A 288358-nucleotide genomic window follows, 5' to 3' on the forward strand; every position below is an offset into this window, starting at 1 on the left:
GCCTACAAGCTCTCAGTCCAGCCTCTCTCAGCCTATTGCGGACAGTCTGAGCACTGATGGAGGGATTGTGCATTCCTGGTGTAACTCAGGCAGTTGTTGTTGCCATCCTGTGCCTGTCCCACAGGTGTGATGTTCGGATGTACCAATCCTGTGCAAGTGTTGTTACACGTGGTCTGCCACTGCGAGGATGATCAGCTGTCCGTCCTATCTCCCTGTAGCTCTGTCTTAGGCGTCGCACAGTACGGACTTTGCAATTTATTGCCCTGGCCACATCTGCAGTTCTCATGCCTCCTTGCAGCATGCCTAAGGCACGTTCACGCAGATGAGCAGGGACCATGGGCATCTGTCACGTCCTGACCAGCAGATGGAGCTAGTGTTTTAGTTTTGGGGTCAGGACGTGGCATGTTTGTATTGGTTTAATGTTGGGTGGATGATTGGGACTTCCAATTGAAGGCAGGTGTGTATAGTTGCCTTTGATTGGAAGTCCTATATAGGTGTGTGGGTTTTTCTTTGGGGTTGTGGGTGGTTGTTTTTGCACTGCGTTTCTAGCCTGCAGAACTGTAGCTGTTGTCACTTTGTTTGCATTGTTAAGTGGATGCTTTACTTCTTTATTTTAATTAAAGATGAGTATTCACATACCTGCTGCGCCTTGGTCCATTTCTACAGAAGACAGTCGTTACAGAATCACCCACCAAAGGACCAAGCAGCAGAAGAGGAGGAAGCCACAGGAGAGAAAAAGGGAACAATGGACATGGGAGGACGTCCTGGACGGCAAGGGAGCCTACACCTGGGAAGAGATCCTGGCCGGAAGGGATCGCCTCCCATGGGAACAGGTGGAGGCACTCAGGAGAGTGGAGGCAGCTGGACAGAGGAACCATCGGGAACGTTACGCTGGAACACGGTTGGCTAGGAAACCCGAGAGGCAGCCCCAAGATTTTTTTTGGGGGGGGCACACGGGTAGCTTGGCCAGGCCAGGGAGGAGCAGTAAGCCAGCTACCCGTGACTACAGGGAGGTGCGTACGAGGTGGAGGGCGCCATGTTACGCTGAGGTATGCACCATCTCGCCTATACGGACGCACAGCCCAGTTCGCCCAGTACCAGCGCCCCGCAGGTGCCAGGGCAAGGTGAGCATCGAGCCGGAAGGGGGGATGCCAACCCTACAATCAAGACCGCCAGCGCGCCCTTTCGGTCCGGTGTTTCCCGCCAGACGCACTAGCATGGAGGTGCGTGTCTCCAGGCTGGCACGTCCTATACCAGCCCCACGCATCAGGAGTCTAGTGTGTCAACCCAGCCTCGCCAGTCAACAGTCACCAGAGCTGCCCGCCAGTCAACAGTCGTCAGAACTGCCCTGAACTGCCAGAGTGGCCAGACTGCCCTGAACTGCCAGAGTGTCCAGACTGCCCTGAACTGCCAGAGTGTCCAGACTGCCCTGAACTGCCAGAGTGTCCAGACTGCCCTGAACTGCCAGAGTGGCCAGACTGCCCTGAACTGCCAGAGTGGCCAGACTGCCCTGAACTGCCAGGGTGGCCAGACTGCCCTGAACTGCCAGGGTGGCCAGACTGCCCTGAACTGCCAGGGTGGCCAGACTGCCCTGAACTGCCAGGGTGGCCAGACTGCCCTGAACTGCCAGGGTGGCCAGACTGCCCTGAACTGCCAGGGTGGCCAGACTGCCCTGAACTGCCAGAGTGGCCAGACTGCCCGGTTCTGCCAGAGGTGCCCGCCTGCCCTGATCTGCCAGGGTGCCCGGCCTGTCAGGATCAGCCCGAGTGGTCCTCCTGCCCTCCGGTCCAGCCCGAGTGGTCCTCCTGCCATCCGGTCCAGCCCGAGTGGTCCTCCTACCCTCCGGCCCGGCCCGAGTGGCCCGCATGCCTTCCGGCCCAGCCCGAGTGGCCCGCATGCCTTCCGGCCCAGCCCGAGTGGCCCGCATGCCTTCCGGCCCAGCCCGAGTGGTCCGCCTGCCCTGATCTGCCAGGGTGCCCGGCCTGTCAGGATCAGCCCGAGTGGTCCTCCTGCCCTCCGGTCCAGCCCGAGTGTTCCTCCTGCCTTCCGGCCCAGCCCGAGTGGCCCGCATGCCTTCCGGCCCAGCCCGAGTGGCCCTCCTGTCCCCCGGCCCAGCCCGAGTGGCCCTCCTGTCCTCCGGTCCAGCCCGAGGGGTCCTCCTGTCCTCCGGCCCAGCATGAGTGGTCCGTCTGCCAGGGTCAGCCCAAGTGGCCCATCTGCCCGGCGCAGTTAGCAGCGCCACCGAAGTGGGCTACGCCGACGGTGGAGCAAGGTCCACGCCCTGCACCTGAGCCACCTCCAGGATAGGTGGGTTGGGGAGGGAGGGTGTAGCACAGTGCCGTCGGTGACGGCAGCCACCCTCCCTTCCCTCCCTTATTGTTTTAGGGTTATTGTTTATGGGTTTTGTGTTGGTTTTTTTTGTTTGTTTTTTTGGTAGGTGCATTCCGGGGTTTGCACCTTGAGGGGGGGGTACTGTCACGTCCTGACCAGCAGATGGAGCTAGTGTTTTAGTTTTGGGGTCAGGACGTGGCATGTTTGTATTGGTTTAATGTTGGGTGGATGATTGGGACTTCCAATTGAAGGCAGGTGTGTATAGTTGCCTTATATTGGAAGTCCTATATAGGTGTGTGTGTTTTTCTTTGGGGTTGTGGGTGGTTGTTTTTGCACTGCGTTTCTAGCCTGCAGAACTGTAGCTGTTGTCACTTTGTTTGCATTGTTAAGTGGATGCTTTACTTCTTTATTTTAATTAAAGATGAGTATTCACATACCTGCTGCGCCTTGGTCCATTTCTACAGAAGACAGTCGTTACAGCATCTTTCTTTTGGTGTTTTTCAGAGTCAGTAGAAAGGCCTCTTTAGTGTCCTAAGTTCTGTGACCTTAATTTCCTAACGTCTGTAAGCTGTTAGTGTCATCACGACCGTTCACACAGGTGCATGTTCATTAATAGTTTATGGTTCATTGAACAAGCATGGGAAACAGTGTTTTAACCCTTTACAATGAAGATCTGTGAAGTTATTTGGATTTTTGCGATTTATCTTTGAAAGACAGGGTCCTGAAAAAGGGACGTTTCTTTTTTTGCTGAGTTTATATAGAGGGTACACTGTTTCTGTGTGTTAATGTGAAGGTGTATGTGTGTTGTCATTCAACTCTTGTTTTCTAAAATTTTCCCTTGAGACCCGTGGCGATTTTAGCATGTAAATGTTGGTGGGGCCCAAAAAATTATAATTTGTGGAGGCATGCCAGCAAAGCTTCAAAACAACACGAAACAATACATTAATTGCACTATAACGGTGACAAACGGTGCCCACAAACTGTTAGGGCCTAAATAAAGCTGTCCCAACAGCAGAGTCCCAACAGCAGTCCCAACACCTTACCACTACTACACCTGGCTATCAGCGGAGCCTTGTCTGGCAGCAAAACAGTTAATTCAGCCTCATTTACTGCCTTTTTAAAAAATATTGCTGATATGGCAGACTTGCTTAAACAAATGTGGTTTCTATTGACAATTGAGATGGACAAACTATGGCATAAGGGGACGACAAGCGGATAAGAGGCAATCCGTAATTTCGATGAACACATTAATGAGCTAGCTAGAACGGACGGAATCAATATACCTATTTGTTTAGCACTTTTGAAATGTGCAGAGACAGAATTCAGAACATGGGCCGTTTTTAGAGTGTTCTCCCTGTACACCAAGTCAGAAGAGTAGGATAAATAGAGGGGGCATATAAGCAAACAATGAAAGCTCTTACAATATTCAATGATTATATTTCTCAAAAATAGGTTATAGGCTACATGTGCACCACCATGTCAGAACAGTATGCGAAATTAAGAGGGGAAAATATACCAAATGATTAGGCTGAGGCACATAGGCTACCAACAGTTTACTACACAACATATAGCTAGTTTTACTTTTTTAGCTACAGTATACATATGTCCCTGGCATATTACATAATTTATGCAGCAGCATACAAGACATTTTTGGACTCACCTTGTTGTGCTGTGCTCACTTGAACAGAAAGGTTGCGCGGCGGTCCTTCGTGGGCAAATTTTGTCATCAAACTTTGTCATCAAAGTCTGGCATTCTCTGGATTAATGGCACTTTCAAGACAACTGGGAACTCGGAAATAAACAAGGTCAATCATGATGACATCAGTGATCTTTAGGTCGTAGCTCTAGAAAGAGGTCCGAGTTCCCGACTTACAATTCCTAGTTGGATGACCGTTCAAAACAAGCTAGTTTTTTTTCCCAAGTTCGCAGTTGTCTTGAACTCACTGAAGTCAGATTTCCCACTTCGGAGTTAACAGTTGTTTCGAGCGCAGCAGCAATCATGTTGGATCGACTGCATGCCCAATGTTGAATGTTTATCATTTTAATGTTGGAAAAGAGACCCTTAAACCCAGACTTGGGACCACACAGCCACTCCACTGAATATAAGTCTAGTGATTGCTTTGCAATGCTTGCAGTTAGCCAAGAATTCCTTCCAAACCACTCATTGTTGAATTTGCGATTTCCAACTAGTTTTGTAATGTTTATGTCCAATGGCCGATGAGCACATATACGTTTAATATATAATTTCTCTCCTTTATCTTCATATGACAAGGATTAAAAAGCATTTACCAGTAGATTGTTGACTTGATTCATGATGATGACTGCTAGCTTGCTAGCTAAGTTTTTGAAAGTATGATGTTGACAGTCCAATCAAAGCTACTGTAGATATAACGTTATTTGACGTCAATTTATCTGTGGCCAATGACCTTGGGCCTTCTTGAATGGGCACTTCTAATGTATCTCCATGGCAGCACCAATGGGCTTGAATTTTCGAGCTCTACCCTTAGATTTGGCGGTGACGTAGTGTCCCCATGAGTGACAAAACAGTGAGCCAATCCCAGCACAACTAGAGAACATTACCAACCCCTACGCTCCATATTTTCCGCTGGCTGCCCCACCACCATAGAAAGAACTGAGCTAGGCTGAAACACCTGCATTTTGGAGCTGCCTTACTTAAGAAAGCAAAACAAATGACATGTTTGTATGTGGCTCAATTATATATTTTTTCATTGTTTGCAAACTGATATGTGACACGTATTAATGCCAAAATAACATGCAAAACAGGCAACCCCCCCCCCCAAAAAAAAAGATTTGCCCCACCTGCCCTGAATGACGGGTCACCACTGCTTGAACCATAAAAAAAAGATGGGAAGGAAGTTGTGTTGGGGAGAGAGTTGAGTTGAGACTGGTGGGGGTCGAGCATGTAGGCGTCTCGGGTTGGCTGGGCGGTCTGGCTGAAATTTTATATAGAGGATGTCTTAAAGGTAATCAAACGTTGTCTTTGTACTTTATTTGTAAGAGTTTTTCATTTGTTAGGCTATTGGTTAAAGGAGCAACAAAATATTGATTATTGAATTATCATGGATCTAGTCTTATCAATCACTTAAACATATTTATATATATATTTAATAATCTCTTACCGAACTGTGGGCATTTTTGCTTACTTTTTGTTGTTGTAAATAGAGATGGCTAGAAGGGCCATGGGTCATATTAGATTGTGTAGAAATGCAGGAAATGTGCTGTCGATGCCCCCAAAAAATGGGAGGACCCCCAGACCCCCTGCCAAGTTATGTCCCCCACTACAAATACCACTGCTGGTTGATTAAAAAAGTAATAGTCAATCGATCAATAATACTCTTAGAAAAAATGATTACTTTTAAACAAGGCAGACCGAATGGTCAGGCAGGCGGGTACAAAGTCCAGAAACAGGCAAAGGTCAAAACCGGGAGGACTAGAAAAAGAGAATAGCAAAAGGAGTACGGGAAAAACACGCTGGTTGACTTGACTAAATATACAAGACAGACTGGCACAGAGAGACAGGAAACAGGGATAAATACACTGGGGAATATAAGCGACACCTGGAGGGGGTGGAGACAATCACAGGAACAGGTGAAACAGATCAGGGCGTGACAGAAATAAAAATCAATTTAAATTACAGGTTGTAGTGCAACAAAATAGGAAAAAAGCCAAGGGGGATGAATACTTTTGCAAGGCACATTACAGTATATTTACCAAAAAATATATGGGGGATTGGATATGATGCAGACAATTACATTGATGGAAGCCATAATCTATCTACAATGTTAAAGCTGATCTACCCCCTAAAATAAGTTTTACGAGTGAGCATTCAACACTACAGCTTAAACTGAGGGGGCAGGAAGTTGTGAGCATCGTATTTAGGTCAGGGAACTGCCATCACCTACTTAGTTTGTTTTGAGTAACTCAACCTTGACAGAGATCAGAGAACGATGCCAGACTTCATCGCTTACACTTCTACAATGAACATTTCATGGTTTCTACTTATCCTCACAGGTAACCCATACCAATTTTTTTTTTCAAAAGGTTTTCAAAAGGTTTCGAGGTGACTTATAGAAATAGATTTAATCAACAGTGCACATGTATTTTTCCAAATGGAATTAAGCTTTTAGGACAAAAGAAAAATGTCAAATAACGGTTAGGAATTAGAAAAAATATGAAGGTAAATAGTTAGCCTGGTATGCTATTCGTGTTTTATCCCTTGCTGAAAAAACGTTGCACCCGGTGAACCTTTTCCTTTTTCTTTAGGGACCTGGGCTGAAGTTCCGTCAATATACAAGTATGGGGTGAAGGGAGGTTTCGTGTGTCTGGCTGTTGCTGAATCCCCTGAGGAGCATAAAGAACTTAAATGGAAATTCAAAAGTGCTGTAATAGTTGATAATAAAGAGATCTCTCCTCAATACAAGGACAAGGTGCATTATAACCCAGTGAACCACTCTTTGTGCATTAAGAATCTGAAGGAAACTGACAGTGGAATTTACTATCCGATTGTTGGAAAATGGAATTTAGAAACTATTATTGAGTACAATGTAACAATACTGGGTGAGTATAATTCAAAATTTAACTGAGGCCCCCCAAAAAGGCTATTGCTGGCTCTGACTGGGTGTGTGGGTATGGATGTTAGTAAGCAGACCCGAGAGAACCACGTTGGTCCCTCATGAGTTCAGATGTTTTTGTGGCCCCCATCACCATCAAAGTTGCTCATCCTTGGTCTAGGAAAGGGGTCTCCAAGGTCGATTAGGAGCTACCAGTAGCTCGCATACCACCTATGAGTACCACCTATGACTAAATTATTTTTGGTATCTTTTAGTTGTCACTGTATTAGACTAAGCATAGGTGATTTGATGATGTTGAAATGTTGAAGTTGAAATGGTACTGCAATAGTGGAGGCAGCTGCTGTTTTTCTTTGCGATTTGCGTTAACTCTATGTGCTTCTAAAGCGATAGTTGTTTAGTAGTCCCAAAATGTTGGAAACATTAATTTGCTTGACCATGCTGTAGGTCATGTAACCGTTTCTTACATGCAATATGCTTAGAGGACTTCACCGGACAGAGGTTGCTCTCTCGTTTTGGGATGAAACAAAGGTGTGGTTGAATTTATTCTGCCACTCTGTCTTCTTAATGTTTCAGCCTTAACCTGTTAGGGCTAGGGGGCAGTATTGACACGGCCGGATAAAAAACGTACCCGATTTAATCTGGTTACTACTCCTGCCCAGTAACTAGAATATGCATATAATTATTGGCTTTGGATAGAAAACACCCTAAAGTTTCTAAAACTGTTTGAATGGTGTCTGTGAGTATAACAGAACTCATATGGCAGGCAAAAACCTGAGAAGATTCCTTACAGGAAGTGCCCTCTCTGACAAGATCTTGTTCTTCTTGTCTCTGTTTATTGAAGACTGAGGATCTTTGCTGTAACGTGACACTTCGTACGGCTCCCATAGGCTCTCAGAGCCCGGGAAAAAGCTGAATGATATCGAGGCAGCCCCAGGCTGAAACACATTTGCGCTTTTGGCAAGTGGCCGATCAGAGGACAATGGGCTTAGGCGCGTGCACGAGTCGACCCCATGCTTTATTTTCTTTCGTCTTTTTACCTAAACGCAGATTCCCGGTCGGAATATTATCGCTTTTTTACGAGAAAAATGGCATAAAAATTGATTTTATACAGCGGTTGACATGCTTCGAAGTACGGTAATGAAATATTTAGAATTTTTTTGTCACGAAATGCGTCGTGCTCGTCACCCTTCTTTACCCTTTCGGATAGTGTCTTGAACGCACAAACAAAACGCCGCTGTTTGGATATAACTATGGATTATTTGGGACCAAACCAACATTTGTTATTGAAGTAGAAGTCCTGGGAGTGCATTCTGACGAAGAACACCAAAGGTAATAACATTTTTCTTATAGTAAATCTGACTTTGGTGAGTGCTAAACTTGCTGGGTGTCTAAATAGCTAGCCCTGTGATGCCGGGCTATCTACTTAGAATATTGCAAAATGTGCTTTCACCGAAAAGCTATTTTAAAATCGGACATATCGAGTGCATAGAGGAGTTCTGTATCTATAATTCTTAAAATAATTGTTATGCTTTTTGTGAATGTTTATCGTGAGTAATTTAGTAAATTTTTTGTAAATTCACCGGAAGTTTACGGGGGGTATGCTAGTTCTGAACGTCACATGCTAATGTAAAAAGCTGTTTTTTGATATAAATATGAACTTGATTGAACAAAACATGCATGTATTGTATAACATAATGTCCTAGGTGTGTCATCTGATGAAGATCAAAGGTTAGTGCTGCATTTAGCTGTGGTTTGGGTTTATGTGACATTATATGCTAGCTTGAAAAATGGGTGTCTGATTATTTCTGTCTGGGTACTCTGCTGACATAATCTAATGTTTTGCTTTCGCTGTAAAGCCTTTTTGAAATCGGACAGTGTGGTTAGATTAACGAGAGTCTTGTCTTTAAAATGGTGTAAAATAGTCATATGTTTGAGAAATTGAAGTAATAGCATTTCTAAGGTATTTGAATAACGCGCCACAGGATTCCACTGGCTGTTACGTAGGTGGGACGATTTCGTCCCACTGGCCCTAGAGAACTTTTAAGCCTATATAACACATACATTGTAAGATGGCTTGTTTCTGGCTTTGCTTTCCCAGCGATTTTACCCACACACTGTGCATAAACCAGTTATAACCAATCATTATTTTGTTTTACTATAGGATTAAACTATAGGAGATTCATCACACTCCTCTGACTCTTCTTGTCATGGACATAACCTTTTTTCCAACTGGTTCTTGTAGAAGCTGTTTCCATACCAGTCATGAAGGTGGTGTCTCTCTACTCCAACTCAAGTACGGGACAATGTAACATCACAGTGAACTGTTCTGTTGAAGATGTCTGGGCGTTGTCTGTCTGTAACGGGCGTCACTGCACACTGTCACAACAGTCACTCACCGTAGTCAATATCACCATCTCCAATGACAACAACACTATCCAGTGCACAGGAAAAAATCACGTCAGCGCAAAGACCAAGTCACAACCCATGAAGGACATATGTAAGTCCAATTTACTAGCTTCCACCTTCTGTGCCTCTATCATTGTTAAAAAATATCAAAGTTTTAATATAATTGTTACAATTTTCCAGCAAAAATGTGATTAACAATTGTGTGTGCGTGCGTGTGACATCTCAGGTATTGAGAAGGATGGGAAAGCTTCCGAATTCCCAGTTGGCATCATTGTGGTCAGTGTTACTGCTGGATTGCTATTCATTAGTGTGATTGTTGGTATATGTGTTGGTATACGACGCATCAAATCAACGAGAAGAAGGGCCCGTAAAAACAAGCAGCCACTGCAGGTACCTTCTCTGTCCATCATTTATCTATTGTCAGTGTCCTGGAAAAACCTTGTATCTCAAAAAAGTGTTTCTTTTCAGCTCTATCGCCACGTAGTCATGTCACATGGAGGGGAATGACTACTTAAAGTAGTTAAAGAACAAATGTTTCTCAAAATGTTTAAAGAATGATCATTTGAATGTTGTTACAGTCTGTCTCATATCCTAACAGGTCAACCCAGTGAGCGCTCCACAAGGGGAAAGGCCGGGACCACAAAACACAGGGGGTTCTGACGTAACAACTATCTACGTCACTGTAGTGAAACCAGGAGCAGCAGGAGTGGAGCTCCCGTCACCAGAAGAGATGTCAGAGACACAGTCAGAGGCGCTCTACAGCACTGTGCAGCACCCAGCTGCAGAAGAGTCTCACCTAGTGGACAAAGTGGGCGCTACAAAAGAGGACAGGCCAGGGCCGCAGAGCCCTACTGAGACAGAGCCTACATCAATCTACAGCACTGTACAGAAACCAGCAGCAGCACAGCGTTGCCCAGTGGACAAATACGGGAATAATCTCAACAAACCAGACAGAGCTGCTCAATAGGAGATAAACTACCCCTCCGTCCCTCTCACAGTTACCCTGCTATTACATTGACTAAGACTTGACCCATATACTCAGATAGCGAAAATCAAAACACAGGGGAAATTGTGAACGAGGAAGAATGACGGGAAAATGTAATATAAAACAAAAAACATTTTTACTTATTTTACTTATTTTTACTTCATTAATCATTCCATCTATTAGCACTGTACATGCTTTATTAAAAATACTTGTATATAAAACAGCTGAATAAAAAAAATGGGAATCCCGTTGTTTGATCCCATCTTCAACGAACTGAAAAGAAGGTTGAGAAGACAGGCTCAACCAAACAATAGCAATAAAAAGACACGTTCAATCAATCAACTCAATCAATCAACAGTATATCATATTTTTTGGGTTATCATTTTTATAATAAGTACCATATATCTAATTATTGGCTAAAATTCACTAATTGTAAATTGCTCCGGATATGTAACTCACTGCTAAATGACTAAAATGTCAAATGTAAATGTTAGATGAGAAAGCATATTTACAAATATCAATAGAAAAGGTTCAATCAACTTCTGTAGGATCTGTAGGATCTGTTACATCTAGCTGGCTATGTGGTAGAACTACACAGGTACTATACAGGTATAACCCTATTACAGGGGCTGAGTCACTGGCTTATTGGTGTTCTTCCATGCCGTCCCTAGGAGGGGTGCGTCACTTGAGTGGGTTGAGTTACTGACGTAACCCCCCTTGGGTTGTGCCGTGGCGGAGATCTTTGTGGGCTATACTCGGCCTTGTCTCAGGATGGTAAGTTGGTGTTTGAAGATATCCCTCTAGTGGTGTGGGGGCTGTGCTTTGGCAAAGTGGGTGGGGTTATATCTTGCCTGTTTGGCCTGTCCGGGGGTATCATCGGATGGGGCCACAGTGTCTCCTGACCCCTCCTGTCTCAGCCTCCAGTATTTATGCTGCAGTAGTTTATGTGTAGGGGGGCTAGGGTCAGTCTGTTATATCTGGAGTATTTCTCCTGTCTTATCCGGTGTCCTGTGTGAATTTAAGTATGCTCTCTCTAATTCTCTCTTTTTCTCTTTCTTTCTTTCTCTCGGAGGACCTGAGCCCTAGGATCTCAGGACTACCTGGCATGATGACTCCTTGCTGTCCACCTGGCCGTGCTGCTGCTCCAGTTTCAACTGCTCTGCCTGAGGCTATGGAACCCTGACCTGTTCACCGGACGTGCTACCTGTCCCAGACCTGCTGTTTTCAACTCTCTAGAGACAGAAGGAGCGGTAGAGATACTTTCAATGATCGGCTATGAAAAGCCAACTGACATTTACTCTTGAGGTGCTGACTTGTTGTACCCTCGACAACTACTGTGATTATTATTATTTGACCATGCTGGTCATTTATGAACATTTGAACATCTTGGCCATGTTCTGTTATAATCTCCACCCGGCACAGCCAGAAGAGGACTGGCCACCCCTCATAGCCTGGTTTCTCTCTAGGTTTCTTCCTAGGTTTTGGCCTTTCTAGGGAGTTTTTCCTAGCCACTGTGCTTCTACACCTGTATTGCTTGCTGTTTGGGGTTTTAGGCTGGGTTTCTGTACAGCACTTTGAGATATCAGCTGATGTAAGAAGGGCTATATAAATTGATTTGATTTTGATTTGATGACAGTCAATTATGGCTAAAAGCAGAAGCATTTATCCTGTAGCACAAGCTCACATGTAGGTAGTATTTTGCATTATTCCAAATCATACATTTTGGGTCAGTTTCCTGGACACAGATTAAGCCTAGTCCTGGACTTAAAAACACTCTAAATGGAGAATCTCCATTGAACATACTTCTTATTCCAGGACTAGGTTTAATCTGTGAAGTAGTAAACAGGATACAGAATTGCAAAACCCAAACAAATTAAATGGTTGGTGGAAATATAATTGTCTATTCTAAGCATTAAGGTTAAAATACTATATAAACATTATTTCCAGAGAAAAGTTATATATTATTTGGTATCTGGAACTGTGACCTTTCAGATTCAATGAAACTAATGTTCTATGACTGAGTGGAATTTCTTTGAATTGCACTTAATTAAATTCTACTTCCTGCCACTCAAACTCAAATTATACATCATGTGGGGTGTGGTCAATTCAATTAGAATTTCAACTCATGAGTTGAATGGAAGTCAATTCCAAAATTCAGAATTGAGCCCAACCCTGGTGAGAATGTGTTTGTTATTGTGTAGTTGAATAAATGCTTTTGAGTGTACAATGTATGCATGCTTTTGAGTGTGTGTGTGTGTGTGTGTGTGTACTGCAAATTAGCCTTAAACATGTCCTTACGTGATGCTGTCATTAAGATTTGTATTGTCAATCCAGACCCACTGTCCGTCTTACATCGTTTCTGTCAGTCCAATCCAGGGGAGTGTCTCCAACCCTCCTCAGTGATGTAGTCAAGTCACTTAACCTCGAGCCTGAGTCGAGTCCCAAGTCCCTAGTATTCTCAAGTCACGAGTCGAGTCATGGATACAGATGTCCTCCGTCGCGGATGCAGGCGTATTGACTCTGTTCGTTGCTGGAGAAATAGTAGCATGATCCATTGAGAAACGCCAAGCCAGGATAACATTGTGCCTTCCCTCTCTCTTCTACGGAAGCAATCTAAATGTAATTACTCACAGTACTATATCCTCTTATGTTCATGTTAAATGTGTGTTCCCGTTTAAGAGTGCACAAGAGTTGTGGACAAGAATCACCCCCCCCCCCCAACATAAAAAATATTTTTACATGACCCTCTGCTTGTATTGTACACATTTTGTTTTACCCTTTTACCCTCATAATATACACAAAAAGGATTACTGCACCACCACAAATAACAATAGCTGTAGCAACCCTGTGTTTATAAACATGGATATCGACATACCCACTTTAGCATGGTTTTGTGGCACAGTCGATGCCACGCAGGGCTATGGGCCAGAAGGTTGAGGGTTTGTCGCCCGACAACCCAAAGGACGCGAGTTTGAATCTCATCACGGACAACTTTATAATTTTAGTTAATTAGCAACGTTTCAACTACTTACTACTTTGCAACTACTTAGCATGATAACTAACTCTAAACCTAACCTTAACCCTTTTAGCTAACCCTTCCCCTAACCCTAACAGTAACCCTTTAACCTAACTCCTAAACTTAACATTAACCCTAACTCCGTTAGCCGCCTAGCTAGAATTCATAACATATCAATTTGTAAATTCAGATCATATTGTAAATTTTTCAAATTCATAACATACACTGAACAAAAATATAAACTCAACATGCAGCAATTTACAGTTACAGTTCATATAAGGAAATCAGTCAATTGAAATAAATTATTGAGGCCCTAATCGATGGATTTCGCATGACTGGGAATACAGATATACATCTTGTCAAAGATACCTTCAAAAAAGATAGGGGAATGGATCAGAAAACCAGTCAGTATCTGATATGACCACCATTTGCCTCACGCATAGAGTTGATCAGGCTGTTGATTTTGACCTGTGGAATGTTGTCCCACTCCTCTTCAATGGCTGTGCAAAGTTTCTGGACATTGGTGGGAACTGGGACACTCTGTCATACACGTCGATCCAGAGCATCCCAAACATGCTAAATGGGTGACATGTGTGGTAAGTATGCAGGCCATGGAAGAACTGTGACATTATTAGCTTCCAGGAATTGTGTACAGATCCTTGCGACATGGGGCTGTACATTATCATGCTGAAACATGAGGTGATGGCGATGGATGAATGGCATGGCAATGGGCCTCAGGATCTCGTCATTGTATCTCTGTGCATTCAAATTGGCATCAATAAAATGCAATTGTGTAAGTTGTCCGTAGCTTATGCCTGCCCGTACCATAACCCCACCACCACAGAGCACTCTCTTCACAATTAAAATCAGCAAACTGCTCACCCACACAATGCCATACACACTGTACTGGGCCATCTGCCCAGTACAGTTGAAACCGATATTCATCCGTAAAGAGCACACTTCTCCAGTGTGCCAGTGGCCAACGAAGGTGAGCATTTGACCACTGAAGTCGGTAACGACGCCGAACTGCAGTCAGGTCAAGACCCTGGTGAGGACGACAAGCACGCAGATGAGCTTTCCTGAGACAGTTTCTGAAAGTTTGTGCAGAAATTCTTCGGTTGTGCAAACCCATAGTTTCATCAGCTGTCCGGGTGGCTGGTCTCAAATGATCTCGCAGACGAAGAAGCCGGATGTGGAGGTCCTGGGCTGGCGTGGTGACACGTGGTCTGCCATTGTGAGGTCGGTTAGACATACTGCCAAATTCTCTAAAACGACGTTGGCAACAACTCTGGTTGTGTTTATGTCACACATTAAAGGTAATACGTTTTTAAAAGTTAAATGACAAATACGTACAGTGCATTTAGAAAGTAGTCACACCCCTTGAATTTTTCCACATTTTGTTGTTACAGCATGAATTTTAAATTGATTAAATGTATATATTTTTGTCACTGGCCTACACACAATACTGCACAATGTCAATGTTTTTTGCATTTTTTACAAATTAATTGAAAATGAAAACCTGAAATATCTTGAGTCAATAATTTATTCAACCCCTTTGTGATGGCAAACCTAATTAGTTTCAGGAGTATAAATGTGCTTAACAAGTCAAATAATAAGTTGCATGGACTCACTCTGTGTGCAATAACAGTGTTTTACATAATTTTTGCTGTGAGATGTTACCCCACTCTTCCACTAAGGCACCTGCAAGTTCCCGGACATTTCTGGGGGGAATGTCCCTAGCCCTCACCCTCCGATCCAACAGGTCGCAGTCATGCTCAATGGGATTGAGATCTGGGCTCTTAGCTGGCCATGGCAGAACACTGACATTCCTGTCTTGCAGGAAATCACACACAGAACGAGCAGTATGGCTGGTGGCATTGTCATGCTGGAGGGTCATGTCAGGATGAGCCTACAGGAATGGTACCACATGAGGGAGGAGGATGTCTTCCCTGTTACACACAGCATTGAGATTGACTGCAATGACAACAAGCTCAGTCCGATGATGCTGTGACACACCGCCCCAGACCATGACGGACCCTCCACCTCCAAATTGATCTCGGTGTAATGCTCATTCCTTCGACGATAAACGCGAATCCGACCATCACCCCTGGTGAGACAAAACCGCAACTCGTCAGTGAAGAGCACTTTTTTCCAGTCCTGTCTGGTCCAGCGACGGTGGGTTTGTTCCCATTGGCGATGTTGTTGCCGGTGATGTCTGGTGAAAACCTGCCTTTACAACAGGCCTACAAGCCCTCAGTCCAGCCTCTCTCAGCCTATTGCGGACAGTCTGAGCACTGATGGAGGGATTGTGCGTTCCTGGTGTAACTCGGGCAGTTGCTGTTGCCATCCTGTGCCTGTCCCGCAGATGTGATGTTCGGATGTACCAATCCTGTGCAGGTGTTGTTACACGTGATCTGCCACTGCAAGGATGATTAGTTGTCCGTCCGGTCTCCCTGTAGCGCTGTCTTAGGCGTCTCACAGTACAGACATTGCAATTTATTGCCCTGGCCACATCTGCAGTCCTCATGCCTCCTTGCAGCATGCCTAAGGCACGTTCACGCAGATGAGCAGAGACCCTGGGCATCTTTCTTTTGGTGTTTTTCAGAGTCAGTAGAAAGGCCTCTTTAGTGTCCTAAGTTTTCATAACTGTGACCTTAATTGCCTAACGTCTGTCAGCCGTCTTAATGACCATTCCACAGGTGCATATTCATTAATTGTTTATGGTTCATTGAACAAGCATAGGAAACAGTGTTTAAACCCTTTACAATGAAGATCTGTGAAGTTATTTTGATTTTTACAAATTATCTTTGAAAGACAGGGTCCTAAAAAAAGGTTGTTTCTTTTTTTGCTGAGTTTATGTACGGTATCTAGCAACGTCAATTTAACAGCTTACATTTTTGTTCTACATAAAGACAAATATATGGTAAAGAAAGTGTGTTCTCTTTCCAGTCTTTTCGGTCCTCTGAAGCAGTAGGTAGTCAGCAGGTAGCCACCGTCAAAAACACCATCCTTGGAGAGCAATTCGGAAGTAATAATTTTGGGGCGACTGAGCGAGCGCTTATGAGGTGAAATAGAATTAGAACTTCCGGCGTCATCCATCCTTCGCAAACGCTACGAGGTAAAATAGAGCCAAGCCACCACCATAGCAATGGACGCTTTGATTCATTACATAAGCCGGTCAGAATTTTGCAAGTTCTAGCAACAGCCCTAGTGACGGAAGCTAGAACTCATTGAATCTTATTGTGATGCAGGGACAGATGGACACACTGGATAGAGCAGAGTAGTGAACAGACATGAATGAGCTATAACCATGTAATGGCGTAGAACTACAATAGCACAATATGAAGGACAGTAGGCTATTACACAGCAATCCTCGATAACAAAAACTGTATCTAATAAGCACATTGTATAGAAGAGTAGGCTAATGACTAGCATGTTTGCTAACAAGGAATATACAATGGCAGTGTAAGAAAGGACTGTATTTGCATGACGGTAAGTTACCTAAAGCAGAGCTACAAGTACATGAAAGAGTATACATACTTAACATAATTGTTATATTATGATTACTTATAGACAGACATGGGGGAGTTATAAGCTGACAATAGGAATTGTTTTAAGATGATCATACTATTGACGATGATGATGATGATCATACTAAGATCATCGTTCAGCTATTTGATTTAGAATTTTAGGACCCCTTTAGGTTAAAAAACGAAAATATGAAAAAAGAATTTGATAAAATATTGAATTTGGCCTTTAGTACCAATTCCCATAGAAACACATTCTTAAATGGCAAAAAAAAACAGTCAAAATAACCGTAAGGCATAAGGTCTTGAAGTGTCTGTTCTATATCTAGGAAATATAAGAAGCTCAGGAAACATATTTTTAAACATTTAATCCCTTTTGGAGTGAACACAAAACTACCTCCATAAAAGTGTTTTCCGGTACCTTCAGGAGTCCCATGACACTTATGGGCAAAATGGAGAACGCCACCGTGGGGTCACATTAGTTTGTAGCCCAAACAATTCAGATGCTACAAACAGAAGTTGGCACATCGACGGTACCGACGAGTCCCGTGGGGCTTGTGGGGGTCGTAGAGCGAAACTGAGACCACCGTTATAGCGAGGTCATATTGGTTTTATAGGCCAAGCCATTCAGACTCTACAGTCGTTTTCGTGAGAAGACCGATTTTTGGGATCTCATGGTCTGACAAATACCGCTGTAGCTCGGCCACCTTCCACCGCAGAAGCGGAAGGCCACCATAGGTGGATGCGGTGGATTGTGACGCAGCCCATGCAAAAAACCCAGATACAGGCGCCTCTAGCTTAAACTGACAGATTTTGGTTTTGGGATTTGTTATGTTACTTATATGACGCACTGGTGCATCAGACTCTAGGGGTTAAATAACAACTATAACTTTGTGTTCACACATCCCATACATCTAACTCCACCCACGATAACACTGTCAGGCTCAGGGTAATATTTCTACTCCTACGTGAGCATGTAACGGACCTGTCTGACCAGTGCATGGCTAGCTATGAGCATATGACCAATCAGAGAATGCATGATCAGTCCATGGACAGTGTGGAGGGCATGGGGAGAGTGATTGGCTGAAGCCACGAGCTGGGGGTGATCGATATCTCACAGGAGGGGAGAGCTAGACGACCAAGTGCCAGCTAGACAAACACACACGCTGGAAACTATTCCCACAGCGCCCTCGGCAGGGGGATTCTGTTACAGAGTTTGACTCCAAAACGCTATGTATCCTTTTTCAGAAATGTTGGTAAAATAGCTTTTATTGTTTAAAGACATTCTGAAAGAGACTGGTGTGTTTTTTAACCTCTCTGGGCTCTCAGAAGGCGGCAAAAAGCTGAATCGTGGCTTTGCAGGCTCTGGCTGAAAAAAAGTTGCGTGTTTGGGTAGTGGCTGGTTACAGTACTGTGAGACTCAGGCGCGTGCCCGAGTCGACCTCATGCTTTGTTTTCTTTCGTCTGTTTACCTAAACGCAGATTCCCGGTCGGAATATTATCGCTTTTTTACGAGAAAAATGGCATAAAAATTGATTTTAAACAGCGGTTGACATGCTTCGAAGTACGGTAATGGAATATTTAGAAATCTTTTGTCACGAAATGCGCCATGCTCGTGACCCTTATTTACACTTCGGATAGTGTCTTGAACGCATGAACAAAACGCCGCTAATTGGATATAACGATGGATTATTTTGGACCAAACCAACATTTGTTATTGAAGTAGCAGTCCTGGGAGTGCATTCTGACGAAGAACACCAAAGGTAATCAAACTTTTGTAATAGTAAATCGGAGTTTGGTCAGGGCTAAACTTGGTGGGTGTCTAAATAGCTAGCCGTGATGGCTGGGCTATCTACTCAGAATATTGCAAAATGTGCTTTCACCGAAAAGCTATTTTAAAATCGGACACCTCGATTGCACAAAGGAGTTCTGTATCTATAATTCTTAAAATAATTGTTATGCTTTTTGTGAACGTTTATCGTGAGTAATTTATTAAATTCACCGGAGGTATGCTAGTTCTGAACGTCACATGCTAATGTAAAAAGCTGGTTTTTGATATAAATATGAACTTGATTGAACAAAACATGCATGTATTGTATAACATAATGTCCAAGGTGTGTCATCTGATGAAGATCATCAAAGGTTAGTGCTGCATTTAGCTGTGGTTTGGTTTTTTGTGACATTATATGCTAGCTTGAAAAATGGGTGTCTGATTTTTTCTGGCTGGGTACTCTGCTGACATAATCTAATGTTTTGCTTTCGCTGTAAAGCCTTTTTGAAATCGGACAGTGTGGTTAGATAAAGGAGAGTCTTGTCTTTAAAATGCTGTGAAATAGTCATATGTTTGAAAAATGGAAGTTTTTGTATTTTTGAGGAATTTGTAATTCGCGCCACGCCCATCATTGGATATTGGAGCAGGTGTTCCGCTAGCGGAACGTCTAGATGTAAGAGGTTAATTAATAAAGACGTGCAAACGATACAGTACATTTGTGACAAATATTAAAAAAATACACAATTCAATACAGTAATATGACATCTGTATGTAAAACATTTACATTTGATTTGTCGTTTAGCAGATGCTCTTTTCCAGAGCGACTTACAATAAGTGCTTTCACCTTAAAACCTCTTGAGGACCCTTCGAGATACAATCCCGATAACGGGATTGGTTGGACAACAACCAGTGAGATAGCACGGCGTGATATTCAAAACAAAATAATCTCAAAATTAAAATTCAAGTATTATACGGCATTTTAAAGATACTCTACTCATTAATCCAATCACATTGTCCGATTTCAAAAAGGCTTTACGGTGAAAGCAAAACATTAGATTATTTTAGCATAGCACCTCAGCAACAAAAAAAAAGCAATTTTCCAAGCACGATAGCCATCGCAAAACCAGATATACAGCTACAATTAAGCACTAACCTTTGACAATCTTCATCAGATGACACTCCTAGGACATCATGTTAGACAATACATGCATTTTTTGTTCGATCAAGTTTATATTTATATTCAAAAACCCAATTCAGAAAATGTTTTCTCCCCATAACCTCCGGTGAATAGGCACATTTAATTTCCAGAAGAACTCAAACGTTGATAGAATTTATAACAATTATTTAAAGAATTAGAGATAATCTACTCCTTTATGCAACCACTTTGTCAGATTTCAAAATAACGTTATGGAAAAAGCACATTGTTCAATATTCTGAGTACAGAACTTAGCCTTCAATGCTAAGCTATACAGTTAGCCTACAACCACGACGTCGACAAATCTCTAACAATATGTTCGAAATATTTACTTACCTATTTACTTACCTTTGCTGACTCGGATGGGCACCCACTTCCACAAGAAATGTTCATTTGTTCTGCAAAGTCCATCATTTACGTCCAAATACGTCCATTTTGTTGACCCATCCAGAACACTTTACAATGCCATGTGGCGTGGACCCAAATCCATAGACGAAATGTTCAAAGTTCCATTACCGTTTGTAGAAACATGTCAAACGATGTTTACAATCAACCCTTTAGGGTATTTTTTTACGTAAAATAGTGATACTTTTACAACCGGGCAATAGGTATCCATCCCAGAAGAAAAATAAAAAAACACCGAAGTCATGTGCGCGCGCATCATAAGACACTCTCCTCAGACTGGCCAGTGATTGACTGAGCGGTAATTTTCTGCCCGGTAACAGATGACGGTTGAAACCAGTTCCTAAAGATAGTTGACAGCCAATGGAAGAGTTAGGAGGTGCAACGTAAATCCTATTTCACTGTAGTTTTTCAAGGGATTCAAAACAAAAACTACATTTCTAATTTCTCCCACTTCCTGATTCAATTTTTCTCAGGTGTTTTGCCTGCCATATGAGTTCTGTTATACTCACAGACACCATTCAAACAGTTTTAGAAACGTCAGAGTGTTTTTCATCCAAATGTACTAAAAATATGCATATTCTATTTTCTGGGCCAGAGTAGTAACCTGTTTAAATTGGGTACGTTTTTCATCCGGCCGTGAAAATACTACCTCCTAGCCCCAACAGGCTTTAGCTAGATAAAACACCCACATATCACAGTCAAATATACAGTATCAGAACATTCCAGCAAAACAATAGATACATATTGTGGCGTACAGCAGGTCAGCCACCAGGGGGAGACTCGTCGAGGCCTGGTGACAGACGGAGAATACATCACGAGGTGATGGCTCCATCTGCTGGACGTGCCAGGTCTCGATGGGCTCTCCACCCAGGACTAATTGGGGCTGATTGGGGAGTTGAGTACTCAAGGGCTAATTGCTCACCAGCTGTACAAGCCCCATAAAGCTGCCAGAAGGGCAGCACACGGGGGAGGACTGGGGGAAGTGAGGTGACTTCCATGTAGTTGGAGACGGTTACTGGAGCTAAGATGAGGGAGTTGAGTTTGTGTGCCCGACAGGATACAGCAAGACCCGGAGCCCAGAAGACGGTATCCCAGAGAGGGTCTCATGGGGAAGACCTTTTCTTTTTGATTTATTATTTAATTAAACACCCTTGAAACCGAGCTAATCATACTGTTCATGTCTGATATGTGTAAACGTCTTGACCAAACCCCCTGGTCTGCCACAATATATAGCATTTAGCATTCCACATCTAAAATCTATGAATATAAAAGATTTTTACACACACGAAGGTACCCATAAGCAATCATTTCTGATGAAACAAACGTGAAAAATTGGTGGATATAGCATTTTGGAAATACACTAACAGATTGGATTAGTTTGGAAAATGGTATGTTATTTTTGATTGTGTTTGTTTAAAGAAATGTTTGTAGCATAAGATTAATCAACAAATCAAAGTACATGCAAACACAGGTATAGACAGGTTTGGAAACAATGTCACAAAAATCATGTGTGCAGATCGATGTGGACGGAAGCCTTGCGTTATGGTTCTGAGCGCCAGATATCTAGCATCAGCCCTGTGTATACCCGGTGCTAACATGGGTCCTTTGTCCTGATCTTGCCTACATTCTGATTATGCCTACATTTCAAGAAATGTGTCCCTTCCTTTATGCAAATCATTTCACAGCTATTCTATTGAATTATTTATTGTTAGACACTTGATGTAATCAGTCAGTGGTGCCACCTGTCAATGATTTTAGAGGGCGAAATAATGATTTAAAATGTTCTCTGTCCAGATCTGTCAACACTTGTAAGATATCCAGACAATCAGAACAATGTGGACAAGATCAGGACAAGGATGCAACTTAGAACCAAGTATAAACGGGGCTTATGAGAAGAAGCTGCCATGTGGGGAATCGTAGGTGGCTCGTTTCAGCTAGTTGTATCTTAGTGTTGATACCATGTCTTGTTTTGAGGTGATGTCATGTCTATGCTAATATGACAAAACTTTGCTAGCTAGCTAACCAAGAACTGTAACTATGCATTTGAGAGACAAGTGGTCATTGTGCAAATGTATTTATGTTTTCAATAAACATTTGGACAGGAAATATAGTTTGCATCTTGTCAGCAGTCTAAGCCAACCCAGTCTGTTTTGCCCCATAGTTCTGCAAGCATTGGTTTTGTTGCTAAACAACCAACCCGTCAATAAACCTGCAAGAGAGCATACAGGGAAATATGGTAACTGACATTTTACATTTGAGTAATTTAGCAGACGCTCTTATCCAGAGTGATTTACGATTAGTGCATTCGTTTGTGACATGGCGAGGTTGGACCCAGGTGCAGAGAAGAGACCAGACGAGGAATCAGCGGTTAAGGATAAACATACTACTTTACTGAGAAACGGTAACGGAAGGATCACAGTCACACTGGGAAAACAACAAACACTAAGTCTCAAACTCTCTCAGGAGACAAATGCACACAGCACATAATTCAAGCTTCAGTAAAGGACAACAGAAAACACTCCTCTTTTAACAGGGAAATCATAATAAGTAAATAGGACACACCTGAGTGTCGTTAATGTCTCTAAAACGGTCTCTGCCGTCCTCTAGTGACAGATGGAACCATGACAGTTTTAAGATAGCTAGGTGAGGCAACTAGGGCTGTGGCAGTCTTGAAATTTCGTCAGCGGTGATTGTCAAGCAAATAACTGCCGGGCTCACAGTAATTGATTGCTAATTAGCATAAACAAGTTTAACGTCTCCTGTCTTCCATGCATAGGCTACAAGCCACTGTTGCAGACCTTTGGAACATCTACATTTTAAAAAGTCTAATAAATCCATGTAATATAGCCTACACCATCACAATAAATCCATTATTTATTCTGTGTTGAGCAGTTAACAAAGAAACAGGTACTCCTATATGCTTAATTTAGAGTTTAGTTGTGATACAAACCTTAGATGTTTTATACATTCTAAGGCTGCATGACGTGACTGTAATGATGATTTGAAAAAGTTGCATGAAAGGCATAAGCTCTGCTTTGTTTCTTGCGCAAGATGTATACACTTCATCAGTCTCTCATTCACAATTTGACAAGCACTTGATAATGCCTCGAATTTCCTGGTGGCATCCCCTTTGTGTGGTCGTAATGCCCCGTAAAAAAAATCCATGTCTTTTGCAGCCAAAGTGGCCGTTATGCCCTTGGGCTGAATATAATAATTATAATTCCCTTCTCCTGGCTGCATGCTCCAAAGCACCACTCGCTCAAATGGCTCTCTGTTACATGATCGGGTCTTTCTCACAGGCTACAAGTGAAGACAGACACATCAGAGACACAACTGCATGCGTCCTTATCCAATTCCGAGGCGCATATTGAAGAACTGTCCACATTTACTTTTGTCAGCCAACAAGATGAGTAGGCCTAACGAACAGCAAAGGCACTAGCCCATGTCAATCTACTATGCCCCATAGAACAAAAGTTGGCCTATTCTGTGAGATAAATAAATATTTGAAACATAGTCTGGGACAGTTGTGGGATGGGATAGTGTCACGTCTACTCCCGCTCGCCCCCTCCGGCACGCAAAGTCACATGTCTACTAACCACCGGCCCTGGCTACCCATCATTATGCACACCTGGCAACCATTATTACGCACACCTGCACCCCATCATCAGTCACACCTGGACTTCATTACTACCTTGATTGCTTACCATTTATCTAGCACTCTGTTCTTTTAGTCATCAGGTAGTATTGTTTATGTTTTCCTTGTTAGACACTTCTCTTGTTTTGTATTCGTTCCATGTTAGTTTTCATTAAACTTACACTGAACTTGCTTCCAGACTCCCTGTGTCTACGTTACAGACTACTACCTAAAAATATATGGAAGCAGCAGAAGAGAGAGATTTATACCAGAGGGTCGGTGAAAAGGGACACCTATTCCACCAACATCACAATCAGCTGGCGCAACTGTGTGCGACTATGGATGAGGTCCTCGCGCGTCCTCCACCACCTCCACACCACCTGAGAGGATTCACTTTCAAATAGCGGAGGGCCTTCTACCACAAGCCATCCCAGCGAGCCAGTCCCCCAGCCTACCCAGCAGTCCGCCTAGGTCAGCGATGTCCAACTGTCCATCCGGGGAAAATATGATAGGACTCCATCCAAATGCCGTGGCTTCCTAATCCAGTGCTCCCCCTATTTTGCTCATCAGATGGGAGCCCCCACCACCAAGAGTTCCAAGGTTGTCAGGGTCATTTCCCTGCTGACAGGGTGGGTGTTGGAGTGGGCTAAGGCTGTCTTGAAGTGTTTGATTAGATTTTAGATCACATTTGCATTGATGTCAGAGTGATTAGAGGGACAACAGTGTGCTGAGTACCAGGCAGTTAGCAAGTTTGCTAGGCTACGGGTAGAGGTTTGGGCCAGTAACCGAAAGGTTGCTGGTTTGAATACCTGAGCCGACAAGGTGAAAAATCTGACCATGTGCCCTCGATCAAGGCACTTAACCCTAATTTGCTCCAGGTGTGCCGTACTACTATGGCTGATGCTGTAAAACAACACATTTCTCTGCACCGATCTCTTTTTCAGCAAACAAACATGAATCTGTAATTTTACTCAACACGCTTTTTCAAATTCAACTGACTTCGAGCAGAGTTTGAGTAAACACACTTTAACATATTGTCTCAAATTCTTATCCTCTTGAAGTCCACCCAACTCGCATAATAACGCTGATTTAAGCAATTGGTTAAGTTAGATTTATTTTTACAGTGCACAGTGTATGAAATTAGAAGTCTGAGAACCTTTAAATCTAGGTCACATGTTTGTCATAGTTACCACTGTTAGGTTCTTATTTTTCAGAGTAAATAACTCACGGACACTAGAGAAGCTTTAACCAAGTTTAATTCTTCGCAAAGGTTCTGTACAGCTGTATTCAGACAGCAAAACATTTCTCACCATCACAGTTAAATACATCCCACTTCAGGACACTCCTCCTTCTCTCTCCAATCCTTACATCATATGGTTCAACAGAAAGAAGGTAACCAGATACTAAACCCTAATTACTCCCTTAAGGGGAACTGACCTCACCTCCTGACCTAAACCCCTCCTTCCCCTAGTCCACAGATGTCCATCTGTCTCCCCTATCTCAGCTGTTGCTCTACTCCCTACTCCCTTATTTCTTCATTATCGATACTCCATCACTAATGGAATTTTACTAATTCTGAGTACGGCTTTTGATCACACTTTATTTGGATAGTCCGGATTTTCCATCTGTAAATCCTCTAGAGATGGTGATACTATCAACAAACTACAGTGCCTTTAGAAAGTATTCACATCCCTTGACTTTTTCACATTTTGTGTTACAGCCCGAATTTTAAATGTATTAAATTGAGATTGTGTGTGCCTGGCCTACACACAATATCCCATAATGTCAAAGTGGAATTAGGTCTTTAGACATTTATACAAATGTATTAAATTAAAAGATGAAATGTCAAGTCAATAAGTATTCAACCCGTTGTTATGGCAAGCCTAAATGGGTTCAGGAGTAAAATGTGCTGACCAAGTCATATAAATTGCATGGACTCTGTGTGCAATATTAGTGTGTAACATATATATATATTTTTTTATGACTACCTCATCTCTGTACTCCACACATACAATTATCTATAAGGTCCCTCAGTCGGGCAGTGAACACAGATTCAACAACAAAGACCAGGGAGGTTTTTCAATGTGTCGCAAAGAAGGGCACCTATTGGTAGATGGGTAAAAAATTAAAAAATCTGACATTGAATACCCCTTTGATCATGGTGAAGTTATTAATTACACTTTGGATGGTGTATCAATACACCCTGTCACTACAAAGATACAGGCGTCCTTCCTAACTCAGTTGCCAGAGAGGAAGGAAACCGCTCAGGGATTTCACAGTAAGGCCAATGGTGACTAAAACAGTTAAAGTGTAATGGCTGTGATGGGAGAAAACTGATGATGGATCAACAATTGTAGTTACTCCACAATACTAACCTAATTGATAGAGTGAAAAGATGGAAGCTTGTACAGAATACAAATATTCCAAAACATGCATCCTGCTTGCAACAAGGCACTAAAGTAATACTGCAAAAAATGTGGCAAAGCAATTATTTTTTTCCTGAATACAAAGGGTTATGTTAGCCACAAGTCCAAAACAACACATGACTGAGTACCACTCTCCATATTTTCAAACATACTGGTGGCTGCATCATGATATGCATATGCTTATACAATCTTTAAGGACTGGGGAGTTTTTCAGGATACAAAAATCAGTGGAATAGAGCTAAGCACAGGCAAAATCCTAGAGGAAACATGATTCAGTCTACTTTTCACTTGACACTGGGAGAAGAATTTACTTTCAGCAGGACAATAACCTAAACCACAAGGCCATATCTACACTGGAATTCCACACTAAGAAGACAGTGAATGTTCCTGAGTTACAGTTTTGACTTAAATCTGCTTGAAAATCTATGGTAAGATCTTAAAATGGTTGTCTAGCAATGATGAACAACGAATTTGACAAAGCTTGAAGAATGTTTTAAGTAAAATTGTTGCACAATCCAGGTGTGTAAAGCTCTTAGAGACTTAAACAGAAAGACTCACAGCTGTAATCACTGCCAAAGACGGTTCTACAAAGTATTGACTCAGGGGTGTGAATAGTTATGTAAATTAGATATTTCTGTATTTCATTTTCAATAAATTCGTAAAAATCTGTAAAAGCATGTTTTCACTTTGTCTTTATGGGGTATTGTGTGTAGATGGGTGATAGAAAAACCCGATTTAATATATTTTTTTCATCAGGCTGTTACACAACAAATGTGGAATAAGTCAAGGGGTATGAATACTTTCTGAAGGCACTGTATCTGTTGATAAGCAACTGCTTGCTAAGGTTACAGTTAGGGTTAAGGCTTAAGGTGCCCAAAGCTACACTGACCATAATGCCAAACCCTGTGTACACTGCAGAGACAGTAATGCTGATGTGTTCAGCAGGGTCTGACAGTAGCTGGAGCTATCAGTGGTACAAAGATAACAGTGAGATTAGCATGTGCCAGTATAAATACACTAACAGGAGACACTCACCATCAGTAGAGCTGCTGTGTCTGACCAGGGTCAGTACTGATGTGAAGGACACAGATTCTCTAGAACCACATGTTCACAACCAAGTATATTGTGATCCACAAGAATGTGGTGAGAAGGGGGGCGATAAAAACCCCAGATACTTACCTTAGTAAACCCAATAATAGTGAAGTCTTTAATTGCTTTCCCCTGTAACCTTTCTCTCCCCATGTTGGTTTCTTCACACATGTTGTGCATGTGTCCCACACACTACACACAACAAAGCACTTAGATATTTTTTTAGTTAAAAAGTTGTACAAAATGTATTAATGTATTCAACATGTAATGATGCAAAATTAAACTCTACACTTTAACCTGGAAACCCCAGTTACAGCTTTGAAACTCTTCCCATCTCTGGTCAGTGGTAAAAGATTCCGCACAGCTCTGCATCTGATGTACACACACGCATGCACGCACGCACACACACACACACACACACACACACACACACACACACACACACACACACACACACACACACACACACACACACACACACACACACACACACACACACACACATACACACATACATAATAACCCTAAGGCACATCACATAAACAGACAAATTGAAATACAACACAATAACAAACATATATATGTAGACAGCATTTACCTAAACTTAACAGAACCATCTGCGGTTGTGTGTGTGTGTGTGTGTGTGTGTGTGTGTGTGTGTGTGTGTGTGTGTGTGTGTGTGTGTGTGTGTGTGTGTGTGTGTGTGTGTGTGTGTGTGTGTGTGTGTGTGTGTGTGTGTGTGTGTGTGTGTGTGTGTGTGTGTGTGTGTGTGTGTGTGTGTCACAGGATGTTGGTGGCACCTTAATGGGGTGGCAAGGTAACCTAGTGGTTAGAGTGTTGGACTAGTAACCGCAAGGTTGCAAGTTCAAATCCCTGAGCTGACAAGGTACAAATCTGTTGTTCTGCCCCTGAACAGGCAGTTAACCTGCTGTTCCCAGGCTGTCATTGAAAATAAGAATTTGTTCTTAACTGACTTGCCTAGGTAAATAAAGGTTAATTAAAAAATGGGGAGAACAGGCTCATGGTAATGAGTGGAATGGTTTCAAATACATCAAACACAGGGTTTCCAGGTGTTTGATGCCATTCTGGACATTATTATGAGCTGTTCTGGACATTATTGAGGGGGTGGTTGAAGATGTCCATTGTGGCACAACTGAGGTTAGTGTGCTTGGCTTTGCCACCTGACAACTGAGCAAAGGTTTGAGGGGAGGCCTACACATCTGTTTATCAATGTGCTTGGTGGGTGCAATATGAAACAAACCAAATTCAGGTCTCTATTCTTGTTCCATCCTAGTGTCTTCCAATAATGAGGAAGGAACCAGTGTTTGGCAATGTAGCCAACCATAAGAAGAACTTGATCAAAATGTAAACACGCAATCAATGGCTATTCTATTTTCCGTCTTTGTACATTTCTCTAGAATCTGTCTTTGTTTTTCTGTGTGACGGCGTAAAGGGGTTTGTCAGAACGACTGTAGTTGTAGAGAAAGTCACTTGTCTGTGGGGACAGAATGGAGCACACCTTGTTCTGTTTGCTACTATGTAAGTACTGAGTTAGTGTTTGTATATGAACACTAATTACCTGATTTACTAAGAATTTAAGGTATAATGAATAAGACATTAATGTAAATGGTGTTTTATCCCTTATTGAGAACATTGCAAACGCTTAGTAAACAGAACTAAAAGGAAAAATTGCAGCAAATAAGGTGTAGGAAAATATGAAGCGAGAGTGAGTTACCACTCTACATTGTTGTTGTATCTCCGTGTGAGCTTTTCTAGCCGATGCCATGCAGACCTGGTTAGTGTAGTGGTGTGCATTTAACCAGGTCATCACTCGGGAACTAAAGAGTGGTACTAACTCAGTGGTTGCAAAATGTGCTGTCAATGACAATGAATATAAAATGCAAAATTTGTTGGATGTGTTGTAGTATTATTGTAAATGGTTGAGGGTTCCTTCACTACAGTTATAGGAAACTGGGCTAAAAAGTTAATGAGTGGTGTTTTGGATCTCTGTACTCTCTCTGGGAAGTCTGTGCCATTTATGGGAAGTCAGGTGCCAACATGGGAAGTCAGTGGACATTTAAAGCTGCAGTATGTAGTCGAAAATACCACAAAACAGTCAGCCTGTTCTTGTTGTGGTATACGGCTGAGGGATGGGGCAAAGGAAATTCCTTCATCTACATTGTTTACAATAATTGTAATAAAATAACCATATTATAGGTTATGATGGGATAAGACCGTTGTACTAAGCTAATGAGGGAATTCAAAATGATACTCTTCAAGAATAAATGGCTATGTTTCATTTAAAAGTGCAAAAATCGATGTAGAAATCACAGATTGCACCTTTAAAATAAAGTACAGGGTGGATTTGGTAATCAGTAACATGAATATGGCGGGTTGTTATTTATTTCAAGCTAATATTGGAATAATGTGACTTTCTTTGTTGTAGTGCTGAGTACACACATCTACTCTGGACACTCTGAAGATGATGATGGTAGATATTGTATTTGTACACTTGATCAAGCCTTCATCTCTTAATGCTTGATCATATTTCTTTGTATGTGATTTTTTTAAATGTGCTTTTGACTGTTTCAAAATAATATGTGTAAAGTAATTGTATCATGTTGGTTTTATTTTGTGCAGGACAGGCAAAGGCTGTTCTGACCATACACCCCAAATCCTCTCAGATATTCAGGGGAGAATCTGTCACTCTCAGATGCAACATACTGAGGGGAAAAGTCACTGACTGGAAATACACATGGAGCAAGGATGATGGTGACTCAATCAGTAGGAAGAATGAATATGAGATCAGTGAGGTTAAGATGTCAGACAGTGGTGTCTACAGGTGTCTGGGTAGACATATTGATCAGAGGAAGCATTCTGAGTGGAGTGATGCAGTCAGACTGACTGTGACAGGTAAGTCATCTTATCTCTCATTCACAACAGCGCCTCTATGCCCATAACCACTTGACATTGGGCCCCATTTTAATGAGGCTATTTCATCATTTTAAAAAGGTCTGCCTACAGTGGTTGCTCCAGTAAAAGTTTTGTGATTATGCTGCGGTACTTCAAGGTAATTAATGGTTTAGTACGGTACCCTGCGTCACAACTTCATTGCTCCAGACCAGCGCAAGGGGGAGTTAGAGCACTGATTATGCTTTTGGGTCCTACTGTGTCTCTAACTGACAATGAATGGGTGACATAAACCTAAATAGAAATGGATAATTGTGCACGACTTCAGTGTTACTTACCAAAACTGTTACACTAAGGTTTTTATAATTTTATTTTGTTAAGATTATTTTGCTCTTACTGTAGTAGTGTAGGCCACTCCCGACCGGTCACGTTGTATATCTCCTGAGTGGCACAATGGTTTAAGCCACTGCATAGCAGTGCAAGCTGTGTTGCTACAGATGCTGGTTCAATACCTTGACTGGGAGAACCATGAAATGACAAAGTTTTTGGTTTCTCTCCCTCTAAAAACATAAATAAATAATTCTAAATAACAAACTGGCTTTCTTGACAAATTAGTAACAATTTCTCACCCCATGTTAAAGAATGGCCTTTTTCTCGCTCATTTTGCATTATTTGAAAACTAAATCATCTCCAAAATATTGTTATTTTTTAAACAAAGTGATTACAATTAATTTAGAATTATATAAAAGCCCCTTGTATATTCACACAGATATATTATTAACCCTGTTATTAGAAGGACAATATATATTGGTCATATTGGTCATGGTTCCCGAGTGGCGCACAATGCGATTGCCTTGCAGTTCTCCAGCTGTATGCATTGAAAGCGAACGAGGTTCAAGGCACGAGGGCAGGGGGCACGGGATGGGCCGCAGAGCCGCGCCAGAAGACGGACCTAGCAAATGGGGAAGGGAGGAGGAGGAAGAGAGAGGGGGGATAGACCCCCACCCCACCACACTAGGTAGCACAGAGCAACACTTTAAGGGGCATTGCACTAATAATTGCACTGACTAGGGAAATGTTCCCGCTGTTCTTAGTGCCAGTCTGCACGTTCAAAGTAAAACAATGTAAATAATAATGGCATCTTCATGCTTTCGTTAATAAAATAATGAAAAAAATACTCTTTCAAAATGTCAATGTTTATTTAGTTATGGATCCATAACGAATTACTACGGGAATAAATATTACTGAATTACAGAAATATCCTCCAATCCTCTATATGTAATTACTGGAGGAGAGTCACATCATATTTTTCCATATACTGTAGGTGTACCGTAGGCGACATGAGTCTCACTAGTGTTGAGTAATGTGCTGTTAAAAGTGGTGTAGGTCTTATTTATTTAAAGAGCATATTGAAGTTAGAAGCAATAGCCTACTACTATTTTAGCACTGTTTCACACTGCTCTGAGACAAGCATGGGGACTGGTCTTGATAAATTAATGAGATTTTTATTTTGACTGAATCTCCTTTTTGGTATTGGTTAGACTACAATTACGGTGTAGAAATGTTATGCTCTTAGTGTAACCTTTATTTAACTAGGCAAGTCAGTTAAGAAATAATTCTTATTTAAAAGGACAGCCTACTCCTTCCTCCCCTTCGGGGAATTGAACTGCAGTCTCCCGCGTGCCCGCACGACACAGGGATTCTTTAGCTAAATAGCCCAGTACTGTAGCCTACTCCCGACCATCACGTTGTACAGCACCATATTTTCCGTTCCATACTAATGGAAACCCAGAGGGTTTTTCGTTTTTATTGGAATAGAAACACCATAATATTAATCAAATGAATCCCAAACTCTAAAATAAATGTGAAATTATTTGTGACATTGTGGTTACAATAAAGAATGTAAACAAGATGCTGTGTTTTTATTTACAGTAGTGATGGACTGCTGGTGGCATTTTGAAAACAGGTTTTCAAACACTTGTAGCCCGATTAGCAGGACAATAGACTCCTTATAGCCCGGCTACTGTAGATGTGAACATCCCCCTACCTGCAATGTATTCGATGCTTAAGTACTCTGAAGTGTTACATTTCTAACTCAAAACAGCAGTACAGTATTTCTTCATCAACTTCTTTATGCTTTCGTTAATAAAATAACTAGAAAAAGACATTCAAAATGCAGATGGTTATTTAAACTACATTTTAGTTGCACTTGGGTGGAAACCTTGCTGAGATGATCAATGTATTTGTTGCATTGTAGTATCGTCAATTTCTCTTGCCAGAACAACAGCAAAGGACCTTGCGAAGATGCTGGAGGAAACAGGTACAAAAAGTATCTATATCCACAGTAAAACGAGTCCTATATTGACCTAACCTGAAAGGCCGCTCAGCAAGGAAGAAGCCACTGCTCCAAAACCGCCATAAAAAAGGCAGACTACGGTTTGCAACTGCACATGGGGAAAAAGATAATACTTTTTGTAGAAATGCCCTCTGGTCTGATGAAACAAAAATAGAACTGTTTGGCCATAATTACCATCGTTATGTTAGGAGGTAAAAGGGGGAGGCTTGCAAGCCGAAGAACACCATCCCAACCGGGAAGCAGCATCATGTTGTGGGTGTGCTTTGCTGCAGGAGGGGCTGGTGCACTTCACAAAATAGATGGCATCATGAGGAGGGAAAATTATGTGGATATATTGAAGCAACATCTCAAGACATCAGTCAGGAAGTTGAAGCTTGGTCGCAAATGGATCTTCCAAATGGACAATGATCCCAAGGATACTTCCAAAGTTGTGGCAAAATGGCTTAAGGGCAATAAAGTCAAGGTATTGGAGTGGCCATCACAATGCCCTGACCTCAATCCCATAGAAAATGTGTGGGCAGAACTTAAAAAGCATGTGCGAGCAAGGAGGCCTACAAACCTGACTCAGTTACACCAGCTCTGTCAGAAGGAATGGGCCAAAATTCACCCAACTTATTGTGGGAAGCTTGTGGAAGGCTTCCCGAAACGTTTGAATAAGTTAAACACTTTAAAGGCAATGCTACCAAATACTAAATGAGTGTATGTAAACTTATGACCCACTGGGAATGTGATGAAAGAAATAAAAGCAGAAATAAATCATTCATTCTACTATTATTCTGACATTTCACATTCTTAAAATAAAGTGGGGATCCTAACTGATTTAAGACAGGGAATTTTTACTAGGATTAAATGTCAGGAATTGTGAAAAACTGAGTTTAAATCTATTTGGCTACGGTGTATGTAAACTTCCGAATTCAACTGTACCTTTACCAACACCTCTCTGTATTTTAATGCTTTGTGCTTCAAATCCTTTTGCTTCTAACTTCAATATGCTCATTAATTTGAGAACATTACTCAACACTAGTGAGACTCTTGTCGCCTACGGTAGGCCTACAGTATATCGAAAAATATGGCGTGACTCTCCGCCAATAATTACATATAGAGGATTGGAGGATTCTAAATTAAAACCAGAAGCTGCCTCATGGGTCTCCCGGGGGCGGCTGGCACGGGTATCGAACCTGCATCTATAGGTTCGATACGTAGCGTTGCTACAGACGCAGGTTTGAAAGACTGTTAACTGATTGGTACATTAACAGCATTTGTCTTCATTTAGCTTAATAATAATGAAAAATAATATGTACAGTACCAGTCAAAAGTTTGGACACACCTACTCATTCCAGGGTTCTTCTTTATTTTTACTGTTTTCTACATTGTAGAATAATTGTTAAAAGTGAATTTGTGGAATTTCTTTCCATTTAAATGTGTTTGAGCCAGTTGTGTTGTGACAAGGTAGGGTTGGTATATGGAAGATAGCCCTATTTGGTAAAAGAGCAATTCCATTTTATGGCAAGAACAGCTCAAATAAGGGAAGAGAAACGACAGTTCGTCATTACTTTAAGACATGAAGGTCAGTCAATACAGAAAATTTCACACAGAGTAGATGAACGGATCATCTCTGCATGTGTGGTTCCCACCGTGAATCATGGAGGAGGAGGTGTGATGGTGAGGGGGTGCTTTGCTGGTGACACTATCTGTGATTCATTTAGAATTCAAGGCACACTTAACCAGCATGGTCACCACAGCATTCCGCAGTAACACACCATCCCATCTGGTTTGGGCTTACTGGGACCATAATTTATTTTTCAACAGAACAATGACCTGACACACCTCCGGGTGGTGTACGGGCTATTTGACCAAGAAGGAGAGTGATGGAGTGCTGCATCAGAAGACCTGGCCTCCACAATCACCCGACCTCAACCCAATTGAGATGGTTTGGGATGAGTTAGACCACAGAGTGAAAGAAAAGCAGCCAACAAGTGCTCAGCATATGTGGGAACTCCTTCAAGACTGTTGGAAAAGCATTCCAGGTGAAGCTGGTTGAGAGAATGCCAAGAATGTGCAAAGCTGTCATCAAGGCAAAGGGTGGCTATTTTGAAGAATCTAAAATCTAAAATATATTTTGATTTGTTAAACTTTTTTAGTTCCCACATGATTCCATATGTGTTATTTCATAGTTTTCAAGTCTTCACTATTATTCTATAATGTCACGAATAAAGAAAAACCCTTGAATGAGTAGGTGTGTCCAAACTTTTGACTGGTACTATATAAATTATATTGGTTTTTTTATTTTTATATGTAATAATTTATTACCAAGCATGTATCCAGATGTTTTGATATTTTTCTTTTTGTTTTCTTAGCTCTGCCTGAAACTACACTGACCGTAAATCCAAACCCTGCATACACTGGAGAGACAGTAACTCTGACGTGTTCAGTGGGGTCTGGCAGTCGCTGGAGCTTTACATTGTATAAAGACAACACTAAGAATGTAGTGACCTTGTCTGGCAGACACACTACAACAGGAGCCACCTTCACCATCAGTAGAGCTGCTGAGTCTGACCAGGGTCTCTACTGGTGTCAGGGAGAGATCCAGTCCAGATCTATATCAACAATCATCAGTGATCCTGTCACTATCACTGTGAAAGGTGAGTTACTTTCTTAGTTTTTTATCATACAAATGGACACTATTTATATTGAGTCAATCATGTAGAAATGGTCTGTGTGTCCATATGAATGTAACAATGAATAGTTACGGTACTAACTACAGAAGTCAGATCACTTTTGTAATGGCACCGGAGAAGATGGCTGCAGATTTTATTGGCAACCGTGCTATTTTGTTGGTTTTTTCGCATTGTTTGTAACTTTTTTGTACGTGATGTTGCTGCTACAATCTCTTATGACCGAAAACAGCTTCTGGACATCAGAACACTGATTACTCACCTTGAATTGGACAAATAATTTTTCTTTAATGAGTCGGACGAGAGGGATTTACTCCAGACACCCGAACAGGCCCTCATCCCCGTCATTTGCAGGAGAAAGAGATGGAGATTTCACAGAAGGAGATCGGAGTGCCTAGTGAGGATCAGGTGACAAGTGGAAAATCTGCCTTTGCCATCCGTACTGTTAGCCAACGTACAATTGCTGGAAAATAAATGGGATGAACTAAAAGCACATATATCCTTCACCGAGTCGTGGCTGAACGACGACATTAATAACATACAGCTGGCGGGTTATACACTCTATCGACAGAATACAACTGCAGCCTCTGGTAAGACAAGGGGTGGCGGTCTATGTATATTTGTAAACAACAGCTGGTGCACGATATCTAAGGAAGTCTCTAGGTTTTGATCACCTGAAGTAGAGTATCACATGATAAGCAGTAGACCACACTATCTACCTAGAGAGTTTTCATCTGTATTTTTCGTTGCTGTCTGCATACCACCACAGACCGATGCTGGCACTAAGACCGCCATAAACTAACAGGAAAACGCTCATACTGAGGCGGCTCTCCTAGTGTCCGGGGACTTTAACGCAGGAAAATTAAATCAGTTTTACCTCATTTCTATCAGCATGTTAAATGTGAACCAGAGGGAGAAACACTCTAGACCACCTTTACTCCACACACAGAGATGCATACAAAGCTCTCCCTCACCCTCCATTTGGCAAATCTGACCATAATTCTATCCTCCTGATTCCTGTTTACAAGCAAAAATTAAAGCAGGAAGCACCATTGACTCGGTCAATAAAAAAGTGATCAGAAGAAGCAGATGCTAAACTACAGGACTGTTTTGCTAGCACAGACTGGAATAAGTTCTTCTGATTCTTCTGATGGCATTGAGGAGACCACTACATCAGTCACTGGCTTCATCAATAAGTGCATCGAGGACGTCGTCGCCACAGTGACTGTACGTACATACCCCAACCAGAAGCCATGGATTACAGGCAACATCTGCACCAAGCTAAAGGGTAGAGCTGCCGTTTTCAAGGAGCAGGACTCTAACCCGAAAGCTTATAAGAAATCCTGCTATGCCGACGAACCATCAAACAGGCAAAGCATCAATACAGGACTAAGATTGAATCGTACTACACCGGCTCTGACGCTCATCGGATGTGGCAGAGCTTGCAAACTATTATAGACTACAAAGGGAAGCACAGCCGAGAGCTGCCCAGTGTCACAAGCCTACCAGACGAGCTAAATAACTTCTATGTTCGCTTCGAGGCAAGTAACACTGAAACATGCATGAGGGCATCAGCTGACTCTGTGATCACGCTCTAAGCAGCCGATGTGAGTAAGACCTTTAAACAGGTCAACATTCACAAGACCGCAGGACCAGACGGATTACCAGGACGTGTACTGCGAGCATGCGCTGACCAACTGGCAAGTGTCTTATTTACGTACTTGTTATTTACGTAAGTATTCAGACCCTTTACTATGAGACTTGAAATTGAGCTCAAGTGCATCCTGTTTCCATTGATCATCCTTGAGATGTTTCTACAACTTGATTGGAGTCCATCTGTGGTAAATTCAATTGTTTAGACATGATTGGACATTTGGAAAGGTACACACCTGTCTATATAAGGTCCCACAGTTGACAGCGCAGAGCTCTACGGAATTGTCCATATGGCTGCGAGACAGGATTGTGTCGAGGCACAGATCTGGGGAAGGGTACCAAAAAACATCTGCAGCAATGAACGGCCCATCAACACAGTGGCCTCCATCATTCTTAAATGGAAGTAGTTTGTAACCCCCAAGACTCTTCCTCGAGCTGACCGCCCGGCCAAACTGAGCATCAGAGGAGAAGGGCCTTGGTCAGTGAGGTAACCAAGAACCCGATGGTCACTCTGACAGAGTTCCAGAGTTCCTCTGTGGAGATGGGAGAACCTTCCAGAAGGACAACCATCTCTGCAGCACCCCAGTAATCAGGCCTTTATTGTAGATTGGCCAGATGGAAGCCACTCCTCAGTAAAAGGCACATGACAGCCCGCTTGGAGTTTGCCAAAAGGCACTTAAAGGACTCTCAAACCCTGAGAAAAATGATTCTCTGGTCTGATGAAACCAAGATGGAACTCCTAAATGCCAAGCGTCACAACTGGAGGAAACCTGGCACCATCCCTAAGGTGAAGCATGATGTGGCAACATCATGCTGTGGGAATTCTTTTCAGCGGCAGGGACTGGGAGACAAGTCAGGATCGAGGGAAAGATAAACAGAGCAAAGTACAGAGAGATCCTTGATGAAAACCTGCTCAGGATCTCAGACTGGGGCAAAGGTTCACCCTCCAACAGGACAACGACCCTAAGCACACAGCCAAGACAACGCAGGAGTGGCTTCGGGACAGGTCTCTGAATGTCCTTGAGCGGCCCAGCCAGAGCCCGGACTTGAACCCGATCAAACATCTCTGGAGTGACCTGAAAATAGCTGTGCAGCGACGCTCCCCATCCAACCTGAAGAATGGGAGAATACTCCCCAAATACAGGTGTGCCAAGCTTGTAGCGTCCTACCCAAGAAGAATTGACGCTGTTTTCTGTTGTGGAAATTCTTATAAATAATGAGTAGAAACAAGGTCAATCACCAATCAGAATATTACTTTATTCAAACCTTATTAATAAGGGAACATAGAGCAATTGCTTCTACAATAATCAGGCTGGTCGACTCAACACTCCCAAGTGTTGTGGCTAGCAGCTCTGACACAAAGAATACAAAATATATTTTATAACAAGGATACACCCTCTTAGTCTACATTACAAGCAACAGATGTATGGAATGGGTCACAAGGATGGGTGTAACATCAGGGATGACATACAATGGTTCCAGACACTACCCCACACAACTTTTCTCAGACTTTATCTCCTCCAAGGCCAAACGAGGGAGTGACTGGCGCACAGACATTGTGGAGACAAGTAATTTTTTCCCCATTAATCATGGCTTCCCTTCACATGGTTTAAAATAGGTAAAGACACATTCACATATGAAGAAAATGTTCACTCCTGTTGTCAAGGCTGGCTCAAGGAAGCAGGAGAGGTAGAGTCAAGCGCAGGAGACAGTAAATTCTTGAACACACTTTAATCCGTATGCACAAAAAATAAAGACAGTCCAAACACGGCAGGGCAGGGCGTCAAACAGATGCCGCGCTCCAAAACCCTTATAGACGTCAGAAATAGGGACGCAGCCCATAAATACCTCTGCGGTGATAAAACACAAAAACAACCACAGGCAGAGGGAAATAAACACACGTTCCTCAAGATACCACAAAACCTGACAAGGAACATAATCACGCACAAACACAGACATACCTCGCTAAACTAAATAACCCCCCATACTAATAACTAACCCAAAACAGGTGCGTGCCTACCTAGACCTAACCACCAGAAAGTGAAACAAAAAGGATCGATGGCAGCTAGTAGGCCGGCGATGACGACCGCCGAGCGCCGCCCGGTCGAAAAGGGGCGCCACCATCCGTCGGTGTTGTGACACCTGTCTTCTTCTCTTTCTGATATTTTGCATAGCACCAGGGACATGTGATAGACAAGCCTGACTTCTCCCCTCTCTCATATGAGAGAGGAAGTGCAACTGCCAACACCAGTCCGAAGGGATACATTCTAATAGCAAGAGTTCAATTATATAAGAATATTATGCAGATAAGACATCTTAATTATCTATGTTACCGAGCTAATTCTGATTCTTCCACCACAAATCGCTGCCAAAGGTGCTACAAAAAAGTACTGAGCAAAGGGTCTGAATACTTATGTAAATGTGAAATGCTCATTAATTAATTTTTTATAAATTTACAAACATTTCTAAAAAGCTGTTTTTGCTTTCTAATTAGGAGGTATTATGTGTAGCTTGATGAAGAAAAAATTATTCAATCAATTTTAGAATAAGGTTGTAACGTAACAAAATGTCAAAAAGTAAAGGAGTCTGAATACTTTCCGAATACACTGTATAATGAACTTTTATAGTATGAAAACGTTCCAACAAAAGCTAAATCTTTGGATATTACTAAGCATCTTTCCAGATCTTTAAATTATGCTCTTTTCTCACAGCCCTGCCCAAAGCTACACTGACCATAACACCAAACCCTGTGTACACTGGAGAGACAGTAACTCTGACATGTTCAGTGGGGTCTGACAGTGGGTGGAGGTATTCATGGTACAAAGACAACACTAAGAAAGTAGTGACCTTGTCTGACAGACACACTACATCAGGAGCCACCTTCACCATCAGTAGAGCTGCTGAGTCTGACCAGGGTCTCTACTGGTGTCAGGGAGAGATCCAGTCCAGATCCATATCATCAATCATCAGTGATCCTGTCACTATCACTGCGAAAGGTGTGTGTGTGTGTGTGTGGGGGGGGGGGACATGACTCTATATGTCAGTATTCTGATAGATCTTGGTAAGTCAGACTGCATACTGTATGTTCAGAAATGACAACTTATGATATGGTCATGTTGTGCTGAATGCTGATGAACATTATTTTACATTTTAAGGTGTGTGATAATGTTTATTCTCTGTGTTGTGTCTGTGCAGAGAGACCTGTGGCTGTTCTGACCCTCCAACCCAACTGGCCCCAGATATTCCGTGGGGAGACTGTCACTCTCAGTTGTGACATACAGGGGGGAGAAGAGATTGAGTATGCTTTTTATAACAGTGGGAAGTCGGTCTACACCAAAACAGAGCCTGAGTACAGAATCAGTGCTGCAAATAATGGTCTATATACCTGTGAAGGTCTTCAGCAAAGAAATGGCTTAAAACACTCCCAGACAAGTAATGCTATACAATTGACCGTGTTAGGTAAGTCTGTTTTTATGGGATTGAAAGAGAAAGACAGAAGGGATGAGGTCAAATAGCAGACAGTGAGATCAATGATCTCACTGATGATATTTTGATTTTAGGGTAAGGTACGATACCATAATAACAAAATGGGTAATTTTTTATGTTACATTTTTTGAACATTTAACTAATATAATCGTGTCATTATCCTTTGTAACAGATCAACCCCAAGCTGTCCTGAGTGTCTCTCCTCAGTGGCTGAACCCTGGAGACTCAGTGAGTCTGAGCTGTGGGGTTAAAGAGTCATCTACAGGCTGGAGGTTCTTCTGGTACCGAACTGTTCCCTACACAGCTGGGTTACTCTCCCTATTGGACAGGTCCTACTCTGTAGAGCCTCTATCTGGCAGTGGGACTAGTGAAGACTCCTACACTCTGATCCCAGCTGGTCCTAGTCACACAGGAGGATATGTGTGTAGAGCTGGGAGAGGAGACCCACTCTATGACACACTCTACAGTGAACCTCAGTTTCTCTGGTCAGGAGGTAACTAACTGCATTGAAACTGCATTTAATCATATTTAAGTCACCCTCGTGTGTTTATATAACTATAATTTGACTCTGTCACTCTTTGTTTCAGATCCGCAACCTTCAGTGTCTCTCAAAATTAGACCAAACAGAACTCAACACTTTACATCAAAGTCTCTCTCACTAAGCTGTGAGGAGAAGAGGAACTCTACTGGATGGAGACTGAAGAGATACAGAGAGAAAGCAGTGGAATCAGAGTGTGGCTCTAACTGGGGATCAATAGCAGGGTCCACATGTACCATCAGGTCCACATACACAGGGGACAGTGGAGTGTACTGGTGTGAGTCTGGATCAGGAGAGTACAGTAATGCTGTCAACATCACAGTGGATGGTACGTCTGTTGTACAACATTCACTAACCTTTTTTACATTACAATGTATGATAATGATGTTCAATTCTGTAACTGAATGGTTGCATTTCATAGAATACAAGCTCATCAGATGTTAATATATTGTAAGTGATTACTCCAGATTTACAGTTTTATTGACACACTATGTTACACAGTTGGCCCTCTGATCCTGGAGAGCCCTGCCAATCCCATGACTGAGGGAGACTCTGTGACTCTACGGTGTACAAATAGATATCAGGAAACAAACCCAATACCGAAGGTTGATTTCTACAAAGATGGAGTATTCATCAGGAATGAGACCACAGGAGAGATGACCATCCCTGTAGTGTCCAAGTCAGATGAAGGGTTCTATAAGTGTAAATCTAATGAAGGAGAATCACCAGAGAGCTGGGTGACAGTGAGAGGTGCGAAAATAATTATGATCACATTACATTTTCATAACATCTGTGGTCATCAGAGATTTGTAGTGTTTAAAAGCATACTGTAGGTTTGGAGTTGCAAGCTCAGGCTGGTCATCTGATCTCAAGTCAGTTGCCAAATATATAATGTATCTACAGAATTGTTTCACTTTGTCCACTACGTTATTTTTATTTTTTTAACTACCTCAGAGTTTGATGGTGATTTGCTGTTCTCTCTCTAGGCGTAACTCCTGGACCCTCTACATCAGTCCTAGTAGGAGTGGTTGTGGGCCTGGTTGTTGCTGGTGTTCTACTGGCCATTCTCCTGGTACTGCTGTGTCGATATAAAAATGCCAGAGGTGAGACTTTTATAATTTGTCATTAAACTTTTTTGTTCATGTTCAGGAGAAACATTTCTAATTGCAAAAGTTCAAAACATTAATGACCTGATATAATAGTATGCATTTCTCATTACAGGTTCCTGTTGCAACAGAATATTCTGGTGAGTACACCTGTCTTTCAACTACGTTCCTTTTCATACAGTAAAATGTAATCTGTGTGTTTCATGAGTATCTCTCTCCCTGTAGGCCCCCCCAGCCCCAGAGCACCAACCTGGACCCCCAACAGGACCAACGATCTACGCAGGGCCAGGCTCCTGATGCTGAGTATGCACATCTGCAGCATGGTCAGTCTCTTAGTCCAGACCACTCTACCCTCTCTGTAACCTCACACACTGACTTTTCACCATTCACTTTATATACATGTTACCGTACTCTATGTCCCTAAGCAAGCTGAGGGAAAACCAACACATTCATCTTTCTGTCTGTTCTTTTATCAACAGGTGGTGCTAACATCTACAATACAATCACTCTCTCAGACAATAATGACAGTGGTACTGTACACTGTATGTTAAGTTTAGCATAAATACAGTATAGAGTTGTTGTTGCAGTAAGTAGAGATATTAGTGTATTACCTGTATGTTTCAGATGGTGCTGCTACTGCTGGACCAAGTGATGTGATGTACGCCCAGATTCAACTCAAAATGTTGGACAAGAAAAACAAAAGTAATTCTCAGCTGTCACATAAATTAATACAAAACGCAGCAGTGTTTTTTACTCATAAAAAAAGTCCTCCTCCTCCTCCTCAGAAATTCCAGCTGATCCAAAAGAAAATCCAGTCTATTCTGAGGTCAAGACAAGGAAGACCACAGGTAAGACCCATTCTATAGGTTGGCAGTCAGTTAAATCTAAATTTGCGATTTTGGAGTTTCGATGAAGATGCAGAATATGCAATAAGCTAATTCCTTCATTTGTTGACTGGAAATGTCAATTTACAGCAGCAACTGGACTTGTTGATGTGACCTATGCTGAGGTTGAACATAAACAGAAGGCCTGTTGTATATCTGATGTGTTATCCTTACCCCTAATAGAAACTGCAAACCCACCTGAGGCAGATTTGGTCTATTCTCAAGTGAAGCCAGGCACATCCCCAGGTAAGACTAATAGCCATATGCTATTGATACTTAATGTGATACTAATATAGGACTAATTCTTCAATGTGAAAGTATACTCTATCTATTGTTAGGTTCTGAACAAACTGTAGTAAAAACTCAGACGGGCAACTAGAAAAAGCTCAAACCAAGTTTATTCCCCCACTGGGTCATACATCTGCAAAGACAAGGCATGAATACACAAGCACATATATTTATAACCTTGTAATAGGCGGGGTCAACTCCTTACAAATCTAGACAACCAATACATCTCCGTTGCTAGGCAGGAATTGAATTGGTACCTCTCACTGGTGTAGTCATAGACCTGCCTGACACTAAAACATTTGTGGGCATGGAAGTGTATGTGCGAGATAGGACTGTAGTAGGAGAATCAATGTGGTGAGCCTCTCTGGCCTCCCTCCTGAGAGGTTTCTTCTCACTTCATCTGTTGATTCGACCTCAAGACGCATTCCTCGCTCCTCCCTAGTTCGCCTTATCAGCGATTAACTATTGCCCTTCATCTCCCTCCTTAGAAACATGGAACAGAATATGCACTTTCTACACTCAGTAACTTTCCACACATCTAGTTCCCATCTACCTTTCATTGACCCCAACATATACATTCCTTATACCTGTGAAGTAATCAATTGGTTCTAGTATGATGAATACACGAATAAGTATATTTCAAGCTAGATTTCAACACTACTTAAAGGATGTCTATTTGTTTGATCCTTCAGAGTTTGTTTGACTGCGTGTCCTAAACTACTTTGTGTGGTGATATGTTGCAGGTCCTTGAGGGATGGAGGGATGGCGGGACACAGTAACACCTTGTACATTAAGGATTTTTTTCTTATTTTATTTATCAACAGATATATTGTATTTAAGCATGGTTTGATTGTGTTTCACTGTAACAGCTTCTAAAAATTATATGGAATAATGATGATGGATCTTATCTGCAGCTACAGTAATTGTATCTGGTTTGTATTGTGTATTGAATTGTATTGTTTTGTTGTAAATGTATTACAATGGATTATCTTTGATTTATTATGTCTGTTATTCAGATGATAGAATAACATATTTGTATATGAATTTCCAAAATATTATAAGTATTATTAATGTTTTCTTCTAATGGCTTGTACTTTTACATTATCTTTGCATTGTGCTTTTTTATAAACATTTTTTTTTTATCCACCAGATGGGATGAGTACTTTCTTACAGTAAAAGGATGTTAGCGTCATAAATGTTTCCATAAAACCTAATTCGGTCAAACCTCCTTTCAGCCTAGTATAGATCTTAGGCTCCCAAATGTTTGAGTTAAAGGGGCAATCTGCTATCTGCATCCGTTTTTGGACTTAATTATATCTACCCATTGAATCTTGAGAAATATAACATAAATTCCTCATGAACAAAGTTCAAATGCCGAACCCCATTTTTCAGAATGACTTCTTGGGGAAGAGTGTGCCTGAAAAACAGTTCTTCTCAGTTTTATGATGTCATATATTCTGCAGGAGTTCTGAGGAGCTGGTTGGTACTGGTACTGTGTATCACTTCCTTTTTAATATTGAAATGTGGACATGCACGTCTATGATGGCAACGGGATCTTCCAAGTAAGCAAAGGTAAGACACATTAGCCAGGGTGTGGTATTTAAATGGAAACAATATTGAATATTTTCATTTCTGTGTTGAATTCCAAATAGTGACCTAGGTATGCATGACTACCAGTTCTCCCATATTGCCTCCTCATCCAACAGACAGGTCATGACGATTAATGACATTAGTGATGTATGACTCTGAATGCTATTTCGGTGTCCCTGCATGGTCTGGAAGGTCACGGTTCCAGTTAGGGGGTTTCCGTGTCTATGTGTTTATGTCTATGTTGTCAGACAGACACCCAGCAGCCCGGTCATTGTCACTGCTCCTGAGAAACAGAAACAGGTCGCCACGGAGACCACAAGTCACAGAAAGTGACATCACCACAAGATGTTACCTAAAACGAAGAAGAGGGGCCTTTGTCAGTGTCCTAGAACCCACTACCTTCCGAAAAAGTTGGCAGGTGTTTCATGTCCGTCAGCCACACTGACCTATAAGCATGCAGAAGAAGTCATGCAAACACTTCTGCAGGCATATGAAGCCTAGATGAAAATGTTCTGCAACATTGACTGGTCTGCTCATAAAGTAACAAAGCTACCGGTATCTGTGAAACACCATGACCATTAACCACACAACCAGCAGCAGCTAGGAAACACATGCTCCAAAACCACCACCATCAGACTGATCAACACAGTGACAGACCCCAAACACACCCACACCTCATCATCTAACTCTCAAGCTGAGTGAAGGGGTATTTTCAGAGATCAACTACAGAATGTGACTTCCTTTTCAACTAACATACAGGAATTATTTTATAGAACAGCAGCCCTCATCAAAAGGAAGTCTCTGCTCTTTCTCCTCTCCACTCTTTCTTCTCTGTGTGTTTTGGTTAGTCAACTGCTAGCTACCAGTGACAGTGATAGATAAGGACATACAGCCAGAGGAAACAGTCATACAACGCCTTAACAAGATGTCTAGTGGTCCCTTCTCCTGCTTCTCCAAACAGGAAATATTCCTTCTCCAACCTCCACTATGGTAAGTTTTATAATGATTTGTATTGATTTGAACATTTTAAACACAATACAACCACAATAAAACCATCGTCGAGGATGACACAAACAAGTTTAAAAACGTTTCCCCATCGTGGTCCTCTTGAAAATACATGAAAACAAAAATCTACACAAGATAACATGAAAACAAAATACCTCTCAAATACATCTCATCAATAGGGAGGAAACCGTAAAAGGAATAAAATAGATTTCCAAGTAACGTTCATTGAAACAATTATACTTTCTTGTGCAGTTAAAGCATTTGGCCCATAAACCATGCCGATTTATCTTAAAACTCCCTAGTGTATTGATAGATTTTATATGGTTGGTACACCATTCCATTCCTCTGCACCAGTGTTAAGGAAAGAGCTTTTTCCAGCCATGCTCCTATAGAGCAGCGGTCTCATATTGGCAACACTGGCTCTGGTGTGATGGCTATGAGAGTCTCTAATGAAATTAAAATAACCAGACAGGTAACTGGGGGAAAGGTCATGTATCACTTTAAAAACCATCAACAGTTTAATCTGCACCACCACCAGATCAACTGGAAGCAAGTTCAGTTCCCTGAAATGATTATGACCAACGTGCGTCTCTATGGCTGAGCTTGAGAATAATTCTCATTAGTTTGTTTTGGGCCGTTTGAAGTTTGTCCTTCAGATTTTTTGTTATGCCACCGAACCATGAGATACATGCATAGTCAAGGTGGTACTGTATCAGAGATGTTGCCAGGGTCCTCATTGTCTCTATATCCAGGAACTTGGCTACCCTTGCCAGGAACTTTGTCCTGGTGTGAACATTCCCAATGGCCTTCGGAGCCACAAGTTCGCATGTCATGTGTATGGTCCAGTTCACATCCCAATGTATGTAACAGAGCATTTTTCCTTCATCGCCACACCATTACACTTGACTGAGAAGTTGGAAGAGTTTCTCACTTTGTGTTTGGAACCAAACAGGATACATTCTGTCTTGCCTAAATGGATAACTACTTACTGACTTTAGTCAGTTCGCTGCTTAGGGTCGTTTCAACGGTCTCCTTATTCTAATGTGAAACCAAGAGGGTAGAATCATCCCCAAACAGGATCTATTGCATGTGCTTGCTTGCATGAGAAAGAAAGGAAAACCGTTAGCTTTCTTTAACTTCATTGTTGGTCTTTGCATGGTGTGTGTTGACTGTAGAATGCCTAGTCATCAGTGATTGGTTGGATATCTCAAAATGTTTGCTTTATTACTGTGTGATAACACCTACATAATACCTATATTCAGAAACATAACATGATGTATTGATTCTGCAGTTCTGAATTAGTGCCAATGGTGTTGTTGGGTCAGCAACTGTTGCGGTGCTTCTAGAATGCAACAGATCTTGCGACGCTGTGCCTAATGGATGTCATTCATTAAATTTAAGGTGATATGGGACTGTATTGAATGATTGTTTCTATTACATAATATGATACATAGCCAGACAAGGATAACTGCTGGCATGCCTTAAATTCGTCAATGAACAGTAACTTGATTTTTTTCTTAATTCATGATGAGGGTTTTTTCTTTAAGGGTTTATTATACATTTCTTCATACTGACATGTATTTATAATGTTGCCTTGCAGTATATGATACATTTATGGTGAATAATTACACAGTAAACAGAGTGTGATTTGTACTTTTGAGCTGAGGAGGGGTTATCAGATCCACCCCCAATTCTCTTTTCCTGTCATCTCATCCTGTTCTGCTGAATGTGGGGAAGGAGTGGACTTTAACTAAGTAAAATAGGACCCACGCACTCAAATATGTAAAGATATTAATGGAAAATATGTGAAGTGCCACATACAGTATAAATGAAACTGGGAATGCACTATATAAATCCAATTCATTTGTATCTATTATTGATTCGGTAGGACTTTGCATTGCAGTGTATTATTGTGTAATTATTCATGTAGGCACACTGTAACAAGTCTTGAACACCTGGTCATGGCGATCTGCCAGGGTATGGAGTCCCCCCAATGAGTAATTACAATACTTGCTACTCCGTACTTACATGAATAATTACACAGTAATAAGATCATTGTAATATAGTGTGCAACCATTGATTGATGTCAGAATGTGTGGGTTTCAGGTGTGAGTTTCCTTTGATCATCAACAAGAGAGTGGGGGACTCTGTGGAGCTGCTGGCAGGCTTAAAGAGGGGGCATTTCAAATCCTTGGAGTGGAAGTATAGGGCTATCACACCCTGATCTGTTTCACCTGTCTTTGTGCTCGTCTCCACCCCCCACCAGGTGTCTCCCATCTCCCCTCATTATCCCCTGTGTATTTATACTTGTGTTCTCTGTTTGTCTGATGGCAGTTTGTTTTGTTAGTCAAGCCTACCAGCATTTTCCCCCTTGCTTTTGTCTATGTCTAGTTCCTGTTTTCTAGTTTTCCTGGTTTTGTCCATTCTGCTTGCCCTGACCCTGAGCCTGTCTGCCGTCCTGTACCTTGTCCCACCACATTAGATTATTGACCTTTGCCTGTCCTGACCCTGAGACTTCCTGCTGTTCTGTACCTTTTGGACTCTGATCTGGATTACTGACCTCTGCCTGCCCTTGACCTGTCATTTTGCCTGCCCCCTGTTCTAGTAAGAAACTTTTGTTACTTCGACACTGTCTGCATCTGGGTCTTCCCTAATACGTGATAGTACGAACTGGCCATGACCGATCCAGCAGACTCAGACCAGCTGCACAATGCTGTCTCCCTGCAAGGAGCCACCATTGGACAACACGAGGAGTTACTGCAATGTCTTATGGAGGGACTCCATACCCTGGCAGAACGCCATGACCAGGCGTTCAAGACTTTGCTGGAGCAATTCCGCGGATTCCTCACTGGGCAGCGGGTCACACTCTTAATTTCCCAGCCTACCCCAGTGTCCCGAGAATCCCACTTACCTCCTCCGGAGTGCTACGCTGGAGATTCCGGGAACCTGCCAAGTTTTTAGCAGGAACCAACCTACTTGGGATTTACCCCCTGGGACTTACCCTACAGGTTTACCTTTCGGGACGTATCATATACCACAAAGCTACGACCGGTCGTAATACAATGGGACTACTGAATAAGCTCAGGCTTTCTAGGTCCGTATCCTATAAGTGGTTCAGCCTACGACTCTCATCTCCCCAAGATGTTAGAATTAGTGATAACAGGTGTAGGAACTGTGCCTACCTTATTTCTGGTGCCGGCTCCTGTTTCACTGATTCGGAATCTCTAGTTCGACTGCAAATCTTGGTGAACCCTGCTCACAGCGCCAACTGTTAGGTTCTAATTTCGAGTAAAAACTTGACGAACACCTTGAAAGCTTAACCAAGTTTATTCTTCCCAGAGGATCAATACAGCTGCATTAGACAAAAACATTTTCACACAAGCACTGATATTTTACCCTTCCTCCTAGGCTGAGTCTCCTCCCACCCATCTGAACAAACATTGTTTTTTTACTGCTAGGCAGGAAACTAAGTAATAAAGCCATAAACTTTTCTTTATCCCTTAATGTGATCTGACCTGACCTTGACCCCCTTCATCACTAATCCATGGCTCTCTCCCCTTATCAATGCCTGCAGAATGACAGCTGGGGTAGGGACGATTGATTAGAGACTGCCTAAATCATATGAACTGGAACAACCATATCAGTAATATGTGAAAGAACTCCAACTACTAACAGATTGGAATAGTTTAGAAACATTTATGTTATTTATGTTTGTGTAGAATAAGATTAATCAACCAATCGAAGTACATGCAAATAGACAGGTATTGAAACAAAGCACTTTGAAAATCAACCAGCAAGTGATCATGCTGGAATAATGATGATGATAATGATTGGCATGGTTTTGATTTGTTTTGAGTAAACATGAATTTGTAATTTTACTCAACAAGCTTGTTCAAATACAACTGACTTCAAGCAGAGTTTGTTGATGAAAGACATTAACACATTGGCTCGAATTCTTGTCCTTTTTAAATCCACTCAACTTGCATAATAACGCTAATTAAGCAATTGCTATCCTCAGTTTCCTGGCAATTTCTCGCATGGAATAGCCTGAAATTCTCAGAACACGAATAGACTGATGAGTTTCAGAAGAAAGTTTGTTTGTTTCTGGCCATTTCAAGCCTGTAATCGAACCCACAAATGCTGATGCTACAGATACTCAACTAGTCTAAAGTTTTATTGCTTCTTTAATCAGAACAACAGGTTTCAGCTGTGCTAACATAATTGCAAAAGTGTTTTCTAATGATCAATTAGCCTTTTAAAATTATCAACTTGGATTAGCTAACACAACGTGCCATTGGAACACAGGAGTGATGGTTGCTGATAATGGGCCTCGGTACGCCTATTTAGATATTCCATAAAAAAAATCTGCCGTTTCCAGCAACAATAGTCATTTACAGCATTAACAATGTCTACACTGTATTTCTGATCAATTTGATGTTATTTTTTGGACACAAAATGTGCTTTCCTTCAGAAACAAGGACATTTCTAAGTGACCCCAAACTTTTGAACAGTGGTGTATATATTTCATAAATTTTAGAATATTTTACCTTTATTTAACTAGGCAAGTCAGTTAAGAACAAATTCTTATTTTCAATGACGGCCTAGGAACAGTGGGTTAACTGCCTTGTTCAGGGGTAGAACGACATATTTTTACCTTGTCAGCTTGTGGATTTGATCTTGCGACCTTTCAATTACTAGTCCAACACTCTAACCACTAGGCTATCTGCCACCCCAATATGGCTGTAACTTAACAAAATGTGGAAAATGTCAAGGGGTCTGAACACTTTCCGAATATTCTGTATGTCCTTTTCAAAGAGAAGATTGACAATGTCCTTTCAGCATACATATTCTGTAGTTCATTTACTAATTTCTCTTTTACATTCAATCTATCACTGTGATCACTACATTCCTGGGTTATTACCTTGAACAGTTGACAGACCTACCTTGTTTGTGGTGTAACTCAATAACATCTACATGCAGTTGACCCCCAAATAGCTTCAACATAAACCAAATTATAAATATGCCATGAAGTCCAAGAAGGCTCGTAATTTAACAATTGTATTTGTAAGTTTGTTATTAACACATGAAAGTTCACAGGTTACAGGAGGTATCACTGCCAAAAAATGCATTTAAAAAAAAAAAACGTTTAAATGGCTTTCCTGTGAAGTCGTGACTGCAACATACGCCTAGTTTCCTTAAACGGGTCACATATATGCACAATAAATGTGGCAACAGATGATGACGTTCTTTGGTTGCACTGTGTTTACCGACTACAGAGAAATGGAGTCGTTGGTATTTGCAGCTTTTAACCTCTCTGGAGTATGTGGGATGCTAGCGTCCCACCCGCGGAACACACACTATTCAACAGCCAGTGAAATAGCAGGGCGGCAAATTCAAAACAACAAAAATCTCATAATTCAAATTTCTCAAACAAACAACTATTATATCCCATTTTATAGATACACTTCTCGTTAATCCAACCACATTGTCCGATTTCAAAAAGGCTTTACGGCGAAAGCATAACATTAGATTATGTTAGGACAGCACCGAGACAAGAAAAACCACACAGTCATTTTCCAAGCAAAGAGAGGCGTCACAAAAACCAGAAATACAGCTAGAATTAATCACTAACCTTTGATGATCTTCATCAGATGACACTCATAGGACTTCATGTTACACAATACATGTATGTTTTGCTCGATAAAGTTCATATTTATATCCAAAAACCCCATTTTACATTGGCGTGTAATGTTCAGAAATGTTTTGCCTCCCAAAACTTCCGGTGAATGAGCACATCAATTTACAGAAATACTCATCATAAACGTTGATAAAATATTCAACAGTTATTCAAAGAATTATAGATACACTTCTCCTTAACTCTTACATCTTGACGTTCCGCTAGCGGAACACCTGCTCCAATATCCAATGATAGGCGTGGCGCGAATTACAAATTCCTCAAAAATACAAAAACTTCAATTTTTCAAACATATGACTATTTCACAGCATTTTAAAGACAAGACTCTCCTTTATCTAACCACACTGTCCGATTTCAAAAAGGCTTTACAGCGAAAGCAAAACATTAGATTATGTCCGCAGAGTACCCAGCCAGAAATAATCAGACACCCTTTTTTCAAGCTAGCATATAATGTCACAAAAACCCAAAAGACAGCTAAATGCAGCACTAACCTTTGATGATCTTCATCAGATGACACACCTAGGACATTATGTTATATAATACATGCATGTTTTGTTCAATCAAGTTCATATTTATATCAAAAAACAGCTTTTTACATTAGCATGTGACGTTCAGAACTAGCATACCCCCCGCAAACTTCCGGGGAATTTACTAACAATTTACTAAATTACTCACGATAATCGTTCACAAAAAGCATAACAATTATTTTAAGAATTATAGATACAGAACTCCTCTATGCACTCGATATGTCCGATTTTAAAATAGCTTTTTGGTGAAAGCACATTTTGCAATATTCTAAGTACATAGCCCAGCCATCACGGGCTAGCTATTTAGACACCCGGCAAGTTTAGCCTTCACCAAAATCAGATTTACTATTATAAAAGTTTGATTACCTTTTGTTGTCTTCGTCAGAATGCACTCCTAGGAGTGCTACTTCAATAACAAATGTTGGTTTGGTCCCAAATAATCCATCGTTATATCCGAATAGCGGCGTTTTGTTCGTGCGTTCCAGAAACTATCCGAAATGGTAAATCAGGGTCGTGCGCATGGCGCAATTCGTGACAAAACATTTCTAAATATTCCATTACCGTACTTCGAAGCATGTCAACCACTGTTTAAATCAATTTTTATGCAATTTATCTCGTAAAAAAGCAATAATATTCCGACCGGGAATCTCCTTTTCGGCAAACAGAGGAAAAATCACAAAGACGGGGGCGGCCAGGGCACGCGCCTAAGCCCACAGTCCCTTGATCGGCCACTTGAGAAAGGCGATAATGTGTTTCAGCCTGGGGCTGGGATGACGACATTCAGGTTTTTCCCGGGCTCTGAGCGCCCATGGAAGACGTAGGAAGTGTCACGTTAGAGCAGAGATCCTTTGTAAAAGATAGAGATGGCAAAGAAGTTCAAGAAATGGTCAGACAGGCCACTTCCTGTAAAGGAATCTCTCAGGTTTTGACCTGCCATTTGAGTTCTGTTATACTCACAGACACCATTCAAACAGTTTTAGAAACTTTGGAGTGTTTTCTATCCAAAGCCAATAATTATATGCATATTCTAGTTACTGGGCAGGAGTAGTAACCAGATTAAATCGGGTACGTTTTTTATCCAGCCGTGAAAATACTGCCCCCTAGCCATAACAGGTTAATGCAACCGCTGTGTCAGATTTCAAAAAAGCTTTACGGCGAAAGAAAATTTTGCAATAATCTGAGTACAGCGCTCAGATATCAAAACAATCCATACAGATACCCGCCATTTTGGAGTCAACAGAAATGACAAAAATTACATTATACATTTTCACTTGATGATCTTCATTGGAATGCACTTCCAGGAATCCCAGTTCCAGAATAAATGTTTGTTTTGTTCGATAAAGTTCATCTTTATGTCCAAATACCTCCATTTTGTTCGCGTGTTTAGTCCACTACTCCAAATGTAAGGCACGCGCTTACTAAGTCCAGACGAAAAGTCAAAAAAGTTATACTACAGTTTGTAGAAATATGTCAAACGATGTATAGAATCAATCATTAGGATGTTTTTATCATAAATCTTCCATAATATTCCAACCGGACGATTCCTTTGTCTTCAAAAAAGAAAAGGAACACAGCTAACTCCCACGTCAGTGCGCGCCACTGAGCTCATGTCATTTTCTCACTCATCTACTTCCAGGAGCTCTTATTCTCTCCCTATTCACAGTAGAAGCATGAAACAACGTTCTAAAGACTGTTCACATCTAGTGGAAGCCTTAGGAAGTGCAAAATGAACCCTAAGTCACTGTATACTGTATAGGCAATCACTTGAAAAACTACAAACCTCAGATTTCCACACTTCTTGGTTGGATTTTTCTCAGGTTTTTGCCTGCTATATGAGTTCTGTTATACTCACAGACATCATTCAAACAGTTTTAGAAACTTCAGAGTGTTTTCTATCCGGATCTACTAAAGATTTGCATATCCTACCTTCTGAGCCTGAGTAGCAGGCAGTTTACTACGGGCACGCCTTTCATCTGGACGTCAAAATACTGCCCCCTACCCTTAATCAGGTTGTAGCATAAGCCTGTGAAACATTAGGAAACTACATATAAAGTGGCAAGAAAAAGTATGTGAACCCTTTGGAATTACCTGGATTTCTGCATAAATGTGTCATAAAATTTGATCTGATCTTCATCTTAATCACAACAATAGACAAACACAGTGTGCTTAAACTAATAACACACACATTATTGTATTTTTCTTTTCTATATTGAATACATAATTTAAACATTCACAGTGTAGGTAGGAAAAAGTATGTGAACCCCTAGGCTAATGACTTTTCCTAAAGCTAATTGGAGTCAGGTGTCAGCTAACCTGGAGTCCAATCAATGAGACGAGATTGGAGATGTTGGTTAGAGCTGCCTTGCCCTATGAACACTCACAATATGTGAGTTTTCTACTCACAGGAAGCATTGCCTGTTGTGAACCATGCCTCGAACAAAAGAGATCTCAGAAGACCTAAGATTAAGAATTGTTGACTTGTGTAAAGCTGGAAAGCATTACAAATGTACAGTCGTGGCCAAAAGTTTTGAGAATGACACAAATATTAATTTCCAGAAAGTTTGCTGCTTCAGTGTCTTTAGATGTTTTTGTCAGATGTTACTATGGAATACTGAAGTATAATTACAAGATTTCATAAGTGTCAAAGGCTTTTATTGACAATTACATGAAGTTGATGCAAAGAGTCAATATTTGCAGTTGACCCTTCTTTTTCAAGACCTCTGCAATCCTCCCTGGGATGCTGTCAGTTAACATCTGGGCCACATCCTGACTGATGCAGCCCATTGTTGCGTAATCAATTCTTGGAGTTTGTCAGAATTTGTGGGTTTTTGTTTGTCCACCCGCCTCTTGAGGATTGACCACAAGATCTCAATGGGATTAAGGTCAGGGGAGTTTCCTGGCCATGGACCCAAAATATCGCTATTTTGTTCCCCGAGCCACTTAGTTATCACTTTTGCCTTATGGTAAGGTGCTCCATCATGCTGGAAAAGGCATTGTTTGTCACCAAACTGTTCCTGGATGTTTGGGAGAAGTTGTTCTCGGAGGATGTGTTGGTGCCATTCTTTATTCATGGCTGTGTTCTTAGGCAAAATTGTGAGTGAGCTCACTCCCTTGAGAAGCAACCCCACACATGAATGGTCTCAGGATGCTTTACTCTTGGCATGACACAGGACTGATGGTAGCGCTCACCTTGTCTTCTCCGGACAAGCTTTTTTCCGGACGCCCCAAACAATCGGAAAGGGGATTCATCAGAGAAAATGACTTTACCCCAGTCCTCAGCAGTCCAATCCCTGTACCTTTTGCAGAATATCAGTCTGTCCCTGATGTTTTTCCTGGAGAGAAGGGGCTTCTTTGCTGCCCTTCTTGACACCAGGCCATCCTCCAAAAGTCTTCGCCTCACTGTGCGTGCAGATGCACTCACACCTGCCTGCTGCCATTCCTGAGCAAGCTCTGTACTGGTGGTGCCCGCAGCTGAATCAACTTTAGGAGACGGTCCTGGCGCTTGCTGGACTTTCTTGGGCGCCCTGAAGCCTTCTTCACAACAATTGAACCGCTCTCCTTGAAGTTCTTGATGATCCGATAAATGGTTGATTTAGGTGCACTCTAACTGGCAGCAATATCCTTGCCTGTGAAGCCCTTTTTGTGCAAAGCAATGATGACGGCACGTGTTTCCTTGCAGGTAACAATAATTGATATAGGAAGAACAATGATTACAAGAAACACCCTCCTTTTGAAGCTTCCAGTCTGTTATTCGAACTCAATCAGCATGACAGAGTGATCTCCAGCCTTGTCCTCGTCAACACTCACACCTGTGTTAACGAGAGAATCACTGACATGATGTCAGCTGGTCCTTCTGTTGCAGAGTTGAAATGCAGTGGAAATGTTTTTTGGGGATTTAGTGCATTTGCATGGCAAAGAGGGACTTTGCAATTCATTGTAATTCATCTGATCACTCTTCATAACATTCTGGAGTATATGCAAATTGACATTATACAAACTGAGGCAGCAGACTTTGTGAAAATTAATATTTGTGTCATTCTCCAAACTTTTGGCCACGACTGTATCTCTAAAAGCCGTGATGTTCATCAGTCCACGGTAAGATGAATTGTCTATAAATGGAGAAAGTTCAGCACTGTTGCTACTCTCCCTAGGTGTGGCGGTCCTGCAAAGATGACTGCAAGAGCACAGTGCAGAATGCTCAATGAGGTTAAGAAGAATCCTAGAGTGTTGTAGAGGAATTCTGCCCTCTGTTATACAAGAGACCACAGGAAACTTCTTTGATCAGGGGTAGTTTTTTTAATAAGGATTGCAAGCCAGATTGCAACCCGGAGTATACACTTACAGTAATTTGCAAGTAACACACTCAGCACAAAATATGGTGTTTTCCCTTTTTATCCCCATATAAGCTCATAATTCATAGTTGCTAATACAAAGATATCTCTGCTAGGCGGGGTTCAGCTTATTGCGTTATTGGCAGTTAGTTGCCCAATCACTCTTCCCCTTATTGTAATCATGTGCTAGCAGAAGTAAGACTGGAACATAGCAACAACAGGAACTCTTGGTTCCCTTTATCCATCTGTTACCTAAAGTATAGTTTTAACACACAGACATATGACTTTGTACAGTTGACCTTTTCATGCACTTGCAAGGTCTATCACTGATTCTTAACCTCAAGCTAAAGGAAAACATTAATCATTATACTTTTGTAATCACAGGTAGAATTGTAATGTATAGACAGCCACTGCTGTCAGCCACTGCTGTCAAAAAAAACATTGCTCCACGTCTGAAGTTTGTAAAAGAGCACCTGTATGTTCCACAGCGCTTCTGGCAAAATATTCTGTGGGCAGATTAAACTAAAGTCGAGTTGTTTGGAAGGAACACAAAACACTATGTGTGGAGGAAAAAAAATGCACAGCACACCAACATCAAAACCTCATCCCAACTGTAAAGTATGGTGGAGGGAGCATCATGGTTTGGGGCTGCTTTGGTACCGCAGGGCCTGGACAGCTCGCTATCATCGACTGAAAATAATTCCCAATTTTATCAAGACATTTTGCAGGAGAATGTAAAGCTATCTGTCCGCCAATTGAAACTCAACAGAAGTTGGGTGATGCAACAGGACAACGATCACACAGAAGTAAATAAACAACAGTATGGCTTCAACAGAAGAAAATACCCCTTCTCGAGTGGCCCAGTCAGAGTCCTGACATCAACCCGATTTAAAATGCTGTGGCATGACCTCGAGAGAGGTTCACACCAGACATGCTAAGAATATTGCTGAACTAAAACAGTTTTGTAAAGACGAATGGTCCAAAATTCCTCCTGACTGTTGTTTGGTTGAGTTTATTGCTGCCAAAGTTGGGTCAACCAGTTATTAAATCCAAGGGTTCACATAATGTGTTCAATAAAGACATGAAAACGTATAATTGTTTGTGTGTTATTAGTTTATGCTGACTGTGTTTGTCTATTGTTGTGACTTAGATGAAGATCACATTTTATGACCTTTTTATGCAGAAATCCAGGTAATTCCAAAGGGTTCACATACTTTTTCTTGCCACTAAAATTCTTGTTTTACAATGACGGCCTACCCCGCCAAACTTTTCCTAGTGTAGTTTTATTCCATAAACTGTCAGGTCCAAAATGATTGGCTCCGAAGAAGAAGGCAGACGTTTGTTTATTTGGGTTATTTGTAACTTTTTTTTTTTTGTTGTACATAATCTCTTATGGCCGAAAATAACTTCTGAACATCAGGACTGCGATTTCTCACCACGGACTGGCAGAATCCTTTTTTCCCTTTAACGAGTCTGACGAGGCCGACACAAACGATATACTGCTTTCTCGGGAACAGGTCCAGATCCCCGTAATTTGCCTGAAGAGGAGGCGGAGAAAAAGGGGCCAGAGAGCGGGCTGCCTTCTGAGAATTCGTAGGCGATCGAATAAACCCCCACTTCCTTCTATTCTGCTAGCAAACGTGCAATCTTTGGACAATAAAATAGATGACCTACGCGGGAAGTTTAAACTACCAACGGGACATTCAAAACTGTAATATCTTATTCTTCACGGAGTCGTGGCTGAACGACGACACTATCAACATACAGCTGGCCAGTTATACACAGCACCGGCAGGATAAAACAGCGGCGTCTGGTAAGACAAGGGGCGGAGGACTATGTATTTAAGAAAATAACAGCTGGTGTACGATATCTAAGGAATTCTCGAGCTATTGCTCGCCTGAGGTGCAGTATCTCATGATAAGCTATAGACCGCTTTATCTACCTAAGGAGTTTTCATCTGTATTTTTCGTAGCTGTTTACACACCACCACAGTGGTATGAGGCTGGCACAGAGGCTGGCACGAAGACAGCATTGAATGAGCTGTATTCTGCCATAAGCAAACAAGAAAACGCTCACCCAGAGGCGGTGCTCCTAGTAGCCGGGGAGCTTATAAGAAATCCCGCTATGCCCTCCGACGAACCATCAAACAGGCAAAGTGTCAATAAAGGACTATGATCGAATCATACTACACCGGCTCTGACGCTCGTCGGATGTGGCAGGGCTTGCAAACTATTACAGACTACAAAGGGAAGCACAGCCGAGAGCTGCCCTGTGACACGAGCCTACCAGATGAGCTAAACGACTTCTATGCTCGCTTCGAGGCAAATAACACTGAAACATGCATGAAAGCACCAGCTGTTCCGTAAGACTGTGTGATAACGCTCTCCGCAGCCGATGTGAGTAAGACCTTTAAACAGGTCAACATTCACAAGTCCGCAGGGCCAGAACGATTTCCAGGACCAACCGGCAAGTGTCTTCACTGACATTTTCAAACTCTCCCTGTCCGAGTCTGTAATACCAACATGTTTTAAGCAGACCACCATAGTGCCTGTGCCCAAGAACACAAAGGCAACCTGCCTAAATGACTACAGACCCGTAGCACTCACGTCTGTAGCCATGAAGTGCTTTGAAAGGCTGGTCATGGCTCACATCAACACCATTATCCCAGAAACACTAGACCCACTCCAATTTACATACCGCCCCAACAGATCCACAGATGATGCAATCTCTATTGCACTCCACACTGCCCTTTCCCACCTGGACAAAAGGAACACCTATGTGAGAATGCTATTCATTGACTACAGCTCAGTGTTCACCACCATAGTACCCTCAAAGCTCATCACTAAGCTAAGGAACCTGAGACTAAACACCTCCCTCTGCATCTAGATCCTGGACTTCCTGACGGGCCGCCCCCAGGTGGTGAGGGTAGGTAGCAACACATCTGCCACGCTGATCCTCAACACTGGAGCTCCCAAGGGGTGCATGCTCAGTCCCCTCCTGTACTCCCTGTTCACCCACGACTGCATGGCCAGGCACGACTCCCACACCATCATTAACTTCTTATGGAACACTGGGACGCTAGCGTTCCATCTCGAAAACTTCCAGTGAAATTGCAGAGCACCAAATTCAAATTAAATTACTATAAATATTTAACTTCCATGAAATCACAAGTGCAATACATCAAAATAAAGCTTAACTTGTTGTTAATCCAGCCGCCGTGTCAGATTTCAAAAAGGCTTTACGGCGAAAGCAAACCATGCGATTATCTGAGGACAGCGCTCAGCAGACAAAACATTACAAACAGTTAGCAGCCAAGTAGATTAGTCACGAAAGTCAAAAATAGCAATAAAATTAACTTTTTTAGGATAGGGGGCAGCATTCGGAATTTGGGATGAAAAGCGTACACAAAGTAAACTGCCTGCTACTCAGACCCAGAAGCTAGGATATGCATATAATTGGTAGATTTAGATAGAAAACACTCTAAAGTTTCCAAAACTGTTAAAATAATGTCTGGGAGTATAACAGAACTGATATGGCAGGTGAAAACCTGAGGAAAATCCATCCAGGAAGTGCCATTATTTTGAAATGGCTGTTTTTCCAATGAAAGCCTATCCACCATTTAAAGGGATAGGACCCAGATTCCGTTCCCTATGGCTTCCACTAGTTGTGAACAGTCTTTAGACATTGTTTCAGCCTTTCATTATGAAAGATTAGGGAGAATTACCAGTTTCAATGAGTAGATAGTGGGATGTCCCCAGAGCTGGTTACTGCACATGACCTTTTTTGTTTTTCTTTTATATTGACAATGCTATTGTCCGGTTGAAATATTATCGATTATTTAGGCTAAAAACAACCTGAGGATTGATTATAAACATCTTTTGACATGTTTCTACGAACATTACGGATACTATTTGGAATTTTCGTCTGCCCGTTGTGACCGCATTTGAGCCATTGGATTACTGAACAAAATGGAGGTTTTTGGATATAAAGAGTGACTTTATCGAACAAAACAAACATTTATTGTGTAACTGGGAGTCTTGTGAGTGCAACCATACGAAGATCATCAAAGGTAAGTGATTAATCTCTACGGGATCAGTGTCCCTCCACCGGGATGGTTGAGCTAACATGCGCTAATGTTATTAGCATGACGTTGTAAGTAACAAGAACATTTCCCAGGACATAGACATGTCTTATACGGGCAGAAATCTTAAATTCTTGTTAATCTAACTGCACTGTCCAATTTATAGTAGCTATTACAGTGAAAAAAGACCATACTATTGTTTGAGGAGAGTGCACAACAACAAAAAATGTTTATCTTGGCAACTGGTTTGATACATTCACCTCTGAAGGTAAATAATGTACTTACATTCAGTAACCTTGCTTTGATTTATCATCCCGAGTGTCTGAAACTATGCACTTACACTGCTGCCGTCTCGTGGCCAACATCTAAATTGCGCCTAAACTGCAATAATTTATTAGGGCCTTTATCTTGCATTACAAAGATGATGGGGGAAAAAAAGGAAGAAACGTATATATTTTTTTGTTTGTATTATCTTTCACCAGATCTAATGTGTTATTTACTCCTACATTAAAAACCAAAGCCAGACTAACATTTCAGTAGCCTAACTAGGACTGTGGCATGTGTTTATACACTTTCACTCTGCTGTGCAAGTTAAAAGGGACACATGAAAGCATCGGAATTGATGTTGAATTCACTGATGTGAGTGCATCAGGAAGTAATTTCATAAGTAGATGACTCAACTGTTGACTCATTTATACTCATTCCTCAGGGGGAGTTGGGATTTGCCAAAAAATACAACACATTTCCAATTTAGAGATATGTATAGTACGAGTATGTGAGAAATAGGACAAATATAAGCACCCACCTGAATACAAAAATAAAACATTTTAGAAAAAGCTCAGTGCCGCTATTCTTGCAAGGTAAGATATTGAAAGGTATTGAAAACAGAGATGACAATAATTTTGAGAAGAAAAATAAAATCATATAGTACAGCTCAGTATTTGCATTATTTATTTTATACAGTCTTTTTGCTTATCTTTATACAGGGTGCCAATCAAATCAAATTGTATGAGTCACGTGCGCCGAATACAACAGGTGTAGACCTTACAGTGAAATGCTTACTTACAGGCTCTAACCAATAGTGCGACAAAAAGGTATGTGTGTGTGTGTGTGTGTGTGTGTGTGTGTGTGTGTGTGTGTGTGTGTGTGTGTGTGTGTGTGTGTGTGTGTGTGTGTGTGTGTGTGTGTGTGTGTGTGTGTAGGTAAGTAAAGAAATAAAACAACAGTAAAAAGACATTTGAAAATAACAGTAGCAAGTCTATATACAGACACCAGTTAGTCAGGCTTATTGAGGTAGTATGTACATGTAGGTATGGTTAAAGTGACTATGCATATATGATGAATAGAGAGTAGCAGTAGCGTAAAGAGAGGGGTTGGCGGGTGGTGGGACACAATGCAGATAGCCCGGTTAGCCAATGTGCGGGAGCACTGGTTGGTCGGCCCAATTGAGGTAGTATGTACATGAATGTATAGTTAAAGTGACTATGCATATATGATGAACAGAGTAGCAGCAGCGTAAAAGAGGGGTTGGGGGGGCACACAATGCAAATAGTCCGGGTAACCATTTGGTTACCTGTTCAGGAGTCTTATGGCTTGGGGATAAAAACTGTTGAGAAGCCTTTTGTCCTGGACTTGGTGCTCCGGTACCGCTTGCCATGCGGTAGTAGAGAGAACACTCTATGACTGGGGTGGCTGGGGTCTTCGACAATTTTTAGGGCCTTCTGGATGGCAGGCAGCTTTGCCCCAGTGATGTACTGGGCCGTACTCACTACCCTCTGAAGTACCTTGTGGTCGGAGGCCGAGCAATTGCCGTACCAGGCAGTGATGCAACCGGTCAGGATGCTCTCGATGTTGCAGCTGTAGAACCTTTTGAGGATCTCAGGACCCATGCCAAATCTTTTTAGTTTCCTGAGGGGGAATAGGCTTTGTCGTGCCCTCTTCACGACTGTCTTGGTGTGTTTGGACTATTCTAGTTTGTTGTTGATGTGGACACCAAGGAACATGAAGCTCTCAACCTGCTCCACTACAGCCCCGTCGATGAGAATGGGGGCTTGCTCGGTGCTCCTTTTCCTGTAGTCCACAATCATCTCCTTAGTCTTGGTTACGTTGAGGGATAGGTTGTTATTCTGGCACCACCCGGCCAGGTCTCTGTCCTCCTCCCTATAGACTGTCTCGTCGTTGTTGGTGATCAGGCCTACCACTGTTGTGTCGTCTGCAAACTTTAAAGCTTGACAATGTATAACCAAAAAAACTAAACCTGCAACAAAACACCATGAAAAGGAAAAACATGTAGGCCTGTTACAGCAACATTTGAGTAGTAGCCTAGGCTACTCAACTACAAGCCATTTTGAGTGCACCATGCAGCAATGCTGCTTTTAACTGCCAGGGTAATCCATGAAGTGCAACATTTAAAAATAAAAAAAACGAGTTTAAATGTTACAACCACCTAGCTACGTTTTTGTTATTTGGAGTTATTAAATACTTTCTTTTAGGGTCTTTGCATATTGTGCACATCTGCAAGCATAGCAGCAAAGGCTGGACAAATATTATTGATCTGTTTTATATATATATATATATATATATATGTGTATATATGTGTGTTAAAATGCAATATAAAGCATCCTATGTTCATTCGTGGACATTATGAAAATACATATTTTTTTCTAACAAACAACAGGCAGTTTGGGTTGCAGTTTTACGCGTGTTTTTTTGTAAAAACAAACATGTTAGCCCGCAAATTCATTGTTTTTTCAATATGGCCCTTGTGCTGATTTGAGTTTGACACCCCTGATGTAAAGCAACACTTTCTAACAAAATCTCTATGCCACATAGTGTTGTCAGTCTTCTGTAAACCACATTCAGATTTGATTTCTACTGATATGAACCCATAGAGAAGTGGTCCATGTCTGTACTAATATGATGACATAGAGGTAGTATGTACATGGAATAAGAGGGCAGACACAGTAGACTGAAGGGTTATGTTGTTGCTATGAGACCAATCACCATATTAGTTTCTACAGTGCCTTGCGAAAGTATTCAGCCCCCCTTGAACTTTTCGACCTTTTGCCACATTTCAGGCTTCAAACATAAAGATATAAAACTGTAATTTTTTGTGAAGAATCAACAACAAGTGGGACACAATTATGAAGTGGAACGAAATTTATTGGATATTTCAAACTTTTTTAACAAATAAAAAACTGAAAAATTGGCCGTGCAAAATTATTCAGCCCCCTTAAGTTAATACTTTGTAGCGCCACCTTTTGCTGCGATTACAGCTGTAAGTCGCTTGGGGTATGTCTCTATCAGTTTTGCACCTCGAGAGACTGAAATTTTTGCCCATTCCTCCTTGCAAAACAGCTCGAGCTCAGTGAGGTTGGATGGAGAGCGTTTGTGAACAGCAGTTTTCAGTTCTTTCCACAGATTCTCGATTGGATTCAGGTCTGGACTTTGACTTGGCCATTCTAACACCTGGATATGTTTATTTGTGAACCATTCCATTGCAGATTTTGCTTTATGTTTTGGATAATTGTCTTGTTGGAAGACAAATCTTCGTCCCAGTCTCAGGTCTTTTGCAGACTACATCAGGTTTTCTTCCAGAATGGTCCTGTATTTGGCTCCATCCATCTTCCCATCAATTTTAACCATCTTCCCTGCCCCTGCTGAAGAAAAGCAGGCCCAAACCATGATGCTGCCACCACCATGTTTGACAGTGGGGATGGTGTGTTCAGGGTGATGAGCTGTGTTGCTTTTACGCCAAACATAACGTTTTGCATTGTTGACAAAAAGTTCGATTTTGGTTTCATCTGACCAGAGCACCTTCTTCCACATGTTTGGTGTGTCTCCCAGGTGGCTAGTGGCAAACTTTAAATGACACTTTTTATGGATATCTTTAAGAAATGGCTTTCTTCTTGCCACTCTTCCATAAAGGCCAGATTTGTGCAGTATACGACTGATTGTTGTCCTATGGACAGAGTCTCCCACCTCAGCTGTAGATCTCTGCAGTTCATCCAGAGTGATCATGGGCCTCTTGGCTGCATCTCTGATCAGTCTTCTCCTTGTATGAGCTTGCACAGTGCTCCTTGGGATGTTTAAAGCTTGGGAAATCTTTTTGTATCCAAATCCGGCTTTAAACTTCTCCACAACAGTATCTCGGACCTGCCTGGTGTGTTCCTTGTTCTTCATGATGCTCTCTGCGCTTTAAACGGACCTCTGAGACTATCACAGAGCAGGTGCATTTATACGGAGACTTGATTACACACAGGTGGATTCTATTTCTCATCATTAGTCATTTAGGTCAACATTGGATCATTCAGAGATCCTCACTGAACTTCTGGAGAGAGGTTGCTGCACTGAAAGTAAAGGGGCTGAATAATTTTGCACGCCCAATTTTTCCGTTTTTTATTTGTTAAAAAAGTTTGAAATATCCAATAAATTTCGTTCCACTTCATGATTGTGTCCCACTTGTTGTTGATTCTTCACAGAAAATTACAGTTTTATATCTTTATGTTTGAAGCCTGAAATGTGGCAAAAGGTCGAAAAGTTCAAGGGGGCCGAATACTTTCGCAAGGCACTGTATATTGTGATCCACAAGAATGAAGAGTAGTTACAGGCCTGTCCTGAAGGGGGCGATAAGAAACCCCAGATCTCAACCTTGTTTCTTGGCACAGTGTCTCACACTCTACATCAAACCACTTAGATATTTTTAGAGGTAAATAGTAAAAAAAAAAAAAAAAAAAATCTGCATTTATGTATTCAGCATGTAATGATGTGAAACTATTGAAACTCTACACTTTAACCTGGAAATCTAGTTACCCAGCTACAGCTTTGAAACTCCTCCCATCTCTGGTCAGTGGTAATAAATTCTGCACAGCTCTGCCTCTGATGTACACACACACACACACACACACACACACACACACACACACACACACACACACACACACACACACACACACACACACACACACACACACACACACACACACACACACACACACACACACACACACACACACACACGCGATACAGTACATGAACAATAGCCCTGATACACAACACATAAACATACATATTGAAATACAACCATAAACAACACAATAAGAAACATATATATCTATGAAGACAGTATCTAACTAAATGTATTCCTCATAATTGAGGGGGTGACTGAAGATGTCAATTTCCATTGTGGAACAACTGAGGTAGCTGGCTAGGCTTGCCACCTGAGAAAATGTTTGAGTGGAGGCTTACAGTACTCTGTCTGTCTGTCTGTCTGTCTGTCTGTCTGTCTGTCTGTCTGTCTGTCTGTCTGTCTGTCTGTCTGTCTGTCTGTCTGTCTGTCTGTCTGTCTGTCTGTCTGTCTGTCTGTCTGTCTGTCTGTCTGTCTGTCTGTCTGTCTGTCTGTCTGTCTGTCTGTCTGTCTGTCTGCAATGGTGGGTGCAACATGAAACAAACATCTGGACACTGATATCCAACCACAAGCTCTGATCTCTGTTCAGGTCTCAATTCTTCCAATAATGAGGAAGGAACCAGTGTGAGACCATAAAGCCATCCATAAGGAGAAGTTGGTCGGAATATAAACACGCTATCAATTGCTACTATTTTTTTCTCACAGTATTTTTACATATCCCTTGAATCTTTCTCTCTCTGTCTTCCCCATTATCCCCTGTGTATTTGTCCCTGTATTCTCTGTCTGTCTGTTGCCAGTTTGTTTTGTTTTGTGAAACCTGCCACCGTTTGTTCCCCTGCACAGGTCTGTTTCTTGCTCCTGTTTTCTAGTCCTCCCAGGATTTGACCGTTCTGCCTGCCCTGACCCTGAGCCTGCCTGCTGTTCTGGACCTTTTGCACCTACTCTGGTTTACTGACCTCTGCCTGCCTTTGACCTGTCGTTTTCCTGCCCCTGTCCTAGAAATAAACGTTTGTTTCTTCGACACTGTCTGCATCTGGGTCATAACTGAAACCTGATACGGTGGGCATTTAACCAGGTCATCACTCTGGAACTAAAGATTGATGCCAACTCAGTGCTTCCAAAATGTGCTGTCAATGACAATGAATATAAAATGCAATATTTGTTGGATGTGTTGTAGTATCAAGTTGTGATTATTGTAAATGGTTGAGGGTTCCTTCGCTACAGTTATAGTAAACTGTGTTAAGAGATTAATGAGTGGTGTTTTGGTGTTCTTGGTCTCTGTGCTCTCTCTGTGTGCAGAACACGGGAAGTCAGTGGCCATTTAAAGCTGCAGTCCATAATTCATACTACCACAAAACGCTCACCATGCCACTTGCTATGGTATACGGCTCATCTACATTGTTTACAATAACTGTCATAAAATAACCGTATATTTTGGGTTATGATGGGATAAGACTTGAATTTCTGTAATTAATTTAATAGTGCAGAAATCTATGTAGAAAATGGAGATTGCACCTTTAAAATAAAGTACAGGATGGATTTGGTAATCAGTAACATGAATATGACGTTGTTATTTAGTTCTATCTAATATTGGAGCAATGTTACTTTCTTTGTTGTAGTGCTGAGTACACACATCTACTCTGGACACTTTGAAGATGATGATGATAGATATTTGTACACTTGATCAAGCCTTCACCTCTTAATACTTCATCATATTTCTTTGTGATTTTTAAAGCTGCTTTTGGATAAACATATTTTGTGTTTTGAGTGTCTCAAAATAACATGTGTAAAGCAATTGTGTCATGCTGTTTCTATTTTGTTTAGGAGTGGCAAAGGCTTTTCTGACCATACACCCCAAATCTTCATATATATTCAGTGTAGAGTCTGTCACTCTCAGATGTAACATACTGTTATGGGAATTAAGTTATCAATGTTCTTAAACCGAACTTCAATTAAACTATTCAGTCTTGAATGAGAAGGTGTGTCCAAACTTTTGACTGGTACTATATATATATATATATCTATTTATGTGTATATTTATTAAGTTACCAAGCATGTATCCAGATGTTTTGATATTCTGCTTACTGTTTTCTTAGCTCTTCCTGAAACTACACTGACCGTAAATCCAAACCCTGCTTACACTAGAGAGACAGTAACTCTGACGTGTTCAGTGGGGTCTGACAGTGGCTGGAGGTATACATGGTACAAAGAAAACACTAAGAAAGTAGTGACCTTGTCTGGCAGACACAGAGTAAGTTCAAAACATTAATGACCGGATATAATAGTATGCATTTCTCATTACAGGTTCTTGTTGCAACAGAATATTCTGGTGAGTACACCTGTCTTTCAACGACATTCCTTATCATACAGTAAAATATAATCTGTGTGTTTCATGAGTATCTCTCTCCCTGTAGGCCCCACCAGCCCCAGATGACCAACCTGGACCCCCAACAGGACCAACGATCTACCCAGGGCCGAGCTCCTGATGCTGGGTATACATGTCTGCAGCATGGTCAGTCTCTCAGCCCAGACCACTGTCACTCTACTCTCTCTGTAACTGCACACACTTGTCACAGTGACTTTTCAATATGCACTTTGTATACAACATGGTACCGTACTCTATGACCCTGGGCAAGCTGAGGGAAAACCAACCAAGTAATCTTTCTCTCTCTTCTTTGACCAACAGGTGGCACCAACCTCTATGATACAATCACTTCCTCAGACAATAATGACAGTGGTAGTGTACACGTTATGTTAAGTTTAGCATGAATACAGTATAGAGTTGTTGTTGCAATTGTTCTTCATTTGTTTAATACAGTGCATTCGTAAAGTATTCAGACCCGTTGTCTTTTTCCACATTTTGTTAGGTTACAGCCTTTTTCTAAAATTGATGAACATTTTTTTTCCCTCATCAATCTACACACAATAGCCCATAATGACAAAGAAAAACAGGTTTTTAGACATTTTTGCTCATTTATTAAAAACAAAAAACAGATATCACATTTACATAAGTATTCAGACTATTTACTCAAGACTTTGTTGAAGCACCTTTGGCAGCAATTACAGCCTCAAGTTTTATTGGGTATGATGCTACAAACTTGGCACACCCGTATTTGGGGAGTTTCTCCCATTCTTCTCTGCAGATCCTCTCAAGCTCTGTCAGGTTGGATGTGGAGCGTTTCTCGATCGAGTTCAAATCCGGACTCTGGCTGTACGGACAATTCCTTCGACCTCATGGCTTGGTTTTTGCTCTGACATGCCCTGTCAACTGTGAGACCTTATATAGACAGGCCTTTCCAAATCATAAAAAATAAATAATCCAATCATGTTGTAGAAACATCTTAAGGATGATCAATGGAAACAGAATGCACCTGAGTTCAAGTCTCATAGCAAAGGGTCTCAATACTTATGCAAATAAGGTATTTCTGTTTTTTGTATTTTTTTGTATTCCTTTGCAAAAATTATACAAATCTGTTTTTGCTTTGTCATTATGGGGTATTGTGTGTAGATTGCTGAGGATTTGTATTTATTTAATCCATTTTAGAATAAGGCTGTAACGTAACAAAATGTTGGAAAAAGTCAAGGGGTCTGAATACTTTCCGAAGGCACTGTATAACTAGCATACTAAGACTAATTAGCGATATTATGTTTCAGATGCTGGTGCTGCTACTGCTGGATCAAGTGATGTGATGTACGCCCAGATTCAACTCAAAAAGTTGGGCAAGAAAAAGAAAAGTAATTCTCAACTGTCACATAAATTAATACAAAATGTAGCAGTGATATACTCAGCAAATTTTATACAAACAGATTGACTAGCTCTATAATATTCTGTATTATTGTAATATTTTATCCTCACCCTTAACTGAAACAGAAACCCCACATCAGGCAGATTCGGTCTATTCTCAAGTGAATCCAGTCACAGCCCCAAGTAAGACTAAGTCACATGCTATTGTTACTTAAATTGATACTAATATGGAACTAATTCTCTGATATCAAAGTATAATGTATCTATTTAAAGTATGTCTCTTTGTTTGATTCTTAAGAGTTTGTTTGACTGCATGTCCTATGTCCTGTGTGGTGATATGTTGCAGGTCCTTGAGGGATGGAGGGAGGGAAGGATAGAGAGAAGGATGGAGGGACACACAAACAGAGCAGAAGCAGAAGGATACCTGGGAAGGATTATTCACGCTCAACGTACGCAAGAAAACACACACACACACACACACACTCACACACACACACACACACACACACACACACACAATAACACCTTGTACTTTAAGGATTTTTTCTCATGTTATTTTTCAACAGATATATTTTACTTATTCATGGTTTAATTGTGTATTACTGTAACAGCTTTGTTTAATTATATGGTGTAATGATAATGGGTTTTATCTGCAGCTTCAACAATTTTAAATCGGCTTTGTATTGTGTACTGAGTTTTATTGTTTTCTTGTAAATGTATTCACCTGTATGGGATCGGTGTACCTAAACTGGGCCAGTTGTTGCTCAATATGCGATAATGTGACTAGAATGACATTGTAAACAACAACCAACTTTCCAGGACATAGACATGTCTTACATGGGCAGAAAGCTTCTCAGCTTTATGGGCTCCTGAGTGGTGCAGTGGTCTGAGGCACTGTATCTCAGTGCAAAAGGCATCACTACAGTTCCTGGTTCAAATCCAGGCTGCATCACATCTGGTTGTGAATGGGAGTACCATAGAGCGGTGCACAGTTGTCCGGGGTAGGCCGTCATTGTAAATAAGAATTTGTTCATAACTTGACATATAAAAAAATATGATGTCATATCCTCTCTGCAGGAGTTCTGAGAAGCTGGTTAGTACTGATACTGTGTATCACTTCCTCTTTAATGTGGACATGCATGTCTATGATGGCCAAGTAAAGAAAAGTCAGACTTATGAGCCAGGGTGTGATATTTACTGTGTCGAATTCCAAGTAGAAACCTCCGTGTGCATGACGACCAGTTCTCCCATATTGCCTCCTCATACTACAGACAGGTCATGACGATTCATGACATTAGTGGTGTATGACTATTTTCTGTGTCCCTGCATGGCCTGGAAGATCACTGTTCCAGTTAGGGGGATTATGTGTCTATGTGGTCAGAAAGACAGCTAGCAGCAAGGTCATTGTCTCTGCTCCTGAGAAACAGAAACAGTTTACCACGTAAACCACAAGTCACAGGAAGTGACATCACCACAAGATGTTACCCGAAACATAGAAGGGGGGACTTTGTCAGTAACCTGGGACCCACTACCGTTCTGAAACAGTTGACAGGGGTTTCATGTCACTCAGCCACATTGATTTATGAGCATGCAGAAGAAGTCATGCAAACACTTCTGCAGGCATATGAGGCCTAGAAGAAAACTATAGAACTATAGAATGTGACTTCCTTTTCAACTAACATACAATAATTATTTATAGAACAGCAGCCCTCATCAAAAGGAGGTCTCTGCTCTTTCTCTGCTCTTCTCTATGTGTTTTGGTTAGTCAACTGCTAGCTACCAGTGACAGTGATAGATAAGGACATACAGCCAGTGGAAACAGTCATACAACACCTTAAAGAGATGTTTGGTTGTCCCTTCTCCTGCTTCTCCAAACAGGGAATAAAAAAGTTTTGTAAAAATAATATACTTTCTCCTGTTCATGCTTTGTATTGAATGTGCTTTCTTGCAAAACAGGATACATTCTGTCTTGCCTAAATGGATAACCACTTACTGACTTTAGTCAGTTAGCTGCTTAGGTTCTTTTCAACGGTCTCCTTATTCTAATGTGAAACGAAGAGGGTAGAATCATCCCAAACAGGATCTATTACATGTGCTTGCTTGCATGATAAAGTAAGGAAAACCGTCAGATTTCTCTAATTTCATTGTGTGTGTTGACTGTAGAATGCCTGGTCGTCAGTGATTGGTTGGATATTTAGAATCTTTTGCTTTATTACCTACATAATACCTGTATTCAGAAACATATCATGATGAAGTGATTCTGCAGTTTTGAATGAGTACCAATGGTGTGGTTGGGTCAGCAGCTGTTGCAGTGCTTCTAGAATACAACAGATCTTATGACCCTGTGCTAGATGCATGTCATTCATTAAATTTAAGTCAATATGGGAATGTATCGAATTATTGTTTTTATTACAGCCGGACTAGGATAACTGCAGTTATGCCCCAAACGCCACACTTCATTGAGCTGTAACTGTCTTCATTTGTCTTAATTCATGACAGAGGTTTTTTTTTGTGTAAGGGTTTATAATTCATTACTTCAGACTGACATGTATTTATAATGTCGCCCATGCAGTATATGGTGCATTTCTGGTGAATAATTACACAGTAAACACAGTGTGATTTGTACTTGTGAGCCCCCACTTCTCTTTCCTGTCATCTCATCCTGTTCTGCTGAATGTGGGGGAGAGGTGGACTTTAATGAAGTAAAATAGGACCCACACAATCAGATACGTAAAGATATAAAGATATACGCCACATACAGTATAAATGAAATCTGGAAAAGCGCTATATCAATCCAATCCATTATTATCTATTATTGATCAGGTAACAGTGTATTGTATTATTGTGTAATTATTAATGCACAAACAAGTATTACAGTGTAACAATGAGTAATTACAATACTTGCTACACCGTACTTACATGAATAATTACACAGTAGTAAGTGCACTGTAATGTAAAGTGTAACCATTGATTGATGTCAGAATGCCAATGTACATCTTTGTGTTTCAGGTGTGGTTGTTTCTTCATACCTGTCGTTCCACAAGACAGTAGGGGACTCCGTGGAGATCCCTGCAGGCTTAGAAGGGCAAAATGTCACCATAATGCAGTGGAAGTATAGAGGAAAGGATATTGCAGAATTCAACTCAAAAGTTGTATTTACACCTGGATCCCAGTTTGAGGGGAGGCTAGAGTTGAATGCCAATGACTTCAGCTTAACAATTATTAGGAAACTGACTCTGCAAGACTCAGGGGAATTTCTAGTTATTGCTGAAACAGACAAGCAGATTCCCACTAAGGCTGTCACTCTGCAGGTTCACGGTAGGCAGCTGTCAGCTTTTTTACATAGATAGATAGATAGATAGATTACTTTCTATGACTATCTATCTATCTATCTATCTATCTATCTATCTATCTATCTATCTATCTATCTATCTATCTATCTATCTATCTATCTATCCATCTATCTATGGTGGGTGCAACATGAAACAAGCCTCTGCACATTCTGATATCAAAACACAAGCTCTGATCTCATCACTTCAGGTCTATATTCTCAATTCTTCCAATAATGAGGAAGAAACCAGTGTGAGACCATGTAGCCAACCATAAGGAGAAGTTGGACAGTGTATAAATACGCTAAGGGTACCACATGAGGGAGGAGGATGTCTTTCCTGTAACGCACAGCATTGAGATTGCCTGCAATGACAACAAGCTCAGTCCGATGATGCTGTGACACACCGCCCCAGACCATGAGAGACCCTCCACCTCCAAATCGATCCCGCTCCAGAGTACAGGCCTCGGTGTAACGCTCATTCCTTTGACGATAAACACGAATCCGACCATCACTCCTGGTGAAACAGAACCGCGACTCGTCAGAGAAGATAACTTTTTGCCAGTCCTGTTTGGTCCAGCGACGGTGGGTTTTTACCCATAGGTGACATTGTTGCTGGTGATGTCTGGTGAGAACCTGTCTTAAAACAGGCCTACAAGCCCTCAGTCCAGCCTCTCTCAGCATATTGCGGACAGTCTGAGCACTGATAGAGGGATTGTGCATTCCTGGTGTAACTCGGGCAGTTGTTGTTGCCATCCTGTACCTGTTCCGCAGGTGTGATGTTCGGATGTACCGATCCTGTGCAGGTGTTGTTACACGTGGTCTGCCACTGAGAGGACGATCATCTGTCCGTCCTGTCACCCTGTAGTGCTGTCTTAGGCATCTCACAGTACGGACATTGCAATTTATTGCCCTGGACACATCTGCAGTCCTCATGCCTCCTTGCAGCATGCCTAAGGCACGTTCACGCAGATGAGCAGGGACCCTGGGCATCTTTCTTATGGTGTTTTTCAGAGTCAGTAGAAAGGCCTCTTTAGTGTCCTAAGTTTTCATAACTGTGACCTTAATTGCCTACCGTCTGTAAGCTGTTAGTGTCTTAAAACCTCTTGGGGCTATGTGGGACGCTAGCGGGCCACCCGTGGTGCACCCTATCAACAGCAGGTGCATTTCAAGAGCGGCAAATTTGAATCCAAATAAATGTCAAAATTCAAATTTTTCAAACATACAACTATCTTACACCCTTTGAAAGATAAACATCTCCTTAATCTAACCACGTTGTCCGATTTCAAAAAGGTTTTACGGCGAAAGCATAAAGTTAGATTATGTTAGGACAGTACATTGACAATAGTTGTGTGTAATGTTTTGTCAATTCAAAGACAGGCGTCACCAAAACCATAAAATCAGCTAAAATTATGCACTAACCTTTGACAATCTCCATCAGATGACACTCCTAGGACATTATGTTAGACAATATATGCATTTTTAGTTCTATCAAGTTCATATTTATATCCAAAAACAGCGTTTTACTATGGCGTTGATGTTCAGGAAATCGTTTCCCTCCAATAACCGGCAGTCAAGTCAGCACCACAAATTAAATAATTAAAATTAGAAAACATTGGTCAAATATTATATTGTCATTTAAAGAATTATAGATTTACATCTCTTGAACGCAATCAACTTGCCAGATTTAAAAATAACCTTACTGGGAAATCACACTTTGCAATAATCTGAGCACTGCACCCAGAAAAATACGCTTTGCGATACAGACTAGGCGCCATGTTGGAGAGATCTAAAATCGAAAATAGTATGTAAATAATCCATTACCTTTGATTCTCTTCATCAGATGTCACTTCCAGGAATCCCAGGTCCATAACGAATGTAGTTTTGTTCAAAAAAGCTCATCATTTATGTCCAAAAAGCTCCGTGTTGTTAGCACATGATCTCAGCCCGCCGGACTTCACTTCATGAACGAGGGGAAAAAATATATTTACGTTCGTTCAAACATGTCAAACGTTGTATAGCATAAATCATTAGTGCCTTTTTTAACCAGAACATGAATAATATTCAAGGCGGACGAATGCATTCTGTTTTAAAACGTATTGGAACGAGGGTACCCAACATGAACTCGCGCGCCAGAGTCTAATGGGCCATCACCGTTCCAAGGCTCTTGTTCGGTCAGATCTCACAGTAGAAGACTCAAAACACTTTGTAAAGGCTGGTGACATCTAGTGGAAGCAATAGGAAGGGCCAAAACATTAATGAGCCCCTGTGTTTTTCAATGGCATAGGTTTAAAGGTAATACAACACATCAGGTATCCACTTCCTGTCAGAATCTGTCTCAGGGTTTTGCCTGCCAAATGAGTTCTGTTATACTCACATACACCATTCAAACAGTTTTAGAAACTTTAGGGTGTTATCTATCCATATATAATAAGTATATGCATATTCTAGTTACTGGGTAGGATTAGTAACCAGGTCAAATCGGGTACGTTTTTTTTATCCAGCCGTGAAAATACTGCCCCCTAGCCCCAACAGGTTAAGGACCGTTCCACAGGTGCATGTTCATTCATTGTTTATGGTTCATTGAACAAGCATGGGAAACGGTGTTTAAACCCTTTACAATGAAGATCTGTGAAGTTATTTGGATTTTTGTGAATTATCTTTGAAAGACAGGGTCCTGAAAAAGGGACGTTTCTTTTTTTGCTGAGTTTAGCTGCAATCCGTACTTCAAACTATCACAAAATGTTCATCTGTCCACTTGTTGTTGTACACGGTTGTGTGATGGTGCTAAGGAAATTGTAATGTTCAATTCTGTAACTGAATGATTGCATCTCCTAAATACAAACATATAAGACGTTAAGATATTGTGAGTGATTACTCCAGATTTACAGTATTATTTATATATTATGTTGCACAGCTGGTGCTTTAATCCTGGAGCGCCCTGCCTATCCCATGTCTGAGGGAGACTATGTGACTCTGCGCTGTACAAATAGTTATCAGGAAACAAACCTGAACCCCATGGTTGATTTCTACAAAGATGGAGTACTCATCAGGAATGAGACCACAGGAGAGATGACCATCCCTGTAGTATTCAATTCAGATGAAGGCTCCTATAAGTGTAAATCTAATGAGTTTTGCTTGTCCCCCCAGGTTCTGTTGTCTCCATCTCTCTGCTGCCCAGGCTGCTGTGTGGTCTACTGGTGGTGTCTCCCTTTCTACTGGTGTCTATTGTGCTGATGATGAAATGTTGCAGGGCTCGAGGTGTCCACTTTATTTCAGTATTCTCCTTCTTTATGTCATGCTCTTAAATCACTGCCTTGGCAATAGCTAATGGGAATCCCTAATAAATCCAAATACAAAAATACTGTTATCAAGTAATGTTGACTGATATTGTTCATTTCAAATGTAAATAGACAAAGGTGTAGCTATTTCTGTTAAATGTCTTCTATGGACATTTTTTACCCTTAAAAATGGCAAACTAACCTTTCCATTACTTGTGATGTTGTGCAGTTGAATCCGTTTAACTCCAATGCTAATCTCTGTCCATGATATTCTTATAGGCTTGTGTTCAACACCCAAATCTCCTCAAGACGAGTTACGATCAGATGTCATCAAACAGACTGAATCATCCATTTGATCATTACAATATGAACTGTCAGCTGAAAAAACATGTTTATGATTTTGAAGTTTTTGCTATTGCCTTGCCATTGATTTATGATTGTGTTTACTGAGTTTAATATCTGAATGTTATGATTTTGTAGGTTGACAATTTCAGCTTTTGGTGGCTTGTGTCCCTTCCTTTGTTATTGTTAAATGTTTTCGATTTTTTTATTATATTGCACTTACCTCTCTTTAACTTCTGTTAATTTAACAAGTGTAGTGCCTGTTTTTATTTCAAGGCCCAGTGCAACAAAAAAACATGATTTTCCTGTGTTTTATATATATTTCCACACTATGAAGATGGAGTAACACAATTGTAAAAATTGTGATAATTTCCTTTTTAGTGTAAGAGCTATTTGAAAAGAACACTTGACAATTTCAGCTTTTGGTGGCTTGTGTCCCTTCCTTTGTTATTGTTAAATGTTTTCGATTTTTTTATTATATTGCACTTACCTCTCTTTAACTTCTGTTAATTTAACAAGTGTAGTGCCTGTTTTTATTTCAAGGCCCAGTGCAACAAAAAAACATGATTTTCCTGTGTTTTATATATATTTCCACACTATGAAGATGGAGTAACACAATTGTAAAAATTGTGATAATTTCCTTTTTAGTGTAAGAGCTATTTGAAAAGAACACTTGACATTTCAGCATTTTGGTGGGATGGAGTTAATAGACCATTAGTTAATAGACCATATTGAGATAAAAACGGCTGCATTGGACCTTACTGTATTTACTGTATTTTCTTAATATGTTGTATTTTACATAATTTGATTATTTTTACATGCAGGTTTATATACAGTATATTGCACATGAATCCTTTCTGTTTTTAATTTGAAAGACTTTTAAGGTGGGTTTATACTTGGTTGGCCGACCTACTATAAGAACATTAACAGTCAAGTTGGAACATGTATATTATGTTCTCAATTCAATTAATATATATTTTTTATATATAGATTTGACTTATTTTTCAATTCAATATCAGCTTTTAGTAAAAAATACGTTGTTTGACAGTAGGAAGCAGATGAGTGTTCCACTATGCAACTTGAGTGAAGAGGGTGTGCATTGTCAGATATTGTGTCAGATATCGTGACGATTCCGCCTGACGAGCATCACTTAGGAGTCTTGTGTTGTATTTTGTATCAATTCTCATATATCAAATAAAAAGTGATGATTCAAATCAAATCCAATGTTATTAGTCACATACACGTGTTTAGCAGATGTTATTGTAGCGAAATGCTTGTGCTTCTAGTTCCGACAGTGGAGCAATATCTAACAAGTAATATCTAACAATTTCACAACATATACCCAATACACACAAATCTTAGTATAGGAATGGAATTAAGAATATATAAATATATGAACAAGCAATGTCAGAGCGGCATGGACTAAGATACAGTAGAATAGTATAGAATACAGTATATACATATGAGATGAGTAATGCAAGATATGTAAACATTATTAAAGTGACTAGTGTTCCATTTAATAAAGTTGTCAATGATTTCAAGTCTGTGTATATAGCCAGCAGCCTCTGTGCTAGTGATGGCTATTTAACATTCCCAGCTTTGATGCACTTGTACTGACCTTGCCTTCTGGATGATAAAGGGGTGAACAGGCCGTGGCTCAGGTGGTTGACAGGATGTTCTCAATTGTGCATCTGTAAAAGTTTGTGAGGGCCTTAGGGGCCAAGCCAAATTTTTTCAGCCTTCTAAGGTTTAAGAGGCGCTGTTGGACCATTTCAGATTGTCAGTGATGTGTACGCAGAGGAACATGAAGCTTTCCACCTCCCCACTGTGCACCCTCTGCTGTTTCCTGAAGTCCACGATCAGCTCCTTCGTTTTGTTGACGTTGAGGGGGAGGTTATTTTCCTGGCACCACTCCACCAGGCCCCTCAACTTCTCCCTGTAGGCTGTCTCGTCATTGTTGGTAATCAGGCCTACACTGTTGTGTCGTCTGCAAACTTGATGATTGAGTTGGAGGCGTGCATGGCCACGCAGTCATGGGTGAACAGACAGTACAGGAGGGGGCTGAGCACGCACCCTTGTGGAGCCCCTGCGTTGAGGATCAGCCAAGTTGAGGTGTTGTTACCTAACTTCACCACCTGGGGGCGGTCCGTCAGGAAGTCCAGGACCCAGTTGCACAGGGCAGGGTTCATACCCAGGGCCTTGAGCTTAATGATGAGCTTGGAGGGTACTATGGTGTTGAAGGCTGAGCTATAGTCAATGAACAGCATTCTTGCATAGGTATTCCTCTTGTCCAAATGGGATAGGGCAGGGTGCAGTGCGATGGCGATTGCATCTTCTGTGGATCTATTGGGGAGGAAAGCCAATTGAAGTGGGTCTAGGGTGTCAGGTAAGGTAGAGGTGATATGATCCTTAACTAGTCTCTCAAAGCACTTAATGATGACAGAAGTGAGTGCTACGGGGCGATAGTCATTTAGTTAAATTACCTTTGCTTTCTTGGGTACAGGGACAATGGTGGCATCTTGAAGCAAGTGGGGACAACATGCTCTGAGGACATGGCTAAGGATGCCGTCTGGACCTGCAGCCTTGTGAGGCTTAACTTGCTTAAATATCTTTCTCACATCGGCCACGGAGAACGAGAGCCCACAGTTCTTCGGAGCGGGCTGCGTCGGTGTCACTGTGTTATCCTCAAAGCAGGCAAAGAAGGGGTTTAGCTTGTCCTGGAGCAAGACGTCGGTGTCCGTGACGTAGCTGGTTTTCTCTTGTTAATCCGCGATTCTCTGTAGACCCTGCCACATATGTCTCATGTCTGAGCCGTTGAATTGCGACTCCACTTTGTCTCTGTACTGAAGTTTTGCTTGTCTGATTGCCTTACGGACGGAATAACTCAGCTGTTTGTATTCAACCATATTCCCAGTCACCTTGCCATGGTTAAATATGATGGTTTGCGATTTCAGTTTTCCGCAAATGTTGACATCTATCCACGGTTTCTGGTTTGGGTAAGTTTTAATAGTCACAGTGGGAACAACATCCCCAATACAGTTCCTGATGTTCTCAGTCACCGTGTCTGTGTATATGTCAATGTTATTCTCAGCGGCTACCCAGAACACATCCCAGTCTGTGTGATCAAATCAATCTTGAAGCATGAATTCCCATTGGTCAGCCCAGCATTGAATAGACCTGAGCACGGTTACTTCCTGTTTGAGTTTCTGCCTAGAGCAAAATGGAGTCGTGATCTACATTGTTTTCAATAATTGTCATAAAATAACCGTATATTTTGCAATTAAAAGTTAGGCAATTAAAAGTTATACTCTTCATGAATGAATGGCTTTGATTAATTTAAAAGTGCAAAAATGTATGTAGAAATTGCAGCTTGACCCTTTAAAATAAAGTGCAGGATTGATTTGGTAATCAGTAACATGAATATGGCATGTTGTTATTTGTTTCAAGCTAATATTGGAGCAAAGTGACTTTCTTTGTTGTAGTGCTGAGTACACACATCTACTCTGGACACTCTGAAGATGATGATGGTAGATATTTGTATACTTTATCAAGCCTCCATCTCTTAATATTTCATCATATTTCTTTGTGATTTTAAAGCTGCTTTTGACTAGACATCTTTTGTGTTTTGAATGTCTCAAAATAACATGGGTATGGCAATTGTATCATGCTGGTTAATTTTGTGCAGCATGGGCAACAGCTGTTCTGACTATACACCCCAAATCCTCCCAGATATTGAGTGGAGAGTCTGTCACTTTCAGATGTAACATACAGAGGGGAGAAGTCACTGACTGGAAATATATATGGTGCAAGGATGATGCAGACTCAATCAGTAGGGAGCATGAATTTGAAATCAGTGAGGTTATGATTTCAGACAATGGTGACTACAGGTGTCTGGGTACACATACTGATCAGAAGAAGCATTCTGAGTGGAGTGATGCAGTCAGACTGACAGTCACAGGTAAGTCATTTAATCTCTCATTCACATAAGTGCCTCCATTCCAAAATCAACTTGACATTGGGCCCCATTTTAAAGATGCTCACTGAACAAAAATATAAACACAACATGTAAAGTTTTGGTCCCATGTTTCATGAGCTGAAATAAAAGATCCCAGAAATGTTCCATACGCACAAAAAGCTTATTTCTCTCAAATCTTGTGCACAAATATGTTCACATCCCTGTTAGTGAGCATTTCTCCTTTGACAAGATAATCCATCCACCTGACAGGTGTGGCATATCAAGAAGCTGATAAAACAGCATGGTCATTACACAGGTGCACCTTGTGCATGTACACGGCCACTCTAAAATGTGCAAATCTGTCACTCAACACAATGCCACGGATGTCTTGAGTTTTTAGGGAGCATGCAATTGGCATGCTGACTGCAGGAATGTCGACCAGACCTGTTGCCAGATAACTTCATGTTTATTTTTCCACCATAAGCCTCCTACAACGTAGTTTTAGAGAATTTGACCGTTCGTCCAACCGGCCTCACAACTGCAGACCACGTGTATGGCATTGTATGGGCGAGCGGTTTGGTGATTGGTGGTTTGGTCAACGTTGTGAACACAGTGCCCTATGTTGGTGCCCAATGTTGGCGGTGAGGGTATTGTATGGTATGGGCAGGCATAAGCTACTGACAACAAATGCATATTTCATAGTTTTGATGTCTTCACTATTATTCTACAAAGTAGAAAATAGTAAAAATAAAGAAAAACCCTTGAATGAGTAGGTGTGTCTGACTGATACTATATATATTTAAAATAATATATATTTAAAAAATATATGGGGGATTGAAAATGATACAGACAATTACATTGATCGAAGGCGCAGTCTATTTGCAATATTATGCTCCGGGCATGTACTGACCAACTAGAAGGTGTCTTCACTGACATTTTCAACATGTCCCTGATTGAGTCTGTAATACCAACATGTTTCAAGCAGACCACCATAGTCCCTGTGCCCAAGAACACTAAGGTAACCTGCCTAAATGACTACCGACCTGTAGCACTCACGTCTGTAGCCATGAAGTGCTTTGAAAGGTTGGTAATGGCTCACATCAACACCATTATCCCAGAAACCCAAGACCTACTCCAATTTGCATAGTGCCCAAACATATCCACAGATGATGCAATCTTTATTGCACTCCACACTGCCCTTTCCCACCTGGACAAAAGGAACACCTACGTGAGAATGCTATTCATTGACTACAGCTCAGCGTTCAACACCATAGTACCCTCAAAGCTCATCACTAAGCTAAGGATCCTGGGACTAAACACCTCCCTCTGCAACTGGATCCTGGACTTCCTGATGGGCCGCCCCCAGGTGGTGAGGGTAGGTAGCAACCCATCTGCCACACTGATCCTCAACACTGGAGCCCCTCAGGGGTGCGTGCTCAGTCCCCTCCTGTACTCTCTGTTCACACACGACTGCATGGTCAGGCAGGACTCCAACACCATCATTACGTTTGCAGACGACACAACAGTGGTAGGCCTGATCACCGACAATGACGAGACAGTCTATAGGGAGGAGGTCAGAGATCTGGCCGGGTGGTGCCAGACTTACAACCTATCCCTCAACGTAACCAAGACAAAGGAGATGATTGTGGACTACAGGAAAAGGAGGACCGAGCACATTCCCATTGACGGGGCTGTAGTGGAGCAGGTTGAGAGCTTCAAGTTCCTTGGTGTCCACATCACCAACAAACTAGAATGGTCCAAACACACCAAGAAAGTCGTGAATAGGGCACGAAAAAGCCTATTCCCCCTCAGGAAACTAAAAGGATTTAGCATGGGTCCTGAGATCCTCAAAAGGTTCTAGAGCTGCAACATCAAGAGCATCCTGACTGGTTGCATCACTGCCTGGTACGGCAGCTGCTCGGTTTCCAACCGCACGGCCCAGTACATCACTGGGGCTACGCTGCCTGCCATCCAGGACCTCTACCAGGCGGTGTCAGAGGAAGGCCCTAAAAACTGTCAGACCCCAGCCACCCCAGTCATAGTCTGTTCTCTCTACTACCGCATGCCACCCCAACCCCTTTTACGCTGCTGCTTCTCTCTGTTTATCATATATGCATAGTCACTTTAACTATACATTCATGTACATACTACCTCAATTAGCCCGGTCAACCAGTGCTCCCGCACATTGGCCAACCGGGCTATCTGCATTGTGTCCCACCACCCGCCAACCCCTCTTTTACGCTACTGCTACTCTCTGTTTATCATACATGCATAGTCACATTAACCATATCTACATGTACATACTACCTCAATCAGCCCGACTAACCGGTGACTGTATATAGCCTCGCTTCTGTATATAGCCTCGCTACTGTTATTTTTCACTGTCTTTTTACTGTTGTTTCTATTTCTTTACTTACCTATTGTTCACCTAAAACCTTTTTATTTATTTTTTGCACTGTTGGTTATAGCCTGTAAATAAGCATTTCACTGTAAGGTCTACACCTGTTGGATTTGGCGCACGTGGCAAATACACTTTGATTTGATTTGATTAAAGCTGATACACCTCCTAAAATGTTATTACAAAAAAATACAGTTGAAGTCGGAAGTTTACATACACTTAGGTTGGAGTCGTTAAAACTAGTTTTTCAACCACTCCACAGATTTCTTGTTAACAAACTATAGTTTTGGCAAGTCGGTTAGGACATTTACTTCGTGCATGACACAAGTAATTTTTCCAACAATTGTTTACAGATAGATTGGTTCACTTACAATTCACTGTATCACAATTCCAGTGGGTCAGAAGTTTACAAACACTAGGTTGACTGTGCCTTTAAACAGCTTGGAAAATTCCAGAAAATGATGTCATGACTTTAGAAGCTTCTGATAGGCTAATTGACATAATTTGAGTGAATTGGAGGTAACTGTAACTGTGGATGTATTTCAAGGCCTACCTTCAAACCCAGTGCCTCTTTGCTTGACATCATGGGAAAATCTAAATAAATCAGTCAAGACCTCAACATTTTTTTGTAGACCTCCACAAGTATGGTTCATCCTTAACACACTTTTACACAGGGCTTCCTGATGAATAATACAGTGAAGAAATATAAATTCCTCAGAGTTAGGGCTTTCTTCTTTTACTTTGTCTTGTAATCTTTTTAGTAGGCCAATGTTTTTACAGGTTATATAAGTCAGAGCCCCTGTTTGTTCCCATCTTTGATTCCATCGCAAGAAGTTCCTCTGTTATTTCAAAGTTCTCATTTATTCCTCTGACAAAAATGTAAAGTTTAGTGATGTCTCTGATGTCAGTACTCTCATACAGTGCTAATTGAAAAAAGATCGAAGCCATCTGCTTTTTTCTTCAACTCAGAGATTAGCTCTTCACCTATCACTTTCAGACACCTAATGATGGTCCTGCGTGATAAGCAAATTTTCTCGAATTGGCTTTTACTCTCAGGACAAAGTATACCAACAGTATACCTACCATACACTCTTTCACAAACTCCCCTTCAGAAAAAGGCTTGCTACGTTTTGCAATTTTATGTACCACTACGTAGCTTGCCTTAGTTATGGAGTCTTGAGTAGAGCACCATTTAGTGAACGTATTTTGTTGGGCTTTTAAGTTTGTGGCAAGTTTTGAGGGCTTGCTTGCCTTTTCATGAGAGGTCAGATTGCTAGCGTAGTTAGCATGCTTGCTTGAAAAATGACGATTGAGATTATATTCCTTAAAAACGGCAACACTTTCTGGGCATATCAGACATACCGCCTAATGTCCAATATTAGTAAAAAAGTATTTTGCTGTCCATTCTTCTTTAAACACATGACATTCATAGTCCACTTTTCTTATTTTCGCAGCACTCATTTTTCACGTCAAAAGCCATCAAGCAATGAAGTGGCTACGATGACTGAGCGCATTCTGAATCTGACTGTAGGCCCAAATACAGATCGCAGTGCCAGACTACATCGCCATCTATTGGAGGTTGTTTGTATATCATGGAATGAGTAATTTTAGGCCAAAAATTGTAACTCAAATATAATAATATTTTATATATTTCAAAAATGTCTCGCAGGGGCTCCCAAGTGGCGCAACGGTCTAAGGGCTAGAGGCTTTACTACGGTCCCGGGTTCATATCCCGGGCTGTGCCACAACCGGCCATAATCAGGAGTCCCATAGAACGGCACACGATTGGCCCAGCGTTGTCCGGGTTAGGGGAGGGTTTGGCTGGTGGGGCTTCACTTGGCTCATCACACTCTAGTGACTCCTTGTGGGGGGCCAGGTGCCTGCAGGCTGACCCCGGGTGCCAGTTGAACAGTGTTTCCTCTGACACATTGGTGCGGCTGGCTTCCGTGTTAAGGACTCTATCGTGGGCTGGATTGAAGTGACTGGCAGGTTGGATACGGACCGCACTTTGCCCCCCTTGAGCTAGCAGCTACTTTTGATTATACAACATTATTTGATAATGCTAGCGAACCAGGCTGGCCATGATACCACACAGATGAAAGGGGAATGATACTGTTGCTAGCAATATATAGTTCAAGTTGGAAGTTTACATACACCTTAGTAAAACACATTACAACTCAGTTTTTCACAATTCCTGACATTTAATCCTAGTAACAATTCCCTGTTTAGGTCAGTTAGGATCACCACCTTATTTTCAGAATGTGAAATGTCAGAATAATAGTAGAGATAATTATTTATTTCAGCTTTTATTTCTTTCATCACATTCCCAGTGGGTCAGAAGTTTACATACACTAAATTTTATTAGGTAGCGTTGCCTTTAAATTGTTTAACTTGGGTGAAACGTTTTGGGTAGCCTTCCACAAGCTTCCACAATAAGTTGGGTGAATTTTGGCATATTTCTCCTGACAGAGCTGGTGTAACTGAGTCAGGTTTGTAGGCCTCCTTGCTCGTACACGCTTTTTCAGTTTTGCCCACACATTTTCTATAGGATTGAGGTCAGGGCTTTGTGATGGCCACTCCAATACCTTGACTTTGTTGTCCTTAAGCCATTTTGCCACAACTTTGGAAGTACGCTTGGGTCATTGTCCATTTGGAAGACCCATTTGCGACCAAGCTTTAACTTCCTGACTTGTCTTTAGATGTTGCTTCAATATTGTCATAAAATAAGTTGTACTCATCCTTGAAAATGTCGTACTGGAGAGAAGAGGACCAAGGCGCAGCGAGACTGTGAATACTCATACTTTAATAGACTCCAGTAAGGCATCCACAGGAAACCAATAACACGACAATAACAGTCTGACTAGGCACACGGCTAAGCACAGAACAATTCCCCACAACCCCAAAGACAAACACACACACCTATATAGGACTTCCAATCAAAGGCAACTATACACACCTGCCTTCAATTGGAAGTCCCAATCATCCACCCAACATTTAACCAACACAAACATGCCACGTCCTGACCCCAAAACTAAAACACTAGCTCCATCTGCTGGTCAGGACGTGACAAATATATCCATATATATCCACATTTTCTACAATGTAGAAAATAGTAAACATAAAGAAAAACTCTTGAATGAGTAGGTGTCCAAACCTTTGACTGGTACTATATATAAACACAGGGAAATCACTGGGCCTTCAATGCACTTTAGGCTACTGTTTGATCAATTCATGGTTTTAATAGTTGCACTCTGGTGTTGAAAGCTAGGGCCGTTGTGAACGGTGTGGGCTGGCATCTACCAGCTAACGTTTGTTGCCTATGCTTTAGGCCTAGTGCTTATTTGACTCATTATATACCTAGCTTTATTTAACAGCATTATTTGAAAGGATTTGAGGGTTAGTTTAAGACAGAGTTTCCCAAACTCGGTCCTGGGTACCCCAAGGGGTGCATGTTTTGGTTTTCCCCTAGGACTACACAGCTGATTCAAATAATCAACTTATCATTGGGCTTTTATTATTTTAATCAGCTGTGTATTGCTATGGAAAAAAACAAAAACGTGCACCCCTTAGGGTCCCCAGGACCGAGTTCGGGAAACGCTGGTTTAAGAATTGGGGAAACAGGGCAGCAGGTCATGGGATATGTCGTTGAAGATTTTACGCACGGGCCCCTGTAGACTATAAGCAAAGCAGCGCAGTTCAAATCAAATTTTATTGGTCACATACAAGTGATTAGCAGATGTTAATGCGGGTGTAACGAAATGCTTGTGCTTCTAGCTCTCACAGCGCAGTACTATCTAACAAGTAATATCTAACAAATTACACAACATATACCCAATACACAAAAATCTAAGTAGGAATTATGACTATATATACAGTACATATGGACGAGCGACGTCAGAGTGGAACGGACTAAGATACAGTAGAATAGTATAGAAAAACAGTATATACATACGAGATGAGTAATGCAAGATATGTAAACATTATCAAGTGAATGAGATACCGTAGAATAGTATAGAAAACAGTATATACACGAGATGAGTAACGCTAGATATGTAAACATTAACTAAGATACCGTAGAATAGTATTGAATACAGTATATACATATGAGATGAGTAAAGCAAGATATGTAAACATCATTAAAGTGACTAGTGTTCCCTTTATTAAAGTGGTCAGAGATTCATAGTCTATGCCTATAGGCAGCAGCCACTAATGTGCTAGTGATGGCTGTTTAACAGTCTGATGGCCTTGAGATAGAAGCTGTTTTTCAGTCTCTCGGTCCCAGCTTTGATGCACCTGTACTGATCTCGCATTCTGGATGATAGTGGGGTGAACAGGCAGTGGCTCGGGTGGTTGATGTCCTTGATGTTCTTTTTGGACTTCCTGTGACATCGGGTACTGTAGGTGTCCTGGAGGGCGGGTAGTTTGACCCCGGTAATGCGTTGGGCAGACCGCACCACCCTCTGGAGAGCCTTGTGGTAGCGGGCGGTGCAGTTGCCGTACCAGGCGGTGATACAGCCCGACAGGATGCTCTCAATTGTGCATCTGTAACATTTTCTGAGTATTATAGGTGACAAGCCAAATTTCTTTAGCCTCCTGAGGTTGTTGCGCCTTCTTCACCACACTGTCTGTGTGGGTGGACCATTTCAGTTTGTCAGTGATGTGTACACCAAGGAACTTGAAGCTTTCCACCTTCTCCACTGCGGTCCCGTCGATGTAGATAGGGGCTTGCTCCCTCTGTTGTTTCCTGAAGTCCACGATCATCTCCTTTGTTTTGTTGACATTGAGTGAGAGGTTGTTTTCCAGGCACCAAACTCCCTGAGCCCTCACCTCCTCCCTGTAGGCTGTCTCGTTATCGTTGGTAATCAAGCCTACCACTGTTGTGCCGTCTGCAGACTTGATGATTGAGTTGGAGGCGTGCTTGGCCACGCAGTCATGGGTGAACAGGGAGTACAAGAGGGGACTGAGAACGCACCCTTGTGGGGTAACACTTTACTTGACAGCCAGCGTCATAACATGTTATGACACGGTCATAACCATGTCATATGTCAACACTGTCATGACACTGTTGTGACATACACCAGAAGGCCAAAAGTATGTGGACACCTGCTTGTCGAACATCTCATTCCAAAATCATTGGCATTAATATTTTTATTTTAACTAGGCAAGTCAGTTAAGAACAAATTCTGATTTTACAAAGACAGCCCTGAGTTGGTCCCCCCTTTGCTGCCAACAGCCGCTAGGAACATTGCTGCGGGGACTTGCTTCCATTCAGCCACGAGCATTAGTGAGGTCAGACACTGATGTTGGGCGATTAGGTCTGGCTCGCAGTCGGCGTTCCAATTCATCCCAAAGGTGTTTGATGGGGTTGAAGTCAGGGATCTGTGCAGGCCAGTCAAGTTCTTCCACACCGATCTTGACAAACCATTTCTGTATGGACCTCGCTTTGTGAACGGGGGCATTGTCATGCTGAAACAGGAAAAGACCTTCCGCAAACTGTTGCCACAAAGTTGGAAGTACACAATCTTCTAGAATGTCATTGTATGCTGAAGCGTTGATTTCCTTTCCCTGGAACTAAGGGGCCTAACCCGAACCATGAAAAACAGCCACAGACCATTATACCTCCTCCACCAAGCTTTACAGTTGGCACTATGACTTTGGGCAAGTAGCGTTATCCTGCCATTCGCCAAACCCAGATTCGTCCATCGGACTTCCAGATGGGGAAGCGTGATACATCACTCCAGAGAACTCATTTCCACTGCTCCAGAGTCCAATAGCGGCGAGATTTACACCACTCCAGCCGACGCTTGGTTCCAGCCGGCGCTTGGCACTCTAGCCGATACTTTTCACCACGCCAGCCGATGCTCGGTAGTGAGTGTTGCAAACGAGCATAAACAATTGTTACACACTTCGTCACTCGCCACTCCCTTTCTGAGAACTTGTGGCCTACCACTTTGCGGCTGACCCATTCATGCTCCTAGATGTTTCCACTTCACAATAACAGCACCAGTAGGGCTGAAATTTTATGAACTAACTTGTTGAAAAGGTGGCATCCTATGATGGTGCCACATTAAAAGTCATCGAGCTCTTAAGTAAGGTCATTCTACTGCCTATGTTTGTCTATGGAGAGTGCATGGCTGTGTGCTCGATTTTATACACCTGTCAGCAAATAGCCGAATCCACTAATTTGAAGGGGTGTCCACATACTTCTGTATATATAGTGTATATTGCTTTATTTTATGGCTGATTATGACACCTACATAAGTGTCAAAACCCACAAAACCTACCACACAAGGCAAAACATTCCATTACACCATAGTCTACTTGTCAACAGAATATTTATGTTATGTAACATTTTCTGAAATTGACCATTATTAAATTATTATTATTGTAATTGCGCACACATTCATGTCAGACATGCACCTACCCCAACGCTCAGTTTCTGATTACTGGGATGAATGGGGGACCAGATTTAAGGAGCAGGACAAGACACCCTCTTTTTGACTGATGACGGACATAAGGGCATTTACCTGACAGGCCTATCTGGCTTATATGATTATGATGGTCATAATGCTTCTTCACAGTGTTATAAAGTGTATTTTCTTAGTCCAAGTAAAGTGACACACGATGATCACAATGCTTTATGACAGTGTCATAAAGTGTATTTTCAAACAAGTGATTTAAAATGATGAAAAAAAACATGACTAAAGAATTCATTACAACAACTAAGGACTTAAGAAACAAACTTTCAAAAGAAAAAAGCTTATTGGCAGGGAAAAAAATGATTTGAATAAATGTGGGTTTTGACACCTATCTACAAAGCATTTGGAAAGTATTCAGACCCCTTCCCCTTTTCCACATTTTGTTACGTTACAGTCTTATTCTAAAATGGATTAAATAAAACCATCAATCTACACACAATACCCCATAATTACAAAGTGAAAACAGGTATTTAGAAATGTTTGCAAAATGTACATGTCAGAGCAAAAACCAAGCCATGAGTTCGAAGGAATTGTCCGTAGAGCTCTGAAAAAGAATTCTGTCGAGGCACAGATCTGGGGAAAGGTACAAAAGAAATCTGCAGTATTGAAGGTCCCCAAGAACACAGTGGCCTCCGTCATTCTTAAATGGAAAACGTTTGTAACCACCAAGACTCTTCCTAGAGCTGGCCGCCTGGCCAAACTGAGAAGTCGGGGGAGAAGGACCTTGGTCAGGGAGATGACCAAGAACCCGATGGTCATTCTGACAAAGCTCCAGAGTTCCTCTGTGGAGATGGGAGAACCTTCCAGAAGGACAACCATCTCTGAAAATAGCTGTGCAGCAACGCTATGTGTGATATTTCAGTTTATTTGTAATACAATTTGTAAAATGTCTAAAAAACTGTTTTTGTTTTATCATTATGGGGTATAGATTGATGAGGGAAAAAAACTATTTAAACCATTTTAGAATAAGGCTGTAACGTAACAAAATGTAGAAAAAGTCAAGGGGTCTGACTACTTTCCGAATGCACTGTAGGTGTCATAACCAGCCATAAAGCAGTTATGACCATGTCATAATGTGTTATGACGCTGGGTGTCAAGTAAAGTGTTACTGTACCTTCAATATCATGGATTGCTGCATGTTGCAAAAATGTATATTACTATTGTGACCCATAATTGCCATGGTAATTTTGTAAAAATCCAGTCAATGAGCATTATGGGTAATGGAGTCATTCTACAGATTCAAAATGGGCCTACAATTGCTTACATCAAATGCATTATGACAGCACGATTTCCCCTGGCAAAATTGCCATTCCAAACACAAAAAAAATGTATAATATACAAAACACAGCGACATATCAAGTGTACAGCCATGTGTAAGAGGACGACACTCTGCTTTTTAACCTAAAATGAAGAAAATCTGCCCAAAATTGTAGACTCTCCCGCAGCTTAGAAGGCTTATATTATAATATAGATAAGCAGCATTAGGTCAATATGGATGTGAAACAGTCTTAAGCATTTTCTGGAAAGTACTTTTTTTTAAGTACAAATAACATCAGTCAGACCATTTTCTCATCACCCTTAGAGAAATTCCAAAACAAACTAAGAGGAATTCCTGTTTCTAATGCCGTGAAAACATCAACAGACTTTGAACAGCAGATCTGTGTGTTTCCTAAAATACTCTGTTCTGTTCTATCATTACCTCATCATTCAAATAAAATCAAACTTTATTTACAAAAGTAAATTAGTCACACATCTATATGAATATGAAATATCCAGAGTTGTTTTCTTCTGTTTTTTCCCCGCCTAAGAGTGTCCACATCCTACCCTTTTGTTTCCTTCTTCTTACATAATATCTATTTGTCATAATTTAATTGCTTCTATCAATTTTCATCCAATTTAATTCCTTTGTGGTGGGTTTTCACATGTGTCAGCAGGCTAGACTTTTGAGTGAAGCTTCTCCCACAGTCACCACAGCTAAATGGTTTCTCTCCTGTGTGAGTCAATTTATGCATGTTTAGGTGTTGCTTGAGATTGAAGCTTTTCCCACAGTCACAACAGCTAAATGGTTTCTCTCCTGTGTGAGTGAGTTTATGCTTCCTTAGGTTCCCCTTCAAATTGAAACTTTTCCCACAGTCACCACAGCTGAATGGTTTATCTCCTGTGTGAGTCAGTTTATGCTTCCTTAGGTTCCCCTTCAAATTGAAGCTTTTCCCACAGTCACCACAGCTAAACGGTTTCTCTCCTGTGTGAATACGTATATGTTCAGATAGGGTCCACTTCTGATGGAAGCCTTTCCCACAGTCACTACAGGTAAATCGTTTCTCTCCTGTGTGAGTAAATATATGCTTCTTAAGGGAACCCTTCTGACTAAAGCCTTTTCCACAGACACCACAGCTAAATGGTTTCTTTCCTGCGCCAGTCAGTATATCTATGGTTAAGTGTTCCTTGAGATTGAAGCTCTTCCCAGAGTCATCACAGCTACAGCTAAATGGTTTCTCTTCTGTGTGAATCATCATGTGCTTGGACAGATCTCCTTTCACTTTGAAGGTCTTGCCACAAACAGGACAGGTGCAGGGTTTCCCACCATGACAGAGTTGGACATGTGCCTTCAGTTTACAGGTGGAGTTATAGTCTTTTTTGTAGAAGCAGCATTCACTGGGTCTCTTCTTGGGGAGAGTAACATGCCTCTGTAGGTCAGCTTTCAGAGCAAACGTTTCAGCACAGTCACAGAAGCTGTGAGTTTTTCTAGACATGGTGATGGGTTTGAAACAGTGTTCCCCCAATGGTGGGCTGCTGTCAAGTCCTACTGGGTTGCGGCTTACAACTGAGCAATGGCTGGAGTCATTGTTTTGATTATATGGAGGGTCACTGGGATTGTCGAGACCCTTTAGGTGGGTCACAGTGCCAAAAGGTTTAGAATCCACTGTTTTAGAGTCACTGTCTCTGTTCTCCACAGTCTGGGTTTGGGGAAGAGTCAAGGACCAAAGTGGGTCTTCCTGATCCCATTCACTTTTCACACAGAAAGGAGTGAATTTAAACTCTATGATATCAGCCTCCAGCCTCTGAAGCTGCTCTTCCTCCTGACTGGTGCCGAGTTCCTCCTGTTCCTCTTTAATCTCTGTGTGCTCTAGGTCCTCCTGCCCCAGACTAGGGCTCCACTCCTGCTCACAGTGCTGCTGCTCAGGGGGAACCTCCTCTTCAGAAGCTATGGGAGAGAGCTGCAGGGAGTCTGGAGGGAAGAAGAGGAGCAGAGGTTTGCTATATACCACATAATTAAATAGAATACCTGAATCACACAGTCATCAGCCTTTAGACATGCCTGAGTACACCTAGCTACACTAAATATACAAAAGTAGTATGTTTTTATTTTACCATTATTTTGTCAGGTAAGTTGACTGATAACACATTCTCATTTACAGCAACGACCTGGGGAATAGTTACAGGGGAGAGGAGGGGGGGGATGAATGAGCCAATTGTAAACCGGGGGATGATTAGGTGGCCATGATGGTATGAGGGCCAGATTGGGAATTTAGCCAGGACACCGGGGTTAACACCCCTACTCTTACGATAAGTGCCACGGGATCTTTAGTGACCACAGAGAGTCAGGACACCCGTTTAACGTCCCATCTGAAGGACAACACCCTACACAGGGCAGTGTCACTGCCCTGGGGCATTCGGATATTTTTTTAGACCTGAGGAAAGAGTGCCTCTATGTGGTAGATTATAAGGTGCTATCTGAACACAAGCGTGAAGTATAGAGTCTTTTTTTATGTTTTGGTCAAATATCACGACTTAGTTCAGCATATTGGTTATGAAATTGGACATTTGAAACCAGGGTTTTGATACTGGGCAATACATCGAAAATCCACGACAACAGGAAGCAGAAACAGTACTTTTAAGATAATTTTTCAACAGGGATCAACTTAATCAGGTAAAAACTGTCGAACGAGCCCCAAAAAGTGCTATGATTTATAGATTTTTATGATATTAGTTAATCATGAAAATGCGTTTGGCCTGCCTAGCTAATTGGCAGTGTTGGGGAGTAGTGAACTACATGTAGTTTAAAGGACCAATGCAGCTGTTTTTAAATCAATATCAAATCATTTCTGGGTAACAATTGGGCACCTTACTATAATAGTTTTCCATTAAAATGGCAAAAAATTGCTCTTAAGCAAGAATTTGGCTAGGACTGTCTGGGAGTGGTCTGAATGGGGAGGGAGAAACTTAAAACTAGCTGTTATTGGCAGAGAGGTTTGGAACTCTCTGTATTATTGGTATATTAACCAATTTACCACCTGGTGATGACTCCAGGCAAGCCAAAACTCCCACCCATGGAAACAGGCAGATGAGAAGGTCCTGTGTAGATTGCATTTTCAACCAGAAAGTATCAGGAATTCAGCTATTAGTCACAACCTGTTGCTGACAGGTGAATTACATCGAGCACAAATCCATGCAATCTCCATAGACAAACATTGGCAGTAGAATGGGCTGACTGAAGTGCTCAGTTACTTTCAACTTGGCACTATGATAGGATGCCACCTTTCCAACAAGTCAGTATGTCAAATTTCTGCCCTGCTAGAGCTACCCCGGGAAACTGTAAGTGCTGTTATTGTGAAATGGAAATGTCTAGGAACAACAACGGCTCAGCAGCGAAGTGGTAGGCCACACAAGCTCACAGAATGGGAACGTCAAGTGCTGAAGTTTGCAGCGCGTAAAAATCGTCTGTCCTCGGTTTCAACACTCACTACCAACTTCCAAACTGCCTCTGGAAGCAACGTCAGCACAATAACTGTTCTTTCGGGAGCTTGCCGCCATTGGACTCTGTAGCAGTGGAAACGCATTCTCTGGAGTGATGAATCACGCTTCACCATCTGGCAGTCCGAAGGAAAAATCAGTGTTTGGCAGCTGCCAGGAGAACACTACCTGCCCCAATGTATTGTGCCAACTGTACAGTTTGATGGAGGAGGAATAATGGTCTGGGGCTGTTTTTCATGATTCGGGCTAGGCCCCTTAGAAATCTTAACACTGCAGCATACAATGACATTCTAGACGATTCTGTCCTTCCAACTTTGTGGCAACAGTTTGGGGAAGGCCCTTTCCTGTTTCATCATGACAATGCCCCCATTCACAAAGCGAGGTCCATACATAAATGGTTTGTTGAGATCAGTGTGGAAGAACTTGACTGGCCTGCACAGAGCCCTGTCCTCAACCCCATCGAACACCTTTGGGATGAATTGGAACACCAGCTGCGAGCCAGGCCTAATCGTCCAACATCAGTGCCCAACCTTACTAATGCTCTTGGGGCTGCATGGAGGTCCCCGCAGCAATGTTCCAACATCTAGTGGAAAGCCTTCCCGAAAGAGTGAAGGCTGTTATAGCAGCAAAGGGGGAACCAACTCCATATTAATGCCCATGATTTTGGAATGAGATGTTCAATGAGCAGGTGTCCACATACCTTTGGTCATGTACTGTAGTTTCTTAGCAAAGAGCAATTCCTCAATTTCTGCAGGACTGTCTGGGAATGGGGATGGGAAATCTGAATACTAGCTTTTATAGTTGCGAAGAGACAGAATCACTAGATCACTTATTCTGGTATTGAACCTATGTAGCTTGTTTCTGGTCACAGGTTCAGGAATGGCAGAAAAATCACACCATTCACCTAAAACTAACCCTACAAATAGCACAGTTGGGAGCATTGGAAAACCATAGTCAATAAACAAAAAATAACACTTAGTAAAAATATAAACGTTTGACTTACAATCTGTAGATACTATGCATGTGTATGTGAAACAACATAGCACAGGTGAAAAATATACGGCACATGGAAATCATAAGCGGGTGGTCTACAGAAATAGGTGAGGTTGGCTGAGGGTAGCTAAGGGGTAGGATTAAAAGCTCATGATTTATAATAGTTATGACTGAAAACACTATTTCACATTTACCTGATATGTTTAAGTACAATCTATCCAGATGTCAGAGCTGGGCTCAATTCAAATTAACGTCATTTTCATTTAAAATTCTGAGATGTAAATAGTTTGGTAATGAATAGCTTCTACTTGTCAGTTTATTGAGAAATCATTGAAAATAAATGAACATTTTACAATTACTGAATTGTAATTTTAGTTTACTTTCTGAATTGACTGCCTTCAATTTGAATTGAGCCCTACCCTGATGTATATCAAATAACTATATTTTTGCTATGTAACTAATGTGTAAAAAAAAAGTGGCATGTATATAAAATGTGTGTAGAGTTTTGTCTTCCGATGACAAAAATGGGCAGCAAAAAAAAAGCTGTTATTGGCAGAGAAGTTTGCAACTCTTTCTTATTGGTCTATTAACTCATTTACCGTCTGGTGATGTCACCAGGTAGGCCAAAACTCCATCCCACCAAAACGGGATGAAATGGCTCTTTTCAAACAGCTTTTACACTGAAAAGGCATTATCATAATTTTATCATAAAAAAAAATATAAAACACAGGAAATCACGTTTTTGACTGCACTAGGTCTTTAAGTGAACTATATTTTGTTAAGGGTGGCTTTCATGTCACTTAACTTCCTTCAGTGTGAAGTACTTTCACAGTATACCTATTAAGTGTACCTACTAAGCCCACCAAAATCGAAGTTTAGATGTTTCTAACATATACTGCCCTAATTTTTGTAGAAGTAAATATAAAATGACAGATTAATCTCTTGTGAAGTTTTATTAGTTTACTTTAATTTTTAAAGTTTTTATAAGACATAAAATATTTGATAAAATATGTGAAAAGTCCGGACTGGGCTTAATGGGTACCGAGTGTACCCTTTAAGCTCATGCATGTGTTCCAAATAAGCCAACCTCTTAAAAAATATATTTTAATTCATTTCCAAATGTTTAGAACTTAAACTGACATTTCATATGGTAAAATTATTTACTTGTCAAACATGTAAGCACAACATGTAAAGTGATGGTCCCATGTTTCATGAGCTGAAATATAAACAACCCCAGAAATTTTCCCATACGCACAAAAAGCTTATTTCGATAAAAAAAATGTTGCACAAATTTCTTTACATCCCTGTTAGTGAGCCTTTCTCCATTGCCAAGATAACCCATCCACCTGACAGGTGTGGCATATCAAGAAGCTGAATAAACAGAATGATTATTACACAGGTGCACCTTGTGCTGGGGACAACAAAAGGACACTCTAAAATGTGCAGTTTGTCACAAAACACAATGCCACAGATGTCTCAAGATTTGAGGGAGTGTGCAATTGGCATGCCGACTGCAGGAATGTCCACCAAAGCTGTTACCAGAGAATTTAATGTTCATTTCTCTACCATAAGACGACTCCAACGTCATTTTAGAGAATTTGGCAATAAGTCCAACCACCCTCACAACCGCAGACCATGTGTAACCACACCAGCCCAGGACCTCCACATCCAGCTTCTTCACCTGAGGGATCATCTGAGACCAGCCACCCGGACAGCTGATGAAACTGTGGGTTTGCACAACCACATAATTTCTGCACAAACTGTCAGAAACCGTCTCAGGGAAGCTCATCTGCTTGCTCGTTGTCCTCAACAGGGTCTCGACCTGACTGCAGTTCGCCATCATATAACGGACTTCAGTGTGTATGTTGTTGTGTGGGCGAGCGGTGTGCTGATGTAAACGTTGTGAATAGAGTGCCCCATGGTGGCGGTGGGGTTATGGTTTGGGCAGGCATAACCTGCTGACAATGAACACAATTCCATTGTATCAATGGCAATTTCAATGCAGAGATACCATGATGAGATCCTGAGGCCCATGGTTGTGCCATTCATCCGCTGCCATCACCTCATGTTTCAGCATGATAATGCACGGCCCGATGTTGCAAGGATCTGAACATAAATTCCTGGAAGCTGAAAATGTCCCAGTTCTGCCATGGCCTGCATACTCACCAGACTTGCCACCCCATTGAGCACGTTTGTAATGCTCTGTATTGACCTGTACGACAGCGTGTTCCAGTTCTCGCCAATATCCAGAAACTTCGCACAGCCATTGTAGTGGAGTGGGACAACATTCCACAGGTCACAATCAACAGCCTGATCAACTCTATGCGAAGGAGCTGTGTCGCGCTGCATGAGGCAAATGATGGTCACACCAGATACTGACTGGTTTTCTGATCCACGCCCTGACCTTTTTTTTAAGGTATCTGTGACAAACAGATGCATATCTGTATTCCCAGTAATGTGAAATCCATAGATTTGGGCCAAATGCATTTATTTCAATTGACTGATTTCCTTATATAAACTGTAACATGTTGCGTGCGTTTATATTCGTGTTCAGTATACATACGAACCTATACATGTTATCTTCGGTGTGATACACAGCTGTCTCCGTAGCCGATCATTCTCCTCCTGGTACCCCACTACCGTTTTCTCAACTGCCCCGAAAATCTCCACAGCAGCAGCCGTTAAACGCTCATTCAAAAACACACGCAAGAACTCTAGTTTAGACATTTTTTGTCAAATTAGTTTTGCGTTGCAAATTCAACTGAGTCAGTTGGTATTTCTTTAGTCAGCACAATGAATGTTCAAAATCCAAACAAATTCGTCTCCAATCCTACTTCCGCGTTCTACTCAAGGAATTTTAGACGATTCCTTGGTTCTAGCAAGCGTGTGAAGCCCAGAAACACAACAGCGCCGCCAGCTGGTTGGGGGTTTACTACCGCGCAAGGCAGCCAGTCTGGAGACGAGTAAAGTGAAACGATAACTACATTAAAAAAATAATGTTTTAACATTACATAAACAGTGGTTATCATAAGTATAGGATGATCTGGGAGAATCAATTATTTCTCAGGAGTCGATTGTATATCAATGAATGAAAAATAGTCTTCAAGAAATGGACAGAGATCTTTTCTGGAAAGTATATATTTAATGTATCAACAATAACATCAGTCTGACCATTCATTCTCGAAATGGTTTCTCTCCAGAGAGAAATGGTTTCTCCCCTGTGTGAGTTGCTTTGTGCTTCCTTAGGTAACCTTTGAGACTGAAGCTTTTCCCACAATTGAATAATTTATCTCCTGTGTGAGTCAGTTTGTGCACCATTTGGGTCTTTAGGGTCTGCCTTAGCCCAAGAATGTACTCTTAAGGAGTGTAGATGAGCCTGAGCCTTGTCAGCTCAGGGATTCGATCTAGCAACCTTTCGGGTACTGCCCCAACGCTCTAACCACAAGGCTACCTGCCGCCCCTACACTAACCCTAACCCTATAAAGATGTGTATTAATTTAACTTTTTTTTTGTGAAAATGATTTCTTGCTGATATGAAAGATACATTCCTTATGTTTCCAAAACTGTACCGCAAGCTATGCCTGTTTACATTTACACCAAGCGTAGGGGCTGTTATCAAAAGTCCCCTGAGAAGAAGTTACCGTCATCAATAAGCGCTAAAGGTAAATAGCGTCTATGAATAGGGTCTGCCTGTGATTGACATTTTCCCACAGTCACCACAGTTAAATGATTTCTCTCCTCTGTGAATCAGTTTATGCCTGGTTAGGGTCCCCTTGAGACTGAAGCTTATTCCACAACAACAGCTAAATTATTAATCTCCTGTGTGAGTCAGTATATTTGTCCCTAGGTCTCCCTTCTGACTGAAGCTTTTCCCACAGTCATCACAGCTAAATGGTTTCTCTTCTGTGAGAGTCAGTTTGTCCTTCCTTAGGTAATCTTTGAGACTGAAGCTTTTCCCACAGTCACCACCGCTAAATTATTTCTCTCCTGTGTGAATCTACATGTGTCTCGACAGAACTCCTTTCAGTTTGAATGTCTTGACAAAAACAGGACAGGTGCAGTGTGTCCCACCGTGACAGAGTCGGACATCGGCCTTCAGTTTACAGTTGTAGCACTTGTTGCAGAAAAGGCATTCATTGGGTCTCTTCTTGACGAGAGTCACATGCCTCTGCAGGTCAACTTTCAGAGCAACCGTTTCACCACAGTCACGGCAATGGCACGTTTTTGTAGACGTGGTGCTGGGTTTGGAACAGTGTTCCCCCATTGATGGGTTTGGATCCAATGGAGGGTTGGGATCCAATGATGGGCTGGGATCCAATGGTGGGTTTGGAACCAGTGGTGGGTTGGGATCCAATTGTGGGCTGCTGTCAAGTACTACTGGGTTGCTGCTTATGGGTGAGCTGTGGCTGGAGGCATTGTTTCAAGATTTAATGCCACATGCACAATGAAGTACAGTGAAATGCCTTTCTTGTAAACTCTAACACCAAGGCAGTAATCAATAACAATGTAATACTAAAAATAACAAGGTTGAACAAAACAAGAAGAGCACGATAAAGTAAGTAAGCCTACCATATACAGGGTCAGTTCCAGTACCATATTTACAACGTGCAGAGATACTGGATCGATAGAGGTAGATATGTAAAGGGGTAAGGTGACTTGGCATCAGGACACATGATAAACAGAGTAGCAGAAGCTTATATGAGGATTGTATGTGAGTGGGTGTGTGTAGCGTCAGTATAAATGTATGTTCATATTATGTGTGTGTGAGCAAATGATGGAGTGAGTGTTTGTATGTGTGTTGGAGTATCAGTGTGTGTAGTGTGTAGGGCCCTGTGAGAGTGCCTGTAGAGACGGTGCAAATATAAGAAGAAAATATAAAGGTCAACTCAGATAGTCAGTGTAGCCATTTTGTTAGCTATTTAGTAACTGTAGCTATGTAGGATTCTTATGGCATGGGGATAGAAGATGTTCAGGAGCCTGTTGGTGTCAGACTTGATGCACCAGTTTGCTTGCCGTTCGGAAGAAGAGAGAACAGTCTATGGCTTGGTTGGTATGAGTCTAACGGTTTTCCAGGCCTTCCTTTCACACCGCCTGATATAGAGGTCCTGGATGGCAGGGAGCTCGGCCCAAGTGGTGTACTGGGCTGTCCTCACCACCCTCTGTAGCACCATTAGAAGGCGGTGCTATTGCCGTACCAATCAGTGATGCAGCCACTGAAGATGCTCTCAATGGTACAGCTGTAGAACTTTTTGAGGATTTGAGGGCCCATGCCAAACCTTTTCAACCTCCTGAGGGGGAAGAGGCACTGTTGCGCCTTCTTCACGAATGTGCACGCGTGTGTGAACCATTTTAAGTTCTTAGTGATTTGGACACAGAGGAACTTGAAGCTCTCGACCCGCTCAACTGCAGCCCTGATGTGGATGGGGGCATGCTCACACCCTCGTTTCCTGTAGTCCGCGATCAGCTCCTTGGTCTTACTGACGTTGAGGGAGAGGTCGTTGTTCCTTCCCCACACTAACAGGCCACTGACCTTCTCCCTGTAGGCTGTCTCATCGTCACTGGTGATCAGGCCTACCACCATTGTTTTTGATTATCTAGAGGGTCACAAGGAATGTCGAGACCCTTTAGGTGAGTCACAGTGCCAAAAGGTTTAGGATCCACTGGTTTAGTCACTCTCTCTGTTCTTCACAGTCTGAGTTTAGGGAAGAGTCAGGGACTGAAATTGGTCCTCCTGATTACAATCACTATTCAGTCAGGAAGTAGTGAATTTAAACTCTATGATATCAGCTTCAAGCCCTTGAAGCTGCTCTTCCTCCTGACTGGTCCAGAGTTCCTCCTGTTCCTCTTTAATCTGTGTGTGCTCTGGATCCTCCTGACCCAGACTGGGCCTCCTGTCATGATGTGCGCAACTGGTTGAAGGTAAGTCAGGTGCAGGAGAGCAGAGATGGGTGATAACAGGCGCACTTTATTCATGCCCAAGGAAAACAGCGATAACGCCCAAAGTACACAAACGGTACAATAAACAAAACACACGGGCCAAACACATACCCGGCGCAAACCAGCCTGATGCGAACCACACGTAACAAACAAACAATTCCACACACAGACATGGGGGGAACAGAGGATAATATACATTTAGTCAGATGAGGGAATGTGAACCAGGTGTGCGAAAAACCAAGACAAAACAAATGGAAAATGAAAGGTGAGCGGCGATGGCTAGAAGACCGGTGACGTCGACCGCCGAACGCCACCCGAACAAGGAGAGGGACCGACTTTGGTGGAAGTCGTGACACCTCCACTCCTTCTCACAGTGCTGCTGCTCAGGGGGAACCTCCTCTTCAGAGACAGCGAGAGAGAGCTGCAGGGAGTCTGGAGCGAAGGAGAAGAGAAGCAGAGGTTATTGATATACCACAGAATTAAATAGAACACTTGAATTACACACATGAATTATGGATCTCTTTATTGGCCTGGATCTCTATGATCTATACAGCCTTCAGTGAAGATAGCTGACTAGCTATTTGCTTTCTTTCACACAAGCCCATTAATAATCCTTTCCTGCGCAACGGTTTTGGAAACCTTAGACATTGTACTTTCATATTACCCTAAAATAACTTTACAAACAAAAATATACATTTACTGTGCACAGTTTTATAACAGATTCCCACAGAGGTGTTTCGAGTTGCACATTTAGCTGAACTACAATACTTCCTAAGCTAATGCAAACTCAGAAGGGAACACAACAAAAGCTGTGTTAGACAAAAAAAACCTGTGGAAAACAGCTAACATTAAGTAAATTGTTTCTAAATAAGAGTTTCACACATGACCTAATTATCCTCCTCAGCTAATCAAAAGGGAATTAATCCGACGTAGCATTGGAGTCAGAAAGGCAACTTTCTGGAAAATCAGAGTAAATTAAAAATATAATTTTATTCAGAATTCTTCAATGTAAAAATGTGTGACACTGCTGTACAAGCAAGGGGAATCATTGGCTCGTCGGTGCTACTTCTATCCATTCACGGTAAAAGTATAACAACAACTTCTTATAAGGGCACAAGGCCAGACCCAGATGCAGACACAGGAGGCAGATGGTAGAGCTCCGATATTTATTATAACAAAGGGAGTAGGCAAAGGCAGGTCAGGGTCAGGCAAGAGTTCATAAACCAGGTCAGAGTCCAAACAGTACCAGACGATAGGCAGTCTCGAGGTCAGGCCAGGCAGGGGTCAGAAACCATATCCGAGTCCAAAAAAGTATAATGGGATAGGCAGGTTGGTAGTCAGAACAGGCAGAGTGGTCAGGCAGGTGGGTTCGGAGTCAGGACAGGCAAGGCTCGAAACCAGGAGGACTAGAAACAAACAGAGACTGGGAAAAATAGGAGCAAGGAAAACCGCTGGTTGACTTGGCAAACAAGACAAACGAACAGAGAGACAGTAAACACAGGGATATATACACCGGGGATAATAAGCGACCTGGAAGAGGTGGAAATAATCATATGGACAGGTGAACCAGATCAGGGTGTGACCCTTCTTAAAATTGTTGAAATGGTGATCACTGAAAGACTAAACGGTTAAGTAATTGAGTAGAACTGTAGCTAGACATTAGTAGATCTATGTACGAACCTATTCTACGTAATTGTATCTCCAGTATGATCCACAGCAGTCTCTCTGCTACGTTATTTCTCCAAACGTGCTGCGTAAATTCTCCTTACCTGCTACGAAAACGTAACTTCCGGTCGTAGCTGTATACCTAGTCAAAACAAACCTGGCGCAACTACATGGTTGTGGACGGACTTGCAGAATTGCATCTCGGCATTAGAACTGGACGGAGTCTGAGGACAATATAAGAGGAACGATCTTGGAGAAACTGAAGATGGACCACAGGAAGATTGAGGTGGAGCTCACCCACAGGACTGGAAAACCCACCACCGGCCCAGGTGACAGGCCCAGGCCGATAGTGGTCAAGTTCCTGAGTTTCAAGGACAAGGTAGCTGTTCTGGAAAGAGCTAGGAACTTGAGAGGAACGTATATCTTCCTTAACGAGGACTATCCTGAAGCTGTGTTCCAGAAGAGGAAGTAACTTATCCCAGCCATGAAAGCTACCGGAGTACGTGGGGACATTGCTTACACCCGCTATGACAGGCTCATTGTCCACCCTCTCTCCGAATAGCCTGGAATGGATGAGAGAGCCAAGCCTATGGGTTCGTAGCTTCAACCCCACAGCCCACACACACACTTACACACACCAACTGATTAATGGATTGCTGAATGTATGACTTTTTTCTCTTGCTTTGTTTGTTCTATTCCATATTATGTATCTCTGATAAGTTACCCAGGAAAGGACTGAAAAGGGCCCATATTAATATATGTAGCCGTAGAAATAGTTAATTAAATCAATAACTTGCTAACATCAGATAACATTCATATATTAGCCTTTTCTGAGACCCACTTAGATAATTAATTTGATGATACAGCATTAGCAAAACAAGGATATAACATTTATAGAAGAGACAGGAATGCTTATGTTGGAGGTCTTGCTGTATACAGTGCCTTCGCAAAGTATTCAGACCTCTTGACTTTTTCCACATTTTGTTACAGTATCGGCCAATATTAGCTAAAAATGCCAACATCGGCATTGGCTCGATGTCTTGTTTAAAGCCGATGTGCAAAACCGATGTCAAAGCTGACGTGCATAACTATATAACGTATGTAGATGAAGTAATGACGCCACAAAAAATATAGCACTACAAGTGCAGTACAGCATTCCTAACCGAGCCCACAATGTCTGCTGTGTGGATGGAGCAGTCAACAAGTCGAGCAGTCATTTGAAAGCGTAAGAACATTTCAGCGAGACAACTCAAAGGTGAAATCCATTAATGCCAAGATAATAGAATTCATTGCCCTTGACAATCAACAATTCTCTGTGGATGATGTTGGCTTTCGCCGACTGGTCGAGCACCGGTACACACTACCAAGTAGGCGCTATTATTAAACATTACAGGCGCTCTCTTAATGTTTATTTTTTGGTTCCCCTTTTTTAGTTTGAGGCATATTTTTTTGAGCACCGACATCTTAAGTTTCCCAGGTGACTAATTTCAGCTTTTTTATTTTTTTTTATCATGAAAAACAACTGGAAAAGTAGGGGTTAAATGTGAAATGCAAACTACTAGGCTAATCAAACCTATAACAATGGAGAGTAGTTATTGGCTATAGATTTTGAATCCAGTTTAGTTTATTCTCTCTGCCTTTTGAAGTAGCCTTTTTCCCCTTTTTGAAATCCCAAAGCAAGGAGTTTTCTGCTGCTGTTGTGATAGCCAATCACTACTTTCCATTGTTGTAGTTTTGATTAGCCTATTAGTTTGCATTTCACATTGAACCCCTACTTTACCAGTTTTTCATGATAAAATTTATTTTTAAATGGATGAAATTGGTCACCTGGGAACTGAATAAATTGGAGGCAGGGAATCATTGAAGGTGCTGGTCAGAAACAGCGACCCACAATATAAACCTAAAGTGCTCGACGCTATGAAACAACTCCACATGCTGTGTGTTTCTTTTCACTCCTTGTACAATAATATCTCTAATGGGGAATTATGTAGCACGATTGGTTTGTACCCCTCCTCCGAGTTTGACATCTGCCAGCCTAGGGCCCAATGACAAATCGACCCCTAGACCCTACGCCAGCCACACTCAACTGGCAGACCACGGTTCATATCTGAACCTAGAATGGGGTGAATATGGACTGCGGCCCTGATGTACATTTTTGTCAAATAAAACATTTAGGAACTGTCGGGCGTTCAACTTACTGCTGTTGAGAGTTATAATAGTAGAATGTCTGCACGAGGTGCAATTTAATTTCGAAATTGGTTAGTGCATGAACATTGTTCCTCTTGTTATACATTTTTCCTCTTGACATCCCAGGTGGCCCCCATTGATTTTGCTGAGTCACTCAGATATGAAAAGACATGGCAAAATGTGTAGAATTGCAGGAATTGAGCTTTAAAATAGCAACAGTGGGTTTCGAGGTGGGGGTTTGTTACTACGCCGATAAATGACAATATCCATCCGGCCCTTTGCCACCTAGGACATTTGTGTAACCGGACCTTCTGAAATAGTACCCAGCTGTGTGTATTGCATCACCTTTGATTCGGGTCACATGCACTGCCTGTATTCTAGTCTCATATTGATGCTGGTGGATAGCAACCCCGTGAACTGGCCAGCAAAGAAAAAATCATCACGTGATTTGTGCTTTTGGCTAGACACCCGGACGCAACGCACGACGCAACAGTCTCATCCAAAATGATTGTGTGTGTGTACACCGTGCAGAGACGGATGTGGAACTTCCCTTGGCTGTGTCGTGGTCTGTTGTAACATCTGTTTTTATCATTAGGAAAGTGGATGTGGGCCAAGAAGTACTCTGCTTTTTGGATTTACATTGACATTTAGGAATGTCCTCTCTGACACCACGCCAACTAATTACATGTCCCTTGATTTGATTTACAGAAATGTATAATGAAAGACGGCATGCCAAAATCACTTCATATTATTAATAATACATGAGATTTATATAGCACTTTAAGGACCCGAAGACATTATTATTATTGTTGTTCAGACATTTGTGCGACACCTCATCGAGAGTGCACAAGGCGGCTATTATACTATTAAATAATCAAGTGTCTCTTAGAGTATGTTGGGCCTCACATGCCAGTTATGATTCATACTGTTTGTCTATCTATGTACAGTAATATTCTTAAGCACTTTGGGGTTTTCTGAATTGGCTAATTGACCTGCCCAATGAATCGGTTTCTAACTTATTTGTCTTGTTTGATATGATAATACTATTCATCCAACAGGTTTTTTTTGGGCCATCCTCTCCTTTTTCTTTTACCTCTACATGACTCCACGTTTATTTAATTTTTTGTGAGGCGTATATACTGTATATATTTTATATTTTTGAAGTACCTCATGGGAGCAGCACTGATCCAAAAATATGAAACGCTTCACTTCTGAAGACTTTTGTAGTTCTAGAGACATCACTCCATAGATGCACTACGTCTCCCACGATGCATAGCCGAGCTCAGGCTCAGTTGACAAATAACGACACTTTTCTCTCCAACTGAAACAGGCAGACCACGCCCTTCCAGGGCACAGGCAACATGGAGTGAGTTCTGGTTACTTCAACCTTCCAAATATGTTCTCTAGATGTAGAAGCAGAGACTTTCTGGTATAAACCCTGAAATATAACCAAAAGCACTGCTGACACACAAATAGTGTGTGTAAAAAGGAGAACCCCCACCCACCTTCCTATGTACAAAACCATTATATGTAGATTATAGGCACAGAAAAGTGGAAAGGGCCTAAAGTCCTCCTATACACAGTCATTGCTGTGAGCCATCATCTAAAGTAGCCCTACAAACATAATGAATGGGATGCTTGTTTTAAACAACCAATCATGTGTAGGGGTGGTGTGTGTGTGTGTGTGTGTGTGTGTGTGTGTGTGTGTGTGTGTGTGTGTGTGTGTGTGTGTGTGTGTGTGGACGCAGACTCTCAAAACAGGTCCAGTTTATTTTGGAAAGCAGCCCTGTGCAGGCAGGCACACAGTCACAAACATGTATATCTCAACTTCTCCGTTCTCTCCCTCTCTCTTTCCTCTCCTCCCGTCATTTCCCCCTCATAAACACACCAGCCGGCCTCTCACCTCCAGTAGCATGATGTCCGGCAACGTGACCAACAAGACGGACCCTCGTTCACTCCATTCCCGGGTTTTCATCGGGGAACCTCAACACACTCCTGGTCACCAAGGCAGATGTGGAGGCCATCTTCAAGTAGGTAGCACAATACTATGGCTGCTCTCTGCTCCAACATCCCCAGCCTCTGTGTATGTGTGTCTTTCGCCGGGGTTGGGATAGAGCAGAAGAATTCAATTCAACGCTGTCCCAGAAGGGCAATTCTTGTGTAGCGTAAAAATATCCATTGAACAGCCACAGATGTACAAAAGACACATTTCCATTCGTTGTACATTGGACAATAAATTAATTTGTTGTTCTTCTTCAGCAAGTACGGCAAGATTGGGGGCTGCTCCGTCCACAAGGGGTTCGCGTTCGTCCAGTACGCCAACGAGAGGAACGCCCGGGCCGCTGTAGCGGGCGAGGACGATTGTAGGACAGGTGCTAGGTAAGAACCCAGGCAGTGGTATTCCACTCCTGCTCCTGTGTCCCCACTCTACCTCCAATATGTTTCCCCTCTTCTAAAGGCATAGTATACAGTTGAAGTCAGTAGTTTACTTACACCTTAGCCAAATACATTTAAACTTAGTTCTTCACAATTCCTGACATTTAATCCTAGTAAAAATCCCCCGTCTTAGCTCAGTTAGGATCACCACTTTATTTTAAGAATGTGAAATGTTAGAATAATAGTAGAGAATGATTTATTTCAGCTTTTATTTCTTTCACCACATTCCCAGTGGGTCAGAAGTTTACATACACTCGATTAGTATTTGGTAGCATTGCCTTTAAATTGTTTCGCTTGGGTCAAACGTTTCGTTTAGCCTTCCACAATAAGTTGGGTGAATTTTGGCCCATACCTCCTGACAGAGCTGGTGTAACTGAGTCAGGTTTGTAGGCCTCCTTGCTCGCACACGCTTTTTCAGTTCTGCCCACACATTTTCCATAGGATTGAGATCAGGGCTTTGTGATGGCCACTCCAATACCTTGACTTTGTTGTCCTTAAGCCATTTTGCCACAACTTTGTAAGTATGCTTGGGGTAGTTGTCCATTTGGAAGACCCATTTGCGACCAAGCTTTAACTTCCTGACTGATGTCTTGATGTTGCTTCAATATATCCACATCATTTTCCTCCCTCATGATGCCATCTAGTTTGTGAAGTGCTCCAGTCCCTCCTGCAGCAAAGCACCCCCATAACATGATGCTGCCAGCCCTGTGCTTCACGGTTGGGATGGTGTTCTTCGGCTTGTAGGCCTCCCCCTTTTTCCTCCAAACATAATGATGGTCATTATGGCCAAACAGTTCTATTTTTGTTTCATCAGACCAGAGGACATTTCTCCAAAAAGTACAATCTTTGTCCCCATGTGCAGTTGCAAACCGTAGTCTGGCTATTTTATGGTGGTTTTGGAGCAGTGGCTTGTTCCTTGCTGAGCGGCCTTTCAGGTTATGTCGATATAGGTCTCATTTTACTGTGGATATAGATACTTTTGTACCTGTTTGTTACCAGCATCTTCACAAGGTCCTTTGCTGTTGTTCCGGGATTGATTTGCACTTTTCGCACCAAAGTATCGTTCATCTTGAGGAGACAGAATACGTCTCCTTCCTGAGCGGTATGACGGCTGCGTGGTCCCATGGTGTTTATACTTGCGTACTATTGTTTGTACAGATGAACGTGGTACCTTCAGGCGTTTGGAAATTTCTCCGAAGGATGAACCAGAGGCACTGAGTTTGAATGTAGGCCTTGAAATACATCCACAGGTACACCTCCAATTGACACAAATTATGTCAATTAGCCTATCAGAAGCTTCTAAAGCCGTGACATCATTTTATGGACTTTTTCAAGCTGTTTAAAGGCACAGTCAACTTAGTGTATGTAAACTTTTGACCCACTGGAATTGTGATACAGTGAATTATAAGTGAAATAATCTGTCTGTAAACAATTGTTGGAAAAAATGACTTGTGTCATGCACAAAGTAAATGTCCTAACCGACTTGCCAAAACTATAGTTTGTTAACAAGACATTTTTGGAGTGGTTGAAAAACAAGTTTTAATGACTCCAACCTAAGTATATGTAAACTTCCGACTTCAACTGTATGTGGGGACGTGATAATGTGGATGTTACCCCTGTCTAGATATATAGCTTCCTCTTGACTCTCTCTCTCTCTCTCTCTCTCACTCTCTCTCTCTCTCTCTCTCTGACATTAACCTCGCTTGTGAACCGAAGCCTCAGAGATCGAAGACGGTTAAGCGCTCCGCAGGAGACATGTACAGGTTTACCTCAACTCCTCTCTGTGTGAATAAAAATAATTAAATAGGATCTGTACCTAGTGCTTCAGTTAATCTCTCTCTCTCTCTCTCCCACCACCCTGTCCGTCTGTCTGTCTGTCCGCCCAGCTCTTCATTTGATTTGGACTATGACTTCCAGAGAGATTACTATGACGTCTTTGGTTCACCATTGCCACACACACTGTACTTAAAAAGGGATAAAAAAAATCGGATATTTTTGCTGTACCTCTTTCTTAAACTGCAGCGTTCTTTTGAGAGATGTTACACATCGAATGCATTACATTTGTAACAGCCTTATGTCGTATAACCTGTGTGTGTGCCTGTTTGTGTTGCCGTTGTAGGATGTACTCGTACCATTCCCGTGTGCCCCCTCCGCCTCCACCCCTGTCCCGGCCGACGATCCCCTCCAAACATCCCCGGGTCAGTTTGAGTGGAGGTGGAGGGGGCAGCCGACGCACCAAGACCAGCTTCTCATCTTCCAGCAGCCAGAGCAGGACCTCGACCTCACGCACCAGTCAGTGCCACACACATACATGGAATGACAGACGCTTTCGACACTTCCGACATTGATCAAACACACTCTTACTAACTACACACGATATAGCTTGATCTCATCCTTGCCACACACTTACTAACTCAATTCACTCAGACCATTTACCCATGATTAATTTACCCTGTAGACACATGTATCCATGTTAATTCTATGGAAGTGACATCCATACCGACTGTATGTACTCTATGCCTCTGACTCTCTCCTCTCTCCCCCCTATTCCTAACCCAGTGAAGACAGATGACCTGCAGATCATCAAGAGAGAGCTGACCCAGATCAAACACAAAGTGGACTACCTGCTGGAGAGTCTGGAGCGCATGGAGAAGGACCACAGCAAGAAGTCCGGTACGACGGGACAGACACGAGTGATGGATGTGCACTTGTTGCCCACTGCATTTTCAGACATAAATATGTATAAAGCAACTCATTTCTGTTTATCAATAAAATCTCTCTGGCTCCCTCTCTAGACATGAAGAGTAGTGGGAAGCAGGAGACAGGGGAGGTGTCTCATCTCCTCAACTGTGGAGGGAAGGAGGAAAGCCTAAAGAGGGAGAGAGAGAACCAGTCTCTCAACGACTCAGAAGAGGAGGTAGACCTACTGGAGGAAGAGGTGTAGCTTTCGTTTACATTTTAGCTAGTCATTTAGCAGAAGCTCTTATCCAGAGTGACTTACAGTAAGTAGTAAGTGCATATATTTCCGTACTTCGTACTGGTCCCCCTTGGAAATCCAACCCAGAACCCCAGTGTTGCAAGCTTTATGCTCTACAAACTGAGCCACACTTGAGAGGGGAAAGGAACTGTGGGGAATGAAGAAGCGCTAGAAGAGAAGTGCAGATGGAAAGGAGTTGTAGTGTGAAGGAAAACATTGAGGAGGAAGCAGTGGCTGTCAGTGCACTACTTTTGACTATGGCTCTGGTCAAAAGTAGTGCACTACATAGGGAAAAGGATGCCATTTGGGAGGCAGGCGGTGTCTCATGTCAGCTTATTGAATCCTGTCGGCAGGTACAGAGTTGAGGAAGGGAGGATAATGATGAAGGAGAGGATGATGGAGATGGCGCCAACGGAGACGATGCTTAAGCAACGCAAACACGCACACAAACCTTGACCAACACACAACAAAATGTGTATAACTGTACATGCCAACACATACACATACATGGACAGTTGTACTTACTGAGCTCTGTATTCAAATGGGCGTTTCAACTATATACTGCACGGTTTCGAATGTGTGCTCCCACATACACATTAACTCTACTACACTCTACTATTTACTGTATGTCAAGGAAATATCTGTCCCTCTTCTTCTCTTTTGATGTCTCTTCTGTATTATTTTGTAGCCTTGTTCGACCATCCTGATCTCGTAAGCTTACATTCTGTGAAGTGAAAGGAAACGAGAGTGAGAGAGAGTGGTCAGGATGTTTCTTTATTTGTCATTGAGATTTCGTTTATTCTAGTTTGGGTCAATTTCATTTAAATTCAGGAAGCACACTGAAATTCCAATTTTCCTGTAAATGAGGAACATTTGGAATTGGAATTTGGTTTACTTTCTGAATTGACTGTTATTGAAATTGAATTGACCCCAACCCTGTTCTGGATGCAGTGGTTCTGAAACTTCACCGCGGGAACCCCAGCCATTCCATGTATTTGATCTATTCCAGAGCTAGCACACCTGATTCAACTTGTCAACTAAACAAAATTGTGAAACGTCTGGGGGTCCCCTCGAGCAGGGGTACTCAACTCTTACCCAACGAGGTCCTGAGCCAGCTGGTTTTCTGTTCTACCTGATTATTAATTGCACACACCTGGTGTCATAGGTCTAAATCAGTCCTTCACTAGAGGGAAAGAAAAAATGCAGTGAAACTGGCTTCGATGTCCAGAGTTCAGTTTGAGAGCCCTAGAGCATTAGTTCCCAAACTGTGAGGCGTGAGTTAAATAATTTTTTTAAGGAACTCAGTTCAGCTTTAAACTTACTCTTTAAAGTTGCAATAGTAGAATGGGCAAGGTGCAATTTCAAAACTGGGTAGTGAATCAGCAGTTTTCCTCTTTTCATGTCAGTCGTTGGATACCTTTAGAGAACTATTTATAACTTGTCAGAAATGTCCAGATCAACTAGCCCATGTCAGCTAACGCTTTTTTTCCTTTGTTTTAGCCCATAGATATATATATTTTTTTAATCACTCATGTCACATAGATTAGACGTGGCAAAATGTATAGAAACTCAAACATTTTCTTTGCACCTGTAACGCTCTGGCCATAGGTTTTTTTTGTTCGTTATTTTGGTTAGGCCAGGGTGTTACATTGGGTGGGCGTTCTATGTTCATTTTTCTATGTTTTTGTATTTCTTTGTTTTGGGCGGTGTGTGGCTCCCAATCAGGCACAGCTGTAGTTTGTTGTTGCTGATTGGGAGTCACACATAAGTAGCCTGGTTTTCCTTTGGGTTTTTGTGGGTGATTGTTTCTGTTTAGAGTTTTTCCTGACAGGACTGTTTGGCTGTCGTTTTTGTTTATTTTTGTAAAGTGTTCTCTTTTCATTAAAATTCTAATGATGAACACATCCTCCGCTGCACCTTGGTCTAATTCTGATGATGGCCGTTACAGCACCCCACGACAAAATATGTAGAATTGCAGGAAATAAGCTTTAAACCTGCAAAATTCTCTCCACCAACAAGAGGAGTGAGAACAGTCTGTGTCATGAACAGTGGATGGGCCCATAGAAATAAACAGGGCGCGTGCACACAGGGGTGCGCTGGATGTTCCCCAATGCTGGAAGGGGGGGCCCTGAGTGAAAAGGGTTTGGGAACCCTTGCCCTAGAGCTGGGGTCGGCAACCCAAAATGTTGAAAGAGCCATATTGGACCAAAAAAACAAATCTGTCTGGAGCCGCAAAAAATTAAAAACCTTATAAGCCTTATAATGAAGGCAACACATGCTGTAAGTGTCTATATTAGCTATATTAGCCTACTATCAAAATGATAAGTAGGCTACAAATACATAATGAGCATTCATGATTAAACGTTTATTTTACCTGCAGCACATCCTGGAGAGAATGACGCACCACGTGACTACTCTGCTGTACGATGGTGCTTTAAGTTTAACTTCCATTATAATATGTATTATGTTTCGTTGCATTGATGAAATTATAGAAATACAATACAGAAATCAGATTTTTGATGTCATTTTTATTTTAGGATTCGAAAAAACAACAATGTGCAACATGCATAATAGCCTCCTGTAATTTCAGACCACCCCATGGAAATAAAATGCAGTCCTTTTCAATCCTCAATAATACGATACAATCCTCCTCTCTTTTCCCCCTTATCTGGGCAACAGACAGAGTGCAATAAAACAGCAGCCTTTTGAAAAGGTAGAGTATATAAAATTTAAATAATACAGTTTAAGTTCGATTTCTGTGCATTATCCTCTTTTCTTTAGTTTTCTGCAAATGTGCAAGGGTAAAATGCAGCAGCACCCTCTTCTCTTTTGACACGCACAATACAATGCAGCCATCCTCAGACCTGAGCAACAAAACACAATAATATCCCTATGTGTCATTCCAAATATATACTGACAAAAATCTGAAATCACTTTATAAAAACAGCCACTTTGTTACTAAATATGTGCCTATGACAGGATTGTGTTCTTACCCGTTTAATGTGACTTCTGTTTTCGGACATCACTGGACAGCTTCTCAACATCGGGCATGTAAGATGTAACTTTAATCTTCACGCAGGACTGCAAGCTCTCACCTGTGAGGCGGGTGCGGTATTTGGATTTTATGTAGTTCATGTTTGAGAATATCTGCTCGCACAGGTATGTTGATCCAAAGATGGATAATACTCCAAATGCATATTTCTTCATGTTCCTATAACTGTCAGGAAGAATGGAAATGTCTTTCCACGTTACTCTTTTTGTTATTTGACAACTTCTCATTACAAAGCAAACATGCAGGCAATCCTTCCGCATTGGCAATGAAAGCAAATGATTCGGTCCAAGAACTGTGGAATCCCTCTGTTCTCCTCAGCTATCTTTCTCTTTTTCCCTTTGGGATCCATGGCCCATGACACACCCGCCGGTTTGTTTGCAACAGCCACCTGTCTGGCACTACGCCGAGCTGAAAGAAACGTGTGTCGCAGGCTATGACGTAAATCTTCGTTGACAGAAATGTTGATATTAAATATTTAGTATACACATTTTTACAGCATTGGATAATAAATTATATTAAAACAAATAATATACTGCTCCAAAAAATAAAGGGAACACTTAAACAACACATCCTAGATCTGAATGAAAGAAATAATCTTATTAAATACTTTTTTCTTTACATAGTTGAATGTGCTGACAACAAAATCACACAAAAATAATCAATGGAAATCCAATTTATCAACCCATGGAGGTCTGGATTTGGAGTCACACTCAAAATTAAAGTGGAAAACCACACTACAGGCTGATCCAACTTTGATGTAATGTCCTTAAAAGAAGTCAAAATGAGGCTCAGTAGTGTGTGTGGCCTCCACGTGCCTGTATGACCTCCCTACAACGCCTGGGCATGCTCCTGATGAGGTGGCGGATGATCTCCTGAGGGATCTCCTCCCAGACCTGGACTAAAGCATCCGCCAACTCCTGGACAGTCTGTGGTGCAACGTGGCATTGGTGGATGGAGCGAGACATGATGTCCCAGATGTGCTCAATTGGATTCAGGTCTGGGGAACGGGCGGGCCAGTCCATAGCATCAATGCCTTCCTCTTGCAGGAACTGCTGACACACTCCAGCCACATGAGGTTGTCCTGCATTAGGAGGAACCCAGGGCCAACCGCACCAGCATATGGTCTCACAAGGGGTCTGAGGATCTCATCTCGGTACCTAATGGCAGTCAGGCTACCTCTGGCGAGCACATGGAGGGCTGTGCGGCCCCCCCAAAGAAATGCCACCCCACACCATGACTGACCCACCGCCAAACCGGTCATGCTGGAGGATGTTGCATGCAGCAGAACGTTCTCCACGGCGTCTCCAGACTCTGTCACGTCTGTCACATGTGCTCAGTGTGAGCCTGCTTTCATCTGTGAAGAGCACAGGGCGCCAGTGGCGAATTTGCCAATCTTGGTGTTCTCTGGCAAATGCCAAACGTCCTGCACGGTGTTGAGCTGTAAGCACAACCCCCACCTGTGGACGTCGGGCCCTCATACCACCCTCATGAAGTCTGTTTCTGACTGTTTGAGCAGACACATGCACATTTGTGGCCTGCTGGAGGTCATTTTGCAGGGCTCTGGCAGTGCTTCTCCTGCTCCTCCTTGCACAAAGGCGGAGGTAGCGGTCCTGCTGCTGGGTTGTTGCCCTCCTACGGCCTCCTCCACATCTCCTGATGTACTGGCCTGTCTCCTGGTAGCGCCTCCATGCTCTGGACACTACGCTGACAGACACAGCAAACCTTTTTGCCACAACTCGCATTGATGTGCCATCCTGGATGAGCTGCACTACCTGAGCCACTTGTGTGGGTTGTAGACTCCGTCTCATGCTACCACTAGAGTGAAAGCACCGCCAGCATTCAAAAGTGACCAAAACATCAGCCAGGAAACATAGGAACTGAGAAGTGGTCTGTGGTCCCCACCTGCAGAACCACTCCTTTATTGGGGGTGTCTTGCTAATTGCCTATAATTTCCACCTGTTGTCTATTCCATTTGCAGAACAGCATGTGAAATGTATTGTCAATCAGTGTTGCTTCCTAAGTGGACAGTTTGATTTCACATAAGTGTGATTGACTTGGAGTTACATTGTGTTGTTTAAGTGTTCCCTTTATTTTTTTGAGCAGTGTATATTCACACCATCTTTTTCCATTTTCATATTTTTGAAAAAGCTCCAGGGAGCCACTAGGGCGGCGCTAAAGAGCCGCATGCGGCTCTAGAGCCGCGGGTTACCGACCCCCGCCCTAGAGGTTTGAAAACCACTGAACTGGAGGATAGCTGAGAGGGTGCTGTACTGCTATATTTACATCAGCAGGTGGCACTGTGCAATGACAGTTTTACACTGAGGCTACGATGAAATGTGGCACACAAGATTTTACAAAGTTAACAGTGATACAGACTTGTATGGGAGGATGTTATGTCAGGATTTTCCTCTGTATGCCGTTTTTATTGGCTAGAACAATGTTCATTGTTTGTGTTTATCAGGAAATACATAAGGACTTTAACCATATTTGACCTTGAGTGTTAAAATGGGCATTATTCATGTTGGTTTGTTTGTTTGTCTCGGTTGCCATGTGATTTCAGTTAATCATTACATGGACTGTGCTTGTGAATAAAAAATTCAAAGTGGGAATGTTCCAGTCCAGAATGTCTTTGAGCTGTTTGTAATCAAGATGAGGTGACATGTGTGGGGGTAATAGAGGAGTTTCTCTCTCTGTGTGTGTGTCTCTGCCTGTGTCTACATGTAAGTAATTTTGCAAAGGTAGGTTCAATGCATAAATAGCTGTTTTGCTACTTTTGGATATGCAATCAGAATGATTGCATGTATGCCTGTGTACATGTCAGTAAGTTATTTTGCAGATTTGATATAAAAATCCACTGGACAAAAACTGGTTGAATCAATGTTGTCCACATCATTTCAACCCAAAAAATGGCACGTGATGATGTTGAATCAATGTGGAAAACTGATTGGATTTGCAAAAAGGCATCAATGTAAGGGAATTTAGTCATGTTTTTACCCAACTTTGAACCCAAATCCAATGACGGTTGACATTTTTGGGCTGATTTCACGTTAGTTGACATCTCAACCAAATGTAAATCAAAACTAGACATTGAACTAACGTATGTGCTCAATTGGAAGATTGTAAGTATTCAATGCATAGCTATTTGCTTTTCAATATGGTATGCAAGTGGAGTGTGTGTTTACAGAGTATGAGCAGGTCTGGGCATATCTGACTAATGAGACATTCTTATCTAGGACTCATCATACCTCTACTCTCCATTCCTCTCCTCCCTCCTCTACTCTCTCCATTCCTCTCCTCCCTCCTCTACTCTCTCCATTCCTCTCCTCCTAGTCCTCCCTAGTCCTGTCTTCTCTGCGCTGCTTTCTCTTATAGGCTCATGTTCACTCCACAGTTCCTGTGATAGCTAAGGGATCAGCATGTCCCTCACATGATCTGTCTCCGAGAAACAGAGGTCCTCAAATCAGAATGGACAGACTGACAGATGGAACAGAAAATTAAAAAAAAGTGATGATAAAAGATAATTATTCATCCCTCTTTTATTACGGACAGGATTTCGGGAGGACAGATGGTGATCAGTAGAAAAGCGTTGAAAATAGTGAATAAAAGGAGGACAGGGTGTAAAAAAGACTGATAGAGTGGAGACAAATAAAGGAGTGGATGACAGATGGAGGGATGAGGATGGAGAGATAGAGGACATGTGGAAAAGGTTTTGTAAGATTCCCGGAACAGGAGATATGAAGGAAATGTTCAACAGATGATTCTCTCTCCCTGAGTCAATTTGTATTCAACCAACCCTCACATTCCGAGCAAAGGCCACGATAGGGGAAGTAACTCACTTTGGTTTTAGTATATGATATGATCTTAGTATATTATGTAAGGGATAATCAACAAGGGGCTATGCATTCTATGGAAAATAATGAACGACTTGGAAGGTGTATTACATGATGATTTACTAGCGGAGCTAACCTTTCATCGTTCATTATTTTCCAGAGAACACAAAGAGCACTGAGTTCATTATCCCTTTCATACCATGGATAAAATTTAACAGGTAGAAATGTGTTCAACATCCACTGAAGTAGCCAGCAAGTTTACTAGACAGCTACTACAGCAGTTGCCTTGGTCAGCAAACAAACTGACTTGCTAGTTTAGCTAACCAAACCATCAGGCCTATATTTGCTATTATGAAAATCAAATTCAACAATGCCAATAATGTTTTCAATTAAACTTTTTTCTTCAAAAGCAGCTCAAACATAGAACATGTAAGAAGGAACTATAGCCATTGAATGCATGCTCTAGAATGCGAAACGAGTATTCAACAATGTCATAGTATATAATCTGATATATATATATATATATATATATATATAGAACAAAAATATAAACACAACAATTTCAACGATTTTATTGAGTTACAGTTCATATAAGGAAATCAGTTAATTTAAATAAATTCATTAGGCCCTAATCTACAGATTTTACATGACAGGGACGCAGCCATGGGTGGGCCTGGGAGGGCATAGGCCCACCCACTTGGGAGCCAGGCCCACCCAATCAGAATTAGTTTTTTCCCAGAAAAGGGCTTTATTAAAGACAGAAATACTCCTCAGTTCCATCAGCAGTCCGGGTGGCTGGTCTCAGATGATCCTGCTGGTAAAGAAGGCAGATGTGGAGGTCCTGCGCTGGCATGGTTACACATGGTCTGCAGTTGTGGGGCCGGTTGGACGTACTGCCAAATTCTCTAAAACAATGTTGGAGGCGGCTTATGGTAGAGAAATGAACATTCAATTCTCTGGCAACAGCTCTGGTGGACATTCCTACAGCCAGCATGCCAATTGCACACTCCCTCAAAACTTGACACATCTATGGCATTGTGTTGTGTGACAAAACTGCACATTTTAGAGTGGCCTTTTATTGTCCCCAGCACAAGGTGCACCTGTGTATTGATCGTGCTGTTTAATCAGCTTCTTGATATGCCACACCTGTCATGTGGATGGATTATCTTGGCAAAGGAGAAACGCTCACTAACAGGGATGTAAAAGAAATTTGTGCACAAAATTTGAGAAAAATACGATTTTTGTGCATATGGAACATTTCTGGGATCTTTTATTTCAGCTCATGAAACATGGAACTAACACTTGTTGCGTTTATATTTTTGTTCAGTGTCTAATGTGATTTTATTAAATTACATTATTATACGATTTTGTTATGTTAATATGTTAGTAAATAATATGTTAGTTATATGTAGTTTATGATACAATGCTTTGTTATTATATACTGAGAGTACAAAACATTTGGAACATCTTCCTAATATTGAATATTCCTCCCTCCACCCCCTTTTACCCTCAGAACAGCCTCAATTCGTACACAATCCATCTCTCAATTGTCAAGGTTTAAAAATCCTTCTTTAACCCGTCGTCTCTTCATCTACACTGAAGTGGATTGAACCAGTCACATCAATAAGGGATCATAGCTTTCACCTGGATTCAACTGGTCAGTATATAGCTAGGTTTCCATGCAAAATGCAAAAGATTTTCATGTGAATATTATAAAATCTTCTTCAAATCTGCTTAAAACAACAATTCCCACCAGAGATATCTTCCCATCAAACTGACTTTTTGCAGATAAAAAGCTGTGCGTGATGACGTTTTGCACAGAAAGATTACTTTTACCGTTAAATTCCAATGTACTGAATGAAAAATTCAAGTTAAATGGGTTTCTGTTGATGGTTTGTCAGTTTGATGGTTTGTCACAAAAACTGTATTGTTAAATAGCAAACTCTGAGGACACACACAGCACTGATAACACTCTTGGTTAACTCCTTGGAGAGAACCTCGTTCCCAGTCTCAATTGCTACTGCATATAGGTTTGAAGAGAGAGTAGGCTGCTGGTAGGCCAGATTACCTTGGAGATGCTGGAGCTGGCTACAACTAGTATTATTTAGTACCAGGTAGTTGGTTGGGAGATGGGAGGACAGAATACTAATATGATGAAGAGAATGTAACCTAAACAGAGGTCATTGTGGCTAAGAGAGAGTGGGAGATGGGATGAGAATTGGGTGAGATGAAAGAGGAGCGCTTTGTAGCGCCAGGGAGGTTATGGGACAGGGGAGAGGGAGCGAGAGAAAGAGGGGGAGAGAGAAGGAGAGAGGGAGCTGTAAGCCCAGAGGGCGATTTATCAGCGTCTCCCACTGGGCAGTGTGTGTGTGCATGCATGCGTATGTGTGTGTGTGTTGTGTGTGTGCGTGCGTATTTGCATTTACGAATGGTATTGTGCTGTGGTTGCCCTGCAACTAGCCTCAGAGCTGGACTGAATGTCAATGAGAAGAGAACTCCAGAAGAGAACAAAACCAATGTTTAGGAGAAAGGAGAGGACAGAAACAGGTCAAGGGGGACAGGAGGGAAGTAGGAAGTGAGGGAGTATTTTAGAAGAAATGAGTGAGAGGGAAAGAGAGGGAGTCTGTGTGTGACAGTGTGGTCGTGGAGTAGAGGAGGAGGAGGGGAGGAGGAGAAGAGAGGAGGGGGAGCTAGTGCTTAGGGCTGTTTGTTTTGCTGCCTTTTTTCTCCCTTTGGCGATGCACAGTCACGGAGGGATGGAGGGAGGGAGAGGATTAGTTATATCTCCCTCTGATGCTGTCCCTCGCTTTTATATTCCTCCCTCCATACATCCTCTGTCATTATCAGTTTCTCTACCGCTCTTTCCATCCCTCTCCCACCCTCTCTCCCTCCTGAGCCATTATCGAGGTCAGACAACACAGTGTTAGTCCAGAATAGATCCACAGAGTGGTAGTCAACCAGGAATATCTCTGTATAACACAATACACCACATAGGACCACAAAGCTGACTATACATCTGCTTTTGAAAAACACAAAGTGCATTTTAAGTGATAAATCTAACATCCGCAATGTCTGTTTTTTTTTTATCTTGGAAAATTCCCATGCTTTACAAATTTGACAGGGGGAGGGTGCGAGAGAGTGAAGAAAAGAGAGAGGAGAGAAAGTGGGAGAAAGAAAGGAACAGAGCGAGAGAGGGAAAGAGAGAGAGGGGGACAGAGAGAGCGAGAGGGTGGGAGCAATAGAGAGCCAAAAGGTGAGGTGCAGAGAGAGGAGTGGGGAAAAAATTGGAAAAGAGTGAGGGAGTAACAGAAAGAAAGTGGGAAAGAGGGAGAGAGAGGCAGTGTGAAAGAAACAGTCCTGATGTCATGGTGAATGCCCCTGCTTTCAATACACTTTAATCAGTGTAGATAAAGGGGAGGAGACAAGTTAAAGAAGGATTTTTAAGCCTTGAAACAATTGAGACATGGATTGTGTATGTGTGCCATTCAGAGGGTGAAAGGGCAAGACAAAATATTTAAGTGCCTTTGAATGGGGTATGGTGGTAGGTGTCAGCCACACCGGTTTGTGTCAAGAACTGCAATGCTGCTGGGTTTTTCATGCTCAACAGTTCCCTGTGTGTATCAAGAATGGTCCACCACCCAAAGGACATGCAGCCAACTTGACACAACTGTGCGAAGCTTTGGAGTCAACATGGGCCAACATCCCTCTGGAACGCTTTCGAGAACTTGAAGGGTCCATGCCCTGACAAATTTGGTTCTGAGGGCAAAAGGGGTGGGGTGGGGGGTGCAACTCAATATTAGTAAGGTGTTCCTAATGTTTGATTACTTAACAAATACCAAAACATAGTTTTGGGGTGAAATTTTCCATCAAGTAGGTCAGGCAGGATGTTGTGATTTCACTCCCAATGCAATCGTCCGCAGGGCCAATCACGTTGGAGCAGGGACACACCCCCTAGCTGCCAATGCCTCAGGAAAACAAAACAAACCCCCCTCCACTTCTTCCAAAGTTCTGCAGCTGTCTCAACAATACACTCACGCTCTCTCTCTCTCACACACACACACACACACACACACACACACACACACACACACACACACACACACACACACACACACACACACACACACACACACACACACACACACACACACTACAATAACAGACTTCTTTCATCTCTAGAGATATAAGTCAGGGGTTCCCAAACTTTTTCACCCAGGGCCCCCCTTCTACTCCTTTTCCACCCTATTTCTCTTCTCTCGTGTTCTTTTTCCCATGAAACTAACTTTACTCATAGCCTTATGCCATCCACTCTCAAACAACATACACTACCTGACCAAACGTATGTGGACACCTCCTTGTTGAACATCTTATTCCAAAATCATGGGCATTAATATGGAATTGGTCCCCCCTTTGCTGCTATAACAGCCTCAACTCTTCTGGGAAGGCTTTCCACTAGATGCTGGAACATTGCTGCGGGGACTTGCTCCCATTCAGCCACAACAGCCTTAGTAAGGTCGGGCACTGATGTTGGGCGATTAGGCCTGGCTCGCAGTCGGCATTCCAGTTCACCCCAAAGGTGTTCAATGGGGTTGAGGTCAGGGCTCTGTGCAGACCAGTCAAGTTCTTCCACACCGATCTCGACAAACCTTTTCTGTATGGACCTCGCTTTGTGCACTTGGGCAATGTCATGCTGAAACAGGAAAGGGCCTTCTCCAAACTATTGCCACAAAGTTGGAAGCAGAGAATCGTCTACAATGTCATTGTATGCTGTAGCGTTAAGATTTCCCTTCACTGGAACTAAGGGGCCTGGCCCGAACAATGAAAAACAGCCCCAGACCATTATTCTTCCTCCACCAAACTTTACAGTTGGCACTATGCATTGGGGCTAGAAGCGTTCTCCTGGCATCCGCCAAACCCAGATTATTCCGTTGGACTGCCAAATGGTGAAGCGGTATTCATCACTCCAGAGAACACGTTTCCACTGCTCCAGAGTCCAATGGTTTGTGAGCTTTACAATACTCCAACCGACGGTTAGCATTGCGCATGGTGATCTTAGGCTTGTGTGCGACTGCTCAGCCGTGGAAACACATTTCATGAAGCTCCCGAGGAAACAGTTATTGTGCTGACGTTGCTTCCAGAAGCAGTTTGGAACTTGGTAGTGAGTGTTGCAACCGAGGACAGACGATGTTTACGCACCTTGCGCTTCAGCACTCGGCAGTCCCGTACTTACAGTGGACCGGGGCAGCTCTAGGAGGGCAGAGATTTTAGGAACTGACTTGTTTGAAAGGTGGCATCCTATGACGGTGCCACATTGAAAGTCACTGAGCTTTTCAGTAAGGCCATTCTACTGACAATGTTTGTCTATGGAGATCGCATGGCTGTGTGCTCGAGTTTATACAATTGTCAGCAACAGGTGTGGCTGAAATAGCCGAATCAACTAATTTGAAGAGGTGTCCACATGCTTTGTATATGTAGTGTATGTGTTAGTAGGCTACATAGGAGGATGGTCCACAGGAGGCTGCTGAGTTGAGGACGGCTCATAATCATGGCTGGAATGGAATATCACATGGAAAACATGTCTTTGATGTATTCGATACAATTGCATTGATTACATTTCAGCCATTACAATGAGCACGTCCTCCCCAATTATGGTGCCACCTGTGAGTGGGACCTGGTCTGGTGTCAACATACAGAACGGAGAAATGGACAGACCGATCTATACAGTGCAATCAGCATGCCTGAGGCACAGAGAGAAGGGGAGGAGAGATGGGTGTAGGGCAGACAGAGGGAGGGGGGCAGAGAGGTGGAGGCGTGGAGGGAGAGACAGATGGGGGCATATACAGTACCAGTCAAAAGTTTGGACACACCTACTCATTCAAGGGTTTTTCTTTATTTTTACTATTTTCTACATTGTGGAATAATACTGAAGACATCAAAACTATGAAATAACACATATGTAGTAAGCAAAAAAGTGTTAATCAAATCAAAATATACTTTATATTCGAGATTCTTCAAAGGAGCCACCCTTTGCCTTGATGACAGCTTTGCACACTCTTGGCATTCTCTCAACCAGCTTCATGAGGTAGTCGCCTGGAATGTGTTTCAATTAACAGATGTGCCTTGTTAAAAGTACATTTTTGCAATTTTTTTCCAATTGAATGCATTTGAGCCAATCAGTTGTGTTGTGGTATACAGAAGATAGCCCTATTTGGTAAAATACCAAGTCCATATTATGGCAAGAACAGCTCAAATAAGGAAAGAGATACAGTCCATCATTATTTTAAGACATGAATGTCAGTCAATCTGGAAAATGTGAACATTTCTTCAAGTGCGCTACGATGAAACTGGCTCTCATGAGGACCGCCACAGGAAAGGAAGACCCAGAGATACCTCTGCTGCAGAGGATAAATTAATTAGAATTACCAGCCTCAGAAATCGCAGCCCAAATAAATGCTTCACTGAGTTCAAATAACAGACACATCTCAACGTCAACTGTTCAGAGGAGACTACGTGAATCAGGCCTTCATGGTCGAATTGCTGCAAAGAAACAACTAAAGGACACCAATAATAAGAAGAGACTTGCTAGAGCCAAGAAACACAAGCAATGGACATTAGACCGGTGGAAATCTGTCCTTTGGTCTATTGAGTCTAAATTTGAGATTTTTGTTTCCATCCGTCGTGTCTTTGTGAGATGCAGAGTAGGTGAACGGATGATCTCCGCATGTGTGGTTCCCATCGTGAAGCATGGAGGAGGAGGTGTGATGGTATGGGGTGCTTTGCTGGTGACACTGTTGGGGATTTTCGTAGAATTCAAGGCACACTTAACCAGCATGGCTACCACAGCATTCTGCAGCGATACGCCATCCCATCTGGTTTGCGCTTAGTGGGACTATCATTTGTTTTTCAACTGAGATGGTTTGGGATGAGTTGGACCGCAGAGTGAAGGCATATGTGGGAACTCCTTCAAGACTGTTGGAAAAGCATTCCAGGTTTGTTGAGAGAATGCAAAGAGTGTGCAAAGCTGTCATCAAGGCAAAGGGTGGCTCCTTCGAAGAATCTAAAATATGCAAAGTTGACATTTCTAACATTGGCTGTACAGACACATATGTAAGGTTCTCTACACTGTATTGCTTCTACACACCAGGGCCTTGATTCATTATGATCTAAAAAAGGGAAAACGGATCCTAGATCAGCACTCCTACTCTGAGACGCTTTATGAATGCGGGCCCTGCTCTCTCCTCACATGGGGAAGAGCAGAAAGCCATTGAAGGTGGTGATCAGTTCCTCACCCCCAATGGGAGCGCGATCGATGAGGGTCACCCAGACCCAATTCCCGACCTCCAAGGACACGGTGCTCACCATGTCATCACCATCGCTGGAGTTGTGATCATATCCATTGGCAATAGCTGTTCCATTTCTCTTGTAGTAGTTGAAAGTTAATTAGTAGACTCATTTAACTGGGGCTGTAAAGATCCATGTGACAGAGAGAGAGAGAGAGACCATTGAGAGGAAAGACATTGTGGAGGAGGGAAAGCTTATTGTGATCAAAATGACAATCAGAGAAGATGACATAAAGAAAGTGCATGTGTTTGTGTTGTAGCCGTTGCCAATGTTTATATTGACTTTCTTGTGACTAAGGTGATAGTGGTGCCATAGGGTCCAAGAGTCCCACCATCAAGTCTAACTGAAAAACATACCTTTGGTTAAAACAGGAACTAGGTAGAGTGCATTCAGAAAGAATACAGACATATTTACTTTTTTCACATGTTACGTTACAGTCTTAATCTAAAAATCGATTAAACATTTTTTTCCACATCAATCTACACACAATACCCCATAATGGCAAAGTGAAAAAAGGTGTTTAGAAATTTTTGCAAATGTATTCAAAAACAAAAAACAGAAATACCTTATTTACATAAGTATTCAGACCCTTTGCTATGAGACTCGAAATTAAACTAATGTGCATCCTGTTTCCTTTGATCATCCTTGAGATGTTTCTACTACTTGATTGACTCCACCTGTGGTAAATTCAATTGATTGGACATGATTTGGAAAGGCACACACTTGTTTGTATAAGGTCTCACAGTTGACAGTGCATGTAAGAGCAAAAACCAAGCCATGAGGTAAAAGGAATTGTCTGTAGAGCTCCGAGACAGGATTGCGTCAACACACAGATCTGGGGAAGGGTAACAAAACATTTCTGCAAGACTGAATGTTCTTGAGTGGCCCAGCCAGAGCCTGCACTTGAACCTGATCGAACATCTCTGTAGAGACCTGAAAATAGCTGTGCAGCGACGCTCCCCATCCAACCTGACAGAGCTTGAAAGGATCTGCAGAGAAGAATGTTAGAAACTCCCCAAACACAGGTGTGCCAAGCTAGTAGTGTTATACCCACGAAGACGCGAGGCTGTAATCGCTGCCAAAAGGTGCTTCAGCAAAGTACTAAGTAAAGGTCTGCATACTTATGTAAACGTAATATTTCCATCAAACATGTCTAAAAACCTGTTTTTATTTTGTCATTATGGGGTATTGTATGTAGATAAGGGATTTTTTATTTTATTTTTTACGTTTTAAAATAAGGCTGTAACTTAACAATATGTGGAAAAAGTCAACGGTCTGAATGCACTGTATAATAAAAAGGTACAAACTTCATCAAGTCCAACTGAAAAAGCTACCGTCGGGTTGATCTGTGGGGATAACAGACATAAAAAGGAACTGAAACAAGATATTTTCACAGCCACAAAGGAAAGTTACACTCCCTAAGAGGAGTGCATTGTCTCTGTAACAAGTAAAATGTCACATTTCAGCTATAACATACATTTGTGAAATTGCAATAAGAGAAACATTTTGACTTAAAATCATTGTGAATTTTGTTTTCATTGTCGGTCTTTCTTCAGCAGGTCCACATATACCTTTGCATCTGTAATGAAATGAACAGCAGAGGTAAGAACTATTCAACCTTTCTTTGACTACATTACTGCAAACACAAAATGACTACATTACCATCACTCCTTTCCTGCACGGTTTTCATCTTTTCCTTCAGGTTGTAGATGTCATCCCGCTGTTGATCCTTGAATCTACACAAATATAAAAAAGGTAGGCCTTCACATAAGGACATCCAACATCAATCTCTTTCTCTATACAATAGCCAGTGACCACATTTGATAAATAAAAAAATGTAAATGTTTTTATTTCACCTTTATTTAACTAGGTAGGCAAGTTGAGAACAAGTTCTCATTTACAATTGCGACCTGGCCAAGATTAAGCAAGCAGTTTGACACATACAACAACAGAGTTACACATGGAGTAAAACAAACATACAGTCAATAATATAGTAGAAAATTAAGTCTATATACAAAGTGAGCAAATGAGGTGAGATAAGGGAGGTAAAGGCAAAAAAGGCCATGGTGGCGAAGTAAATACAATATAGCAAGTAAAACACTGGAATGGTAGATTTGCAGTGGAAAGTGCAAAGTAGAAATAATGGGGTGCAAAGGAGCAAAATAAATAAATAAATACAGTAGGGGAAGAGGTAGTTGTTTGGGCTAAATTATAAATGGGCCATGTACAGGTGCAGTAATCTGTGAGCTGCTCTGACAGCTGGTGCTTAAAGCTAGTGAGGGAGATAAGCGTTTCCAGTTGTAGAGATTTTTGTAGTTCGTTCCAGTCATTGGCAGCAGAGAACTGGAAGGAGAGGCGGCCGAAGGAGGAAATTGGCTTTGGGGGTGACCAGAGAGATATACCTGCTGGAGCGCGTGCTACAGGTTGGTGCTGCTATGGTGACCAGCGAGCTGAGATAAGGGGGAACTTTACCTAGCAGGGTCTTGTAGATGACCTAGAGCCAGTGGGTTTGGCGACGAGTATGAAGAGAGGGCCAGCCAATGAGAGCGTACAGGTCGCAGTGGTGGGTAGTATATGGGGCTTTGGTGACAAAACGGATGGCACTGTGATAGACTGCATCCAATTTATTGAGTAGGGTATTGGAGGCTATTTTCTAAATGACATCGCCGAAGTCGAGGATCGGCAAGATGGTCAGTTTTACGAGGGTATGTTTGGCAGCATGATTGAAAGATGCTTTGTTGCGAAATAGGAAGCCAATTCTAGATTTAACTTAGGATTGGAGATGTTTGATGTGAGTCTGGAAGGAGAGTTTACAGTCTAACCAGACACTTAGAGTATGTGGACAACTACAAATACCTAAGTCAGAACCATCCAGAGTAGTGATGCTGGACGGGCGGGCAGGTGCAGGCAGCGATCGGTTGAAGAGCATGCATTTAGTTGTACTTGTATTTAAGAGCAGTCGGAGGCCACGGAAGGAGAGTTGTATGGCATTGAAGCTCATCTGGAGGGTTGTTAACAGTGTCCAAAGAAGGGCCAGAAGTATACAGAATGGTGTCGTCTGCGTAGAGGTGGATAAGAGACTCACCAGCAGCAAGAGCGACATCATTGATGTATACAGAGAAAAGAGTTGGCCCAAGAATTGAACCCTGTGGCACCCCCATAGACTGCCAGAGGCCCGGACAACAGACCCTCCGATTTGACACAGTGAACTCTATCAGTTGGTGAACCAGGCGAGGCAATCATTTGAGAAACCAAGGCTATTGAGTCTGCCGATGAGGATGTGGGGATTGACAGAGTCGAAAGCCTTGGACAGGTCAATGAACACGGCAGCACAGTATTGTTTCTTATCGATGGCGGTTAAGATATCGTTTAGGACCTTGAGGGTGGCTGAGGTGCACCCATGACCAGCTCTGAAACCAGATTGTATAGCGGAGAAGGTGCGGTGGGATTCGAAATGGTCTGTTTGTTGACTTGGCTTTCGAAGACTTTAGAAAGGCAGTGTCGGATAGATATAGGTCTGTAGCAGATTTGGCCAAGAGTGCCCCCCCCCCTTTTGAAGAGGGGGATGACCGCAGCTGCTTTCCAATCTTTGGGAATTTCAGACGACACAAAAGAGGTTGAACAGGCTAGTAATAGGGGTTGCAACAATTTGGGCAGATAGTTTTAGAAAGAAAGGGTCCAGATTGTCTAGCCCGGCTGATTTGTAGGGGTCCAGATTTTGCAGCTCTTTCAGAACATCAGCTGACTGGATTTGGGAGAAGGAGAAATGGGGAAGGCTTGGGCGAGTTGCTGTGGTGGGTGCAGTGCTGTTGACCGGAGTAGGGGTAGCCAGGTGGAAAGCATGGCCAGCCGTAGAAAAATGCTTATTGAAATTCTCAATTATAGTGGATTTATCGGTGGTGACAGAGTTTCCTATCCTCAGTGCAGTGAGCAGCTGGGAGGAGGTGCTCTTATTTGCCAAGGACTTTACAGTGTCCCAGACCTTTTATGACTTTGTGTTGCAGGAAGAAGATTTCTGCTTGAAAAAGCTAGCCTTGGCTTTTCTAACTGCCTGTGTATATTGGTTTCTAACTTCCCCGAAAAGTTGCATATCATGGGGGCTGTTCGATGCTAATGCAGAACACCATAGGATGTTTTTGTGTTGGTTAAGGGCAGTCAGGTCTGGAGAGAACCAAGGGCTATATCTGTTCCTGGTTCTACATTTCTTGAATGGGGCATGCGTATTTAAAATGGTGAGGAAGGCATTTAAAAAAAATAACCAGGCATCCTCTACTGAAGGGATGAGGTCAATATCCTTCCAGGATACCCGGGCCAGGTCGATTAGAAAGACCTGCTCGCTGAAGTGTTTCAGGGAGCATTTGACAGGGATGAGTAGAGGTTGTTTGACCGCTGACCCATTACGGATGCAGGCAATGAGGCAGTGATCACTGAGATCTTGGTTGAAAACAGCAGAGGTGTTAGGATGATATCTATGAGGGTGCCCGTGTTTACAGCTTTGGGGTGGTACCTGGTAGGTTCATTGATCATTTGTGAGATTGAAGGCATCAAGCTTAGATTATAGGATGGCTGGGGTGTTAAGCATGTCGCAATTTAGGTCACCTAGCAGCAGGAGCTCTGAAGATAGATGGGGGGCAATCAGTTCACATATGGTGTCCAGAGCACAGCTGGGAGCAGAGGGTGGTCTATAGCAGGCGGCAATGGTGAGAGACTTGTTTTTAGAGAGGTTGATTTTTAAAAGTAGAAGTTCAAATTGTTTGGGTACAGACCTGGATAGTAGGACAGAACTCTGCAGGCTATCTCTGCAGTAGATTGCAGCACCACCCCCTTTAGCTGTTCTGTCTTGTCTGAAAATGTTGTAGTTAGGGATGGAGATTTCAGAGTTTTTGGTGGTCTTCCTAAGCCAGGATTCAGACACGGCTAGGACATCCGACATTATAATTTATAGTTAATCAAAGATTTAAAACATGTTCCCTGAGGGATCCTTGGAATACATTGAGGGTGTTATACAATAGAATACCATGTAATATTACTAATCAACAATTGATGTTCTTAACCCTGAGAAACATGGGCCTGGGAGGCTCACAGGGATATTGGTATTCAGTGTTCCACCAATGATCCATGTTTTAACTTAATACTTCTTGCATTATCTTCTTGTGGTCCGCAATTTTTCTTCATATTTATTTAACATACAGTGCTGCTTGAAAGTATGTGAACCCCTTGTACAATTACAGAATTTTTTTGGTTTTAACCATAATATTCCATCTTTTTGATCTGATGTAACAGGTTTATATTTACCAATATCATACGTTGGTGTAAGGAAAGCATACGTGTAGAAGAACACAATTAAAAAGGAATTTGTGCAGGTGCAAAAATAAGTGAACCCAGAGTTGCTTTGGTTAAATCAAGAAAGTAAGTAGAATCAGGTGGGTAAATAATTGGGTACCAAATGAACCAATCAAAGTAGAGATTGTTAGGTAAGAGTTTGGGCGGGACTCTGATAAAGAGATAAGAAACCTGGTGAGTTTGGCGTTACCCATCCAGGTGAATGCAAAGCACACCAGGAAAGGAGAGCTCAGAGGACATCAGGACTAGCGTAGTGAGAGCTCATCAGTCTGGGGAAGGCTATAAAATAATCTCAAAAAGATTTGAGCTCCATCAGTCCACCGTGAGGCAAATCATTTACAAAAATGGAGAGTATTTAACATGATAGCAACTCAGCTTAGAAGTGGACGCCCTTCCAAAATATCGCCAAGAGCCACAAGAACAATAATAAATCAGGTAAAAGCCAACCTAAACATAACATCTAGAGATTTGCAGACCACCCTTGCTGCATCTCAGGTAACTGTGCATGCTTTAACAATAACACTGAATTGAAATGACATTCATGGGAGGGTTGCTAGGAGGAAGCCCCTGCTGTCAAAAAATATCTAATATGCCCGTCTTAACTTTGCCAGAGACCATCGGGACAAACCTGAAGGTTTCTGGAAGTCCATTCTCTGGACCGATGAGTCCAAAATTGGTCACAATCCTTATTGTCACAATCAACACCGCTATGTTTGGCAAAAACCCAACTCTGCCTACCACCAAAATAACCTTATCCCAACAGTCAAGCATGGTGGTGGGAATGTAAAGATATGGTGCTGCTTTTCCTCCTCAGGACCTGGACGACTCCACATAGTCAAGGGAATTCTGAGGTATACCAGGAGATTCTTGAACAGAACATCATGCCATCAGTCAAGGAGCTAAAGCTGGGCCGAAAATGGTCTTGCAACAAGACAACGACACAAAGCATTCAAGCAAATCAACCAAAGAATGGCTCAGGAGAAAGAAGACTTGTTTTGGATTGGACAAGTCAAAGTCCTGACCTAAAACCAATTTAGAGGCTGTTGCAGGACCTGAAGCAGGCAGTTCATGCCAGACAACCCTCGAACCTCACTCAATTGGCTAAGTTCTGGAGGAGCGGGAAAAAAATCCCTCAAAACAGATGTCAGAGACTGATTACTGGCTATAGGAGACGTTTACTCCAAGTTATCGCTGCTATTGACCTAGGGGGTTCACATTTTTTCACATTTCAAATCTGAGTTTGACCAATAAACCACTTGTTAAATAAACAATGAAAATATATTTTGTTTCTGTCATTTACTTGGAATATAGTTATTACGAATTGGGGTTTAGATAAGGATTGTTTTTTTTTTGTTGTTGTTTTTTAATCAAAATAATGACATGCCCTGTAGGGTTCACGTACTTTCAATCAACACTAAATGCACTGCAATTTAAACTAGAATCTTTAGTTGCTACATCTGTTTTGGGGTATGGTATACCATGATATACCCATGGATTCTTGAAGAATATGACTTAAATGCCTCATGAGCTTAGTTCGATTGTTGTGCCCCATCAGAACTCAAAATAGCTTGTTTTACTCCAATGTTTGTAAACAAACACTATAGCCTCAAATCATGGTTCAAACTATAAAGTTGATATCATGGATGGTCAGTCCTTGCATCCATAGCTCTGTCTATGAATTTGATTGGTTAAATTTCTCCAGGCCCATCCCTCAGCTTTATCAAAACAGAGGCGGAGTGGATTCTTTATTGTTTCAATTGAGCACTCTTGCTTTAAGCTTAAAAACTGCAAAGTTCTCTGCCTCTTGGCATAACGTGTAGAATGTCAGGATATTAGCTTAAAAGCTGCAACAACAAAATCTCTTGGCCCCATGACAATGTGTAGAATTGAAGGAAATTAGCTTAAACTGCAAAATGTTCTCTCCTATGCCAAGAGGCAGGCCTTTTAAAAATGTTATTTCCAGGGCCCAAGACTTGGTTTGTCCGGCACTGCCGAAGTCATAGTAAAACTCCTTGTATGCTATTTTTATCTCGAGTTATGAGGTCCTTGATGAATTTGATATCCCTGATGAATTTGCTATCACAAAAGGGGTCGCCGGCCACAAAGTTATCAGGTCAGACACCCCATCCAGAACAACATCCAAAACCATCTGAAAGAAAGGCCATGTTCTGAAGAGCTAAATAATACAACAGAAGAGAGCGGACCAAATCGGAAAAATTGGGGGTCAGCTGAACTGACTAAAAAGGACCCTGCAACAAGATCAGGGATCGAGTGGAGCAAAGATCTAAGGGAAAGAGAAGCGCCAATATTCTGAAGATCTAACCCATCGCCAGCTAAAAAAACAGCAAAGAAAGGACCAGGACAGTCAGGGTCAAACATACAAAGATGATGAAGGTGATCGTGACCATCAGACTTTGAGTTTGCTTTGATCATGTGAAGGAAAAAATATACAAAAAGAATACAAAATTATAGGAAAAAAATATAGAAATTGGAGAAAAAAATATTACATTTAATTAAAAAAAATAATGGTGAAGGATGAGAGTGAAAGAGAGAGACAAAGACAGAAAAAGAGAGAGGTTGGGTCAAAACAAGGATATTTTGCTGGAATTTAAGGCCCAGGGAGACTGGGATAGAGGGAAACCTTTGAACAGCTGGACTAAGATCACTGCGTATTCGCTTGGCAGAAGAACAACATCTTGTTGTGATGTAGGACCTAGTAAGAGTTTGGGTTAGAAGATCAAACACTCGAACTGAAACAGGACTTTTCTTTGTTAGACAGACGTCCCTAGAGATGGGACAGTGTACTGTGCCATATAATAATATATACACACTACTTGACCAACATTATGTGGACACCTGCTCGTCGAACATCTCAAAAAAATAATGTCCGTTAATATGTAATGGGTCCCCCCCTTTGCTGCTATAACAGCCTTCACTCTTCTGGGAAGGCTTTCCACTAGATGTTGGAACATTGCTGCAGGGACTTCCTTCCATTCAGCCACAATAGCATTAGTGAGGCCTGGGTTACAGACGGCGTTCCAATCCTTCCCAAAGGTGTTCCAATGGGGTTGAGGTCAGGGCTCAGCGCAGGCCGAATCGGTTCTTCCACACCGATCTCGACAAACCATTTCTGTATGGGCCTCAATTTGTGCACGGGAGCATTGTCATGCTGAAACAGGAAAGAGCTTTCCCCAAACTGTTGCCACAAAGTTGGAAGCACAGAACCGAACCATGAAAAACAGCCCCAGACCGTTATTACCCCTCCACCAAACTTTACAGTTGGCACTGTGCATTTGGACAGGTAGCGTTCTCCTGGCATCCGCTAAACACAGATTCGGCCATTAGACTGCCAGATGGTGAAGCATGATTCATCACTCCAGAGAACGTGTTTCCTCTGCTCCAGAGTCAAATGGCGGTGAGCTATACACCACTCCAGCTGATGCTTAGCATTGCGCATGGTGATCTTAGGCTTGTGTATGGCTGGTCAGCCATGGAAACCCATTTCATGAAGCTCCCAACGAACAGTTATTGTGCTTACGTTGCTTCACAATAACAGCACTTACAGTTAACTGGGGCAGCCCTAGCAGGGCAGAAATTTGACTTACTGACTTGTTGGAAAGGTGGCATCCTATGACGGTGCCACATTGAAAGTTACTGAGCTCTTCAGTAAGGCCATTCTACTGCCAATGTTTGTCTATGGAGATTGCATGGCTGTATGGTCAATTTTATACACCTGCCATCAACAGGTGTGACTGAAATAGTCAAATTCCATATTTTGAAGGGGTGTCCCCATACTTTTGTATATATAGTGTAATACTTGAGTTTATTGGATATAGGACCAGTCCCCAAGGAATAGCAGACTCAAACTGAAAAGAGTGTCCTTGGCGGAACAATCTGAATATGTAGAGTTGAGATGATATAACAGGCCATGAGAATGCATTAATATGAACCAAAGTTTGTTTGATAAACCTGACCTGGATATGTGGAAGTGCCTGTTGGAGAATGATAGACTGCCTTCTCACCCCCATGGTTGATTACAATAGGGATGTGGTGGTGGACCATACAGCTCAAGGCGTAGTTCTATCACAGTATCGAGTGACGCAGCAGCTCCAATCGTCACTATATGGATTACAGCCCTGTCTAGCATACTGACCTGGGATTCAAAAGTATTCAATATTTTTCAAATACTTGTGAGCGTTAGATTAAGCCCTGTCTGGAGTGCCAGAGGTGTGGTGTTGATGCACTTTTGAGACTATTCTATTTGTATCATTGTGCCAGGTAAAGCTCGATCAAGCACAGATAAAGTATTTAAAAGATTTTTAATACAGTTTGAACCTATGTCTGGTGGATCAGTACTGCAGGAGGACATTGTCTCAAGTCAGATGGCATCACTCAAGATTTTTTTATATCACTGCGCCCTCGTATGACTCCATGAAATGGGCAGAATAACTAGCTAGCTAAATTATTATAAATGTTGTGGCAGTGATTTAATAGTTTGCAATTGTGAGAAGAAAAAATCTCCTGCACAAATTCTGTGCAAGGAGTTTGGTCGCAGTGGCAGTGCAGTGACTTGATCAGCTGTGTAGCTAACTGTTGTAACTAGCTAGCTTACTGACACAGTTAGCTAGCTAGCAGCTAACACGTCCTTCACTGAGATAAAAAGCTTGCTTAGCCTGTTTAAATTACTCTGAAGTTGTAGACATTGCAGCCCCACAATTAAGAGGAACTGACTTTCATCAGAAATCAGTCGTTAGATCAGCATGTTTCTCTGCGATCATATCGTTGGGTCAGCTGAGTTCAACAGCTGACTCGGGAGGCTACTGACTCGGGATGCTACAACTGTCTTCAGAGGGCATTTCCGGTACTGCAGTTCAGCTGAAGTATGGCATAGAAAGACAATTCTCAAAGACAGTCCTATAGAGAAATAATTTGTTTGTATTCCAAATAAGACACTTTAGTCATAAAATTAATAAACAAAACATCCATTGCTCTATTCAAGTAATTGTCACTGAGGCCGATTTCTCTCTCCATCACTCAGTCAGTTATTTATGCAATTATGCCCTTAGGGGGTGTGGTATATGGCCAATATAAGAGGCTAAGAGCTGTTCTGATGCACGATGCAACGCAGAGTGCATGTATACAGCCCTTAGCCGTGGTATATTGGCACTAAACCACAAACCCCCAAGGTGCCTTATTGCTATTATAAACTGGTTACCAACATAGAGCAGTAAAAATACATGTTTCGGCCAATCAGCATTCAGGGCTCAAACCACCAAGTTTATAATAACATTTTAGATTCATGCTGTGACATCAGCGAGCTTATGTCACATGAACACACTGAAAGGAAATCACTCACGCACTCATGAGGACGTGCTCATTCGTGCTGGGGGAATTCTTTACACCTGTTAAACACTGCCAGAAAAACAGAAGCAACAATAAGATTAGCAACAACAACTACTGGGATTCCCAGGGTTGGGGAGCAACGGATTAAATGTATAAAAAAAATAAAAAATGATCAGTTACATTACCAGTAAAAATATTGTCATCAGATTACAGATACGTTTAAATTCAGAAAGGATGTTTGCGGAAAAAAAATATTTCACACTGCTTTGTTTTCTCAATGACATTCAAATCAACATTGAAAAAAGGCTTAAGTTTGTTCCATCTGAGCGAGTCTGACCACAAATCAGAGACCACTATGATGACACACACCAAATGTGTTTGATAATCCTTGGGAAAAGAGCAGGAATAGGCTTTTGTAGGCTACAGTCCAAGCTATGTCTGTCACGCCCTGATCTGTTTCACCTGTCTTTGTGATTGTCTCCACCCACCTCCAGGTGTCTCCTGTTTTCCCCTTTAGTCCCTGGTGTATTTATCCTTGTGTTTCCTGTCTCTCTTTGCCAGTTTGTCTTGTTTTCCCAAGTCAACCAGCGTTTCTCCTAGCTCCTATTTTTTTCCCAGTCTGTTTTTTCCAACCCTCCTGGTTTTGACCCTTGCCTGTCCTTACGCCGAATCCGCCTGCCTGACCTCTCTGCCTGTTCTGACCTCGAGCCTGCCTATCCCCTTGTACTGTTTGGACTCAGACATGTTCACTGCACCCCTGCCTGTCCTGACCTCGAACCTGCCTATCCCCTGGTACTGTTTAGACTCTGACCTGGTTTATGAACTCTTGCCTGTCCCTGATCTGCCTTTTGCCTACCCCTTTTGGTATAATAAATATTGGAGCTTAACCATCTGCCTCCTGTGTCTGCATTTGGGTCTCGCCTTGTGCCCTTTATTGTCTTCCAATGGTGTGACTACTGACAGTATCCAAAGATTATCCAACTTGAATAAACGCTTGGCGGTAAGGATGACAGCAGTGGTGATGTCTACGGCGATACGGATCTCACTAATTATTGATATCTACATAGCGCATTGATGTGAATCACACTGCTGCTCTCTCATTTAGCTATCTGCGCCTTACGGATTGTGGTTATAGTGGATGGCTGTTCACAAATCAAAATTTGTATTTGAACCCAATAATGGTAGAATTCAAGGAGTTTAAGAGGGTGTAAACGATGCTGAATGGTTGTACACAAAGAAGAGCTCTCCAGTAGGTTTACCAAAACATTCAAGGGCCATTTTCTCAAAAGTGAGGTTACAAGTTTATCAACTTTCAAAGCAGAATTACTTTCCCATTGTTCCTCAACTGTAGTGTATATACCATTTTCTAGCTCTGAGTCTTTACTTTTATCCAATGTAAAAAACACGATTGCAAATTTAGCTACATAAGACCGAATCGAGCCGGTCGGTCATATTTGTTGATCTGTGGTGTGTAATGAGGAGGAACCAGACTCTGCACTTGACACATTTATGAAATTACTTGTCCCAGTTACTAATAAGTATTCACCCATTAGGAAGTTGACTGTAAAAACTGTTAAATCCCTGTGGATTGATGAGGCAAAAGGAATGGCAAATAAGTTTGGCTCCACAACCGATTGGCAAACATGCTGCAAATTGAAAAATCATGTTACTATACTGAATAAAAACGAGAATAAACTACACTAAGAAACAAAGATAAATTAAATAAAGAATGATATTAAGAAGCTTAAATGAAATTTTGGGTAAAAAGGCAAACTCAGCTCCATTATTCATTGAATCAGATGGCTCATTTATCACAAAACTCACTGATATTGCCAACTACTTTAATTATTTTTTCATTGGCAAGATTAGCAAACTTAGGCATGACATGCCAGCAACAAATGCTGACACTACACGTCCAAGTATCGAAGTATAACATAGCATTGTAATTTTGAATTCTGTAAATTGAGTGTGGAAGAAGTGAAAAAATGATTGTTGTCTATGAACAATGACAAGCTACCAGGGTTTGACAACTTGGATGGAAAATTACTGAGGATAATAGCGGACGATATTGCCACATCTTCAATCTAAGCCTACTAGAAAGTATGTGACCTCAGGCCTGGAAGGAAGCAAAAGTAATTTTGGTACCCAAGAATAGTAAAGCCCCCTTTACTGGATCAAATAGCCAACCAATCAGCCAGTAAACCAACCTTTAGTAAAGTTTTAGAAAAAAATGTGTTTGACCAGATACAATGCTATTTTACTATAAACAAATTGACAACAGATTTTCAGCACGCTTGTAGGGAAGGACATTCAAAAACCACAGCACTTACACACGACTGATGATTGGCTGCGAGAAATTGATGATAAAAAGATTGTGGGACCTATTTTGTTAAATTTTAGTGAGGCTTTTGACATTATTGATCATAGACTGCTGATGGAAAAACGTATGTGTTATGGCTTTACACCCCCTGCTATATTGTGGATAAAGAGTTACCTGTATAACAGAACGCAGAGGGTGTTCTTTAATGGAAGCGCCTCCAACATAATCCAGTTAGAATCAGGAATTCCCCAGGGCAGCTGTCTAGGCCCCTTACTTTTTTCAATCTTTACTAATGACATGTCACTGGCCTTGAGTAAAGCCAGTGTGACTATGTATGCAGATGACTCAACACTATACATGTCAGCTACTACAGTGAGTGAAGTCACTGCAACACTTAACAAAGACCTGCAGTTAGTTTCAGATTGGGTGGCAAGGAATAAGTTAGTCCTAAATATTCCAAAACTAAAAGCATTGTATTTGAGACAAACCATTTACTAAAGTATGAGCCACAGCTAAATCTTGTAATAAAAAATTTGGAAATTGAGCAAGTTGAGTTGACTTAGAGTAACCCTGGATGGAGTAACCCTGGATTGTACACTGTTATGGTCAAAACATGTTGATACAACAGTAGCTAAGATAGGGGGGAAGTCTGTCCATAATAAAGCGCTTCTCTGACTTTTTAACAACACTATCAACAAGGCAGGTCCTACAGACCCTAGTTTTGTCGCACCTGGACTACTGTTCAGTCATGTGGTCAGGTGCCACAAAGAGGGACCTCAGAAAATCACAATAGGCTCAGAACAGGGCAGCACGGCTGGCCCTTAAATGTACACAGAGAGCTAACATTGATAATATGCATGCAAATCTCTCATGCCTCAAAGTGGAGGAGAGATTGACATCATCATTACTTGTTTTTGTAAGAAGTGTTGACATGCTGAATGCGCCGAGATGTCTGTTTAAACTACTAGCACCAGCTTGGACAGCCATGCATACCCCACAAGACATGCCACCAAAGGTCTCTTCACAATCCCCAAGTCAAGAACAGACTATGGGAGGTGCACAGTACAACATAAAGCAATGGCTACATGGAACTATATTCCACATCAGGTAACTGATACAAGCAGTAGAATTAGATTTTTTTTTAAGATACAAAAACCCTTTATGGAAAAGCGCCAACTGTGAAGAGACACACACAGGCACAGACACACATACTGTAAACATGACAACACACGCACTCTAAACACAAGTGCACATGGATGTTGTATGGTAAATATGTGGTGGCCTGAGGGAACACACTGAATGTGTTGGGTAAGGTGTTATGAAATGTAATGTCATGTAGTATTTTAAACTGTATGTAACTGTCTTATGTTGCTGTACCCCAGGAAGAGTAGCTGCTGCCTGGCAGGCACTAATGGGGATCCATAATAAATACAAATACAAATGGGATGTTGAATGGTTTGAAAGATGTAGGCTGCATATACTGTAGCTTCCCTTTTCCATGTGGTCTACAATTCACGGTTGATCATGTTAACTGCCTGCAAATTCTAATGCATGGACATGACTTATGGATATCAAATTGAACCCTTTCAACCAAATCATTGCTGCTTGAGGCTGATAAGACCAGTTACAGGTTTTTTTTTACAATTGCTAGGACCCATTTCTCAGTACTTATGTAACTTTTTCAAAACTCTTCACACAGTGAGCACAACAGCAGTCTATGTGGGCTAAACTGTGGATCATTTTTCATTGCTTTGGCACAAAATGCATTCAATGACTACATCTTTCAAATTTCATGAATTCTTTTCTCACTCAGACACAACCACCACCAAAACTTCACATGTTTACATACTCTTTTCAAAACTGTTAAACTTAAGTTCAAAACCTAACATAACACAAAATGTAATAAGACAGCAATTTGCTACATTTCTACAGGTATACCGTATTGAAATATATTCCAAATCTTAAAAAGGAAATACTATCAAAACAATTAGACCAACCACAGCTGCTTCCCATTGTAGCTAAACACCTATCCAAGTGTTAGTCTTTCAATTTCATTATCATCTATACAAAAGGGGATATCTTAGGAATAATGCTGTACTGTAATGTAAACATGGACCCAGCCAGAGATAGAGAAGTGGCTGACAGAGGAAGAAGATTGCCAGGGATGAACCAGGCATTCCAAAAGATTATTTCCTAGATGTATTGCCCAAGATGACATAAGATGTGATATGGATAAGAACCTGTGGCCAAATGCAGAAGACAGGGTTGACTAGCAATGCTACGGTATCTGCTGCTCCAGTTTCAACTGTTCTGCCTGCGGCTATGGAAAACCTGACCTGTTCACCGGACGTGCTACCTGTCCCAGACCTGCTGTTTCAACTCTCTAGAGACAGCAGGAGCGGTAGAGATACTCTCAATGATCGGCTATGAAAAGCCAACTGACATTTACTCTTGAGGTGCTGACTTGTTGCACCCTCGACAACTGTGATTATTATTATTTGGCCATGCTGGTCATTTATGAACATCTTGGCCATGTTCTGTTATAATCTCCACCCGGCACAGCCAGAAGAGGACTGGCCACCCCTCATAGCCTGGTTCCTCTCTAGGTTTCTTCCTAGGTTTTGGCCTTTCTAGGGAGTTTTTCCTAGCCACCGTGCTTCTACACCTGCATTGCTTCCTGTTTGGGGTTTTAGGCTGGGTTTCTGTACAGCACTTTGAGATATCAGCTGATGTAAGAAGGGCTATATAAATACATTTGATTTTATTTAGATGGTGTATATAGAAATTCTTGTATTTTGGAATCACTCAAAGCCAAAAAATTACATAAAACATATTGAAGCATATTGTATCATCTCTGATTCATTCCTGTAACATATACTGCAGTGAATTCTAAACAGTAGAGAGGTGTCATTCTTGTTTTTGAAAGACATTTTACAAAAGAAAACATTGTGTAATGCTACCTGTTGTTAGTGTTTTTTAGGTCATTGTTTTATGAGTGAAAAAGTGTGCTTGTTGGGTGACAACCTTTGCTAATGTTATGGAAGAATGAGTTGATTTGAGACATGTATGAAGTGTTTTGTGTCACGCCCTGACCGTAGAGATCCTTATTATTCTCTATGTTTGGTTAGGTCAGGGTGTGACTCGGGTGGGGAAGTCTATGTTTTCTGTTTCTTTGTTTTTAGGCCAGTGTGGTTCCCAATCAGAGGCAGCTGTCTATCGTTGTCTCTGATTGGGAATCATACTTAGGCAGCCTGTTTTCCACCTGTGTTGTTGGGAGGTTATTTTCTGTTTAGTGTCTGTGCCTGACAGAACTGTTCGCTTTACTTTGTTGCTTTTGGTTATTCTTGTTTGAGTGTTTCTTGAATAAAGTATCATGAACACTTACCACGCTGCGCCTTGTGCGCTCTGTGCCTGCGCCCCGCATTTGCCGTGCTAGAGTGAGCATTCAGCCAGGACGGATTGTGCCGGCTCAGCACTCCTGGTCTCCGCTGCGTCTCTTCGGCCCAGGATATCCTGCGCCAGCTCTACGCACGGTATCCCCAGTTCACCAGCACATCCCAGTGCGGCCTGTGCCAGCTCCCTGCACTTGCCGAGCTAAAGTAGGTATCCAACCAGGACGTGTTGTGCCTGCTCCACGCACCCAGCCTCCAGTGATGATCCATGGTCCGAAGCCTCCAGTGATGATCCATGGCCCAGAGCCTGTAGTGATGATCCATGGCACGAAGCCTCCAGTGATAATCCATGGCCCAGAGCCTCCAGTAATAATCCATGGCAAGAAGCCTCCAGTGATGATCCATGGCCCAGAGCCTGTAGGGATGATCCATGGCACAAAGCCTCCAGTGATAATCCATGGCCCGAAGCCTACAGCGTTGATCCATGGCCCGGAGCCTCCAGCGACGATCCATGGCACGAATCCTCCAGTGACGATCCATAGCGCGGAGCCTGTAGCGATGATCCATGGCACGGAGCCTGCAGCGACGGCCCCCGGTCCGGAGCCTCCAGCGACGATCTACGGTCCGGGTTCTCCGGCGACGATCCAGGGTCTGGAGCCTCCGGCGACGATCCACGGTCCAGTTCCACGAAAGGGGGGAGCCCCAAGCGGAGGGGGATCTGCGTCCCGCCCCGGAGCCTCCACCAAGAGGAGATGCCCACCCGGACCCTCCCCTATAGGTTCAGGTTTGTGGCCGGAGTCCGCACCTTTGGGAGTACTGTCACGCCCTGACCGTAGAAATCCTTATTATTCTCTGTTTGGTTAGGTCAGGGTGTGACTCGGGTGGGGAAGTCTATGTTTTCTATTTCTTTGTTTCTGGGCTGAGTGTGGTTCCCAGTCTCTGATTGGGAATCATACTTAGGCAGCCTGTTTTCCACCTGTGTTGTTGGGAGGTTCTTTTCTGTTAAGTGTCTGTGCCTGACGGAACTGTTCGCTTTCGTTTGTTGCTTTTGGTTATTCTTGTTTGAGTGTTTCTTGAATAAAGTATCGTGAACACTTACCATGCTGCGCCTTGGTCCACTTCTTATAACGACAAGCATTACAGTTTTGATAGTTTTAGTGCATTTTGGATGTGAAATTAACTGCTGTGCCAAGCTGGAAGTTGGTTAGGAGAACTGTGTGAAGAGTTTTGAAAAAGTGGCCTAAGTATTGAGAAATGGGTCCTAGCGATTATAAAAACACTAAACGATCCACATGAATTTACAACAGTAAGTGAACAATTTGTGGTTTTTATTGCATTCACTTTTTTGAGAACTGAAAGGATGTCTCGTCAGATGCTGCTGTTGGCTGGAGTTTGTGGTGCGTCCTGGAAACAGAACTGAGAGTATGTGGTATGTCACTAACTTAATTGTGTGTGAGAGAGATGTCTTGGGTTTTGGATACCCAATGGTAATCACACAAATCAATGTTTTCTCTCTCCAAGAAGAAAAATGTTGTGTAGCCTAACCGTTAATACATTATCTCAAACCGTTCCGATTCCACCACCACCTCTGTAGGCCTACTATCAGGCTGCGAATTATGGGGGATCCAGGGGGGCCTCAGCTCCCCTGAATGAGACATTAGCTCCCCTAAATGCAACACAAATCAACTTTGGGGGATGGTCTCTAAATAATGCTAATTTAACCATTCTCCTATTTGTTTAAATGCAGTGGTAAATAGGTTTTACAGTGGTAAATATGAAAATAAAAGCTTCCAAATGAAACAAACATGGCCGCACAATGTCTTCCCTGTCCAACATCCTATCCATTCAGTAGTGCTGAATTTCGGCCTCAGCGGACCTCCTTTAAACGCATAGATTTCCCTTCGTACTTGCTTATTTTTGCCATTTGTTTGCCATGCGCCCTTGATAAAAATAGCCCTTTTCCAATGGATTAGATTTATCCGTTGATTTATCATTGTTTGCTTGTCAGTCAACTGTTTAGCGCGCTCATTGCTTTGTTTTTCACGTGTGCATGGGTATTGGTGTTCTCTGTTCCGTGGCCAGCAGTAGTAGACCATTTTATTTATCTTTATTATTTTCTATCAACATTTGTTTTCTTTCCTGGATCAGCTGATGATGGTTGACAATAGCACTAGACAATTAGCCTACAGCCAGACACCAATTCTTATCCAATCCATTCAACATTAATGACAGTAGGCCTATAGTTGACTCTCTCGGTTAGAAGGATTCGATTTGTTTGCCCATAAACTGTTTTCACGACAGAACATAATTACATTTTATGTAGGCATAGTTACACTTACAGTGCATTTTCAGAGTTTTCCAAGATCCAGGAATCGTACAGGGTTTAAGTTCAGTGTTCTAATTCAATTGTTAAATGCTTAATAATTACAAATAACTCTGGCATAAATGTCATTTATGTAAGGAAAGAAAGGTAGTGTTTTATGTCACATGATCTGTGAAGACTCCAAGCATTGAACTCATGAATTAGGGTGTAAACATGTTTTGATTCAACTCGTGCCTTGATTGTATCACTGTTGATGATATCTGGAAATGTGCATGTACACCCTGTTCCATCTACAGTTGCTAGCCCCAATTCTGACTTGTGGTCTGATATCTGCTTCACTGATTTCTGCTCTTGTAAAAGCCTGGGTTTTCTGTACATTAACACTAGAAGCTTATTACCTAAAATGGATCAATTGAAAGTGTGGGTTCACAGCTCCAATCCAGATGTGTTGGTCATTACTGAGATGTGGTTAAGAAAGAGTGTTTTGAATACTGATGTTAACCTTTCTGGTTATAACCTTTTCGGCAAGACAGATCTTCCAAAGGTGGGGGAGTGGCAATCTTTACCAAGGATCACCTTCAGTGCTCGGTTTTCTCCACCAAGTCTGTCCCCAAACAATTTGATTTGCTGGTTTTAAGCATTAAACTTTAAATAGCTCTTTTCTGACTGTTGCTGGGTGCTATCGTCCTCCATCAGCACCAGCCTGTACCCTACCTGCCCTAAGCCCTCTCCTGGCCCCTTACACTAAGTCTGAATTTGTCCTACTAGGTGACCTAAACTGGGGCATGCTTAAACCACCTGACCAAGTCCTAAAGCAATGGGACTCCCTAAATCTTTCTCAGATTATCACCAATCCCATAAGGTATGACTCCAAACACCCAGGAAAGGCTATTCTCCTTGATGTTATCCTCACAAATAATCCTGATTGGTATCAGTTGGGTGTTTTCTGTAATGACCTTAATGATCACTGTTTTACAGCCTGTGTTCGTAATGGCTGCTCAGTGAAAAGACCTATCGTGATTTGTCATAGACGCTTGCTAAAAAACTGAGCAAGCCTTCCTTCATCAACTGGCCTCTGTAAAATGGTATAGAATCAGCTTGATCCCCTCTGTCGAAGACGCTTGGACCTTCTTTTTTGATATTTTCAGTGGTATTGTTAACAAACATAAAGAAAATGAGAATTAAAAACAGCTTCAGCCCCTGGTTTGACCGTGATCTTGCAGAGTTACTCCACCTCAAGAATTGCATTTGGCGAAAGGCTCGGCACACACATACTCAAGCTGACTAGCTATCGTTCAGGCAAATGAGAAATAAGTGCACTCATGCTATCCGGAAGGTCAAAGTTAATTACTTTAAGGAGCAGTTCTCTCTCTGTGGCTCTAACCCCAAGAAGTTCTGGAAAACGGTTAAAGACCTCGAGACTAAACCCTTCTCCGCACAGCTGCCCATGTCCCTTAATGTTGATGATGTGGTTGTTACTGACAAGAAGCACATGGCTGAGCTCTTTAATCGCCATTTCATTAAGTCAGGATTCCTATTAGACACAGCCATGCCTCCTTGCCCGTCCAAAATTTCCTCATCTCCCACCCCTTCTAATGCGAGTGTAACCGATGTGAAATGGCTAGTTAGTTAGCGGTGGTGTGCGCTAATAGCGTTTCAATCAGTGACGTCACTCGCTCTGAGACCTGAAGTGGTTGTTCCCCTTGCGTTGCAAGGGCCGTGGCTTTTGTGGTGCGATGGGTAACGATGCTTCGGTGGGTGTCAGTTGTTGATGTGTGCAAGGGTCCCTGGTTCGAGCCCGGGTTGGGGCGAAGAGAGGGACGGAACCTACACTGTTACATTGATGCTGTTGACCCGGATCATTGGTTGCTGCGGAAAAGGAGGAGGTCAAAGGGGGGGTGAGTGTAACTGATGTGAAATGGCTAGTTAGTTAGTTAGCGGCGGTGGTGCGCGCTAATAGCGTTTCAATCAGTGACGTCACTCGCTCTGAGACTTGAAGTAGGGTTTCCCTTGCGTTGCAAGGGCAGTGGCTTTTGTGGCGCGATGGGTAACGATGCTTCGGTGGGTGTCAGTTTTTGATGTGTGCGAGGGTCCCTGGTTCGAGCCCGGGTTGGGGCGAAGAGAGGGACGGAACCTACACTGTTACATTGATGCTGTTGACCCGGATCATTGGTTGCTGCGGAAAAGGAGGAGGTCAAAGGGGGGGTGAGTGTAATCGATGTGAAATGGCTAGTTAGTTAGCGGTGGTGCGCGCTAATAGCGTTTCAATCAGTGACGTCACTCGCTCTGAGACTTGAACTAAGGCTTCCCCTTGCGTTGCAAGGGCCACGGCTTTTGTGGCGCGATGGGTAACAATGCTTTGGTGGGTGTCAGTTGTTGATGTGTGCAAGGGTCCCTGGTTCGAGCCCAGGTTGGGGCGAAGAGGGGGACGGAACCTACACTGTTACACGACTATCCCCGATGCTTTTCCCTCTTTTTCCCCTGCCCCGCTACAAAGTTTCTCCCTGCAGGCAGTCCCTGAGTCCGAGGTGCTAAACGAGCTCCTTAAACTTGACCCCCCCAAAAACATCTGGGTCAGATAGTTTAGTCCCTTTCCTCTTTAAGTTTGCTGCCCCTATCGTCACCAAGCATATCTCCAAACTTTTGAACCTCTCCTTTCTGGGGAGGTTCCCATTGCTTGGAAGGCAGCCACAGTTCTTATTTTATTTAAAGGGGGAGATCAAGCTGATCCTAACTGTTATAGGCCTATTTCTATTTTACCCTGTTTATCAAAAGTGTTGGAGAAACATGTCAATAATCATCTGACTGGCTTTCTTGATGTCTGTAGTATTCTCTCGGGTATGCAATCTGGTTTCTGCTCAGGTTATGGATGTGTCACTGCAACCTTAAAGGTCCTCAATGATGTCACCATTGCCCTTGCTTCTAAGCAATATTGTGCTGCTCTTTTTATTGACTTGGCCAAAGCTTTTGATACGCTAGACCATTCCATTCTTGTGGGCCGGCTAAGGAGTATTGGTGTCTCTGAGGGGTCTTTGGCCTGGTTTGCTAACTACCGCTCTCAAAGATTGCAGTGTATAACGTCAGCAAATCTACTGTCCCACCCATTGCCTGTCACCAAGGGAGTACCCCAAGGTTCAATCCTAGGCCCCACGAGCTTCTCAATTTACATCAACAACATAGCTCAGGCAGTAGGAAGCTCTCTCTTCCATTTATATGCAGATGATACAGTCGTATACTCAGCTGGCCCCTCCCCGGATGTTGTGCTAAATGCTCTACAACAAAGCTTTCTTAGTGTCCAACAAGCTTTCTCTACCCTTAACCTTGTTCTGAACACCTCCAAAACAAAGGTAATGTGGTTTGGTAAGAAGAATGCCCCTCTTCCCACAGGTGTTTTTACTACCTCTGAGGGTTTAGAGCTTGAGGTTGTCACCTCATACAAGTACTTGGGAGTATGGCTAGACGGTGCATTGTCCATCTCTCAGCACATATCAAAGCTGCAGGCTAAAGTTAAATCTAGACTTGGTTTCCTCTATCGTACTCGCTCCTCTTTCACCCAAGCTACCAAACTAACCCTGATTCAGATGACCATCCTACCCATGCTAGATTACGGAAACATAATTTATAGATCGGCAGGTAAGGGTGCTCTAGAGCGGCTTGACGTTCTTTACCATTCGGCCATCAGATTTGCCACCTATGCTCCTTATAGGACACATCATTGCACTCTATACTCCTCTGTAAACTGTTCATCTCTGTATACCCGTCGCAAGACCCACTGGTTGATGCTTATTTATAAACCCTTTTAGGCCTCACTCCCCCCTATCTGAGATATCTACTGCAGCCCTCATCCTCCACATACAATAGTTGTTCTGCCAGTCACATTCTGTTCAAAGTCCCCAAAGCACACACATCCCTGGGTCGCTCCTCTTTTCAGTTCGCTGCAGCTAGCGACTGGAATGAGCTGCAACAAACACTCAAACTGGACAGTTTTATCTCAATCTATTCATTCAAAGACTCAATCATGGACACTCTTACTGACAGTTGGGGCTGCTTCGTGAGATGTATTGTTGTCTCTACCTTCTTGACCTTTGAGCTGTTGTCTGTGCCCAATAATGTTTGTACCATGTTTTGTGCTGCTACCATGTTGTGCTGCTACCAATTTGTTGTTATGTTGTGTTTCTAGCATGCTGTGTTGTCATGTAATGCTGACTTGTTATGTTGTTGTCTTAGGGCTCTCTATATTTAGTTTTGTGTTGTCTCTCTTGTTGTGATGTGTTTTGTCCTATATTTATATTGTATTTATTTAATTTTTTTAATCCCAGGCCCCCGTCCCTGCAGGAGGCCTTTTGCCTTTTCGTAGGCCGTCATTCTAAATAAGAATTTGTTCTTAACTGACTTTCCTAGTTAAAGAAAGGTTAAATAATTATATTGAATATAGGCTACCTGTTATGCATGTGTTCATTTGTGTCAAATTGCTTCATCTGAGAGGGTAGGTTACTGGCAGTGGTGTAGGCCTATTAGAGGGTAAAGCAACTAAATGCATTTTTACCATTAAATAATGTATTTATTATTAGGCCCCTAAACCTTTTTCGTGCAATGTACACAATAGAGACCCCTCAAATGTCACTGTAATTCGCACTCTTGACTACTATAAATTCTTTCAAACCCCATTCCCTGTCTGTCACGCCTGCTCCCGCTCTTCCTTCCTCTGGCACTCGAGGGCGCCAGACTCTCCAACATTACGCACTCAAGCCACCTTCAGTACGCACACCTGCCTTTCCCCGTCACGCACATCAGCGCTCATTGGACTCACGTGGATTCAATTACTTGTGTAATTTCCCTATATCTGTCTGTTTCCTAGCTCTGTTCCCTGCTTTGGGATTGTTTGTCATATGTTCTTGTTTTCCCGTGTGCTGATGCTGTTCCTGTCGTGTTCTATGTCCGTACCTGAATAAATGTTTGACTCCCCGTACCTGCTTCTCCTGTCCGGTGTCGATCTTTACAGTCTCGCTTTCCAACCGGGTATCCCTTGACATCCTTCCCGAAATCCTTTGCCTTTCTTTCTCTGTTTTAGTTAAGGTGTGTATCCTTTGGCACATCCCCAAATAGCACGCTGCTTTTCCCCTCAACATATCTGCATCTGTAATAGTGATGGGCCATTCGCGAATGAGTCGGCTCTAAGACCCGGCTCTTGTAAGTGAACATTAGGAGCCGGCCCGCATATCAGAAGAGCCCGAATCTGTCACGGTTGTCATAGGAAGAAGTGGACCAAAGTGCACCGTGTGTGTCGTTCCACATTTTATTTACTCTGTGAAACTATGCAATACCTAAATAAACTGAATAGACAAAACAACAAACCGTGACGCAGAGGAGAAACAAACACTACTCAAAAATAATCACCCACAAAACCCAGGAAGAAACTCCCCTACCTAAGTATGATCTCCAATTAGAGACAACGAGGACCAGCTGCCTCTAATTGGAGATCATCCCAAACAAACCAACATAGAAATAGAATAAACCCCCCTGTCACGTCCTGACCTACTCTACCATAGAAAATAACAGCTTACCATGGTCAGGACATGACCGAATCTATTTATAAAACTCTTTAAAAAATTAAGATATGAATATACAAAAGATTTAAATGAATAGAATTAACTAATTCAAAGAACAAAAAATAAATACAATAATTTAGGCCTAAACGCTCAAGCGCACACACATTCGTTTGACTGTCTGCTCAGACTAACAGCCTCACCTGTTGTTCCTGTCAATCAGACACACAGTGTCAACCAATGAACCAAAGATGCATGAGGGAGTGTCACGTCCTGACCAGTAAAGGGGGTTATTTGTTATTGTAGTTTGGTCAGGACGTGACAGGGGGGTGTTTGTTTTATGTGGTTCGGGGTTTGTTGGGATGTGTGTTTATGTAGAGGGGTGTTTGTTTAGAGTATTCCGGGGTTGTTGGTTATGTTCTATGTATTTTAGTTCTATGCTCTGTCTATGTTGTGTATTTCTTTGTGTTGGCCTGGTATGGCTCTCAATCAGGAACAGCTGTACATCGTTGTTGCTGATTGGGAGTCATACTTAGGTAGCCCTGTTTTCACATGTCCCTTGTGGGAAGTTGTTTTTGCACGGCTAGGGTTAGCCTTAAAATGAGCACTCAACCCGCTGCGCCTTGGTCTACTCCCTTTGACGGCCGTTACAGGGAGGGCTGAGCCAACTCACTCACAGTCACACACTTAGCAGCCGAGGAGAGAGAGGAAGGACAGCTGTGAAAACAACAACTGGAAAATGAGTCGGAAGCACAGTAGTATTTGGATGCATTTTAATAATGTAGACAATGTTAGAGCACAGTGTAGAATTTGCCAAAACAAAATCACATATAAAACCAGTTCTACGCACAACCTACACCGGCATATGCGAACTGTGCACCCAACTGTGAAGCTAGCTGTAGCGGAGCTTTGAGACACTAGCGGGCCTGCTAGTGATAGTGGTGGAGCCAGCACCTCCACACGTGGAGATGTATCCACTCAGTCAAGTAGGCCTACTCCGCGACCCACAGCAATGCAGTCTTCTATGGACCAGTTTATGCCAATGTCTGTAGAAAAACAAAGCCAAATTGATATTGCATTGGCTAAAATGATTGCCACCGATTTGCAGACATTTTTGATCGTGGAGGACATAGGTTTTAGAAATTATAGCAATAGTTTAAATCCAACGTACACAATTCCAAGAAGGAAAACCCTTTCAAAATCACTTATTCCATAACTGTACGAGAGCACACAGTTTTCAGTGTGGAGTCCAAAAAGCTACTGCAGTTTGCCTTACCACTGACTGCTGGACATCAAGGTTAACCACTTCTTACATGTCAGTTACAGGTACTTCATTGAAGATTTTTCGATGTCTAGCTGTCTCCTGGACTGCTTTGAGTGCAGCGACAGACACACCTCAGAGAACTTGGCAGAGGAACTGTTGAGAGTGGCCAGAGAATGGCAAGTAGATGGAAAAGTGGTCTGTTGTGTTAGCGACAATGCAGCTAACATAACCAAAGCTATGAAAATGTTAAAATGGACCCATCATCCATGTCTTGCCCACACAATCAACCTGATTGTAAGAGATGCTCTGAAGGTGATGAAGCCCGCTGTGGACAAAGTGAAAGCAGCTGTGGAATACTTCCACAGGAGCACAGTAGGTGCTGAAAAGCTAAAGTCTACACAACGCCAGATGAGGATGACTGAGCTGAGGCCTAAACAAGACTGCACTGTGGAATTCAACATTTATATGTTGAAGCGGTTTCTTGAGTCAAAGGATGCCATCATCTCTACCCTGACCATTGTCAATGCACCTGTTGATGCTCTGACCCAAGAGGAATGGGAGGTGGTGGAGGAGGTGTGCAGAGTCCTGGAACCCTTTGAGCAGGTCACTGTGGAGATCAGTGGAGAGAGGTACAGTAAGCAGTTATTACTACATCATTATTTAATCCAGTATTATATATGTATATGAGCAGTAGATGAGAATGTAGTATCAGTAGACAAAACATGAACCTGAACTAATAAGTTACTGTTCTCTCTTTTCAGCTATGTGAGCAGCCTCAAAAATGATACTCCTGTTTAAGGGTCTGCTGCGAATCACAGCCAGCCGCCAGAGAGAAGCAAATGTAACCACAGGACATGTGACAGAGTTGATGGACACACTATGTTCATCAATGGACAGAAAGTTCCACAGAATGGAATATAATCACGTGCTATCAGAAACCGCTGCACTTGACCCCAGGTTTAAGAAGTTAGCCTTCAGTGATGCCAGAGCGATTGATGAGGCTCTTCAAAGAATAACCTCAGCAGCAGGGAGGGACAGCCCCAGCAGTCAGCTGGCTCAGGCACCAGGGCAACAGGAAGATGAGGGATCAGATGGAGCAGAAGCACCAGCAGTAGTGCCACAAACATCTGCTGTTTGGATGCTGTTTGACGGCTCGTTCGAGAGGAGAGCAACTGGGGATGCAGAACAAAGGAATCCCTCAGCAGATGCCATAGTGGAGGTCCGATCCTATTTGGAGGAGCCCCTCCTCTGAGCTGGTGGAAGAACAAGGCCTCTGTCTACCCACGGCTTACTTAAGTCATAACAGGGAGACTCTGCATTGTGGCCACATCCGTTCCCTCTGAGAGGGTCTTCTTGAAAACGGGACAAATAATTACTGAGAGAAGAAACTGCATCAGCCCCTCGAAAGTGAGACAGCTTGCATTTCTGAATGCAAATCTCTCATAAAAGCAAAATATGGTCAGCATTGCTGTGTGCTGCTGGTTATAACATGGCAATAAAGAAGAGGGAGAAAAGAGGGGCCAGTTTAATGTTTTAAGTGGGATGCTGCAGTTTTGCACATTGTTATTTATTTTTCTTTGATATGGTGCAATATTCTATTATGTTGTTCAGATTGTATTCGTTTTGAATTGTTACATTTATATGCACTTTGTTTATATACATTAAAAAAGTTATACTTTAAATACACATGTGTAATAGCATCCTTCTTTTTTACATTTATTTCAATTTGTGGGATGGTGCAGTTTTGGAAATTGTTATTTATTTTTCTTTGATATGGTGCAATATTCTATTATGATGTTCAGATTGCATTAAAGAGCCGTTTGGGAGCCAAAAGAGCCGGCTCTGTTTGTTGAGCTAAGACGAACGAGCCGGCTCACTGAAAAGATCCGAAATGCCCATCACTAACCAGAACCTTGGAATGCGTTCGCGTTCCGTTCCACAAGTAATTTCAACGACTGGTGCCTACCATAACCGAGAGAGGGGGAGCCGAGGGTGAGACGAAGAGTTTTCGCCAATATCACATCGCCATTTAGTCGTTAGATAACCGTTGTAGTTATCAGTTTAGGATACAGTCTTGCAGTTTGAAGCTTTTATTTAAATATATTCTAAATATTACGGCAGCCTAACTGATATGTCTGATAACAACATAGCTGTCCTCCCCTAAAATCATAGTAAAGTAACTTGTCGCTTGATTGACGGGTCCATATTTTTTGTAGGATTTTAAGTCCTACTGGAGAAAGGACTGTAAAAGAAACACGATCAGCGAAAAATAAACGTGGATGAAAGTGTAATATCAAGAAAGACTGTCGGGAGCTTCCGACGGGGTGCAAGTGTGAAAAATAAGAAATAACTAAAGAAGAGACAGGAGTTGTGTCATTTGCATATATTTTTAAATAAGTCATTATTTTGTCTGAGCATTTTTGTTGACTTAGGGTAAGTAGCCTATTTTATTACATGTAATAGATGTTAATAACATTGTCTGTTGGTGTATTTTTTTCTCACGTTATTTTAGGCAAGTATTTTGTCTTAATGTTCAAATAACATATCAGCAATCGTGCAGCAATGCAAGTAAAAAACAACCCATTTAGGACAAGATTGGACAAAGCGAGAACGTCATGCAACTTATTCACCAAATTCAGATGTAGATGCATTTTTTCAATTCTGCAAAAGCGTACATGGTGAGAATGTTACAGTTTGTTATGATAATTTGAGTTGTGACCCCAATCTTTACCCAGCTGAGTCGAACCATGCACTTGTCTAGTCTACTAAACATTGCAGTGTCTGGTCAAATCAAAGTTAATTTGTCGTTTACACAGATTAGCAGATGTTAAAGTAAGTGCAGCGAAATGCTTATGTTTCAAGCTCCATCTGTGCAGTAAGTGTCTAACAGTGCAATACTAATACACAAATAATCCCCCCCAAAGCATAAGTAGTTTAAAAAACAAGAAAGAAATGGTTTAGCAGACGCTCTGTATCATCACTAACAATGGGAGAGGCGTAAAAAAAACATATTTTCACGACGGTTAATAGGTTAAAGCCATTTTGTGGTGTGTGTAAGAGAGTGTGTTCCTGTGGTGCTGCAATTCATGGTCTTTGTTCATCGTTTTCACTCCCCAGACAGAACAGAAAACCCGATAAAACCAGACAGAAACCACGGGAAGCTTGTTTCCGAATACTGACATTGATTGAATTACACGAAATAAACATGAACTTGAACTCTGAAGGGACATTAGACTACTATATGCCCCCGCCCGACTCAAACCCTTCCTCATATTCCAACCAGACGCTCTTGTTTTTTTAATTTCAAAATGTTGGCCAAAATGTAAATCTATAGGCTTGTAACGGTGTTCAAGTCATATAGATATAGCTTATGCGTTTGAATTGGTGTGTGTCTCGGGCTGGGGGATGGGGATCGACCCCAGGCTGCGAGGCTGTTGGTGCGTGCGCGCCACGGGGGAAATGTGTGTCAATGTCAAACGGAGGTGTGTCGCACAGCTCGCGCTGCATGTCGACTCATCGACGTTCATGTTGTTTTCGGTACATTTCAAACATCTCAGATATGTAGGCTACAGCAAATAGCTTACCGCACACACAACACACACACCTGGTTGTAAACATGTTTATCATATAAATATTGAGTTATTGTCATTCCAAGCAGTTGGTGGGTGGGGTGCTGAAGGTCCATATTTTAAGTAGGTCGTGTAGGTCTACCCTGCTATTATTGGACGTTAAGGCATTGGGAATCTCTACCAAGCCCACAACTGATGTCTCCAGTTACCACTAATGGGGAATGTGTCTATTCTTATGCTGACCATGGTATTTGGAATGGTGTTGTGTTGACTGTGTTATTGTATGTGTCTCCTTGAGTATCTTCACTATGTAAGGGTGCAGTGTGTCTCCTTTTGCTTTGCTGAATGTGGCAGTGAGTTGACTGTGTTGTCACTGAACAGTGTAGTATTCCGTAATGGTACCCTATTCGCTACATGGTCGAAAATAATGCACTGTCGCTTCTTTAGCTCTATTGTTGACTGTGTCAGTGAGTTGACTGTGTGTGTCAGTATACAGCCTGTCCCTCTTTTAGTTGTGTTGGCTGTGCTATTGAGTTGATTATGTTATTTTAGCAGTGTGGACTGTGTCATCGAGTTGACTGTGTTGGCATTGTACAATATGCCCCTCCTTTAGCTGTTTCTTTTAGCTGTGTTGACTGTGATAGTGAGTTGATTGTGTTCTTATAGCTGTGTTGACTGTGTCAGTGAGTTGACAATAGCTGTGTTGACTGTGTTTGTGTGGTTGCTGTGTCAGTGAGCTGTCAGTATCCATGTACAATATGTCCCTCCTTTAGCTGTGTTGACTCTATCAATGCAGTTTTACAGTATGTTTCTCCAGCTGTTGTTGACTGTATGAATGCAGTTTTACAGTGTCTCTCCAGCTGTGTTGTTGACTATATGAATGCAGTTCTACAATATGTCTTTCTTGCTGTGTTGTTGACTGTATGAATGCAGTTCGACAGTTCTGTCTCTCTAGCTGTGTTGTTGACTGTATCGGTGAGTTGTCAGTCTCTATCCATGTACAGTACAGCATGTCTCTTTTAGCTGTGGCTCAGGGCCAGACACAGATAGGCCAGGCAGGACAATACTCTGTCTGTTCCCACACCGCCCTCACACACACACACATCACTCACAGCCGCTCAGCACAACCATATTTATAACCATCAAACCCTCTGTGCTTCCCTCCCTCATTCATGTTTCTATCGCTGGGTCCATTTAGCTATGGGTGGTAGGGTGGTAGCTTATGGTGTTTCGGTGGGGAGCCCTCAGATATGTGTGTGTGTGTGAGGGGCAGAGAGTGTGTGTGTGTAGGTGGGGGTGTGTGGAAGTGATGTGTGTGTGTGTGTGTGTGTGTGTGTGTGTGTGTGTGTGTGACGGGGTGTTTGTGTGTGGCGGAGCCTGATTTAGTGCTGTAAGATATGCATTGTTTTTTAGTGTGTGGGTGGATCCATTTTAGATCCCCAAATGTATAAAATCATCTCTTTCACAACTCGTACTGACTCATGTTTTGCAACCCAGTCTCAACGAGCGATTTATTCCATTTTCAAATCAAAGGTTATTTGTCACATGCACAGGATACAGCAGGTGTAAAAAGTACAGTGAAATGCTTACTTGCAAGCTCTTTCCCAACAATGCAATATTCAATATCAAAGTTAAGAAAATAAGATAGAATACAAACACACAACAAATAAAACACACGAGAATGTATGCTATATACAGGGTCACTACCAGTACCATATTAATTTGCAGGGATACTTAGAAAATACCATCAAAATTTAACTATGATGATTTAATTTTTTAATATAATTTAATTATTATAAAAAAAATGTATCCAATTGGTAGTTACAGTCTTGTCCCATTGCTGCAATATTCGGACTCAGGACATGCAAAGGTCAAGAGCCATGTATCCTCCGAAACACAATCAGCCAAGCCGCACTGCTTTTTGACACAACGCCCGCTTAACCCAGAAGCCAGTCACACCAATGTGTCAGAGGAAACACCCTACACCTGGCAACCGTGTCAGCATGCATTGTACCCAGCCCACCACAGGAGTCACTAGTGCGCGATGGGACAAGAACATCCCTGCCGGCCAAACACTCCCCTAATCCAGACAACGACACTGGGCCAATTGTGTGTCGCCCCATGGGTCTCCTGGTCGCGGCCGGCTGCGCCTGGACTCGAACCAGGATCTAGTGGCACAGCTAACACTGCAATGCAGTGCCTTAGACCACTGCACCACTCAGGAGGCCCAAATATGGTGATTTACAATATAGCATAGGCTACTGTAATAACATCCATCAGTTACTGTATCTGTTATGGCTATTCAGTCAGGCCACACAATCTGTTGTTGTGTACATGCATATCTCCTTTTCATTTACATGTGAATCTCTTCATTAGTTGTTAATTTAGAGGCTTTACTGGCAATTGGTGTCCATGACTACACACATACACACAGACACACGTACACACGCTGGCATGTGCACACACTGGCGCACACGTCTGCTTGAATTAACAACATGAATGTAGATTTTTTCCATCCAGAACAACACAACAACAACTCAGTACTCCAACGCTTTGAACTAACGCATTTTCAAATATATCTGGAAGTAAAATGGGTTTTGTTGGTACATCTGCTAGTCAACAGACAGTAATGCAAAGTGACTTTGGGAAAGGGAGACTCCATCTTAATCAGAAAACAGTAATATGTTCCACATTTGGTCTTAGAAACAAGGTTAATGTCTTAGTATTAACGAGTAGCAACTAGTTAGTACTATCTGGTTTAGATGTCCAGATTTACTCTCTTTTTATTGTCTCTGCATGTCACCTGTATGGTGGATGCCCTATACTCCTGTAACAAACAGGGAATTGAACCCAGGTCTTCTGCCCACCACAAGACTGTGTTAGCCCACTAAGCTAAAGCCCCATCCTCCCAAAGGGGATCAAAAGGATAAAGTCAAGTCTAATTTCTTTCCCATCAGCCCTGTCATAGGCTACTGTACTAGCAGTCCATAATCACAGCTCTCTGTAATTGAATGCTTTTCCTGTACAGTCAACAGTAGTGGTGCAACTTCAACATTTCAACATCATCAAATCACCTACGCTTAGTCTAATACAGTGACAACTGAAAGATACCAAAAGCGATTTAATCCAATCAACGTAAGCTACATATGATTTGACCATGGTTCTGATTTCTCTCTCTGTGTGTGTGTGTGTGTGTGTGTGTGTGTGTGTGTGTGTGTGTGTGTGTGTGCACTACCGGTCACATGGTTTTCTACTTACACGCGCACACACACTAGAGGTCGATCGATTAGGATTTTTCAATGCCAATACCGATTATTGGAGGACCCAAAAAACTGATGCCGATTAATCAGCCGATTTTTTTAAAATGTATTTATTTGTTTGTAATAATGACAATTACAACAATACTGAATGAACACTTTTATTTTAACATAATATAATACATCAATAAAATCAATTTAGCCTCAAATAAATAAGGAAACATGTTTAATTTGGTTTAAATAGTGCAAAAACAAAGTGTTGTAGTAGAAAGTAAAAGTGCAATATGTGCCATGTAAAAAAGCTAACGTTTAAGTTCCTTGCTCAGAACATGAGAACATATGAAAGCTAGTGGTTCCTTTTAACATGAGTCTTCAATATTCCCAGGTAAGAAGTTTTAGGTTGTAGTTATTATAGGAATTATAGGACTATTTCTCTCTATACCATTTGTATTTCATATACCTTTGACTATTAGATGTTCTTATAGGCCTATAGTATTGCCAATGTAAAACTATAGCTTCCGTCCCTCTCCTCGCCCCTACCTGGGCTCGAACCAGGAACACATTGACAATAGCCACCCTCGAAGCATCGTTACCCATCGCTCCACAAAAGCCGTGGCCCTTGCAGAGCAAGGGGAACAACTACTTCAAGGTCTCAGAGCGAGTGACGTCACCGATTGAAACGCTATTAGCGCGCACCTCGCTAACTAGCTAGCCATTTCACATCGGTTACACCAGCCTAATCTCGGGAGTTGATAGGCTTGAAGTCATAAACAGCTCAATGCTTGAGGCACAGCGAAGAGATGGTGGCAAACACACAAAAGTGCTGTTTGAATGAATGCTTACGAGCCTGCTGCTGCCTACCACCGCTCAGTCAGACTGCTCTATCAAATATCAAATCATAGACTTAATACGAGCCTTAGGTCATTAATATGGTCAAATCCGGAAACTATCATTTCGAAAACAAAACATTTATTCTTTCAGTGAAATACGGAACCGTTCCATATTTTATCTAACGGGTGGCATCCCTAAGTCTAAATATTGCTGTTACATTGCACAACCTTCAATGTTATGTCATAATTATGTACAATTCTGGCAAATTAATTATGGTCTTTGTTAGGAATAAATGGTCTTCACACAGTTCGCAACGAGACAGGCGGCCCAAACTGCTGCATATTCCCTGACTGCTTGCACGGAACGCAAGAAAAGTGACACAATTTCCGTAGTTCAATGAAATTCATGTTAGCAGGCAATATTAACTAAAATGCAGGTTTAAAAATATACACTTGTGTATTGATTTTAAGAAAGGCGTTGATGTTTATGGTTAGGTACACATTGGTGCAACGACAGTGCTTTTTTCGTGAATGTGCTTTTGTTAAGTCATCACCCGTTTGGCGAAGTAGAAGGTGATTCAATGAGAAATGAACAGGCACCGCATTGATTATATGCAACGCAGGACAAGCTAGATAAACTAGTAATATCATCAACCATGTGTAGTTAACTAGTGATTATGTTAAGATTGATTGTTTTTTATAAGATAAGTTTAATGCTAGCTAGCAACTTACCTTGGCTTCTTGCTGCACTCGCGTATCAGGTAGTCAGCCTACCACGCAGTCTCCTCGTGGAATGCAATGTAATCGGCCACAATCGGTGTCCAAAAATGCCGTAATTAAGGCCCTAATTAAAAAGGCCCTAATTAATCAACCATTCCGATTAATCGGTCAACCTCTAACACACACACACGCATACACTACCGGTCAAACGTTTTTCTTTATTTTTACTATTTTCTACATTGTAGAATAATAGTGAAGACATCAACACTATGAAATAACACATATGGAATCATATTGGAATCATGTAGTAACCAAAAAAGTGTTGAACAAATCAAAATATATTTTATATTTGAGATTCTTCAAAAAGCCACCCTTTGCCTTGATGACAGTTTTGCAGACTCTTGTCATTCTCTCAACCAGCTTCACCTGGAATGCTTTTCCAACAGTCTTGAAGGAGTTCTCGCATATGCTGAGCACTTGTTGGATGCTTTTCCTTCACTCTGCGGTCTGACTCATCCCAAACCATCTCAATTTGGTTGAGGTCGGGGGATTGTGGAGGCCAGGTCATCTGATTCAACACTCCATCACTCTCCTTCTTGGTTAAATAGCCCTTACACAGCATGGAGGTGCGTTGGGTCATTGTCCTGTTGAAAAACAAATGATAGTCCCACTAAGCCCAAACCAGATGGGATGGCGTATCGCTGCAGAATGCTGTGGTTAAGTGTGCCTTGAATTCTAAATAAATCACAGACAGTGTCAACAGCAAAGCACCCCCACACCATAACACCTCCGCCTCCATGCTTCACGGTGGGACATACACATGCGGAGATCATCCTTTCACCCACACCACGTCTCACAAAGACACAGCAGTTGGAATCAGACCAAAGGACAAATTCCCACCGGTCTAATGTCCATTGCTCGTGTTTCTTGGCCCAAGCAAGTCTCTTCTTCTTATTGGTGTCCTTTAGTAGTTTCTTTGCAGCAATTCAACCATGAAGGCCTGATTCACACAGACTCCTCTGAACATTTGATGTTGAGATGTGTCTGTTACTTGAACTCTCTGAAGCATTTATTTGGGCTGCAATTTCTGAGGCTGGTAACTCTAATGAACTTATCCTCTGCAGCAGAAGTAACTCTGGGTCTTCTATTCCTGTGAGAGCCAGTTTCATGAGAGCCAGTTTCATCACAGTGCCTGGTGGTTTTTGCAACTGCACCTTGAAGAAACTTTCGAAGTTCTTGAAATGTTCCGTATTGACTGACCTTCATTTCTTAAAGTAATGATTGACTGTCATTTCTCTTTGCTTATTTGAGCTGTTCTTGCCATAATATGGACTTGGACTTTTATCAAACAAGGCTATCTTCTTTATACCCCCCCCCAAGGCACACCTGTTAATTGAACTGCATTCCAAGTGACTTCCTCATGAAGCTGGTTGAGAGAATGCCAAGAGTGTGCAAAGCTGTCATCAAGGCAAAGGGTGTCTATTTGAAGAATCTCAAATATGAAATATATTTTGTTTTGTGTAACACTTTTTTGGTAACTACATGATTCCATATGTGTTATTTCATAGTTGTGATGTCGTCACTATTATTCTACAATGTAGAATGCCTTCTACATCTAGCTACATATTGAACTTCCATCCTCTCAGGCCAGGGCCACAATGTATGAATTTATGGTTGAATTAGAATCGCTGTTCTAATCATTGGCCAGTACAGAGAATTAAGTAAAACAACAAGTCCAAATCCCTATCTCTATCCATGGCTAATTTAGGCATGGGCCAATTTTAGCTAGCTAGCCACCGGAGGACAACAACAGAACGAGATGCAACAATTCAAGTTGTTTCTGTCAATGACGTATTGTTCTCAATGTGATGTGATTGAAGCCAAATTCAAACTGGCTTCCCTTGACACTTTTTTTTTGTGTGCAAGGACCATTCACAGTTGAGCGCACTGACTCACTAGCTCAACGCTGACTGGCTATTATTTTATACATTTTTTTCAAGGTAGGCCAAATGCTTTCTGGCTTCCCTTGCATTCAGTGCTACGTGCAGCAGCAATGTCAAACTCTTTTTGATCAGACAGCATCAAATAGGTGGCCTACACATACGGAGACAGAAGGGTGCTGTTTCGCTTGCTCGGATGCTTTCTCCGGTGAGATGCATTCAGCCTCTTGCAAATTGAAGACAAATTATGAAATACAGAGAGACGAAAGATACATTATTTAATCGTTTTTTTTCTTTATTTCTTGGTACATTTTTGGGGGAAGCCTGGCTTCCCTTAGCATCCATGAATACACACCACTGCCAGTCAATAACTAACAAGACCTGGCAGTACTGTAGATAACAGATAACCCATTGCAGTTGAGCATTTCTGAAATGTTGTTGTGATGCCACTGTCTGATGTAAGATACAGTTGATTGGTAGATAACTGATTGAAGTTGTGGTTTACACTACAGGTGCATGGTTGATATTGGACTTGGTGTCTTTGACTTCGTCACTAATAACCGAATAACATTATACAACTCTGATGTGCATTTGATTTGTAGAGATGTTTAAGGTATGATTCATATTGTTTTATTGTTTTAGATTCAAGTTTGCCATTCACACAGCAGGTAGGCGTTGGATTAATGTTGGCTTTGCTGACCTCCTCGTTGAAAACTGAGTGCAGCCAAGACATCTTGTAGCTCCACGGTGGCCTCCTACAGTTACTGGTCATATCTTGATCAGCTCTTGCCTAGCGATATCCCCTAGCTTGAAGGTCAAATTTGTGTGTGTGCGTTGGGCGTAGGGGTGTGTGTGTGTGTGCAAGTGTTTGAGTGTGTAGTATTGTAGCACAGTGGTTAGCCCTGATTTTAATCACTGTAAACTACTGAGTCATATTCATTAACAGGTGCACCATTATGGTCTCAGAAAAAAACAGGAAAAAAACAGTGTAAAGAGTTGAGAGAAAAAGTTGGGAGTGAGAGGGGAGAGGAAAGAAAAACAACTAGGAGAGCTTTGGCACCTCTTGTTATCTCCATGGTGGCTAGAGTTGCTCATTATTTTCCTTTAGAAATGTTATCCTTTCTTTCTCTCGGTCTCTCTGCTTTTTCGCTCTCTGTTTGCCTTTTCTCAAAGGTATACTAGGGCCCTATAAAATCTGCGTTGAGGAAAACGTGGACGGACTCACGGAATCCAGACATTAAAACGGAGTTTAACAATATAAAAAAATGTGTTGAATTTAGTAGGGAATCAATTAAATGTATTGAAAATTAATGATCTGTTCATGTCTTATGATAAACTTGGGTAAATGTATTAGTATGCATCAGTGATTCGTATTTCCTGCAACTTTCTGAAGAGCCAACAAGAATTCCCGCTCTGTGTATGTGCGGTGCGCTAACGGCTACCACTTTGTGTAGCTATTAGCGAAGATGCTAATGAAAAGAATTCTGTTAGATGGAAAGGCTTTTTTTTACCATCACATGTGTGCAAAAAACACCACCAAACAACAGCCTTGCTAGGTGTACACAGGAATTAAAGGTTAACTAAACCCCAAAAATGTAAATGTAAAAAAAAAAATCCCAGACCTCAAAAGTGGTCTCCTGATGTGGTTTAAGCATTGTTTTGGACTTAGAACATCCAATTGAGTTGTCTTTCTATTAAGAAAGTGCGATTCTGAGAGTGAGAAACCTGGAAAAAACCCAGGGGAGACCAAAACCTAGAAAACAAAACGGAGAAAAAGGAATTTGGGAAAAACTTAATCAGGCAAAAAAATATAAAAAATGTTATAGGGCCCTAGGCATACTTGTTCAAAACCAAACCGATTTTTTACTGACACACATTCACACACAGAGATAAGCTTATTCATACACACACAGTATTGGGAACAACAACAACAACACATCAGTTGCTCATTTGACTAACTACTCAAAACATGAATAAGACACCAGATCTTCTACTTCTACTATACATCATAGTTACAAAAACAACCACAAAACAACAACATATAGATGCAGTGCAGAGCCTCGTCTTGCAGTGCTTCCATGTATCATGTTCAGTTTCCTTGTGCATTGTTGTTTTAAGCACAGCACATAGCTATTGTTATGAACCCAATAACTAGCCTACGGATGTTGTTGCACTCGGCTTTGTCACATTCTGAATGAATGTGTGCATTTATGTGAGAAATCAGCGTATGCACCCACCAATTGTCATACTTGAGTAAAAGTAAAGATACCTTAATAGAAAATGACTCAATTTAAAGTGAAAGTCACCCAGAAAAATACTACTTCAGCAAAAGTCTGAAAGTATTTGGTTTAAAATATACTTACTGTAAGAATCAAAATATAATATAAATAAATATAATTGCTAAAATATACTCAAGTACACTATATATACAAAAGTATGTTGACACCCCTTCAAATTTGAGGATTCGGCTATTTCAGCCACACCCGTTGCTGACAGGTGTATAAAATCGAGCACACCGCCATGCAATCTCCATAGACAAACATTGGCAGTCGAATGGCCTTACTGAGAGCTCAGTAACTTTCAACGTGGCACCGTTATAGGATGCCACCTTTGTAAGTCGCTCTGGATAAGAGCGTCTGCTAAATGACTTAAATGTAAATGTAAACAAGTAAATTTGTCAAATTTCTGCCCCGCTAGAGCTGCCTTGGTCAACTGTAAGTGCTGTTATTGTGAAGTGGAAACTTCTAGGATTACCATGTGCAATGCCAAACACCAGCTGGAGTGGTGTTAAGCTCGCCGCCATTGGACTCTGGAGCAGTGCAAACACGTTTTCTGAAGTGATGAATCACGCTTCACCATCTGGCATTCCGACGGAGTCATCTGGGTTTGGTGGATGCCAGGATAACGCTACCTGCCCCAATGCATAGTGCCAACTGTAAAGTTTGGTGGAGGAGGGATAATTGTCTGGGGGTGTTTTTCATTGTTCAGGCTAGGCCCCTTAGTTCCATTGAAGGAAAATCTTAATGCTGCAGCATACGACATTCTAGACAATTCTGTGCTTACAACTTTGTGGCAACAGTTTGGGGAAGGCCCTTTCCTGTTTCAGCATGACATGCCCCAGTGCACAAAGCGAGGTCCATGCAGAAATGGTTTGTTGCGATCGGTGTGAAAGAACCTGACTGGCCTGCACGGAGCCCTAACCTCAACCCCATCGAACACCTTTTGGGATGATTTGGAACGCTGACTGCGAGCCAGGCCTAATCGCCCAACATCAGTGCCCGGCCTCACTAATGCTCTTGTGGCTGAATGGAAGCAAGTCCCCGCCGCAATGTTCCAACGTAGTGGAAAGCCTTACCAGAAGAGTGGAGGCTGTTATTGCAGCAAAGTGGGGACCAATTCCATATTAATGCCAATGATTTTGGAATGAGATGTTCGACGAGCACATACTTTTGGTATGGCTTAAGAGTGTGAACGATGCTAAATGGGCATACACAAAGTGCACTAAACTACCTAACCTATTCCATAACACCTCCCCCAACAAGAAAATAAAATAATAAACATCACAGTCACATATCTATTTTTCTGAATTTCCATAAAACGTCCTTACCTGAAGAGACAATATGTCCAACATAAACACTAAAGCTGCAGTTACACAACCTGACTACAGAAACCCTCTACTCTGAGATAAGGTCATTCTCAAAACCGTAAACCAGTCAAAACCCCAAACCATCAAATTCACTGCTCTGCGCTCAGGTAATGACTTGATCAAACCAAGGGATAGCCTGTAATCCCTCTGGTTTTAAACTGAGAGAACAAGTCCATTCACTCGTCCTATGGTCACAAGCACTTAGCACCATCTGATGTAGCCAGCGATGTGAGACTTGGAACAATCATCACCTGCGACAAGTGAACATCGATCACGACTGCAGCAAACTCACTAGGAACACAATACACATTGCCCAACGCCTTTTTCCTCCAGCCCTGAGCACTCAACAAAATCGCTGGATCTGGCTCAGGGATGGGCAACTCCAGTCCTCGGGGGCCTGATTGGTGGCACAGTTTTGCCTCAACTCCAGCTAACACACCTGACTCCAATAATCAAGTGATAATGATCTTCAGTTTAGAATGGAATACGTTAAATCAACTCTGTTTGCTAGGGATTGAGGAAAAGTGTGACACCACACCGGCTCCCGAGGACTGGAGTTTCCCAACCCTGGCAACCCTGATCTGGATTTTCCACCAAATTCACTTCTTCAAGCTCCCGATTCTCATCACAAGACACAGCTGTGTCACCCGCAAAACCCAGACCGGGCATCTCCCAGGGAATCCTCACTAACCTCAACTCATGACTGGGAAGAATCTCCTCCCTTCTATAGCTCAATTAGAAATGTGTCAGCTAAATCAAAACTTGACACCCAAACAACAATGGCGCTGGAGTGGGTGGCTAACTTCTGGACATCAGAACAGCGATTACTCACCTCGAACTGGGAGAAACTTTTTCCTTTAACGAGTCCAAGTACGACGCAAAGGATATACTGCTTTACCGGTAACAGGCCCAAATCCCTGTCATTTGCATGAAGAAAAGATGGAGAAAAAGGGGGCAGAGGGCGGGCTGCCTTCTGAGTATTCGTAGGCGAGTGAGTAAACTCCCACTGTCATCTATTCTATTGGCCAACGTGCAATCATTGGAAAATAAAATCGATGACCTACGATCAAGATTATCCTACCAACGGGACATTAAAAACTGTAATATCTTATCTTTCACCGAGTCGTGGCTGAACGACAACATGGATAATATAGAGCTGGTGGGATTTTCCATGCACCGGCAGAACAGAGAAGCCACGTCTGGTAAGACAAGAGGTGGGGGCGAGTGTCTATTTGTCAATACCAGCTGGTGCGCGATGTCTAATATTAAAGAAGTCTCGAGGTATTGCTCACCTGAGGTAGAGTACCTTATGATAAGCTGTAGACCACACTATCTACAGTTGAAGTCGGAAGTTTACATATACTGAGGTTGGAGCCATTAAAACTCGTTTTTCAACCACTCCACAAATTTCTTGTAAACAAACTATAGTTTTGGCAAGTTGGTTAGGACATCTACTTTGTGCATGACACAAGCCATTTTTCCAACAATTGTTTATAGACAGATTATTTCACTATAATTCACTGTAACTCAATTCCAGTGGGTCAGAAGTTTACATACACTAAGTTGACTGTGCCTTTAAACAGCTTGGAAAATTCCAGAAAATGATGTCATGGTTTTAGGAGCTTCTGATAGGTTAATTGACATAATTTGAGTCAATTGGAGGTGTACCTGTGGATGTATTTCAAGGCCTATCTTCAAACTCAGTGCCTCTTTGCTTGACATCATGGGAAAATAAAAATAAATCAGCCAAGACCTCAGAAAAACAATTGTAGACCTCCACAAGTCTGGTTCATCCTTGGAGGCAATTTCGAAAAGCCTGAAGGTACCACGTTCATCTGTACAAACAATAGTACGCTAGTATAAACACCATGGGACCACGCAGCCGTCATTCCGCTCAGGAAGGAGACGCGTTCTGTCTCCTAGAGATGAATGTACTTTGGTGTGAAAAGTGCAAATCAATCCCAGAACAACAGCTAAGGACCATGTGAAGATGCTGGAGGAAACCTGTACAAAGCCACTGTAGCCACTGTAAAACGAGTACTATATCGACATAACCTGAAAGGCTGCTCAGCAAGGAAGAAGCCACTGCTCAAAAACCGCCATAAAAAGACAGACTACGGTTTGCAACTGCACATGGGGACAAAGATCATACTTTTTGGAGAAATGTCCTCTGGTCTGATAAAACAAAAATATAACTATTTGGCCATAATGACCATTGTTATGTTAAGAAGAAAAAGGGGGACGCTTACAAGCCGAAGAACAGCATCCCAACCATGAAGCACAGGGGTGGCAGAATCATGTTGTGGGGGTGCTTTGCTGCAGGAGGGACTGGTGCACTTCACAAACTAGATGGCGTCATGAGGAACGAAAATTATGTGGATATATTGAAGCAACATCTCAAGACATCAGTCAGGAAGTTAAAGCTTGGTCGCAAATGGGTCTTGCAAGTGGACAATGACCCCAAGCATACTTCCAAAGTTGTGGCAAAATGGCTTAAGGACAACAAAGTCAAGGTATTGGAGTGGCCATCACAAAGCCCTGACCTCCAATCCTATAGAAAATGTGTGGTGGCAGAACTGAAAAAGCGTGTGCGAGCAAGGAGGCCTACAAACCTGACTCAGTTACACCAGCTCTGTCAGGAGGAATTGGCCAAAATTCACCCAACTTATTGTGGGAAGCTTGTGGAAGACTAACCGAAACATTTGACACAAATTAAACAATTTAAAGGCAATGTTACCAAATACTAATTGAGTGTATGTAAACTTCTGACCCACTGGGAATGTGATGAAAGAAATAAAAGCTGAAATAAATCATTCTCTCTACTATTATTCTGACATTTCACATTCTTAAAATAAAGTGGTGATCCTAACTGACCTAAAACAGGGAATTTTTACAAGGATTAAATGTCAGGAATTGTGAAAAACTGAGTTTAAATGTATTTGGCTAAGGTGTATGTAAACTTCTGACTTCAACTGTACCAAGAGAGTTCTCATCTATATTATTCGTAGCTGTCTATTTACCACCACAAACCGATGCTGGCACTAAGACCGCATTCAACCAACTCTATAAGGCCATAAGCAAACAAGACAATGCTCATCCAGAAGCGGCGCTACTAGTGGCCGGGGACTTTAATGCAGGCAAACATAAATCCGTTTTACCTCATTTCTACCAACATGTCACAAAAACTCTAGACCACCTTAACTCCACACACAGAGATGCATGCAAAGCTCTCCCCTGCCCTCCATTTGGCAAATCTGATCATAATTCTATTCTCCTGAGTCCTGTTTACAAGCAAAAACTAAAGCAGGAAGTTCTTGCTCAATACGGAAGTAGTCAGATGACGCGGATGCTACGCTACAGGACTGTTTTGCTAGCACAGACTGGAATATGTTCCGGGATTCATCCAATGGCATTGAGTAGTATACCACCTCAGTCATCGGCTTCATCAATAAGTGCATCGACGACATCGTCCCCAAAGTGACCGTATGTTCATATCCCGAGCAGAAGCCATGGATTAGAGGCAACATCCGCATCGAGCTAAAAGCTAGAGCTGCCTCTTTCAAGGAGCGGGACAGTAATCCGGACACTTATAAGAAATCCCGCTATGCCCTCAGACGAACAATCAAACAAGCAAAGCGTCAATACAGGATTAAGATTGAATCCTACTACACCGGCTCTGACGCTCGTCGGATGTGGCAGGGCTTGAAAACTTTTACAGGATACAAAGGGAAACCCAGAAGCGAGAAGCCCAGCTACGCGAGCCTACCAGACAAGCAAAATTACTTTTATGCTCGCTTCGAGGCAAGCAACACTGAAGCATGAACAAGAGCACCAGCTGTTCTGGACGACTGTGTGATAATGCTCTTGGTAGCCGATGTGAGCAAGATCTTTAAATAGGTCAACATTCACAAAGCCGCGGGACCAGACGGATTACCAGGACGTGTACTCAAAGCATGCTCGGACCAACTGGTAAGTGTTTTCATTGACATTTTCAACCTCTCCCTGACCGAGTCTGTAATACCTACATGTTTCAAGCAGACCACCATAGTTCCTGTGCCCAAGGAAGTGAAGGTAACCTGCCTAAATGATTACCGCCCCGTAGCACTCACGTCGGTAGACATGAAGTGCTTTGAAATGCTGGTCATGGCTCACATCAACGGCATCCTCCCGGATACCCTAGGCCCACTCCAATTTGCATACCGCCCCAACAGATCCACAGATGATGCAATTTCAATCGCACTCCACACTGCCCTTTCCCACCTGGACAAAAGGAACACCAATGTGAGAATGCTGTTCATTGACTACAGGTCAGCTGTCAACACCATAGTGCCCACGTAGCTCATCACTAAGCTAAGGACCCTGGAACTAAACACTTCCCTCTTCAACTGGATCCTGGATTTCCTGACGGGCTGCCCGCAGTTGGTAAGGGTAGGCAACAACATGTCTGCCACAGTGATCCTCAACACTGGGGCCCCTCAGGGGTGTGTACTTAGTCCCCTCCTGTATATGTATTTGATGCACGCCTGTGGGGCCAAACACAACTCCAACACCATCATTCAGTTTGCTGACGACACAACAGTGGTAGGCCTGATTACCAACAACGATGAGACAGACTATAGGGAGGAGGTCAGAGACCTGGAAGTGTGGTGCCAGGACAACAACCTCTCCCTCAATGTGAGCTAGACAAAGGAGCTGATGGTGGACTACAGGAAAAGGTGGGCCGAACAGGCCCCCATTAACATCGACGGGGCTGTAGTGGAGCGGGTTGATAGTTTCAAGGTCCTTAGTGTCCACATCACCAACAAACTATCATGGTCCAAACACACCAAGACAGTCGTGAAGAGGGCACAACAACACCTTTTCCCCCTAGGAGACTGCAAAGATTTGGCATGGGTCCCCAGATCCTCCAGTCACCCAGGTCATAGACTGTTTTCTCTGCTACCGCACGGCAAGCGGTGCCGGAGCGCCAAGTCTAGGACCAAAAGGCTCCTTAACAGCTTCTACCCCCAAGCCATAAGACTGCTGAACATTTAATCAAATGGCCACCGGACTATTTACATTGACAGACACGCTGACAGACACAGCAAACCTTCTTGCCACAGCTCGCATTGATGTGCCATCCTGGATGAGCTGCACTACCTGAGCCACTTGTGTGGGTTGTAGACTCCGTCTCATGCTACCACTAGAGTGAAAGCACCGCCAGCATTCAAAAGTGACCAAAACATCAGCCAGGAAGCATAGGAACTGAGAAGTGGTCTGTGGTCCCCACCTGCAGAACCACTCCTTTATTGGGGGTGTCTTGCTAATTGCCTATAATTTCCACCTGTTGTCTATTCCATTTGCACAACAGCATGTGAAATGTATTGTCAATCAGTGTTGCTTCCTAAGTGGACAGTTTGATTTCACAGAAGTGTGATTGACTTGGAGTTACATTGTGTTGTTTAAGTGTTCCCTTTATTTTTTTGAGTAGTGTATAATCATGCACACAGCACTAACAAAAGCTACCAAAACCATAGCCAAAACCGTCAACAAAAATTGTTACAGCCCACGAGCAAAACACCTAATCAGCCCTACAATAGCTAACTACCAGCTGCAAACAATTGGCTACCTTCACGAGCGTGGCCAAACCAAACATTTCTGTTGGCCAAAGCCATCAGCTATCTTGCTAACTTGCACCTTGAAACTCACACTAGCGCTGCTGCAAATCTCACCTAGCATACTAGCTCGACACAAACTCGTGCTACAAACTTTCTCAGCAAATGCACAACCACACTACCGAACCACACCACTTCACAACCATCTACAACCACAAATGCTAACATCTGTTAACATTTATGACGGACAAGCTCCTATACAGTATGTTACGAACCCAATAACTAGCCTATGTATTTTGTTGCCCTTGCATTGTCTAGAGGTCCTAGGCCTAGTTACAGAGTCTGTAACCTGAATGAATTTGTGCATGTATGTGAGAAATCAGATTATGCGCCAAAGGTGTTGAATGTACTGTGCCCAGAGAGACAGCAACCTTACCTTGGTTTATGGCCAGCTCAGTCTCTCTTGACCTCTTGGTTGGCCAGTCTAAGTAAGTTATTATTTGTTCAGATGGTGACGAAACATAAATATGTACAAAAAGGAAACTACAAACAGGCAAGCCCAAACTAAAGATTTGAAACAAAACCAACCCATGAGGTCCACCAAACCAACTCTGCACCTGATGTGCTTATCAACCAGGCTCAGCACTTGGACAAGGTTGCTGATGCCACCTAGGGGAATGGAGTGTGGAACTAGTAGTGAGCTGTAGTGAGCTGCCTAAACTACCTAACCTATTCCATAAGACTATGTATAAATAAATATGGTGCAGATCAGGTGTGGTACCACAAGAGTATTAGAGCATGATGCTGCTAGGCTCCAGGGTACTCTTGCAATTTAACCCCTCAGCACCTCATGTAATGACTTACAATGTCTCTACATAGAACGTTCATAATGCATCTATAAGCATCTGAACGGACTTCATACACATGACATAACAGCTACTTAAGCTACTTAACCCCTGAATACTTAGCCATTCGCCATGTCTCATGTTGCATACCTGTGAACACACACACGCACACACACATGCACACACACACACACCCACCACAACACATAGTTTAATATTTATAATCTCAACCTTTCAGCCCACATTCCAGATTTAGACTCCACTTTGTGTGTGTGTGTGTGTGTGTGTGTGTGTGTGTGTGTGTGTGTGTGTGTGTTTGTCTGGCGCTTGGGAAATAGAGAGAGAGGGGCCAAATTGTTGTTTACCCTGTTTCCCTTTTCACTGGAAGCTTGCTGTTGGATGGAGAGAGATAGTCTGAGAGAGATGAAAAGAGAGGGAGTGAATGAGAGAGAAACGGAATAAAGATTGAACGAGATGTGAATAGTAGGGGCAGAGTAATAGAAAGAGATTGACAAGAGACAGAGAAAAGTGAAGAGAGAGGGTGAGAGAGAGAGAGACAGAGAGGAAAACCAACAAAGAAAAACAGACAAAGGTAGTGAAGAGAGGAGAGAGAAAGACAGAAGTAGAGGGCAAAAGAGAGAGAGAGCTATACAGACAGAGATAAAACAGAGACAGAAGTAAAGAGACGAAACTGAGAGAGCTATAAAAGAAAGAGATATATTATTGAGAGAAAGAGGGAAAACGAGAAATATATCAATGTGAACTGATAGTTATTCAGCTCATGTCTGACTGCAGGTGTGGTAGAGACGGATTGGCCTCTCAGAGGGGAACCGCAGGGTGAGTAGGCCACACACACACACACACAGTAGTGTCAGCGCTCAGCACAGGAACACAGTAACACTGGACACACCTCAGTGAGCAGCAGGATGTGAGCTATAGATCCTGAATATCCTGAAGCCACCCAGAAATAAGACATATGGAGAAAGTAATGTCCGACTCCGCAACTCTGATATTCTACCACAGGGATTCACTTACTGTAACAGTGATTTTTCATAGAAATAAGATTTATTTTCTATTTTATCGCTTTAGGCAGACAACCCTGTAAGGATAGTGCAAGCTTTTAGAGCAGGTGTCCCTAACTCAGGTCCTTGAGGGGCCTGTAGAGTCCAGAGGTTTTCATCATGCTCTGTTGACTATGGCCTATAGTTGGCGGTGTGTATGTTGCTGACTATAGACTAGGTGTCTAGAGTGGAGTGGAGTAGACTCTGGTCAGTCAGTGAATGATTGATCAATGAAGGGTGAACAGAGAACCAACAGAGACCAGAGAGGCACTAAGCATATACAAAAGGCACTGACCTGTATTAGCCTTGCATCAGAGAAGGATTTTTTCATCTGTGTCCTGAGAAAGATGCGTATCTGTGAAGAGAATAGCGGCCAGAAGGATGTTTCCTCAGATAACTTGCTAATCCTTTAGCTATGCTTCTGTGTTTGTTATCAAATCCACTCATGATCCTCTTCTATTCACAGAGCCAATAGAGAGAGCAGGGCTTGTGTTAAAAAAAGCTAATATATATATGCATGTGCGCACTCCCTATGTATATATATATATATATATTAAAAATATCAAGTGTCTCAGAGAAAGAGTAGCTGATCCTAGATCAGCACTCCTACTCATGAGGCGCTTGATGAATACAGTCCCATATCTGTGTCAAAACTGTAACACTTGGTAGTCTCTGTAGTGCAATAAGTCTATCCATCAGTCACAGCAGTGAGGAAGAAACATTGTTGACATTTTGTAAAGTGATCCAAGACTGATTGATAGCAGTTCAAAGCTAGCAATCAAAGCTCACTTGAAGTAGAGCGCTGAACTATGTTAATATCGAGTAATATCAGTGTATTTGATGGTGAATCCACGACGTTACTCCGAGACTGTACCTCATACCTGGGTTGCATTTTCAGAACGATGAGATATAAATAAATTATATAGAACAGATATGATTCTGTGTCAAGGGTAGGGCTGTGGCGGTATCGAAATTTCATCAGCCGGTGATTGTCAAGCAAATAACTGTCGATCTCACGGTAATTGACCGTTAATTAACAGGAACACATTTAGCATCTCCTGTCTTCCACACATAGCCTACAAGCCACTGCCACAGTAGTCTAATAAATCCATGTAATAAAGCCTACACCTTCACAATAAATCCATTATTTATTTTAGACAGGTCGAAAGAAACATGATATGAAGAAAATGTAGTCTATTTCAGAAGAACAGAATAGCATACTCTGATTTGTCCTTATGTATAAGTCCTGATCTGGCTATGCCATATGGATGTAGCTACACTAGTTCATTTAGCAGACAAGATTTGGTTAGAATTCCGTGGCATTATTTTATAATATGAAGAATAGAATTTAACAAAGCTGAATAAAATAGAAAGTATATTTTCTCCAAACGATTTGAGGGAGTGCGCACATGCAGCTATTCTGTGTTGAGTGGTTAACAAATAAATAGGTACTCCTAGATGCTTAATTTAGAGTTATTAATGTAACTTTAGTTGTGATACAAACGTAGGGCTATATGTTTTTGAAAGGCATAAGCTCTGTTTTTTTCCCGCAGGCTGTACACACTTCATCAGTCTCTCATTTACAATTTGACAAGCACTTGATAATGCCTCGAATTTCCAGGCAGCATCCCCTTTGTGTGGACGTAATGCACCCTAAAACAAACCATGCCTTTTGCGGCCAGTAGCTGTTGTTCACTTCTCCCTGAGTACTGTGTGCTGCGAAGCACCTCTCACGCACATGGCTCTCCATCACGTGATCGGGTCTTTCTCACAGGCCACAAGTGAAGACAGACACTTCGGGGATGCACTGCATGTGTCTTTATCCAATTCCGAGGTGCATATTGAAGATATTGTAAGAACTGTCCACATTTACTTTTCGTCAGCCAACAAGATGAGTAGGCCTAACAAACAGCAAAAGCACTAGTCTATGTCAATCTACTATCCCCCATAGTACAAAAAGTGACCTATTCTATTCTGTGCGAGAAATAAATATTCCAAACATAGTCTGGGACAGTTGTGCTATGCGATAGGTGCCAAATTAATACAACCACTTGCATCCCAAAACCTTTTTTAAGCAATGAGGCTCACGCAACAGATCAGAACATTTAGCTTAAAATGTGATAAACGATATGGCTATTTTTTCACATTATAAGCGCAGCAATGCGCACACGGCAGTAGGCTATAAACATGAATGTTCCATTAGAGGGAAAACACCATTTTTAAAAGTGACTGCAAATGCGATTATGCATGTAATGCTTTTATTATGAAGGTGCATTTTTATGGTGAAAATGATCTTCCCCAAAATTGTAACTCACGCGATGCTTATGCCAGTTAGGCTTTGGGCTAGGCTACATGAGGTGTGCTACTATGATTCTAAAAAGTTGCAAAAAAAGGCATTGTTTCTTGCCTTATGCTGGGCATCATTCACAAGTGATAATATATAATTCACAAGTGATAGGCTAATATTGTTACCCATCAGACTATTCTTGATTTCATCTTGTCTTTTCATATACTAAATAGTATATGTGTGAAATTTGTTTTGATTTAGAATGAACCATTTTGATGCACCTGTCTCGAAACGGGCAGGGGAAAAAATACATGTTATCTATGCACTTAAATAGCGAATGGAGGACACTTTTCCTGTAGTTTATTTTCATGCAAGCCAGGTAGGCTATACTCCTGTTGTAAAGATAAGCAATGTGCTTATTATTAGGAAAGTTGAGAAATAAATATAGTAGGCCTAGCCTATAGAAAGCTGATGGGATCCTCCTCTTTTTAGTAGAGGCCATCACTCTGTTTTCTCGCGCAATTGCATAGCCTATAGAAATATTGCGCAACATGAGCTCATGGGCTCTCATGAAGTGTTTGATTAGATTTTCGATTACATTTGCATTGACGTCAGAGTGATTAGAGGGACAATAGAGTGCTGAGTTCCAGGCAGTTAGCAAGTTTACTAATGACCAGCAGCAGCATCAGAGCTTGGAGAACCCTAATTACCGTGACTAAACGGTCATGTGGAATTTGACTGCCTTCATGACTGATGACCGCCGGTGTGGCGGTCATACGGTCACTGCAACAGCCATAGTCAAGGGTGATATGGAAACATGACACCGTACACCAAAATTGTATCTACAGTGTTCAGAATGTTGCACCCTCCTAAAAACAACCATGCCTCCTACCTAAGCCTCATGATTTTCAACCAAACATATTGAATGACACATGGCAGCTATTCTGACTACTCCACCGAACAGTAAATGAAAAGCTTGTGTATACACAATTATCCAGTGAGAGTTAATTTCTGGTGCTTAAAAGCTGATTAGCGTGTCAGCCTGCCCATCGCTTCAGGAAATGATAACAGAAGCTAAGCAGCGGTTGAAAAACATCCATAATACCAATAACAAACTGTAGAGAGAGGGAGAAAGAAAGGGAGATGAAGGAGGGAGAGAGACTGTGTGTGTGTTGTTTTTCAGCTGGCAACAGTCTCTTAGCCCTCCCCTCTCTCTCCCTCTCTCTCGATCTCCCCTCTCCCGCTCTCCCTCTCTGTAGTGACATATTCCCTGAGCAGTTTAACAGTTACTACATGCTCTAAAACACACTGACTCACTGAAAGAGAGAGAGAGAGAGAGAGACGGAAAAAGGGGGAGAGAGGTAGAGAGAGTGTGTGTGTTTGAGAGAGGGAGAGAGAAAGGAAGAGAGTTTGTTTGAGAGAGAAGGATAGGGCAAAAGAGAGAGAGGGAATAGGAGATGGATGTATAGAGGGAGGGAGATAGGCAGGGAGGTAGGGAGGGACTTAGGGAGGATTCAAGTTCTATAGCAGGGACTGAGTCGACATGGAGATGATGTGTAATGGAGGGAAGTACAGTATGTGTGAAATATTGGTGTTAAGTGAATTATTTTCTCTGTCCAGTCGATACCTAACTAACAATCCTTAGCAGTAGATAAAACATTGTTGCTGAACATTTTATGAAATACTGTTGTGATGCAATGTCATTGTCTGAGTTGATTTGCAGAGAGCTGATATATAGTGCCTTCGGTAAGAATTTTGTTACGTTACAGCCTTATTCTAAAATTGATTAAATAAATAAAAAATCCTCAGCAATCTACACACAATACCCCGTAATGACAAAGTGCAAATGCATTTCAATAAAATACTGAAATACCTTATTTACCTAAATATTCAGACATTTTGCTATGAGACAAGAAATTGAGCTCAGGTGCATCCTGTTTTCATTGATCATCCTTGAGATGTTTCTACAACTTGATTGGAGTCTACTTGTGGTAAATTCAATTGATTGGACATGATTTAGAAAGGCACACACCTGTCTACCGTAATTTCCGGACTATTAACATTTAAGTCTATTAAATGCACCTGAATTAAAAAATATATATTATTTTGAACATAAATAAGCCGCACATGTCTATAAGCCGCAGGTACATTGAAACAAATGAACTTTACACAGGCTTTAACGAAACACGGCTTGTAACAAAAATAAATAGGCTTTAACGAAACACGGCTTGTAACAAAAAATTAAAAATTAGCAGTAAGCTTTACCGGTAGTTGTCTTCCTCACGCTGCTGTTTCCAACGTCTTATCATCGACTCATTAAGACCAAGCTCCCGTGCAGCAGCTCTATTTCCTTTTCCAACAGCCAGATCAATCGCCTTCAACTTGAAAGCTGCATCATATGCATTTCTCCGTGTCTTTGCCATGATGAGGGTGACAAAATGACTACCGTAATCAGAATGATGGGAAGTTTGAGAGCGCTCGATTTAATCTAAACAGTAAACAAAAAAGTTGTTTGACCTTAACCCGTTCGGCAATTTCATTGGTCTAATGAAAGCTTCATGCCGCCAAAAAACTGAGCACGTCACAGAATGTGTTTTTTTTTTTGAAAAAAATTTGAAAGCGGGAAAAATCCAAATATTAGCCGCATCATTGTTTAAGCCGCGAGGTTCAAAGCCTGGGAAAAAAGTGGCGGCTTATGGTCCGGAATTTACGGTATATAAGGTCCCACAGTTGACAGTGCATGTCAGAGCAAAAACCATGTTTTTCAGGAGCAGGGACTAAGAGACTAGTCAGAATCAAGGCAAAGATGAACAGAGCAGAGAGATCCTTGATAAAAACCTGCTCCAGAGCGCTCAGGACCTCAGACTGGGGGCGAAGGTTCACCTTCCAACAGGACAACAACCCTAAGCACACAACCAAGACAACATAGGAGTGGCTTCGGGACAAGTCTTTGAATGTCCTTGAGTGGCCCAGCCAGAGCCCGGACTTGAACCCGATCGAACATCTCTGGAGAGACCTGAAAATAGCTGTGCAGCAACGCTCCCCATCCAACCTGACAGAGCTTGAGAGGATCTGTAGAGATGAATGGGAGAAACTTCCCAAATACAGGTGTGCCAAGCTTGTAGAGTCATATCCAAGAAGAATCGATGCTGTAATCGCTGCCAAAGGTGCTACAACAAAGTTCTGAGTAAAGGATCTGAATACTTATGTAAATATGATATTTTTTTAAAACCTGTTTTTGCTTTGTCATCATGGGGTATTGTGTGTAGATTGATGAGGGAAAAAAGGATGTAACGTAACAAAATGTGGAAAAAGTCAAGGGGTCTGAATACTTTCCAAAGGCACTGTACATTCACATTGTTATTTATCATTATGGTTTGTATTTTCTTGTGTATAACCAATTGGATTTGATTTTCTCTCTGATAGCCAAGTCCTTCCATGTAATGAGTTTGCTGTAATGTGGCCTTTGACATCCAGTCGCTTGCTAGCATGCTAATTTCAGGTTTTCATAATAATGTACATCTACATTACATTAGCTATGCTAATACTATTATGAAGGGAAAACTGATTATAGTTTAGTTACAACCACTATCTCACAATAATAGAGTACAACAGTGACAGTATGTTTCAGTAAATATTGCAAGACGAAATGTAATTTTTTTATGTAGCTGGCTGGTTCATTCTGATATGATGGATGAGTTTTTTATTCTTCTTTTTCTCTGCTTCTGAGGAATATCCTGTTTCTAAATGTCCACAGTCTGACAGAATAGGCAAGATAATTCTAGGGGAGGGATTCTCCACTAGTTAGCCACAAGTTACAATTTCGGGCACGGACGATTTGATACGACCAAATTAAAAGTATATGGCACAAGTTGATTATGTGGTATTTGTCAACCTGAAATATAGATTTTTTTTAATATCTAGGATGCTTACATCTGAGATTTAGGAGTATTCAAATATTGTGGAAGGTGTATTTCTACTGTTTGTGTGTGTATACGTGTGACTGTGTGTCTTTGTCTGTGTGTTCCTGATAAGTAATGAAGTCATTTTTTCCAAATTGTGGCACCAAACTCCATGCCAAGACCACAGCACTCCAATGAGCCTGATAAGACCAAGTCGCTGTGAAGAGAGAAATATACAGGGGGGAGAGAGAAGGAGACAAACAGAGAGAAGGGGGGGAAGAAAGAGTGAAGGAAAAAGAGCAAAGGACAGAGGGGATGAGAGAACGAAAGATGTGTGTCAGGGTGACGCTCTCTGATGACTAATCACAGGCCCCCTAGGGGCCACACACACACACACACAAACATACACACACACACACACACACACACACACACACACACACACACACAGCTCTAGCTATGAACAGTCAAAGCCGAACACACACCCACACACAGGGAGGAGTCAGGCTATTGGTTTCTAGACGAGGTCCCCCAGCCAATGTTCAGGTCAAATGTAAACGTCTATAGGTGAAGCGAAAGAAGGTAAGGGTTTGGTTAAAACTTGGTTATGGTAAGGGTTACATTTTGGGATAAGGTTAAGACTTAAAAAATGTACTGGATGGTAATAGGTGGTCACGTTGCCCCTAGTCTGTCTGCCTGCCTGTCTGCCTGCCTGTCTGTCTGTCTGTCTGTCTGTCTGTCTGTCTGTCTGTCTGTCTGTCTGTCTGTCTGTCTGTCTGTCTGTCTGTCTGTCTGTCTGTCTGTCTGTCTGTCTGTCTGTCTGCTTGCCAGTCTGTCTGTCTCTACCACTTTATCTCTATCCCTTCATTATTTTTCTTCCTCTTGTCTTCCAAGTGAATTATTTTAATGTGAACTCTAATTATTAATTCACTTCTAGAGTCCCATAGAACTGTGAAGGTCTCAGATTAGTAAAACAATATATTTAGGCTGTGTGTGTGTGTGTGGGGGGGGGTCTTCTATGCTTGTGTTGACCTAAAATCTCAAAGTCCCCACAAGGATAAAGCAAGAATAATTCTCCCTCCTGGGGACATTTGCCACATCCCCATGATGACAAAGGCTATTTTAAGATTAGGGTTAGGGTTGCAATTAGGGTTAGAATTAGAGTAAGGGGTTAGGGTTAGGAGTTAGGTTTAAGGTTTGGGTTAGGGATGAGGGAAAATAGGATTTTGAATGGAAATCCATTTTAGGTCCCCACGAGGATAGAAGATCAAAATAGGCGTGTGGATGTGCACTGTGTGAATGAGCGTGCGTGTCTATGTTCATGTGTGTCTGTGTTCATGTGTGCCTATGTTCATGTGTACCTATGTTCATGCGTGTGTTCATGTGTGTTCATTTGTGTCTGATTTCATGTTAGTTCATGTGTGTCTATGTTCATGTGTGTCTATGCTCATGTGTGTGTTGGTGTGTTCATGTGTGCCTATGTTCATGTGTGCCTATGTTCATGTGTGCCTATGTTCGTGTGTTCATGTGTGTGTGTTCATTTGTGTCTATGTTCATGTGTGTCTATGTTCATGTGTGTCTATGTTCATGTGTGTCTATGCTCATGTGTGTCTATGCTCATGTGTGTGTTCATGTGTGTCTATGTTCATGTGTGTCTATGTTCATGTGTGTGTGTTCATGTGTGTCTGTTCATGTGTGTGTTCATGTGTGTCTATGTTCATGTGTGTCTATGTTCATGTGTGCCTATGTTCGTGTGTTCATGTGTGTGTGTTCATTTGTGTCTATGTTCATGTGTGTGTTCATGTGTGTCTATGTTCATGTGTGTCTATGTTCATGTGTGTCTATGCTCATGTGTGTCTATGCTCATGTGTGTGTTCATGTGTGTCTGTTCATGTGTGTCTATGTTCATGTGTGTCTATGTTCATGTGTGTCTATTTTCATGTGTGTTCATGTGTGTCTATGTTCATGTGTGTCTATATTCATGTGTGTGTGTGTGTGTGTGTGTGTGTGTTCATGTGTCTATGTTCATGTGTGTCTATATTCATGCGTGTGTGTGTGTGAGAGACAGAGAGAGAAAAAAATATAATATTAGAATATATTTTCATGTATACATTAATTTATCTTTCTAGGACGTGAACAAGTGACGCCATGACGACCGAGATGCAGGACATCGCCATTACGGAGGAGAAGCCTTTACTTCCGGGTCAGCCCAATCCTGCAAAGGTCAGTGAGTGTACACACACCCACGTGTGTATATATACAGGACCTCCCACCCTCTGTCATACACACATGCTTGCAACCTCAACTCTCACACGTGCACACATTACATACATAACCCCTCATCCTGCCTCATCATACATACATGCTGTCATACCCTATCTCCACATGCCACATACATGCATATACTGTATTTTGTGTGTGTACGTGTATGTGTGTAGTTGCTAGGCTGGCTCAGATATGAGCACTCGGTTGATGTTACCCTGAGGGTGTGAGAGATGAGAGGCTCCTCTCTCTCTGATGTTGTTATATACTGCAGAGCTGGAGAGTATGGTTGAGATATGTGCTCTCACTGCTGCCAACTGCAGGCGGTGGACAGTTACGGGAACTGCAGACCCAAAGGCATATTCACAAAATGGCTCGGAGTAGGAGTGCTGATCTAGGATCAGGCCCCACCTGTCCATATAATCATAATGAATATAGTAACTGATCCTAAATCAGCACTCCCACTCTGAGACCCTTTGTGAATACGGGCTCAGGACTCATGTTAGTGGGTTGATTCTGGGTTGATTCTGTGAAATGTCTTTGCCCATGAACAGCTGCACAATTAGCTTCCCAGAGAGGTTCCAGATGTATTTCACAATGGTCTTGTGTGGCTGGAAATGTGTCTTGTTTTGGTTGCTTAATGGTTTCTATCCATTTTGCTAGGATGCTGAGGCTGCAGCTCGAATACTGTTGGACCAGGGCCAGGTAAGATTGTTTATTTTCCTGTTACTGTACGTACGGTATGTGTGTGCGTGTGTCTCGTGTCACGTGAAAGTATGTTTTCTCAACATATATTTGTGTGTGTACGTGTTACATATGTGTATGTAAAAGTATGTTCACTGTGTGTATTAGTGCCTGAATGTTCATATGTGCACGTGTATGTAACTCTCTCTCGCTCTCTCTCTCTCTCTGTCATCCTCCAGGAACACAGTATTGAGACACCTCATGGTCTCCTCCACGTGACTCTCCATGGAACCTCCAACACACGCCGTCCCGCCATCCTCACCTTCCACGATGTGGGCCTGGACAGTGAGTCTCTCTCTCTCTCTTTACCTCTTAATATTTCTCTCTCTCTCTCTTTCTGGCTATTTCTCTCTCTCCCTCGCTCATTCTCTTACTCTGTCTTTCTCTTTCATCTCTCTTTTTTTGTATACCTTTCCCCGCTCATCCCCTCCAGCAATTTTCCCCCATTCATTTTGAGTTTCCCCTTCAGTTCAGGGCCTGCCCTTTCTTCATTTATGCTTTTCAAGTTGTAATTCTCTGACTTTCTCTTTCTCACTCTTGCATTCTCTCTCTCACTTTCTCTCTCTCTAAATTTCTCTTTCACTCTCTCCCATTCTCACTCCCTTTCATACTTTCTCTCCTATCTCTCCCTCTCACAGGTAAAAGCTGCTTCTCTCCTCTGTTTAAATTTGAGGAGATGCAGGAGATAGTGAAAAACTTCACTCTGGTCCACATTGATGCTCCTGGCCAAGATGAGGGGGCTGCCACCTATCCTATGGGGTATGCATATCATGTGTGTGCGTGCGTGCGTGCATTTGTGTGTGTTAGGGTTGGGCTGTATACAGATTTTCATAACTTAATACCGTTCCTGTACCATACTGCTAACAAATGCTAAGAAAGTACTAGGGAATTCCCATAGTGGACACTAGCTTAATGCTAACAAGTGCAAGCAAACATCAACTAAATTAAAGGATAGACAACCCAGCTCATAATGTTATACAACTGTCTCAAAAGGCTACTCACACTTGATCCAGGAGGGGATTGATTGTCTCTGCTGTTACCATTAAGCTTGATCTTGCAAGCTAGCCACCTATAGCTAGCAAGTTAGCAAACCAAATGCATAGCTGGAGCCCTGAGCTGGAGAACCTGTATTTGACACATCTTAGATAGCTAGTTAACTTATAAGATGTTTAGCTGGCAAACATTAGTATTGAATTTCAAGTTTAAAATGAAACTTCCGTTTGCTCCATGTGCGCAAACATACCATGTGACTGGCTCAATTTATTTTGTATATTTTTGTTGACGGTATTGAAAATCATAATGTCACTATTTCAACATACTGTATGTACAGTATACCACCCAAGCCTAGTGTGTGTGCGTATTTGTATTTAAGTGTTAATAATAAACATGTTCCCGCTCATGTTTTTTAGATACCAGTATCCGTCCATGGAGCAAATTGCAGAGATGATCCCTGCAGTCCTGACATATTTCAAGTGAGTCTTATTTCATCGTCATTACATAATACTCACTTGTTTACCAGCATGTCCACCATAAAGAAAAATAGTATTTTATAACGTTGTTTCAAAAACATCTACTGGCGTTCACAACACTGAAATACAGACATATTGGCACTAATAGAACATCTGTCACTAAGTTTGTTCTTTCTCCCTGTTCTAGTTTCCGTACTGTCATCGGAGTTGGAGTGGGAGCTGGGGCTTACATTCTCTCCAGGTTCACAGTGAGTGTCTGATTTCTCCTTGTCATGTTACTGCCCCCTGTATCAGTTCATACAGCTGCCCTTGGAAAAATCACAGTATACAATTCTGTTAGCTTCTGTTAGGCAGTCTGTTGGTAGTCTGTGCATTGGACTAACATGGGTTAGCATATATTTGCTATATGGTGCTCTCCACAGTGTCTACCAATGCTCGCTTCTTTTTTCAATTTCTACAATTGAAGTCTCAACATACAATTTACCTCTTTTTTTCTCTCTCTCTTTCATTCTCTCTCCTCCGTCCTCTCAGATGGCCCACCCAGACTCAGTTGAAGGTCTCGTTCTCATCAACATTGACCCTCAGGCTAGAGGGTGGATGGACTGGGCTGCCCAGAAGGTTACTGTCTCTTCAATATGCTCACAGATGTAGGATCTTAATTTGAGCTATGTGCTTACAGATGTAGGATCTTAATTTCAGCCACTTTGCTATAGCTGGAAAATAATCATGCCGCAACAGGAAATGTCAAACTGGAAATTACAAACTTTAGCCTTTTTAAAACGCAAATGTACTACAAGTTTGCATTTCCTGCCGTGCAGGAAAATTCTCAGCAAAAAAAAAAAAGTTATCAAATTAAGATCCTACATCTGTATAATACTAGCAACATTAGTATGAAATATTATCATTATCATCACTCAGAAGCCCAGAGGATTTTTGACTATATTCATGAGTACTAGTAGCATTTCCATCAATTTGACAATATCAATCCCATATCCTATTCAAAATCACCATTACTCTTCTGTGTTGTTGTGTTGACATCTACATTACAATTCAAGTAGATACTCAATTACCAGTACATATATCCATTACTCTTGATCTAGCAGTTAATAAACAGTCATTACTGTCTCAGACAATGGGATATTTTGATTATGTTGGCAATTTCATAAAGTAACATGTAGATGAGGAAAATAGATAGTGGAATTGTATTAATGGTGGTTTTACTGTATACATGATATTGACTAAGCTGTTATTGATTTGTCCTAACTATACCCCTCTCTCTCTCTCTCTCTCTCTCTCTCTCTCTCTCGCTATTTCTCTATCTATCTCTCTGTCTCTCTTTATTTCTCAATCTCTCTCTCTTTCTTTCTTTCTGTTTCCAGATCACTACCCTGACATCCTCCCTCACAGAGCAGATCTTGAGTCATCTCTTCAGTCAGGTGTGTGTGTGTGTGTGTGTGTGTGCGTACTTGCGCCCGTGCATGCATATGTGTGCGTGTGTGTCTGTGTGTGTGTGCGTGGGTGGGTGGGTGGTATCAAATTATGTGTGTGTTATCATAGACTGGAACCCGATGTGGGTTTTTCATCTATTTAACTATTTGTCTTTATCTTATAAAACTCACATTGTTATTGTATTATTTCTGTCTTGGTTTGTAGGAAGAGATGTCAGCTAACGCAGACCTGGTGAAATCACACAGAGATCGCATCTCTAAAGCCCCCAACCTCATCAACATCGAGCTTTTCTGGAGGGGCTACAACAGGTACACACAGGCGAACACACACAGGCGCACATGCACACATACACACTAACAAACCTACAATAGTGTAACCTTTCCTTTCCTCTTTTCCAGCCGTAGGGATCTGATCATTGACCGTACCAGCAACTTCAAGTAAGCATTTCACCATCAGACCACTTACATCAGCTGTGACAATAGTCTGGAATAGGTCTCTCACTCTTTCCATTGAATATACCTAAGAGTCTCTCTCAATCTATCTCTCTCTCTTCTCTTTCTCAGGTGTCCTGTGATGCTGGTGGTCGGGGATCAGGCACCTTATGAGGAGGCTGCTGTACGTTTTCGACTTTATATCTTAATGTAGGCTTACCATGTAGGCATCGAACACACCCAGGTGAAGTGAATATAGTGATGTTGATTAATTCCAAGTTTTTCCCTCCATGTCCACCAGGTGGAGTGCAACAGCAAACTGGACCCAACAACAACCTCATTCCTCAAGGTACTCAAGCTTTCTTCATCACCCCCTCATTCATCAAAACAAACCACACACACAAGCCATTTTCCTCAGACATTCAGTTGCTACTAAACACAAAATTGTCCTCATCTTCTTCTTCAGATGGCAGATGCTGGCGGTCTTCCCCAGCTTACCCAGGTAAGACACATTAAACATGCCAAGTTGTTAAATACATATATTTTTAGTTCACACAAGTTGTGAATTTAACATGTGTTGTGGTGCTAATACAGAAATACAGCACTTATCATGATGAATACAACTAAACATCCAGTAACTATTGCAATTCCTGCATGTCCATGTTATTGTACAAATATAGATTTTATATTACGTATTTTATGGATAAAATCGAATGTACCTTCTGTGTTTACTTACAGCCCAGCAAATTGACCGAGGCTTTCAAGTACTTCATTCAGGGGATGGGCTACAGTAAGTTTGCCTCAGTTTGTAATATGTGGCTATGACGACCTACTGTGACCTTTTGTGCTACTGTCTCTCTGTATCAATCTAATTATCCTCCTTCTCTCTCTCTTTTCCACCCTCCCTCTTGCTCCCTCTCCCTCTCCCACAGTGGCATCGTCCGTCATGACCCGTCTGTCTCGTTCGCGCACCACCTCGCTGTCTTCCTCTTACTCCATGGAGGGGGAGCGCGAGCGTTCTCGTACCCTGTCTCAGAGCTCTCAGGGTGGGCAGATGCCCCCCAGCCCCTCCCATACTATGGAGGTGTCCTGCTGAAGAGAGATGAAGAGAGCTAGAGAGACAGAGAATGAGAGTGTGTGAGAGAGAGAGAGAGAGAGGGGGGGATGGCGAATGGAATGGAGAAAGAGGGGATGAAGAAAGGAATGGAGAGAGAGAGAGGGATGGGTAGAGGACAGAGGACCAGCTGAGAGAGAGAGAGGTTTTATGGGAACGTGGATGTAAAGGCGAGGTAGAGGGACAGAGGGAGAATGAAAGACAGTTACTTAAACACTGTCATCTATTAATCTCCTCACCCAGACAGCGAAAGATAAGAGGGAATGGATAAATGAAAAAAAGCGAATGGAAGAAAGGAAGTATTTAGGAACAAGGGAGGGAATATAAGGAAAAGGGTAGCAAGGAAAGGGCGTTTTAGGGGCGTCGGCAGTCCTCTCTCTCCCCCTCTATCGGAACATCTGTCAGCCAATAGAGCCTATTAACCTAGAGAGTGGAAGTGACCTGTAGTGATCTCACCTTAGTGTTCACCAGTAGTAATAATTATGATAATGAGAAAGATTATGATGATATTAACACTATTAATAATGACAATGACAATAATGTCATAGTAATATTATTTAAAAAATGATCTTTATTTTTAAAGTATGAGATACAAGGGAAAAAAGACTATAGCAGAAATACTTATAATGAAAATGTGTGTCTGTCAACTCCTTTAATAAAAGATGTTTGGTCTTTTTAATTTTTTCTTTTTGTGACCTGCCTCAGTGAAGGGTTGAAGTTTCTCATTGGTCACTTGATCCTTAACCATAGCAACGGCCAGTGAGAATCTACTTCCTCCTCGCTGTTCCAGGGTAGATAATTTCTTCCATTGGCCCTGTTTAAAAGTGTATCTGATTTCAGCTCATGTGAAAATAGATGTTTCCTTTTTCTTTTATATGTGAAGATGAGTTTGTTGGTACGTGTGTGTTTGTTATGTAGCTGATGAGGAATAGCAGATGATGATAATGAAGATGGGGATGGATGATGAAGAGTGACATTGTAAGAGTGAGTGAACTCCCATGCCGGTATATCAGTAACTGTAAATCAGACTGTAAATCAGTGCTTCCAATGCTGATGGCAGTTTCAGACTTGACCATCGACAAGGTGAAAAATCTGTCGATGTGCCCTGGAGGTAGGCACTTAACCCTAATTTGCTCCAGAGGCGCTGTACTACTATGGCTGTCCCTGTAAAAAATAACATCTTCGGGGGTCACTGTGCTATGGGGTTTATGATGACTTACTTTTACCTGCATACATAGACTACTAACATACTTGAGTCTTTATCAAAGAGAGAAGCTAGATAATACCTTCTCGGACATGTTTTGTGATCGCTAGATGTAGGCATTGAATAGCCCTAGAGTGATGCACTGATCATGACTGACAGCTGAAAGCACCAATAGCATGTCTGTGTGTCAGATTGACAGCCGAGAGAACCAATAGCATGTCTGAAGTTGGAGCTATGTAGGAGCTAATGTTCCAGAAGATGTGAGCTGGAATTAATGCTATCTGTAATTCTGTCATGCAGTGGAAGGTACAGGATAGTGTCTGTGAACAAGGCATTATTTAGGTTGTGTGTGTGTGTGTGTGTGTGTGTGTGTGTTTTGTTTATGTGCAAGTGTGTGTGTATTTGAAAGCTCTCATACCTTCTAAGCACAATTTAAGAGGAGAGGTGAGGAAAGGAGAGTCCACGCCCATTGGACCTTCTTATGATCTGACAATGAACCAGCCCCTACACTGCCAACAGGGAAGAGCCAACTACTACACCCTAAACCTAGAAGCCTGACTGTCCACACTGATTTTACATTTTAGTCATTTAGCAGACGCTCTTATCCAGAGCAATTAGGGTTAAGTGCCTTGCTTAAGGGCACAATAACAGATTTTCAGCTAGCCAGCTACAGGGTTCAAACCAGCAACCTTTCGGTTGGCCCAACGCTGGCCCAACGCTCGTAACCACTAGGCTACCTGCCGTCCAGCAGTTATACTATAGGAACTGTTCCCTGTGTGTACGAATTTGGGGTGGCAGGTAGCCTAGTGGTTAGAGCGTTGGGCCAGTAACCGAAAGGTTGCTAGATTGAATCCCTGAGCTGACAAGGTATAAATCTGTCTTTCTAACCCTGAGAAAGACAGTTAACCCACTGTTCCTAGGCCATCATTGTAAATAAGAATTTGTTCTTAACTGACTAGCCAAGTTAAATAAAGGTTAAATAAATAAATCACAGTTAGAACTGAAGTGTTATAGACTCAAAATCTAAGCTCATAACTGTTTTCCAGGAATGTAATAATTCCTATAACATTCAGCAAAACGGAACTTTAAATTGCCAGTAGGATTTATTTATAGTAACACCTAAAAGACTAAAAGTATCGCGACAGCAGCACATCCATGTGGAGCTCAACACTGCCCTGAACCGAATCAATGAACACACTGTTAAAGGACCCGATTAAAACAGAACACACTTGGAGAGCTGGGTGTATGTTTTTGAATATGTGTGTGTGTGTGAGAGTGTGTATTTTTGGTTTCTGTAGTTGCGTATGTGGCATTTTATCACTTTGAACTTTACAAACCTGTTTGGGGTTTGCTTGTTTCTTTCCTATTCTCTTCAGAGCTCCTCCCCATACATCACTTTGTTGTAGTAGAGCGGGTTGGATGGTTGATGATATTGAAGAATCTGTGGTTAAGTCGGTTGAGAAGGTGTATTTTGATGATGGTGGTGGTGGTGATATTTCTAGATAATAACAGGAATGTTATATTGATAATGAGAAGGGTGATGAAGACTGAAGAACAGAAGGAATGATAAGGCTCCTCCCAGTCTTGCATGGGAGCCTCTACCAAAAAAATGAAAACGGATGAAGCTTAATAGTTTACCAAGAAAAGGGGGCGGAACTGGGCTAGGGCTGTGTAAATGTACACTTGTCCATTTCTTTTGTGTTTATTCTTGTTTTACCTTCGATTATATTCTTTTTCCACCTTTATTCTGGGCAATTTTGATTTACTACGTGAATTGTTAGTTTACCGTCCCAGTTAGCTCAAAGGTTAGACAATAGTGTGTTAGTTCCTGTGTAACTTTTTTAGCATTAGCACAAAAAAGGAAGAATAATACCAATAATTAACATAAAAAAGTTCAAGAATAACAAAATACAATCAAATGTACTTGTGTGGCTAATTTGTCTGTATAATACAATGAACAACCTAAAAAATGCAATAATATTAAAAGAAGAAAAAATAATAAATCTTGACTATGTTTTTTTTCCATTATTAGTCAAATGGGTGGTATTCAAAATGGCATTGGAGTGAGTTTAAGTAAGAGAGAAGATTGGGAATTGCTTGTAAAAAATATATATATATATATATATATGTCTATTGTGTGCATGTTTATGTTCGAGAACAGCTATGACACAGTTTAGCCTTCTTCCGCTGTACTTATCCATATATAGTACCTTTCTGTTGCTGTTGCTCACTTCATTTGGGCTCCCGAGTGGCGCAGCAGTCACTACAGACCCTGGTTCGATCCTGGGCTGTATCACAACCGGCCGTGATCAGGAGTCCCATAGTGTGGCGCACAATTGGCCCAGCATCGTCCGGGTTAGGGGAGGGTTTGGCCGGGGTAGGCCGTCATTGTAAATAAGAATTTGTTCTTAACTGACTTGCCTAGTTAGTCGATGAGAATGGGGGTGTGCTCGGCCCTCTTTTTTTCCTGTCGGCCACGATAATCTCCTTTGTCTTGATCACATTGAGGGAGAGGTTGTAATCCTGGCACCACTGCCAGGTCTCTGACCTCCTCCCTGCAGCTAGGTCCATAATTATTGGCACCCTTGATAAAGATTAGCAAAAAAGACTGTATAAAATAAATAATACAAATGCTGAACTTCAGTATATTGTATGCAACAAAAAAATGGTACATTATATTATTTTATACTAATACAATTGCTCAGAAATATATTTTATATACAAGTTAAAAGAAACGTTTAAAAAAGATAGGGGGCAAAATTATTGGCAGCCTTGTTTTCATACTCTAGCACCCTCCCCTTGCGAGGATAACGACAGCCTTTTTCTCAAATGTTTTATGAGATTTCAGAACACGTTGGGAGGGATCTTAGACCATTCTGCCATACAGAATCTTTCCAGATCCTTGATTTGGCTAAAATGTCCTGGTACTTGGTAAAGTTCATGCCGTTGACCTTAACAAGGGCCCCAGGACCAGTGGAAGCAAAATAGCCCCATAACATTAAAGATCCATCACCATATTTTACTGTAGTTATGAGGTACTTTTCTGCGTACAGTATGCTTATTTTTTTCAACACCAAACCCACCACTGGTGTGCGTGGCCAAAGAGCTCTATTTTCATGTCATCTGACCATGGCACCGGTTCCAATCCAAGTGCCAATGTCATTTATCAAAGTCCAGGCAGTGCTATGGTATTGAATCGTATTGTATATGACAGACACCTACAATTTACAAGTACATTTCATTTAACACATTAAATACATTTAATCAATGTTCATAATTCTCATATGAATTTAATATAATGATCTTAGATTGGTCTTACCTTCAAAGAAGCCCAAAATGATGAGACCTTGGCACTTTGATAGAGTTGAATTTTCAGGTCAGAGGAAGACACAAGACACTGACTCAACTGTTATCCTTAAAGAACACAAAGTACTTGTTATATCGCATTTGGATTAGGATGCCCCAAATGTATTGGCATAGCAAAATGAAATAAAGCATAATATTGTAGCATCTCCCTATTAAAATGACAAAAACAAAAACAGTTTAGCTTGGGCATACTGCATACTGCATAGCACAAACCAGGCACAAACTTAAATCACACAGATTTATAACATAAACAAGACATTTGAAATGTCCCGTTTTGGTTATGAAAAACACTAATATTGTTCTCTTCTCCAAGTTTTGTGACACTGACATGAATTAACAACATGCATATTGCTTAATAAATATTTTGAGACAATTTAAACTAAATCTGTCTGGATTAAAGTTCCAATGCAGCCATTATTATTATCTCATTACTGGGTAACAATTAAGTACCTTATTGGGATTTTCAACAACAACAGAAAATCTAAAATAAACAACATTTTTAGCGAAGAACAATTTCTCAAGCAAGGATTTTGCTTGGACTGTCTGGCAGTGGTCTGAGTGGGGAGGGGAAAACTGAAAACTAGCTGTTATTGACAGAGTTCTGGAACTTACTTTCTCATTGGTTTATTAACTAATGTACTGCTCCATCCCACCAAAACAGGCAGACATTTCAGACAATCTTTTCAAAGAGCTCTTACACTAAAAGGGCATTATCATAATTTTCAAATTATTATTCTAACCTCATAGTGTGGAAATATATATTTAAAAAATCAGGAAACCACGTTTTTCACTGCACTGGGCCGTTTTTGAACGCACCGTTTTTTGACTGTACAGTATTATGATGCTTCTCCAATAGAAATCCCCAGTCACACTTGTAGGCGATGTCATGGTGACGTTGGCTAGCTAAGCTCATGCGTAGAAAATGTCATCTGGGCTAATATACTGTAATATAAAAGTGGTACTTTATGTAGAGAACCAAATGATGTGACTTCACATTGCAATGCAAATTACATTTTACTTCACCCAAGTTATTTGCAATACATAAAGATAATTGCATATTTGAAGAGATAGAGCTAGAATTCAATGATGTAATGACATTATGAATACTGCCCTAAACAGGTTTCATTGAGAAATGATACAGGCACGCACGCACACACACACGCACACACACACACACACACACACACACACACACTCTCTCTCTCTGAGAAATGATACAGGCACGCACGCGCGCGCGCACACACTCTCTCTCTGAGAAATGATACAGGCACGCACGCACGCGCGCGCACACACACACAGAGAGAGAACAACATTTATCTACAAATCCATCCAACATCAATTTAAATCACTGACTCCATTTCAAATGAACATACTTTTGAGCCCCCCCCCCCTCTCCATCCTCCTCCTAGAAATAGGGACCATTACAGACAGGTGGAGAGACGTACAGACGGATGCACACACACATTTACAAGCCACCTGTAGTTTTAGGCCTACTAGCTAACAGGTATATAAATAGGAACAAATGTTTCTTTCACCTATGTTTCTTTTTACCTATGTAACACACCCGTGCGAGTCATTGACTGCACATTCTCCTTGTGGCGAGGACAACTGGTCGGGTCGCATTTTATCGCTTGGATGAAAAGAGGAAGGGGAGGGAAATCAAACACGCCTACGTATTCTGTCCATCAATCATCCAATCACCAGTACATGCAGCGCGGACCGCTTGCCAAGTCGCGCGGTTGGAAATACTAGTTTGGCAACTAGCGAGTTCATTTCAGTACAAACTTTCGTTTAGTGCAGACAGTAGCTTGCTGGGTCGGATATCATCGCAACAACCATGGTGAGATCAAACTAATTTAAATGTTTCCATGATAAGTGATAGGCCTACCATGGAATTATTACGGACACGTGCGTTTGCGTTAAATCACAACTCTTTAAACTCTTGAATAATTCTAAAAGATGATTTCAGTTCAATAAGAGTTGAACGTCCAACACTTTACTTTTCTTACAAGAAGATCAAACTCCATTGTTTTGATTTGTACTTCTTTCTCTGTCAGGATAAGGAGGAGGAGAGGGAAGAGGCACAGAGTGAGCCGGTGGAGGAGTTTTTGGGGGAGAGAAGACCGGTGAGTAAGAATCTGGGCCAGGTTTCCCAAAAGCATAATGAAGCGAAGTTTATCGGTAGAACCATATCATGGTTCTAAAGATGAACTTAGCCTTGAGATGCGTTTGTTCAATACCTCAGTTGAACTCCTCTCACCTCTTGTGCCCTAAAATAAAGCTTCTTGACTAGGCATATTTTAAACGTTGAATTTACTGTACAAAGTATGTTGTCAGGTTGTTACCCACAAGGTACAGTAGTAGGCCCTACAGTATGTGAATACTTATTATATAGAGTGCGCTTTTTAATCTCATTAGCTGTAGTTCAGGATGGCATTGTCTGACTTTCTTCCAGGGCAGTTGATTGGGAAATGATGTTGCTTGTGATGTCAGGTATTCTTGATACCTATGAACTCTATCACCCTTTAAGAATATTGCGAAACAGTCTGAGAAATCAACCCACCTCCTGATACTATCAGGATGTACAATTTGGACAGCTTCTTCTTAGGTTGTCTGGTGTAGTTTTGCTGACCATTTTTGTACACAACACAAGGTTAATTATCCACTATAGACACGGTACACAAGCAAGCACTGTATACACTTAGAGTATAGACAAGCAAGAAAGCATTACCTATAGGAATTAATTCATGGAGTTATATTTAATATTTGTTTTTAAATTCTTTCAGAGCATCATGAGACTACAGGGGATGCTGAGGAGAGTCTCCCAAAGTCCCTTCCGCAAACAATACAGGGTAAACAACACTGACACACAATCTCAAATCAAATGTATTTATAAAGCACTGTTTACATCAGCAGATGTCACAAAGTGCTTATACAGAAACCCAGCCTAAAATCCCAGCAAACAGCAAGCAATGCAGAAGCACAGTGGCTAAGAAAAACTCCCTGGAAAGGCAGGAAACTAGGAATAAATCTAGAGAGGAACCAGGCTCTGAGGGCTGGCCAGTCCTTCTGGCTGTGTCGGGTGGAGATGAGAGAGAAAAAAACACAGTACAACAGCAGGTCCGGGACAATGGTAGCACATCCGGTGAACAGGTCAGGGTTCCATAGCCGCAGGCAGAACAGTTGAAACTGGAACAGCAGCACGACCAGGTGGACTGGGGACAGTCAGGAGTCATCAGGCCAGGTAGTCCTGAGGCATGTTCCTAGGGCTCAGGTCCTCTGGGAGGGAGAGAGAGAGAGAATTAGAGGGAGCATACTTAAATTCACACAGGACACTAGATAGGAGAGGAGAATTACACCAGATATAACAGACTGACCCTAGCCCTCCAGCACATGGTCTATTGCAGCATAGATACTGGAGGCTGGGGGGGGCGACACAAGCTCATAAGAAGGGATATCATAACACTCTTTTTGAAACATTCTCTTTCAGACTCCTATCCCCTCCACTTCAGAATCCAGAGATTCCTCCATTAATGGCACTCACCTGAAGCAGGTTAGACTGCATTATGGGGTAACTGTTAATGGTAAATGTTTAATCAATTTCCATTTATTTGTTACCCCCTTTTTTACACTTTAATCTCGCTCTCTCTCTCTCTCAGAATGGAATCAATCGTAGCTTGTCAAAAGAGAATCCATTCTACTCTTATATGAAAGTAAGTCTTTATCAGTGACATTGCATTTTCACCAGATCTCTAACCTACCATTTGTATGGTGGTATGGCACATATGTGCAATACTATTGATAATGACTGTTTTGTTTGACTTATGTGTTCATTTGCTTACATGATGAGTTCTGGTGTTGGTCTTTTTAACCCACAGGAATCGAGCAGTGTGACTATTGACGGGGACACTAAGAATCAGGATTCAGAGGTTCTACGTCAGCAGAGATTAGCCACCATCTTTGCTCCTCCGCCTGAGGTTCAGAGCACACCAGAGGACATCAAACCTGACAAACAGACAGAAAACAACCTTCAGACAACACCATCTGACCAGCAGACGTATATTTTCAAAACTATGTCTGAAAGACGGTCACCGGATCTCTTCAAAACAACGACCCTAACTCAAAACACACCAAATCTGAGCCATAGTCCTTTATTTGTCACAACTTCTGAAAGACTGGAGCTTTGGACAACTCCTTCGAACCAACAGGACCTATTCAAAACTCCGCCTTCAAAAACACCAGACCCATTCCAAGCTCCTCCAACCAAGGGAGATTACCTATTCAATGCTCCTCCCACCAAGGGAGAGGACCTATTCCAAACTCTACCCACCAAGGGAGATGACCTTTTCCGAGCCCCATTGTCCATTCAAAAGGACCCCTTCCAATCCACTCCTTCTGACACTCCCAATCTCATTCAAGCCACGCCTACTAGGTCAAATGACCCTTTCCAAATTCCCCCCTCCAATGTGACAGCAGACATCTTTCAGCCCCTGCCTTCCAGGACATGGGACATTTTCCATTCCTCGCCCAATGACATCTTTCAGAGTGCTTCTTTCAGTACTGACTCTACAGTCAAACAGTCCACACCTTTATTCCAGACTTCATCAGGGCAGAAAACAGACATCTTCTCAGGGTCAGATTTTGAGAAGACTGCTGAGCTCTTCAATGCATCACTCTCCAACACGCAGGATTTCAACCTTACAACACCCTCTGATGAACAGTATGATATTTTCCTGATGACCCCTCACGGAACCAAACATGTTCTCCAACCCACCCCTACTGCCTTGAAACATGGTACCCTCCATTCCAGATCCCTGTCCCCAACGCAGGCTTTCAATAGTTCCCCCCAGGTAAGTATTTTTTCCCTCACGTCTTCGTACAGTCTTTGATATCCGTGTGACCTCTCTTTCCATCATTGCAAAGAATGACATGTTGTGACCTCTCAGGTGAAGACCTCCAACAGCCCTCCCAAACCAGCTCCTCGAAAAAGACAGCCTGAGTTACCAAGTCGTGTAAGGACACCACCACCATTTTTATTTGTCCCTCTTCCTCCATGTATGTAAGCATACCAATTATTGTAATGTCTGTCTGTGATTCACTTGTATCTCATTGGGTTTCTGCTATGTCTTTAGACCGAAGCTGAGCGACCAGATCCTAAACCAGCTCCTCAAACGAAGAACACAGCTCAGGTAAGTTTCTGTGCCAAGTAAGTCTATACATACTCTAAGTCCATTCCTACCACAATCAGTTGAACAGCCTATAAATGACAGAACTTTTCTACAACTTTCAGTAGACAAGACGGTGTCGTATATGAACATGTTATCTCTCTCTCTGTTGATCTGAGAATAACATTCTGGTTTTACAGGACAACAAATTAGAGGAAGTGGAGGTATTTGAGAACATTCTTTTGACTGGCCAGGTATGTACTAGAGGGGCACCACTTGGACAGAATGAATGTTGAACTTTTATCTTTGACTCTCTTATTGACGTATGTACTGAACTGGGTTTACTTTGTTAAACCCAAAACAGGAGAGATGTGTGGAGGATTGGCCTGAAAACAGTCCTGAGCTCAATCCTGACTGGAAACCTGTAAGAAACATACTAATTTAATGGCTTTTTCTACATTTTCATTGTTTGCATTAAATGATCAACTCCTTGCCACACTTCTACCTATATTACTGTATTTTATTTAACATTAATCTATTTTACATTGACTAGCCTAAAAGATAATTAATTGTTTGATTATCTTTTTTCCCTCATCAGTCTGGCAAGCTGAGGCTTAGGAGGGAGTCAATGAAGGTAAAGTCATCACATCACAGTTTTTCTAAAATGTGTGCTTAGTGATGGTCAATTGATACTGAAGGAGTGACTGTGGATGCTATTTCTGTTCCTCGCACATCTGCTCTCACTCTCTCCTATCTCAGGGGGCAGCAGACTCTGATGGGGGGAGTGTAGAAGAACTAGAAGAGAATGATGCCGGAAAACATGCCAAAACTGTATGTCTTACACTCTGTATTTTTTCTGTATTTAAGTTTCTGTTTCTACATTTATATCATTTGTTTTAAACTTTTTACACATTTTCCTTTTTTATTTCAGAAAAGGGGAGGACGTTCAAGGTATCCTTTCTTTCCAGAAGAGGGTCAAAGGTAAGTCAAACTTTTGATGAATTATGTAGATATGTTCTGCTGCTGTAGTCAATAAACATGTTTTTATTCTATAGGATAAATATTCTGAAGACCTGAAGGATCGTGACAGCGGCACACTACGTCGAGGATCAAAGGTGAGGACTGTGTTATCTTTGATTAATTGTATGTATGATTGTGTAGGTAGCTATATGGAAATGCTTATTGTCGATGTTTAATGTCATTTTTTGGTTTAGGAGAGATTTTCTGAATCCAAGGATGGAGAGAGCAATAGTCTCCGTTGGCGGTCAAAGGTGAGTGTGTTCCTGTGTAACGATTGTAATGAATTAAGATGTTTAATACAGTATTCATTACTTTAACGTGTTGTCCAGGAGGGATTTTTGGATGAAGACTTCGCAAAGAAAGGGGTAGATGTCTTCTCTGCAGATTACGAAGATAAGGAGAATTACATGGAGCACGGCAAGCCGGTATTTCTTTTTAACCAGTTAGTTTTGAAAGACTGATTGTGTAACTTTCATTCATTTAGTATTGTACATTTTTGAACTTCTTTCCCCTTAACAGAAGAAATCATTCAAATTCAAGATGCCCCTTGTGCATCGCAGAGGATCTAAGGTATAATTGAATGTATAATTTAGGGAAGGGGTGTTTAAAATAATTTAACATTTGTTGGAATAACTTTTAATTTTTTCTATTTTTTTTTAGGATCGATTTTCAGCTGACCATCTTGAGAAAGCTTCAGGCCTACATTTGCCTCAACATAGAGCGAATGTATAATTTTCTTATCTGTGTGTTTGTAAACAAAAAGAGCCATATATTGGTGTACAAAATCTGTGTTGACATATTCCTGTGGTGTGTTTTCCAGGAGGGCTTGCTAGATGATGACTTTCCTCAGAAGGAAGAAGGATTCATATCTCCAGGGGAGAATGAAGATGAAGAACATAATGGGATGGAATACTCCAAACAGGTACCTATCTTCTTATATATATATTTCTAGTGTTTTTTTATTATGAAAAACTACTCATCAAAACCAAAGCAGATTTTATTGTATAAATGTTGTGCTGACAAAAGTTGGTCTTTACACTGGTCCCTGTGGAACACCACATATGGTTTGTCGTTTAACAGGCCGTGGGTTTGGATGAGAACTCTGAAGAGGAGGCAGAGGAACGTGATGGGATGGGTGGATTTGTATGTTTTGTCTCATGCTTAACACTTTTAGGAAGTTGACAACTATTTCGTATGAAAAATTTATTTAAAAAATTATCAAACTTTTATCTGTTTTTCTGAACAGAAAAAAAGTAAACGAGTCAAAATTAAGTTTGTGCCTCACAGAGGGTTCGCAATCTGCCTCGAAAAGGTAAGGAGGGAAACGTGTACAGTAGGCTAAATGCACATGCCTTTGTGTTCATGCAAAAACTGATATAATGCCAAGAATGTTTTGTTGAATTCCCAGGATGAACCAACAGGCGCTCATGGATACACACCTCGTAGAGGTTCAAAGATGATTCATGTATGTATATACTGTGTGTAGAAATGCTTGTGACAAACACAATATATTAGTTTCTATACACTTTTTCATTTGCCCATATGCAGTAATGATGAGTGTTTGTAGTAATTATGTGTTTCTTAGGAGAAACCTCTTGATGAATTTAAAGGTGCCCATGGTTATACACCCCGCAAGGAGTCCAAGGTACTGTGAGTTTCTATGCGTGTACTCTATGTACACAGTACTACTGTATGTACAGTCATATTTTAGTGTTTCAACATTTGTTTATTCTTTTGTAGGTTAATATTTTTGAGGAAACAGACGAAGTGAAAAGCTACACCCCGCAGTCACACCCCAAGGTTGGATGTGTGTCTGTGTCGTAATTGTCTGTGTAGTTTGTATTTGTGCCAACTCTAATTAGTCTATGCTGTTCAATGTACAAAGAAAATATAACATGACAGTATAAATGTTTAAATAAATCAATGTTTTTCTTTCAGCAGAGCTTTTTGGATGATTACTTACCTCAGAAGGGGGCAGGTTTCTCCTCAGCAGGAGAGGTAGAAGAATATCAACAGAATGTGATGGAAGACTGCAAACCGGTACTTCTCTCTTTCATATCCCTCACTTTCTCTATCTGCATTTTATTTAACCTAATGACATGATAAACATTGTAAACACTGTCTTCTACAGAAGAAACCATTCAAATTAAAAGTCCTTCATATGAATCGTCGGAAATCTGGGGTAAGGTTTTTGTTAGTTTCTGTGTGGTTGTGCTTTGTTTATATTTTTGGATAAGACCGTTTTTCTTTGTCAAACAAGATGATCAAGTTGTGAATGTTAGTGCATTATTTTTCATTCTTACAGAGTGCTGAGGAGAATTCTCGGACTAGTGGTACACAACAGTACTCCCCACAAAGGAGATCAGAGGTTCTCAAATTATTATGTTTTCCATGTGAGCAGATCTGGATGCACTGTCTATTTACAAGTTAGATACTTTAGAAGTTGGGACTCAACACATGTCTCTTGTTTTTGTCCAGGAGGGCTTTCTGGACAGTGATGTGCCTCAGAAGGGAGCAGATCTCTTCTATGCTGGACAGATAGAAGATGAACAGAATGAGATGGAAGACTGGAAACCGGTACTTCTCTTTTCCTTTATACAGTAGAACTTTCTCCTCTTAAACTTTGGATGGATCCCACTCATGCTCTAAATGTCCTCTCTCTTTAACAGAAGAAACCATCGAAATTTAAGAACCAACTTGCAAGTCGGCGCAAGTCAAACCAAATCCAGGTAATTGTTTGTGTAGGCCCTCTTGAGTGTATTGTCTGTTTATTAGAGAATGTGTCAATTTTATATTTCTCTTTTAACAGATTTACATTGCCATTATTGGCCTATAAAGAACATCTGTATTAGTTTTAAAACAAGTCTGTGTATTTTCATTCCTTTATTCTAGGAAACATTTCTATATGAAAAGTCACAGATTGGTTCAGAGCGCTACACACCTCGACGAGCATCCCATGTGAGGGCATTTCTATTGGTCCGAAGCTACGTCTTTTGTGCGTACTTTACATTTTGTCAGCGGAAGAGTGTTGACATTCCTGTGGTATGTTTTCCAGGAGGGCTTTCTGGATGATGACACTTCTCGGAGGAGGTCAGATCTCTTCTCAGCAGGAGGGAACGGAGATGATTATGGACAGGATGATATAGAAGACTGCAAACCAGTACTACTACTACTTTATAAACATCCTTTCTTCATTTACTGTGTGAATGTATTTATTTTTTTTGTATTTTTTTCATATATATATATTATTTTTTTTAACCTGCTGTTTATCTATATCCCAACTTTCCTCTACAGAAATCATTCAAATTTAAAGCCCCTCATAAGCATCGCAAAGAAACTAAGGTAATTGTGTGTGTGGGTGGTGTTACTGCCATATGTTTACTGATGTTTGTGTTGGTTTCTCTCTCACTCACTCACTCACTCACTCAGACTAAAGCGAGAGATGGAAGGATGACCGAGTACCCACCAGGAGCTACATCTAGTGACTACTACTTTTCAGAGGCTGCAGAGGTACACACACATCCAACATGTACATTTGTGCTGACTCATTGTCCTATATTGGAGACAGACCTGAAACGACTGAAAACCATGGGTAGTTGTCTTGATCGGTTTTGTATGACTGACATAATAGAGTTAAAAAAGCCACACACCCACGTTGTTGACAACTATGGTATGGGCCTGGCTGGGTTCTGTCTCCCTTTTCTATCATTTCACTGCTTAGGACAAATTGAGTGGCACATTCCCTTCAGTCATGTAACTGAACCGGATCTGCTGCATACTGTAAGAGGGATTTTAACTCCTCAAGAGAAATATGCCTCAGAGGGAGGGAAAGCTGGCAAAGGCCATGGTTCTTATAAAAGGCAGTGCAGATTATCCCTTTATAAGGATAGTAAGGTATGCACAGCAAATAGATTCAAACTTAACCAACAATAATCTCTCCTACTCCCTCTCTCACTTCTTTCTCACATTGTCCCCTCTTCTCTCTCTCGCAGGCTGAGTGGCGTTCTGCTCAGATTGACGAACAGCTTGCAGAAGGTCTGGAGGATGAGGAGGAGGAAGAGGGGGTCAGTATTTGAAGAGTCAAATATCGCTCACAAATCACCTTCTGCCCTATTTCAATGGTAACAGTTTGAAAATGTGACTGTGTGAAAGCAATGTCCAAAGATATCAGTGTTCCTCTGTCTCACAGGACACTGACAGCTTGATGGAGTGGTGGAACACTGTGGAACGTGAGTCATACACACGTGCGTACACATACACATGTGCATGCACTCACAAGCACGTATGCATGCACAAGCATGTGTTCACACACCCAATTTGTAATCTGGGAATTGTCTTGTCTCAGAATGGGATGAGCTGCCTTCAGATGATGAAGACAAGACGGTGAAGGACGATGAGACTAGGTATGTCGTCTGTGTGCTGATAACAACGTAATCAGTAGTCATTCTCGTGAAACATTGCTGTTTGAATACTTGTTCTCTCTGCCTCCCTCTCGCTCCTCTCCCTCTTGCCATGTCCTTCTGTCTCTCTCTCCCCCCTCCCCCTTAAGGTCATTCACCCTACTGGCGGAGAAGGTGCACCGCGGCCTGAGTGTCTTCAACAAGGTGTTCACGGAGCGTGCCGAGGTCCTCTGGCAGTACGTCATCAAGCTCTATGCCCTCGCCGACGACATCACCTCCTTCCATAAGAAGGCCAAGATCGGCAACATCACCGGCGGCACCACCGCCGCCGTCGGGGGAGGTGCGGCCATCGTCGGCCTGGCCCTTGCCCCCTTCACCTTCGGCGCCTCGCTCATCATCACGGCTGTGGGCGTCGGAGTGGCGGCGGCCGGCGGGATCACGTCGGCCTCGGCAACCATCTCGGACAACGTGAACAACATGCAGGACAGGAAGAAAGTGGAGGTGGTTCTGGAGGATTATGAGGCGAGAATGGAGGAGTTGGTGAAGATCTTGAGGTTCGTGTGCCAGGGGCTGTATAGACTCAGGGGGCATCCTCTCCTCCGGAGAGGAACCCAGCACTACTCTGGAGACTGGGAGGTCCGCAGGGCCGTTCAAATGGTCAGCCTAGTGGATAGACCTGTGTTGAGGGCCACAGAGGTAACAGAAGGAGCTGCTGTGGCCCTCAGGGGCCTCTTCAAAGGAATGGATAAATATTTCACCAAGGACTCTCGTGAGCTAAAGAAAGGGTTTAAGAAAGAGGTGGTGTTTAAGATTAGGCAGGTAGCTCAGGTGCTGCACGAGAGCCTGGTGGAGCTGAATGCTATCAGGGAGGAGCTGCAGGATGCTAATGGAAATATATGAAACAGTTCAACTCCCACAATGCAACGTGTCTTATGCAACTCACGCCCCCCCTCTACCGTCCAAACTGAGTTTTGTGGGAGTTTGTTTGTTTTCAAGATCTTTTAGATTTTTTTTTTTTTTTACATAAACCTAACAAGGATTTTCCCAACTTTCCTGTTCCTCTTTAAACGAAAAGGAGAAACTGAACATTTGCCTGGTAATAAATGAAGTTACAAACTCTGATTGCATTCTGCAATTTGGACAACTATGCAGCATAATAAGCTTTTACTTACAAAGAACTTTTATGTATGACTTTACTGGATTGTGAAGTAGTAGGCCTAAGATCTTGAATACGTGTTTATAACTAGCTTAGGCTACACATTCAGCGCTGTTTTTTAGGCACACAGAAAATCACCTGACAACTCATGACACTGGATTTAGAGATTTTGTTTTTCGCCACTGATTGTTGCTTTGTAAAGCATATTTTCAAGTTATTTCCTTTGTTATTGTTCATGTGATATATCATGTAGCCATGGATCTACTCTAGCTATTCTTTTAAAACAGAGTATATATTTCAACATTTAATAAATAGGTTATTTATCCTGTAACCAAATGAAATGTGCAATGTTGATGATAACTAATAGCGTAATGAGGCTGCTATTGGAATTGTGTTAATAAAGATAATTATGCATTTGAACTGGTTGTAAACTTTTCACTTTGAACATTTCAACCTTGATTGTTACTGATGTAAATGTCAGTATTTTATCCTCGTGTCTTTTTCATCAAATTGGAAATACCCAACTCGGAGTGTAACTAATGAGTGTTCGATTAATCTCGCCCAGGCGTCCGTGTAGGCGTGTTTTGCACCGGCTGAAAGTTGCTGCATTTCATTTGGAACCGGCTGACTCATGGGAGTGAACCGGGTGCACTGAGGTATAATAAGAACTAGACAAAATATGTGTATAACTAACCGACAGACGTTTCCAATGGGAACAAATTAATCATAGTGGGCAGAACAAGGAGGGTGGCAGAGCCAAGCATGAGCTAGCGAGGTCCTACTGGCATGTATTTGCATATTTCTGTTGGGGAACGCATACTCTGAAGTGTGCGTGTGCAATATATCAATTTGCCCTTGCATTCCAAAACAACGCTTTTTTTAATTTTCTTTGACAAAGGGTCAAATCTACAGAATTTAGTCCACTCTGTAACACATTCTAGTTTTGGAAACGGAACTGTATTGAGAGCAAATGTTTAATCGATGAGGACATTTGCATAATGTCGCCCAAAATCCATCTCGCTCCATCTACTCTCACGAGATAGCCAACCTTTGTTTCAATTTAATCTGCTCACGTTAGTATACACCATTTTTCTGACTGGGATTATTCCACCTGCGCATTAGCGCTCAGTGCGCACTGGACAAACTGCAGTATTGAGCAAACATGCTCCCGGAACTCTGAGCATGTGGACAGCTAAACAAGCCAACCAGCACTTCCACTGGGGTCATGACCTCAGAGCAGGAATATAAAATGTTAATATCTTCAGTTGTGAGTGATGGAAAACAAATCTGCCTCGGTGACAATTTGAATGATGTAATGGATGTTTTGTGCACAAAGTTGATGATTAAAGTGTCTTATTAGGAATTTTCAGATTTGAATTATATTTTGGGGCTGTCAATGGGAATTGTCTTTCTTGGCTGTGAGTCAGTTAAACTGCAGTACCGAAGCAATACTCTAGGTGCAGTCAAAAGCGTGCTTCCAGACCGGAACCCTGGCCCTTGGTCAGGTCATGCCCTCAGGGTTTCAGTTGGGAAGCAGGCCATCTCATGTACACAGAGGAGACTGGCAGTACTGCAGTTTAACTAACGCTGAGCCCAGAAAGACAATTCCCATAGATGTCCCCATAGTAAGTCCATTTTCAAAAATACACTTTCGTTATCACATTTGTGCCAAAAATATCCATTTCATTTTTCCATGAATTGTCTTTGAGGCAGATTTTTTTTCCTTCACTCAGCCGAAGTTATTAACGTTTTATATTCATGCTATTACATGGACGAGCTTGTGTGACATGCACACACAGAAGGAAAAACAATGAAAATCATTCATGCACTCTCGTCCAGGGTCCTCATGAATAGAAGGGATCCAGCTTTTGTGAAATTAACAGATTTGACTTTACTTAGCAGGTTAGGAGAACTTTCATAGCCGGTTAGGAGAATTTATACAGCAGGTTAGGATAATTAGGTTGTTAGGAAAAGGGTTAGGGTTAGCCGGATCCATTCTAGCCATGACCCTCATTGCGGACCTCCTCTCAGTGATCTCATATCACACAGCCTCAGGTGAATGTCATTTGTGTTTGTGGCCAAATCATCACAACTGTTTGAGGCTAGTCAAGCTAGCTAGTTAGTTGAGTGACTTGGTAATCTAGCCAGCTAACTTTAACCTAGTGGCTGTGCACATAAATTAACTAAAAAGAGAATAAGTTAGCTAGCTAACAGTTTCCACTCGTTACACTGGATAAAGTTAGCAGTGCGGTTAAGATTGGGTTAAAATCTGTTTTTAAGAAGAGAAATTGTGGAAATAGACAGGGTTTATGACTTTGTAGCTGTGGTAACAAACGTTAGTGATGTTTATCTTAGTTAACTAGCTAAACGCTACTGTAACGTTAATGTACCGGTAGACTTGCTACTTGCTATCCAGCCAATGCTAGTAAGGGTTTGTGTGTCATCAGTAGGGTAACGTTAAAGTAGCGTTACCTAACTAGTTAATAATCACTGCTACTTGCTATTGTGTGTCTCTGAAAAAGATAGCTAACCATTTATACACAGCCTATTTCCTTGTAGGCTACTAGCTAGTCATGTGAGGGTGTGTTTGTTTAATAGCTACTTGAATTGAGTGTGTGTGTGTGCTCTGAGTAGGGACTGTGGAGGTGCAGCACTGCAGTGTGTGTTTGAAGACTTTCTGTGTCTGAGAGGAGTGGAGAGCTGGGAGAGTTCAAGGTGACTGTGGCGAGGACCAGTTGCGGGGAGCATACTGCTGTACGCACACAGCCATGGAGCTATCAACAGCACTTCCTGTGGTATAGTCATCACTAGTAAGACAGGAGGGAGGAGGAAGGGGAGGAAGTCGAGAGACAGGTGGTGGAGGAAGTTTGAGATGAGGGAGAGTCTGAGTGTTGGACTTTCTAAGTCTGTGTTCACTGTTTTCTCTTTCTCTTTCCAAATAGCCTACATGTCAATGGAATCTGGAGACACTGTGGATGTTTGGTGTGGAGAGGACAGTGGACTCAGTGGAGAACATTGCAGCCACTTGGCAGTGAGGGGATTCGATTAATCTCGCCCGGTGCCTGTGTAGGCGTGTTTTGCACCGGCTAAAAATGTATTGCATTCTATTTGGAACCGGGCTGCCTCCCGGGTGTGGTGCCTCCAGGGTGTAAGCCAGGCGCCACACTCTGGCTGACTGCGAAGTCGGCTCATAACAAAAGTGACAAAGGTTAAGCACACGGAGTAATGACTAGGATTCTTTGTTTTCACATGCAAAAGTGATTGCTTTTGATAAAAACACTTTTGAAAAGCTCCTCCCTCACCGCTTTTGCCCGTTAATGTCAAGGGCCATAGATTGGTGCACCGCGGCTCAGGTTAATCAACCTCCCTCAGTGTTGGCACTACTGCTACATTACACTATTAGGAGTGTTCCAATATTTACATGTTTGGGTGTATGTGTGTCAAAGGTGAGGGATGATAAGCCGGGCTTTGAGAAGATGCATCTGGTGTGTTGAGGATATGCAGATGCACTCCAATTTCCTGGCCAGAAAGGTGACATATTAAGTATATCCCTACACCTTACCCATTACCCCCTACTCTAACCCTGGCCTAGCCCCTTACTCTCAAACCACTAACCCCTAAGTTTCCAACATGACCTGACTTGTGTGTTACACATGGTGTTGCAGGAGGTGTTGAAGGCGGAGTATGCCTCATACCTGCAGCAGCACTCGGATCTCCGCGCCATGATGGCTGACTTCTTGCAGTTCCTGTGACTATAAAAACCGAGTGACATTATCATGTTCACCTGCAAGGACCTCACGGGGGTCGCCTCCCGCCGATTCAACACCTTTTCACCTTGAGGACACACACTATGGCTGTGTCTCAATAGTCTAATAGCTTCCTCTCACAGGCACTTTAGTGAGGACAATACTATTCTGGTTGGCAGTCACTAGTATGTACAGTGGTGGCCCTCGAGATCTAGAGTACTGATCAAGTATGAATGCTTTTATGGATGTTTAGTTTTTTATTTTGTGATAGTTTTTACTGTCTACTGATTTTGTTTTGATTCTGAATTGAAACAAATTCCGATCAACTCTGTTGATATGGCAATCGCAAGTTACACTTATGTCAGTTGGTGTGCATAAATACAATTTATTATTTAATGTCTTGTATGTCTCTCATGCTTAATATCGGTTAATCACTTTATCCTTTGGTGAGAATTACAGTAACTGCTACTTTGCTTTGGCTCTGATGTGATCAACCCATACATTTCTAAGAAAGTTATACATGAAATTATGCTCGTCTGACTCAACAAGTAATGCTATTGTTTGTAAAACTTTGCTGCCCAGATTTCCTAGGAATGGGACAGCCTTTGAATAACACAATTATGTGTGTGTATAATACTCCAGACCATCTTGTACTATAGACTGAGACGGCATTGTCTTTCCATACCAAACTGTCTCTACTAGGTAGAGGAAACATCTCAAACCATTTGAGTGCAAATGAAAAGCAACATTTCATCCATGTATCTACTGATGCACTGGCACTTCAATGCACTTAAGAGGCAGGGTCAACTCAGTTAGTGGGGACAGGTCAGGACGGTGATCACACACCAGATACAGCATCGTTACACTCTTGCTCTATACATTTTCTAAGTGCTTTAGTTTCAGTTTAAGGAAATGTATTGTGACCTAAAAACATAATGTAGCTTTTACCAAAGTCTGATGAACTGTTGTCTTTTTTTATTTGATGTGATCAGTCTTCAACAACAAAAAAACTGAACAAAATCAAAAAACACCTTTGTGGTTTGCTGTAATAAGATGACTACAGTTCCCGGAGTACACCTGATGTTACCAAGCTACATCTGTACCAAGCCGTGGTTGCTGTTGTGATTGTGTTGCGTTAAATAGCAAATATCATCCAACTGTCTCCCGAGGTGCACATATAGAGCAAGCTAGAGCACAGTCGTCTTAGTCCTGAATAATGTACTTGCAGACAACATTTCTTTCATGTTTCCAGTGGTTGTGCTTTGTGCCTGCAGATTTCCCCTCCCCTCTAATCAAGATCCACAATCCGGTGGTGGAATGCAGGTCCCCACTCCAGCATGCTCTGGGCTCAAGCCTCATGTCCACCAGATGCATCAAACTCTTTGCATCCTGGGGAAGTAATTCATTGTCAATGGAGCAGTCCGGAACGTTACGGTGTGTTCTGTGAACCGCATGCATTCAATATTTCCAATTTGTGCGTTGTTTTACCATGCGGTGGTACAAACAGAAGAACACACACAGACTCCACCTAGCTGGCTTTAACTAGTTGAAAAGCAGGTTAGACAACATATGCATCTGGTGGACGTCAGGCTGGGCTCCAGTACTAGTGCGCATGTACTAATGGACTCCTGAATCCGGAACTAGCAAGATGTCAGCCCCCACGAAACATTGTATGCGACAGAGAGTAGATTATGTTGAAAACAATGGTTGGACATGTTGGAGGCAGTTTCTAGTTCTTATTATAGCTCAGTGGGACAGGTGATTCACTCTATCAGAAGGCAAAATCGGCTCGATTTAAAACAAAAGTTATGTAATTAAGCACATGTATTAATGAGTAGGATTATTTTCTTTACAAATTCTTTATCTGCCTTCCCAATGAAAACTAGTTTGAAAATTCAAACGTTTATTTTATGGAAGAGATGTTCCTGGATGATGCAACCTTGTTGACAACATGACCGAGCGGTGCAAATTACTGTTTGATTTGAGATGGGCGCTCCTCCCTCCCAGCCTTCGCCCGATGATGTGACGGGCCATATCCCGGTATCTCCCGGGCCAGATTAATCGAACCTCCTCAATAACTCTGACGGCAAAAAATCAATACTAGTGGGCGTGTCTTAGTTCTTACATCTCAAACTTTTCACAAAGCACAGAAACAGGGCATTTGGCTTTTAGAGTTGGGTTTCCACTCGAGTGTCTGGTGTATTGCGATAAAAATTAGCTTATCATAAACCGGAACAGAAAGAACAACGTTGAATGCAGTCATGTTTGTGTTGAGCTCCCGTGTGGCACAGCGGTATAACGCACTGCATCTCAGTGCGAGAGGTCGAACCTCTGGTTCGAATCCAGGCTGAATGATTAGGATGCCCATAGGGTGGCGCACAATTGGCCTTCATTGTAAATACGAATTTGTTCTTAACTGACTTGCCTTGTTAAATAAATAAAGCAATAGTAGGCTATCGCTGCAAAACTAGTTTGACAAGTCATAAGGGCAGTGGCGGAATTTCAGATAAAATGAGCTTATCATAAACCGGAGCAGAAAGAACAATGTTCACCATATTCCGCGTCAGTAGGCTAGTTCCCATCGCTGCAAAACCAGTTTGACAAGTCATAAGGGAAGTGACGGATTTTCAGAAGTGTTTTCCTTCGCGTGTTCTACAGCTCTACTGTAACACCTCAAGTATAACTTATATGTGCCATATAAAGGTAGGTTTTAATGCTTCATATTATCGTATTGCATAATGTTGTGATTGTTGATAACAACCAACGCTATTGTAGTAGGCTAAATATATCCCAGTCATGTTGTGTATTGACATTGATTAGCCAACTCAAAGTCAACTCAAGGTAGTTATGTATCTGACCCGGTATCAGTGGTTATAGGGACACATATAACACAAGGGTGCTATACTACCTGATTGTGTGTGTGTCCTATTCGAGTCATGTGTTTCTCATGTGTCACTTTTGTGTATGTAACACAGTATGAATAGTCCGCGAAGGGACAACAAGTCTTCTCCAGTGGTTGCTCCCAGACCCAGCAGTGAGGTAGGACACTGATTGAATACACACACTAGAGCTGGAACGATAAACCGAAAAGTATCGAACATACCGATCACTTATCGCAGGCATTTTGCTGATCTCGTTCATTACGGTAAGTAGCCTTATACTCGAGAAATGTGAAGTTTGAAAATGAAATGTTTGTTAATATGGTACAATGGGACAATGATTTCTACAACAATCAAAATGAGTAGTAGTAGTTTAAATACTAATTTGTAAAAACTGTTATGCACAGTAATGTTATAAATGTATCATTGTTCCCCCCGTGGCCCATAACCAGTGAAGTGTGACCAATAAAAAGTGTCCTATTGAATGGACAATAGTGTTTCTTTCATCGTTCTTTTTGTTTTTCATTCATTTATTCATTCATTTGGTCCATGATATTGATGTCTTCTGTCTTCACACAGGAGATGAGCAACCCAACCCCACACGGCTTGAACAAAGAGAGTGATCCGAGCAGTAACTCACAGGTATAAAATCAAATCGTATTTGTCACATGAGCCGAATACAACAGGTGTAGACCTTAGAGTGAAATGCTTACTTACAAGCCCTTAACCAACAATGCAGTTTTAAGAAAATACCTAAAAAAGTAAGTGATAAGAACCACAAATAATTCAAGAGCAGCAGTTAATAACAATAGCGGGACTATATACAGAGGGTACCGGTACAGAGTCAATTGATTCCCATTCAAAATCCTATTTTCCCTAAACCTAACCACTGACCCTTAACCCTAACACTAATTCTAACCCTAAACCTAACCCCTAAGCCTAAAATAGCCTGCTTTTAGCAGCGCGGGTGTATTTACATTCACTAGCAATGCTTTCAATTGTATTGGGTTGCACAAAAACAGTCCACAGGAAAACAGAAGTTAAATACAAATCCATTTCAACTTACTGTGCCGGTGGGTAGGATATTTGGTCATTATGACAGGGGTAATTTGAGACAAAATATCTTAAGGATCGTATTATTAAACAGAATTTCCAAACGTGGGTGTGTTGTAGACCCACTTCCTCTCTGCTTATCTCATGTCAAAATATAAGTCCTGCACATGCGCCATAAGTGGACAAAAAAGGAATAACTTGTGTTGGACGTTTATTTTGAGATAAGCAGAGAGGAAGTGAGTCTACGACATACCCACGTTTGGAAAGTCTGTTTAATAATAGAATCCTTTAGATATTTTGTCTCAAATTCCCTCGTCATAATGACCAACCTTCCTGTCCACTAGCACAGTAAGTTGAAATGGAATTGTATTTAACTTCTGGCTTTGTCACGGTTGTTGGGATAGACGGACCAAGGCGCAGCATGATTCGAGTTCCACATCTTTTATTAGTGAAACTTAAAACAATAAACAAACAACGACCGTGAAGTAACAAAGCGCACATCAGCACTCAACAAAACAATATCCCACAACCCAGGTAGCAACAATGGAGAACTTAAGTATGATCCCCAATTAGAGACAACGAACATCAGCTGCCTCTAATTGGGAACCAAACCAAGAGCACCAACATAGAAATGAAAAAACTAGAACACCCCCTAGTGACGCCCTGACCTACAACACCATAGAGAACCAAGGGCTCTCTATGGTAAGGGTGTGACAGGCATCCCGCAGACTGTTTCTGTGCAACCCAGTACAACGGAAAGCAATGCCAGTGTATGTAAATATGCTCACTTTGCTAAGAGCAGCTAATACATCCCCATTGTATCGTCTGTGAACACAACACTAACGAAAAGTTTGTTGTTTTTACAGACGATACAACGATGCGGTTGATGCAATTGACTGTTAACCATTATCAAACGATTGTTTTCAGTAGAATAACAATGAGAGTGAGGTGCTCCCCAAAACCAAGGTTATAAAAGGCTACAACTGAGCATGCTCTCGCTGCCCATTGTACCTAGATATTGTGATGAGTTGTGTTTTTGTTTGTTTCTTTCCAACAGAGGACTGGGATGATGGGAGTCATGCAGAAAGTCAACCCGTTCAAAACCACAACACAGGTTACTACATCAGTAATGTTAAAAAGATTACTATTTTCATAGCCTAGTCCCAGATCAGTTAGTTCTGCTCAAAGCAAATCACATTTTATTGGTCACATACACATGTTTAGCAGATGTTATTCCGGGTGTAGCGAAATGCTTGTGTTTCTAGCTGTAACAGTACAGTAATATCTAACAATTCACAACAATACACACAAATCTAAAAGTAAAATAATGAAATGAAGAAATATATAAATATTAGGACGAGCAATGTCGGAGTGGCATAGACTAAAATACAGTAGGGTAGAATACAGTATATACATATGAGATGAGTAAAGCAAAAATATGTAAACATTATTAAAGTGACTAGTGTTCCGTTATTAAAGTGGCCAGTGATTTCAAGTCTATGTACAGCACCAGACAAAAGTTTGGACACACCTACTCATTCAAGGGTTTTTCTTAATTTGTACTATTTTCTACATTGTAAAATAACATCAAAACTATCAAATAACAAATATGGAATCATGTCGTAACCAAAAAATTGTTAAACATATCAAAATATATTTTATATTTGAGATTCTTCAAAGTAGCCACCCTTTGCCTTGATGACAGCTTTGCACACTCTTGGCATTCGCTCAACCAGCTTCATGAGGTAGTCCCCTGGAATGCATTTCAATTAAAAGGTGTGCCTTGTTAAAAATGTATTTCTGGAATTTCTTCTTTCCTTCTTAATATGTTTGAGCCAATCAGTTGTGTTGTGACAAGGTAGGGGTGGTATACAGAAGATAGCCCTATTTGGTAAAAGACCAAGTCCATATTATGGCAAGAACATCTCAAATAAGCAAAGCGAAACGACAGTCCGTCATTACTTTAAGAGATGAATGTCAGTCAATCCAGAAAATGTGTACGTTTCTTCAAGTGCAGTCGCAAAAATGATCAAGCGCTATGATGAAACTGGCTCTCATGAGGACCGCCACAGGAAAGGAAGACCCAGAGTTTCCTCTGCTGCAGAATTAACTGCACCTCAGATTGCAGCCCAAATAAAGGCTTCACAGAGTTCAAGTAACAGACACATCTCAACATCAACTGTTCAGAGGAGACTGCGTGAATCAGTCCTTCATGGTCGAATTGCTGCAAAGAAACCTCTACTAAAGGATACCAATAAGAAGAAGAGACTTACTTGGGCCAAGAAACATGAGCAATGGACATTAGACTAGTGGAAATCTGTCCTTTGGTCTGATAAATCCACCGTTTAATATTTTGGGATCCAACCACCGTGTCTTTGCGAGATGCAGAGTAGGTGAACAGATGATCTCTGCATGTGTGGAGGAAGAGGGGTTATGTGTGGTGGTGCTTTGCTGGTGACTGTCTGTGATTTATTTAGAATTCAAGGCACACTTAACCAGCATGGCTACCACAGCATTCTGCAGCGATGTGCCATCCCATCTGGTTTGCGCTTAGTGGGACTATCATTTGTTTTTCAACAGGACAATGACCCAAAACACACCTCCAGGTGTGTAAGGGCTATTTGACCAAGGAGAGTTGATGGAGTGCTGCATCAGATGACCTATCCTCCACAATCACTTGACCTCAACCCAATTGAGATGGTTTGGGATGAGTTCAACCGCAGAGTGAAGGAAAAGCAGACAACAAGTGCTCAGCATATGTATGAACTCCTTCAAGACTGTTGGAAAAGCAAAAGCAAACGACAGGTCAAGGCAGGCAGGGGTCGATAATCCAGAGTAGTGACAGAGGACGGCAGGCAGGTTTAGGGTCAGGTCAGGCAGAGGTCGGTAATCCAGAGTAGGGGCAAATGCACAGGACGGCTGGCAGGCTCAGGGTCAGGGGTAGGCAGAGTGGTCAGGAAGGCGGGCTCAGAGTCAGGACAGGCAAAGGTCATAACCAGGAGAGCAAGAAAAAGAGAGACTTGGGAAAAGCAGGAGCTGTGAAAAACCGCTGGTTGACTTGATAAACAAGACGAACTGGCAAGAGACAAACAGAGAACACAGGTATAAGTGCCCAGGGGATAATGAGGAATGTGGGCGACACCTGGAGGGGGTGGAGATGAGCACAAAGACAGGTGAAACAGATCAGATCATTTGAACATCTTGGCCATGTTCTGTTATAATCGCCACCCCTCATAGCCTGGTTCCTCTCTAGGTTTCTTCCTAGGTTCTGGCCTTTCTAGGGAGTTTTTCCTAGCCACCTTGCTTCTACACCTGCATTGCTTGCTGTTTGGGGTTTTAGGCTGGGTTTCTGTACAGCACTTTGTGACATCAGCTGATGTAAGAATGGCTTTATAAATACATTTGAATGATTGATTGTTTGATTGATTGAATAGGGCGTGACAGACTGGTACTGTATCTAGGGCAGCAGCCTCTAAGGTTCAGGATTACATAACCGGGTGGAAGCCGCCTAGTGATGGTTATTTAACAATCTGATGGCCTTGAGATAGAAGCTGTTATTCAGTCTCAGTCCCAGCTTTGATGCACCTGTACTGACCTCGCCTTCTGGATGATAGTGGGGTGAACAGGCAATGGCTCGGGTGGTTGTTGTCCTTGATCTTTTTGGCCTTCATGTGACATCGGGTGCTGTAGGGGTCCTGGAGAGCAGGTAGTTTGCCCACGGTGATGTGTTGGGCAGACCGCACCACCCTCTGGAGAGCCCTGCGGTTGTGGGTGTTGCAGTTGCCGTACCAGGCGGTGATACAGCCCGACAGGATGCTCTCAATTGTGCATCTGTAAAGGTTTGTGAGGGTTTTAGGCGCCAAGACAAATTTCCTCAGCCTCCTGAGGTTGAAGAGGCGCTGTTGCGCCACCTTCACCACACTTTGGGTGGACCATTTCAGATCGTCAGTACACCGAGGAACTTGAAGCTTTCCACCTTCTCAACTGCAGTCCCATCGAAGTGGATAGGGGCTTGCTCCCTCTGCTGTTTCCTGAAGTCCATGATCATCTCCTTTATTTTGTTGACGTTGAGTGAGAGGTTATTTTCCTGGTACCACACTCCCAGGGCCCTCACCTCCTCCCTGTTGGCTGTCTCGTCATTGTTGTTAATCAGGCCTTCTACTGTTGTGTCATCTGTAAACTTGATGATTGAGTTGGAGGCGTGCGTGGCCACGCAGTCATGGGTGATCAGGGAGTACCTGAGGGGGCTGAGCACGCACTATTGTTGGGCCCCTGTGTTGAGGATCAGCGAAGTGGAGGTGTTGTTTCCTACCTTCACCACCTGGGGGCGGCCCATTAGGAAGTCCAGGACCCAGTTGCACAGGGCGCGGTTCAGACCCAGGGCCCTGAGCTTAATGATGAGCTTGGAGGGTACTATGGTGTTGAATGATGAGCTATAGTCCATTAACCGCATTCTTACATAGTGTAACGACCCTGGGATTATAAGCGTCAGAAATCGACTCGCTCGAGCATTCTTTTGCGGCACAGTCGATAGCACGCTGGATTTCAGGCTAGACGGTCGAGGGTTCGAGACCTGCTCCCTCCGTGTTTCATTACATTGGTGTCAGAAGTGTTTCATTACAATAGGTATTCCTCTTGTCCGGATGGAATACGGCAGTGTGCAGTGCGATGGCGATTGCATCATCTGTGGATCTATTGGGGCGGTAAGCAAACTGAAGTGGGTCAGGTAAGATAGAGATGATATGATCCTTAATAAACAAATTAGGCACATTTGGGCAGTCTTGATACAACATTTTGAACAGAAATGCAATGGTTCATTGGATCAGTCTAAAAATGTGCACATACACTGCTGCCATCTAGTGGCCAAAATCTAAATAGCACCTGGGCTGGAATAATACATTATGGCCTTTCTCTTGCATTTCAAAGTTGATGGTACAAAAAAATACAAAAGAATGTTTGTTATTTTCTTTGTATTATCTTTTACCAGATATATTGTGTTATATTCTCCTACATTCCTTTCACATTTCCACAAATTTCAATGTGTTTCCTTTCAAATGGTACCAAGAATATGCATATCCTTGCTTCAGGGCCTGAGCTACAGGCAGTTAGATTTGGGTATGTCATTTTAGGTGAAAATTGAAAAAAAGTGGCGGATCCTTAAGAGGTTTTAACTAACCTCTCAAAGCACTTCATGATGACAGAAGTGAGTGCTATGGGCGATAGTCATTTAGTTCAGTTACCTTTGCTTTGCAAACTCCTAAGATCATTGTCACACCAACTACCATAGGAGTTGGCAAGGCATATAAATATAATATTTTTCTCTTTGGCAAGGCAGGATAAACTGATCTGGGACCAGGGACTGTATTCAAAAAGTGCCTCACTGTAGGAGTGCTGATCTAGGATCAGTTTTGCCTTTCAGATCATAATGAATAAGATAGGGAGAACGTCATCCTAGATCAGCACTCCTTCTCTGAGATGCTTTATAAATACAGGCACAGGCTACTATTTTTAGTGGAAACAAACACCAAAGATCCTCATTGATCCTTATCTTCCACCCAGGCCTCCTCTACAGCCAGTACAGCTACAGATCCAGTGTCAGAGAAGACTGTGGATGGAAATGTCCCTGAAGCGAAACAGGTAGATGTCTGCTCTGCATACTCTGTATGTAAACTAATCCGACTTGTCAGACTTCTGGTCCTTTTCGTTAGTAATTTAAAAAAATAATCTGTGTGATATAATTGAGGGAACCATGATGCTTGTATGTGTTGCAGACCCTGGGTATGTTTAAAGGAGTGACACAGAAAGTCAACCCATTCAGGTCCTCTACACAGGTATTAGGCATAATCCAGTTGATCATACTATGTTATTCAACACTATGATTTTTAGATTTAGTACCCATTTGTGTGTGTGTGTGTGTGTGTGTGTGTGTGTGTGTGTGTGTGTGTGTGTGTGTGTGTGTGTGTGTGTGTTTTAGGTGAGAAAAGAGGACCCTCCAAAAGACACTGTGGATCAGGAAAAGCTACCAGAAGGCAAACAGGTAAACCTGTCTGTTCATCCTTGAATCTAAAGGACTATGTTAGGGAGTAGAGTAAAATTGTATTGTTGCTGCTGTACTGAAAAGTGTTTTGTGTGTCTCTTGTGTACCTTTCAGGTCTTCCAGAACCCTGGAATGTTCACAGGAATGATGCAAAAAGTCAATCCTTTCAAATCTACAGCACGGGCACAGGTAGTGAAGATGAGTTCACTTGGTCACATTACAGTAGTCTCCTGAAATACATTTGGTCACCCTGTATCTTATTGCAAAATAATAGTAATATTTTGGACTGATAATTAGAATTACGTTACTAATGCAAATCAGTAAATATTAAAATTCCCTCTTTTCTCTCTCTCCCTTTCCTTTCTCTACTCATGTTTGAGGACACTCAGTCGATACACAGTGATCTGTCCTCCAGTGCTGGCAGTCTGGCTGAGAACACCACAACAGAAAGACAAGTACAGCACATGTCAAAATAATGTCCTACCTGTAATCTACCAAGTTACACACAAGGCCTATTGAAGACTATTCTGCACATTTGTTATCTATTTGCGTGTGTTTCAGGTGAGAAAGGAGGACCCTTCAACAGACACAGTAGATCACCAAGTGACAGCGAAGCTACCTGAAGCCAAGCAGGTAAAGATGTTTATCCATGTGCAGTCTAATAATGAGTTGAAGAACTTTAAGAGCTGATCATCCTGAAAGGGATTTGTATGTCATGTGGTTTGCTTTTGCAGAACCCTGGAATGTTCACGGGAATGATGCAGAAAGTCAACCCATTCAAATCTACAGCCCAGAATCAGGTACTTATGGTGATGATGATAATGCTATATCATATTGCAATAAAACATTTTTGGACTGATGATTTTGGTTATGTAAAATGCCAAGTTGTGCTAAATACTCTAACTCCCTGTTTTCCTAATTTCTCTCCTCTTTTTCAGGATACTCAGGCCATACACAGCAATCTGTCTTCCAGTGCTGACAGTCTGGCTTCTACAGGAAGACAGGTACAATACAGCATCTATACAAAATAAAATATATATGTATGTCACGTGCTTCATAAACAACAGGTGTTGACTAACAGTGAAATGCTTACTTAGGGGCCCTTCCCAACAATGCAGAGACAAAGAAAATGGAGACATAATAGAAAAGTAAAACACCAAATAATAGATACACAATGAGTAACGATAACTTGGCTATATGCACGGGGTACCAGTACCGAGTCAATGTACAGGGGAATGAGATAATGGAGGTAGATGTGTACACATAACTAGGAACAAAGTGACAGATGTCAAATAGTAGCACCAGCATATGTGATGAGTCAAAAGAGTTAGCATATACCATCTACACCTATCCATGAAATGTCTCACCTGTAAACTGCACAGGTATAGAGTTATCAGAACACAAGGCCTTTCCTATTCACGACTATGTTTTACATTTGGTATCCATTTGTGTGTATTTTAGGTGATAAAGGAAGACCCTCCAACTGACAGTGTGGATCACCATGTCACAGAAAAGATACCAGAAAGCAAACCGGTAAACCTGTTCATGAGGCATAAATAAGATATACTCATGAAGACGTTTTTTTTTCTGTCATACAGAAGATTTGTGTGTCGTGTGTTCAACCTTGTGTTTCGCAGCAGCAGAATCCTGGAATGTTTATGGGAGTGATGCAAAAAGTCAACCCTTTCAAATCTACAACACCGATTCAGGTAGTCATGATGATTATGATCAACCTGTATCATGTTGCAAAGTTATGCTAAATATTCAAATGGACTATTTTTCTCTCTCTGCCTTCTGTTCAGGACACCCAGTCCATACACAGTGATCTTTCCTCCAGTGCTGGCAGTCTGGTTGAGAGTAACAGTTCTGCAGGCAAACAGGTAAACCCGTTTATCCCAGGTGCTGAGGCATACATCTTCTTAGTATAGAAATACAACTGTGCTAGTAGAGGAACATTTTACTCTCACTACTAAGTGATTTCTGTGTTCACCTGGTTTTTCAGAACCCTGGGATGTTCAAGGGAATGATGCAGAAAGTCAACCCATTCAAATCTACAGCACTGACCCAGGTAGCCTGCGCACCCTTGTCATACTGCAAAGGAAGTTCCGATAGTTTAGACCAGAGTTTCCCAAACCAGTTCTGGAGTAACCCCAGCCAGTCCAGTTATTTAATGTATTCCAGAACTAGCACTGCTGATTCAACAAATGAAGGGCTTGATGGTTAGGAGATCATTTGAATCAGCTGTTCTGGAATTCATCAAAGACGTGGACTGGCTGGGGGTACTCGAGGAGAGGTTTGTGAAACCTGGTAGAATGTCACTATATGCAAAACGGCAAACATTTAAATACTCCCCCTCTCTTCCTCACACTCCCTTCCTCTCCATTTCAGGAGACTCAGCTGTCACACAGCGATTCATCCTCCAGTTCTGACAGTCTGAGTGACACCAACGTCTTCAGTCCTACAGAGAATCAGGTACAACAACACGTCAATGATGTCCCACCTGCAAAATAAAATGCAATTGTATATTTCCCGCACAGGGTTAGCTAAAATAACAACTTAGTCCATCACTTGTTACAGACCGTGTGGTACACAGACAATGACGCAACTTCTTCAGTGAAAAGTGGTCCTCCACCACCACAAGAAAATAAGAAAAGGACTGGGGTATGTCACTTTTTTGTTGTTTAATCATACTATTATATTATACAATCAATCAAATGTATTTTAAAATTAAGCAATAAGGCCAGAGGGATTGTGGTATATGGCCAATATACCTTGGCTAAGGGCTAAGTGCCTCGATACAGGCTTTAGCCGTGGTATATTGGCCATATACCACAAAGCCCAGAGGTACCTTATTGCTATTATAAACTGGTTACCAACATAATTAGAGCAGTAAAAATAAATGTTTTGTTATACCCGTGGTATGCGGTCTGATATACCATGGTTGTCAGCCAATCAACATTCAGGGCTCGAACCACCCAGTTAATAAACCATTTTTACATCAGCAGTTGTCACAAAGTACTACACTATAATACTATCATCCTATTTAAGTACATCACCTACATAGGGCCTCTTCATAGGGCATGTGTTCTTATGTTTCTGTCTGTTTGTTTCTCTGGCAGACATTCCGAATCCGAAGGATTCTCCCTGGTGCCCTGTTTGGCTATGAAGCTATAGTAACCATATTTTCACTCTCTTCCTTTTGGTCTTAGTTATGCCTGTCATTTTTTACACTAGGTGTTATCATTTCTTAATTTTCATGTGAATAATATTACCATTTAATAATATCTTCAATTATATTCATAATTATTTTCCTACAGAATACTGATGCTCAGCCCACAGCCCAGGCCGGCCTAGTGGAGATCCAGACACTGGAGATGGCTGCAGTGCCAGTACCTAGTGAAGGAAACCTACTGGACAGTGAGGATGTATGTATCACATGTACTATGTTGCATTATGATACTTCCGAACTCACTATGACATTCCTTATATTGCATTATAACACTACGACACTGGAGATGGCTGCAGTGCCAGTACCTAGTGAAGGAAACTCACTGGACAGCAAGGATGTATGTATGTATATTACATGCCCTGTGTTGCATTATAACACTTCATAATTTACTATGACACTGGATGGTGGTTATTGTACATGTATGCTTTACATCGCAATATAACCTTAAAACATATGACTCACTGTGACACTGGTGGGCATAAAAATATACCTTGTTTGTGTATTCATACTGCATTATGTGTATGTGACTAATAATATTTTATTCTTAGAATGAGGAAGGTCTTATGGATTGGTGGCAAACAGTAGAGGGTATGTTTGTCACAGAGCACTATTTTTCACCAGTGTATATGTGTGTTCTCCCATCGTTGTTTACAGTAACTACAGCTTATATCTCTGCTCCCCCTAGGTTGGGAAACGTGGAATGAGTCCAACACCTTTGAAGCGGATGAAGGCGAGATGTAAGCATTTTCATGTATTTACCCATTGGTTATGACGTTTTAAGAGAAATTGTCAATGTGAGATTTCATACAATGTGTATTAAACGTCTTTAGGGAACCCAACTGAACTGCATAACACCGAGAAATAATATTTATAGAGCAAGATCAGGCTTATTTCTCCAGGATTCCCAAGGTGTTATTGTTTGAAAAAGGATACAAGTTCTTACAAACCCCTCCCTCTCTTTTCTTTCTCAATTATTCTCCACCTGTTCTTATTTGTCCTTCCCTTTTCCATCACTCTCTTTCTCCTCCTTCCTCTCTCTCTCAGGGCAGTGGAGGCGGTGGCGGACCGTGTCTTCATGGCGGCCCGTCTCTTTGTGAGTCTCTTCAACCAGCGCGGTGCCTCCTTACAGCAACGCATCCTGGAGCTCCTGTCATTGGCCGATGCCGCCGACAGCTTCCACAAGAAGACTGTGAAGGCCAGCGTGGGGGGTGGAGTCGCCAGCGTTGCTGGGAGCATCACCACTATCACTGGCCTCATCTTGGCGCCGTTCACCATGGGAACGTCGCTCATCGTCACGGCAGTGGGCATCGGCGTTGCGACGGCGGGCGGGGTAGCATCAGCCTCTGCAAATATTACCGATACAGTGCACTCCAAAACAGACAGGAAGAAGGTGGAGAAGATGATTCAGGATTACCAGGAGGAGATGAAGGATATCAAGGAGTGTCTGGACTTTTTGCAGGTGGGTGAAGGGTGGAGTTGTCCCTAGATCAGGGGTCGGCAACATGCGGCCCACGTGCTAAGAATGGTCAGCGAGTTATTTTTCTTTTGGCCCCACAAATTTTGTAGTTATCTATCTTTAGAATTTTTGTTTTAAGTAAAAAAATAAAATAAAAATCACCAGGAATTCAGCAAAAAGTGAGTTTGGTTTAGGAAATCTGTTCCCATTTATTCCCACAAATAAAAAAAGAAACGTAATCATGTCTCAATGTAATCAAGGTATGAAATTATTGTTATTTTCAAATACAATCTATTTTTGGGCTTAGCTGTGGTCAATTTGCAGTGTATAAATTATCATAATTATGTTCCGGCCCCCCGACCATCCACTCTGACAAATCGACCTGCGGCTGAATCTAGTTGCCTATCCCTGCCCTAGATGCTGATCTTACGTAAGTTTAGCATTTTCACCACTAATGGTGAGGGTTCAATTTGGAAGCTGATCCTAGACCTGCGCCTAGGGGAAACTTCACACAGCAGTGTGCAGCTGAGGTGAGGAGGGGGGATTTGGGTGTCTTGACCTCTGACTTTATATCATGTTATTGCTTCTTTTCTTACTCTCCCTTTTATTTCTCCCTTGCGCTTTCTCTTTCTCCATCTCTCCATCCACCTCAGGTCGGTATGGAGACCCTGGAGGAGTGGGACTTTGATCAGTACGTGGACAGCATCTCTAAGAAATATCTCAACCAGAATGTCAAACACGTGATGAAGGAGGGTGGCCGGGCCGGCAAGGCATTACTAATCAACACAGAAAGTCTGATCAACACCGTGCAGGTTCTCAACGTGGCAGGAGGAGCGGCCAAGGCAGCCCAGGTACATGATGATGATGATACATTATTTGTTTGGTACAGATTAGGGGTGTGAACGTTTAAAGGTTCAAATATTTCAACTAAATTGGGATACTTGCTTTTCCAACGCACAAAATTATAATCGCAGTGCAGTTATCACAACAACAACAAAAAAATCTGTGTTATAGCCTGACTAGACGATAGGCTATAAAGGCCTGGGGAAAGTTCTTTAATTGAAATAAAACCAGAGAGGAAGAGGCAAACTGTAGGCTACTTTGGTGAATTTGCGAGGCATGCAAGACAAGACATTGCTAGATACAGATTACCTTGCCATGAGATACTGACTCTACCGTTACGCTTGTTTACACTGATCTGCACAATCATGTTGGCGCTAATATGCAGCATCCGTCCCTAGATTGGGTTTCAAATAGGGAAAAGGAAAAGACAAGAAAACAAATCACTGATCAAAACAAACAATATAGAATAGATCACAAATGGTTAAATTCTTGATGTTCTCCATGTGCTGATTTGCTTGTCCTAATTTAATTTTGTTTAGGTGATGAGTGTCACCACAGGAGTAATGTCGGGTCTCTTCCTGGCCCTGGATGTGTTCTTCCTGGCAAAAGACTCCATCGAGCTCAACAAAGGAGCCAAGACGGAGTTCGCTGGGAAGATCAGGGAAGTGTGTAAGGATCTTCAGAATGGACTGTTGGAGCTCAACCGCATCAAAGAGCAACTGCAGAAAACTATGGATGGGATCGAGGTGGTGGAGGAAGAAGAGGAGGAGGTGTACGAGTCTGATCCAGAGAAACTGGCCCAGCTGGAAGAATGAGTGAAGGAAGAGAGGGAGGGAAGGAAGTTTGGGGTTGTGAAACCGAACGCGTTTGACCAGAAATGTTGACCAATTTGTTTTGTTACTTATTCCGTTACATGCAGTAGACCTATAATCTGTGCTATGTTTCAGCCAAAAAGGTGCCTAGAATGTTTTGGCATGGCCAAACTTTGCCAAATTGCCACTTTATTTTTTAGTTGAGAATGTAGTGCCTTATTTAATATAACACTGATGGTGCCACTAGTCTTCTTATTTCTATATTTTGCTGATTTTTATGGCTGGTTAGTAGGGGTGAGTTGGGAATGTTGACCCATTTTTTACATTCAGCATCACTATGTAAAGCTAAATATAGTATTCTTTCTAACAAAGATATTTACATATATTTCAGGATGTCGTGTATCTCTGGAAATAATCAGAATTCATGTAAACATAACACTTTTGAAACACAGCTTGTCCAAAAAAAGTGGTCACAGTTTTGGGGTAAATTGAGCATAGGGACACATTTCTAACACTTTGCACTTTTTAAAAATACTTTTAACATAGGCTCAGGCCCTGGTTCAACCTCATATCCCAGTGATAGTGCCTTGCATTATGCCTGGGAAGTAAACACTTCATTTGTGGCCTAGAGGGGGATGAACCTAACTGAGGAAGGCATTTTTCATCATTTGAATAATTATGACTAATCATACGGATGCGAGGTGTCTTCAAAAAACTATGCTTGTCATGCATAAAACTGACAATGTAATAATATTTTTTTATGGGGTATTTTGATAGCCAATGGCTCAATTTGCCCCTGGCAACAATTTTGACTATATTAGCCCACACAAGGATGCACTTACATGCTACTGTTGGTATAAGACTTCGTATTGTAGCTTATAAAGACCCCAAATGATGTATAAAACAATCTACTTTAGTTTAGATACAAGCAATGGTGTAAAGTACTTAAGTAAAAATACTTTAAAGTCCTACTTAAGTAGTTTTTTGGGGTATCTGTACTTTACTATTCATATTTTTGACAACTTTTACTTCACTACTACAGTTCTAAAGAAACGTATGTACTTTGTACTCCATACAGTTTACCTTACACCCAAAAGTACTTGTTACATTTTGAATGCTTAACAGGACAGGAAAATAGTCTAATTCACACTTTTTACCAACAGAACATCCCTGGTCATCCCTACTGCCTCTGATCTGGGGGACTGACTAAATACATGCTTCGTTTGTAAATTATGTCTGAGTTGGAGCATGCCCCTGGCTATCCGTAAATAAAATATAAACTAGAACATGTGGCCATCTGCTTTGCTTAATATAAGGAATTTGAAATGATTTATACTTGTACTTTTACTTTTGATACTTAAGTACCTTTTAGCAATTACATTTACTTTTGATACTTAAGTATATTTAAAACCAAATACTTTTAGACTTTTACTCAAGTAGTATTTTACTGGGTGACTTGCTTTTACTTGAGTAATTTTTCTATTATACTCAAGTATGACATTTGGATAATCTTTCCACAACTGGATACAGGCATGATGAAACCTATAACACAAATTAATTTGACTTTGTGAAAAAATGTTTTTTGCACCTAACTTGTTTAACACTTTTTCCATGTGGGTTCTTACCTCTTCCCAAGTACAGTACCAGTCAAGAGTTTGGACACACCTACTCATTCAAGGGTTTTTCTTTATTTTGACTATTTTCCACATTGTAGAATAATAGTGAATACATAAACTATGAAATAACACATATGGAATCATGTAGTAACCAAAAAAGTATTAAACAAATCAAAATAGATTTGAGATTCTTCAAAGTAGCCACCCTTTGCCTTGATGACAACTTTGCACACTCTTGGCATTCTCTCAACCAGCTTCATGAGGTAGTCAACTGGAAGGCATTTCAGTTAACAGGTGTGCCTTGTTAAAAGTTAATTTGTGGAATTTCGTTCCTTAATGCTGAGCCAATCAGTTGTGTTGTGTCAAGTTAGGGGTGGTATACAGAAGATAGCCCTATTTGGTAAAATACCAAGTCCATATTATGGCAAGAGCAGCTCAAATAAGCAAAGGAAAACGACAGTCCATAATTACTTTAAGACATGAAGGTCAGTCAATTCGGAAAATTTCAAGAACTTTGAAAGTTTCTTGAAGTGCAGTCGCAAAAACCATCAAGTGCTATGATGAAGCTGGCTCTCCTGAGGACCGCCACAGGAAAGGACGACCCAGAGTTACCTCTGCTGCAGAGGATAAGTTCATTAGAGTTACCAGCCTCAGAAATTGCAGCCCAAATAAATGTTTCACAGAGTTCAAGTAACAGACACATCTCAACATCAACTGTTCAGAGGAGACTGCGTGAAACAGGCCTTTCTGGTCGAAACCACAACTAAAGTAGACCTATAATAAGAAGAGACTTGCTTGGGCCAAAAAACACAAGCAATGGACATTAGACCGGTGGAAATATGTCCTTTGATCTGATGAGTCCAAATGTGAGATTTTTGGTACCAACCGCCGTGACTTTGTGAGAGACAGAGTAGGTGAACGGATGATCACTGCATCTGGTTCCCACCGTGAAGCATGGAGGAGGAGGTGTGATGGTGTGGGTGTGCTTTGCTCGTCACACTGTCAGTGAATTATTTAGAATTCAAGGCACACTTAACCAGCATGGCTACCACAGCATTCTGCAGCTATATGCCATCCCATCTGGTTTGCGCTTAGTGAGACTATCATTTGTTTTTCGACAGGACAATGACCCAAAACACCTCCAGGCTGTGTAAGGGCTATTTGTCCAAGAAGGAAAATGATGGAGTGTTGCATCAGATGACCTGGCGTCCACAATCACCCATCCTCAACCCAATTGAGATGGTTTGGGATGAGTTGGACCGCAGACTGAAGGAAAAGCAGCCAACAAGTGCTCAGCATATGTGGGAACTCCTTCAAGACTGTTGGAAAAGCTCTCCAGGTGAAGCTGGTTGAGAGAACGCCAAGAGTGTGCAAAGCTGTCATCAAGGCAAAGGGTGGCTACTTTGAAGAATCTAAAAATCTAAAATAGATTTTGATTTGTTTAACACTTTTTTGGTTACTACCTGATTCCATGTGTTATTTTATGGTTTTGATGTCTTCACTATTATTCTACAATGTAAAATAAAGAAAAATCCTTGAATGAGTAGGTGTGTCCAAACTTTTGACTGGTACTGTATTTGTCACATGATTTATTTTGTGTATGGTTTCCTAGAAACAAGGGGTGGCAGAGCTAACCCTTTGGAACAACTTACCCAACTTTCCCCTACTGTGAAATATATTGTTTTTTTGTTTTAGTTGAATAGTAATATATTTTTTATTATTTATTTGTATTGTAATATTGAAGATTAAATGTGATATTTTTTATTTATACATGTAGTAGGACCAATAGATATGATTGGGATTAATTAAGTATTTTTCCAAACTTGGTAATAAAGGATTTCTCACTTAATTTGAATTTTTGTTTTGTTTCCTGTCAGACCAGAATATTGAGTGATTATTTTAAATTGTGATCCTTCCCAAGGAATATTAACGCTGCAATGTGTTCAATTGCATTTTCAGAGGATAAAAGGATGTGTTATCATTTAAAACCACTAGAGGGTCACTTGTAGTTTTGAGTCAATGGAATCTGAGCAGCAAAGGAACCTAACGACTTGCCAACAGTATTATGACCATGTGTTTCTCTCTGTCACAGGAAGAGGCCGCTGCCTCTACAGGTATGGGGTTTGATTGAGCTTGATTGATGAAAATGTCAGACATAGATGTTGCACATTCAAGATGACATCTAAATCGATTTAAAATGAATATATACACAGAGTGTACAATACATTAAACACTTGCGCTTTCCAAGACTGTATGAGTGGTCCCAGGAATCAAACCCACTACCCTGGCGTTACAACTGAGCTACCATTATCTTTGTCAACCCTTGAGCAATTAAAAAAAAAGATTCAACATATTCTTCGTAAACAACAGGTGTGGACTAACAGTGAAATGCTTACTTACGGGCCCTTCCCAACAATGCTGAGAGAAAGAAAATAGAGAAATAATAGAAAAATATAATACAACACATAATAATAAAAGTAATAGTAGATACACAATGAGTAACGATAACTTGGCTCTATACAAGGGGTACCAGTACCGAGTCAATGTGCAGGGGTACGAGGTGATTGAGGTAGCTATGTACATACAGTATAAGAGAGATAGTAAACAGTAGCAGCAGCATATGTGATGAGTCAAACATTTTGTGCAAAAAGTTTCCATGTGGGGCCTCCAAAGTGGCGCAGCAGTCTTAGGCACTGCATCGCAGTGCTAGCTGCATCACTACAGATCCTGGTTTGATCCCAGGCTGTCGCAGCCAACCGGAAGCCCCATGAAGCGGCGCACAATTGGCCCAGCGTTGTCCTAGGGACTCCTGTGGCGGGCCGGGCACAATGCATGCTGACGTGGTCATCAGGTGTTCAGTGTTTCCTCCGACACATTGGTGTGGCTGGCTTCCAGGTTAAGCGAGCAGTGTGTCAAGAAGCAGTGTGGCTTGGCTGGGTCGTGTTTCGGAGGATGCATGGCTCTTGACATTCACCTCTCCCAAGTCTGTACGGGAGTTGCAGTGATGAGACAAGACTGTAACTACCAATTCGATATCACGAAAAAGGGGTAAAAAAAACTAACTCAGGGTAGCTGTTTGAACTATTTAACCACCTATTTAGCAGTCATATGGCTTGGGGGTAGAAGCTGTTCAGGGTCCTGTTGGTTCCAGACTTGGTGCATTGGTGCCGCTTGCCGTGTGTTAGCAGAGAGAACAGTCTATGACTTGGGTGGCTTTTTAGGGCCTTCCTCTGACACCGCATAGTATAGAGGTCCTGGATGGCATGGAGTTCAGCTCCAGTGATGTACTGGACCATATGCACTACCCTCTGTAGCGGCCTGCACTTGGATGCCAAGCAGTTGCCATACCAAGCGGTGATGCAGCCAGTCAAGATGCTCTCAATTGTGCAGCTGTTGAGGTTTTTGAGGCTCTGAAGACACATGCCAAATCTTTTTAGCCTCCTGAGGAGGAAGAGGCGTTGTCGTGCCCTCTTCCTGACTGTGTTGGTGTGTTTGGACCTTGATCGATCCTTAGTGATGTGGACAGCAAGGAACTTGAAGGTCTCGAACCGCTCCACTACAGCCTTGTCGATGTGAATGGGGGTCTGCTCGGCCCCATTCAGCTCCTTTGTTATGTTGACGTTGAGGAAGAGATTTTTATGGTCTTTGACCTCCTCCCTATAGGCTGTCTCATTGTCGTTGGTGATCAGGCCTCCAACTTTGTGTCGTCAGTTAACTTAATGATGGTGGTGGAGTCGTGCGCGGCCACTCAGTAGTGGGTGAACAGGGAGTACAGGAGGGGACTAAGCACACACCCCTAAAGGAGCCCCCGTGTTGAGGGTCAGAGTGGCTGATGTGTAGATTAGCATCCGCTTCATCAGCCCACTTCCATATTGAGCACGTCACTGGTACTTCCTGTTTGAGTTTTTTACTTGTCAGCAGGAATCAGAAGTATAGAGTTATGGTCAGATTTGCTAAATGGCGGGCGAGAGAGAGCATTGTATGCACCTCTGTGTGTTGAGTAAAGGTGAGCTTTCTCGACTCTATTTGCACGGGTGACATGCTGGTAGAAATTAGGTATGATTAGGTAAGACAGATTTCAGTTTTCCAGCATTACAATCACCTGCCACTAGGAGCACAACCTCTGGATGAGAATTTTCTTGTTTACTTATGGCCCTATACAGCTCACTGAGTGCTCTCTTTGTGCCAGCATCAGTTTGTGGTGTTAAATAGACAGGTACAAAAAATATAAATGTAAACTCTTGGTAAATAATATGGTCTACAGCTTATCATGAGGTATTCTAACTCAGGCGAGCAGAACCTTGAGACTTTCTTAAAGGAAAACTCTACCCAAAAACTATATTTTGATATTTGTTTCATTAGGCCATTGTTGACATAGTCCCCAAAATGTTTGCTTGTCAGCAATCAAGTTTTCAAGATATGTAACTTTCAAAATACAACATTATCTCTATTTTTTGAAAGGCACATATCTTGAAAACTTCATTGCTGAAAAGCAAAAAAGTTTGGGACTATGTCAATAACGGATAAATTAAAGAAATATCAAAAGACAGTTTTGGGGTGGAATTTTCCTTTAATATTAAGGATTGTGTGCCAGCTGTTGTTAACAAAGAGACACACCACCCCCTTGAGCTTACCTGACAATGCTGTTCTGTCCTGCCGATGCATCAAAAAAACAGCTGGATGTTTATTATCCTTGTCCTTGTTAAGCCATGTTTCTGAGAAATATAGGATATTTCCGGTCATAGAAACCGATGGAGGAAACATTATGTACAAAGAAAGTTAAAGACTGACTGCCTTTGAAAAGCAACAAATCCCTTTGAAAACGGACTCTGTGGCATTGATATGAGTCATAAACAATTGTTATAGTTTCAAAATTGACTACAAAGTGTAAATAGGATAATTTTGGTCATAAAGTCAGTCTCATCTAAAACGGAGTTTGGAACATCCATGCGTAGTTGAAGGTTGCGTTTTAATTTGATGATGTCCATTTGTCCACTAAGATGGGGTGAACAGCTGTGGTGATTACTCTCTATTCAATAGCATAGAAAGTGATTCAGACGTGCCCAGCAGCTCCGTCGTTTTTCATAAGACAGCACTTCACAATTGAAAAAAACCACAACTACTAATTGCCGTGTTCAGTGGCTCTTTAAGATCAGCTTCAGTGTCTCATGGGATAAAAACATCATTAACCAAACGTGGAATTGGTCAGTAAACACACCTCCAAGACTGAAATCTTATTTTTCTAATGAGCAACAGAAAAACACATCTGCCAATTGGCATGTTCAGTGGCTCTTGATCAGTGAAAAATAATAATAAACATTTGCAGAATTCCCACAAATTTGAAAGTGGTTACATTTCTCCAGCCCCATCCCACAGCTTTTCAAGGCAGGTAGACCACTTTGTTGTTGTTTCTACCGCTGATTGCCGCTTTAGGGTTGCCCTATTGCCTGGGGCAAGTGAACTGAGCAATAGTGCAAGTTGAGCCTGCTCTGCGGTTGCCCCATCAGGCCGGTGATTTTTTTATGAAAACAACCCATCTGCAAAGAATTTAAGTAGTCTAACACTGATCTTTCTGGTTCCTACCATTGTTTAAGTGAAAGTTTGAAGTTTGTGGAAAGGGTTCTACAAAGGGTTCTCCTATGGGGATGGCCGAAGAACTCTTTTAGGTTTTAGATAGCACCTCTTTTTCTAAGAGTGTATGTGTAGGTGAAAGGCAGGCAATATGTGGCACTTCTCCATATAAATAGCTCATTTCCATTTTTGGGCAAGTGATCACAATCTTCGGGCAACCAAACAATACTCCTGACTTCAAGTGCCTTTCAGACTTTAATGTCAATATAAAAATGTAATCAGCAAACTTACTTTGGGAACTTCCTGAGCTGGGGTGTGGACATGAAGCTAGGGTTAGGGTTTAGGGTTAGGGTTGAACTGGGATGTGGACATGAAGCTAGGGTAAGGGCAATGGCTAGGGTTAGGGTTGAGTCGGCTTGTGGATAATAAGCAAAGTTAGAGTTAGGTTTAGGGACTTAGTAATAGATGGGTTAGATGACATCACGAAAACGATGAGCTCGATTCAATGGGTGTGGTGGCTAATTTCTGCATTACCAAATGAGGAGAGTTACAAACACACCAGTCTGAGTTAAACTACATCTTTAATACTTAAGATACTTTTGCAAAAGCACTTGACCTTCAATGATGCACTCTCTCGAATGAACCAAGAAGGTTCCAACACAATGGCTACTGAGATATTTTATACCCAAATATCCACCCCCTTTTGACATGACAAACCACAGATAGTTAGGAACAGTTCACAAAGAAAGACTGTTTACTTTAGAGAGGAGTATCTACAGCCAGATAGCATTCACTATAAATTATCGTTCAGTTTGATCCCTAATGACGAGGTTCTAATCTCGTCCCTGGTACTTCATAGAACAAAAACACAATTTCATCCAATGGCATATATCAATTGTCAACTCTAGATACTCCCATCTCAAGCAAACCCCCTCTTGACCCCACTCCTGGACAAGCTCACTGAGGGGAGTGACCCTCTAGGCCATATACTATCACAGGATAAGTGCGATATCTAAGAGAGGACATACTTCTTTCACATGAATTGCTTGCTGTTTGGGGTTTTAGGCTGGGTTTCTGTACAGCACTTTGAGATATCAGCTGATGTACGAAGGGCTATATAAATACATTTGATTTGATTTGATACAATGGTCCCAGACACTACTATAAACCTCCCCACAATAAACCTCAGAATACATTTTATATAGAATCAGAACACATAGAATGGCAGTAAAAATTTTTAAAGAAAGAAAGCTTGGTGCACAGGCATACCCACGCATAGATTTCCAGTGTAGACTATTACATAGGCTACATGGAAGTCAGACAGACAGACATACATAGGAATTAAATGGTTGTAGGACTACATGGAATGATCAGAAAGACACAAACAAACACAAATGGTCCCCTTGTCAACAAGCGTACAGTCAACAGAATCTCAGACTGATTACCATTGTCAATGACATGTTAGAGGCAAAACGTTTTGCTTTTACGAGAAACCATGGCCTTGGGTGAGGGCCAATTGCAGCAGGGCACCTGTCTGATGAAAGATGAAACTGACAGTTAGAGGAAGAGACGGGTGGATAGAATGACAGATATGCTTTTGTAATAGTTATCCTATTACAGTAAAATAAAGTATTCTGGGGTGATAGATGAGTGCGATGTGAGGATGGTGAGATTTAATACTGTATAGGTGAGTCGGGGACAGGTCTTGGTGAATAGAGTGCATAACTGACTGAAACAACAGTAAAAAAATTCAAAGAAAGTGATTTACTCCCCATAGCCAGAAAGCCACACATTAATTGGCACTCTTTAAATTATCTTCATTACATTCTTCAGAATTTCTTGGACAATCTGTAAATAAGTCCTTATATGTTCTAAAGTATGAGGTCTAAAGTACCCCTGTTTTTCTGTCTCTCAGAACACCCACATAATCTCAAGCATCAATTTGTCTAGGTTAACTACTCTATGAGCCATGATGACATAGCCTACTGCACCCACTCCAAACAGCTAGACAAGGATGAAATACATCAGGCTGCCATTCTGTTTGAACAAAACAATGAAGAGACAACACATTCCTCTTCTGTGACACTACCATGTTTCTATCCACAGTTTTTATGCGAGTAAAGTCAGTACAGCTGTAATGGAAACAGGTAGTTACGGTACAATTTTATAAATGCCGACAGATCATTTGTTCGTTCGACATGGTGCAATCTTTTTGTGTCGGTCAAATTAATGAGGTGAGAAATGGTGGTGGAAACGCCTTTATGCGCAAATATTGATATAATAACCATCATATCGAAGTAAAGTTGGAGTCACGCGATGATATGGTGTGTGGACCTGCCATTATGACTCGGGAAACCATGCGGTTTATTAGGCTACAGACTGAATAGAGTTGAAGTTGGAAGTTTGCATACACCTTAGCCAAATACATTTAAACTCAGTTTTTCACAATTCCTGATATTTAATCCTTGTAAAAATTCCCTGTCTTAGGTCAGTTAGGATCACCACTTCATTTTTAAGAATGTAAAACGTAAGAATAATAGTAGAGAGTGATTTATTTCAGCTTTAATTTCTTTCATCACATTACCAGTGGGTCAGAAGTTTACATACACTCAATTAGTATTTGGTAGCATTGCCTTTAAATTGTTTAACTTGGGTCAAACTTTTCGGGTAGCCTTCCACAAGCTTCCCACAATAAGTTGGGTGAATTTAGGCCCATTCCTCCTGACAGAGCTGGTGTAACTGAGTCAGGTTTGTAGGCCTCCTTGCTAGCACACACTTTTTCAGTTCTGCCCTTCTATAGGATTGAGGTTAAGGCTTTGTGATGGCCACTCCAATACCTTTACTTTGTTGTCCTTAAAACCTCTCTAGGGTAGGGGGCAGTATTTTCATGGCCAGATGAAAAACGTACCCAAATTAAACGGCCTACTACTCGGGCCCAGGAACTAGAATATGCATATTATTAGTAGATTTGGATAGAAAACACTCTGAAGTTTCTAAAACTGTTTGACTGATGTCTGTGAGTATAACATAATATGGCAGGCAAAAACCTGAGAAAAATCTAACCAGGGAGTGAGAATTCTGGTGCTTGTAGTCCTTTCAAGTAATTGCCTATCGAACACACAGTGACTTAGGGTTCATTTTGCACTTCCTAAGGCTTCCACTAGATGTCAACAGTCTTTAGAAAGTTGTTTGAGTCGTCTATGATGAACAGAGAGCGAACAGAGGAAGTTGGAAGTTGTTGACTCAGGAAGGTACTGGCGTTCATTGGCACGCATTCACGTGAGAGTTAGCTGTGTTCCAAAACGTTTTTCAAGACATTGCAATCGTCCGGTTGGAATATTATTGAAGTTCTAATTGATAAAGGCCCTAAAGATTGATGCTATACAACGTTTGACATGCTTGAACTAACATAAATATAACTTTTTTTTACTTTTCGTCGTGACATTTTCCGCGTGCTTCCTACACTTGGAGTAGCTAACTGAACGCGCTAACAACAAGGAGCTATTTGAACATAAATTATGGACTTTATCGAACAAAGCAACATTTATTGTGGACCTGGGATTCCTGGAAGTGCCTTCTGATGAAGATCATCAAAGGTAAGTGAATATTTCTAATGCTATTTATGATTTTAGATGACTCCAAAATGGCGGGTATCTGTATTGCCTGGTGTATTTTTCTGAGCGCAGTACTCAGATTATTGCAAAGTGTGCTTTCCTCGTGAAACTTTTTCGAAATCTGTCACAGCGTTTGCATAAAAGAGATGTTAATCTATAATTCTTTGAATAACAGTTTAATATTTTATCAACGTTTATGGTGAGTATTTTTGTAAATTGTTGTGCTCATTCACCGACAGTATTGGAGGCAAAATATTTTCTGAACATCACGCGCCAACGTAAAATGGGGTTTATGGATATAAATATGAACTTTATCGAACACAAAATGCATGTATTGTGTAGCATGATGTCCTAGGAGTGCCATTTGATGAAGATCGTCAAAGGTTAGTGCTTCATTTAGCTGTGTTTTGGGTATTTGTGATGCATCTAGTTGCTTGGAAAATGGCTGTGTCTATGTACTTTCCTAACATAATCTAATGTTTTGCTTTCGCTGTAAAGCCTTTTTGAAATCGGACAACATGTGAGACTCTTGATCATCTTTGATCATGACACTGGTGAGGAGGAGAGAGTCCTTGTTACACTTTGACACAAGGTAGTCTGTGATAAATTGCACAATATGTTTCATCTGAGTATTTGTTATTGTCAAAATAATGCATACATTATGCTTTTTTTACTCATAATGAGGTGTATGAGCTCATGTCAATGAGGCCTACAGGCCATAAATAGCAAATAGAAGTTCAAAACTTGTAATGTTCACAAGAACGTAAGTCGATAAATAGATCTAACACAACATTAGGTGATAATATATGTATTATTATGGATTTATAATCAGCTATAATGGGGTGGCCATTTTGGACCAGGAACACAAAATTAATTCACAAGAAACTAACACAACAGGAGGATTAAAGGCACAATACATTTTTGGACTTATAAATGGAATATATTTACCAATTGATTCATGAAGAATATAACTTATAAATGCCTCATGAGCTCAGTTCAACTGTTGTGCCCCATCAGAATCCAAAATATAAGCTTATTTTACTCCAATGTTTCTAAACAAAGTGTTAGAATAATTTGTATGGGTTAGGAAATTATAGGATAGGGTGATATGTTTGAGATTCATGGGAAGATAAAACCAGGATATGGGTAGATCGGTTAGGATTGTAATACTTTGATGTTATATCCTTTAGTAGGGATGTAAACAGAGTGAAGTTGTAGAGTAGGTAATAGAAAACCATTAGAGGGTTTCAAACCAAGAGGGTCCAAACGGGGGGTGGAGGTGAAAGCCTTGAAGAATGTGACAACTTTTATGGTTCTTTGTGGTTAGTGGAAAAGTACTGGTTGTTTGAGAAGGGAGTGGTCTAAAGGTAGGAATGTAGGTGTGTATTATAAAAGGACTGAGTCCTAATTTTTGACTTTAGAACGTTCTCTGAATAAACAGTACAGACCTTTTGCAGAAAGCTGAGTCCTTGCCTGATTATTCTTAACCCAGAGTCTTACAAACCTTGGGGATTAGTCAAAGCTTATTGATAGTTAATTATTGTCATTGGGATTCAAAATTCCCTTAACACAAAGAAAATCTAAACAAAGCTTCAAAACATGCTTCAAACTATAATTTTGATATCACGGATGGTCAGACCTTGCATCCATAGCTCTGTTTATGAATTTGAGAGTGGTTACATTTCTCCAGCCCCATCCCTCTGCTTTTTATGGAACCAGGGGCTGGAGTGGGCTTTGTTATTGTTTCTACTGCTGATTACGCTTAAAATTCTTCAGAATGCCTTGGGTAACCTGTTTTTAACAGTGCTCTTAAGTTTCCTGTTTTTCTGTCCATCAGAATTTCCACTAGTTTAACCACTTATTGGCTCAAATACTCACAATCTCAAACTCCAATTTAGGACTGTCTAGGAAAGCTACTCTATATTAGTTATTCTGGATAAGAATGACACTGTACCCACTCAAAGCAGATAGACAGGTTTGAACAACCTCATGCTGTCCTTCTGTTTGGTGACATCTGAAAGGAAAACACTCCTCCTTAGTCACACGGATGTGTGGAAATGGTCTGTTTTCTCAAAAGAGATGGACAATAAATATGATTTGACTTTACATACTGTTATCAAGCTAAAGTTATGTGTTGTCAGAGTGTGTGTGTGTGTGTGTGCATGTGTTAGTGCGTGCGGAGTTGGTTTTACCCTTGCAAATAAGATCATGAGACTTGAGGTGTGTGTGTGTGTGTGTGTGAGAAATCTGTCATGCCCTGCATCTTAAATATGTATGCCACTTTTACTGCTACTGTATAAATGTTCCACTTTCTTCAAGTTCATTGTGGTCCTAAATTAATTCTTCCTTCCCAACTTCCATCGCTGGTATATAATTGGATACGTGAGAGCACGGCTCCCACCATAATGTTTGTACAAACCCAACCCTTTCAGGTCGGTATTTTAACTAGGCTTGGGGTTCCTACTGTATGGACGGCTTTTGTGCAGTGGTTCCCTCCCTATTTGACCTTACCTTCCCATGTAGATCTCCTTACCTCATAGACATTACATCACAGCTCTGTCATACCATCACACTATGTCAGTCATACTATCACACACAGTCATACCATCACGTCTAATATACAGTTGAAGTCGGAAGTTTACATACACCTTAGCCAAATACATTTAAACTCAGTTTTTCACAATTCCTGACATGTAATCCTTGTAAAAATGTGCTGTCTTAGGTCAGTTAGGATCACCACTTTATTTTAAGAATGTGAAATGTCAGAATAATAGTAGAGAGCATGATTTATTTCAGATTTTATTTATTTCATCACATTCTCAGTGGGTCAGAAGTTTACATACACTCAATTAGTATTTGGTAGCATTGCTTTTAAATTGTTTAACTTGGGTCAAACATTTTGGGTAGCCTTCCACAAGCTTCCCACAATAAGTTGGGTGAATTTAGGCCCATTCCTCCTGACAGACCTGGTGTAACTGAGTCAGGTTTGTAGGCCTCCTTGCTAGCACACACTTTTTCAGTTCTGCCCACTAATTTTCTATAGGAGTGAGGTCAGAGCTTTGTGATGGCCACTCCAATACATTTACTTTGTTGTCCTTAAGCCATTTTGCCACAACTTTGGAAGTATGCTTGGGGTCATTGTCCATTTGGAAGACCTATTTGCAACCAAGCTTTAACTTCCTGACTGATGTCTTGAGATGGTGCTTCAATATATCCACATAATTTTCCTGCCTCATGATGCCATCTATTTTGTGAAGTGCACTAGTCCCTCCTGCAGCAGGGCACCCCGACAACATGATGCTGCCGCCCCCGTGCTTCATGGTTGGGATGGTGTTCTTCGGCTTGCAAGCCTCCCCCTTTTTCCTCCAAACATAACGAAGGTCATTATGGCCAAACAGTTATATTTTTGTTTCATCTGACCAGAAGACATTTCTCCAAAAAGTACGATCTTTGTCCCCATGTGCAGTTGCAAACCGTAGTCTGGCTTTTTAAATGGCGGTTTCGGAGCAGTGGCTTCTTCCTTGCTGAGCGGCCCTTCAGGTTACTGTGGATATAGATACTTTTGTACCTGTTTCCTCCAGCATCTTCACAAGGTCCTTTGCTATTGTTCTGGGATTGACTTGCACTTTTCACACCAAAGTACGTTCATCTCTAGGAGACAGAACGTGTCTCCTTCCTGAGCGGTATGATGGCTGCGTGGTCCCATGGTGTTTATACTTGCATACTATTGTTTGTACAGATGAACGTGGTACCTTCAGGCTTTTGGAAATTGCTCCCAAGGATGAACCAGACTTGTGGAGGTCTACAATTTATTTTCTGAGGTCTTGGCTGATATCTTTTGATTTTCCCATCATGTCAAGCAAAGAGGCACTGAGTTTGAAGGTAGGCCTTGAAATACATCCACAGGTACACCTCCAATTGACTCAAATTATGTAAATTAGCCTATCAGAAGCATCTAAAGCCATGACATGATTTTCTGGAATTTTCCAAGCTGTTAAAAGGCACAGTCAACTTAGTGTATGTAAACTTCTGACCCACTGGAATTGTGATACAGTGAATTATAAGTGAAATAATCTGTCTGTAAACAATTGTTGGAAAAATGGCTTGTGTCATGCACAAAGTAGATGTCCTAACCGACTTCCGAAAACTATAGTTTGTTAACAAGAAATTTGTGGAGTGGTTGAAAAACGAGTTTTAATGACTCCAACCTAACTGTATGTTAACCTCCGACTTTAACTGTACTTGGTCAGAGCATGCCATGGTATGGAAATGAAAGTGGACATGCGATGGTGTTGGTGTTTGCCTGCATATACACTGAGTGTACAATACATTAGGATCACCTTCTTAATGTTGAGTTGCACCCCCTTTTGCCCTCAGACTCTACAAGGTGTCAAAAGTATTCCACATGTTGACTCCAATGCTTCCCACAGTTGTGTCAAGTTGGCTGGATGTCCTTTAGGTGGCGGACCATTCTTGATACACACAGGAAACTGTTCAGAGTGAAAACCCTAGCCTTGCAGTTCTTGACACACTCAAACCGGTGTCCCTAGCACCTACTACCATACCCTGTTTAAAGGCACTTAAATCTATAGCCTTGTCTATTCACCCTCCGAATAGCACACATAAACAATCAATGTCTAGATTGTCTCAAGGCTTAAAAATCCTTCTTTAACCTGTCTCCTCTCCTTCATCTACACTGATTGAAGTGGATTTAACAAGCGACATCAATAGGGAATCATAGCTTTAACCTGGATTGACCAGGTCAGTCTACGTCAAGGAAAGAGCAGGTGTTCATAATGTTTTGTCCATTTAGTTTTGTGCATGGTCGCTGTTAAGTGTGTTTACACTATGATAATGTGTATGTACGTATCAGTGAGTTTGTGCACCTGTACACATAACACAACTTATGGTGCAATAGCAGATTAAAAGTCCACATTTTTGTGTGCACATTAGTTTGTTTGTAAGCATGTACATACTGTGTCACATGTGAGTGTGCGTGACTACTGTTCAGTTTCTGGATGTCACAATAGCAGATTAAAAGTCGCCACAGTACCGTATTGCCATGCCAGCTGAAATACAACTGGAGTAGTACAGTATGTGTGTGGAAAGATTTCTTAACGCTACTTACAGTGAATTACTGACACTTGCTGTGATTGCCTCTATTGTCTGTATCAGTGTCCTTTTGTTCTTAATAGCGTTGAAATAACTTCACTTTCTTTATATTACGCTTGCACAACGACTCACTTTCACTCACATCAGATTGTCAAGTGAGGGAATCACCTGTTTATAGGAAATGACAAATGAGAGACACAATGCATATCTTAGGTAGGTATGCACGCTACTGATGTGACATTCCAGTTCACTTTAGATAAGATGTTGATATGAGATGTTTTGGAGAATGAAGTGATATTGAGCAATGAGTCATGTTTGATGATGTAATAATATAAGAAACCATATAATTTCAACAACAACAAAAAGTTTAATTCAAGTTCTCTAAACTTATAGTATGCCCTCTGTCTGTCTGGTCTGTGGAATCTAAGGTCTCTGTCTATTGGTAGCAACAAGGACACTCAATTTACCATGTCTATTCTTCTACTCTAATGACAGTTAACTACAGTAACTATAGCTTAGTTAGGGGGTTGTGAGGAGGATCTACCAAATAACACAACAGTGAAGTTCAGACAATGCAGCTAGGAGATCGACTGGGCGTTTTCCAATGGATGGACCAGTTAGTGTGTGTGTGTGCGTGTGTCTCACATGACATTTGTCTTGTCAAACACACAAAGTGACACCAGAATGGTTGGGCAAAATGATCCACGTCAGTGTCAACAACTAATACAAAATACAGTGCATTTGGAAAGTATTCAGACCCCTTGGCTTTTTCCACATTTTGTTATATTACAGCCTTATTCTGAAAGGGGATTAAGTTGTTTTTCCCCCCTCATCAATCTATACATCATACTCCATGATGACAAAGCAAAAACAGGCTTTTAGACATTTTTGAAAATGTATAAAAAATATCTATAAAAAATATATCACATTTACATAAGTATTCAGACCCTTTACTCAGTATTTTTTTGAAGCATGTTTGGCAGCGATTACAGAATCAAGTCTTCTTGGGTATGATGCCACAAGCTTGGCACACATGTATTTGAGGAGTTTCTCCCATTCTTCTTTGCAGATCCTCTCAAGCTCTGTCAGGTTGAATGGGGAGCGTTGCTGCACAGCTATTTTCATGTTTCACTAGAGATGTTCGATCCGGGCTCTGGCTTGGCCACTCAAGGATATTCACTTGTCCCAAAGCCAATCCTGCGTTATCTTGGCTGTTTGCTTCAAATCAAATCAAAGTTTATTTGTCACGTGCGCCAAATACAACAGGTGTAGACCTTACAGTAAAATGCTTACTTACAGGCTCTAACCAGTAGCGCAATAAAGGTATTTGGTGAACAATAGGTAAGTAAAGAAATAAACAACAGTGAAAAGACAGGCTATATACAGTAGCGAGGCTATAAAAGTAGCGAGGCTACATACAGACACCGGTTAGTCCGGCTGATTGAGGTAGTATGTACATGTAGATATAGTTAAAGTGACTATGCATATATGATGAACAGAGAGTAGTAGTAGCGTAAAAGAGGGGTTGGCGGGTGGTGGGTGGTGGGACACAATGCAGATAGCCCGGTTAGTCAATGTGGGGGGGGCACACAATGCAAATAGTCCGGATAGCCCTTTGATTACCTGTTCAGGAGTCTAATGTCTTGGGGGTAAAAACTGTTGAGAAGCCTTTTTGTCCTAGACTTGGCACTCCGGTACCGCTTGCCATGTGGTAGTAGAGAGAACAGTCTATGACTGGGGTGGCTGGGGTCTTTGACAATTTTTAGGGCCTTCCTCTGACACCGCCTGGTGTAGAGGTCCTGGATGGCAGGCAGCTTAGCCCCAGTGATGTACTGGGCCGTACGCACTACCCTCTGTAGTGCCTTGCGGTCAGAGGCAGAGCAATTGCCGTACCAGGCAGTGATGCAACGAGTTAGGATGCTCTCGATGTTGCAGCTGTAGAACCTTATGCGGATCTCAGGACCAATGCCAAATCTTTTTCGTTTTCTGAGGGGGAATAGGCTTTGTCGTCATTGTCCTCTTGGAAGGTGAACCTTTGCCCCAATCTGAGGTCCTGAGTGCTCTGGAGCAGGTTTTTGTCAAGGATCTCCCTGTACTTTTCTCCGTTCATCTTTGCCTTGATCCTGACTAGTCTCCCAGTCCCTGCCGCTGAAAAACATCCCCACAGTATGATGCTGCCACCACCATGCTTCACTGTAGGAATGGTGCCAGGTTTCTCTTTGGCATTCAGGCCAAAGAGTTCAATCTTGGTTTCATCAGACCAGAGAATCTTGTGCCTTTTACTGAGGAGTGGCTTCAGTCTGGCCACTCTACCAGAAAGGCCTGTTTGGTGGAGTGCTGCAGAGATGGTTGTCCTTCTGGAACGTTCGCCGATCTCTACAGAGGAACTCTAGAGCTCTGTCAGAGTGACCATCGGGTTTATCAGGAGGACTAGCAAAAAGAGATTATTGAAGGCAGGAGCACGGGAAAAACACTCTGGTTGATTTGGACGTACAAGACGAACTGGCACAGAGCGACAGGAAACACAGGGATAAATACACTGGGGAAAACAAGCGACACCTGGAGGCGGTGGAGGCAGTCACAACAACGACAGGTGAAACAGATCAGGGTGTGACAGTAGCCCCCCCCCCCCAGGGGTGTCCTACCTGGGCGCATACCTGGCTGACTGGGGTGTCGGCGTTGAAAATCGGCAATGAGGGCCGGGTCCAGGATGTCTTTAGCAGGGACTCAGCACGTCTCCTCCGGGCCATAACCCTCCCAGTCAACCAGGTACTGGAAACACCTACCCCATGGTCGAACCCTCAAGGGCATCTCACCGTATATTCTGGCTGGTCATCGATGACCCGGGGGGAGGGAAAACAAGACAAAGGACTGTGAGACATGGGTTTAATCCTAGACACATGGAAGGTAGGGTGAATATGGAGGGTACTGGGTAACACAAGATGGACAGCAGTGGAACTAAGGACTCTAGAGATGGGAAAAGGACCAATGAAACAGGGGAACAGTTTGCGGGACTCCACCCGAAGGGGCAGGTCCCGAGTGGAAAGCCATGTCCAATGCGGTAGCGGGGAGCTGGGGTCTGACGACGGTCAACTTGTCGACGATACCTGGAGTTGGTCTTGAGAATTGCCCCCCGAGCTCTTCTCCAGGTACATCGACAGCGGCGGACAAACATCTGAGCCGAGGGTACGCTGACCTCCTGCTCTTGTTCCGGGAAGAGTGGAGGTTGATACCCCAAAGAGCACTCAAAAGGAGAGAGTCCTGTGGCCGAACAGGGAAGGGTGTTCCGGGCCTTCTCCACCCAGACCAGTTGCCGGCTCCAGGTAGTGGTTTCTAGGTCCTGGTTGGCTCGCTCAGACTGGCCATTGGATTGGAGATGAAATCCAGGGGACAGGCTGGTCGACGGCCCAATAAGGGCGCAGAATGCCTTCCAGAACTGTGACGAGAACTGAGGACCCCGGTCGGAGACCATGTCCACCGGGAGTCCATGGATCCGGAAGACGTGCTGCACCATAAGCTGGGCCGTCTCCTTGGTAAAGGGTAGTTTGGGAAGAGGGATGACATGGGCGGCCTTGGAGAATCGATCCACTACCGTCAGAATGACAGTGTTGCCATCAGATGAAGGGAGCCCAGTGACAAAGTCCAGAGAGATATGGGACCAGGGACGATGAGGGACAGGTAGTGGCTGAAGGAGGCCAGAAGGAGCTTGCCGTGGAGTCTTGTTCTGAGCACAAGCTGTGCACGCGGTGGGCCACCAGAAACGTTGTCGGATGAAGGCTAGGGTATGACGGGAACCTGGATGACAGGTCAGCCTTGAGGAATGAGCCCATTCCAGTTCCCGGGATAGGACTGAGTTAGGAACAAATAATCGGTTAGCCGGGCCCCCTTCAGGTTCAGGCTGGGAACGTTGGGCCTTGCGACCCAAGGTTTCAATACCCCAATCCACTGAAGCAGCAAGGCATGAGGTAGGGAGAATGGTTTCAGAGACCGAGGGTGTGGTAGAGGAACTGTATATGCGGAAGAGGGCGTCCAGCTTCACATTTTTGAACCCTGTGCGTTAGTAAATGGTGAAGTTGAATCTGGTGAACAATAAAGCCCACCGGGCCTCCCTGGCATTAAGGCGCTTGGCTGTACGGTGATATTCCAAATTTGTAAGGTCGGTCCAGACCACAAAGGGCTATTTTGCTCCTTCCGCTCCTTCATCCACTCCTCCAGCATCAACTTGACAGCCAGGAGTTCTCTGTTGCCAACGTCATAGTTCCTCTCTGCCGGACTGAGATGATGAGACAGGAAGGCACAAAGATGAGGCTTCTGGTCCTGTGCAGATCGCTGGGACAGGATGGCCCCCACTCCAACAGCAGAAGCATCAACCTTTACCACAAATTGACGGGATGGATCCAGATGGACGAGGATGGGTGCTGTGGTGAACCGATGTTTCAGGTCCACGAAGGCTTTGTCAACCGCTGGAGACCATGTGAACAGTACTTTGGGAGACAGTACGCTGGCTGTATTAAAGGCTGTCTTCCATTCATCTCCTTCGGCGTATCCAAACCAGGTGGTAGGCATTCTGAAGTTTCAGTTTGGAAAAAATGGTGGCTCCCTGGAGAGGTTCAAAGGCCGAGGAGATGAGTGGTAGGGGATAACGATTCTTGATTGTTATATCATTAAGACCACGGTAGTCAATGCACAGACTCAGGGTATTGTCCTTCTCCACAAAGAAAAACCCTGTGCCGGCAGGAGATGCAGATGGACGGATGCCTCCAGTAGCCAGAGATTCCTCAATATACTCTTCCATGGCCTTGGTCTCTGGGCCGGATAGAGAATATAGATGACCACTGGGGGTGTGGTGCCTGGGAAGAGATCAATGGCACAATCATAAGGACGGTGCAGAGGAAGAAAGTAGCCTGTGCCTTACTGAAAACCTCCAGGAGGTCATGATACTCAGTGGGGACGGCAGAGACATCCGTGGATTTGCTCAAGTCCTGAGGGGAACGTCCCAAGGACGGCTGTGCCATTTAACCTCTATGGGCTAGGTGGGACGTTTGCGTCCCACCCTAGTCAACAGCCAGTGGAATCCCGTGGCGCGATATTCAAATACCTTAGAAATGCTATTACTTCAATTTCTCAAACATATTACTATTTTACACCATTTTAAAGACAAGACTCTCGTTAATCTAACCACACTGTCCGATTTCAAAAAGGCTTTACAACGAAAGCAAAACATTAGATTATGTCAGCAGAGTACACAGCCAGAAATAATCAGACACCCATTTTTCAAGCTCGCATATAATGTCACAAAAACCAAAACCACAGCTAAATGCAGCACTAACCTTTGATGATCTTCATCAGATGACACTCCTAGGACATTATGTTATACAATACATGCATGTTTTGTTCAATCAAGTTCATATTTATATCAAAAAACAGCTTTTTACATTAGCATGTGACTAGCATGTGACTAGCATTCCCACCGAACACTTACGGTGAATTTACTAAATTACTCACGATAAACGTTCACAAAAAACATAACAATCATTTTAAGAATTATAGATACAGAACTCCTTTATGCAATCGCGGTGTCCGATTTTAAAATAGCTTTTCGGTGAAAGCACATTTTGCAATATTCTGAGTAGATAGCCCGGCCATCACAGGCTAGCTATTTTGACACCCACCAAGTTTGGTACTCTCCAAACTCAGATTTACTATAAGAAAAATTGGATTACCTTTGCTGTTCTTCGTCAGAATGCACTCACAGGACTTCTACTTCAATAACAAATGTTGGTTTGGTTCAAAATAATCCATAGTTATATCCAAATAGCGGCGTTTTGTTTGTGCGTTCAAGACACTATCCGAAGGGTAAAGAAGGGTGATGCGCCGGCTCGTTTCGTGACAAAAAATGTCAAAATATTCCATTACCGTACTTCGAAGCATGTCAAACGCTGTTTAAAATCAATTCTTATGAGATTTTTCTCGTAAAAAAGCGATAATATTCCGACTGGGAGTCGTTGTTTTCGTTCAAAGACTGAAAATGTAAACATGGAGTCGTCTCGAGCACGCGTGCGCCAGTCTCATTGTTCTCAGATCGACCACTTACCAAATGCGCTACTGTTTTTCAGCCATGGCCTGCAAAGTCATCATTCAACGTTCTGGCGCCTTCTGAGAGCCTATGGGAGCGTTAGAAAATGTCACGTTACAGCAGAGATGCCCTGTTTTGGATAGAGATGGCAAAGAAGGCCAAGAAATGGTCAGAGAGGGCACTTCCTGTTTGGAATCTTCTCAGGTTTTGGCCTGCCAAATGAGTTCTGTTATACTCACAGACACCATTCAAACAGTTTTAGAAACTTTAGGGTGGTTTCTATCCAAATCAATCAATTATATGCATATTCTAGTTACTGGGCAGGAGTAGTAACCAGATTAAATCGGGTATGTTTTTTATCCGGTCGTGCAAATACTGCCCCCTATCCCCAACAGGTTAACATTAAACTTCAATAATATTCCAACCGGACGATTCCAATGTCTTGAAAAATGGTATGGAACACAGTTAACTCTCACGTGAATGCGCGCCACTGAAGGCATGTCATTTTCTGAGTCACCAACTTCCCGGCCTTCTTGTTCGCTCTTTGTTCACTGCAAAATCCTGAAACAAGGCTCTAAAGACTGTTGACATCTAGTGGAAGCCTTAGGAAGTGCAAAATGAACCCTAAGTCACTATGTGTTAGATAGGCAATGACTTGAAAAGACTACAAGCATCAGATTTCCCACTTCCTGGTTGGATTTTTCTCAGGTTTTTGCCTGCCATATGAGTTCTGTTATACTCACAGACATCATTCAAACAGTTTTAGAAACTTCAGTGTTTTCTATCCAAATCTACTAATAATATGCAAATATTTGACTCTGGGCCCAAGTATTAGGCAGTTTACTCTGGGCACGCTTTTCATCCGAAAATGAAAATACTGCCCCCTATACCTTAAAAAGTTTAAATAAAGTAAAAGATGCACATTCAACACACTGCGTCTTGGTCTCATCAATACGACGCCTGTGACACATACATAAACTTGTGTCATCTTCAGACAAATTAAATGTATTAATTTGGGCCATTGAAACTAAAGCCAGCATATGTTTTTTTGCTTCACCAAAACTGGTGTCTAACCCTTTTGGCCACTTGACACAATCAAGACTGTACTCAAAAGACTGCCCTCCACTGTGTAATGTTGAATGCTCAATCAAACTGAGCCAGATCTGAATGACACAGTTATTTACCTGGAATTAATCATAGAATCAGTAAAAATACAATTAAAATGTTATTTGGAGTTAGCAGTGGATTATATTTAGGCCTAAATTGTATCTATTGTATCTAACTTCATTGTATTATTATTTTTTATTTTTCTTTGCAATATAATTTCCCAGCATATTTAATACGCAAGGGAATAGAAGAAATCGGATCCATGAAAAGGGTGCAGTGACTCGACACAATCTATTGTCTGAGTATCAGGCGTATGTCCAACAATTGTTTCCACTCAGTACACCCTCCCCGAAAGGCAGCACCTGAGGAGAGAAGCAGGTTTCTCCATCCTTTGTCCCTCCTCCCCTCGCAAATGCTGTTTAAATAGCGGGTGATTGAGAGTATCTCTTTCTCGATGCCACTGTTTAAATAGTAAAGCTGGATTTACAGTAGCTGTGAGCACAACTTGTTCAAGGTGTGGTGCGACGCTTTTTACCTCACGGAATCTTGCAAGTCTCAAAATCACAGGTAAAGTTTCCAGCACTTTTATCTAATCATGTGGATGTTTTAAAACAACAACTCATTCTTTGTTTTAAAATCAAATTCTATTACGTTTCTTGATTTATTTGGAGCTGGTTAGTTGTATAAACACTATCAGATTATAACTTATTAACCTTTTCTCCCTGGAATAGCCTACGGACGTTTTTCGTTGTTTTTGTCACATTATTTAATTTAATTCGTGGATCTAGGCTACTAATTAATAATGTAAAAATAATAACAGTCTAGTCTTAATTCAACAAGCTTACCCATTCACTATGCAGTGTTTTGTTGTTGTCAAATTCACCACCCATGATATTAACAATTAATTACCAATCACCACAATAATGGCAGGCCTATGTTTATTCACTGGTATTTTCTTTTCTTTTTATTTAACCCTTATTTTAGCAGTTGAGTTGACTGAGAACACATTCTCATTTACAGCAACGACCTCGGGAATAGTTACGGGGGGGGGGTGAATGAGCCTATTGGAAGCTGGGAATGGTTAGGTTGCCATGATTGTATGCGGGCAAGAAAATTTGCCACTGGGGTTAACACCCCTATCCTTATGATAAGTGCCATGGGATCTTTAATGACCAATGTATGTTAATGTCTTTATTCAAACTGGTATGATCATTTTATATTCCCATGAATACATCTCAAAGCTTTTGAAATAGGTTTAGTATCATGATCAACATGATGGTGCAATGCATCTGACTGTTGATGATAACACTTGTAAATGTTTAATTGTAGCTGTCCTTGTTATTCATTATTGTTAATATTATATTATTATTACATATCCTAATCGCCTGGATCTCTGTTACTGTATCAGGAATGGACAATAGCAGCAGACTAATGATCGCAGTCATCATGGTAATGGCGTGCATGGCGATGGGAACCGAGGCACAGAACTTTTCAATGGCTCTGAACGCCACTATGGCACCCAATGCCACAATGGCACCCACCGCCACAATGGCACCCACCGCCACAATGTCACCCAACGCCACAATGGCACCCACCACCACAATGGCACCCAACGCCACAGTGGCACCCAACGCCACAATGGCACCCACCGCCACAATGGCACCCACCGCCACAATGGCACCCACCGCCACAGTGGCACCCACCGCCACAATGGCACCCACCGCCACAATGGCACCCAACGCTACAATGGCACCCACCGCCACAATGGCACCCAACGCTACAATGGCACCCACCGCTACAGTGGCACCCAACGCCACAGTGGCACCCACCACTACAATGGCACCCACCGCCACAATGGCACCCACCGCCACAGTGGCACCCACCGCCACAGTGGCACCCACCGCCACAGTGGCACCCACCGCCACAGTGGCACCCAACGCCACAGTGGCACCCAACGCCACAATGGCACCCACCGCCACAATGGCACCCACCGCCACAATGGCACCCACCGCCACAATGGCACCCAACGCTACAATGGCACCCACCGCCACAATGGCACCCACCGCCACAATGGCACCCACCGCCACAATGGCACCCACCGCCACAATGGCACCCAACGCTACAATGGCACCCACCGCTACAATGGCACCCAAACCGACAATGACAACCAACGCTACAATGGCACCCACCGCCACAATGGCACCCAACGCTACAATGGCACCCACCACTACAATGGCACCCAACGCCACAGTGGCACCCAACGCTACAATGGCACCCACCACTACAATGGCACCCAACGCTACAATGGCACCCACCACTACAATGGCACCCAACGCCACAGTGGCACCCACCACTACAATGGCACCCAAACCGACAATGACAACCAATGCTACAATGGTACCCACCACTACAATGGCACCCAATGCCACAATGGCACCCACCGCTACAATGGCACCCACCACTACAATGGCACCCAACGCCACAATGACACCCAATGCTACAATGGCACCCACCACTACAATGGCACCCAAACCGACAATGACACCCAACACGGCAATAGCCCCCACTGTTATCAACACCACCGTCTCAATTCTCACGGTGAGTTGCCTAGGCTACATGTCTCACAGTCTCAGACTACAAAAAAAAAACAATTTTCTCTCACTCTTTCTGTTTTTCCTCTCTAATCTTATCTCTTTCTTTCCTCAACAATAAACCTCACAGACTGACATGTAAACAGGAAGTAGATCAAGCAATAGAGTGCCTGTTTGGGAGTTTCAATTACACTATCTCACATAGCATTCATGTAGGCCTTTTTGAAAGCCCAAAAAACGCATTTTACAGCAATGAGGCAAACAATGGAGTAAAACAAGCTTTATTCTTGATATTCGTCAAGAATCAATATCATTGATTTAAAAATAAAAAAAATTGTCTACCAATTGCATATTGACCCTTTAAGCTAAAATGAATGACAAACACAACAGCAACTAATGAGGGACTCTTCATACACAGCAAAGCATCTCAAGGGCGGATTGTGGAAAGACTCAGTTCTGTGCTGCTGAGCCATCAGACTGTGAGCCGGCCATAGCTGGTTCATGTTTCTTCGTCTCCACGCAGCAGTCCTCGGGACAGACTTTCTCCCTCCAGCTACAAGGAGAGTCCAGAGGCTACATCGCTGTAGGCTTGTCCAAAAACACCACACAGGTATGGAAAACTGCCTTGAAATTAGGATACATTTTAGAATACCCAGGAAAAGTGAGTTGTGATTTGTGATTGGAGGAAAGTAATTTTAACATCTAAAAGTCTACTAAGCTAACATATGACATTGTTTTAAGATGGTCATACCATGTCTCATTTAGTTATTTCATTTGAAATGTTATGACCCCAGTAGGCAAATAAAAAAAAGGCACAACAGTCAAAAAATAAATCATAAGGTTTCTATCTTGGAGATATAAGAAAGCTAATGAAATATTTGTGTTTTTTGGACACATGTTTAACCCTTTTTTTTGTTTTCACAAAACTACCTCCATACTTCCATTAGTTTCTTTTTACAGGTACCAGTTACCTTCAGACAAGACCCATGACACTTGTAGAACAAAACGGAGAATACCATTGTGTTCGTGAGAATCTTCCCTTTCCATAGCGGGGTTATATTAGTTTGTAGCCCAAACGGTTCGGACGCTATAGACAGAAATTGGCACATCGGCGGTACCAATTTCAGACGAGTCTCGTGGGGGTCGTAGAGCAAAACCGAGAACACTATTGTGTTCTTGAGAGTCTCATCTTTCCATAGAGCGGCCATATTAGTTTGAACGCTACAGATGTTTTCGTGAATAGACCGATTTTTGGGATGTCTCATGGTCTGACAACGTTGTAATGTAGTTCGGCCACCTTCCACCGCAGATGTGGAAGGCCGACATAGGCGGATGCAGTGGATAGAGAAGCAGCTCATGCAAAAACGGACAGATTTTGATGCTACTTTTTTTATTCTGTTACTTAGATTGACACACAGGTCACTTATTTAACTTCAGGAAATTCTGGATTTTGTAAATTTGGGGTGTTGAGATTGATATTTAGTTAATGACTTTAAAAAAGATATATTATTTATTTCTAGTTATTTGAATTCATCCTCTCCCTCTCCTCTGTAGGGCGTTAATGACACCACCTACGTGTGTGCCAACAACAATGGCACTGTGAAGTTCTTCACCACTCTCCTCCTAAATAAAGTTCTGACTGTCACTGGCACGGTGAGTTGAACCAATCAGAAACAATTGTTTCACTTCTGCCTTCCTGGAACGCCTTTCAGGAGCTAGGTTTGATTTCAGGCAAATTCCAGCAGTTAACTGATATTCACCCAATGATTTTTTTGAGTTGAACAAGATTTAGAGCCAAGAGTAAGAGTAATTCATGAACTTGAATTAAAACATTTTCTGAGTTGTTATTTAAGTTCAATTTGATCCCAATGCTGCATATACACATGGGTGCCATTTGGGACAAGGCCATGGAGAATAACAATGTAGCTGACTAATTCTAGGCCTACTGACATTTGGCTAATGTCCATTTTGACTAATAACATTGTAACTCTTGTGTTGTGTAGCTGCCTGTTGACTCTGTGAAGGGCTCAGTCAAAGGTCAGATCATCCAGTGCACCTTCTCTGCTACTCTCCCCAGGAACACTGGCACCAGCTTCGTCCTCTCCGTTTCCAACGGGACCGTAATTAACGGTGAGGCACTCATCCAAACACGCTCCAGGGAGAAGCTTCCTCTAGATACAGACCTAGGATCAGCTTCCTCTTCCCCAATCCCAACCTTAACGGTTAGTGGGGGAAATGCTCAACTGACCCCAGATCAGCGTATACGAGCAACTTCACCCTACACCTCCAAACACCCTGTGGACATTGTATCCCCTATTTCTGGGCCATCTAACTCTTTCTGTGTCACAGGTGTCATAGGGTGTAGACCAAAACACAGCGGGAAAATGTATACTCATCTTCTTTTTTTTAGTGAAGAAGGAAAACACAAACAACGTATACAAAAACAAACGAACTAGACAGTCTCGTCAGGCACACAGCAAAACAAGAAACAATCTCCCACAAAATCCCATGATAAACACATTCCTATTTATAGGACCTTAAATCAGAGGCAACGATAGACAGCTGCCTCCAACTGAAGGCCCCAACACCAATTAGCTAAACATAGAAATACAAACGACTAGACTGAACATAGAAATAAACTAACATAGAACAATAACCAAAACCCTGGACTAATAAATCAAATACCCCTCTACATACACAACCACCCCGAACCATATAAACCAAATACCCCCTCTACATGAACACATACACAAACACACCCTGAACCACATAAAACAAATACCCCCTGCCACGTCCTGACCAAACTATAAGAACAAATAACCCCTTTACTGGTCAGAACGTGACATTCTGTCTCTCTCTCTTGCTCATCTTTTTCTCCTCCCCCAGGAACCCTGGGTACTCCTCAGGTTTTCCTGGTCAGCAATGCAGCCGTGAACCTGGCTAACCCCAACAGTACTGTGATCAACTCTTTGAACGCCACTCCCACTAATTCTACTTCCTCCACAACTAACACTTCCACCACTACTGCTACTTCCAGCACTACTGCTACTCCCACCACTGCCTCCAGCCACGCCTTGGGCCTGCAGCACACCCTGTCTCAAGGTAACAACCCCATTGGAAAAAGCTACTGCTAACACTTTATAATAATAACTGATAACATGATTGATTAAATGTTAGTATTTCAATATTTGTAAAAATGTCTAACCATTTCTAAGGATTGAAAGCACTACAAGTCATGAGCACTTGTGTCATTTCTAAACAATTAATATCATTTATCAATAAATTATTTATATTAATTGATAAAGCATTTATAAACATGTATGACCATTTATAACGGTATATTCATGGAAGTTATTATAAAGCCTTCCCCGTAGCTCAGTTGGTAGAGCATGGTGTTTGCAACGCCAGGGTTGTGGGTTCGATTCCCACGGGGGGCCAAGTACGAAAAAAATGTATGAAATGAAAAAAAAAAAATGAAATGTATGCATTCACTACTGTAAGTCGCTCTGGATAAGAGCGTCTGCTAAATGACTCAAAAAGTGTTACCGTAGTACCATATCTCATAATATCCCATATAATCTTGAGTAGACAACCAATCTTCCTCTCTCTCTCTCCTTCGCAGCTCTGCTGATCCTGCTTGGTGTGCTAGGTATGATGATGCTGTAATGATGATCTGAAGGTGACACACCAAGAACTCAGAAATCCTGCATCCATACCTTTACTGCCTCTGACACTGGCCAGGCTGCATCCCCAAATGACACCCTATTCCCTACATAGTGCACTACTTTCACTATGTTTTGAATACCGTAGGGTGCCTTTTCAGACGCACTGGTACTGGGTTAAAAGGCCATGTAAGATCTGAAGTTATATGCTTCGAAATGCATGTTATTCAACATACATAGTGAAACACTTTCTAGTTGGGGGTAGTAAGACGATAGCGTACAGAATGAATCCGGTGATACAAGGCCCAATGCTAACATTTTCACAATTTCAACCTCATATTCATCATCTCCAGCACCACTCCTAACATCAACATCAACACGTCTTCTTCTATTTTGTTGACCACAAAACGTCGAACCCGCCGTTTTCACATATATTTATGTCTCAGGAGGTTGGTGGCACCTTAATTGGGGAAGACGGGCTCATGGTAACGGCTGGAGCGGCATGAGTGGAATAGTATCAAATACATGGTTTCCAGGTGTTTGATGTTGGTTCGGGTGTTGCTTCAGATGATGAACATGAGGTTGGTATTTCCCATGTCATCCCCTATACATTTAGAATCTATTTATTTTCTCTTTGCTGATGTGGTTTTATGTTGGTGTGAGTGTGTGTTTAAATATTTGTCTTGAGTGTTGGCACACATTCTCATAGATGACACCACAAGTTGGCAGAAATGTGTGTGTGCGTGCGAGCTTGTGTGTCTGTCCAATAATGAAGCCACTGGATGGTGAACTGTTCTTCCTGATGACCCTTTTAAATGAAATATGTTTTAATGTGCAATTATGGAAATATTTGTATACATTTTTTTTTTTAAACAACAACGTTTTTACCCTTTCATGGGTATATTTGCTTAATGTTGATACTCAAACTGACAACTTTTAATGTACTGTACACTCAAAAGCTGACACAGAATCACTCAGGGTTAGTTCGGATTGCATACTGTTGTATGAGTCATGTCTTTTGTAGGGTGTGTCATCAGACAGTTGGTAAAGGTGGCCATGTTTGGAACCAAAAGCATAACATTTAAAAAGCATAAACAACGAACTTACAACAAAATATATAAATACACATAGACTGTAGCAATTTCAACACAATATATGAAAAGTGCTTTACAAATAATATTAGTATAGTATCATGAATGAATGAATGAATGAATGAATGAATGAATGAATGAATGAATGAATGAATGAATGAATGAAGAGCTGCCTACAGGTAAGTGCCAAAATAAAGGAAACACCAACATAAAGTGTCTTAATAGGTCATTAGGTCACCACAAGCCAGAACAGCTTCAATTAAACTTTGCATATATTCTACAAATTTCTGGAGCTCTATTGGAGGGATTCGACACCATTCTTCCATGAGAAATTCCATAATTTGGTGTTTTGTTGATGTTAGTGGAAATCGCCGCTCCAGATTATCCTATAAGTGTTCAATTGGGTTGCGATCTCGTGACTGAAATGGCCATGGCATATGGTTTACATCGTTTTCATGCTCATCAAACCATTCAGTGACCACTCGTGCACAGTGGATGGGGCATTGTCACCCCATGGGTGCATAGCCATGTTTGCCAAAATAATGGTTTGCCCAGCATTTTTATACATGACCCTAAGCATGATGGGACGTTAACTGTTTAATTAACTCAGGAACGACACCTGTGTGGAAGCACCTGCTTTCCATGCACTTTCTATTCCTCATTTACTCAAACATTTCCATTATTTTGGCAGTTAAATATACATCTCTATTCATGAATAAAATACCCCAAAATATAATTTTTACACCTCTTCACTTCATTGGCTCAGCATTGGAAGCAACCAAAACCAAAACACTGTTTTATGTCAGGTACTTGACTTAACGTATTCCTTTCAGCTCCTAGTAGAGCAAGGGCCTCAAACATTAGATAAAGAGCATGTGTTAAACATCCTTATAAATCATATTTTCAGAACACAAAAACATATATTACAGTTTTAACATTAGCATTGAGAAGTATACTCTGGTATTGGAATGGTATATTATTGGTATAGTTTATGATGTTTGTTTTGTGTTATATGTACATTTCAACAAATAAAAGCAATTCTTCAAAAAAATACTCTTTGACAGGAGAAAAGATACACATACATTTGAATAAACAGCCCAGACTACCGTATATAAAAAAAAAAAAACACAAATTGCTCACGATACAGAGAATATGAAGCTGGTTCAATGTTTAACTTGGCTGTAGAGCACTCCTTTGGTAGCACACCAGGTTTCAGGTTGGTAGAAGAGGTTTGAGCAGATCAACAGTATCAACAGGCCTGGAAAAACACACACAAGTAAAAAATATCAAGTGATTTTTCAACATGACTGTTCGACACGGCCACCTACTGGTTGAATTAAGTAATAATCAACGGGCTCAACAGCATTAGATCAGTGGATCCCAAATTATTTATAGTCCAAACATTCAACCTCCAGCTGTGTACCCCCTCTAGCACCAGGGTCAGCTCACTCTCAAATGTTGTTTTTTTGCCATCATTGTAAGCCTGCCACACACACACACACTATACAATACATTTATTAAACATAAGAATGAGTGTGAGTTTTTGTCACCATCCGGCTCGTGGGAAGTGACAAAGAGCTCTTATAGGACCAGGGCACAAATAATAATATTATAATATTCAATAATTTTGCTCTTTATTTAACCATCTTACATATAAAACCTTATTTGTTCATTGAAAATTGTGACTAACTCACCACAGGTTAATGAGAAGGGTGTGCTTGAAAGGATGCACATAACTCTGCCATGTTGGGTTGTATTGGAGAGAGTCTCAGTCTTAAATCATTTTCCACACACACTCTGTGCCTGTATTTAGTTTTCATGCTAGTAAGGGCTGAGAATCCACTCTCAAATAGGTAAGTGGTTGCAAAGGACATCAGTGTCTTAACAGCGCGATTTGACAAGGCCGAATACTCTGAGCGCAGCCCAATCCAGAAATCTGGCAGTGGCTTCCGATTAAATTCAATTTTCACAGAACCTCTTGTTGCAATCTCTCTTGTCAAGAATATCAGTAAGTGGACTGGAGGCAGGGAATTAAAGGGATGATGAATCCAGTTGTTTGTGTCATCCGTTTTGGGCAAGTACCTGCATAATTGCGCACCCAACTCAATCAGGTGCTTCACTATATCACATTTGACATTGTCCGTAAGCTTGAGTTCATTTGCACACAAAAAAATCATACAATGATGGAAAGACCTGTGTGTTGTCCTTGTTAATGCAGACAGAGAAGAGCTCTAACTTCTTAATCATAGCCTCAATTTTGTCCCGCACATTGAATATAGTTGCGGAGAGTCCCTGTAATCCTAGATTCAGATCATTCAGGCGAGAAAAAACATCGCCCAGATAGACCAGTCGTGTGAGAAACTCATCATCATGCAAGTGGTCAGACAAGTGAAAATTATGGTCAGTAAAGAAAACTTTAAGCTCATCTCTCAACTAAAAAAAGTGTTACATGGTTGCTGAGCCACATCATTGCATAGTGCAGAAAATACACAAGAGTTCAGGGGCCATGCTTTAACAAAGTTAATCGTTTTCACTGTAGTGTCCAAAACGTCTTTCAAGGTGTATGCTGCAGTGTACCCAACTGCTTGCACGCGTGTTACCACTCCACTATGTCTCCCTGTCATGGCTTTTGCACCGTCAGCACAGATACCAACATGAGCCACAGCTACTTTTGGCTACATACGAACCGTTAGTGAAATTCCTGCGAGAGAGTAACGGTTAATGTGATTGGATGTTAATTATTTGACTAGGCTACCTGTATTTGACATTGTGTTGTTACTTCGCTGAATGCTAGATGGTTTAATTTTATTTTTGGCAGTGAAACGAGGCTACTCAGGTGAGAAAAAAACCTCACCCAAAAGCATAGCCCCGTTGGAAAATATAAATGGACTGTTTGAAAATGTGAAGAAGAAAAAAGTTACAATTTTTATTTTTTTAAGTGCATTTTTTAAATGTGAATCACATTTTTATTTGGTGTACCCCCGACAGCATTGCGCGTGTACCCCAGTTTGGGAATACCTGCTGTAGAGGACCACAGTCAACAATGACCACAGTGCATGATAAATGACAAAATGTTGACATTACTCACCGCGAATCAATGGCTTCACAGGGCTTGAGGGAAGTTGAATTGAGAAATCTGTCTAAAGTGTGGTGGAGGTACAGACAAATTCACCAGCAGGAGAAGAATAAGGCAAAATAAAAAAATTACATTAAAAAAACACAATCCTTTAGAACACATCCTCGTTCCTGTTTGTGTGTTTGTGTGTCTGTATGTGTGTGCTCTGTGTGTGTGTGTGTGTGTGTGTGTGTGTGTGTGTGTGTGTGTGTGTGTGTGTGTGTGTGTGTGTGTGTGTGTGTTGTGTGTCTGTATGTGTGTGCTCTGTGTGTGTGTGTGTGTGTGTGTGTGTGTGTGTGTGTGTGTGTGTGTGTGTGTGTGTGTGTGTGTGTGTGTGTGTGTGTGTGTGTGTGTGTGTGTGTGTGTGTGTGTGTGTGTGTGTGTGTGTGTGTGTGTGTGTGTGTGTGTGTGTGTGTGCGCGTGAGCATGCTAGTATACGTGCAACAATTGGTGTCAGCATAGTCAAAACATTTACATTTCAAATACGGTTTTCTGAAGCTTACCATCATCCTCAACGGAACCCTGGAAATAGAAAACTTTTTGAAGGCCAATGTCTGGACCTCAGGGTCAAGTTAAGTAAAAGTAGAGACAAGTGCAATTGGATTATTTTTATATGAGGATCATAGGCAATTACATTTTTCATCACCTTCATCTGAAATAAATAATCAAAATATTAAATAATGGAAGTTTACACAGGACGGTATACACCTGAGGAGGATGAATCCACTGTACCAATTTTGGTAATACCACTTACTGGTGTTTTGTTGATCAATTCCATTGTTGTTCCATTGTACAAGGTGATTTTTTTTAAAACAATGTCTAATTTTCATATAACACAATCATTGACTCATTGGCAAGAAAAAGGTTTAATACAAAGTTGACATTCATTACATATTAGGATTTTATTTTTTTACAATTTTAACATCAGCATGTTAATCTGTTTGTTATGAATGAATTAAGTATGTTTTAATAATTGGTGTTGAATTGAGAGGTTCTGGTAATGTCTAAGCATCTGATTCATAAAAATGTCCAAGTGGGTTGCCATACACAAGGTCACTGGTTTGAATCCCATCCTAAACTTAACCAATTGGAATTACTTGCCTAAACGTAAACAATATCTAAACTTACTTGCCTAAACTTTACCACTTCATTGCATTAGTTTCTGCCCTCAAGGCAAAGCCGCCCTTAGAACAAGATGAAAGAAAACACAATCTGCTGGATACTTTGCATTACCGTGCTTTGATTAGTTTTGTATTTCCCTGATGATCCGCAGGTATTCCCATAGTCTCTCTGGGGTTGCATTAACCTGTTGGGGTGTAGGAGGCAGTATTTTCACGGCCGGATGAAAAACGTACCCAATTTAAACAGGTTACTACTCTGGCCCAGAAACTAGAATATGCATGTTATTAGTAGATGTGGATAGAAAACCCTCTGAAGTTTCTAAAACTGTTTGAATGGTGTCTGTGAGTATAACAGAACTCATATGGCAGGCAAAAACCGGAGAAAAAGTCAACCAGGAAGTGGAGGATCTGCGAATTGTAGTTCTTTCTAGTTCCTTTTGAAACTACAGTATCTGTGGGTTTACTTTGCACTTCCTAAGGCTTCCATTGGCTGTCAAAAGCCTTCAGAAAGTTGTTTCAGCATTCTCCCGTCACTGGGCAGATAATAGGAGCTCAGTTACTGAGTGGACTGCCTGGCAACAAAGGGATTGGATATGCGCGGTCCCGCGAGCATGCTGTTCCTTCTCTTTCTCCTTGAATGAATACGCTATTGTCCGGTTGGAATATTATCGCAATTTACGTTAAAAATACCATAAAGATTGATTTTAAACAGCGTTTGACATGCTTCTAAGTACGGTAATGGAACATTTTGACTTTTCGTCTTTGGAACCGTGCTCGCGCGTTATGCCTTTGGATAGTGCTCTGAACGCACGAACAAAACGGAGGTATTTGGACATAAATATGGATTATTTCGAACAAAAACAACATTTCTTGTGGAAGTAGCAGTCCTGGGAGTGCATTCTGACGAAGATCAGCAAAGGTAAGATAATATTTCTAATACTAATTCTGAGTTTAGGTGGCCCTGAACTTGGCGGGTGTCTGTATAGCTCGCTGTGATGGCGAGCTATGTACTCAGAATATTGAAAAATGTGCTTTCTCCGTAAAGCTATTTTAAAATCTGACACAGCGGTTGCATCCAGGAGTAATCTATCTATAATTCTTTAAATAATTGTTATATATTTTGTCAACGTTTATGATGAGTATTTATGTAAATTGATGTGCACATTCACCGGACGTTTTGGTGGGAATACATTTTCTGAACATCACGCGCCAATGTAAAATGCTGTTTTTGGATATAAATATGAACTTTATCGAACAAAACATACATGTATTGTGTAACATAATGTCCTAGGAGTGTCATCTGATGAAGATCGTCAAAGGTTAGTGCTTCATTTAGCTGTGTTTTGGGTTTTATTGACACATGTCCTTGCTTGGAAAATGGCTGTGTGATTATTTTTGTCTATGTACTCCCCTAACATAATCTAATGTTTTGCTTTCGCTGTAAAGCCTTTTTGAAATCGGACAATGTCGTTACATCAAGGAGAAGTGTATCTTTAAAATGTAAAATAGTTGTATGTTTGAGAAAGTTGAATTATGACATTTTGTTGTTTTTGAATTTGCCGCCCTGATATTTCACTGGCTGTGTCCCGCAGGTGGGACGCTAGCGTCCCACGTAGCCCTGAGAAGTTGCATTAATTAATCTTCACTATGTAAGGCGGGCTGGTTGTGACAGAGATGTAAGTGCAGTTCCTGGGGTCGTTCCTATGATTGCAGTCCTCAAGTGCTTTCTTTGTCTCAAACTCTGTGGTTAAAAAAAACAACAACAAAAAGTCCCTTTAACTTTTTTCTTCCATACTTTGGGCCTTGACTCCTAGCTGTGCAGCTTGACCAGGAGCATATCAGAACTCTTATAGGCCAACAGGAATTTATTCCTGGTCATGGCTAACGATGTGTGCTGAAAGTCGGGAAGCAAGTTCAGGGAGTGAGTGTTTTAATAAATAAACACAACATAATACAAAACAAGAAACACTAACAACGCACAGACATGAACCTGAAACAGAAACAATAACGCCTGGGGAAGGAACCAAAGGGAGTGACATATATAGGGAAGGTAATCAGGGAAGTGATGGAGTCCAGGTGAGTCTGATGATGCGCAGGTGCGCTTAACGATGGTGACAGGTGTGCGCCATAATGAGCAGCCTGGTGACCTAGAGGCCGGAGAGGGAGCACACTTGACAATGTCACATGGTCAGGATGTAATCAGTGCCCTACTTTATGGTCTCACTGTGAGAGAAATATTCAGGGAGTTAATAAATCATAGATAAAAATACAGTTATTTTGACATAACATTCAATTGAATTCATTCAATGTACAATAACCTAAATAAGTATGTGTGTGTACACACAACTACAAGGGAAATACAAAATGTTGTTTAAGTTACTAAAGTCACTGAAAAGTTGCCATGTGACTTTAGAGGATTGTGGGTAATTCAAAGTTCTAGATGTAATGTTACCGTATGCAATGTTGTAGAGATGTCTGTAGCAGTGGCGATTTTAGCGTGTAAATCTTGGTGGGGCAAAACAAAAATGTGGGATGCATGCCAGCAAAGCCACAACACAACACTAAACAATACATGAATTGCACTATAACATTGACAAACGGTGCCCACAAACTGTTAGGGCCTACATAAAGCCAACAGCAGAGTCCCAACACCTTACCACTGCTACACCTAGCTTTCAGCGGAGCCTTGTCTGGCAGCAAAACAGTTCATTCAGCCTCATTTACTGCCTTTTAAAAAAACATAGCTGATATGGCTGACTTGCTCAAACAAATGTGGTTTCTACTGACAATTGAGATGTACAAACTATGGCATAAAGGGATGACAAGCGGATAAGAGGCAATCCATAATTTTGATTGAGACAGAACTTTTGAAATGTACAGTGACAGAATTCAGAACATGGGCTGTTCTTACAGTGTACTCCCTGTACAACAAGTCAGAACCGTAGGATAAATAAAAGGGGGCATATAAACAGACAATGAAAGCTCTTATAATATTCAATGATTACATTTCTCTTAAACAGGTTATAGGCAACATGTGCACCACCAAGTTAGAGCAGTAGGCGAAATTAAGAGGTGAAAATAGACCAAATTATTAGGATGAGGCACATTGAACGCCGTTTGGGTCTTTGCGTGTCAAAAAAGATACGTTATATAACACTATTTGACCCGTTAAATAAGCTTTTAATTTGACACGTCAAATAACACAATTCTATTATAGAATGTTGTGTGTGTTGAATTTGCACGTGCAAGCCAAGCTCCACCACTACTATCAGTAGCACTGTCAAACCTGTACAAAAAAAGTTGGCAAACAAGCACAGACCGGGTCACAAACGATGTGTTTACAATACCGCGTTGGTGAAAATAGACCAAATTGTTAGGGTGAGGCACATGGGCTACTAACAGCTTACTACACAACATACACTTAGTATTACTTTCTTAGCTACAGTATACATATCGCCCTTGCATATTACATCATTTATGCAGCAGCATACAAGACATTTTTGGACTCACCTTGTGAAGGTGACGCAGCGGTCCTTTGTGGCCAGATTTGGCCAGAAGTGTGGCATTATCTGGATTTATGGTGGGAATTCGGGGAAAAAAACTCACAGCCACTCCATTGGATAGCAGGCTAAAGTTAGTAGTTGCTTTGCAATGCTTGCTGATAGCCACTGATTCCTTCCAAACGACTCATTGTTGAATTTGCGATTTCCAACTTGTTGTATAATCTTTATGTCCAATGGCTGATGAGCACCGATACATTTTATCTATAATTTCTCTTCATTATTTATCTTCATATGACAAGGATTAAAAAGGATTTGCCAGTAGATTGTCGACTTGATTCATGATGATGACTGCTAGCTAAGACTTTGAAAGTAAGATGTTGACTGTGTATAATGTAATTTGACGTAATTTTATCTGTAGCCAATGACCTTGAACTTTCTTGGAAGTGCACTTGTAATATAACTCTATGGCAGGACCCAAAGGGCTGAAATTTTGGATGTCTACCCTTACTAAGCACTTAAACTTGGCGATGACGTACTGTCCCCATGAGTGACAGAATACTGAGCCAGTCACGGCGCAACGCTCCTATTTTCTGCTGGCTCACCCCACCACCACAGAAAGCACTGAGCTAGGCTGAAACACCTGCATTTTGGAGCTGCCTTACTCAACAAAACAAAAAAGAGACCCTGTGTGTACGCAGCTTTATTAAGTGAATGATATATATTTGTTTTAATATTGTTTGCAAACTGATATGTGACACGTATTAATGCCAAAATAACATGCAAAACAGGCAAGCCCCCCCCCCCATAAAAAAATAATATAATATAATATATGACGGGTCGCCACTGGTCTGTAGAAAGAAAAGTAGATAACACTTTATTTGAAGGTACAAATATTAGCCACTCATTTGTAGTTTATAAGTGTTCATAAGTATCTTATAAGGCCTTTATTACGTCTCATTAGCCATATATTAGGCCTTAGTTATAAGTAATGCATTACTGGCCAATCTTTAATAACCCCTTTGGCATAATTCATATTTAATAAAGAGCAAGTTACACAAGAAACAAACTCTTAGCAAGCTGTCTCAAGGAGGGGACTAATAAGGGCGTAGTACCTCAATATGTGTTTCCTAGGTTACACTTCAGAATAGGGAACACATATTGAGGTACTGTTATTATACAGCTTACTAAGAGTCTGTTTGTTGTGTAACATGCTATTTTTAAAGGTCCAACGCAGCCGTTTTTATCTCAATCTCAAATCACTTCTGGGTAACAATGAATTACCTTACTGTGACTGTTTTCAATTAAAATGGTCAAAATAAACAATAATTGCTTCTTCGCAAAGGGAAATAGCTCAAGCAAGACATTTGCTAGGACTGTCTGCGAGTGGTCTGAGTGGGAAGGGGATTTTTTTGTTGCTGTTATTGACAGAGAGGTTTCGAACACTCACTACTGAGTTCCAAACTGCCTCTGGAAGCAACATCAGCACAAGAACTGTTCGTCTGGAGCGTCATGAAATAGGTTTCCATGAACAACCAGCCGCACACAAGCCTAAGATCACCATGCTCAATGCCATACGTCAGCTGGAGTGGTGTAAAGCTCGCCAGCATTGGACTCTGGAGCAGTGGAAATGCGTTCTCTGGAGTGATAAATCGAGAATGCTACCTGCCCGAATGCATAGTGCCTACTGTAAAGTTTGGTGGAGGATAAAATTACGATCTGGGGCTGTTTTTCATGGTTCGGGCTAGGCCCCTTAGTTCCAGTGAAGGGAAATCTTAATGCTACAGCATACAATGACATTCTAGATGATTCTGTTTTTCCAACTTTGTGGCAACTGTTTGGGGAAGGCCCTTTCCTGTTTCAGCATGACAATGCCTCCGTGCACAAAGCGAGGTCCATACAGAAACGGTTTGTCGAGATCGATGTGGAAGAACTTGACTTACCTACACAGAGACCTGACCTCAACCCCATCGAACACCTTTGGGATGAATTGGAACGCCAACTGCGAGCCAGGCCTAATCGCCCAACATCAGTGCCTGAACTCACTAATGCTCTTGTGGCTGAAGGGAACTCCATATTAATGCCCATGATTTTGGAATGAATTGTCCGATGAGCAGGTGTCCACATAGATGCATGTCGCCACCTCTGTGTCCGAAGGGGGGGAGGAGAAAAGTAGTTGAGTGTCATCCACATAGGACCCAAGGTCTGTCTTGAAAAATGTATTTGTTGTCAATGGGTTAATTCATTGTAGTGGCTTCAGTTGCATGTTACTTCAAGAATAAACTAGTAGTAACTTCTCTAACACACTGCTCTCGGCACTTAACCTGATTGAATAGAGCTTTAACCAATAAACAACCAATAAAGAACCTGAGAGTGTTTGTAGGAGACTGTAGAGTAGACAACAGTACCTCCACACGGCAGTGTAGTGTGTGATACAACTGTGATATGACTTTATATGCCGCCTTTTACAGACTGTCCCAGATTGGTGAGAGCTATCATGTTTGTCGTGTTTTTAGGAAGAAAAGGGTCACAAGGACCACCTGGTGATGTGGGACCAGCCGGACCTAAAGGCGAGATAGGGGAGACTGGAGGTAAGCAGCAGTCCATCTGAGAAACATTATTGGAATATAAATGATCATGTTATTTCAGTTACCAAGGTTGAAGATACAAATGAGTCTAGTGTCATGTTCTTTCACATACAAGACTCCAGTTTGATCAGCCATTCGCTCTCTTAGAACCATTAACTCAAAGCTAGGTTGATATTACTTGTGATGCAAATATTGTTACAGTATGTGAAATTTAAACAAGACTATGATATTTTTCCCCACATAATCACTCAGAGGTAGAGCTGGACAGCCTACCTTTGAATTCCTTTTCACCTTTAACCAAAGACAATTCCCAAAGCAATACTACTCTACCACATCTGCCAGCTAGTAAGCAGAGCCAAGCAGCTAGCAAACTGTTTTAATGAAACAAAAGATTTTAAACCGTTTTCTCAAATCTGTTAACTTTTTAATATGAATTTGTAATTTCTTTTTAGCAGTGTGCCAAAAAGGAAAACACAGAATTATTTCACCCTGTTAAACTGTTCAACTGATAAAACGCATGTGTTTCAGGTACAGAGGACGATAAAAAGCATGTCAAAATAAACAAGTTGACGACAGTATACAGCTCTTGTTTCGACACTCGAACATGTGAATGCTTTCACTTCAGCCTAAAGGCATTTATGAGTTCTTGTAAATCACATGATCTGAATGCTTCTCTATAGTCCCTCCCAGCGGACACAATGGCTGATAGTTGATCCAGCATTGCTGAACATGTAATGCGGATATGGGTGTGGGTGGGTTAGTTTGATCATGCCACGGAAGCAGAGGAGCCCTGCATATAAGACTGGAACTCCTTATCAAATCATAGACTAGGTAAACCAAGAGCACAACCAGCAGACAAACAAGCAAAGGTAAGCCTGTGTAAATAACATATACACCTTACTGGTTTGTATTACGGCAAACAAATGTGTTTATACACTGAGTGTACAAAATATTAGGAACACCTGATCTTTCCATGACATAGACTGACCAGGTGAATCCAGGTGAAAGCTATGATCCCTTGCTGATGTCACTTCTTTAAACCACTTCAGTCAGTGTAGATGAAGGGAAAGAGACAGCTTAAAGAAGAATTTTAAGCCTTGAGACAATTGAGACACGGATTGTGTATGTGTGCCATTCAGGGGGTGAATGGGAAAGACCAAAGATTTACAGTAAGTGCCTTTGAACGGGGTATGGTAGTAGGTGCCAGGTGCATCGGTTTGAGTGTGTCAAGAACTGCAACGCTGCTGGATTTTTCACGCTCAACAGCTTCCCCTGTGTATCAAGAATGGTCCACCACCCAAAAGACATCCAGCCATCTTGACACAACTGTGGGAAGCATTGGTGACAACATAGGCCAGCATCCATGTGAATCACTTTCAACACCTTGTAGAGTCCATGCCCAGACAAATTGAGGCTGTTCTGAGGGCAAAAGGGGGTGCAACTCAATATTAGGAAGGTGTTCCTAATGTTTTGTACACTTAGTCTATATTGCAATTTATTTTATTGCTTTTCAAATAATATTGCATTGCTAATTGACATGAGTGAGACACAGATTCCAGTGAAATTTAAAGATGGGGAAAACACAGAGTGTCCTTGAGAAGAAAGGATACACTACCCAGAAGGAGGTAGAGAATGGTGTTATCGCTACTGACAAACATGGTGACCAGTTCGTCATTAAAGAGATCAAATTGAATGAGGTAAGTGAGAACTATTTGTTATTTCTGAATTGATTACATCTTAGAGTTTTTTGGAATGATCACAGAGGGATAGGATACATTATTGGTTTTCAATTATAGGCAACTCTGCAGATGCAACAATAATGACATGTATTCATAAAGATAAACTAAATAATTAACATGCCTATATCTTTCAATAAGTCACATATCATTTGTTTTGACAGACATCTGTCTCGAACTCCAGTGCTGAAGAAATTGTCTCAGTGGTTGAAAGCCTCAGACAGATTAGTCACCCCCACATTGTAAGCTACAAAAACTCATTTCTAGGTAACTACATCATTATCGTTGTCGTTACATTTGTATTTAAATGTATTTTATTTGTTTCAGAGACAATGTATTGGAATTACAAGGTAATACAGTATCAGCAACTTCAACAAGTGAACTACTACAGTATTAATATGTTTCACAATTAGTATTCTCAAGTAGTATTCACACACAAACTACTAATACATTTTCACAGAGGATAACTGCTACTATATAGTGACAGACCATTGTGCAAAGGGAAATCTCTCTCAGAAGATACAAGAGCAGATGACTAACCCTACAGAAGAGTACTCTGAGAAGGTAGCTGAAGTAATAACTAGAAAATTCCACACCGCAACTGTTTTTATTTTAGGCTAAATATACTTTGATACCTTCACAGATTATGGACTGGTTTGTCAAGATCTGCATGGCCCTGAAGCATGTGCATGACCAGGGCCTTCTTCACAGAGAACTGAGACCCCAGGTAATGCTAATAAAACATCATGCAAAGGCAATTAGTTTAAAGATAGCCTGGAATTTTTTTTTAAGAAAAAGGAGGGTTGATAAAATGTCAGGTTTTATGTAAAGCCTTGTTATTATTTTTTTATTTTATTAAAATGTAACCTTTATTTAACTAGGCAAGTCAGTTAAGAACTTAAGAACAATTTCGTATTTACAATGACTGCCTACACATGTAAAGCCTTCTTAAACAATCAACTGCACGTTATGATTTGGGTGGGATTGTTGACTTGGAATTCACAGCAATACAAATAGAAATGATTGCAAAAACTTATGATATGATTCATGTCAGTGAAAAAATGAAATAATGGAATGTCATAAACTGTTGCTTAATGCCTCAACTGTACAATTATATTTTATTATCTATACTAGAGCATACTCCTCACAGAATTTGAAACACTTCGTTTGGGAGCGTTTGGAAGTGTCAATGAAAAGTATGTTACTTGGCACATGATGAATTTACACAACATATATTAATAGTTAAATACATTAATAGTTTAGCATTTTTGATTACATAAATGAGTATTTGAGTATTTTTTTGTGTTCATGTTCCAATTTTTTTTATTAGGACTACCAACGAGGATGGAATGGTGGGTTATTTAGGCCCAGAGATTCTAACTGGTGAAATGTATGACACCAAAAGGTAGAAAATATTTTAGATGTATATTTAAATATATATTCCAGATTTTTTTTTAAAAGATATTGATTAAATAGTTAGTAATTACCCAAAATGTTGAAGGTATAGTGAGGTGAGAATGAAATCACTAAAGCTAACAAAACATTTCAGGGTGGATAATCAATCATTTACTATAACTTGAACCTTCTGTCACAAGGCCTATGATATGGTATCATAAAATGACATAAAATGTGTCAAAGTGATGTCACAAGCCATACTGTATGTTAGGTAAGCCAGGCCAATAAGATGACCAAGACAATAAGGAAAATGTAAAATAAGTTGACATTTGCATTTGCAGAGATCAGCTGTCATGGCTGTTACTACCCACACACCCACACAAACACACACACACACACACACACACACACACACACACACACACACACACACACACACACACACACACACACACACACACACACACACACACACACACACACACACACACACACACACACACACACACACACACACACAGGATATGTTCATGACATATCTATGAAGGCTTTATAATGGGGTTATAAGTGTTAAAATATAAGTGTGAGGGTTATGCAGTGTAAAATAATGAGAATTACATGAGAATTAATGTATTTATTTTCCATCATTTGCAGTGATATTTGGTCCTTGGGATGTGTGCTGTATGAGTTGTGTATGCTTCAGGGTGCAGTAAGTAATCCTGCATTCAAATGCCCATTGTAATTTCGCATTTTCCAGTTGGTGAAGTTGAGTGTAGTCAAATGGTTGTAAAGTAGGAATAATTCTTCAACGAATGAAATAATAGCATCTACCCAGCTATCTTAAGATAGCTAACATTGACAAAGTTAAACTAACTACCTGTATTTTATCAAAATTATTAAGATTGTAAGATTGCTCTGTATAGTCACTTTTCAGCTGAAAAGTTAAAAGATCATATACCAAAAGTTGTAAACTCGGGTTGCAAAATTCTGACTTGAAGGGTGAATCAACATCCAATTATTCCGACACATATTGAATGCATTCTATGTTGCCTGTCCACCACCTAGCTAAAGGATATTGGGTGATCATAGACAGTTCTTTCTTCACAGTTCACTGCGGAGAACACAATCAACCTCATCCCCCAAATATTGGGAGGTTCTTACCCATCTCTCCCAGAGTGCTTCTCATCTGAGCTCCGCGACCTCCTGTGTGACATCTTCCAACAAAACCCGACCATTAGGCCTTCAGCTGGTGACATCATGGCAAAACCCTTCATTATCAGTTTCATCACAAAAAAGGTTTGCTATGCAATTGCAATCAATCAATCAATCAATCAATCAATCAATCAATCAATCAATCAATTGTTCAATATGTATGTTTATCCATCCAACCATCTACATTTCCATTCATTCATTAATCTAAATGTATTCATGCATTTCTATAGAGTGAGAAAACTGTGGCGGAACTCCAGACCACCTTGGAAAAGTTGAGAACTCTGGCAGACGGCTTGGAGAGTATGCACAAAGGCACCACCATAGGCAGTCTGACGGGAGGTGTCATTGGGGCAGCTGGAGGAATCACCTCTATAGTGGGGCTCATCCTGGCTCCCTTCACTCTGGGCGCCTCCCTGATCGTCACTGGGGTAGGTATTGGGGTGGCTGTCGCTGGTGGAGCCACAGCCGGAGTATCGAACATCACCAACATGGTCAATCAGTCCACCGACCGCCTAGCCATCAAGAACATCATCAAGGAGTTCCAGGAGAAGATGAACTCTGTGGTGACATCTCTACAAGACATCGCTGAGGGTTTGGAGACACTCATGCAAAGTAGCTCTTCTCAGATAAGACGTGCCGGTTTCAATGTAGAGGCCGCTGCTAGAGCTGGGGTGAGGGCTGGGAAAGGCCTTGCGGGCACAATAGAGCTCTTCAGACTACTCCGGGTGGCCAATATTGGCAAGGTGGCAGCCCAAACTGCCAGGGCAGTGCGTGTGGCAGAGGTGGCGACAGGAATATTTTCAGCTTTTTTTGTAGCGGTTGATATCTTCTTCATCGCCATGGATGCCAGAGAGATCCACAACATCCGACAGGCGAAGGCGAATGAACAGCCGGGTGACACCAGTAAGTTAGAAGTGATGGACACAGACTCCACCACTGAGCTGAACCCTGCATGTGAAGAACCAAAGGCTGAGGTCAAGTCAGAGACCATGAAATTCATCCAGACGATCAGACAGACAGCTGAACAGCTACAGGAGAGCCTGGATGAACTGAGTGATGTCATCTCATTCATTCCTAAGATAGAGGACTGTTACTTAGACGACTGACCTACTCAGTGATGGTACGAGATGCATAAACAACAGATCCAATCATACTTTAATATTGAACTTCTCTGTAATAGACCGGTATGGGCAGATGTCCTTTTTGATAGCCAGAAACTCACTTTCATCCTTAAGACATGGCTTGTACAACTCAGTTATGATAACTAAGTGGTACAGATCAAAATCTATATCACAGACATTTCTACTTCTGAAATGATTCATTTTATATCATAACTGTCGGGATTGATTTGATCTGTATATTATTTTCATGAAACAAATTGTATTAAAATAGTAAGTAACTGCAAAATGATCAGTTTCAATCTATTAATACATGAAGGTGTATGATGAATGTATGGAATTATGTTAATAAAACATTGACTGAAATGTTTCTGAAACATTATGCATGAACGTTTCTTCATGGTAAAATAATAAAGATCAGTACAATGCACCAAATCTGTCTTTTGGCCTGATGGTAGCATTTTTCATGGCAAAATACACACTGGTAAACCCTGTTGAAGTACAAACAGATATATTTCAAAAACGTTCATATTTAGCAGCCTGTTAGTATCCGGTACTTGTTTGTGTTGCACCTGTATCCTGGAAAATGGACATGTCTGTGAATGGCCATCTGTAAACACACACAAGGAAAGACTTGACCTCAGGTGAACCCAAAGAATCACATTAACCGTGTACACATTCTCCATGTGGTCCTGTGTGACTCAGTCGGTAAGACTTCAGAGTCGTGAGTTCAATTCCCATTGGAGTCACAAATTGTTCTGTAAGACGCTGCATAAAAGCATCAAGCTAAATGACAACATCCATGCTGCCTAAGAATACTCTGTTTGAATAGTTCCATTTTATACATTTTTCATGGAGTCCTTGAACATGTCTCTTTTTTTCCCTGCGTCCTAACGACACTGTAACATTGCGTAATGTTTCACATGGAAAGGTATATAAAGGAAAGAGACAGCACAACGAGCTACCCAGGTAGCCGAGAGGTTTTGTGTGAATTTTGATACTATTTGCGTACAAGTTGTAGAATGAAGGACTGACTCAGACCCTGGTGCTGCCGTGCCTGTGTGGGACTCAAACGCCCAGTGAAGATGCTGGAGAAGTCAACCTGAATGACATCACGGTACAGATTCGGCTTGAACAGGCACAGGGCGTAGAGTGAAGTTCTTCTCAGATCCAAGCACCAGCCCTAGCCAAGACAATCAGCGGCTGACAGCCAGACATGTGTAACCTACTGATGGAACTAGGAGCCATGAAGGCCCGACTGACAGCTACAGAGAACAGTTGGAGGAACTGAAAAACATTGAGGCTGTTGTTGACTCCAACAGGGGTAACGAAAGTAATCCAAATAAAATGTTTAAACAGATATATTTCTATATCATGTATTCAAGGGTTCAGAATGAGAATGTGTTTGTTTTTGAGCCACATGCCTGTAAGCTGAAGATAAAGTTTTGAACTTAAAGGGGAAGTTCGGCCATTTTTATATGTGGCCTTATTTTCACTCTTTCTGTGCATGTAGTTGTTCCCCCAAACTGTTTTTAAAATGATTTGTATATTTGGTTTAGTTACAGAGTCATCACTTGCCATAGGTTACAATACATTATTAAAATGTGTCTAAAACATGTTATAACAACCCAACTAATATTACATCAGAATCTCTGTCTGGATAAATATGAACAAAAACTTTTTGGGGGGGATTAACTAGAAGCACAGAAAGAGTGAAAAAAGGTCACATGTAAAAATGTGTGAACTTCCCCTTGAAACTTGGGAATCAGCTGCTAACAAAGAAAATGTCAATGATAGTGTTGTTTGATCAAGCAGCACAGCTCACAATCATGGAGACCAGACTGTCAGCTGCAGAGAGCCAAGTGGAAAGACTGAGGAACATGAAGGTGAATGTTGCTCTCCAACACAGAAAGAACCAATGTAATCAAAATCTTTTGAACAATCACTTATTTTTGTGAATATACACTGCTCAAAAAATAAAGGGAACACTAAAATAACACATCCTAGATCTGAATGAATGAAATAATCTTATTAAATACTTTTTTCTTTACATAGTTGAATGTGCTGACAACAAAATCACACAAAAATAATCAATGGAAATCCAATTTATCAACCCATGGAGGTCTGGATTTGGAGTCACACTCAAAATTAAAGTGGAAAACCACACTACAGGCTGATCCAACTTTGATGTAATGCCCTTAAAACAAGTCAAAATGAGGCTCAGTAGTGTGTGTGGCCTCCACGTGTCTTTATGACCTCCCTACAACGCCTGGGCATGCTCCTGATGAGGTGGCGGATGGTCTCCTGAGGGATCTCCTCCCAGACCTGGACTAAAGCATCCGCCAACTCCTGGACAGTCTGTGGTGCAACGTGGCGTTGGTGGATGGAGCGAGACAAGATGTCCCAGATGTGTTCAATTGGATTCAGGTCTGGGGAACGGGCGGGCCAGTCCATAGCATCAATGCCTTCCTCTTGCAGGAACTGCTGACACACTCCAGCCACATGAGGTCTAGCATTGTCTTACATTAGGAGGAACCCAGGGCCAACCGCACCAGCATATGGTCTCACAAGGGGTCTGAGGATCTCATCTCGGTACCTAATGGCAGTCAGGCTACCTCTGGCGAGCACATGGAGGGCTGTGCGGCCCCCCAAAGAAATGCCACCCCACACCATGACTGACCCACCGCCAAACCGGTCATGCTGGAGGATGTTGCAGGCAGCAGAACGTTCTCCACGGCATCTCCAGACTCTGTCACGTCTGTCACATGTGCTCAGTGTGAACCTGCTTTCATCTGTGAAGAGCACAGGGCGCCAGTGGCGAATTTGCCAATCTTGGTGTTCTCTGGCAAATGCCAAACGTCCTGCGAGGTGTTGGGCTGTAAGCACAACCCCCACCTGTGGACGTCGGGCCCTCATACCACCCTCATGGAGTCTGTTTCTGACCGTTTGAGCAGACACATGCACATTTGTGGCCTGCTGGAGGTCATTTTGCAGGGCTCTGGCAGTGCTCCTCCTGCTCCTCCTTGCACAAAGGCGGAGGTAGCGGTCCTGCTGCTGGGTTGTTGCCCTCCTACGGCCTCCTCCATGTCTCCTGATGTACTGGCCTGTCTCATGGTAGCGCCTCCATGCTCTGGACACTACGCTGACAGACACAGCAAACCTTCTTGCCACAGCTCGCATTGATGTGCCATCCAGGATGAGCTGCACTACCTGAGCCACTTGTGTGGGTTGTAGACTCCGTCTCATGATACCACTAGAGTGAAAGCACCGCCAGCATTCAAAAGTGACCAAAACATCAGCCAGGAAGCATAGGAACTGAGAAGTGGTCTGTGGTCCCCACCTGCAGAACCACTCCTTTATTGGAGGTGTCTTGCTAATTGCCTATAATTTCCACCTGTTGTCTATTCCATTTGCACAACAGCATGTGAAATTTATTGTCAATCAGTGTTGCTTCCTAAGTGGACAGTTTGATTTCACAGAAGTGTGATTGACTTGGATTTACATTGTGTTGTTAAGTGTTCCCTTTATTTTTTTGAGCAGTATATTAAATTGTTCAGAATGATAATCAACAGCTGCTAAAATACAGAATGTCATATGTATTGTCATAGCTCAAGTAGCACAGCTGACAGCCATGGAGAGCAGACTGGGCACCAGTGAGAGCCTGATGGAGAGGATGGAGAGTGGAAACTGAGCATAAAGGTGAAATGTGCATTGTATTTTCACCTGTCTACATTTTAAAGTGCCATCATCATTGACCAGTAGGTCAAACAATTAAGTACCTTACTGTAATAGATGTCCAATAAAGTGGTCAAAAAAATTGCTTTTCTAGTGGTCTGAGTTGGGAGAGGAAAACTGAAAACTAGCTGTTATTGGTTGATAGGTTTGAAACTGTCTTTGTTATTTGACATTTACATGTTTAGTCTTTTAGCAGAAACTCTTATCCAGAGCGACTTATAGGAGTAATTAGGGTAAAGGGCACATTTCACCTTGTTGGCTCAGGGATTCGAACCAACAACTTTTGTATTGGTCTATTAACAAATTTACTGTATGGTGATTTCACAATGGAAAACCAAAACTCTTGCCCATGCAAATCTGCTGATTAGAAGGTCCTGTGTAGACAGGAAAAAACAACACTGATCCAATTTTTTTTTCATCAGCTGTTGTGCAATATGAAATATGATCTGCCTAAAAAAATGTTATTACATATTTGTTGAAATTCCTTTTTTTACGTTTCAGGAGAGGAAGCTTCACGATTTGACATTGAGGATCAACACTACAGAGTTCAGAGAGGAACAACAGCAAATCCTGCTGGATGAACTGAGAAGACAAATTGAGGGTAAGGGACAAGGGATACTGAATAAGAAAGAGTTTACAGAAAAAGCTGTATACAGAACATCTCAGGAGACACTTTTATGGAGTAAAATAGTTTAAGTCTGTGCAAAAATACAGTACAACTCATTGTAATCTGGCAGTGTGATTTAATTCGTAAATTTAGTAAACTGATTATAATGCAGGTTGTTTAAGCAAAGTTTCAAATTGATTCAACTTGCAATATTATATAATTTTTTTACCTAGATCTGTATATAATCTGAGTGTACCAAACATTTCTAACACTTGCTCTTTCCATGACATCAACTGACCAGGTGAATCCAGGTGAAAGCTATGATCCCTTATTGATGTCACTTGTTAAAGTCACATCAATCAGTGTAGATGAAGGGGAGGAGACAGGTTAAAAAATGTTATTTTAAACCTTGAGACAATTGAGACATGGATTGTGTATGCGTGCCATTCGGAGGGTGAATGGGTAAGACAAAATATTTAAATGACTTTGAATGGGGTATGGTAGTAGGTGCCAGGCGCACCAGTTTGAGTGTGTCAAGAACTGCATCGCTGCTGTGTTTTTCCACGCTCAACAGTTTCCCGTGTGTAACAAGAATGGTCCATCAACAAAGGACATCCAGCCAACATGACAAAACTGTGGGAAGCATTGGAGTCAACATAGGCCAGCATCCCTGTGGAACTCCTTTGACACCTTGTAGAGTCCATGCCCAGACGAATTGAGGCTGTTCTGAGGGCAAAAGGGGGTGCAACTCAATATTAGGAAGGCGTTCCTAATGTTTTGTACACTCAGTGTATATGACTGTTTAATGTTTTTGACGCCTTGGCGGTCGGTGGACTGACTGACCATGTTGGTGATGTTCGATACTCCTGCTGTGGCTCCACCAGCGACAGCGACAGCCACCCCAACGCCAACCCCAGTGAAGATCAGGGAGGCGCCCAGAGTGAAGGGAGCCAGGATGAGGCTGACTATAGAGGTGATTCCTCCAGCTGCTCCAATAACACATCCCGTCAGACTGCCTATGGTGGTGCCTTTGTGCATACTCTCCAAGCCATCTGCCAGAGTTCTCAACTTGTACAAGGTGATCTGGAGTTCCTCCATAGTTTTCTCACTCTATAGAAAATTAATTTAGACAGATCATTTGATTGAATGAATGAACTTATGGATGAATGGATTAATTAATTAATTAACAAACAAATTATATGAAAAGTTCATATGGTCTTGCATAACAAACCTTTTTTGTGAGGAAACTGATAATGAAGGGTTTTGCCATGATGTCACCAGCTGAAGGCCTAATGGTCGGGTCTTGTTGGAAGATGTCACACAGGAGGTCGTAGAACTCAGATGAGAAGCTCTCTGGTAGAGATGGATAAGAACCTTCCAATATTTTGGGGATGAGCTTGATTGTGCTTGCTGCAGCAAACTGTCCAGAAACACTGGTTAATATTACACAGCATTTAGCATTATCAAGAGGCAAATATGGAGATAGAGGTGTTACTTACTGCACACTGAAGCATGCACAACTCATACAGCACACAAGGACAAAATATCACTGCAAAGGAAACAAAGTACATTGATAAATCATTATCCATCGTAATTTCACATTGAAGGCAAATGTCTAACACTATTAGAAATTGAGTCTTCGCTTCTGTCAACCATTTGACGTCGCAGGGTTGAAGTTCCCCTTTAATATATGTTTGTTTGTTGTAATTTTGAATTTACCTTGTGGTTTCATAAAGTCCCCCTGTCAGAGTCTCTGGGCCTAAATAAGCCACTGCTCCATCCCCTGAAGAACCGGTAGCACTGGCAGGAAATAAACACATTAGCACACGGTCATCAAACAGGATGTAACTCTATCATGTATTAAAATACATTTTGACCAGTTTATTATTATCAAAAAAGTACCATGCTTTTCATTGACTCTTCCAAAATGTCCCAAACAAAGTGTCCCAAATTTTGTGAGGAATATATTCTAGTGTAGAAAAAAAAAAAGAAATATTTAGTTGAGTGAAAGAAACAAGAAATTAACTATTTATATCACATCAAATAACAGCTAATTGTCCCACCTAAAGGCTATATTCTGGAAAACTTCCACTGTGTTTTATATATATTTTCACACTATGACGTTGGAATAATACTGTGAAATTGTGAAAATTATGAGAATGCCCTTTTTGTGTAAGAGCTGTTTAAAAAGACTGCCTGAAATTTCAGCCTGTTTTGGTGGGATGGAGTTTTGGCCTGTCTGGTGACATCATAGACCAATAAGAAAGAGTTCCAAACCTCTCTGCCAATAACAGTTAAGAAATCGCTTTTTGCTTAGAAGCAATTTTTGTTTATTTTTGATCATTTAAATTGAAAGCAATCACAGTAAGGTGCTTAATTGTTATCCAGAAATTATTTGATATTGAGACAAAAATGGCTGCATTGGACCTTTAACACTTCTTTTTTCAAGAAGATAATTAATATGTACAACATTTAATTAAATCCGCCAGTTCATTAGTATTCTCAAACCTTTCCTCAGAGACCCCCAGACGTTGCATAATGCAGTTCTGGAATAGATCAAAACATGGAATGGCTGGGGGTCCCTGAGGAGAGGGTTGAAAACCACTTAGCAGACCAGTGTGTACCTGTGGTCTCAGGTCTCTGTGAAGAAGGCCCTGGTCGTGTACATGCTTCAGGGCCATGCAGATCTCAACAAGCCAGTCCATGATCTGGGAAGAATTCCAGTGCATCATTTAAGTTTAGTCTGAAACAAAACAGTTTTGATGGAGTCATGAATATAAATAGCTTCGTTCCAGGCTGACTACATTGCAGACGCCTGCCAGATGTCACAATGCCTGGATAGGTGAACATATCAGCTAAGATATGATACAGCAATCTGATGCCCAACTGTACAGTCGATGACTTGGCATGCAACCATTGGTTGATTCAATGCAACTTCTGCAATGTAGTCAGCCTGGAACGCAACCAATAGATTATTTGTTCAGAAACCTGTTCTTCCAAGAACGGGTTCCCTGTCTCCTTCCCATCTTTGATCTTCTGTGCGAGATTCCCGCCCTCACAATGGTCCATCACTACATAGTAACTTATATCATCTGTAAAAATGCATAGTTTATGATATTGTGAGATATATTATTATAGCGTAATAGCTCCTCTGCTTAAAATGTTTTTATGTTCATACTGTGGTAACTTGCAAACATATTGGGATAATGTTCCAGACACATATTAATCCTAGTCCTGGACTAAAAAGCATTCTCAATGGAGTTTAAATCTGTGTCTGGGAAACCATCCCTAACATCTTCCCCCCTAAACTGAAAAATAATAAATACAAATATTTCTTCTCAAGGACACTATGTGTTTTCCCCATCTTTGGTTTTCACTATGGTGTCATTGGCAACTCAAATGTCATATATGTATATCTCCAATGTCAAATATTTAATCTACAGTACTATTTTAATCATAAATAAAGAGTTGATATGTGTCATGTTCAAAACCTATCTTGTAACTACAGACATTATGCCCATTAGAAAATGTATTGTTTTGGAATGCAGTCTACAAACTGTATACATTATATTGTTCATGAAACGCAGGACTTCTCTTTTTGAATGTGTGTAAGCTTAACTTAGCTGGCCTGTCTTCCAGTAAATATGATCTCCACTCGTATGAGCCAGAGTGCCACACACAAGTGCACCTACTTACTTCGTGTTATATAAACACCCATGTCCGTTTCAGCTGAGAGAGTGGCAATAGCGGAGAAAGTAAAAAGGCCACGTCAGCGTGAGATAACAATGTGCCGGGAGCGCTACAGGTATGGAGAAAAAAAAATAACTCCACCGTTGCTCTTATCATTAAAAATAACAGTGTGAAATAGTTTGAAGAATCCACGGTCCAGGCACTCGTGGGTTTAAAGTTGAAAATGTTGAAAACAGCTTTATTTACTGGGCCTATAGCATATATTTTTTTTAAATCGACGTGTTTCAGCATAATAAGGAATGTACTGGTGGGAGGAAAATGGTGGAAACTCCCTTCAGCCAATCTTGCCCCAATCCAATTATTTTAAATGCATGAGAGAATGTAAAAGCGCACCCTTCTGGAAAAGGGAAGAGAATCGGAAACGCAGCCATGTAAGGTAGACAAACAATTCAATAGCCACCTGTGCTAAGGTGTGGTCTCAGAAAGTTGAGGTTATTCCAGGTCACCACTATGGGTAGCTACTAGGTTACAATCACATCAACAATGGAGAAAAACAATGAAATCAAATTGTATTTGTCACATACACGTGTTTAGCAGATGTTACTGCTGGTGTAACGAAATGCTTGTGTTTCTAGCTCTAACAGTGCAGTAATGTCTAACAGTAATATCTAACAATTTCACAACAATACACACAAATCTAAAGTAAAGGAATGGAATGAAGAACATTTAAATATTTGGGCGAGCAATGTATGAGTGGCATAGACTAAGATACAGTAGAAAAGTATTGAAAACAGTATATACATATGAGATGAGTAATGCAAAATATGTTAACATTATTAAAGAGAGCGCCGTTCATTATTAAAGGGCAGCAGCCTCTAATGTGCTAGTGATGGCTATTTAATAGTAATTAACAGTCTGATGGCCTTGAGATAAAAGCTGTTTTTCAGTCTCTCAGTCCCAGCTTTGATGCACCTGTAATGACCTCACCTTCTGGATGACAGCAGGGTGAAGAGGCAGTGGCTCGGGTGGTTGTTGTCCTTGATTATCTTTTTGGCCTTCCTGTGACATCGGGTGCTGTAGGTGTCCTGGAGGGCAGGTAGTTTGCTCCCAGTGATGCGTTGGGCAGACCGTACCACCTTCTGCATTGGTGCAGTTTCCGTACCAGGCGGTGATACAGCCCGAGAGAATGCTCTCAATTGTGCATCTGTAAAATGTATCAGGGTTTAAGGTGACAAGCCAAATTTCTTCAGCCTTCTAAGGGATAAAAGTCACCTTGTCCGAAAGAGATTTACATGGTTATCAAAATGTCACTCCAGGGTTAGCCTACACGAAACACATCCCTTATTTTAAGTGTTTCTAAAATCCCGCATGGGAAAAATGAATGGTGGAAAAACTATTGGAATTATTTCCCTGTTTGACCTCTGGGTCTTATGACACCTCCACTGTGGGGCTCTATAACATACAAGTAAAAAAAAAAAGATTATTTTTTTGTCACATACACCAACCAGATAGGTGCAGTGAAATGTGTGGTTTTACAGGGTCAGACATAGTAGTGTGGCACCCCTGGAGCAAATTAGCCCTTAGAAACAGGGACACAGTTTTCTTTGCATTAAAACTTAGCAGTGATTAATACTGCCCAAGGAGAACCAGAATAATGTATGAAATACAGCCAGCCAGAGTATACAGACAGTGCTCACTCCATGCAAATATTAGTACACAAACATTGTTCAACCAGTCTGAAAATGCATTGCATATCATGCAAATGCTAGTTGCTGTATTCAAAACTCCCAACTGCATTGCTGTCTATTAGATACAGTAGAGGCTGCTGAGAGGAGAACGGCTCATAATATTGGCCAGAACAGAGCAAATGGAATGGCATCAAACACATGGAAATCATGTGTTTGAGGTATTTGATACCATTCCACTATTTCTGCTCCGGTCATTACCATGAGCCCGTTATGCCCAATTAAGGTGCCACTAGCCTCTTGTGATTAGATACAGTTAAGGTGGGCAGTTTGCTATTTTGCATAAGCAAATTGGGACCCATTGTCACAACTGTCGAAAGGAACAGACCAAAGTGCAGCGTGGTTGTACATTTTAGTCGTTTTGCAGCCACTCTTATCCAGAGCGACATACAGTAGTGAATGCATACATTTCATATTTTTTTTTATCCGTACTGGTCCCCCATGGGAATCAAACCCACAACCCTAGCGTTGCAAACACCATGCTCTACCAACTGAACCACACGGGACCTTGTAGTTCCACATTTTATTAAATCCGTGAAACTTTGCAAGACAAAATAACTGAAAATGACAAAACAACAAACCATGACGCAGAGAGAAACAAACACTACTCAAAATATATAATCACCCACAAAAACAGGTGGGACAAACATCAGCTTAAATATGACCTCCAATTAGAGACAACGACGACCAGCTGCCTCTAATTGGAGATCATACCAAACAAAACCAACAGAAATACAAATATAGAAACTGAACATAGAAATACAAAACATAGACAAACACCCCCTGTCACGCCCTGACCTACTCTACCGTAGAAAATGACCACTTACTATGGTCAGGACGTGACAGTACCCCCCCCCAAATGTGCGGACTCCGACTGCTCCTACACAAAACAACAACAAAACTCCCCCAAACAACAACCCCCCCAAAAAACAAAGACACAAAGGGAGGGTAGGGTGGGTGACTAATGTCTATGGCGGCTCAGGTGCAGTACCCAGAACCTTCTTATCCAGCGCAACCCCCCGTGGAGGAGGCGGCTCGGGTTCGGGGCGTAACCCCCGCTCCACCCGCTGATCCCTCTGCTTCTGTACCACCAGACTGTAGATCATCGCCGGAGGCTCCGGACTGGGGAGCGTCGCTGGAGCCTCCGGACTGAGGAGCGTCGCTGGAGGCTCCGGACTGGGGAGCGTCGCTGGAGGCTCCGGACTGGGGAGCGTCGCTGGAGGCTCCGGACTGGAGAGCCTCTCTGTAGGTTCCGGACTGGGGACTGTCGCGGCAGGCTCCGTGCCATGGATCATCACTACAGGTTCCACGCCATGGATCATCACTGGAGGCTTCGTGCCATGGATCATCCCTACAGGCTCCGGGCCATGGATCATCACTGGAGGCTTCGTGCCATGGATCATCCCTACAGGCTCCGAGCCATGGACCATCACTGGAGGCTTCGTGCCATGGATTATCACTACAGGCTCCGGGCCATGAATCATCACTGGAGGCTTCGGACCATTGATCATCACTGGAGGCTTCCTACGTGGAGCTGGAACCGGTCTCACCGGACTGGGGAGATGCACAGGAGACTGGGTGCGCAGAGCAGGCACAGGGTATACTGGGCCGTGGAGGCGCACTGGAGGTCTGGAGCTTAGGGCTGGCACCCCATCCTGGCTGGATGGTTATTTGAGCCCAGCAAGGGCGGAGCGCTGGCACAGGACGAACTGGGCTGTGCTGGTGAACAGGGGGTACTGTGCTTAGAGCAGGCGCAGGATAACCTGGGCCGAAGAGACGCACTGGAGACCAGATACGCTGAGCCGGCGCACTTCTTCCTGGCTGATGGCCAACTCTAGCACGACAACGGTGAGGAGCTTGCACCGAGCGCAACGGGCTGTGAGTGCGCACTGGTGACACAGTGCGCATCACCGCATAACACTGTGCTTGCTCGGTCACTCGCTCCCCACGGTAAGTACGGGGAGTTGGCTCAGGTCTCCAACCTGACTCTGCCAATCTCCCCGTGTGCCCCCCAAAACATTTTTTTGGGGGGGTGCCTCTTGCACTTGCCTCTTGGTGGATATAGCGCCTCGTAGTATCGCCGCTCCGCTCTTGCTGCCTCGATCTCCTCCTTAGGACGGCGATACTCCCCAGCCTGCCTCCAGGGTCCTTTCCCGTCCAATATCTCCTCCCAAGTCCATTTGTCCTGCTAATCCATACCAAGCTGCTTGGTCCTTTGGTGGTGGGTGATTCTGTCACGGCTGTCGAAAGGAGCGGACCAAAGTGCAGCGTGGTTGTAGTTCCACATTTTATTAAATCCGTGAAACTTTGCAAGACATAAATAACTGAAAATGACAAAACAACAAACCGTGACGCAGAGAGAATCAAACACTACTCAAAATATATAATCACCCACAAAAACAGGTGGGACAAACATCAGCTTAAATATGACCTCCAATTAGAGACAACGATGACCAGCTGCCTCTAATTGGAGATCATACCAAACAAAACCAACATAGAAATACAAAACTAGAAACTGAACATAGAAATACAAAACATAGACAAACACCCCCTGTCACGCCCTGACCTACTCTACCGTAGAAAATAACCAATTACTATGGTCAGAACGTGACACCCATAGGCAGTTAACACTGATATATATGTTTAATAAAGAGATCCAGACTCTGAATGTAAGTTTTCATAAATTTACGTGATATAAAAACAATGTAATTGTATATAAAGCATCATAAAATGTGTGGTTTGCATCACTTAACGCCTGATGTTACATATACACAATGTGAATTTTTAGAGCGTCTATACTTAGCCAAAAATGAATGTTTTTATTCGAAATTTTACTCAAGCATCTCTGGACATCTAATGAGCGTTTTGCATCCATTGAATTTCAGGAAAGAAGAACTACCGTGTTGCCAAGCTGCAGAGGCGTGCCATTTGGAATGAAGATTTCCAGTTTGGTATTTACAAAGATCCGCCACCAGATGGTGGCGAAGGTGTTTATTGGGATTTCATCTAGAAGAGAGTGATGTTATTTTATATTTTGATGGTTTACAGACACGTTAGCAGGTGTTTAAAGACACTGTTATGTGTATGTAACATCAGGCGGCAAAAGCATAAGTGCCTTAGTTAAGGGCACATCAACAGAGTATTCACCTTGTCGGCTAAGTTATTCAAACAAGCGGCTTTCTATTCCTGTGCCAATGCTCAAACTGCTAGGGTACCTGCCAGCATATTCACTGTCTTCATTCACTATTTCCTCTGAATCCAAAACAAAATGTGTCATCATTTGTGATCAAAATAAAACATTTTTCTAACTGTGGTATTTCAACAAATATGTGTTGTAATTCTACATATAAAGGGATTAAATATGATCAACTGTATGTGTTTCAACCCTATTGTCCTGTGATGCACCTGAAAAGCCGATGTTTCCAGCTGTGAGACAGGATTGTGTCGAGGCAGAGATCTGGGGAAGGGTACCAAAAAATGTCTGCAGCATTGAAGGTCCCCAAGAACACAATGGCCTCCATCGTTGTTAAATGGAAGAAGTTTGGAACCACCAAGACTTTTCCGAGAGCAAGCCGCCCAGCCAAACCAAGCAATCAGGGGAAAAGGGCCTTGGTCAGCGAGGTGATTAAGAACCCAAATGGTCACTCTGACAGAGCTCCAGAGTTCCTCTGTGGAGATGGGAGAACCTGCCAGAAGGACAACCATCTCTGCAGCACTCCACCAATCAGAACTTTATGGTAGATTGGCCAGACGGAAGCCACTCCTCAGTAAAAGGCACATGACAGCCCGCTTGGAGTTTGCCATAAGGCACCTAAAGGACTCTCAGACCTTGAGAAACAAGATTCTCTGGTCTGATGAAACCAAGATTGAACTTTTTGACCTGAATGCCAAGCGTCACGTCTGAAGGAAACCTGGCACCATCCATACAGTGAAGCATGGTGGTGGCAGCATCATGCTGTGGGGATGTTTTTCAGTGGCAGGGCCTGTGAGACTAGTCAGGTTTGAGGGAAAAATGAACTGAGCAAAATACAGAGAGATCCTTGATGAAAACCTGCTCCAGAGTGCTCAGGACCTCAGACTGGGGGCGAAGGTTCACCTTCCAACTGGACAACAACCCTAACACACAGCCGAGACAACGCAGGAGTGGCTTTAGGACAAGTCAGAACCCAGACTTGAACCCAACCGAACATCTCTGTATCGTAACAGAATGTGGAAAAAGTCAAGTGGTCTGAACGATTCATACATTTGCGTAACACTATTTTGCAAAAGAGAAAGTCTGACCTCTCTCAAGCTTGGCCTGTCTGGTTTTGAGCTGCTGAATATCAGAGAGTAAATGGCTGATCACACTGGAGTTGCTGCATGCATTTCAAAGAACACGACACCTTTCTCTGTCACTGTCTATGTTTTGGATTGCATCTCAACAAGAACTATCCCAACAGGTCAAGGGCTGCTGCTTACCTCCCGACTCCTCTATCTCCCCTTTAGGTCTGGCTGTCCCCACATTACCAGGGGGTCCCTGTGCCCCTATCCCTCCTTAAAGAACACAAACAACAAACATTTAATTTTGTACAGTTCATTCCCCAAACTGGGTCTATTTTTGTTTCTACTGGAAATTCTACAATGCTTTGATGTAAGTCAATACATTCTTGAATGTATTTACTAACATTCTTTAATGTATTTACTAGGCTTCCCCCGGCATTTAGAGTCAACTGTGAGGTCAGCAGAATGCTGAGAGACAACCTGGGCAGTGCCATCTAGTGGTCTCTGTGAGGAGAACAAGCTCAGACTCATTGGGCTTGCATGGCGGGGAGCTTACATCAACCCAACCTCTTGCCCTGGGCTCGTTTTCATCTATTGCTTATAATCAGAACACAGAGTTTCCATCCAGAAACAACCTCTAGCCCCTAGGATCTGTGTAGATCTGAAAGGATGGGATAGGTACGGCCAAAGTTCCACATAGCCTACACTGTAATGGGAAACTGTCATTTATAGAGTAATTCTGGGTATTATCAACAGTAAAATACTCTGTAATGTTTTAATGCATCATACTGTAAATTAAGGTGCATAGTGGGAACATGTTTTGGGCAGGGAAAGAATTGCTGTGTTTCGAATGGTACTGTTATTCCACCCCACAGAATACAGTAACATACTGTATCTTTGGAGCTCAACAAATCTTTTGACCACTAGTGGGTACATGTTATTGTTGTTTCTGGCTCATTAACATATTTTGAGGCGTGGCTTGCAAGAGGCTATATTTGTTGCACCGGTGAGTGAGAATGCTGTAACAATTTAGATCCTACGTGGTTATTGTGCCCCATCGCAGTAATTATCAACCACTCTAAGTCTAAGCTGTTGGAGGAGGGGTTGGTGGGTATTTTTTTATTATGTTCCCTATGTTGATGCACCGGTGCATCAATTGACTCTAGGTGATTAAATGGTTAAGCATTTTACTATGTCCTTTGGGTCTGTTTTGCCTTGTAGTCGCTGCCAGTTTGGAATCCTTTGTTAAGGCCTCTAGAAGTGCAAGTGATATAAAACACCAAATATGAATGAATATGTTGTAATGCGTAAACACTTTACCTAGCAGGCAACCTGCTTGCACCAATCCATTGTCCTACCCTTAATGAATTTCATTAATTAATTCGCTCATTAATTCATTCTGATAACGCTAGCATTGATCTTTTTTTATACTGTGCTTCTACACCTGCATTGCTTGCTGTTTGGGGATTTAGACTGGGTTTCTGTACAGCACTTTGAGATATCAGCTGATGTAAGAAGGGCTATATACATTTGATTTGATTTGATACTGTAAAATGCAATACATTTTACTGTATTGTACTGTGTGTCATTACACAGTACTTGCTTTGATACCGTATTGATATTGCAGTAAGTGTACTGTAACATAAAATACTGAATTGTACTTTCCACTGAGCTGCCTGTAAGTCAAAATCATGGCAACCCCTTTATAGTGTTTTAGAGGGCATTTTGCCTTCACCCATTTATGTCAGATCCATGAAGTGCCTAGTGTAGGGGCTAGAGGTTGTTTCTGGATGGGGCCAGAGTTACGGGTAAACCACTCTGCAAGCGTTGCATCTGCACTTTTTTAAATATCTGTCAGTCACAGCTAAAACATCCCTCTGTAATCAATAAGGCATGCTGCACCTGCGGCAGAAGCATTTTAAAATTGATCAATAAAAACATGTACGTACCTATGAGGTAGTTCTCAATATGAAGCAGGATGAGTACCCAGAACAATAGTTGCGGATACAGCAAAGATACTGAGCTCTGTGCATGATGATGTATAGTGTACACTGATTTAAAGCCTCTCCTTCTTTATGGTAGGGACTTGATATCGGATCACAGAACAATAGTTGCTGTTAGTGTTCATGCCGATTTATAGCCTCACCTACTTTATGGTAGGGACTTGATACCTAGCTCTTTAATGTCTGGGGCTAGTCCAAGATGTACTCTTAAGGAGCCTACCATTACTCCAATGATCCAATGATCTCATATGTTATTTTCAGAGGTAGACTGGCTCTGGCAGCCAAAACAGCCAAATACTCCATCTAAAAGTGAATCGATTCTCAATTTCGATACGATTCTAGAAAAAATAAAGCCTGTTACTTTCATGTCACATCAAATAATTCCACAAATGCAAAATATACACTTACTGTATACTGTTTTAATCGGCTTTATTACAGTTGCAGGTCGACAGAATCTTTCAGTGACAACGCGTTTCTGGTGGCCTTCTTCCGTTACACACAGGTGTTCAGAGCATGCTAGATAGAGCATGCTAATTAGCACAGGTGGTCCCTCTGTCTTCCGTCTGTCTTCTGTAAACAAGCACTGTAACATGGAGATATGGCCGTGTGGGAACACTAAACCCTAACCCTATAAAGGTGGGTATCAATTTAACCTTTTGTTTAAAAAATATATATTTTTCACTGATATGAAAGACAAGGTCCTTATGCTTCCAAAATCATTCCACAAGCGATGCATGTTAATGTTCAGACCGAGCGTCGGAGATCTTCACAAAACTCCCCAGTACAGAAGAGGCTTCGTCCAATGACTTATGTGTAATGTAATGGAACTGAGAGTCATGATCAAGGGCTAGTCTCAAGCACCATTACCAACCACACCTACTAAGTGACCTAGAAACCAAGGAACTCTGCTCTCTGAAATAAAATATCATATAATTAGGGCCTTGACAGTGAAATAGGAACTCAGCAGCCACCATGAGAAACAAGTTGCTCTTGTCTAGTGTATAGAAAAAATTACCCAACCAAAATGATCAACGAAGACAAAGACCAATCTATACATCTACAATGCCTATGTCAATTTGTAAGATTAGTAAAAAGGCCTGCATCATGGGTAGTGTAAAGTATTATACCCACAAACCTTTAGGACTCTGATTTATTCCATCATGTTTTGAGTTAAATTCCATATTTTATGTCACACAATTTGTATAATCTTACTATCTAAAACATTACACAGCATTCCTCAGACGAAGGTTTGGACAGAGTTAAAATCCTTTTTTTCCCCACATAACTTTCACAACCGAACTCTTATTGCAACTGTATTAAACAAATAGTTAATTAGCATCAAAGTTATTTAGAAAAAATTTGCTTGTCAATTTTCTGACAAAATAAAGTCATCATTTATTATTAGTTCTACTGATTTGATCATTATAGTAGAAAAGTGCTGACACAGTATGTCTGCATCCCAAATGGCACCCTGCTATTCCTTATATAGTGCATTACTTCTGCCCAGAGCCCTATGGGAGGTGGTAAAAAGTCATGCACTATATAGGGAGTAGTGTGCCATTTGAGACACAGCCTAAGCATTTTTTAGTGGGATTTATCCTCATGCTCTAAAAAGCAAGAAGCTCCTGAATGTGCTGTGTTTTTGTCGCTGGTGATATCCCTGTTCTAGATGTAGAGTCCCTACATTTTTTATTTATTTTTTTAATTTCACCTTTATTTAACCAGGTAGGCCAGTTGAGAACAAGTTCTCATTTACAACTGCGACCTGGCCAAGATAAAGCAAAGCAGTGTGACACAAACAACAACACAGAGTTACACATGGAATAAACAAACATGCAGTCAATAACACAAAAGAAAAGTCTATATACAGTGTGTGCAAATGAAGTAAGATTAGGGAGGTAAGGCAATAAATTGGCGGTAGTGGCCAATTTTCAATTTACAATACAATTTAGCAAATTAACACTGGAATGATAGATGAGCAGATGATGATGTGCAAGTAGAAATACTGGGGTGCAAAGGAGCAACAACAAAAAAATAACAATATGGGGATTACCCTACTGTAGCTGTTGGATCTGTCATTCTCTATTTGATGATCACACTCAGACAACATGCGCCTATTGTTCTTCTTTCGGCAAATGATGAGAAGATGAAGTAGCACACTCGTCTCACTGGTGCATCGAAGATACCCGTATCAGAGGAGTAGCAGGGAGAGATGAGGTCAGAAGACACCTGTATCAGAGGAGTAGCAAGGAGAGATGGGGTCAGAGGACACCTGTATCAGAGGAGTAGCAGGGAGAGATGAGGTCAGAAGACACCTGTATCAGAGGAGTAGCAGGGAGAGATGAGGTCAGAAGACAGCTGTATCAGAGGGGAAGCAGGGAGAGATGAGGTCAGATAACACCTCTATCTGAGGGGAAGCAAAGAGAGATGAGGTCAGAAAACACCTGTATCAGAGGGGAAGCAGGAAGAGATGAGGTCAGAAGATACCTGTATCAGAGGAGTAGCAGGGAGAGATGAGGTCAGAAGCAACTATAACAAGAAACATACATTATACTGTGCATGGGTGTAATTAAAACTTTGCAACTGATGTATGCCTTTTGTTACTGTAGATATGTCATTCAGTGCGTCAGTGTCAACATGTGGTTGTTAACTTAAGCACGCAATGTTGATAGTGCTAAGGAGGGGTTGTATTGTTAGTGGTTAGTATGAGACACTGGGTGCATCCCAATAATCTCTTCTTTCTCCCAAAGTGTACTCTTGTTCACTTCCTTTCATGGATTTGAAAGGATAAGAATAATATATGGAAACTCCCTCTAGCCTATGCCTACACCAATCCAATGGTTTTACATTTGTGGGGAGTAGTGAATCTTTTCGCAACCACTTTGAGAGTTCTTCCATAGTATCTTCCAACTCTTTACCTGATGTAGGGTTGTAGGCGTCGACAACAATTGTGAAGACATTGCTAAATGCCAGGTTGGTTTCTCTCACAGAGGGCGGTATATAGCCATCTCCTCCTAGTTCTGCTGTAAACGCAATCTTTGGTATGTCTGTGAGAAATAGTAACGGTTAAAGAGGCAATCAGGGTCAATGCCAACTGAACATTTTGGGCCAGTTTTCTAGACACAGATTAAGTGTGGTGGAGTTTATCAATTGACAGCACTTTTTAATCCAGGACTTGGTTTAATCTGTGTCTGGGAATTTGATTTGGTTATTCAAAATTAACATTTTCACAGTGAAGAATAGGGCATGCATATGTTTTCACACACTATTTTCCAGTAGTTTGCGCTAAATCAATTTGTTACCCACGTTGTAATTGTTGGCTATTTGATTAGTTAGTTATCTACCTTCATTCTCTTTTGATGTTATCTATCTTTATTCTCATTCTTCGCCCTACCCAACTTGCCTCGGCCAAGGAGAAAGCCGATCTCATGATTGTCCATGTCTTTCGACTACAAGGACTCCCCTGGGACGCTGTCTCGGACCATGGCACCCAGTTCATCGCGCGACTGGGGGCATCGGTCAGTCTCTCCTCTGGGTTCCACCCACAGTCTACCAGGAGCTGAAGAAGTTACTCCGCTGTTTTGTCTCCATTTAGGACACCAACTGGAGCAAGTTCCTCGTCTGGGCCGAATATGCTCACAACACACTGCCGAATTCGTCTACCAGACTGTCTCCATTTGAGTATCAGTTCGGGTTCGCCCCCCCTTGTTTCCTGAACAATAGGCCGAAGTGGGGTGCCCTCAGCAGAGGTGTTCATTCGACGATGTCGCTACACCTGGACCAGAGCGCGATCCTCCTTGCTTCGCTCCTCTGTCCAACAACAACACCAGGCTAACTGGCACCAAAGGCCCCTTCGGCTCCTTCGACCAGCTCAACGGGTGTAGCTGTCCACCAGTGATCTCCCCTTAAAAGTGGACTCTCGGAAGCTCGCCCCGCTCTACGTAGGACTATTCAAGATCCTGAGTCGCATCAACCCGGTCACCTATCGTCTCCAGCTCCCCAGGTCAATGAAAGTCTGTCCACCCTTCCATGTCTACCATCTCAAGCTGGTAAGGACCAGTCCCTTCTCCCCCCCACACCTGCCCCTTCGCCACCTCGACTTGTTAATGGCCGCCCGGCCAACACCGTCCGGCGTCTGCTGGAGGCTCGTCAGGTCCTGGGAAACCTACAGTACCTGATGGACTGGGTAGGGCTACGGCCCCCTAGGAGCAGGCGTGGGTGCCTGCCCGGGACATCCTGGACCCGGGACTTGTTCGGGACTTCAACCAACTACGTGGTGGTTGCCCTGACTCCGCGGCTAGAGCCGCTCCTAGAAGGGGGTGGGTTACTGTCATGGTTCCACCTGTCACCAGAGGGCGGCAGAGACCTTCCTAGAAACTATAATGCCGCTAAAGAGTTTTCTGTTACTAATTATGATTTCCTTTTAGAGAGATGTGTTTTCTGTCACTCTTTGCAGAAGTTTGATTTCATTGACATGTGCATTTGTCTCCTGAGTGAGTAATCGAGTGTTTGTTGTTTTCAAAAGTTCTACTTTGTACCTACTGTTGAACTTTTTCCAGTAAAGTGTTTACGTTTATTCTAACCACTGCTTCCTCCTCTCTTTCTCTTCTCTGCTCCTGGGTCCTACCTCACCATGTCACACCCATGTCATCCCCTACATATTTATTTGTGCCCAAGGATTTTTGTTTTATTTACTCTTTGCTGACGTAGCATTATGAAAGAAGTCTTAACTTTGCCTGTGTTTGTTGGTGTAAGTGTGTGAGAGAGTGTGAGTGTGTTTAAATATTTGTCTTGAGTGTTGAGTGCACACATTCTCATAGATGACACCACAAGGTGTGTGTGTGTGTGTGTGTGTGTGTGTGTGTGTGTGTGTGTGTGTGTGTGTGTGTGTGTGTGTGTGTGCGTGTGCGTGCGTGCGTGCGTGCGTGAGTGCGTGCGTGCGTGCTTGTGTGTCTGCCCAATAATGA

General features: G+C 41.9%; 9 protein-coding genes, 3 long non-coding RNA genes and 1 pseudogene across 42 annotated transcripts; 12 read left to right on the forward strand and 1 right to left on the reverse strand.

Moving 5' to 3' along the window:
- Positions 1-6081: 6081 nt before the first annotated feature.
- Positions 6082-11010, forward strand: LOC106608989 (SLAM family member 9). Of its 2 annotated transcripts, XR_006770595.1 has the most exons (6): positions 6082-6363; positions 6616-6909; positions 9166-9420; positions 9556-9719; positions 9928-10427; positions 10986-11010. XR_006770595.1 is itself a non-coding variant. In XM_014207304.2 (5 exons), exons 1-5 carry the CDS (start codon positions 6300-6302, stop codon positions 10294-10296), a joined length of 1146 nt encoding a protein of 381 aa, XP_014062779.1. In that variant the 5' UTR covers positions 6082-6299; the 3' UTR covers positions 10297-10641. The 2 variants fall into 2 exon arrangements, 1 of the variants encoding a protein (XP_014062779.1); XM_014207304.2 differs by lacking the exon at positions 10986-11010 and having other exon boundaries at positions 9928-10641.
- Positions 11011-11667: 657 nt separating this feature from the next.
- Positions 11668-12541, forward strand: LOC123743761 (uncharacterized). The gene is made up of 2 exons (XR_006770596.1): positions 11668-12044; positions 12136-12541. It is a non-coding gene; the product is annotated as an uncharacterized lncRNA (long non-coding RNA).
- A 16166-nt stretch (positions 12542-28707) lies between these two features.
- LOC106608988 (obscurin) lies at positions 28708-44420 on the forward strand. 4 transcript variants are annotated; one of them, XR_006770597.1, is made up of 17 exons: positions 28708-28916; positions 29824-29868; positions 30018-30290; positions 35001-35285; positions 39683-39967; positions 40167-40430; positions 40630-40950; positions 41045-41323; positions 41497-41745; positions 41982-42098; positions 42217-42241; positions 42327-42424; positions 42581-42643; positions 42726-42803; positions 42868-42949; positions 43169-43231; positions 44017-44420. XR_006770597.1 is itself a non-coding variant. In XM_014207302.2 (17 exons), exons 1-17 carry the CDS (start codon positions 28886-28888, stop codon positions 44022-44024), a joined length of 2547 nt encoding a protein of 848 aa, XP_014062777.2. In that variant the 5' UTR covers positions 28708-28885; the 3' UTR covers positions 44025-44420. The 4 variants fall into 4 exon arrangements, 2 of the variants coding, with proteins under 2 accessions (XP_014062777.2, XP_014062778.2); XR_006770598.1 differs by having other exon boundaries at positions 42581-42631; XM_014207302.2 differs by having other exon boundaries at positions 42887-42949.
- A 1136-nt stretch (positions 44421-45556) lies between these two features.
- LOC123743762 (uncharacterized) lies at positions 45557-69181 on the forward strand. Its single transcript, XR_006770599.1, has 5 exons — positions 45557-45853; positions 67713-67737; positions 67823-67920; positions 68095-68145; positions 69063-69181. It is a non-coding gene; the product is annotated as an uncharacterized lncRNA (long non-coding RNA).
- Positions 69182-89868: 20687 nt separating this feature from the next.
- On the reverse strand, positions 89869-97527 carry LOC106608987 (gastrula zinc finger protein XlCGF57.1-like). The gene is made up of 2 exons (XM_014207301.2): positions 97252-97527; positions 89869-92165 (listed from the first exon to the last, which is right to left on the reverse strand). Exons 1-2 carry the CDS (start codon positions 97409-97411, stop codon positions 90817-90819), a joined length of 1509 nt encoding a protein of 502 aa, XP_014062776.2. The 5' UTR covers positions 97412-97527; the 3' UTR covers positions 89869-90816.
- An 8853-nt stretch (positions 97528-106380) lies between these two features.
- On the forward strand, positions 106381-111583 carry LOC106609025 (heterogeneous nuclear ribonucleoprotein C-like; annotated as a pseudogene).
- Positions 111584-115548: 3965 nt separating this feature from the next.
- On the forward strand, positions 115549-187967 carry LOC106608986 (protein NDRG2). Of its 10 annotated transcripts, none has more exons than XM_014207294.2 (18): positions 115549-115658; positions 125666-125711; positions 125812-125864; positions 179421-179514; positions 180217-180258; positions 180477-180582; positions 180936-181056; positions 181707-181769; positions 181954-182014; positions 182298-182384; positions 183146-183202; positions 183420-183523; positions 183614-183652; positions 183779-183830; positions 183948-183995; positions 184113-184148; positions 184385-184436; positions 184579-187967. In XM_014207294.2, exons 4-18 carry the CDS (start codon positions 179440-179442, stop codon positions 184740-184742), a joined length of 1107 nt encoding a protein of 368 aa, XP_014062769.2. In that variant the 5' UTR covers positions 115549-115658; positions 125666-125711; positions 125812-125864; positions 179421-179439; the 3' UTR covers positions 184743-187967. The 10 variants fall into 10 exon arrangements, with proteins under 10 accessions (XP_014062769.2, XP_045577751.1, XP_014062770.2 ...); XM_014207295.2 differs by having other exon boundaries at positions 115551-115658; positions 125669-125711; XM_045721793.1 differs by having other exon boundaries at positions 115575-115676.
- On the forward strand, positions 149754-151216 carry LOC123743763 (zinc finger BED domain-containing protein 4-like). The gene is made up of 2 exons (XM_045721796.1): positions 149754-150269; positions 150402-151216. Exons 1-2 carry the CDS (start codon positions 149878-149880, stop codon positions 150436-150438), a joined length of 429 nt encoding a protein of 142 aa, XP_045577752.1. The 5' UTR covers positions 149754-149877; the 3' UTR covers positions 150439-151216.
- Positions 187968-195093: 7126 nt separating the features above from the next.
- On the forward strand, positions 195094-201491 carry LOC106608985 (uncharacterized). Of its 5 annotated transcripts, XM_045721800.1 has the most exons (26): positions 195094-195129; positions 195255-195326; positions 195427-195476; positions 195551-195610; positions 195710-195766; positions 195845-195940; positions 196035-196085; positions 196176-196437; positions 196596-196658; positions 196762-196827; positions 196924-196980; positions 197101-197160; positions 197256-197315; positions 197454-197555; positions 197647-197697; positions 197821-197883; positions 197994-198092; positions 198185-198244; positions 198408-198473; positions 198571-198675; positions 198810-198857; positions 198945-199025; positions 199508-199579; positions 199705-199744; positions 199861-199918; positions 200065-201491. In XM_045721800.1, exons 6-26 carry the CDS (start codon positions 195885-195887, stop codon positions 200813-200815), a joined length of 2271 nt encoding a protein of 756 aa, XP_045577756.1. In that variant the 5' UTR covers positions 195094-195129; positions 195255-195326; positions 195427-195476; positions 195551-195610; positions 195710-195766; positions 195845-195884; the 3' UTR covers positions 200816-201491. The 5 variants fall into 5 exon arrangements, with proteins under 5 accessions (XP_045577756.1, XP_045577753.1, XP_045577758.1 ...); XM_045721797.1 differs by having other exon boundaries at positions 198810-199025; XM_045721802.1 differs by lacking the exon at positions 198810-198857.
- Positions 201492-202604: 1113 nt separating this feature from the next.
- Positions 202605-205763, forward strand: LOC123743764 (uncharacterized). Of its 2 annotated transcripts, XR_006770601.1 has the most exons (4): positions 202605-203126; positions 203706-203881; positions 204014-204602; positions 204737-205763. It is a non-coding gene; the product is annotated as an uncharacterized lncRNA (long non-coding RNA). The 2 variants fall into 2 exon arrangements; XR_006770600.1 differs by having other exon boundaries at positions 203706-204602.
- A 1213-nt stretch (positions 205764-206976) lies between these two features.
- On the forward strand, positions 206977-222097 carry apold1b (apolipoprotein L domain containing 1b). 8 transcript variants are annotated; one of them, XM_045721804.1, is made up of 25 exons: positions 206979-207520; positions 207793-207856; positions 208276-208338; positions 209807-209863; positions 214309-214386; positions 214521-214580; positions 214724-214786; positions 214901-214975; positions 215167-215241; positions 215348-215419; positions 215521-215586; positions 215725-215790; positions 216248-216319; positions 216427-216495; positions 216589-216666; positions 216789-216854; positions 217175-217258; positions 217364-217447; positions 217906-217959; positions 218104-218352; positions 218564-218603; positions 218701-218752; positions 219060-219474; positions 220125-220322; positions 220854-222097. In XM_045721804.1, exons 2-25 carry the CDS (start codon positions 207794-207796, stop codon positions 221127-221129), a joined length of 2475 nt encoding a protein of 824 aa, XP_045577760.1. In that variant the 5' UTR covers positions 206979-207520; position 207793; the 3' UTR covers positions 221130-222097. The 8 variants fall into 8 exon arrangements, with proteins under 8 accessions (XP_045577764.1, XP_045577762.1, XP_045577760.1 ...); XM_045721805.1 differs by having other exon boundaries at positions 206981-207520; positions 215176-215241; positions 216424-216495; XM_045721803.1 differs by having other exon boundaries at positions 206982-207520; positions 216424-216495.
- Positions 222098-244558: 22461 nt separating this feature from the next.
- LOC106608983 (mRNA decay activator protein ZFP36L3) lies at positions 244559-252617 on the forward strand. Its single transcript, XM_014207281.2, has 7 exons — positions 244559-244789; positions 245631-246820; positions 247232-247423; positions 248368-248466; positions 248817-248943; positions 249700-249915; positions 250436-252617. The coding sequence occupies exons 2-7, from the start codon at positions 245633-245635 to the stop codon at positions 250477-250479; spliced, it is 1866 nt and encodes a 621-aa protein (XP_014062756.2). The 5' UTR covers positions 244559-244789; positions 245631-245632; the 3' UTR covers positions 250480-252617.
- A 9674-nt stretch (positions 252618-262291) lies between these two features.
- On the forward strand, positions 262292-267786 carry LOC106608982 (serine/threonine-protein kinase kin-29). Of its 6 annotated transcripts, none has more exons than XM_045721810.1 (11): positions 262292-262759; positions 263433-263587; positions 263791-263868; positions 263954-263976; positions 264087-264190; positions 264270-264353; positions 264761-264822; positions 264957-265031; positions 265676-265730; positions 266129-266317; positions 266464-267786. In XM_045721810.1, exons 2-11 carry the CDS (start codon positions 263583-263585, stop codon positions 267337-267339), a joined length of 1551 nt encoding a protein of 516 aa, XP_045577766.1. In that variant the 5' UTR covers positions 262292-262759; positions 263433-263582; the 3' UTR covers positions 267340-267786. The 6 variants fall into 6 exon arrangements, with proteins under 6 accessions (XP_045577766.1, XP_045577767.1, XP_014062753.1 ...); XM_045721811.1 differs by having other exon boundaries at positions 263437-263587; XM_014207278.2 differs by having other exon boundaries at positions 263443-263587.
- Positions 267787-288358: the final 20572 nt, after the last annotated feature.

Source organism: Salmo salar, chromosome ssa07, assembly GCF_905237065.1.
Source record: "Salmo salar chromosome ssa07, Ssal_v3.1, whole genome shotgun sequence".
Taxonomy (NCBI): domain Eukaryota; kingdom Metazoa; phylum Chordata; class Actinopteri; order Salmoniformes; family Salmonidae; genus Salmo; species Salmo salar.

What these genes read in the sequence shown, in the direction of transcription:
- apold1b (XM_045721803.1), top strand. Translation starts at nt 207,794, where the DNA reads ATGAATAGTCCGCGAAGGGACAACAAGTCTTCTCCAGTGGTTGCTCCC. An exon ending in AGATACCAGAAAGCAAACCG is followed by an intron (nt 216,320 to 216,423) that starts GTAAACCTGTTC and finishes TGTGTTTCGCAG; the next exon opens with CAGCAGAATCCTGGAATGTT. An exon ending in TTGGTGGCAAACAGTAGAGG is followed by an intron (nt 218,604 to 218,700) that starts GTATGTTTGTCA and finishes TGCTCCCCCTAG; the next exon opens with GTTGGGAAACGTGGAATGAG.
- LOC106608988 (XM_014207302.2), top strand. Translation starts at nt 28,886, where the DNA reads ATGGAGCACACCTTGTTCTGTTTGCTACTAT. An exon ending in TCAGTTTCTCTGGTCAGGAG is followed by an intron (nt 40,951 to 41,044) that starts GTAACTAACTGC and finishes TCTTTGTTTCAG; the next exon opens with ATCCGCAACCTTCAGTGTCT. An exon ending in GTTGGACAAGAAAAACAAAA is followed by an intron (nt 42,804 to 42,886) that starts GTAATTCTCAGC and finishes CCTCCTCCTCAG; the next exon opens with AAATTCCAGCTGATCCAAAA.
- LOC106608987 (XM_014207301.2), bottom strand. Translation starts at nt 97,411, where the DNA reads ATGTCTAAACTAGAGTTCTTGCGTGTGTTTTTGAATGAGCGTTTAACG. An exon ending in ACCGAAGATAACATGTATAG is followed by an intron (nt 92,166 to 97,251) that starts GTTCGTATGTAT and finishes TCTTCCCTCCAG; the next exon opens with ACTCCCTGCAGCTCTCTCCC.
- LOC106608983 (XM_014207281.2), top strand. Translation starts at nt 245,633, where the DNA reads ATGGACAATAGCAGCAGACTAATGATCGCAGTCATCATGGTAATGGCG. An exon ending in CCACCGTCTCAATTCTCACG is followed by an intron (nt 246,821 to 247,231) that starts GTGAGTTGCCTA and finishes CTTCATACACAG; the next exon opens with CAAAGCATCTCAAGGGCGGA. An exon ending in CAACGGGACCGTAATTAACG is followed by an intron (nt 248,944 to 249,699) that starts GTGAGGCACTCA and finishes CTCCTCCCCCAG; the next exon opens with GAACCCTGGGTACTCCTCAG.
- LOC106608989 (XM_014207304.2), top strand. Translation starts at nt 6,300, where the DNA reads ATGCCAGACTTCATCGCTTACACTTCTACAATGAACATTTCATGGTTT. An exon ending in GTACAATGTAACAATACTGG is followed by an intron (nt 6,910 to 9,165) that starts GTGAGTATAATT and finishes TGGTTCTTGTAG; the next exon opens with AAGCTGTTTCCATACCAGTC. An exon ending in ACAACCCATGAAGGACATAT is followed by an intron (nt 9,421 to 9,555) that starts GTAAGTCCAATT and finishes GTGACATCTCAG; the next exon opens with GTATTGAGAAGGATGGGAAA.
- LOC106608985 (XM_045721797.1), top strand. Translation starts at nt 195,885, where the DNA reads ATGTCTTCTCTGCAGATTACGAAGATAAGGAGAATTACATGGAGCACG. An exon ending in ACATGGAGCACGGCAAGCCG is followed by an intron (nt 195,941 to 196,034) that starts GTATTTCTTTTT and finishes TCCCCTTAACAG; the next exon opens with AAGAAATCATTCAAATTCAA. An exon ending in CCCCGCAGTCACACCCCAAG is followed by an intron (nt 197,316 to 197,453) that starts GTTGGATGTGTG and finishes TTTTTCTTTCAG; the next exon opens with CAGAGCTTTTTGGATGATTA.
- LOC106608982 (XM_014207277.2), top strand. Translation starts at nt 263,462, where the DNA reads ATGGGGAAAACACAGAGTGTCCTTGAGAAGAAAGGATACACTACCCAG. An exon ending in ACAGAGAACTGAGACCCCAG is followed by an intron (nt 264,354 to 264,760) that starts GTAATGCTAATA and finishes TATCTATACTAG; the next exon opens with AGCATACTCCTCACAGAATT. An exon ending in TGTGTATGCTTCAGGGTGCA is followed by an intron (nt 265,731 to 266,128) that starts GTAAGTAATCCT and finishes CTTTCTTCACAG; the next exon opens with TTCACTGCGGAGAACACAAT.
- LOC106608986 (XM_014207294.2), top strand. Translation starts at nt 179,440, where the DNA reads ATGACGACCGAGATGCAGGACATCGCCATTACGGAGGAGAAGCCTTTA. An exon ending in GACCGTACCAGCAACTTCAA is followed by an intron (nt 183,653 to 183,778) that starts GTAAGCATTTCA and finishes TCTCTTTCTCAG; the next exon opens with GTGTCCTGTGATGCTGGTGG. An exon ending in GTCTTCCCCAGCTTACCCAG is followed by an intron (nt 184,149 to 184,384) that starts GTAAGACACATT and finishes GTTTACTTACAG; the next exon opens with CCCAGCAAATTGACCGAGGC.
- LOC123743763 (XM_045721796.1), top strand. Translation starts at nt 149,878, where the DNA reads ATGAAAATGTTAAAATGGACCCATCATCCATGTCTTGCCCACACAATC. An exon ending in GTGGAGATCAGTGGAGAGAG is followed by an intron (nt 150,270 to 150,401) that starts GTACAGTAAGCA and finishes CTCTCTTTTCAG; the next exon opens with CTATGTGAGCAGCCTCAAAA.